This window comes from Amblyomma americanum, chromosome 9 (genome assembly GCF_052857255.1).
Source record: "Amblyomma americanum isolate KBUSLIRL-KWMA chromosome 9, ASM5285725v1, whole genome shotgun sequence".
Lineage (NCBI taxonomy): Eukaryota > Metazoa > Arthropoda > Arachnida > Ixodida > Ixodidae > Amblyomma > Amblyomma americanum.
Genome location: NC_135505.1, coordinates 149,572,587 through 149,859,505, shown reverse-complemented (window position 1 = coordinate 149,859,505; position 286,919 = coordinate 149,572,587). Strand labels below are relative to the sequence as shown.

At 51.6% G+C, this 286,919-nt stretch overlaps 1 protein-coding gene and 1 long non-coding RNA gene across 2 annotated transcripts; both read left to right on the top strand.

Moving 5' to 3' along the window:
• Positions 1 to 64,637: 64,637 nt before the first annotated feature.
• Positions 64,638 to 257,844, top strand: pxb (putative Hedgehog signaling attenuator pxb). Its single transcript, XM_077638094.1, has 5 exons — positions 64,638 to 65,601; positions 179,109 to 179,258; positions 181,067 to 181,301; positions 232,436 to 232,616; positions 251,886 to 257,844. Exons 2-5 carry the CDS (start codon positions 179,138 to 179,140, stop codon positions 253,014 to 253,016), a joined length of 1,668 nt encoding a protein of 555 aa, XP_077494220.1. The 5' UTR covers positions 64,638 to 65,601; positions 179,109 to 179,137; the 3' UTR covers positions 253,017 to 257,844.
• Positions 257,845 to 266,025: 8,181 nt separating this feature from the next.
• Positions 266,026 to 281,619, top strand: LOC144105741 (uncharacterized). The gene is made up of 4 exons (XR_013308871.1): positions 266,026 to 266,467; positions 267,358 to 267,432; positions 277,816 to 277,992; positions 281,194 to 281,619. It is a non-coding gene; the product is annotated as an uncharacterized LOC144105741 (long non-coding RNA).
• Positions 281,620 to 286,919: the final 5,300 nt, after the last annotated feature.

The following is a 286,919-nucleotide window of genomic DNA, read 5'->3' as shown; positions in this document are numbered from 1 at the left end:
GGCAATTGATGATGCCGCTGTCACGGTTCCCCGTCTACGCCGCGCCGTCGAACGTGGATCCTCGTATCACACACGGAATGTCACACTCGCTCACCCTCCAGAAGAATGTTCTCCGAACATTTGAGTCCACGCAGCTCCCCTTGTCTTTCTGAATCGCCTCGCACAGTGCGTCCGACAAAACACTTTTCGCTGCACTCAACACCACTGCACAACACCATATGCCTCCGCTGTCAATACTGGCGTCTCCAGGGGCAGCACTGATCTTCTTTTACAGATAAACATGAAACTCAGCACCCAAGCCTCTCCTTTCTAGTCCAAACTGGACGAAAATAAATTTACCACAGTTACAAAGGAGCTCCCACTTCTAGCACGATCACGGCAGACAAAAATATAGATAACGAAAGGAAGTAGGGCGCAGGTTCTGCATGCGCTCCGCATGCTCTCCTGTGCAGGTGTTACTTAATGACAGAAAGGTTTAACTACCAACTCCGATAACTTAACACATAAGCACATAGCAATGTTATGAGCTGCGGCATTACACAATTCTAACCAGTTCAAAACTCCGCTCTGTTTACGCCATTAGTCCGACTTAGCTTTCCGATTTCGCAGCGGATATCGGCCTTCATGAGTCATACTAAATAAGTCTGTGCCCCTTTGTCTGCTTTGGGACTTGCGAGGGCTCGTGGCAGGAGCCTCTCCTGGCGTTATCTGCGCGGCAACCTCGCGCGCTTCTTCTTCTAGCAATGCATGAAGTAAATCCGGTGGCATTCCGGCCGTCACCTCGGGCGCCTGCCGAACAAATGCAGGAGAGGGCGTTTCTTGCGAACTATCTGCGCGCTCCGCTTCACTTCTGTCCCCATCAAAATCCGCGCTTTCCCTTTCCTCATTTCGTGAATACTGAACCGGTGCCGACTTGAGGCGATTTGCGTGTATCCTTATCAAACGCCGGTTCACGTCTCGGACTCTGAAGTTTACCGGAGAAAGCTTCTCGACAACCTCGCACGGTCCTCTCCACTTCGTCTGGAACTTACGAGCTAGCCCAATCTGCCTTTGGCAGTTTTCAATGTACACGCTGTCCCCCACATCAAACGGCGCGTCTCTAGCACTGCGATCGTGCACCTCCTTCCTGCGCTTCGCCGCTTTCTTTAAGGACTCCTTTGCGATGTCCCTCGCCACTTGCAAGCGCGATTCTAGCTCAACCTTATAGTCGTCCAGTGAAGCGTATGGGACACGACGGGGGCCCTCTGGCACTTCACTAGGCTGGTCCGGGTCTCGGCCGTAGAGAAGAAAGAATGGCGATTCGCCCGTGCTCTCGTGTGCTGCGGAATTGTAGGCAAACATTGCATACGGGAGCCACAAGTCCCAGTCCCGCTGGTCGCGCGAAACAAAATGCGACAGGAACCCGGCCACGGTTTGGTTCAGTCGCTCCACCGCGCCGTTGCAAGCCGGATGGTACGGTGTTGTCTGCTTCTTAGCGATCTTAAGCAGCTCGCAAACTCGACTCATTAGCTGCGACACGAAGTTCGTTCCCCGATCTGTCAAGAGTTGCCTCGGGGGTCCATGTCGGAGCACGATCTGTTCGACAAATGCTCTTGCAACCGTGTCTGCCTTCTGATCTGGGAGTGCTACCGCTTCCGCGTATTTTGAAAGGTGGTCGACAAATACTAAAATGTACTTGTTTCCGGAAGTGGTCGTGGGCAATGGGCCCATTATGTCCATACCTGTCCGCTCGAAGGGAGCCGAAACCTCAGGGAACGGCTGAATTGGAGCTGGTCTTCGTCCCTTGGGTGTTTTTCTTTCGAGACAGGAATGACACTTCGCACAGTAGTCTCTAACATCCTGTCGCATGCCACTCCAAAAGTACAAACGCTCCACACGCCTGCGTGTCTTCGCTACGCCAAAATGACCGGCGCATGGCGCATCGTGAAACGCGCGAAGAACCCTTTCTGTCCACGACCGAGGTATGACGACTCTCTCCCAAGCGGTTTTCTCTGGTCTCCCTTTCCTGGTTGGCCTCGTGCGCCGACACAGGGTGCCGTCTTTGTCAATGAAATAACCTAGCTGTTCGGGATGAGACGGTGCGCCCTCTAAGCTTTCGATTATTCGCTTCAGGTCAGGATCTTTGCACTGCTCTGTGCGTAATTCGGCGGGGTCGACTACGGGGACAAACTCTTCTATAGCTGCCACGGCAGCTGTGCGGCTGAGTGCATCAGCGTTCAGATGTGTCTTTCCTGACTTGTGCTCAACTTCAAAGCAGTATTCCTGCAGGTGTAGATTCCATCTAGCGAGTCGCGAGCTAGGGTCCCTGACACTCATCACCCATTTCAGAGGATGGCAGTCTGTGACTAGCTTGAATTTGCGGCCGTAAAGGTAGCATCTGAAGTGCTTTACTGCCCAGACAACGGCGAGGCACTCCCTTTCCGTAGCTCCGTACTTTTGCTCTGTGGGGCTCAACTGTCGGCTAGCAAAAGCAACGGGATGTTCTTTGCCCTCGATAACCTGAGATAGCACGGCACCAACTGCGAACTTTGACGCATCTGTGGCCATAACGAAGGGCAAACTAAAATCCGGGTGGCGTAACAGCGGTGCACTCATTAGCTTCCTTTTCAGGGCCCCAAAAGCATTCTCCGCGTTTTCGTCCCAACGAAAGGCGACATTTTTGGCTGTTAAGGCGGTGAGCGGCTTAGCGAGCTTGGCGAACTCCTCTATGTGCCTTCGGTAGTAACCGATCAGGCCGAGAAACTGCCGGACCTGGCGGACGCTAGTCGGGGATGGAAAATCCGAGACACACCTTAGTTTCTCAGGGTCCGGTCGCACGCCGTCAGCTGAAACAACGTGCCCGAGGTATTTCACCTCGTTTTTGAGGAATTGGCACTTAGAGGGCTTCAGTTTGAGACCCGCTGCTCTTAGTCGCACCAAAACCTGCTCAATATCGCGCAAATGGTTATCAAAACTGCCACTGTATATGATAATGTCATCCATATACACGAAGCACAGCCTCCCCAGAAGACCTGCCAGGATAACATCAGCGGTTCTCTGCCAGACAGCAGGGCTGTTGGCCAGACCCATCGGCATTCTTTTCCATTCATAGTGCCCTGAGGGCGTGTTGAATGCCGTTTTCTCGGCATCTGCCGGATCCATTGCTATCTGCCAGAATCCCGCCGCCATGTCCACTACCGTGAAGTACCTGGCAGAGCCCAGCTGAGAAAGCGTCTCCTGTATATTGGGGATGGGGTATGGATCGATGCGAGTTACGGCATTTAGTTTGCGGTAGTCCACTACCAATCGATACGAGCCATCTGGCTTTTCCACCAATAGTGCTGGTGCTCCCCAGGGTGACTTTGAGTGTTCGACAATGCCGCGATCAATCAGGTCCTGCACCTGCCGCTCCATCTCCTCACGTTGGGAGTATGGAATCCTGTACGCACGCTGGTAAACGGGCGATGAAGTGCCGGTTTCTATCCTGTGCTTTATAACGCCACAGCAGCCCAAATCCAGGTTGGACGCGGCGAATACCTCCGAGTAGTCGTTCAGCAAACCAGCCAGAGCCTCCCTCTCCCTGGATTTTACGTGAGAAAGATCGAACGACACCTTTGGAGCAGCCGAAGGACTAGCATGCTCTACAGTTGCGAGTACCGTATCGGTGGACTCACGTTGCTCTATCGCAGAGGTGAAGAAAGCCAATGTTTTGTTCTTCGGAAGGCTCAGTGGCTGCTGGCTACAGTTAACCACCCGTAGGGGCACTCTGTGGGCGTCATTAACTGTCACGAGGCACGCGGCTGCCTTCAGGCCATTGCTGAGAGAGTCGACCGGCTCAAGCACTCCCACGGCGCCGCTCTCTACATCTGAAGGCACAAACGCGTACAAAATGTGCTCCGACCAAGGAAGGACGACCGCCTCCTCGACCAGCCGGACGGCAACCCGCGAATATACCTTCTCCAATGATCCCACTGTTTGACGGGTGTCAATATCGGTAATGCGAATCTCAGCCCCTCTCCTGTTCAAAAACGGAACTTTTGAGCCGCCCGCATTAACCTCTTCCTCAGAGAATGAGACTACTACCTTCCCTTTTCTCAAAAAATCCTGCCCTAATATACCTGACACTCCGTTTGGCAGAGACACCGTGTCCGGGCATACGTAGCAGGGGTGCTCCAATGCAATTCCGCCGAGAGAGAAGTGTAACCGGTAGAGTCCACTTATGCCAAGAGGATCCCCCGTTATGCCTACAAATTTGGTTGCCATACCACCAGACGCTTCCAACACCTCGCGGTCCCCCTTCCTTCGAAGCGTGTTAAAACTGCTCTCCTTAAGCAATGTCACCTTTGACCCCGTATCTATCAACAATTCCATGCAACAACCATTTAACTTGCAACGCACAACAGGGCATGCCTCGTCGGCCACACAAACTACCACCACCTCATCATCTACTGCTTCCTCCCCACGCTCCTCAGGCTGGGGAGGACTAACTAGTTTTTTGACTCGGTATCTGGAGCCCCGCTGTAGGCTTGCTTAGGGCGTGTCTCGCCTGCTTCTCTTTGTGGCTCCCCACGGCGCATGTTTTGGCAGAACCTGGCGATGTGTCCGCGACCCTGGCAAGCGAAGCATACGATTTCTTCAAAATCTCGCATACCGCGCCTGTAGCTTTGTGGCGGTCTCCGGTTTCCAGCGAATGGGCGCTGTTGAGCGCGCGCTTCAACCTGGCGTTCTACCTGCTGAGTTAGCAGCTGTTCCAAGCGATCTAACCGCTCTGTCAAGAGAGCAACCTCAGGCTTGAGCACCGCTCTCTCTATGACGCGTACTCTCGCTGCGGCTGTCGTTAACGCCTCATTTTGTTCCTCATCCAATGCGGCCTCCACGGCTTGGTCGAAATTGCTCGGCTTGCGCGAGAGCACGAACCGGCGCACGGGGTCTTGCAGACCAGCCACGAACAAAGCGGTCATTTCCTCTTTAAGTATATCCTCCGCGTATTTCTTCTTAAGCTGGTCTCCTTCCTCCTCCCTGCTTAACGTATCGCGCGCTAAGCGCTGAAGCCGCGACGCAAACGTTCGCACGTCCTCCCCTACCATCTGTCCGGCGTCACGGAACCTCTGTACTCGCACGTGACGTGGTTCAGTGTCAAAATGCTCAAACGCGAGCTTCTTAAATTCCGCAAATGATTTTGTGGATTTTACTTTTTCGTCTCGCCATGCAAAATCATGAGCAGCTCCTGCCATCTTACACCTCGCCATTCCCAGCATTTGAGCATCGGACCATCCCCCCATTTTCCCAATCTCTTCTAGCATGGAAAAGAAATCGCAGATTGGAACCCCTGTCTTATCTCCCGTAAACGTCGGAATGACGCTTCCTAATGCCAGCATGCTTGCTCCGAGCGACGGCTGTGGAGTGGGAGCTCCCTCAGATACAGTCATTTTTTTTTTCAAGCCCTCCAGTGCCTCAAGCCTCTCAAATGGGGGTAAAAGTCCCACAATCAGTCCCGTGATTCCCTTTTGATTACAATTTTGAAGTCATGAATGTCACAGCATTCAGAGGACATTTGCTTTTGAGACCCCACTTCTGACACCAGTGTGCTGACCCCCATAATGCGCAGGTCCACACGGGACGGAGAGGCAAAGAGACACCGTATGGCTCAGTTTAAACAAACAGGTATATTCAGTAATTACACATGGTTAAGGTTATACATCAGAGGCTAGGGCGTCCGAGCTTACGTGCCGACGACTTCATGGGGGCGATGGAGTGGCTCCGGAGTTGGGCTCGAGCGGTTGCTGGCAGAAGCTGCACGCCGACGGGCTTCGGCGCTGAAGGCCCTCTTGGCGAACGATGTCGTCCTGAGCGTGCTTGCAGTAGAATTTCAATAGTCGTCCGTTTCTTCGAGGATGGTTCACAAACCCTTCCTCCAGTGTCGCCCGGCCCGGAAGATGAACAGGAGGCGAGCTTGTAGATGATGACAGCAGAGCACAATTTTACAACATACATATACAGAGAGCCAAACTGGAAAAAGCAGAACTGAATCTACAAAAGAACAAACTTTGCACCACTTCACTCATCGACCGGGCAGGCCAGTGCCTAAGCAGCATCACATCACATGCCAAGCATGGAGCCCCAGCTCAGACTGAACTGCATCCGTTTACATGCGCTTTTAAGCACTTGATTAACAAAGGTCTAAGGGCGGTCATTTCCAGCGGCCCGCCCAAAGCATCAATTCTCCAATCCAAAATAACATGCGAGATGGGGACCACCCCTTGGGCTGGGCTTAGCCTCGACCCCAGAGTCTGTGAACAATACAAACTAAATAAACAACAAAAACGCCACCACTCTCTCTCAAGTGAGAGTATACACAGGCTCTCTCTTCGGAGCTAATTCACTAGCGCCTGTCTTTCCACATTCTTGGCGAGTACTGCCTGTCCGCCATGACAGGTGTCCGTCGCGGCCCTTCTGGGAAGCTGTGGGTGCCTTCCCGGCGATAGCCCACGACAAAGGGGGGGGAGGGAAAGAATGTCGTCTTCGCGGTTTCGCATAGCGTCGGCTGTGGTACGGCGCGCTCTGGCCCGCTGACAGCTCCCCTGTCCTGGAATGCAACCGGAAATTGGGGAGGACAAAGCCTGTTTCCCCGGGGCGGCGGCGGGACCGGTTTTTCCGGTCGTCACTCAAAGAGCATGGCTGGGCAATTGATGATGCCGCTGTCACGGTTCCCCGTCTACGCCGCGCCGTCGAACGTGGATCCTCGTATCACACACGGAATGTCACAGTACATTTGCAGTGCAGCGCACAACTTTTTTTTTTTTGATCAAATTTAACTTGGGAAAATTTGTTATGCCTGTTGTGCCCCAAACTATAATAAAATATTCAATATAACGAAGTTAGTGTTATAAACCATTATTTTTACTCTTACTCTAAGAATACGCCTAAACCGCGCAAGTATACCGAGAGCTGAAGTAACCGCGTTGAACGAATGTTTTCTACTTGAGTATTCCACGTTAAATTGTTTTAAACTGTAAATGCCGGCATTAGGCGGACATTTTTATGTAGCGGGTCGTTTTTCAGTAGACCAAATTTTTATATCCTTCTTCTTGTCTTAGCGCGCTTCGAATGAAACGAATGCGCTATACAACTTTGCTACTTGAGTAACAATATTCGCATATTCCGCGTCAGCCGGCCGAGCAGAAATTAACCCATTGTCGTCGAAGAGGGGGCCTAATGAGTCTTTCACCCTTAAAAGCAGGGAGGCAGACGAAGCAGACGAAGGAAAACGAGAAAATTAAGCTCGTTTTTGTGTTTCGTCTACCGACACTTCAGACCAAGTGTTTGAATTCATAATGCTGCCGTATCTTTTCCCTCTTTTTTTTTTTAATCCAGCCCTGCTCGATATATATCCTACACAAATAGGCCTGCGGATATGGATACACGCCTTTCGACCCTCTGCCTTGGGAGAATCATCGGAAACTCACTTTTTCTACGGGAAGCGTAGCCCTAATCGCCAGCGCCGGAAGAGAGGAATTGCTGTTCTGGTTAATGGTTGTCAAGAATATTGAAAATCCTTATTCTATGCAACATTTGAAGCAGTAGTGAAAGAAATAGTTTTAGCACAGCAAAATAGTCATTGCTCGCTGAGGGACGAAGCATTTTATAATGCCTGAGACAAGCTTACGCGGCGCCTAGTGAATGGACCCTGTGCAGTCTGTGTGCACAGGAAGAACCAAGCCTTCAGGACTTAAACTGCAAGCTGCAAGCATGGGCGAGCTGCTGAATCAATTTTATACAAATAGAGAACGAAATGGCTCATTGGGATTATCTCCGGTTTTGCGCCTTTTTCTTCGTGTTCCGGGTGGTTTAGTGCGCTGTAAATCAAAAAAATTCGCGAACAATTACGCTGATGGCTTATTGCAGAGGAAAGCTGTTTAGACGGGACATCAGCATGTTTCCCACGTCACCATGTTCATCGTTCACTGTGGTGTTCGTAAGTACCATGCAGCATGAAGAAAGCATGTGCAAGCGCTGAGAAGTACTCTATGCGCGCTTATGGCGCATAGCGCGCGCTTCTCTGCCGTGCGCTGGAGCGTCTAGATCCACGCCCAGTGGCAGAAATGAAGATTCTCGGCCGCTGGCCGCGGTGATCGTCGGCGGTGAAGGCCTCCAAGGCACTGCCTCGCTTCTTAGGAACTTATAACCTGCGCGATAGACTGTTACGTTTACGGTTTTACCCTTGTGAACTTTTACGAACGCTGACCTTTCATGGCGACTCTTCTTTCTGTTTCATTTTTATCCCCTCACCCCTTTCACCCCGTGTAGGGTAGGAAACCGGTTATTCTTCCATTTGACCTCCCTGCCTTTCCACTTCTTCCTTCTCCTCCTCCTCCTCTAAGCGCGCTTATGCCGCAGTTTGCTTTTATAAAATTCATTGAAGAGCCCCGGCTCCCGCCCTTTGTCTTGCCAGTAAAAAACAGACGGCTCATTCCTTTGGCTAAGTTCACACAAACGCTAGCACGCTCGCTTGTCGGCCACTGTGTTCCCACTTCAAGTCCATCGCTTCTTCTGGGCGTCTGTAGCCTCGCCACTGGTCCACGGATGCCATACTGAACGCCACCGTTAACCAGTCTACGCACCTGCGCAAAACGGGAGAGGAGGGGGGGACCACTCCCTGCACACGCCTCGTAATTTATTTGTCGTCTCCCGGTGCGGCGAGCACTCACCCGTGATCGTGTGTAATCAGATGTTCCCAGGGACGGTCTCACTAACCCTTCCTCTGGGTGGACACCTGAACATCGCCGCGACAGGAAAGGGTGAAGCAGTGCGCATACCGCGCATGGTCGACGGCGTGAGTAGCTGGGTCCAGTCCACCCGTGCTCGGGACCGCGGTGTTGCAACTTATCGTCATCTGCATACTACAGGCACACTGTACTACAGGGGCCCCTGTGGGACCGGTTTGCCTGACAATGCAGTGGGAAAGTCTAGCATCGCAAGGATAGAAACAGAGGTGCGACACTTTACAGACATCCCCCCACTCCCCTCTGAAACATGGGCTTGCGGTTGTTCAGAACAGTATGCTGGATCTTGCTTTTGCACGAGCTGTGCTGCACTCCAAGTTTGAGCTTCCGGTACTTAAAGAATATTTCATGTGTTATCTTAGCTTCGAAGGCCAAACGTTGGCAAGGAAGAGTTCTAAAGCGTGGCTTCTCAAGAGCCACCCTGTGTCATTCTTAGAGAAACTAATTGTGAAAACGCCGCAAGGCCGGTTAAATGCGTTCGTGAATACCCGGGGAAACTTCACCGGAGCTTTTAACCGCTCGAAGATGTGCCGTGCCCCTCCCTTCCCCCTCCCTTTTCATAATTCCACACGGTGGGCATCTAACAAAACTCTCACAACGGCAGCCGAATTCTGCAAAGGAAATAACTGGCGAGTAACGAGTGGGACGAGTAGTTAGCCGCTCTGTCCACAAAGAGACGGTCATTACACGGTGGCGAAGTGCCATCCGCACACACTTCCCGGAAAGCTTCCAGCCAGAGCCCTGACAAACTGTTCCCTTCCGCGGACCCGCACCAGCGAAGAAAGCCAACACGAGAGAACCCCAGCTGCGGGCGTCCGCTGAGTTGAACGAGCTCTGTACCCAGAAGCGACCGCGCACGTGCGCGTCTTTGGGGGCCGACAGAAAGAGGCAGGGAAGCGGCTAACAACCGAGTCCGTGTATGTCCGCTCCAGGGAAAAAAAGAGTTCTGCCCACGTGTCGGCGATGCCCACGGCAGTGTGGAGAGGACACAATTGCGGGCATTTCCTCGCGTCTTGAGCATGGAAAAGAGAGATTTTGCCCTTACTGCGGGGCGAAGGACTGACGACGGTGTTTCTGTCACAATGGCGGTCACGGTTGTTCTCCTCAGGTGCCACTCATTCGACTGGATTCTCGCGTGCGCCTCTCCTGGCCTCCCTCGGCGCCAGAGTGGGTCCGAAAAGAAAACGCAAATAAAGGAACGCACCACGGTCTCCGTCGACGTTCACGTCGTTTGCATGCAACTGCCGTAGAGCAGCAAACTGCGCTGCACCGGTGGGCACGCAGGGGGGCAGAGGCAGCAGCAACTCGGCTGCGATGATAGGCGGGGGCGTATGCCGAGGAGATTTAAATGAGACGCACCAGACTGGATTCTCGCCGGGATGGCGCAGAACACGCAGCGGCTCACAGCGCATAAGCGCGGATTTCCGGTTTCTTCTGCGGGCACGATCTTGAACCTGAGGCCTTGGTTGTGTGTGTGTGACTGAGCTAGTGGAGCTGCGGCGGAAGTCGTTAACGGCGCAGCGTGTGCGTGGGTTAGAAGAGTCTTCGTTAGGGGCATGGAAATGAGGGTTGCGAAGTGGCCGCGCGAGAGACAAGATCCTAATTTGAAAAATTTAAGCGGGGGATTCTCGTAACGTGCTCTGCGCAGGTGCGGGGAAAGGGGTCCCTGGTATGTGTGGCCAAGCCGGAGATCTCCACGGGTGTTTTTCCACACCGCACCGCACCTCTTCTGGTTAAGCGGGATTGGAACAACACCCACCGCAGTGTTGGTCACTGACGTCGCTGTGTGCACGCGTAGCTGCCGTAACTATCTGCAAACTTCTTAGCCACGTGCAAGGCTTAACTCCGCAGAACATACGCCATGGGCAAAATGACGACCGCTTATGTTTACGGCGGCAGTCGTAAGTCGCTTTCCCAAAGCACATTTTACAGATTTTTTTCTCCATGACATATAGACCTTGGGTAAAACACTATGATGAATTCCACATCAGTTCCGCCTTTGTTTCTCCCGTTGTGCGTCATGGATTGCAATTTAATCGGAGTAGAACCGTTGCTCGCTTTCAGCTCACGCCGTTGTTTATCCGATTTAGATCGGACGTCAGTGCGTTGCGCATCGTAGTGATCTGAGATCGAATTCCAGTTGACGGATGCATCGTCAGACATTCACAAGCTTCTACAGATGTTAAAAGTAAATGCCGAGTTTGTTGCGGTATTATTTCCTGTGCACCATTAGCGGCGTAGTGGTATTTATAGTTTCCTCGAGATGCGGCTGGAGAGGGGGGGGGGGGGGGGGGGCGGTGAGCCTGCCTCGTAACCTACAAAAAATAATTTGCCGTGGACGGAAAAGAGATTGACTTGCATTCGTCGCGAAAACTGTCGGTAACAGAACGTGCGTCAGGCCCCGCACAGGCAGGCATGCACACGCCATCTTTCCCTCTGTCTTCAATCGCGACATGCTTCGTAGGGTGACGCTGTGCCGCGGGATCGCATCCCGGTTGCGTCGGCCGCGTTTCAGGGGCGACGGAATGGAAAAAAAAAAAACGCCCTTGGGATGTGCAATATCAGTGCGCTTCGAAGTGCCCCAAATGGTCGAAATTAACCCTCAGACTTCTGCTACCGCGTTCGTCACAGGCCGCCTGCAGCATTGCAACACCATATACTACAACAGAGAGCGTGTATTCATGGGTCACTCCTCTCATCCCAGTATAAGAAACGTAGCGGATAGCCATTAATTTAACGCTCGGGATCCAATCCGGTGGCACGTTGAGCCGATCCAGCCTGCCTCGTAACCTACAAAAAATAATTTGCCGTGGACGGAAAAGAGATTGACTTGCACTCGTCGCGAAAACTGTCGGTAGCAGAACGCGCGTCAGGCTCCGCACAGGCAGGTATGCACACGCCATCTTTCCCTCTTTGTGAAGCCATCTGGGCGTTTAAAAAGCGCTCCTAGCAGGGAGCCCGGATTCTAGTTGGTGCACCAACTTCCCCGGTGTTCTGCGGCAGGAGGCTTTACGAAAACGCTGCGGGGGCGTGGATCTCACGATCTCCTCATCGGAGGAGGAACCATCGCGGCGTGAAATGAAGACGTCCAGTTTTCTTGGAGAGCCCCGAAAAAATAAATAAAAGACAATAATTCGCCGGGTGTGGCGTAGCGAAATGCTCGAATGAGCGAGCGCGAAGTCGGAGGGGAAGAGGGCGCAGAGGTCAGCCCTCGGAAAGAACCCTCCCTGCTTCCCCCCGGGTGACTGCAATTAATCTGGAAGCCGGCAGCAAAGCTGCCTCAAAGCCGGCGCCGTCCGCATGCGCTTGGGATCCCCTCAAGCTCAGCCAGCTTCTTTGCGCGCCTTCTCACTTCCTCTTAGTTTGCCCGCTCTGTCTTTGAGTTGCTGGCTCTCGTTTTGAGAAACGACGCTTTTTGAATGGCCAGACAGGACGCAGACAAGCGCGCGGTTTCCGCCGTGGTGTGTTGCAGACGAAAAGCAAGAGGAGATGGCGGCACCTCTCGGTTTTGCCCGCAACAAGAAAACACACGAACGAATCCGCACGCTTGCTACTCTCGAGCTCTTTTCATACTCCGAGTTGTTTGCTATTAAGGAGGAGAGTGCCTTTGACGCTGGCAGAACCGTGCGCACACAACATGACGCTGATTAAGTTGGCGGCGTCTCTTTCACTGGTCGAGCGATCGTTAATCCTGGCCACTTGGGAGAGGCCCCCGACGTTCGTACAAGTGGACTTGGGTATTGTCTGCGCGAACAAGCTGAACAAATGGAACCCCAGCACGATGAATGCGAGGTGAGGAGGCCGCTTTATGGGTAACGCTGTTTGGTGAGAGGGTCACGCTGCTGCGACTCCGGATGACTGCGGCAGAGAGAACGACGTCTCGAGAAGGAAGGCCGTTAGCTTCTCGAGTTCGATGCGAACGTCACGTAGAAGTTCATATATTTGTGCTGTTTCTCTTTTTGCGCGAGCCAAATTAAGACAAAACAATTTATCACCCTACCTCGCCGCGTGTCTTTTGTACTCAGCTGTTTTCCTCCTTGCACATCCCTCTGACTCCTGTTTTTTCTACGACAAGTCGTACCGTTGTACTGCTCTTTTATAAACTCGTATATTTAAGGCGCGAAAGTCTTCCGATTTGAGTCCGTGGGAGAAATTTAATAATCATGCTCGCACTGAGGGTGTTACCTGGCCAGCCTCAAATATTGTTACGGTCACGTACGGAAGCTACAGGGAGAGCACAATTCAAGAAAGCGACGACATTAGTTTTTCATCATTTTTCTGGCGTACAGCTAGCTTCGTAGTGCTTCCTACTGGCTCCCTTAAAAACTACGTAAATCTACCTCATTCCTTTCAAATAGGCACGCTCACTTCCAGTTCAGCTTTACTCATTGTAATCTTACTGAAGGAATAGCTTGAGTAGAATAAACCAACGGGAAGCAGGTCAAAGAACTGGTGAATATTTCTCACAGCCTTGTTACTAAACTTGTCTTCATGAGTGTGTAATGTATTCGGAAGCATCTGCGGACCCTACAGGTGCTCATTCTCCTCAAGGTATCCAAACAGTCGCTCCCTTCCTCCTTTATTTAAGAAGTGGGGATAAAGAAAGGTACCTTGAGCGGAAGTCAAGGTGGCACCAGGGGGAACCGACTTTACATACAAGCGCTGCTCGTGTCTCCGCTCTTATAGTCCCGATTGTGCCTCTTGCCCGCCCCGCTTCTCGGCGGTTCCTATCGCGGCCACGTAATCTACGAGCCACCCCGCCGAGCCCCACAAACGATCCCGAGCGCACCCCGACCGCAGCGAAGCAGCAAGGAATAAAGCCGCCAACTAACCCGCGGCAGCTGGCGCGGCGTCAAGCCACAAAACACCGACTGCAAGCTGCCGAACCCACCCGCGGCACGGAGCGGCCCCCTTCGAGCGATTGAAAAGCAGTCAGAGAGCAAGCAGCCCTTATTTAGCTGTTCCCGAACGCCCAGGAGATCCAGGAGGGCATGCAGACGAGCCCGCTCAAAGGAGGAAGGTGGTGTCGCGCAGGGAAGTACAGTAAACCTGACACCGGAGGTGTTTCTTGTCGCCCGGAAAGAGGGGCCATTGTAGTGGCCAGCTTCCCTTACTGTGGGTCTTTTACTCTTTGCTCGTGTAGTTTGTGCGCCGTGAGCTGAGTGTGAACACCCTCTCTCTATCCGGGGTGGGGGAGGTTGCACGAGACACTCCGAGCCGATAAAGAAACGAAAACCAACACCATACGTGCCAACCTTGGTTACCGCCGCCATCCTCCGCCCTTCTGCGAGTGGGAAGCCATTGTGTCACGGAAAAGCAGGGTCCTCGGCGAGGGGGTGGCGAGGAGGGTCGAGAGACGATAGCTGGTATGCACCGCTACCTGTAGACGCACCGCAGCCTCTTCTCTCACTCTGCGGTCGGGGCCAAGCGTAGAGGAAGGGTCGGCTGACGACAATGCAGACGACTGCTCTCCTTCCTACCGAGTTCCTACTGCTCAGGCCCCCGTTCGGCCGCTTTGCCGTGCACGGTCGTGGCTGTTCTGCAAGCCCGAGGACGTGGTCTGTCGCAGGTCTCGCCGCCGGCGTTCTCGCAACGGCGAGCTGCCATTTTTCCTCCCCGACCGCAGCGGGTGGTGTTTGCGGCGGCGGCGAGCCATGGGAGTGGCTCCGCTTCTGCTCCTGCCGAGGGGGGAAGCGTGGCGGGGCAGGCCAAGTTTTCTTTGGTCTCTCTTTTTTTTTTCTCTCCGTTCTCTTTTGAGCATTTTCTTTGCTTTCTCACTTGCGCACGGATGGATGAAAGGGCGAGCAGCAAGCCAGCCAGAAAGTTGGATGAAGGTGGCAGGGGGAAGAAGGGAGCCCCGCCTGGAGGAAAGCAGGTGGCGCCTGATTGCTTTTGCGAGGCGGCTGCGCGCCGGTCGAAACCTCCCGAGGCTGACGACGGATCTTCGAGCACGCGACCGCGGCTTCCAGCTTCGCTGTGGGAACCCTAACCCTCCACGGCGGGTTTTTTCAGCTGCCGGCGCTTAGATGTTCGCAGAGAGGTTTGAGTCGTGACAGGCAGAGGGCTCCTGACGCGAAAGCTCTGTTGCTGCAGTGGCCATTCAGTTCCAATTCGCTGTCTGACGGAATCGAACTCGGGAAAGTGAGGGCGGATGTGCGCTCAAATGGTAGGTTCCGCTACCGCTAATCGAGAGTGAAGCATTTACTCTGCCAGCCGTAGTAACTATATGAAGTAAATATTTGTGCGTGCGTGCCATTGTTCTACCGTGATCTCTCAGCAGTGCCAACAGTACGAAGTGCTGGCTGTCCCCACTAGGCTGACGCTTGCACCAGCAGAATTTTTGAGTCTCTTTTTCCCTACATCACCCTTGTTGCGCCCACTTCATTCCTTTATTGAAAGTTAATTGATAGAATTTTATTCGATCAGTAAACCTCAGACCTGTAGCTGGGAATATCCTCTAATAATGAAGGCCCAGCAGAAAGCGACTGGTGCAGACGGCCCTAAGTGCTGCTTATATAGTTAGCGCTGGTTCAGGCAGAATCTTCACAACTCGGTAGCTTACTCGATTGGCTTTACTGCTCACGTAGAAGCCCCGTGCCTGCACGTCTAGCCATTCGAATTGTTACCTCGTGAAAAAAAAAAAAAAGTTCCAGAACCCCACTTCCATCGCACTAGAAAGTTTTCGTACCGCTCTGCAAGCGTGTGTATGGCTTGGTAGAAATTTGATGAATTGAAAGGAAGGGGAAGAAAGGGAAATGGGGAAGGGAAGGGCTCATTGAACCCATACACACAAAAGGAACGTTCACTTCTCCTTTCGGCCAGGCAGTAAGATCTCATTCTGCCGCTTTCGGCAACGGTTATTTTCTCTTCGGGCTGTGCTGCAAACAGACAAGCGAACAGCTGCTGGGAGCTTGTGATTCGGAGTCAGGGGTGGCCACGCTTATTTTGTCCGCTTCAAGCCTGTTCCACATATATGATGCGAAAGCCCTGAATCGCAGGAGCTAGTACAATAGACGGCACGAAATTGAGAAATTGAAGACTTGCTTTTACAAAAACAGGCGCTTTTAAGTAAAAAGAGATTACAGTCAGTGGTAGTTGGGACAACGCCATCGCCGCACAAATACGTGCAGGCTATTGAACACGCACTGGAAGAGAAAACATCACGAGACATACTCTAACATTTTTTTTGCATCATGAAAAAGTTAAAGGGGCAAAACTAATTCAAAATCTAACAAAACGGGACTGAAAACAGGGAGTAAAATGCGTTCGCACACAACCGTAGCATAACAGCGACGTTCTACAGTACACTGATCAGCCAATTTTTTACATACCGAATCCTAAGTCTACGTTTTGATGCGCCTACTTTTTTGCCCACTTCAAAAACATCTTGTCCAGCGCAAAACAACATGACTATCGTTCAATAACGTTATCCCCGATTGGTCAAGTGTATAGGGGAAACCCCAAGGAGGAGTTGATCGAGTTATTGATGAATTCGCTCTCTCCCTACCATAAGCTTGACGCCCCGGTTAGCTCAGTCGATGGAGCGACTTCTCCGGTGAAGCAGTGGTCCCGAGTTCGAACCCCGGACCAGGACGAATTTTTCTTTAGGTGGATGCCAACTAGTTATCACTCCCTTGTTAATATGTCCGATTGTGCATCACAGCTACAGTCTTTGTCAAAGGTATGCAGCCCAAAGGGTCTGCTTCTGAGCCCTCCTCCTCTTCCTCTTGCACACTCAGGGACCCTAACCTCACGAAGGCTGGAGGAACTTAAGTCCTCAAATCTCCCAAGCTTAGGACTGTCAGATGTGGTTAAGAGCACCGCTGCACGGCTTGGAAACAAGCCCCTTGGGGGGTATATTTTTGACAAAGAGATGTACGTAGCTAAATTTATGCTGGAGGGTGAAGAAGTATCAGGGCGAGGTAATCTTTCTTGAGTCGAAGGTTGGAGGACAAGGACTCGACGTCGCATGCGCTACAAGAGTACTGGCTTTCTTTTTCTGCCTGGGCTTTCGCAGCTCTAAAACAATATGAATGCCCATCTACGTACTATTCGCCATGTGTTTCAGTTCTGCAGCCATGCTCCATGCGCCATAAAGAGTAAAAAAGAGAACATAGCTGTCTTTAGTCTGCATTATTGGTACAAAGCGAAGGAAAATGGCGGCGCCTCAGATGTCTCGCGTGAGTGACTTCAAACAGACCAATGGCCGCTTCGGACAAGCGAGCACTCACCCGCATTCTTTTGTGAGCAGTGCGCGTCAGAACAATCATAATCTTCTAGGGCACACTTTCATATATCGAGGGCTTTAAGGGGCAACGAAGAAACATTGGTAAGCAGTAGCGTGTATCTGATGAGGAGGGGAGGGAGAATAAATTTTATTCTATTAAAGAACACCCTATAAATAGAGTATCCTATAAAAGGAGACTCCAGTAAAAGTCCAGGACTCCTGTAGCTTCCGCCGACGCTTTGGCGGTGGCCAGTGCCAACGATGAGGGGAAACCCGATCACGAAGAAAAGTAATTGATGACCATTTCAGTAATGAGAAAGGTTAGGAAAAACTTTCAATGGGCAGATGCAGTAGTCCTGTGCTGAGAAAGAGACTTAACCATTTTCTACGCGGTCGCTCCCCACACGCGCACAAATACAAACGATGCGCACTTTCACAGCTGCGAGAGCATTTCCAAATTGATTTCGCCTACTCCACGTTAACGAGCACACGTTTGCGCAGGGCGCCCAGGCTTGCTTATTTCGCATTGTTTTAATTAGCGTGCCTTGCTGTGCGTACGTAAAGTGCAATGCGACGCGTATCGTGCATAGCTGAACATCCGCAAGACGCCGCATTTCTTCGAACGAGCGTGAACGGAAATGGAATTCGGATCGAAACAGGAGAGGAGGAGACAGGGCAGACAAGAAACGAGAAGCGAAAGAGTGCACCAAAGCGACCAGCGAACGCGATAATGAACAGAGCGTTATCCAATTTGCATACCAAATCAGAGCGCCCGCCATCGCACGCTGCGGGAACCGGCGCCGCGTCCAGCTGTGCGAGTCCGATGACGTGTTCTGCATCCCCCCTTCCGTGCAGTCGGGCTTGCACTTATGAGATCGGTGAAAAGAGCAGCAAGAGATGGAAGCAAGAGAAGACCGAAGGAAGGAAACCGCGATGTCTCCTCCCTCTCCCTTTCTCTCTTCATTTTTTTAATTACAGCTTTTGCAGATCCCTGAACGGACGGCTGCCATATAACTTTATTATTTCGTGCATAACATATCCAGCTGAACATTTGCAAACCACGGTAGCCTTCGTTGCCAACGGATGTTTCCGGTTCTCAAGTTTACACGGGTCGCGATTTGGCCTCTGTGGAAAGTACATTGCAGAGCCCGACGAACTGGGGATAGGTCGATTCGAGTCAACTATTACGCCTCGCACGGACCAAAACTTGCACTTAGAGCTATCGGTAATCCAATATGAAGAAGGAAATTATTAATTGAAAAACGATTTCAGAAATTGGTCGAAGTGCATTATAATGCTGCTTGCATTATTCATCATGGCTGCTTCTTCCTCAGTGTACACACTCCATTGTCGGCAGTCTGAACTGATTGTCACCGGTGAGTTGAGGCCGTTGAATGCAGCTTGAAGTGGTTAGGCTGCACCGACCATGAAAAAAAAAAAAACAGAGAAGAAATAGAGAATTCGACACAATACACGCGAATAATTTGGGCCCGCCTGGAGTTCTACCAGCATCCCTGACGACGGCACCAACGCAAGGGAAACAGGCGACGTCTATTCCCGAATCGTTGCTGACAGAGAGGGAGGCAGTGATCGATCGAAGGTGGGCGTCTGCCTTCCATGGCAACCAATGTCAGGACATTCTACAAGTATGGATGTCACACGCCCACGCAGAAAGAAAGAACCAGAAATGCTTAAATAAAAGCAGCGAGACGGAAACGAAGAAGGGGGGGGGGGGGGGGGGGGGGGCTAGACAGACATCTTGCGGAAAAAAGAAGGAGAGAAAGTAGGTCAGCAGTGTCGAATGATCCGCTGTTGAGAAAGGAGAGCAATTGGCTCACTGGTATCCACAGGCGCGTACGTTCCGTCTAGATACAGCGCGTGATATAGGGTGTAGTACTTTGCTCTCCCTTAAGAAAAAAAAAAGTGATGATGCCGTGACAAGAGTACGAAAAGATAACTACGAGCCATAGAGAGTTGAATTTAAAGCTGGGCGTTAATTTTGTTACGAATGCGGCAGACGAAAGCTGAAGGAAAGCAAAAAAAAAACCCCTAAAAGCTAAATAGTTCTCATATGAGGCAGGTTGCCATTCTGACCATTTTTTTCTCGTGCTCTTGGGCTTTTTCTTACTTCTTCGATTTTGTGGAACTATATTCACCAAACATGTAACAAAACATGCCCCTACTTTCATTTATGAATTGTCTTTGTATGTTTTACAGCGTTAGATGCTCTTAGCTTGTTCCTAACAAATGTGAGCCCACCGCGGAGCACCCACCGGCAAAAGTGTATCTTTCACCTACGATCCGACGCGGTGGCTCAGTGGTTATGGCGCTCGGCTGCTGACCCGAAAGATGCGGGTTCGATTCCGGCCGCGGCTGTCGAATTTCGATGGAGGCGAAATGCGAGAGGCCCGTGTACTATGCGATGTCAGTGCACGTTAAAGAACCGCAGGTGGTCGAAATTTCCGGATCCCTTCACTACGCCGTTCCTCATAGCCTGAGTTGTTTTGGGACTTTAAACCCCCGTAAACCAAGCCAAACCTTTCACCTACGAGCTCAGCAAGTCCACCCAGTACTTCACGCACCTCTCGCATGCAAGTCGGACTTTTTAAATGGGCTCTGAAAGGGGCTGCAGTAAAGTAAAACCGAAGCTGAGTACGCAACTGCACCACCAGGGCAAGATCATCCGATGCGCATAGGGCCGCAACTTCTGTGCATCATCATCATCATCATCATCATCATCATCATCATCATCATCATCATCATCATCATCATCATCATCATCATCATTATCATCATCATCAGCCTAACTACACCCACTGCAGGGCAAAGGCCTCTCCCGTGTCTCTCCAATTAACCCTATCCTTTGCCGGCGGCGCCCACCGTATGCCTGCAGACGTCCACCTAGCCGCCTGCTGCACCCTCCTACGCTTGCCTTCTCTTGGAATCCACTCCGTTACCCTTAAGGACCAGCGGTTATCTTGCCTTGGCATTACATGCCCTGTCCGAGCCCATTTCTTCCTCTTGATTTCAACTAGGATGTCATTAACCCACGTTTGTTCCATCATCCACTCTGCCCGCTTCCGGTCTCGTAACGTTACACCTATCATTTTTCTTTCCATGGCTCGCTGCGTTGTCCTTAACTTAAGCTGAACTCTTTTCGTTAGCCTCCCCGTTTCTGCCCCGTAGGTGAGTACCGGTAAGATACAGCTGTTGTACACTTTTCTCTTGACGGATACTGGCAAACTGCCATTCATGATCTGAGAGAACCTGGCGTATGCGCTCCATCCAATTCTTATCCTTCTGGTTATTTCCCTCTCATGATCCGGATCAGCTGTCACTACCTGCCCTAAGTAGCCGTATTCCTTTACCACTTCCAGCACCTCGCTGCCAATTGTGAACTGTTTTTCCCTTGCTAGACTGTTGACCATTACTTTGGTTTTTTTGCATGTTAATATTTAGACCCAGCGTTCTGCTCTGCCTGTCTAACTGATTGAGCATTATTTGCAATTCACCTGCGGAACGACTCAGGAAGGCAATGTCATCAGCGAATCGCAGATAATTTATGTATTCTCCATTAACTCTTGTCCACAACTGTTCCCAATTCAGGCCTCGGAATACCTCCGGCAAACAGGCGGTGAATAGCATTGGTGGGACCGTGTCTCCTTTCCTGACGCCCTTCCTCACTGGAATTTTATTGCTGACTTTAAGGAGGAGTATGGTATATAGCTGTGCAGTTCATATATATATATATATATATATATATATATATATATATATATATATATATATATATATATATATATATATATATATATATATATATATATCTTACAGTATTTTTACATAAGGCTCTCCTACACCCTCATTCCGCAATGCCAGTATGACTGCTAAGGTTTCCACTGAGTCGGGTGCTTTCTTGTAATCAATCAAGGCTATATACAGAGGTTGGTTATATTCTGCGCATTTCTGTATCATCTGATTGATAGTGTGAATATGATCTGTTTTGGAATATCCTTTACGAAAGTCTGTCTGATCATTTGGCTGATTAAAGTCTAAGGTTGCCCTAACTCTATTAGCGATTACCTTACTAAATACCTTGTAGGCCACGGACAGTAAGCTGATCGACCTGTAATTTTTTAAGTCCTTGGCGTCACCTTTCTTATGAATTAAGATAATGTTTGCGTTCTTCCAAGCTTCTGGTACGGTCGAGGTCATAATGCACTGCACTACTATCGCTCCAACATTTGGGTGCACTCGCGTAATAAAACGCTGCGTAGTAAAACGCTAGCATCCGCTCTCGCTCTTGGGACGAAAATCTCGTTGACAGGAAGCTCGCTTTTCGAGTCCAATCTTGCCAAGGCCGCTAATGCTCGCCTCCTCCATTCAGACGCACGCAGACACGCTGAGAAGTATCTAGCCGTCTCCCCCTCCCACCTTTTTTATGCATATTCGCCACGAACGGGAGTATGCGAGAAGAAACGAATAAAATATAAATAATAAATTGTAGTTATAATATTGTTGGACATGAAAACCCGCAAGGAGCAGCGATCCTGTCGAGGGGAGAGGATGACGTCACTGTGGACTCAACTGCAGGAAAGGCGGCTGCGTGGGAAAGGACAGTGGCAGACGGGGTTTGTTCCACAACGAGCGAGGGTGGCGGACTGAACAATTCTCATTAGCATGAAAAGGGACCACGAACGCATGGCGAGAACACAATGACGGCTGGGTCTCGTTGGTCCCCCCTCCCCCACCACTGCGTCTACACCAGCGACTGCCGCATCTATGCGCGTGTACCGGCAATCACTGGCGCGGTTAGAGAGTCCTGCTGCACCCCGCTAATAATTTAACATTTACTGCGCCAAGTGAACTCCTGATTGATGCAATTTACTCATTGCCACTATCCGCACTTCTGCCTTGAAGAAACGAGCCATACTATTGTTTCTCGCTAAGGCTCGCTAAGCCGCAATTACTGCTTCTGTATTTCACCTCTTCAAGTGCCCTCTTATAGCCTCCGATTTGACTTGTGTGTGGCTGCATAACAATAAAATTACAGTGGCCTCTATGTTTAACAAGCAGCGATTATTGCATCCATAAAGCACAGCCACCAAAGATTTTTGAGGTAACTGAGGTAGCCCGCATTGGAGAAATGCGAAAGCATCGACGCCTCCTCGTTTCTCTTTGCCCATCTTTTCCTCTCTTTGCTTCGCTTGTCACTTCATTCATCCAATTTCCCAATTACCACAATTAACTGTGTTACTTAAGTTCCAATTGCCCACTTTAAGTTTTCAAATTTGATTGTAAAACATTTTATTCGCCGGGAAGAGCTTGGCAAGAGGTCGCGTTAAGTGGTCGAGAGTACATAGCCCTCGACGACTTTGTCAGCCCACTCCACCGCCAAAACTTGCGCTCTGGGGTCAGAGCTAGCCAGCACGGTCTCCCACCGCTCGAGAGAAGGAGCTGTAACTAGATCACCCGGAGGTGGCTCTATTTTGCAGTCCCACAGGATGTGATCGTAGGTAGCACGTTGGCCACAGTGTTTGCAGTTTGGGTTGTAAAGATCTGGATAAATGTGCGCGAGGAGTGATGGGGTGCATATCGATCTCGTCTGTAGACGACGCCACGTAACCTCTTGTTCTTTAGTAAGTCTTTTGTCTGGAGGGGGGAAAATTCTCCTCTCTAGTTTAAAATGATTGGTGAGATCATGATATGTGATCATTGAGTCCTTCGTGAAATTCAGGGAGCCAGACTCATCCACTGCCCGGTCGACGAAACCTCGGGCTTTATTGTGGGCTGCCTCGTTCCCCGGATTCCCCGAATGGGCTGGGACCCATATCAATTCGGAATAATTAGGTGAGAATTTGGTTTCGTTAAGGATTCTAAGGGAGGTGTTTGTAATTCGCCCTTTAGCGAAATTATTGATACCCATTTTGGAATCGCTGAGGATGATTCTCCCTTGGGTATGTGCTAGGGTGAGGGCTATAGCCGCCTCTTCTGCCGTTTCAGAGGATTTCGTTTTGATTGTCGCCGAGACGATATGGTCACCATTCTCGTTCACAACCACAACTGCAAAGGCATTGGTATTTTTGTATTCTGCCGCATCTACATAAAGTGTTGCAGCGCACTGTCTGTATTTCTTATGTAAGGCTTTGGCTCGTGCTTGTCTTCTACCCTCATGGTGTAAGGGGTGCATGTTTTTGGGGAGTGGTTTGATTAGTAGGGCCGTCCTATAGGCGCGGGGTAAGTCTACTTTAGCATCGTTATTCGTAGGTTGAAAGTTAATTCCGAGCCTGGTAAGAATACTCCTGCCAGTTCTGGTATTGGCTAATCGCGCTGTTTGAGCCATTAAATGGGCTTCTTTCAGTTCATTGTAGGTGTTATGTATTCCTAACCTCATAAGCCTTTCGGTTGAGGCATTTAGTGGGAGTCCTAACGCAGCCTTATAGGCCTGCCGTATCATGCTATCCAATTTGTCCTTTTCTGCTTTCGAAAATTTCAGATAAGGGGTGGCATAGAGTATCCTGCTCAGCGCAAAGGCCTGCACTAGGCGGCATAAATCTCTTTCCCTCACCCCTTGTCTGCGGTTAGCTATGCGGCGGAGTAATCGCGCCGTCGTTTCTACCGTGCGTTTTAGCTTAGTGAGTGTGTCAGTATTTTTTCCATTTGTTTCTAAATACAACCCCAGTATTATCATGGTCTGTACCTCTTTGACAGATCGTCCATTAACATAGACGTTTATTTGCGGGGGGGGATGTCGTGGTACGCCTACCTCTTTGTTTACGACGGATCACGAAGAGTTCAGATTTTTGCTCAGAACAAGTGAGGCCGGAATCCCATGCGCATGCCTCGATGATGTCCACTGCTGCTTGGAGTGTGTCTTCTATGTAGCCTTCGCATCCTTTGGTTACCCAAAGTGTGATGTCATCTGCATAGAACGTGTGATGTAGGTCTGGTATTTGTGCCAGTTTGGGGGGAATTTTGATGAGGGAGAGGTTAAAAAGGAAAGGGGACAGGACGGAGCCCTGTGGCGTTCCTTTACTTCCTAGTTTGATTGGGGCAGACTCTATTGTTCCGACCGTTATCACTGCTGTTCTGTTAGTGAGGAAGGATCGGATGTAGTTGTACGTCCTTTCTCCGGGGTTGATTTCTGACAAGTTTGTCAAGATGGCATTGTGGGTGACGTTGTCGAAAGCTTTAACAAGGTCTAAACCCAATATTGCTTTCGTTCCTGTTCCCTCGTCAGCTTCAATTATGTCCTTGTTAAGCTGCAAGAGAATGTCCTGGGTAGATAGTTGGGCCCTGAATCCTAACATTGTTTCAGGTAGGAGGTTCATGTCCTCCGCATAGTTTTGGAGCCTATTGAGGATGACATGCTCCATGAGTTTGCCTAGGCATGATGTTAATGAAATTGGGCGTAGATTCTCAGTGCTGAGTTTCTTACCCGCTTTAGGAATAAAAGTGATTTTCGCGTGTTTCCACTCTGGTGGTATGTTGCCTGCATGCCAGTATTTGTTCATAAGGTCTGTAACCGCCGCGATCGACGTTGCGTCTAAGTTCCTGAGAGTCTTATTTGTTACTTTGTCTGGTCCTGCCGCAGATGTTGTCCGCAGTTTTCCAATTGCGTACCAGACCTCTGCGTCTGTGATGTCTGCGTCTAAATTTGGATTAGGAGTCCCCCGGTAGTCTGGTTGTGTGGTACTATCATCCGTGTTTAGATAACGTTCTGCTAGCTCTTTGATTAGGTCTTCAGTTGTACCCTCATATTTATGTAAGAGTCTGTACAGTTGACTTTGTTGCACGGGACGTGCTTGTTCTGGATCAAGCAGGTGTCTTAGAAGATGCCATGTCTTCTTATTTCCGAGCTGTCCATTGACGCTTTCACATATTTGGTTCCATTGTTGTGTTTGGAGAGTAAGTGTATGTTCCTCGATTCGCCTCTCGATTTCAGCGATCTTTTTGCGTAGTCACTTGTTGTGTTTTTGCTGCTTCCAGCGTTTTTGGAGGCCTTTTTGTGCCTGCCACAGGTGTAACAGCTTTGAGTCTGCAATCTGCTCCTCCTTCTCAACTGGCACCACAACGCTAGTGGAGCTGACATCCTCATTCAGGGAGATAACCCAGTCGCTAAGGTTAGAGATCTCCTTTGGAGCTGTTTTGTCGCGAAGTTGCCTGAACTTGTCCCAATCCGCGGTTCGTATTTCTTTTGCTTTGTTTTTAAGTTTTGTCGTGGGGAAGGTGATGCTAAGGATGAAGTGATCACTACCAAGGTTTTGCCCGGTGTTGACCCACTTTGCGTCCTTGACGTTTTTAGAGAGGGATAAGTCTGGAGATGTGTCTACACATACACTGTTACCCATGCGTGTGTGGTCGCTCGGGTTGTTTAGCGTTGTGAGCCCTAGTGACTGTATGATTTGCCAGAGCAGGTTCCCTTTCGGAGTTGCTTTGGTATATCCCCATGCTGGGTGTTGAGCGTTGAAGTGTCCCACAATTAATAGTTGAGCCCTAGCAGCCAGCTTTACTGTGTTTATCAACAAGTGTGGGAGTCCATTGCCTTTGTTTCTGGGAGGGTTGTATACATTAAGGATGAAGAGATTTGAGCCTCCTTTTTGCCTTGGTACTATTTCAAGTAGGGTGTAATCTTCTTCCGAATCATTTATAAAATGTTGAATTGCGGTGATATTTCTGTGCACCAGAGTGGCTGTGAAGGAGCCGGCTGCGTTACTAGTATCATAATGAGGTGGCAGATATGCTTTATAGCCTGGCAGTATAGCCCTGCCGCTAGCTTCTTGCAATGCAATCACGTCTGGGGTTGGAACAGACGGTGCTTGTTGGATGTGGAGCTGCAAGTGGGCCCGCTTGCGGCGGAAGCCTCTGCAGTTCCATTGCCAAATTTCAAATTTTTGGCGTGGTGCCATGTTGGGTTATAGATGGTTGTGGCGTCGTGGACAGATCCAAGGTGGGGGGTAGGCGGGCCTCGATAGTTGTAAGCCTATCCATGATTTGCTGCATGCAGGTGGCTATTTGGGATACCTGTCCCTCTAGTGTTGCAAAGCGAATATCTATCTCTGCAAATTTGGTAGTAACGAGGCCTTGGAAGGTTACTTGTTCTGTTGATATAGCGCTAGTTTTCAAAGCTTGGCGCCACGCTTCGTTTTCAAATTTGGCGGCACGCGTTGGTTCCGCCCACACTTCGGTTTTTCAAATTTGGCGCCACACGTTGCCCTTGCTCCGCCCACTTTTTGGAAATTTTGGCTCTAATTAATTAACTAATCAGTCTATCGACATTTTTTTTTTCGCAGCATCCTCACATCATCTTCCTTCGATTACAACCATACGTTTGGCCTTAACTCTTCTAAGTTCCTCACAACTATTGCGGACACGTTTTGCGGACCCGACCTTGTCGAGATAGCCTAGTAAAGATTTTGCTTTAATAAAATACAGGAAGCGAAACCTGTGTTTTATTAAAGCAAAGTCTTTACTAGGCTATCTCGACAAGTCCGTGAATGATGCGGTCACCTTGACGAGATTAGGCTGTAGAAAGGTAGCGTCGGCGAACGTGGAGGGTATCCACTGAAGTGATCCTCTGGGAGGAGGAGGTTCGCCAGAATCGACTGCTTAGCCCGGCCCGTTCCACAAATCTAGGGGGCACTGATGTATAAATTCCGCATTGTGAACATTCCCTTCCATCACTGACAGAACGCACACACAAGAAGACTGCCTGGCGGTTTAGCATCGCTGAACGCGAAATATTGTGCAAAAGCAGTTTTTTGCAGGTGGACACAACCGCCATGTGGCTGAAAGCGCGTTTAAGGTGGCCACTGACCCAGAGAGCCAGTTATGCGCATTTTCAGCTTTTTCATCGTGAATGTCAATTTACCCATTGTACGCCGGCGGCCTATGTTCCGCTGCCGCGCTTCTGCAGCAGTGTTGTTAACGCCAACGCGTATTGCCCTAGTGCCGTATTTCTTCCACAGCGTTGTCCCCACGAACGCAAAGATCAAAACGCGAATATTAGTTTTATAGTACTATTAGTTGATGAAAATGTCAAGCTTCACACAAGTCGGTGAGCCGGCGTGACCTCGTGAAGAAGTGCACTAAAAAACTTCGTCATTGTATTATCTTGATCTCCTTCACCATGACAACGTTCATTACTATCAGCACAGCTTAACGGAGCCCCCGAGGAGCTTTGCACGCTGTGTGAGATCACTTTTTTTTTTTCATGCGCACGACGTCATCGATCCTCACGTGCACTGCGTTACTCGATGTTGGTAGCTGCGCTTGAATTTGCAGATTCCTTACAAAACTATGTGGCTCCAGATTTCCACTCATAGTTTTCACGTCAGTATACTAATAGCATTGTATGTGTTCCAAGATCTATAGGCTTATATTCGTGATATTTCACTTATCCCCGCAATCCCCTTGCTTGGAAAAAATACGAATTTTTGCTGCTTTCTATCACAAATAAAGGCACCGAACGATGGGCACAAAATAATAAAATGATATTAACGGAACTAAAATCGCGCGACGGGAAATTAAATGGCAGACGTCTATACGCATGCACTGGTCGCTTGCAAAGGGAAGGTTGTTATTCCCTGTTGTACCTCTTGCGCTTTATATGCTTCCCCGATACCTTGAAAATGCGCTTCAAGGATTGGGATGCGCTTCCTGCACTTTTTTTTTTAGTTTAACAAACTCAGGCTGCGTCTCTGTCACTCAGTGATACACCATGTTTGTCAGGCAATTCAGCTCCCACTGGAAACGTTTACGGACTCTAACGTATATGCCATTGGAACATCGCACCATCTCTTAGAATATGAGTAGGGATCCCACCCATTATGCAGTGCGGGCCTCTTAAGATCCTGTGGGAGCTTTAGAGCGGCCCAATATTCTAGAACGGGCCGATAGTGCTACTGCCTTTCTGTTTAGTCAGTCATGAATACGGATAGTTATTGCTTTTGAGAAATCCTGGATATCATCATTGACGCTTTTCACTTCCACTTTTGTGACGTGTATGGTACGTGTATTAAGCTTTTTTTTTTCTCGTGTGCCACTTGCCTAATGTGCCAATATTCAAATGCACGAACCCATCCAACTTAGTCCATTCCCAAAAGAGCATTCTCCACGCTGTAGGCGCGGCATGCGGGAGCTCCAATCCACTCCCACTCCTATGGTACGTGACAATGTGAGTGAGGAGTGCCACAGGAGTGCCACGGCAGCTGTAATGAACTTAAAATTGGGTCTCAGAACCGGCTCATAACTTAATTTTAAAACGCAGCCTCGTGTTTCTTTGTTGCGCAAACCGTAATCGAGTTAGCCCGTTGACCGAGAAAGTTATTTTTCCAGCTGACACTTCCAGCAGGAGTTAACAATTCCCGGACACGCGACAAGGCGAACAATGACGGGCGGCCGCCACCCTTTGCGTGCTCGCTGTGGCTAACTCGATTTCGCCCCCGCCCCCGTCGCTACCTTGAAAAACACCAGTCGCCGACCTACTGCTGCTGCGCCACGGGAGCTGCAGGGCGTTGGCGAGACGGCGTAATGCTCCGTCGCGATAACTGCCGGCCGACGGTGTGATGGATTCACGGGAGGGAAAAGTGACGCGTGGCTGGCAGCCAGGGGCAATCGCGTCACCGCCTCCTCTCCGGGGGCTGCTTTGCGAGAGAACTCTCCACGACGAAGTCGCATTCCGAAGACCGCGGGTCCGACGCATTTCTCTGAAATTTTATGGCAGCCCGAAGGTTACACGTCCTCTGCAATTTCGCCAAGCTCAGTCACGCCGCGGTGGCTCAGTGGTTAGAGCGCCTGGCCATGAATCCGTAGTACCCGGGATGCTGGAGAAATGTGAAAGGTGCCCGTGTCATATGATCCCTAAAGGGGTCGAAATTACTCCGGCGCCTTACACCACGGCACCCCTTTCTCTCTTCTTTCACTCCCGCCTTCCTCCTTTCCCTCACGGTGTGATTGAGGTACCCACCAAGAAGAGACAGTTCAGGCGCCTTTCACTTCCTCGAAACCAACTATTTTTCTAATTTTCAAGCTCAGTCGTTGTGGTGGTGGTGGTTGCTTGTTGGTTCCGTTGAAAATTCTTGGTCCTGAGCTGGTTTCATTTTCTCCTCTTGTCAAGTTTCGAATTGCTGTAATTGCTCCCGGATAAACGAGCTCTGCCGGCCACTTTTTGCAGCAACGACGAGAAGCTCGGTATAAGACTAATATCGCTGTAGCAACTTATTCCGTTAGAAAATTAGGTTGAGAACCGTACTGTTTAAATGTGCAGAGCTCATGATTTATCTAGCTGTCATGAAACGCTAAAGTAATATAATCGACTTTGAGCTGCGCTAGCTTTCATAAACACAGCGCAAGGGTCATGCGGGTGAGCGAGTGAGGTACTTTCCCTGGTCCTGGACCGATTCACATGCATGCCGTGGCGTGATTCTGAACACGCAGGGCTTCCTACGACGAGACGAAGCAGTGGAATTGTTCTTGGCATTTCTTTCTTTCTTTCTTTCTTTCTTTCTTTCTTTCTTTCTTTCTTTCTTTCTTTCTTTCTATCTTTCTTTCTTTCTTTCTTTTTTTCTTTCTTTCTTTCTTTCTCTCTTTCTTTCTTTCTTTCTTTCTTTCCTCGAATTTTGACTTGTGTGCCTTCTGTTTGTTAGTGTCCTTTCATTTCCGGGGAAACTTGGCGAGTTTTAATTAAAGCAGCGTACGCTTCTCGAACTGCGTGACAGGATTGTCCATTCTGAAACTTGGACGCATCTCGATGGTCTTGAGTTTTCACGATGCATCACCTCTGCGCTTCTGTCCGGCATTATCTCGCTGGTGTATCAACCTCTGTCGTGGCAAAATCTGGCATCTATATTACTCTCATCTCGGTTTTCAGTCCAGTGCGAGCAGGTGAAGTACTCACGTAATGTCGCAAATATTTTCATGCAATATGTACATTCGATTTTAGACCGAACGTGCTTTCTGAGTCAAATGTTCTAGGAAGGAAAGATCAGGTTGTTGCAGCCGCACATTACAAGGGAAACAATTTGTTAGGCATTTGTTTCTTGACTCGTGCCTCTGTCTACTAACAAGTAGGTCCATTTACCATACATCCGGCGCAGAGGTATACGCTTCATCGCAGTTAACTGCGCAGCCTGCCTTGTGATTTCCAAAATAGGTTAGGTTTCCTCCATATCACGCATCGTTGCTTCAGGGCCCAGTGATTACCAAATTGGCGACTTTCGCATTGTGCTCTGTGGTCATGGAACCGGGAACGTGCTCTGCGCGAACAATGGAGAGGCATCCTCTCTTCGTGGGTCCAACGAGGGAAAACCGCAGCGCCTTGCAGTGCAACATTGCGCCGGCAATCCGTTGAAGAGGAAAGAGCTGTACCTCTCTTGGGCGCCCAGTGTTAACAGCTTTACGGCCACTTTGACTGCATTTGCCATTACCGTGGTCACGCGCGAGCACGCTGGTCACAGTGCAAAGCAAACAAACAAACAAACGGAATACAAGTGAAAGCTCGAACCGCACTGCGCGGAACCGGACGGCGGCGTCGCAATCTGCCCGAGTGGATACGGCTGTCGGCGGGCGGTCGCCATCGTCAACCCCTTAACGACGACCAAGTGAGGACATAGCGGTGGCGCGTTAACGCAGTGACCGTCCGCTCATCGGGTCAGAAGCGGCCGCTCAGTTTATGAACCGAGCCGGCGCCGCAGATTGCGCAAGAGTGGGGGAAAAAAAGGGGGGGGGGGGGGGGCGTTACTTTCGTTCGCGCAGTTTCCCCTGAAGACCGCTCGGTGGGAGGAACGAACGTGCTTGGCCTTGGAAGGCAAACACGAAAAGGAAGAAAAAAAGGCACGAGAGTCGCTTTCGCTCTTGTCGAAATAAAACGGCCGAAGCTAATGGCGCCGTGACGTCGGGGCTTCCCGACCACGTCGTAACGGGTCGTTCATCGGGCGCCAGCCTCTTCCCTCCATTTCGGGCGGCGATGTCGCCAGACTCGCGACAACGTCGCTGCTGACGAGCGTAGCCGCGCACTGTCGCGTACGATCGAGTTCTGTGCAGCTCCGCCGCTGCCGCGACACTAACGCATGCAGATTGAGCTCGTAGCTTGAGCCACCGGGTAGCAGTGGCATTCCTTTCGAAAGCGCTTGCACTTGCTCCCCAGTGGGGACTGGCGTCGGTGTGGCCTCCAAGCGATGCAGCTCGTCTTTCACGCGGGCGCCTGACTGAAGCAAAGCGCTCAGCTAGCTCCGTCACTGCCCCCAAACTCGGCGAAAACAAAGCAATAGATGCTTAGACAGAGTTGGAACCTCATGTGACGGTGTGCGGAACCAACAGGTGGGGCGTTGCCTTTTCTTGCCTGCAGGGCGCGGAAATCCTGTGCGACGTGAAGCTGAAAGCAGGGCAGCCTTGGTGTTAAATGATTCCGTTCTTTTGGTCTTGAATCATGACCGGCTTAAAATGTCATTGACTGTATTTATGCCCAAGTTTATGATTGTTACGTATTCACTGCACTAAATTAAACCATCTAATTACTAAAATTGCAGATCAAGCAACCGTTATATGAAGTGAGCTTTAAAGCTCGTTTGCGTTCTTTCTCATACACATCCAAACCCTATTCTGAACTCACATCTGCCGCACTCGTCGATTAAAAGAAAATAGTAGCAAAGCTCCAGCGTGCAATCGAGGCATAAGAGGCACAAAGACCAAAGCAGATATCTCAATCCTGAATCAGAGGTAAATTCTGTTGCCCACAAAATACAAAGCTTGAGGCATACTTAAAAACAACAACAAAAAATAAACCTTTGGAGGCGCTTCAATATGCCAGCATTCGGCGTCTTTGGCCTCTCTCTGCTTCCCCGCCCTGTTTACGGGAAATGTAACGGCCAACTCAGATTCAGGTTGTGCAATGCGTTCTCTCTCCTCGTCACACCCGAACGTACTCGGGCCCCGCGCAGTGGCGCCTATAGCAGCCCGCGTGCCACTGCACCCAAGTGTACCGTGACGGAGAACGTCCGCGCCGGGCTGTTTTAGTTACGGGCTATTAAGAACGCCGTTAATCCGTGGTTACAGAGGGGGAGGAGGAGGAAACAGCGTATACACGCCGGAATGGAGGGAGGGTGGTGTGCTCCGTGCCTGGCCGGCTAGTAATCGCATCGGCCGCCGCTCTAGGCAGAATAGAGGCGGTGGCATCTGAAAAGAAGTTAAACGCGGAAACTTCTCCACTGACAGAAATGTGACCTTCTGACTTCCTAGTGTAGGTATAAGTATTATGCCTAAACGGCAATCAGAACAAGGTTTAGGAGTGTCGGTAAAAAATACTTCTTCTCCAGAGACCGCAGGAACAGCTTGGCTGCTCTGTGGTTATGCTAGCTTATATCCGTATTTCTGAACTGTGAAAGTAGTAGGTTGGCAAAAGCAGCAATGCTGCAGCATTTTTAAACCTGGCAGAAGGAATAGCACAATTTACACGCAGTTGAGAGAGGTCGGCTTCGAGAAGCAACCATACCATTTATGACCAGCGATAACGCATAATCCCAAAAGAGGACACCGGGCAAAGATAGTATCGTAAACACAGGCGCACAGGTGTTGTTGTCTTCTTGTTTTACTATTAATTAACCTGTGCTGTAATTGCTAAATTTTGCGCTTGGTTTTGCAAGACGTAATTAAAATCGACAGCACAGAAATATAGAGTGGTTTATGCAGAGGAGAGGAAAAAAAAACAACACTACATGTTTGAAGCAATTACCACATCGAGAGAAGCGCTTTATAGCATGTCACCCAGTTTCGAAAACGACAGCATATCGAAAAATATGATGACAGACATAATCGCGTCAGCGCTGACGTTAACATCTAGAGTCCCTAATATGCTGCCTGCAGTTTTCCTTGCCTGTGCTCGTAGTTGCAAAATCAGGCTGGGCTGTAGTTCCACTTATGCAATTATTTTTAATGAATGTTGAGCCCAAATGAAACGTCACATAACCTAAAAACCGTGTTGCAGACTGGAGGGTCAAATTATGATGTAAGGACGAAACTCTAGCTAAAGCGCGAGGGAACACTGGTAGGCGTTGCTAACCTAACTTCACGAAAAATGAAAGACGGTTACGGCTCAGTCTGAGCGGCCGCCCCCGCAGGTATTGCATCATCGCTGAAGCGGAGACGGCACGCGCTCTCCGTTTACAGCGTCTCGCTCCGTGCCTTTCCCAAGCGAGGTATTACTGACTCCCCGTTGCGTAAAAGCATACTCCTTAAAATTTGCGTATTTATAGTGAGGTTTCCTCACGACAGGATGCGCTGCGGCAGGCACGGCCCATAGCTTATGTTCGCAGTGGTTGCGACACTGCACTCTGTCGGTTGACGAAGAAGACGTCTTGAGCGCTCCAGGCCGATCGAGGATGGGCGCGTGCACACAAGCAGGGAACCGCAGCGAGAACTGCGATTTCCGAGCGCTTGGGAGAAGCAAGCATTCCGTTGGGAGGGAGCGGAGAAACGCGCCTGGGGATTAGAGGAACTAAAACGAGCGGCACAATATATCGTTTTCCGTTCGACTGCGCCCAGCCAGAGGAGAGCAGCAGGAGAGGAATTAAAATCTACGATCGCGGGGCCGCAGAGAGTGCAGGAAACGCTGGCTTGGAACGAAATTTTGCGGCGTTCTTCGCCGTAAGCAGGCCATGAAAGCGGAGTGTCTCGAAAACGACTAAGTTAAGGGTTTCGGCTGAGCAAAAAACGAATATAAGACGCTTGCTGCCGGTAAGGCGCTGAAAAAGGGCATACATTTCGAAGATGGACAGAGGTGGGCGTCGAGAAAGCTGGGACGAGTAAACGCGAAGCTACCTGCAAAGGAACATGCTACGCACCAAGCCAGAAAGGACTGAGAGTGCAATAGGAGTTCCTCCTGACTAAATGCTCCGCCACAACCATCTGTCCCTAGAAGAGCCAGTATTCCTCCCTCGGAGACTGACTGCAAATGGACACCAGACCAGTCAGCCTCCCAACGCACCGACCATTGGTCGCGAGCGTAAGGTGGTGCAGTTAGTCCCATTTCGCCCAGTTTTGGCTTGGAGAGCAGGCTTGTGCGATTTGGTGGCATAATAGTGACAGAAACAGCGCGATAACTGGCACGCAACGCAGAAGAACCGTCTATATGTTTCGCCAGCACGGGCAGACGAATCTTATCGGCGATGTATGTGTGATTTCTTCAATCTTGATTGCCAGTTCAAACGCTACTTTTGTGCCAACGAAGGAAAATGTGAGCTTTTATTTGTCCACGAAGGTTTAGCTGCAGGCTGTTCGAAATCTCACCGATTTTATATGGATATAAGCCTCGCACGTCGCACCACGTTTGGAACGGCACACGATTTTATGGTAAAACCCCGCAGCCTGTTCAATATGTATTTCCCGTTCCTCACAGTACGTTGCACTAGATTTCCCTGTGGGTGGTACAGCGCGAACTAGACGACCGAGAAAAGCAAGAAGACAACACAGACGAGCGCTGTGTTGTCTTTGTCTTCTTGCTTTTGTCTGTCGTCTAGTTCGCGCTGTACCACCCACAGGGAATTATTACCAGGTCATCCAGCTATCTATCATTTTACACTAGAAGAAACTTGGATCCTTTTTACGGATTTTTCAGTTGTGTGATGAATGGTGAACGATCACTTGGTCGAATGTGGGGGCGTATGCTGTGCTGGTATCGCGAAACAACAGCTCACGTACAGCACTCGTCCTGTCTTGTGCATCGCTTTTTTTCTTGCCCCTGATTGCGTGCGCTCGTTTGTCGTTTTTCAATTTGCTCAATGGATCAACTACCCGTCACTGGTTTTTTATCCAGGCTAAACGCGCCAATCCTGCCATTCTCATCCGGACGGATCCAGCAGTTCATTGGCGCCGAACGCGCTCGATAATCGCCGCTCGCTCGACACCATTCTTCGCAGCGTTCGATTCCGGCGCGAGTCGCGGTGGGATGCGGAGGGCCCGGAACTGCTTCATTAGGCTCTCCGCCGTTGCGCGGCGCTGGCTCTCGCGCGGAATCGGCCGCGTCATTCATCATTGAGCGAAGCAGGAGCGATCGCGTCTGCCGGGGCCATTCTCCCGCGGGAGCCGGGCAGGCAGCGAGGAACGCGGTTATTCGCGTCTTCCTCCGCTAATCGCGTTCCATGATCGGCGGTAATTGCAGCGAATCAGGCTCAATTTGCCCGACTTTTTCTCTTTTCCCCTCGCGGCGCACAACACGCGTCCAATTCTCCCCGATGAATTCGTCACGCCGCTGTTGTGTTTCCTCGCTGTTTTGCGTCTGGCTCCCACGAGGACTGATTGCAAGCCTCTCCTCGGCGGGGCTCGCTTATACTGCCTTGCACCAAGAGGCAGTGACCATAATAGGCGCCTCGGCTTGCTACATCGTTATAGTAACGGTTATTCGGGTGTGCGGCCGGCTGCCCTTCCGTGCCATCAGTTTGTGACACGTGGGAAAGGGAAAAATGCGTCAAGGTTAGGTTGGAGCAAGCTGAAGGTGCCACTGACTGTGCCGTATCCTCCAGCCAGGCTTATGGGGCATGCCGGCACGCCCTAATCTTGATGGGGCGCCAAGCAGCACAGTAGGAACGGTGACTAAAACAAAGCAGCCTAATACAGTATTTTCTCTACCTCTCTCTTAAAACCATCCACGGCTGCACTCTCTGGGGAAACGTACTTCCAGTGGGTGCAGTTTTTCTGAATCCTCAGCGCAGGGAAGTGATAACTCGGGAATAGCGTATCGCAAAAGCCACACACGTCGTCGCTGCAGGGCTGCCCTGAACAGAATAATTGCCGTAGCTTGCCACCTCATATGCTCTCGCCTGCCTGGCTTCATTAAAGATAATGTACTCTGATTCGTCTTCTGACGTGTTGTACGTCTTTGGGTTTTATCTTAGTCCGGCTGTCTGCTTGATTGCTTCCTGCTACTGCAGCGGTATTCTTGATTTGCATTTTTTGTTCACAAAATCTGTGGTTGCGTTTTTCGTCGTGTGTTTAGGCATGCGCTTTGCGGTTTGCTTCCCTCTTTCCACCCCCGCGTGTACTGCAGTCCTTAAGCGCACAGTTTGTTCCAATAGGAATAATTTGGAGCACAGCCTGCGTTATGGACACGCAGAAAAGACTGGCGTGGAGATCTCCTGAAGCCGACAGTAAGTCCCTCTGGGGCTTCACTATAATCGGATACAACTCAACAACGAAGCGCCAGATCCCTCAAAGAGACTGTCCGTCCAGTGGCGTCGACTGATTTCCATGTCGTGATGTTTAATCCCCTTAGACCTGCTAGAGTGGTACCGTAGGGGTTGGTGGATTAAAGGGCATTAACCAAGGCTTAATGGGATTGACCACGACGTGATAAAAATCGGTCGACACCATTGGCTGGAGAGTCTCTTTTCAGGGGCATCTTCCGCTTCGTTCTTGAGTTGTACCAGTCTGTAGTGTCGAATTGAGGGCTGACCGTATAGCTTCATTCTTTGTTTACCTTGCCTTCTCACAGGACGGACCCGCTTGTAATACCCGGAAACTTTGTATCACGCAACCCCACATCCGGTCAGCAAATGACCATCGATCAGAACGGACCCGCACAAAGGACGCGACCCGCTTCTCCCTCTCTCTCAAAGCGTAACGCGGCTGAAGAAAGACCGAACCGGCGCTTAGGCCATGCTGCTGTTCCGCCTTCGCGAGGCATCGAGTGTCGACACACGTCTCTCGCTCGAGTCGTCACCCCATGGAACGCGCACAATGAAATTGCTTCCCCGCTCGCTTGTGCCCGATAATCAAGGTGCGCTTTCTCTCTGCACACGCCGCGGGCTCCTGTCCCAGTTCCTCCGCCGCATACAACGGCACCTCGCGTACGGTCATGCATTGAAAGACTCCGCCATACCTCGTCGTCCTGTACACGAATGGCCCAAGGGGTCCCAGCGCACTTCCTCTTCAGGCATTCACCGCCTCGCCAGGCTGAGGTGCCCGGCGCTGCCAACAATGGCAGCCGGCGGGGGGACACGGCCGTGCTCTGAACCTAGCTAGGGTTCTCGAAGCCGTAGTTGCTCCCGCTACCACACTTCTCAGTGCCGCCCTGCTTTACTTCTTTTTTTTTTTTTTGTCCTGATCAGAAGCCACCCGCTGGTAGTTATTCCTGCTACTTCCCTGTGGGTGCACCCGCAATTCATCGCTTGGGCGATGTGGCTTGGGGTCGACCGCAGTGGTAGACCGCAGAGGAGGCCATAATCCCCTGTTGATATTCATTTCCCCCCCCCCCCCCCTCATGACTAGCAAACCACTCCCCCTCCTCCGTTCTTTATGATATCTTTTTTTTCTTTATTTGCCCGTACGGACGTTCTCCGTGCAATGCGACTCGCTCTTGCGTCGCAGTCGAATACCCACCGAAAACTTAAGAAATCGTTGACGTAATGAGCTAGTGCACTCCTTACCGGTGTCCCCCAGACCTACATAGATTTGAAGTCGAAGATAATTACTGATTAGCATCAACCCAAGAGAAGCCACGCGGCTGCGAAACCATGCCGGCTTTCAGAGAACCTTCGTAGTTCAAGGAAAATTCGTCTTGATGCGAGCATCGAAACCGGGATCATCAGCTGTCCAGGGCATGCAGTCGCTCAATAACCTCCTCGTTGCACGACTTAAACTGGGAGTGGAAATAAAAGGGGAAATTATTATGTGCCTGCTATTTTAATATACCCATTATAACAATGTGTGATATAAAATTACGATGCAAAATGATGAAAGAAGTAAGGAAACTCAATTTTGTAATGTACGTATAAGTCCTCATTTGTCTTTATTTGTTGAGTGGACACAGTGTTTCCTCCTTCTGTGTGATTTTTTTTCTTGAAATTGTGCGGTATTTTTGCAATTGTATGGTGCTTCACATCCTTCTCATAAGATGGGTCAGGGGCTGCATGGTCTACTAACAACCCTTATGTGCTTAAATTGACCATCAGTTTCTTTCTGTACAATTTATTGGAATTTGTTGATCGATTGATTGATTGATTGATTGATTGATTGATTGATTGATTCCAACCTATCATAAAACTGAACTCCAAAATGGTAGGCAGTGGCCGAATTGAAGTAGAGTTCAGGGGAGTCCTCCAGTGTAGAGTAGATTTATAAAAAATGGAGCAGTTATTCATTATAGCATACACCTAAGCGCAGCCATACTGCCACAGAGCTGCTTAGCTTTGGTTCGGCGCTTGGGTTCGGTGTTAATGATAAATTATACTCTGTTTCAACGTTAATGAGCGCTTCACTCACAGCAGCGTCCTCATTCGTATCATATTATCCCTGTAACAGCATATAAACTGTCTACGAAAATTTCTTGTCTTCTGACCGCCAATGCACAGCCTTTAAATAGTCTGTGGAAAGCCTACAGCCTGTCTCAACATTGACAAAAAATATGTTAGGGGCACGAAATAATCTGCGTTCTGGCTGATAATACTACGTCAGATGTTAGGTAGCGAGAGCACCTCGAGGACATAAGCCCCTTAGACAACTGTTTCGGGTGTAAATAGTGATTTGCGGCGTTTTGTAGCGTCTATCGGGATTATAGAGGCATAAAGGCTCTTGCTTTCGGTAGCTCTTGTTGGCGGAAATTCTTAATTAAAGAAGATAGCCTAGGCCCCGCAGCAGCCGGAATGCGTTAGCTACCACCCCGCACCGAAGGGTGGGAAGCTCGCACACGGCACCCAATAAAGAGAAACCGAGCTGCCGAGGCCCAGACGTAGCACGATATTTCGCTCTATATTTCTCCACCCGATGTAGCGATCCCGTGTTGAGAGCGGAAAGAAATAACAGAGAGAGCTGCTAAAGAACAAGCCACGCAGACGGGGAGGACGTTGCGGGGTTGCGGCCCGAGATGCGTTGCGATCCGAAACTCCCACACCATGCAGATTTGAAAAACCGACAAGCGTACGTCCCGCCCCTGTACACTGCCAACGCAAACATACGGAGTACATTTGCCGACGCCTGTGCGGCGACGTGTATAAAAAGAAGGAAAAGCGAATAGACCGAACCAACGACAGCGGCAAAAGAATGGGCCTACAAAACTGTCACGCGCCGGGTGTCGGCTTACAGGGCGGTGCAAAACTGCGCATGCGTCGAGAAGAATGGAGTTGCGTTTGCCCGTTCGGGTCACCAGGCAGGGGGAGAACATTTGTGTCTCGCGGGTGTCGCGGCGGCGGCGGCGGCGTCGTTTCTTTTCACGTCTAGACCATTTTTTCTTCTTTTGTTCGTCATTTTGCAGCTCACGTGTCGCTTTGAAGTACACGGGTTTCGAAGCATGCATTTTCAGATGCGTTCTTTCTTTCTATCTCTCTCTGTCGCTCTCTCTGTCACCCGCCCGGCCTTGAACGCTGCACCCTGCAGAGACGATGATGATGCCGGCGTGCCGTCATGGTACTATGTCCAGACGTGGAGCGGATGCAGCGTCTACGGGCTGGGAAGACTGCTGAATAAGCACGGTTGAGAGCGCGGGAAATGTTGGCGAGAGCCTGTGTTTGAATGGTGGCCTGCGATATTTTTTCTTTTTGCCTGTCTGATCATTGCACAAGCCCCGCTGGAAACGAAACAGAGTTGTGGGGTCCATCCCATCCATTTCCATAGCGCCAGGTCGTTTTCACCAATGACGACCAGATTTAAAGCAGGAAAACGGGGAGCTAATTTCGTTCAGGCGCAAATGGCGCGACACCGAGGAAGTGCTGTTTCTACGGGCTTGTCATGCGCTTGTGGTACTCTTTAGAATCCTCTTCAACGATAGAAGGTAAACCACAGTTAGAAAGCTTGTGAATGACAGGGAAATGTATTTTGGTCTTGTTGTTGTTCAGATCCCGTAGGAGTCGAATGGTCTGTGAGGTTGAGAACAGAATGTTTGAACGTCTGAGTGAACACGAAGCCCAGTAGCTAGTAGGTATAGTTGAACGCTACTTTCAAACGTTGGTGTCGCACTGGACCTTTAGCAATGCGCCCGCTGCGCTCTCCTACTTACTGCGTTCCTCAACGATATCGCTGATCCCGGAAAGTTCCTCTGCACTGCCTTCCCATCCAGTCAGGCTGCGGCAAAATGTCGCAACCCTGCCTCGCCTGGGACACACAAGCCTGCGCCGCCGCCGCCGCTTCCGAAGCCGCTGCCGTAGCCACAGAGGCAGCAGCAGCAGCAGACGACGACGCGACGCAGACGCGGGCTGGCAACATCAAGATAACAGAAAGCCAGTCCCCGAACTCCACGCGAGATCGTTGCCGCCTTCTTGCGGTGGCAGCCATTATTCTTCCAGCCGAGACAGCTGTTTTGCGAGCTGCAGAAACAAATTTCAAGCGGCGCGCGATTTTGTCGCGGCGCTGCGACACAAGGGGGCGCCATTGTTGGCGTCGGCAGTAGTCTGCGATCGGCGCGGTATGCCGCTAACCTCTATGCGACACCCCTCTACTTCCCTTGGCCTCCCTCTGACAATGCGGTTTCAGAAGTTATTTCCAATGAGTCTGCTGGTTGTTGCCCCCGTCTGCGACACAATGCTACGAACTGTGTCGCTACTGGGTGTCCTTTTTGTTGTTGTTGTTGTTCTAGCTGCTCCTACCGAGCATGTGCAGGCGGAGAATTTTGCAAGCGAGCCGAAACTGCGACAGTCGGATATGAAGTGGTAATATTACAGTGTAAACACTCCGCGTCAATGCCCTTTCTTTAGAAAAATTGCGCTCAGTTTTTTTCTTTTCTGGGGCCGTATAAGTTCGCAAGATAACCCGCCATAGGTGAAAAGTATTCGTAACAAAGTTGCGAAACGACTTCACGCCATCAGCTCCGAAAGCCGCACTGCAGCCGTCATGCCAAGACCTATGCCCTCACAGGAGTACTCTGCCCGATCGAATCAAATGAAGACGACTTTGTGATTGTAATCATACTTCCGCGGTGTTTAAAAATTGTTCTTCTTAATGCGCATGCTACCGCCTGTCTTTTCGTTGCTCTAAGCTCATTTAATTGCGCATTTCACTGCACCATTTGCTGGGAAGCGTTCCGCAGATTATTTACGCTCTCTAAACCTTGCAGCTTTGAATACAAAACATCTTGTTTTTGTTTGTTTGTTTTTAAAGCACGTACCAGCTTCGTTTCAAATGTAAACAAACATTGATGTCTCCAGCTTTGCAGTCATTGAATTAAAGTGAAAGAAAAAAGTGACGAGCGTATTTTCAGATCGGAAGACATAACTAAACATTAAGTCTGCAACTGTCTCGACAAGTGGCATGTTTACGTGCATTCAGTGAAAGCTAATATACCTTTGCGAATGTTTTCCTGCTGTGAACAAAGGCTTTTTTTAATTTTAAGTATCCTTAATAAATGATATGAGCTAACACTAACAACGCCCGTCCTGAAAAATGCTGCTTCTGCAATTTTTTATTGTACACTCAAGAACAAGCTTAAGCGGCCGCTAATCCAACAATCTGAATGATTGCAATTTGCGAACAACGCAAACAAAAGTTTAGCATAAACTTGTTTAGCATAAACTTGGTATTATATGAATAAAACATTAATGAAGGCAAGAATTCTCTTCTCAAACACAATTGTGCTCGTGTTTTACATTACGATTTCAACAGTGAATGTTGAAGATCGAGCACCATTATTTGAATAAGTTGCTGGCTGCTGTGTTTTATAACAAGAATCAAAAGTTTGTGTTTTCCTCTGCTGATGCCTTACACCCCGCACACAATGAGTTGCAGCCGTGGTCGGTTATTGCTAAGAGCTTGCTCCAATACAGCACGAACTCATCACGTGATCGACGCTGTTCCCCGGAGTGATTTGGACGATATCCCCACTGGGAAAAATGGCGCATTGTATCCAACAGCTTGCGTACAATATTTTAATATGTATTATAAAAACCACCTGCACTTCGTGCGACTGGACAGAAACAGTTCGCGTCAAGATTTTACTCTCTGCAACTTGCTTACCAACTTTCAGTCGTCACTTTTAATATAATAAGCTGAGAAGTCTGCCTCAGGATATGCCACTGACGCAGCGCACTTTTGGACGGCCTCGTGATGTAATGATGATGGTGGTTCTCGTGGTGGTGTAATTAAACACAAAAAAATGCATAAATGATGGAATAAAGTAATGGTAAAGAATTTTGGCGCGCCAAACGAAAAACAAAAGCTTTGTTATTTTTGCTGCACTCAGTACAATACCAGTAGCACCAACCAAACGTGCCAAACGGGCAGCAGTCGAACCAATGACTCCTTAACCGAAATCCCGCCAGTGACCTATTAATCATGTACACCTATAGTAACAGCTTCGAAAGGTGTGATCTTTTCGCAGCTGATGGTAGGGCCGTAGTTCAAAAACTTCAGTTCAATAGCAAAATAGTTCAGTCGTTTGTGTCGGAATATTTTTAGCACTTTTAACATTTTCGAAACATGTTCTGCCTGTTGATGGGACGAGCCCGTATTCAGAGGAGACTGATTGTGCTCTCAAGGCATGAACATTCTACGTTCTCTGGCAGCATGGGCTCTCTCCAGTCGGTAAATGATAGACAGAGATGGATCAAATAACCTAAGTATTAATGAAAAGATGTAGATTATGAATGAGGCACGAATGCTCGCACACACGCACTCACTCGTGATGCACCCAGCATGCGCAGTCACACAGAGCTGGCTCGTTTGTGCACAAGCGGAATTCTATCTCCATGGGTAAGACGCAGGGTGACAGCGTCCCAAGGACAGGGACCGTAGAATCGAGAGCGTTGTATACATATTAGAAACAGCGACTGCAAGGATCAATTGGAGGCACAACACAAGAGTACACGACTAGCCCAACTTCAAAGCTAACACGTGGTGCAGACCGCCGGCTAGTACCGGATTTTTCAACGCTATTACAAGCAGATACATGTTTTACATGGCACGTGTAGCGGCGTACAGAGGTAACAACGGAGCATGTCGCCGTGTTCTGAATCCACTTTCGCGTTACCAGCTGAATTCAATGGACGTGTTGCCAGAGCACCGCTGACAAGATCGCGCTCTTGTACGCTGCAGTTCTTACCGCTTCTCGATGTGGAGCTGCCACTACTTCAGCCGTAGTGCACTCCATTCATTTGCCCTCTCGAAGGAGGAGAGGAAGAGCTGCAGTTTATTTCACGTCTGTGAGTGTATTGAAGTTCTTGCAACAAACCAGAAAGTGGACAGACATAGAAGGGAAGCGAATGCAGAGGTCTGCTTCGTTACATGATCATGAGTCAAGAAAACAAAAAATTTTCTCGTTTTAGCCCAGCACTGATCTTCAGTGATAATGCAATTGTTGACATGTCTTATGTTTTTAGCATTTTGAGGGAAGCAGGTTTTTTCAAAAATTGTGAATTCTTACCCAGTGCTTCGCTTGATTTTATAATACACTTCACCCACCTTCCTATCCCTGAGAAGAAGGCTGAGTTTTTATTTGATTGGTTGGGAGGCTCAACATCCTTGCCCTAGCCAAGGATGGCTGCTGAGGTTACCCGACCTTCTTTAAAGCTTTTATTAGTAGCAATTTTTAAAATTTATTTTCTTTATCATCACTAGGTAGTAATAATTAACTCTTTAGGCCTCCTACCTCACCGATGATTTTGGTATTTCTATAAAGCTCAGCGCAAGAACATTTTTTTGGAGGCACAACACAAGAGTACACCACTAGCCCAACTTCAAACCTAACACATGGTGCAGACCGCCGGCTAGTACCGGACTTTTCAACACAATTACAAGCAGATACATGTTTTACATGGCACGTGTAGCGGCGTACGGAGGTAGCAACGGAGCATAAAACCCTAGCAAAACACAAAATGTGCTCTGCACATGATCGTTGACGCCTGATAAGCACTGCTATTCCCGGCCATGCCTGCATTTTCTGGTGCGGCTTGAAAACACCGGCTGCGAATAGCGATGCCGGAGAGCGTCAGCCAACGCTGGCATGAAAGTCGGAAACATTTGCAAGTGCACTAAAACTAACAGAAAATGCCTCAAGACAGATTATAAGGTTCAGCTTTCCGAAGGTCCATTTGGCGGCTTTAGAATGATTTATTATGACTAAGGGGAAGGAACGATGCAAAAGCATAAACAGTACCAAAAGAGTATAATTGCCAAGAAGTGCACAATGTAGAGTTTGTAGATAAATAAAATGTTGTTACAATTTAAACCTATAAGGCGCAGGTTATCGCCGCACACTGAGCAGTGCAGCGTGTTCCACATAAGAGCTTATGCTTGATGCCTTTGTAGAGTTTGACTCCATATTTTCTACCCGGATTCATTCCCGGCGCGCAGGCCCCGTTTCGAAGGAGGCGGAGCGTAAAAGGTGCCCGTGTGCTGCGCGAATTTAGCGCTCGTTAAAGAACCCCAGCTGGTCTACATTAATGCCGAGCCCTCCTACACGACGTCCCTCATATCCCACGTGTCGCTTCGGCAGGTTAATCGAAAAATGCAGTATTTTTATCGTCTTTGTAGATTTTGATCCCCTCCATTCATCTCTTTCCAGCACCACATCGCAGCACTTTCCAGCTGTTCGGCGCGCGTTCTAACTCTTGCGATTTTGTCCTACCCTGTGCTGCTGCACCGATGTAACTTCACTGAAGTCATCCGCAGTGCGCCTTTATTACCTGAGACGAACCCATATATAAAACATAAAATCAATGGCGAAAGCACGCGGGAGCACACGCCGCTTGCTTCTCGCATAAACGTTTTCAGCAGACTGCAGCAGATGGCGCCATTGGTTTGAAGAAAATATCGGCGCGAAACTCGAATACGTGCTACTAGAAACATTCGTTCTTGAGCATACAAGTAGGGGTGGTGGTAGTTTCAGGTTTAAGCCGAAGCAAATCGATAAACGTGCGACTAATTCATTTTAAGCCGTAAGCATTACTTGCCCCATCGAGCGGAAACCTACCTCTTTCTCTCACTCGCGCGCGCGTTTGTGTGTGTGTGTGTGTGTGTGTGTGTGTGTGTGTGTGTGTGTGTGTGTGTGTGTGTGTGTGTGTGTGTGTGTGTGTGTGTGTGTGTGTGTGTGTGTGTGTGTGTGTGTGTGTGAGAGACAGCAATCGATGATACCCGTAGAAGATGGCGCCCTCATGGAACCTGACAGGAGCTTGCGGTTAAATTAATGATTTGTCGTGCGAGGTTGCTCGGGGCTACCTGGATCGCACAAGTCACGCCGGTGGCAGCAGCTGCCATCCCAGGGCGCTATGAGGACTCCCAAGGATCGATTAATGTTATGTAGAGAAAGACCAATTATACATATATGGGCATTACAACCCATTTTAAGGCGGAGCGCGGGCCCAACTACGCTGGCGACTGCCTTCACGAAGTTAGAGCGCAGATCAGACAGGGCGCAGCGGCGTCGTGGTGGCTACGTGGAGCCACGCAGAGGAAGAATTGAAACTGGGCATGACGCGATAGCGTGGTGGGTTAGGCATTTCATTCTGAGCAGTTTGACACCTTTGAACGCATTTTTCATTTGTTGAATTGTTTCACTTAATTAATTGATCAGTTACATACTAAATTTTCTTTATTAGCGTCATCAAGCATTGGCTTTGCATTCTGAGCATTTTGACACCTTTGAACCCACCTTCTTCATTTTTTTAATTCATTTCATTTCTTTAATTAATCACTTAATTGCAATTATTTCATCAATTCACCATCGCGTATCGCACACCAGTCGTTTATCAATCACTATAACCGCAAATTACCATGATACGATTTTTTTACGCAGCCCCCGACTATAGGTCGCCGGTTCTAATCCCTGCCACGAGCTAGGCTCTAACTTAGCTAGTATAGGTTTATACTGCATGAAACACTGAATCGCATGACACCATCCGGTACATTCTGCGGCAAACGGTTAGCATGATACGATGTTTTTTACGCAGTCCCCGATTAGTTTTCAACACACAGTGCCGACTACCCCGAAGGCTATTCGACCGAACGAGCTCTATACACGCTGTCGCGTAATAATCGCTGATCCCTCCTCGGGACGTTAGTATTTTTCTCCTTGTTACTTTCAAAAACGCTTACCACTGGTTTTCTATGGCAGTCTTAACTACTCGGTGCGAACGTAGGAGAAACTTCAAAAGCAAGATGTTCCTACGCATTGGAAGGTTACGCCATTATCATCAATATGTTCATAACAGTATCTTGCAATACTCCACAGTTGGCGCGCATATTAAAGTTCCATCCAAGAAATCTGGACTTGAATCAGATTGGTTTGGTTTATAAGGTTTAACGTCCCGAAGCGACTCAGGCTATGAGGGACGCCGTAGTGAAGGGCTCCGGAAATGTCGACCACCTGGGGTTATTTAACGAGCACTGACATCGCACAGTACACGGGCCTCTAGCATTTCGCCTCCATCGAAATGCGACCGCCGCAGCCGGGATCGAAGCCGCTTCTTTCGGGTCCAGCAGCCGAGCGCCATAACCACTGAGCCATCGCGGCGGCACTTGAACCAGATCTTATTCCAGTTCAGTATTCGTGTGGTGAGCGTCTTATAATAAGATTCAGTGAGTGAGACTGAGTGAGTCGTCAGCAAGACTAGGTGAAAAAAGAAAAACTTCTGCACACACAGCCTTTCCAACGAGTGCACGCAGTTCGGCGCTGTAAAGCCTGTCCCGCAGCGTCCTAATCGCGTCTTTCGCTCCATCCCATGAGTCACTCCTTTCCCGTTGCGTGGTTTACGTACAATAGGATGGGCAAGGCAGCTTCAGGGATGAAGAGGTAGAAATATACGATTGAAATATCCTGCTCATCTCAGCGAGGCACATTGCGATCCCATATCAATTGAACCTGCTGGTAACCCCCCCTGGCTTGGGCGAAGGATGTGACGTGTACACGCCTATCACTCGTTTTTCTGTTTATAAGTGAGCTGCCATCATTGGAGAAGTGACCTTGGGCAGAGTCTTGCTTGGGACGGTATATGCTAGCCGTGGTCCAGCGGTACGCTATCCTCTCCTGCTAAGTCGAGGTTTCCCGGGCTTTTTTTGGCTCGAACGTAGCAGATGGTAGCTAGATGGGAACATGACCTCCACGGCGCATACAATGTGCAGCCAGTCATGCGAATCTGTTCCTGTGGTTAAATCCCTGTTTGCACAAGGAGCCTACGATATGCAAACGCTATTTCGCGAAGTAATGAAACATTCTGTTCGGAAATGTGTGCATGCCATTTCTGAGCCAGTTTGCAATGCCGCAATCCCCACTAGACTTAATGGACTAACGTACTTTTTATGAATGTTGACAAATAGTGTTAACCTATTCGAAACACCGACTTATAAACACCACCTAATATGGCTGCCTCATTAACATGGCTATCTGAGACGCCCTTGGAATTGAAAACGGTTATACACCACCACAGGAGAAGTAATGTGGGCTCCGCGGCTCCGCATTTAATTTGCCAAACGAAATCTGAAATCCCGCATAGAATTTAGTCTACACTTAATGCAGTACTAAGCATTTGAAGCTATAATTCATGATGTCAGCAAACAACTCGCCAGCCCAGATGCTGCGCAGATGAATTGCTGTCAAAACGTAATTTACTTACTGAACTTGTCAGCCATGGTTTAGCAAACTGATGTACTAGCATATGCGCGTTGTATACGATCGGACTTTTCGGCTAAAACCGAAAAAAAATTATTATACACCTTCGAATTCAATTTTCGATATTAAGTTTTAACCGAGAAAGCTAAGTATCGTTGGCATGCACCCAGCAGCTAGCGGGCTATCCAGTTGGAGCGGCACGCAGTCGAAAGCGAAAATTCACAAAGTGCGGAAGGCAAGAGAGCGATGAGACGGTGTACGTTTCGTTTAAGTTTTCAGGTTGCGCGTTTTACGGTATTGCACTGTTATAGGCTACCTTACACGCCTCTTCCGATTGGGGGGCTCCACATCTCCGCCAAGCGTCGCCTACGGCATAGCAGTCTTAACTGTCGTCGCCGCTAAAGGCAGTTCTTGGTTAATCAGGTTTCCCCTCTGCGTGTACAAAAACTGTAGACCATGCATAAGCGTTACAAAAAAGTGTCATGTTTTTTCTACCGCTACGGTTAAGCGGCAGTTTCGTCGCTGTTGTCAACAAGGAGATCACGTGATGCCCCGCCATCTTGCTCAACCTAGCGCAATGACCCACTGATAACACGGCAATTCACCTTTTACAAATCTACTTCCACTTGCGTTTTTAACTAAAGCTTCCATCATTTCACTTACATTGCGTTCTTTATTGGCAATGGCATTTCCTTCCGCAAACACAGGTATAAGTACCTTACCACTAATTAATGACAATTTGTGAGTTGACTATATGTATACTGGCAAATCGAATAATCAGGCTAACAAAAAACTGACTTCTTACATCATAGGTATAGCGTATCATAACACTGAAAAACAGCGCTAATCCATGCTTATAGGAAATAATGTTCTCCGAAAAAAATTCATTATAGTAAACATCGCCGAATTTTCAGAAAAAAAGGAAACCTATAAGTCCAACCGTTATCTAAGTACGACCCTTCATTGGCTTTACCGGATTCTAGCAGCCTAAACAGATTCGCTAATGAATAGACACTTTTAGTTGGACGTACGCAGTGAACTTGCGCACGCAACGACACTGCGGGTAACAAATGCGCATGCGCAGAACGCAACGTATCTAGCCACGCGTTGCGGACGCCCGCCCGCTATAAAGCATAGCGTAGCGTACGCAACGTGGGACGCTACTTGCTGCGTACAGAACATGGCGGCGACCATCTCGCCCGCTTCGGAATAAATACATGTCGCCGCTGGATGCTCTTACGCAATAGCGCGCTCAAATGGTAGCGGTTCGCTTTTATTTCGCCTACTCTTGCCTACACGTACAGGCATACGCGATAACTAGCCCCTGTTTTTCAGATAACTTGGCGATTTTCAAGCTCCTAGGCCTAATTAAATGCAGTGCGTTTTCCTCGTTGCAACGAGACCTGGCGAAGCAGTTTTCTAGCTTTCAGTCAGTTCTTACATTTTCTTTGGTTTGCATAGTTTTTCTTCCTTGGAACAAAAAAAGGCTCACAATGCACTCACTTTAGTTATCAGTAATCACGGATGAGAAAATTTCTTCAACCAAGCGTTGATGTGCTTCGACGTCTTCTCACTAGATGGCGCTACTGCTTATGTATGCGAGTGAGGGACGCTACGGCACGGCAAACTAAAAGTGTCGTGTTTACACTATTCACAGCGTACGCAACGCAGTAAGAGATGCGTACACAAGCTTACTGCGTACGCCCCAACTAAAAGTGTCTAATATCGGGTTAAACGTTATATCTACCCGGAAATGGGCCCCCTAGAAAACGTATTTCTATAGTACGCAAAGCTTAGGACACCTTCCAGTGGTGTGGTCTGACCGAACTGGTGATTTTAAACCTCTTTTGACGCATGTTTTCATGATGCGGTTTGACCTGAGTGTTGCTTAAATTCTCTAATGAAAATTGCTCTTGAATTTTCACAAATGCACAAAATACACTGGATGCAGCCACGAGCATTTCAAAAATCTCCATTTACTGCATTGCAGCAGCAGCAGCTGAGCTTCAAATAGGGCGTCGAATTTCTGCGCTGCTTTGATGATAGGGTGCCTACTCCATACCGAATAGCCGTTCTACGGATGCATTTTCGGACAACCCTTCTTGTGCATGATGAAAAGCTTTTCCAGGTATCGGTATATTAAAAAAATTGTAAAATCGCTTATCGGTGTGCCTGTATTAACCACGAGAAACTATGTGGCTTTCCCTTTTCCCAGTTCCAAGCGGGCGGCTAAGGCCTGCGCCCACGTCGCCGCTCATCCGCACGCGCAACTTCGCTAGCTTGCTGCAGCCCATGGAGTCTTTCGCGCGTCGCTCCTGTTCTCGAGGTGCCCCAGATGGCAAATGGGAGACAAGTTTTCCGCTACAAACAGCACTGGTGCATACTTAATGAAAGAAATTTCGACAGTAATTAGTTTTTCTGCCAATAATTGTCAAAAGTAATTCGTAGTCTTACTAAATTACTTGAAAAGCAACTAATTACGTTGCAAGTTACTGAGAAAAGCAATTCGATCACTGTAAGTATTTCGCTAGCATGTCTCCTGACTACCGCACTCACGCCAGGCCGGTGAAGACTTGGGCCATGTGAGGTTAGTGTTGCATGGTATATACGTAGCCATCCCTCGCCGTCTGCTCTGTCAATACCCACGTTCTTCCATCTGACTGGCTTGCGAAAGGTTGGACGTTTCTCGAAATGGAAGCCTCTAACTTGCCGTTATGACGCCATTTAGATATGCATATGCCAGAGCACAAGAACGCTCCGGGACCCACGTCCCTCCATGAGGAGAGCCTGGCGTTAGGGAGGGAGAATTGCGCAAACACGCGTACTTAAAAGGTTGAAAGCCAGAATCTATCTCTAAGCTGAACGGCAGAGCGAAAAAGAGCGCGAATACGCTCTCCCTAAAATCCTCGAAATGCGTTAACTCGTTTCTCCTTGCTTCTTTTCCGAAGGTCTGGGGCTCAGCCATCCGCTGCCGCAACTGCGCGCCATTCCTTCCAGCTGTAGCTCCTCGGCGGAGGCTGGCTAAGAGGAGGGCGTTCGATGGCCGCGCTCCTACAGTTGCTTTTCTTGCGACACTGGAGCCCCTCGTAGCTTAGTGGCCCGCGAGACTCGTACAAGCTGTTTCGTAACTACATCGGCAGCATTCCTTAATCCGGCGCGTTACGAAAGCGCACATTTTCTTGGGGATGTGACCCAACGCCCGGAGCCGTGGTCGACGATCGACGCACTTTGATGCGTGAAATGGCTCGGACAGGTTGGCCATGCATCGGCGGGCACAGTTCTCTTGGGGGGCCTGTTGCTCACTGCGTTGGGGCCGAAACACGGTGCGCTTATTACTGGCGTTCTCCGTGTGGTCATGCATGTCGGAAAATGGGCAGCCCTAGCAGAAACGCACACTCAGAGTGCTGAAAGTACAGTCTTTGCCAAAAGTAACCAGGCTGCATGGTTTCCTTCTCCCTCATGTGCTGGAGCCCCTACGGCTTTCCTGTAAACCAAAAGGTATATAGGAAGGTGAGGAAAAGGGTTCTCTTACCTCACAGTGACTTATAGCTTGCTGGGTGCGATAAGTGTTGCGTGATACAACTGAGGAACAAACCGGGCAGCCTGGTTACTTTTGGGAAAGAGTCTACATTTCTCTTGGGATAATACGGGTCAGTCGAAAGGCATGTAGCTTCTAAACCAGTGGAGGGCCGGCAGCAATACTGACCACGTACTCGCAGAAGTTAAGGTCAGTATCGAAGATACATGCATATTCAATGCTATCTTTCGACACATTTTATGTATCGGCATTATGTTTCGCTTGCCAGAAAAGAAAGTATCGGGGAATCGTATCGAAAATACATTTTTAGCGTATATATCGTGTATTTTAACAATACTACATACTAAAAAAAAGACGCGTCATTGCTTACAGTATATCCTGATTTTATGTAATTAGGTAATGTCAATATTTGTAGTATATTTTTATATTCTATGTTAGAATTTCTGCCGTGTTTACTGTATTATTTGTATTGTGAATTGTGTGTGCTGTAGCTATGGTTTGTAGAGCGTTATGTCGCCAGTTTCAGTGTTTTTCTTCCATTATGTGGAAACGAGTAGCCGGCGTCACAATCAGACACCAACATATCCGTTTATTTCAGTAAAACTTGGTGCTGGGCTAGTCGGTCGCACATTTCTTTGAAACAGGTTAGCGCTAAAAAAGACGAACGCAGGGCGAGAGAACGACGACGCGACACAGATGAGCGCTCATCTGTGCAGTGTCGTCGTTCTCTCGCCTTGTGTTCGTCTTTTTTAGCGCTAACCTGTTTCAAAGAAATCTCCGTTTATGTCCATGTCAATAAAAAAAAATGTTCGCCGCAGATTTTGAGACTGCTGTTATACTTTGGGCCGGCGGCGCTCGCTCAAATCACTGAAGAAAAAAAAAAAGGCAAGAGTTAGGAAGAGACGATGTCAGTGTCGTTGGCGCGGTCAATCGTGTTTCTTGCTTCGCTCGTTGTTTGACAGAAATATGACATATATGTCGCACTTCTGCACACTCGCTGACAAAGTAAACGAGGAGACAGGCTTACTGTTATGGTAGAAACAACACCCCTTCATCGCTGTTTCAAGTTGCCGTGGCTGCCAACTAAACGGAAGAGTTTCGCCTTCATGCTCAGGAGCTTACAGAATATTTACTGCTTCCTTTCTTAGCACGATAAGCGTCACGCACGGTTTAGTGGAGTTATCAGCTCCGGAAGCGTCAAATGAATCTGCTGGAGCATACCTTTCGTTCGAAGATGCAAACGCTACAACAAGCCATGGTTCTCAAGGGGCGTTGGTGAAACCTGAGTTTCTTAACTATGCGCCAGATACGTGAGTCGACGTGGCTATATGCTTCACTCTTAACCATTGATGAAAAGTCCGTTCATAAAATAAAACGCGGCCACGTGCTCGTCTGCCCCTGTAGCTTTTTTTTTTTTCATTAGCTTCGCTTATAGCATGGCCGCATCGCGGGGTCTTTCGGACCAGCGGTTCGAGCAAATGCTGTCACTCAATACCGGCAAGTAAAAGTAACATCTAAATAGCAGAGACTAGCTAGATATGTTCTAATTATATATTATGAAAACTCTCAGCTCTTTTAATTTTATTTTCTTCCATTCTAACTTTAAACGCAGAATGTTCAATTGCAAACACAGTGCTGTGGAAATAACTGTTCGGTATTCCCAAGCGCACGGAGCTGGCACCTTTTAGCGCAGGGCAAAGGCAGAGGCAGCTCGTAATCCTTATTCGCGGTCTTATCCGGGCAGCCGAGGAAGCGCTTGGGAGGAGGTTCCGGGTTGGGGTTGCCCTCACTCGTGCCGTCACTCGAGAAAGTGGCCGTAATTTCCAGACATATATATCCTCGCCCCGGGTGTCTAGTATGCAAATCCAGGAATACTGCTGCCGATAACCACCACCTGATGTGGGTTGGCCCGGCGCTGAAGCCGACGGGGAATCCGGCACCTGGCAGCAGATGGTCGCTCGCCGAACAATCCTTTGTCGTGCACTCTAAACACGGGTAGGCCTATGTGGGGGTAACAAGGGAGTCAGGTGTCCTCTATAGCGCACTGCCTTTTTGTAAAAAGGTATGCGCTAGAGGACATCTTACTCCCCTTTTCACTCCGCTTGGATACAGGGTCAGCATCATCGCTCACTCCTCGACTTCATTAGCGCTCTGTGCTATATTCTCCTTCTTCCTGGTTTTGTGTTCGCGCTGCTGACACATATGGATCGCCACCAACTAGCCCGGCAGATGGTGTTCATTAGACAGGCCAGCCTATTTTTGATGATTAGATAGGCCAACCTCCCCGGGCTTCGCCCTATACAACTGCCTCGGGCCCCTCCCGAAAAATAAAAAAATTCTGGCTACGTGCCACCCCCTGGCCTCTTTGGACTTCGGGAAGATTTTCAGCGGCACCTCTCCTTGGCTATGCCATGAACAAAGAAGCCTGCGTTTTTTTTTTCGGATTTAAAGGATTCCGTGCTGTTCTTTTTTTTTTTGCGGCGGGCGATTATCGGCGTTTTTCGATTGCTACCAGGAAGCCCACGGTCTAACCACACCACATCACCGAGGGTTGGAGTTTTCGGTTCGAACCGGGGAAAAAAAAAGAAACTACACGTACGCGGAATTCAATTTTCGATATTTCTTTTTAACCGTAAAAAGCCGAGTAATCTGCAGATATACGTCACATATTTCTGAAAATATATCGAGTAAGAGCTACAATCGGTGGCAAGACAGAATTAACAAAGTGCAGAATCCGAGATTGTGCGGAGACAACTGGCCCGTTGAATTAAGCAGTGAGTTTCTGCGTTTTGAGGCGTATAGGTTACTTTAGACGCATGCCCGGGCGCAGATCGAGATGATTCACCACCTCCTCAAGCTTCTGCTCGCGTAACGTCTGCTGCTCCCCGACTGTCGTTGCGTTACCAGAGCCGTTGCTTGGTTAAAATGTTTTCTGACGGCATGTAAGCACGCTGGCTACGTTTCTAGCCGTAACAAGTCGCCCACAGCTCGGAACCATGCAAAAACGTCACGAAAGCGTGCTTTGATCTTGCTTAACACACTTCCATCACTGCCGCCATCAAGCGGACTACGTCGTAAGAGGCTATCTGGCTCCTGGATTCCAACTGTGGTGAGTTGTTTTCTTATTTCCAGACCGAAACTTTGTTTTTTTTTATTGTTTGCTGCTTCCACTTCTGCTTCCGTTAATGGATGCAGTGGATGCCAGAGGTGGACGCAGTGGATGCCAGAGGTGGGCAACCTCACTAGCTTTCGACCTCATGAGGTCGACCTCAACCTCACGTCGTGAGGTGAGGTTGAGGTGAGGTCGGCGACGGCTCGAAATTTTGTGAGGTCAGCAAATCAGACCTCAACCTCACGCGTGAGCTTGAGGGTGAGTGAGGTCGTCATTCAGTGAGGTCGAAATTTTGAGGTCGAGACTTTTTGCAGTTGCCACGTCTTACTCTGACGAGAGCCGCTCCCGAAGCGGAGTTGCACCGCATCACCGCAGTGTTCATGCAATGACGCTTGGTGTTCGGTTTCCCCTGTTTGGACAACCGGATGCCAAAGTTCCCTTTTAGCTTCCGGTGCTGCGCCGCAATGTCCGTTCAGCCCGAGCCGACAGGAGGACGCACCCCTCTGGTATTCCCGGAAGGAGTGTTACTGTCGCAGCATGCCACTCTCCCTCCCCCTTGCCCCGCTGGCGTAGCACCCGTAGCTGCCTGCCGGTCGGCTCAATATCCCGGGAGCGCGCAAAGCACGTAACTCACGTTGACCCGCGGTAGCTTTGTTTGATGCCGCAAACAAATAAGTTCAGCCCAACAAGCACGCAATAAATTCATCGCAGCGCGGATGGCCCCAAGCAAGACTACTTCGTGTTCATGCTCGTTGCCGGAGCTGACGTCATGGCTCTTGCCTTGCAGTCGAATAAAGGGGATCCTGCTGTGCATTACAAGCTGACTTAACAGAAACTGTAGTAGTCGGCACAGGCGAGAGAATGTGATTCAGGTGGTTCATAACTAGGGACGAAGCCAGAAAACCTGTATAACACCGTCGACGCTTTTGATCGGTTACTTTCCCCTTTCGCATCTCACACTAATTCTGTATATTTCCGTTCCGTAATGCAAGCAGGTGGAAATATAATTTCAATTTTGAATCCTTCCGAATAGCCGCTCTTTTGGTCTCCGGTTCCTTGTTCATTCTCGAGAATTCGCTTATTATGCCGAAACACCGCAACACGGGGCGAACGTATCAGCATATTGGTGTTACAGCGGGGAAAAAATGCAAAACTATAATGAATGTATGGCGATGTGGTAGCTGATTCCTCTTTTCCTTTTTTAATGAAGTTGAGTGAATGGAACCGATTACATGCTCGCGCTGTGGTGCTGAGTCGCTGTCTCAAACCTTCTAATATATGATGTTTAATTGGCCACACTGTTGTTTTTATTTTTTTTTAATTGGTTTTTGGGGAAAGGAAATGGCGCAGTATTTGTCTCATATATCGTTGGACACCTGAACCGCGCCGTACGGGAAGGAATAAAGGAGGGAGCGCTTCTGTTTTTAGTGTGCGATTTTTGTTTGTATGCTTTAAATCATTGTTTTTTTTTTCTCGTATGGGATCAGTTAGGTCGGCGGCCTGCCTTGCAGACGATCAGGCACTACACGTTATCTTTCCTTTAACTATTTTGCAGGGACCCATCGTTCGCCTTAATCGTCATCGCAGATAGCACGCGTGGTACACGCGTGGGTAAAAAACTTCGAGGATGCCGGCGTACCATTCATTAGTTCAGTTTTGAAGGAAAACAAGTGATTGACTTAAAGCAGCTTGTCTCAGACTGGTTGACGAAATGGTACCCAGAATTCTGTTGAGGCGTATGAGTACTTGGGCGGTTTTTTTTTCCCCGGGGTGGGGTGGGGAGGCGGCTGGGAAAAAGATTTCGCCGCGGGGAAATTTGAGAGGAGAGCCATGATGCTCTTGACAGAAAGAGCGGTTCACGCTGCCCACTCTAGGTCAGTTATTTTGACCCGTGTGATTTTAATAGTTGAGACAGTGTTCGTAGATGTAATCTAGCGCTTTCTTTCAAAATGCAGTGGGTTCACCGAGCTATCGAAGAATTCCCAGGATTTCGAAACCAATACCATCGCTATCTGGAGGGAAATGGCGGAAACGGGGGAGGGTATTGACCTCCCAGGAACATCAACATCATCATCCTTAATTATTACCTGCAGGTATTTCTATTTTCTCGTACAGTAATTGCCTTCGGTTGCTGGGTAATGTACAATATTTAATCAATATTCTGGCGACTTTTAATTTCGTAGCGGTATATCAAACTTCCCCGGGCTCATAAGGATACACTGTTAGCATCATCATCATCGCCATCAGCTCGAGAGTCAAAGGCATGTGTTGTTGCATGATCTTTGCAGTATGTCATACATGAGAGCTGGCGCGTTTGCCTGCTCGACAATCCGAATGTCATTAATGTGGACCGGGTTGTGGGCACTCTTTGTAATGCGTCATGCGCGCATGTGTAGTAACGTGGGATCCATATGGATCTTGAAGTGGGGGTGGAAGTGGGCGGATGGGCGCCTGGTAGAACGAGAAATTACATCGTTGTCACGCGAGTAGGTGTGATGTCATATTACAGCGTCGTCACATGACTAGGTTTGATGGCACATTAAACCGCTGTCACGTGACCTGGTGTAACGTCACACTCACATGTCGTCACTAATGATACCTATTAGTCTTAGCGTCACCTAATTATATTAAGTAACATTAATTAATTATGTGACGTCATCATCTTCGTCGCGTGACTCGTTGGTTCGTGACGTGGCATGGTGCCGTTCTTGCGGACACTTTTTTGGGGATATGGCCTTGAATGTGAGCCATCTAATGCTTTCGCATTAATAAAAAAAGCCGCTCGCTTCTACGCAGACACGAATACAAAGTGCCTCTGTTGGTGTACTAGAGTCGTCGCAGCTTGTTAAGTGTTTTCGAAGGCAACATACAGAGGACTGAGAAGGGCATTCTCGCAATGCCGGATAGAGCTAGAAAATTGAAATATACTGATATCCGTCTGCATAACCGTCGCATTGGAAAGAAAGTACATCGACGACCAGTTTCTTTATATCCGGTAACTGTTCTCAAGGCTCAAAAGAGTATCGTGAATACCTCCCCCTCCTCCCAATTTCTGGTAGATGGTGTACAAGGGCTGTGTTGGTTCGTGCCGGTTCGTGCGTGAATGAGCGAGAGGCTTCCAATGCGAACAAGTACACACGAAGCAGGTTGCCAAATATTGACACATGCAAAGTACCGACCGACGTACTGGTGGTAACAGCGTATTGGACACCCCAGCTCGCAGGCCCTATACTCTCTGAGGGTTTATCCCAGATTATAAGCTTCTCCTATTGCGTGCACATCAGTAGTGTCTGTACACACCTTATTAAATAATACGATCATCATTTTGGCTTTCCTTTCTCACAGGATTCTCAGAATTGTTTTGAACTTTTTAATCGTTTTTTGTTTTGTTTTTCGCTAGGTCGAGCAGCCGACCTCAACCTCACAATTTGAGGTTGAGGTGAGGTTGAGCGAGATCAGCAGTGTCTTCAAGAAAAGTGAGGTGACGGCGTCTAAGGAGACCTCAACCTTAACTGATGAGGTTTAGGTTGAGTGAGGTCGGCAAATTCTTTTTGAGGTCGAGTTGAGGTCCAGATTTTTGAGGTCAAATGCCCACCTCTGGTGAATGCATTTGTTTTTACCCCAAACTGATGAAGTTATCCAGACGCGAAGGCGACTACAAAGCCTGATTTCACTTCCATAAGCCCTGCAAGAGTAAATGTGTGCCGCTTGCTGACAGTATTTCATATTGCAACCACTTTCTAGACGCGTTAATTATTGGCACAAAACTTCTCTCGCTAACAAACCACCCAAGATAAACTATACGTGAATTTTGAGCGCACCGGTGTGCCAGGATTATTACCCCAGATAATTCTTCAGTCAACAGGTAACTCTTCCACAGGAAATATTATTCGCTGAAAAAAAATGACAATTTCGTTCTGAAATGAACACGAAAGAAATCCTGCGAATTTCCAAGAATAAAAACCGGAAACTCGAACCCGTACATGATATACCAAACCAACGTTTTCACACCCAAAGTCCTCTCTGCTTGCACCAAATAGTTCGTGCACTTTAGTAATAGACACTGCGTTTGGCCTTTACTCTACTCCGGTCCTATTTCTTCGCAACTGACTTCCTCCTGTCGCGAATAAAAGGAGTCCCGTTGAAATGACTTCAGCACGACGCTTCTTCTGAAGAACGGCTCCATAAACATTTTCCGTGCCAGCTCCGCTGATGCGAATCCCTCAGCACACTTTCTCCTCGTCAATGTGTGTTACAAAACTCGCAGCACGAGCGGAATAACGATGAGAAGTTTCTAATAGCGTTCCAAGAGAAACTCATCGCTTTACGTGTCGCCCTTGCTTGACTCATTGCATTGCCACATTTTCAGCAAGATCACCTAGCTCACTGCTGACTTCAGTTGATTCCATTTCACCTTTAGCGTCCTCTGTCAGCCTGGCTACCATGTAAGAAACCTCCCTGCATTTAACGTTCGAACTTTCGAATTGTAATATATATAACTTCGTGAGGGCACACGGAGATGAAATACGTAGGTCTTACAGAGTCGATTTTCGCAGTCACTTACTGATTTTGTTAGCAGTATTTGCGTCACAAAATTAAAGAAGCGAAAGCGAAGCCAAACAGACAGCTAAACGGTCGGGTTAACTGATACTGTTTCCAAGGTTGCCATGGCAGCGCGTTCTTCTTTTCCATGTCCCAGGTTTAGTGAGGGTAGCGACCCAAGCTCCCTCGAGCGATATACGAGGCCATTAGCGATGTTCGCGAGGAGCTGCATTCTTGGAGCGAACAGATAAGAAGCAAGCGACCAGAGACGATTCAGGTCCCGCTGGCGGCAGTGTTTACGATGAGCGCTGATTATGAGCTCGCTTCGAAGTTTGCGAGAGCAGAGCCAAGAGCAGGAGACAGAGAGGAGAGCGCACTGCGCATCGCACCGGAGGCAACAAGCGCGCGCGCGGGAAAATGTCGCGGCGCGACACGCGGGTATCTCTCTGGCGGAGCAAACAAGGCGACTTAAAACGCGGGGGGAGAAATCGGCGAAGTGAGACGGGAAGGGCTGCTCCCGTTTTCCCCCCAGCAAGGGGAGGCGGCGATGGCGCAAATCGAAATGGGAATGTCGTGTAAAGGCATAATTTCCTCATTAGCTTCTGGAATCTCGACGACAGCGGGCAGGAAAGGGGGGGGAGAGCAGTCTTATCCAGAGTGGGATATGCGCGCTTTAATTGCATTCAACTTCTCTGCTTCGCTTTCTGACTTTCTTCGTGATTTTCCCGAAGAAGGTCTCCCGTGCTGATTCCAATTTCCGGATCTGATGCCTTGGCGACCGCTGGTTGGAGACTCTTCCCCTGGCTGCGGGTCGACAACTGGGCGCGGCTCTGACTTCGCGTTGAAAGGGTTGAAATCGCTATTGGTGGAGCTGTGATTCGCTCGAGTGAAGTGCTTGCCCAGACGTGCCCTTCCTTTTGTGAGCGTGCCATGAGTTCCAAGTTACTGTCGCGTTTTCAGTTTACTCGATGCTAAAGACAAGGCGGACCCCATGTCGCGGGATCGAATCCTGGCGCAGGCGGCAGCACTTAGCTCCTGGCGGAATGTGAAAACATACGTGTGCTGTGCGGCATACTATTCAGGGGCAGTTTTAAGGAGGGGTGGAGACGTGGAGCCCGTGGTAGAAATTTTGCATAGGAAAAATTTTCCGCGAAAAAAGGTAAAAAAAGAATACATGGAACAATACCCAACCCCTGCGAGAGCGGCGTATAAATTCGCTCCTGGTACCAATACACATTAAAGAGCCGCAGATTGTAGAAATTAATCCGAAGCTCTACACTGAGGCTTCCCACCAGTTAGATGTGCGCGAGGGGTAGCTTGGGCGTGACACTGGGCACGATTAAACATTCGGAGTGAGACGGTGGCTGGGCGGCGGCTGCGGCTACTTCGCTTGTATATTGTTCATACGGCCCCGCTTCAGAGCGACCCTGCCAGCACGAACGTCGTCCGAGACGGCAGTTGCGGAAGTTTAAGGTTCGCCCTCTTCGCGTTGTCGCTGTTGCGAGATCGTCATCCGCCGTTCCATTGTGTCTGGCTCTGTGGCGAGCGAAACTGGCTCTTGTCGACGGCCTACCTCGCGAGCACGAGCATGAGGAGCGCCATTTCCACTTACTACGTATTGGCTTTAAGCCCGGCAAAGCTCTGCTGGTCCGGACTCCCTCTATATTTCGATCATATATATTGTTCGCCTTTCTCTTGTGAGGGTTAGTAAAAGGGCAATAAAAGGGCAGCTGCTAAACCATCCCCGTAATGGTTTTCTGGTTCATGATTTTGTTTCTCAGGTCGTCTTCAGAGGACACCTTGGCTGAGCTCCCTCTCAGCGAGTAGTAGTAATGTGAACAGACGTCCCGATTTTGGCGAACAGTCCCACACGACTGTGGTCCCGCTGCCCCACCAACCTGCTTGTGGGACGGTCCCGCTTTGGCTCCCCGACCGAAGACCGAAAGGGTCGTTATCACTACCATTCACCACTATGCGGCCGAAGGCCAAAGAGCTTTCAAAGAGTGCACATACGTTGCAGAGAGAATAAACAAAAGAGGCCATCCGCCCCTTCAGGCTAAGCTGTAGTATCGAAAGATGAGCCAGTTGGTTTGGAGAATGATAAAAATAAATAACATTGTCCGAAAGACGACGGTCAAGGAACAGATAAACATCGCACGGGCTAGTGCAGAGGGTTGGGTTATAGTTAGTGTCCATCACTATTCATAACTACAAGTGGGCAGAAACGAGGCCGAGAGAAGAAAAAAATGTCACTACAGGATGAGACAGCTGAGGCGACAATTCTACGAGAGCAGTTGGATTTAAAGCCGAGGCTTCACATCCGCGGGAAGACTTTACTGAAGAAGGGTTAAAATGGACGGGGGTGGGTCGAGGGTGGCGGTGGAATGGTGGGCAGCCTCGTCGCTACGGGTGTGGGGTGGGGAGGTGGCTGGTTGGTGGCAGTTCAGGAAGTCAGCTGGCTTTCTCTTTGCGTCTTCGCATTCGAATTCGTCCTCGCTTTTTCATTCCACTGATGCATGGGTTTTGAGTGGATCCTTGTGGAGGGTGAAGGTGCGCGGTGGTGGCGTGGGGACTTGAATCGAGGTTAGTAGTAGGTGGGTGGGTGGGTAGGTAGGCAGCTCTCTACCTAGGACATTGCGGTGGGGAGGTGGCTTCCCCTTCCTCTCCGCCCTCCCCCTCACGCGGTCCCTCTTCGGCGTGCGAGGAATATGGACACAATACCGAGCACTTTGGTTCCGAGCTGCAGCCGCTCGGGGTGCAGAGGCAGGGCGCACGTAGCCGATTTGACATGTCCATGTGGCTGATGGTCTTAACGCCTCCGATAGAGGGCGGCGTCGCTGCGATTATCTTGTAGGCTTATGTGTCGGGCGGGAAGGAAAAAGAACACCGTCACGTATAAAGAGCGAACCGAACTACCGGGCCGTGGCGTCACAGTCCCGCGCCGTCTTTATTCTCCTCTTCTACGTTCGGCCGCGTTTTGTAGCAGCCCAAAGGAGGGCGCTACAGGTCCTCCACCTAGACGTGAAGTTGAAACCGACTCTCTCTGTCGGAAATATATACGTCGGCAACAGTGTATCTTCGTTTTCTCCCCCTACTTCTTCCCTCCTTTCCCCCGTCGCAGTCCCTCCATTCGTTGGGCCATATATTTCTCTCCTGGCTACTTTGATCGGTGACCTTGGACGGGCTTCATCCATGCGATAATTCGAGGCGGGCTGTGTTGGACGGGTGACGGCGCACAAATTCACCGACAGTGACCACGCCTGTCTCTCGCGACATTACGCGATAGCATTTGATGGTGGCGAAAGCGCCATTCTCCGCCCTACCGCACTGCGTCCTCAGAAGCGCAAACCTTAGTCCGCGCCGCTGTTCATAGAGGACGCCACGAATGAGCGACGCGACGCATGGCGGGCAGCGTTGCTCCTCTCTCTTCTGTTTCCACTCATTCGCATCACGCACCTAACGAAACAGCAAAAATGCAGAATTGATTCTAGTTGGGCAGGTTTTTCATAACTGCTGAACAGCGTGGGAACCAGGACGGAACGAGAAACGCGACAATACAGGTCGGGCTCAGGTTTGACACCGGTGATAGTGTGCATGGGGAGGACATTGTATTTTTTCAACGAAGACCCATGCCAAGGCCCAGCGGTACGCAGGCTTTTCCGCTTGGTTTTTGATTACTCTAGAACTGACGCTCTCAAACGCCTGTAATGTGTGAAAAAAGATCGCAAAGACATACACTGCATCTGAGGGGCTAACACTGACGCCAACCTTCTAAAATAATCAACCATAACGAGAAAATGTTCGCCCCGTAGTTTTTCACTCCGCACAAAGAGTTCGTACGTTTACGGCGTCGCACTCTGGAGTATTTTTAATGCGAAGGCATTAGAAACCTTGTGACGAAAAAGTATGTCGGCGGTTATAAAATTTGCCTCAGGCTGGAGGAGAGGGACGTCACCAGACCGGACGTGATATGACACCAGTGCGGAAGTGTCGTCATCAGATCCTAAGTGACGTCAATACCGGCGAAGGCATCAAACATTATAATGCTCTAGCATTGCCAACTCATGTAATTAGGTATCCCCTTTAATTTTTTGCATAATATTCCTCTTATGTACCACTTTAATACGGATTAGGACTCAAGCTGAAACATTTCAGGCTTTGTTCTCAGAGAAAACCCTTTTCCTTCGAAACACAAGGATGACTAAGGCGCAGGAAAGATGGCACTCACTTAAGCCTTTCGTTTCAAGATCCACCACACTGGACACAGGAGCGCTAAACACCAACTATGCGTAAGGAACAAACATATACTTCGCTGTAACTTGTGTGGCTTGCGTGCAACCCCGCATTCTCCTCTTATTCAGGCACTTCTATCGAAGAGGTCGAAATACTAAGTGAAATCTCATGAGAACTATAATCATGATCATGAAAGGCCTTTTCTTTTCTGAGACAGAAATAGAAGATAAGGAAAAAAGCCTGAAAATGGCTCTTACAAACTTTGGTAGAATAGCTTCTGGTAAAATAATTTCTAGAAAAGGCTACTGCACGGCAAGCAATATTATTAGGAGGTATCAATTCACAAAGGGAGCGCATGCCGAAAAAAAAACAGAGAAGATGCCGATTCCGATATTTCAAGCGCTCTGCAGTTTTCAGTCAAACCCGTTGCTTTTACATCCATGGCAGTGACTCTGAATGCCATCAGGTGCATTCTCCTCCTGACAAGGTATTCACTGAAGGGGCTGTTAGGCTAAAGCGTAACGCATAGAAAAAAAAAAAAACTGGCATTTGAAGTGGCCACATGGCCTGGCGGTGGCGCAGAAAAAAAAAGGGACCTTTTCGCCGCACTTTGTGGTGTAGTGGTGATAACCAGTCGTTAAACCGTTGAACGGAAACAACCCTTGCGCATTTAATGCTGTATGGAGGGGCTTTCCCGCAGTGGAGCTAGGCTCTGCGGTGCCACCCATTTTACAGACCTTGGCCGAAAAAAAACAAACTGCAAAAAAGGAGAATGGAACAAAAGCCCATAAAAGTGAACCGAGCGACCGGGATCGGCGGAATGCCTCCTACCAACAGCGAGATAGAATGCACGAGGTTTAATCAAAATCGAAATGAAAACTGTGGCCATAGGACGAGGGGCGATACTCCGCGAACGCTTTGAGCATGAGGCCTTTCCCCACATTACGTAAGAACTTTTTGACCGCCTCGCCTCATCCCCGCATATATTTCCACTCCCCATCTTTCCACCGGGGCAGGGGGCCCAGCGCTTCAACATCGTTGGCCCGCGGCTTGCTGGTAGCGAGGTGAAGCCGCCAGGCCTGCTGGCGGAGAAAGACCGACCGAAACAATTTGTTTGCTTTCTTTCAACTCGCAGTCTCCCCGGCTGCCTGGGTATTTCTTGGCGGGGAGAACGACTCCTTCGTTGCGCGCGGTTTTACTCCCCAGTTGTTTTTTCTTGTCCTACCGAACGTTCGAACGAGGGGCTAGAGGATAGGAGCCCCCCTTGCCTCACCTGCCAACCTCTTTCCTGTGCCTCTCTGATTTCATCTCGAGAAAGGAACGACCAACGGTTTGGTGGCGTCTTTTTTTCCTTTCTGCTCCTCCTCTCACTGCTCTTGATTACTCCCATTTACTCGCGCCGCCGCGGCTTGCTCTTCTTGATGCTGCGTTTCTGCACCCTCCTCCTCCCCCACTATCCCTGCTTCTCCCTCCACACCAAGCAGCAGCCCGCTTCGGCTCGCGTTCGAGTGGGGGCGATTCGCGGCAGCCCTGAGCACCACCTCCTCCCTCCGCGGGTGCCACCGCCAGCGAGTGGACTGCGCCCTCTCAGAGCCGCTCGCCTGGCCTGCCACCAGACTTCTCTCGCACCCCCTGGAATCTCGGGAAGGGGAGCCAATGGACTCGTCCATTACTCCCCGACGCCAGCGCCCTCTCTCTCTATCCTCCTCGCCAGTGGCAGCAGCAGCAGCGTGGAGTCGCTGCCGTCGCCGTGTGCCCCGCCGCCGCGCTCCTGAACCGGCGGCTGACGCTGCTGCCGCCGCCGAGTATTGACCGCGCGAACCCAGTTCGTCGTCGGCTGTGAGGGGCCGCGATCGTTGTGTGTTGTGCCGAGGATTGAGAGAAGCCTCCCCGGAGTTACGCTCACCGCCGAGATACAGGATACTTGTGCTGCTTCGATTTGGTTCTTCGAGTGAGCTACGTTCTGTGTTGCACCGTGAAAGCGTTTTGGATTCCGCGCGCCTGCGTTCAACTGGGCGTCGTTTCGACGCTCTCTTCCTGTGATCGTTCAGCTCCTCAACAACCTATCGTGCTGTGCAAACCGGAACTATTGCCGCTGTTCACCTACGCTTGTTCCCTCCTTCCGGAGCTTCCCTTCACGGATACTCGCAGCATTTGCGTTCTTCCTTTGAGCGGTAGCGAGGAGGTGCGCTCTCGCTGCAAGCGGCTTCACCTAACAGCTCCCGCAAAGCGACGCCGGCTGGCTACTCGCTCCGCGTCTCCCTCCGTCCCTCCCCCTCCGGCTTCGGTAACAACAAAGCGATGCGCTGTTCTCGCGGCCGTTTGCACTGGGAGACCGTGAACTGACGACGGCGAGTAACGCTGGCAGCAGCCACGATCGACAGCACGTTGTAACCGTTTCTCGACGAGAGGGAGTTTTTTTCGGCTGCAGTGTGTGCGCTCTTCTTACTACTTCCTTTGTATTCTCGCCGTGACGGGCTGTTCGCTGCGCTCGCGGTGGGATTGAAAGTCGCCGGCGTGGTTCAACTTGACCGCAGAAGGATTTTGTGACGGCACGCTGTTCTCTGGATTGCACCGATGCTCTTTGGATACGAGGTCATCGCCACGGGATACACGGCTCACCGTTGTTGGCGGCGGTTCTTCGGCGCCTGATGGATATACGCTAGGCAGGTGAGTCGCTGTTGGCTGTAGCATTGCTTCTCGCAACTTCTCGTTTGACGAATTGAACGCAACTATATTAACGACCCTTCTCGAACCGATATGGCTATTTACGCCTCACCGCAAGGGATACTATCTGCTCGGTGCTTTCCTGGTGATAGGCGCTGCGACTACGTCCGCACATATACGCCGAAAATGCGGACTCGTCGGCTACCCGATAACGCGCGTTTCATTAAGCCCTTGCGCATACGCCAGAGCAGACGAGAAAAAAAAGTTTTAAAAGAGGTGAAAGCGATGGATTTCTTCTGGCGCTTGGGTTTCGTTTCTCTTGTGTGTCGTGCGATGTAGCCGTACTACTTATTGAAAACGGTTTATCGGGCTGCGAACATTCCAACTCTTCCAACGCCTAACGGAATTCCTTTTTGCGCACTTTTTCCTTTTAAGGCATGATATCGATCGTGTGAGGTTAACGCATTCTTGAAATACTTTCTCCTTTGAAATAAAACGCTGAATCCGCCTGTCTGCGACAGTTTCTTTTTTTTTTTCCTGGGCCCGGGCTCTGTATTGGAACATGTTTCTTTGCGAGACAGGATGAGTGCGAATACTTTTTCACCAACGTCATTCGGCTGCAGTTGTAGCTCGAGGATCATCGACTCTGTGTGACTAGGAAAGAAAGAACAATGAATGATGAAGCCCAGGAGCGTCGCCCTCAAAGAGAGTGCGCAGTTATTCACAATTTTGTAGGAAGAGATTGGCATGATGTTGAATGATGACGTTGTTCACTATGAGCGATTGCTTGTAATCTTGTCCACGTCGTGGAAGCTATTTGCATTTGCACTACGTCGCGACATTTCGCCCTCGTTTAATAGCCGACTTTTTTTGGCCGGCTCATTCGGTGCTTGGTGGTTTGATTTCACGTTCTAGGCGAAAGAAAAACAGTGCAGCGAATCTGAGCATGTTTGCAATGTTGAGACGCTTTGATAGTGCGCTGGCGGTTAGCGTAGTTATGCAGTAATATGTCAGTTGCTGAGGTCCCCGAATGGCTTCGGCCGGAGCATTAGAAGAAGAGGGGATATGTGGATTTCCCGCATTCAGACGCCAGGCTGCCGTTACCTTTTCTGACCAAGGCCGATGCTCTCAACATTCGCTTGGCTCTTTCGGTAAAACGGCGAACATGAAAGTAAAAACAAAAACCGTGGCATCTTTTAGGCGGTACCTGAAAACACCGTCGAAAAGTGGTTAACATGTTATCGTTTGATAAAGAACGGTAGGTCATTCAATTGGAAGTTCCGAGGGAAGGGATTCTTTTCTTTTGTCCTCGTTTGTTAACAACCGACAACCTACCGTGAAACCTTGTCGGAATTGCACTACGATGTGGCTGAGGTTAGACGTGCTCGACTCAACGTGTGGCGTGCCAAGATTTCTGCTAGAAGTGCGCCCGCAATGACGTCACCTCTTGGAGGGCGTCTCCGTTAAGGACAGCTTCAACAGCTGTGAGTCATGCTTCCCTGTGGTGACCGGATGCCGTTTGTGTCTTTCGTACCTGTTTGGTCTTTCTTTTGCGTCTACTTTACTGAGGTGTTCCGGAGACCGCTTTGCACCTGTCTTTTGCAAAGCCTTGCTCTAAGAAACCTTGCCGAGCACAGAGCAATACATGTTCTTCAGCGCAAAACCCGTCGCGGTGACTCAAATATTTACCCCCTGGGTAGCTGAGCGCAGCAAGCTACGGGGTCATCACCGGAAGGTATCGGGCGCATAGAGATTTGCGTCATCAAGAACTTGGGGCAATTAGCTCGGGACGTTCAACTTTCTGCGGCCGTCATTGTCTACGCCGGGTTATCGGATTAAGCTGTTGTGACCACACTGTTAGATTAAAGGTTTGGAATAACGAAAAGCTGCAACTTTGGTGAGCTCTAGTGTCTAAAGAGGTCGTTGCCGTCATGAATCCTTTCTATTTATTTTTTGGGGGGGTTTTGACTTCTCTTGCTTTCTCTGTCATCAGCAGTTAGGAACGCGCGTAGGGTATTAACAGTAAACATGAATCGGCTTTGCATGTGTACACTCCGAGCGGCGCAAAGTCCTTGATTACATGATCTACCAGGCCAGATATTCATTTCTCCGGCCAACCTCTCTGTCTTTGCCGTCAATAAGCCCCCCCTCTCTCTTTCTGGCAGGGAAACTACGAGAATGTTGACCGTTCCTTTCTTCAGAGATTAAATAATCCATCATACTTGTGAGCTTTTAAAGGGGCACCGAGGACGACTGCAAGCGGTTTTTCTTCTCAGTAAACATTGATTCTGTGGTTCTTTTCGGACATAGTGATGTTAGTCCGGAAGCAAAGGACGCTTTTACTGACGACTAAATTGCAGCTAAAGTTTTCCAGCCACTTGGTTAAAACTGGTGACCTTACACAGTAGAGGACTACGCGACCAACGCTGGGAAGTGAACGTTGGTGTAGCACATATATGCTTACAGCGTATGGGATCGGCGCCTAGAACACTGCCATTTCGGAAGGAAACACAGTGTACTTCCGAAGTCGGATGGTGGTGGCGACACTTTGCATCATGTTTGGGGCTTTTCTATAGCTTGCAGAAGCTCCGTCTTCAGTGGAAGTAGCGTCTTTGTCCTTAGAATGGGGTAATCTACAGATAGAGGCGAAGTTGAATTTGTCGTCAGCATTCCTTTTAAGATAACGACCACTCGCGAAAAAAAAAATAGAAAAGAAAGAGGTCCTCTTGGTTATTGCTACCTCATTTCCGCAAGCCGAACAGACGACTACTGCACCATAAATCGTGGTCGCGTAATTGAAGGGAAATAATGTTTTGCGGTCCCGCAGATACGAGAAGAATGGCACGAGCTAAATAGCGACTTTGTTCACGTGCCCGTTTCCAGATGATTCACTTCGCGTCGATGCAAAGCCCTGAACATTGTCTAAGCGTAGCATTCATCTAAAGCGGCGGTGCAAGCCGCTCATTTTCAATTCACGGTCACAAGACACGGCGGTAACTACCCTCTCGATCACTTAGTCGACAGCGTTGAGCCATCGCCCCCTCCGCGCACACAGATGGCAAGGGTCGGTTCAACGCTCTTCTGTTGCTGAAGCGCTTGTTTGACTGCATGTGGCGCTGCCAGAGGCCCCTCTCTCCGACTGGCGACGCATGCGCGTTCAAGCAACAACGGCGGATGCTCGCAAACACGCGCACCCCGTGAGACGAAACAAAACGGAGGCTGCAGCTGTCAGCAGCTCCGCCTGCTGCTGAGTCGGGGTTTCGAGTGACTTCTCGAAGGCGCACTATTGAAGCGGTTGGTTATGATGATGTTGACTGTTTTGGATGTGCGCTTTGCTAGCAACGGGCAGGAACAAACGCCGCGCTGTGGACTCTGGGAGTGGCTTCTTGAAATAAACAAAATGGAGACATATATTGCAGACATGATAAGAAAAGAGCGTATACGGAAAGGAAAGCAAACAGGAAAAGGTGCGCGCTCTGTCAACGGCAACGCGAGGCTCCCTCCTTCGTTTCTCTGCGTATATTCGCGTTACTGGTATGCTCGCTTCATTTTCTGGCTTCCCTAGTTTTCTTGTACGTTCGTCTTGGTGGTTTTCGTGGCTCCTTGTTTCGAGCGGGACCGGGGGACTCTTATGCTGATTGCGCCCGAAGCGAGGGCGTCGTCGCGATGATTTGACAACTGCGTGACAGCGTCGTCTGCTGCGCGGCTTCCGCGTCTCGGGGCGATGGGGGCCGATTCGCGTCGTCTGCATCGCTGCTGATGGCAGTAGAGCACGACGACGCCGAGGACAACAAAGCGGAATAATGGAGGCCGCGCCGCCCAGCCTCGTCGGCACGTCAGGAAGCTGCACTTCATTTCATCCGGGCGCCCGCCGGTGATTGACAAGCTTAAGAACAAGAAGAGAGAGAGAGCCCGACGACGAAAAGGAAGTGCGCGCTGAGAATCGATCTCGTCTAGCTTGAGTGCTCCGTTCGTGCTTCTGGTGCTTTGGCCTTTCCGTATTTTTTTTCTTTTCGAGCTTCACGCCTGCAGCGATCTCTTTGTCTTGTCTTTGCCTGCTTCGTCACGTTCATTCTCGAATCACGACGACGACGAGCGTCAGGCACGGACGGATAATGCGGGCGCATCGCTTCGCTCCCCGCGCTCTCCTGCTTCTCTTTTGCGCGAGCCTCGTCGGAGCTGAGCCGCTCGGAGTCCTTGATTTGCATGCATTGGGGACAAAAGAGTCCTTGCTTCGCGTTTTGCTCGTCGCCGCCGCCGCGCACCGTTTGTTCGTTTTTCTTTCTTTTCTCTCTTCGCGCGTTCGCCGGCGCTGTCGAGGCGGCGGTGCGTGCGGGAACATTGTCGTGATTACGCTTTGACGAGGCCAGCCTCGTCCTTTAGATCAGCTGCGAAGCCGACAACCGGGTTAATCCCATTCTGTCCGCTTCTCACTGGACGCGTTGGAAAGCCGACACCGCTGGCTCGGCGCCGTGCATGCATTCGCGCCCGCGGTTGCTGCTGCTGCTGCTTTTTGCTTTTAACCGTTCGCCCCCGCTCCGGAGCCAGGTGCCCGCACTTGGACGTGCTCCGAGCCTTGTTTGCGGCTCACCCTCCCCTCTCCGCTTATGTATATCAGGGACGGCGTGTTTTGAAGGCGCCTGCTTTCGCCGCCATTGTGGCAGCGCGGTGCCCAGAATCCGGCCAAAACCGATTGGAGGAGGGACGTGAGGCGACCTTCCTTCCCTCTCTCCCCATTTGACACGAATGGCGGTCCCCCCTGTCGCGCCGAATTCGGACAATCGCTAAGTGGCGTCCTCGACAGGACGGCGGCGTGAGTCGGCCATAAAAGCTACCGAATTATGAGGGCGGGGCGAACGTGAACGGAATGCATCGCTTGGCTCCGCCGCCGCAAACGATCACGACGTTGCCACGTAGCATTGCCTGACCCCCCCCCCTTTCCTCTGCCGCTTGGTTTTAGCCCCCGGGCAAGCCGAAGAGCTAGCTTGCCGCGTCCTGTCTTCTTCTTTTTCCCCCTTTCTGTGTGTTGTGCGTGCCTGTGTGCGCAACTTCGTTTTTCCCCGGTCGAAGAACCGTGGTGTAGAAGAGCGCGCCTGCTTTCCGTGACGGCGCAGCGTTGCCTTTTTGCTACGTTTAATGTGCTATTAGGACCAGTTTACCGCGTGTTTGTGGCGTTTTTTTAATGTTGATGCTTTGTTCGTAGCGGTCCGGAATTTAGGAATGGTCTGTGCCAGGAAAGTGATAAATTCATGCGGGCTTAAGCTGTTATTTCAGACTGTTCAGGGATATGTGAAGGCAAAAATGGTTGCTTACGCCCAACAGCACAGATTTACGGACTGTATGTGTTCAGAAACAAATTTATTGCAGCACTGTTATTGATATCAGCGGATGATGTAGACAGGTTCGCTCATATTCGCTGGCATTTCGGGCAGTTGGCCTGCGTGCCAGTGCCGAAATTATTTTTTTTTCCCCGCACACCTGCATCTCGTAAAATTTCGTTGCTGAATCCGCATTCGATTCGACCAGTGGCGCTTCTTCCGTTCTTGGTTTCTGCACGCTGCCGTTCCGGAGTGGAATGGGCTGGCTAACGTATTGCTGAATCTTGCGAGCCGAGAACATTTGTGTGTTCATTTTATGTCGATGGACAAAACTGAATTTCCATTCCTTCATCTTCAGCCCTGTTATGCTGCGTATGTGGTAATAAGTAAAAGTTGAGTCGCGTAATGGCTTTTGTGTACTTGGTGCGTCGACCCCTCTGCAGAATGAACGAAACGGTAGGGCGAAGGAGCGCTCACGATCAGTTTGGTTGTCCAGGAGCGCAAAGACGTATTTGATTTCATTTTGTTATTCTCTGGGCTGGTGAGATGAGACGCGTTGCAGAGAGGAGTGAGAATATAACGGGAAAATAAACAAAATATAAAAAAACGGGTGGTTACGGTACGTAAGTAGTAACAGCATGCTTGAATTTTACATCGTCCATGATGGCGACGACGGAGAAAGGCAGGTAGTTCCAGTCCGAGGCATGCAGTTTTGGGGACGAAGGTGTTTTTGAACTGGTCAGTCCTGCACTGTGGAACATGAACCTTTAAGTGGTGATCTCGGCAACACGGTGGGCACATTGGGAGAGTAAACACCAAGGCCGGAGTGAGCAGTTGATAGGTGTGCAGCGCCGCCTGTTCTCTGGGATGGCTACTGATTTCTGATTGCCTTGAAACCCTTTGTTTCAGTGCCTGGCTGTTGTTTAGGAAAATGCGAAGAGGAAAAAAATGCTAACACTATGCCTCGTTTCCATCTACGGTAACTAGGGAGTGCGGTGCAAATTTAAAATATACTGCTGACGTGTGTGCGCGAGTTAGAAGGCTACCGAGACAGTTTATTCCGCGGGAGCGCAGTTCCCGTCAAGCCGACGATTTTCGTTGGCTTTTTTTGCCGCGCTCGTAGCAAAATGATGTGGTGCTGAGTAAATTGAATTGAATTGGTTAGGTGTTTTTCGGGTATATATAATTCATATATGTGCACTCTAGGAGGCTTGCTTCGGCTAGAACGCGGTCTGAATTCTGTGGCCTTTCTTCAGTCTCAAATTCATGATAAATTCTCATGGGCGTCATGTCGCTTGATTAAGGTTCCAGCTCGAAACACAGTTCAATTAAGGTTTTCTGTCGTGACTACCATGAATCTGACAGGCGTCCCCTGTCGGATTCGTTGTACTGCCTGAATGGGCATTCTTCCATGCCCCCCATAAGCCCGAAATGGCTCAGGTCCCTTCGCTCGTGCCGGAGCAGGAAACTCAATTTCCATCAGCGTGGAAGCCGAGTTTTCGACGCGCAGCGCTATCCGTTTATTACTGCGGAGCCTTCCGGCAGCTCATTATGCGAATAAACTTCGCCCGGTTGCCGGAGAGGCCCGTCTCTCTCCCAAACACGCCGGAGGAGGAAACCAGCATCGGCGGCACGAAGAGGTGTTCGACTTGACGGAGGCTGTTGGAAATGAAAAGGCGCTACGGTGCGCGGCGATACGTTTTCTGTGCATTTAGTTCGAAGAGCCGCGCCGTGCCGCGGTCTCGGAGGGGCGGAATTTCGCATTCATCGCTTTCCGGGCCCGGCGCTCTCCAGGCTGCCGAGCAGTCTCCGCCGTTGCCGCATATTGATCAGCGAGGGAACGGAATTCGTGTCCGGCTTCTGCCAGCGTAGCCGGCGATATTGGAGCACCGAGAATGAAAATAAGCAAAATAAAAGAACGTGATGCGCACCGCGAAGTAAAAGCTTAAAAGAAACGAATACCCTGAAAACTCATCCCAATTTAGCCGAAACACTGCTTTTGAATTCATTCTCGGTGAACTTTTTGGGGGGTGGGAGCCTCTCCCTAATCCCGTTCCTTCCTGGGCATCTCTCCTAAAGGCGTCTGCGTCGTCACATTTGCATACAACCTTGCGATTCCCAGTTGGGCCCTTGCGCAGGGGACGTCTGTCGTTTTGGGAGCGAGCGTGCACCCCGAGCTGTGCCCATTTTCATCCCACGTGCGAGAGGCTGAATTGGGGAGGCAGCCTCCCGTGCTTCCCTTCTGGGATCTCCGGGGATCGACAAAGCCTGCCCTGCACGCTGTTGTCTGCGCGATTGTGAAATACGCGCCCAACGAGGGCTCGACGGCGTCATGTACGATGAAACATGTTACAAGCGAGCTGAATGGATGGCCCGCTGTTACCGCTGGTTTATCACATTCACAGAAGGACCGAGGGAATTACGTCTTAGTTCCGGTACGTTTCGTCATTATAGTGTTGGCGTCCAAACTTACGCGTTCCCAGCGGCTTAGCGCATTCCATCAGGGTGATGAAGTTCAGTGGAATAATTGCAATCAACATTCATTGGGCTACGCGGGCCTTTTCAAATACGAGAGTTTTAGAAAGCTGCATTGCTTTCTTTTCCCTCTTTTCTAGCCGCTTCACTGCGCTAAGCTAGATGTTGAGTTCCTAACTTCGATATAGTTGGATCACTGCTGTGTGGGCTCACAAGCATGTGTTGTGTGAACCGGCATGGTTTGACTCGTTTTCTGCTGTAGTTAGTGACCTCGCAGTTAATGCCTATTTCTGACCACTGCGCTGTGTCTGCAGGTGCGAGCGGCGAGATTCCATTGTCCATTCCATTTTTCGTTCTTCGTTATCACGCTGCGGGGCATGGCTGTCTTTCAACAAGCCAGAGCGCGGTTGCTTGCGCGAGAAATATCTACTTTGGTTGACCACGCGATATTGTGAATGTGTGCTGCGCGTTGTGTGCAGCTCGCAACATGCGAAATGTTTCCTGGCACTGCTCTGTTGCCTCGTAATGGTGACGCGCATGTTGCCAGATGCGTGTCTTTAATGCTTTGTTTTCGGAGGAGTTCGCGTGCGCTGTCTCGCGTCTTCGTTCCAAAGGGAGAGTCGGAGCGCCTTTTTCTCTTGTTATCCCTGGAGAGGTGCCAGGAAAGAAAGCCCCTAAAACTCCGGGCCCGGTTTACGACCTCTGCTGGCGATCATTCGGGACCGATTGCGGGCCACGTTTGGTGCGCGTTGTCGATTTCGACGAGAGGGCGATGCGGGCGCTTCTCCCGTCGTCGCCGTGGCCGAACTGCGCAGCTGGGAGGAGTGGGATGAAATGTGGAAGAGTAGCAGGAAAACGGGAAGAAATCGCCGCGCACAGGGACGGCTTTCCCCCGGAGCGAAGGAACGAAGTTGAACACACTAGGCGAACGGCCGGCCGTCGGCTCTCGCTGCGCTCCGGCCGTGTGGAAAGGGGGAGAATTGAATACGTTGAACGGAAAATGCGCTGGGAGGCTGGGGAGGTCCTCCCTATTCTTGGCAAGGGGGAAAGGAACTCCCGCCTCAGCGCGGAATGTCGCTTGGCTCTTCGCTCCCTGGAGGACAAGTACTTTTTTATTGCTTGTTTGTTTTTCCACCGTAACACGGCGCCACACTCGGTGAGAGTTTGGGCCAAGTGCGAGACGCTGGCCGAAGAGCGCTCCTCGTGTTCCATGCAAATGAGGCGGGATTGCCGGCTTCCCTCCCGTTGCCACGGTGCGACGAGGGGTGCAGCGGCGCGCTTCGCTTTGAATTTATAGTCGCGCTCGCAGTTGCGCGCAGCGCTACGGAACATGGCGCTGCCATCTGGCCCGGATTGTTTCCTGCGCCGAAGGAAGTAGTCCCGCTTTCAGCAAAACACTGTGCGAAGAAATATTCGTGCCGTGCTTCATGACTTAAGCGCCCGAAACGTTGAAAGCCGGCTCTGCAGGCAAGGCTCTTGCAAGGATGCCACGAGGTTAGATATCAACGAAGGCTGTCGTAGGATGGCGGCGTAATATCCTTGTCGAGTGCGTTTCCGCTGCTCATTGGGCGAGGCGCAGCCCTGACTCTCACAGGAGTGCACGGACCTAGCAAAGCGCTGTACTCTGCAGCACAGGTCGGCGTCGTGGAGCGCCTCACGACTGCGCGCGTCCGAGCGTTGTTGTTGGATCCGTACCGTGACAAGCGCTTAATCGCAGAGAACACTTTTACGCCCTCGCTGTCGCACGTTGCCTCATCTCTTGTTCTGCTGCTGCGCTTGCTGGCTCCGTTTCCCTTCGCTGTAATGGAGGAAATGTAGTCTTCTTGGAGCAAGATTAACGACGCAAAGACACGAGGTTGCTTATTCGTCGAAAGATGGTCGGTGAACGTGCGTCAGCGTCGCTCGAAATACTGCGTGGCGAGAGAGACAGAGAGAAACAAAAAGAAAGGCTTTCCGTTCCATCGCGAAGGCTGCACAAGCGCTTCGCCTCTTGCTGTTGCCTTTAGAACTTGAACCTATACAGATTTGGCAGTACCCACGGTTGCCGTCTTTCGTGTTGTGCTTACATTAAAAGCCTCATCGGGGAAAAAAAAATGTTTCTTCGGTAATAAAAGTGCCCTTTGGAGGGAGGGGATGTCACTTTCGATTAAGGAAATCTACAGCTTTTGTTGCCATCGCATTGCCAGCACGTAAAGTAATTTGCTGTCCGTGTGAATTTTTTTCTGTTTTGATCATAGGTCGCGCGCTATGCTTGTTCACTGAGGTCTTATTACTAGCGGACAGGGAACTAACTAACTGTCTTCACTCTCTCGTAGTGAATTCAAGTCGCGTGCCGCACAGATGGATGCCTGTTGCCTCCTGCGATCGAGGCTCAACTCTGTCAGCTGGAGAACCGTACACAGCACGGTAACCGCAAACGAGCATTGGGCGGCGCATATCGTCTATGCGACTGCAGCGCAGCGCACCTGTTAATTTCCACTTCCTTTCTAAGTTGCCAACAATTGTTTTTCCTTCTGCTTCGTAGACTTTGCCAACACGCGTGCACCCAACCCCTCGAGAATTTCGCGATGTTTGTTATTAATGCGAGACCTTTAAAAAGCCTCGGGGGGAAAGAAATCTAGAACGCGTTCTGGGGCAAGTTGGTGCATAGCTTGAGTAGATGAAGCGCACAAAAGACAGCACACAGACAAAGAATAACAAGAGACGGCGCCTGTCTCGTGTTATTCTTTGTGTGTGTGCTGTCTTTTGTGCGCTTCATCTACTCAAGGAAGGAAATGTTATGTCGGTCATAAAATTCGCCCACTATCTGGCGGGAAGTGACGTCACCAGACCAGATAAATCTTGTTGGCTTGTGGGAAGTGACGTCACTTCCGGCAATGATAGCAGCAGCTTCTAATGCTTTTTTGCATTGCCTACGCACAATATAATTAGGTGCTCCTGCGAATTTTTTCAACACCACGAGTGTTTTGTCGGACATCCGAAACTTGTGTTGGTGTGGCCAGAAGCTGGGGACGGACTGTCAGTGCTTTGCCAAGACTGTCAAGACATTCGCTTGTGCGTGGGTGCGCACTGCGCGATGTCAAATTGGGCAGTCCCGCTGTTCAGAGCACGTGTTGGGTATGCGGCATAGAGCCGCCTTATAGCGTCGGTAATCGCTTCCTCGGTATTCAGCCATCAGGAAGTTCACAACAGTGGGCAAAGGGCCCCGTAGCATCGCCCCGTGCAAAAATGCGCGTTGCTGTATAGCGCCCAATCTGCGCTTCTATCTCGGTTTTCACTTACGCCCCGAGATAAACTGGAGCCTGGCCGCCAGCTGGCTCGCACGCTCGAACGGCGAGCGCGGACGCCCTAATCACGAACAACGACGGCCCCGTTCGCCGGCTTGGGCCGTGGCTTCCCAACCAGGGATAGTTAATCTTCGGCGCCGGGGCTTTGTCGCTAATCGCCCACCGGCAACTTCTTAACGGGGCGCCGCCGAGCCGAGGACAGTGAATGAGGCAGCGGCGCCAATCGAGAAAAGACCAAAAAAAAAAAATGCGCCCGAGGAAGAGCTGGGCAGAGAACGGTGCCATCGGTTCATCGCGGGGCCGGTTTATCTTCCCGTTGGAGGTCGAAAGAAACTTACTCGCCGGCGCTTTGCAACGTCACCTCGTCTCAAAGGCGTCGCGCGCATTGGGCGCCATTGTTCGAGGAGGGGCTGCAGCGCCTCAGAGCGAGTTGATAACGGAAGGCCGCGTAATGGCTTGGCCCCAGAGTGTTGGGGGAAAATGTGCTGGGAGCCGTGACTGGAGCACGGCGTGCGTGTATACACCGTAGGCAAGCGCGAACTCTTCCAACTCTTTGTGCCGGTATCTAGTGGCCGGCATTGTGTGGACTCCTGTTTTCTTCTCTTTTTAGCCAGCACTCTGTCAATGGAAGCTAATGCTCCGTGGTGCATTATGGTGAGCCGCCATAGCTTGACGCGCTGGCTTGCGTCGTGCCTGCCCCTTTCCATTAGTGCAGTTTAATGAGTCCTACGTGTTTACCGAATCGGTCCAGAGAAAGAATGCGAAAGTGGTCCCTTGATGCAGCCCGCTAATGTAGTGCATAGGCTTGTCAGAGCTGAGCAGGCAGTGTGGTGTCGGGGTACCGTTCATTCGCTGCGTGCCGCTGCTAGTGCTCCAAAAGCAACATAAAAAAAACCCAATGTGTTTCACAAAAATGTGCGGATATACATGCAGTGTTTTCTTTAGTAACGAAAAATTTCGTTGCCGAAATAGTTACATTTCCTTTCGGTAGGTGGCATTTAAGTTTTCACTATATTCTAAATCTAGTTCGCAAATAAATATTTCTGATATCGATCCCTTTTGAATAGCGGCGGTGGCGATCGCCGCTTTGCGTAGTAAATTAAACGTGGTGTTTGGATCGTGCTTTTTTTCTGAAACGCTTTTAACCTAATCCTTCTTTCTTGTTTTTTCGTCCTATGTTCTAAGCTTTACTATCTCCATTTATCTGACGGTTAGTGCAGTTTTTAAATTTTGATTTTGCACAGTACTCTAGTTTTCTCTTTTGCAACCTTTCTATGACATATGCAATTTTTTGTGTCAGTAAAAGTTCTCGTTATTAAAATAATTTCCATGAATACCGCACCGGGCTATACTTTTGGAATGGCAGTGTTTTTTTCTCTTTTCTGTAGCTTTTGGATCACGGGTAGTTTGGGCGTTCGCAGCACTTCCCACCACCGCATGCACGTCCGCGCCTGAGAAAAATCTGGCTCCGCACGCCACCCCGGCAGCCGGCCGTTTTATCTCCCTCTCCGGAGGAGTGTACTTTGTCTGCACAGGAGACAGAGCGCGGTAACTCACGCGCACGCGAGAGACCAGAGAGAACACCTTCCGCAAGTGGCGGCACGCAGCGACGATAACTGGCGCGCGAAACCGTTTACCTCGCCTCTTTGTTCTCGGCTATGCTTCCTCTGGCGGCCGGCTGATATGCGCGTCGATTAGCGCACGGCACCACGTGCGAATGAGCCGAGACCCGGCTTTGTGTCGTGCGGGCAGTGGTCGGTCAGAACGGCCGGCCAACAGTATATATGTACGCGCTATGGCGGCGACGCCGGCCAGTCGTTGGGTAATTGCGCTCCAGTACCGCGTTTTCCCCCATATAATACAGATACTTGTGCAGGGGATAATCTGGAGCGCACACTGGCGACCAAGGTACTTCGGAGTTCAGCGAAAGCGGTGTGATAGTCCCGACTGAAGTAAGAGCAATAATAATGGTCTCAAAACCCACACAGCACGAAGTAAGCTCAGTGCACGGACACGCCTGCCGAACCGCCACCGTGCCCGAACCTCTTAACGCTCACCGGAGCTTTCCTTTGTGCCGCGCTCTTTCCCTGTTCACGGATGAAGTTCGTGCTCGAAGGCGGCACACGCTGCTTGAATGCGCTTCGCGCTACAGGATGGCGAGACCGGCTGTATAGCTCTGTGCTCGGCTGTTTCGCCTTCGTGTTTCGCGCCAAGCCGTTGCTTTGCTCGTTCCGTAGTATCCGCAGTGTGCGCAGACCAGAATATTTTCTATAAATGTTTATTAAGTAAACATTTCCTTCTGTTCTGAGATGAACGAAGAAGTCGCAATGAGCGGATGTGGGAAAGGGTCTCTCCCTCCCATGCACCTCCTTCCGTTTCTTTAGTGATGAAGGGGGGCAGGCGGGGAAGATGCTTACAGCCGAGCAAACGCGGCAGCTGTGCCGACCGGAGTAGGAAGCAAGCCGTGGCGGTGCTGGTCGTCGGCGCAATTGGGTCGTTGGCGGCCGTAAACACCGGCACGTCGTCCAGTCATTGGGGTTAAGCGCGGGTCCGCAGAGCGTTGCTGCTGCACTGTTTGCGGACACGCCCCTCGGTCGGGGCCCTTCTTCGCGCGGCCCCAAGCACTCGACGGCGCGGTCGTCCCGGCTTGCACCGACTCTCGTGGCGGAGTTGAGCGCGCAGCTGCGGGCCTCTGGGGGGGGGGGGGGTCGCAGTGTCGTGCGAACTTCGCCTCTGCCCCGCTTCCTTATTTTGATAGGTTTTTCTCGTTCCTTTTTCCCTCCCATATTTCGCGCGGTGCTTTATCTTTCATAACTCTTCGCGCTTTTGTACAAATTCGACGACTAAGAGAGACGTGCCCAAATGTTTCCTCGGGAGCTAAGCGTGCCTCATTTCACTGCGATGGCGTTTCGTAGGTTGAGGCAGCCAAAAGGATATAAAAATAATAATGGCTCTGCGGCAGTCTCGTTTTTAAACACACTCCCCGCATCGTCGTCTCGCAGCGCACTCTCAGTGTTACGGGGCGGCATTGGCGTAAGCCTCCGAAGGAATCGCTTTCCCACTCCTGGAGCGAATACTGTTCCCTCATCATCGGGGATCGCACGCTCTGGCACTATACACCGTGCTCACGCAACGGGCGAGCAGTCTATCTTGTCCGTTGGCCGTGTCTCGAGAGGACACCCGTGACGTTTTTCTGGCCGTACGACCGGCGGCGGGTCGCTGCAGCACCGTGTCCCTGTACGCGTAACTGCTCGCCGTGTGTCTAGTGAGGCTGCAATCACGGCGCCGTTGTCACCACTGCGATCAATATGCTAAGCGCCGGCTCGCTTCGCTCAGCCTGCCTGGCCCCACACCAGCCATGTACGCGCTCGCGGCGCCGTGCGGTGGGCGTGTCTGTGCCGGGCCGGAGCGGACGTGGCTGCGATGCCACGCCGATAGACGGACCTGCCGCGCGAATGGAAGGTTTTCGCGGAGCTGCGGCCATTTGTCCGGCGCCTGCTCTCTTTGTTGCTTTTGTATTCACTTTTTTGTTGTTTCGTTGGCTTTGGAGTATCGCCCATTTGGGATATGTGAAACGCGTCGCGCTGCGGTGACCTACCAGATTCTGGGCTTGACCCGTGAAAACCATTCTGAGCGCGACTGGGTACGGGTAAGGACGCAACTGCACGTCACGCTGTGTGCGCAGCTCGTGAGCTGTAAAACGGATTACGAAATTCGGTACGGGCAGGGCCTGCCAAGGCATAAAGAAAGGAGTGTTGCGGTATCCCAGCGCCCCGCAACAGTGCGCTTTTGTTTTCTGTTCATTCTAGGTTTGTGAGGCACTTTAGCCCGAATATTCGCTGTTACAAGGAATTGGGGGAGGGGGGGGGGTGTTCTGCTTGGTGGTGCGAGCGAAGTTTGTAGGCAGCTATGATGGTTTGTTCCAGAAACAACTTGTTGGCTCACCTACCCTCAGCGGAGCGGACCACATTTCAGTCAGTGCAATGAGTACTGCATATAGCAAGTTGGCCATAACTCTGGTTGGGCTCGCTGTCTAAGCATTCTGAACGGTTTGAGGAAGTGAATTCCTTGATATAGAAAGGGGGAAAGGTCTGCCTGGGTATGGATCCTGTGCCCTGTTCCTCTCGACGGGGGAAAAGAGGAAATAGGGGAGGAAAAGCGTGGCGTGCGAAATGGAGAAACGACAACGAGGAGGTGCTTACACAGAAAGGGACTCTCTTCCCTGCTTCTCCACCTTCGTGCTCGAAACAAGGTGCAAGCAGGTGCACTGCGCCCCACGCGACGCAAGCTTCACACGTTGTCATCTGGCGCTGTGAATGAAGGAGCTAAGCTGCTCTTCTGGCGAAGTCCAGCCGGGGATCCGGAGCATCGCTCGGAATCTGCGCAGAAGCAAAAGATCAGGCGCGATGTTAACGAAGTCCAAATCGACGATATAAACACAGGACGCTTTCCGCGCTGCCCTGCTGTACCCCATCTCGCAAGTCGTTTGCAGCGCTTTGAAGACGACGACGATCTGAAGCAATCAGAACTGCGCGCGCTTCATGACGTGTTCCTCCGTGCACCTCGCCCCGCTAGTGGTGCATGGCTCCATAACTGGGAAGGAAAGAGCACCAGTGTCCAGCCTTTGCGCGCAGGAAACTCGGCCTTCTAGACGGTCTCCATGTTTACTATTGGCGGCTCACCACTTCGCACCAGGCCTCCGCAGTGCTGGGTCCGTGCGGGCTTTCCCCGCTAATTTGACCAGTGGACGAAACGCTCGCTGTACTTTCAAAACATCGCCTTGGACTACCTTTTCAATTGGTGCAATAATTATTTGAACAATAGTCTCAACTTTTCTCAGATATTTGGGGCACTATTTGTTGTCTTCCTTGGCCCCGAATGGACTAGACAACTCTACCTTTCACAGTGCTGCAAAGTACTGCCGACCGAAAGTACTGCTCAGGGACCGAACGCGCGCGCACCCCGAAGCTGGTGGCTTGGCCCCCTTGGTTTTGTGTGTGTTGGCTGTTTTTCAGAGCTCCTCGAGAAGCCGCCATCCAGGCGCCGCCGAAATGGGTTTGTTTTGAGACAAACGCGGCAGATGGCGGCAACAACGGTTAACCGGCAGTGAGGAGGCCCGTCCTTGTAAAGTCGCACTCATGCCGCAAGACGCGCCCGACGCGCGGACCCCTGGGGTTTCGAGAGGGGGTCGCGTGTGAATTTATGGCTTTTAACGGCGAACCGGCCGCGGGGCCGGACGCCTCGGAGCAGGCAGCAGAAGTGGGAGCGCGACCAGGGCAGTGTGCGTGGTTCGCACTGGGTGTTCGGTTTCCCTGAGCTTCCGCTGGCGTTTTCAGTGATTTTGTGTCTCTGTGCTGTAACCAAGCGGAAATGCGCAACGTCTTCGTGGAATTCGCGCGGTGCCCGCGCGACAACAACGTGAGCACCGGCGTGCTATTGGCTCCTTCACTTTGAACGAAATTCTCCTGACTGACTCTGAGAAGCTCATTTCCTATTGGTTACAAAAAGGGTCCCCAGAATGCTGGGCGAAGGGATTTAAGGGCGAGTTTTTGGCGCGAACGGGGGGATTAGAGATCGGAGGGCAGGTCGCCTGTGAGCGCCCGTACAATAAAGAGCTGGTGTCCCGAAGAAGTTGTCCAGTCTGTACCGCACCATCACCGAACCATCAGAAGACTTCAAGATCAACACCATCGATCTGTCGGTCACCAACATCGATCGATCAGTCACCCATCATCAAAATTAACTGATGGAGTATAGGATTAGCAGGAATTAGGGACAGCGCCCAGCCAGTGCCGCTAAGCCTAGTGGCCTGTAGCGCTTCAGTGGAAGCCACTCGATCGTTCTCTTTCCTTCTCACGCCGCGGATGTTGTCAGCGCCCCCTGTTTGAATGTTCGAAGCCATGCGCCACGTGGCGGCTGCCGAGGGAACTGGAAACCCGTTGTTACGTCTCGCCTACCTACGACGCGCGGTATAGCCGGCGCGGATGCAACGGACGCCGCGGCTTCGTTCATCGCCGCCGCGACGCCTCCCGCCAAGCGCGTCCAGGCATGTTTCAGTGCCACGTGTCGTCGTGCGTGCGTGTGTGTGTGTGTGCTTGTTTTGCCCACGCTTGTCAAAGCGCGGCAGCCGGGGAGAGGAGCTCCTCAACTGGGAGGCGAGGAGGTCTGACCGGCGCCGGCCTGGCGGACGCGCCCGTCACGCCTGAACATGTTCAAGCGTCGCCGTATCGGATGACTCTTCCCAAGCCGTTCCCTCTTGCCCTCGACTCCGAGGGTATAAAAAAAGACAGCTGCGCCGGACGCGAGAGCCTTCGATTCCTTCCTTCGAGTAACGTGGTCGCCCTGACCGGCTGCTCTTTTGCGATGCCAGAATAAACTAGTTGTTCTGTTGCCAGTCGACTCTTCCTTTGCCGGGACCTTCGGATGTTTCCAGCTTTGCCCCAGGCCGCCAGGCCAACGCTACCCTTGGGGCTTACAACCCAAATGCAACAACTGGTTGCCAGCGGTGAGATCCCGACAACGGAGGCCAGCAGCGAAGATATGCGTTCAACTGTATGCTGAGCAGCACAACGACCATCCGGGAGCAGTGCAACGAGCCCTGTGTGATGACTGGTTGCCTGCAGCGGAACGACTGCGCTGAATTCTTGGCTGCGAGGTTTGGTGAGTGCGGGACTTTCTTCTTCTGAGTTTTGCCAGGCTTTTGTTAGTGTCAGAAACAGAGCTGGTAATTGTGTTGTCGTTGCTGCCGGGTTAGTTTGCGGCAAGACAATAGTAGGCAGTAGAGAAAGCAGCATTCGGAGCAGCCATGGATTTGAAGTCGTTGCGCAAACCGAAATTGCTGGAGCTTGCAAGAGAGTTGGGTCTTGATGTCTCAGACAAACTCAGAAAACCAGAACTGCTAAGGGCTATTCTTGAGTTGGAGGCTGAGGATGACGAGCTGTCGGAATGCCTTGAGACCATTGAGGAGAGGGAGCAAAAAGAGAAAAACGAGCGCGAACGTAAAGAGCAAAAAGAGAAAGACGAGCGTGAACGTAAAAAACAAAAAGAGAAAGAGGAGCGCGAACGTAAAGAACAAAAAGAGAAAGACGAGCGCGAACGGAAAGAACAAAAAGAGAAAGAGGAGCGCGAACGTAAAGAACAAAAAGAGAAAGAAGAGCGCGACCACGCTTTAGAAATGAAGCGTCTCGAGGTAGAGATGGAACGCGCTCGTAATGGAAGTCAGGCACACGGTGCAGGAGAACGGGTATCGTTCAAAATGACTGACCTGATGCGGCCGTTTAAGCTTGGAGAGGACATTGGTTTGTTCCTGGTTAACTTTGAGCGAACGTGCGAGAAGCAGGGGTTCTCTCGGGAAACGTGGCCACAGCGCTTGCTCACTTTGTTACCCGCCGAGGCGGCCGACGTAGTCGCTCGCTTGAAGAGAGAGGAGGCAGAGGATTTCGACCAAGTGAAATCGAGTCTGCTAAAAAAGTACAGGCTGTCAGCGGAGGCGTTCCGTCGGAAGTTTCGGGAAAATGAAAAAGGCAGAAATGAGTCATATACAGAGTTTGCCTACAGGCTTATGTCAAACATGCAGGAGTGGCTCAAAGAAGAGAAAGCGTTTGGTGACCACGAGAAAATTCTGCAGTGTTTCGGGCTGGAACAGTTTTATAGTCGGTTACCTGAGAACGTGCGGTACTGGGTCTTGGATAGGCCAGACGTTAGTACAGTGGCTAAAGCCGCCGAGCTAGCCGAGGAGTTTGTGACGCGTCGGGCTCGCGGAGCTAAGGACGGTCAAAAGGGTGAATTTGGCTCCAAGTCTGAGAGGCCGAAGTTCACACCCATGAGAGCATGGGGGGACACGCGTAGTGCGGATGCGAGTGAAAGCAGTCCGACCGAACGTAAGGAGACGGCGGCAGCCGAAGCCGAACGCAGAAAGCGGTTCGAGAGGAGGCAAGCGCGCGTGTGTTACACGTGCCAGAAGCCGGGTCACTTTTCGGCGCAGTGTCCAGAAACAAAAAGAGAAGTCGTGTGTTTGTCATTATGTAGCACTGACGAGAACATGAAGCTTCTCGAGCCTTACATGCGAGACTTCCTCGTGAACGGGAAAGAGTGCCGAGTGCTTCGTGATTCCGCAGCTACAATGGATGTAGTTCACACCTCTTACGTAGAACCCGATATGTTCACGGGCGAGTGCGCATGGATCAAGCAAGCAGTGGAAGCTCACAGCGTGTGTCTGCCCGTAGCAAAAGTGCTTATTGAAGGACCTTTCGGAGCACTTGAGACGGAGGCCGTAGTGTCATCTAGGCTGCCCGCCCACTACCCGTACCTATTTTCGAACAGGTCCGATCACCTCCTGCGCGAGAAGGGGCTTTTGTTTGGTGAGGCTAGCGTTCAGGCCTTAACCAGACCGAGAGTTCGGGAGCTCGCTGCAAAGGCGGTAGTTGCGGGGCCGACGTTGTCAAACAATGAAAAAGGGTCGGAGGCGCAGCAAGCTGATATCCAGAGCACGTCCGAACTGGATAAAATTGAAAACAATGAAAAAGGGTCGGAGGCGCAGCAAGCTGATATCCAGAGCACGTCCGAACTGGATAAAATTGAGCCTGTAGCGTTGAAGGCACCAGGTACTGGAGAGGAAATGCCCGACAAGGGAAAGTTAGAAGAGCTTCCGGTCGAGCTTCCGGGACTAGGCGCAGTGACGAACAGGGAAGACACTGATCAGGTCATTAGTGACTTAATCATTAAAGCACCGCTATCGCCTGAGCAGAAAACCGAACTACACCAACTCTTACAAGAGTTTCAAGGTCAGTTCTCTGAGAGGCCTGGTAGGACTTCTGTCCTTACTCATAATATAGAACTTACCTCCCCAGAGCCAGTACGATCCAAGGCGTACCGGGTGTCACCCCGCCAGCGCGATATTATGGAGGCTGAGGTAAAGAAAATGCTACAGCTCGGTGTTATTGAGGCGGGTGAGAGTGATTATACCTCCCCTTTGATTTTAGTTGAGGTACCGGGCAAGGAACCTCGTCCTTGCGTCGACTACCGCAGGCTTAATTCTATCACTAAGGATCAAATTTATCCGATCCCTAACATCGAGGAGCGCCTTGAGAAAGTTAGTAGCGCTCAGTTTATTTCCACCCTAGATCTTGTCAGGGGTTATTGGCAGGTTCCACTTACAGAGGAGGCTAGTAGGTATGCGGCGTTCATTTCACCAATGGGAACATTCCGTCCTAAAGTTTTGAGTTTTGGTTTGAAGAACGCGCCATACTGCTTTTCAAGCCTCATGGACAAAGTGTTGCGGGGACAGGAAGAATTTGCTTTACCGTATTTAGACGACGTAGCGATATTCTCCGCATCCTGGTCTGAGCATATGGCACACTTGCGGGCAGTGCTAACCCGCCTGCGCGAAGCGGGCTTGACAGTCAAGGCTCCCAAGTGCCAATTAGCACAGGCCGAGGTTGTCTACCTCGGTCACGTGATTGGACAGGGTCGTCGCCGCCCCTCTGAAATAAAGGTGGCCGCTGTGCGAGACTTCCCGCAACCGCGCACGAAGACCGATATTCGGTCGTTCTTGGGTGTCGCCGGCTACTATCAGAGGTACATCCCCAGGTACTCCGATATCGCGGCTCCCCTGACGGATGCTCTAAGAAAAACAGAGCCCCAAACAGTCGTCTGGAGCGAGACAAAGGAGAGAGCTTTTAGCGCCCTAAAGAGCGCCCTAACAAGCCAGCCTGTGCTACGATCGCCAGACTATACCAAAGGGTTCGTTGTTCAGTGCGATGCTAGTGAGCGAGGCATGGGCGTTGTACTGTGCCAAAGGGACAATGGAGAAGTGGAACACCCCGTCCTGTATGCTAGTCGTAAGCTGACCTGTCGTGAGCAGGCGTACAGCGCCACCGAGAAAGAGTGTGCGTGTCTCGTGTGGGCCGTTCAGAAATTGTCATGCTACCTAGCCGGTTCGAGGTTTATCATTGAGACGGATCACTGCCCTCTCCAATGGCTGCAGAACATCTCTCCCAAAAATGGCCGCCTCCTGCGCTGGAGCCTCGCTTTGCAACAATATTCCTTTGAGGTGCGTTACAAAAAGGGGAGTCTCAACGGTAACGCCGATGGCTTAAGTCGAAGCCCCTAACGTAGGAATCCGCCTCAAAGTTGTTGGTTACTGATGTTTTCTTCCTGAGGCAGGATTTTTAACATATTGCTTTTGTTTAGTGTTTCAAAGTGATTATGTGCTTTCTAGTGCAATTTTCCAATTTGTGGACGCGTTCTGAGTGCTGCTTGACTACTGTAAGGAACTAGGCAGTAGTATAAAAGGGGAAAGAGCCTGGCAGAGCTTAGTGAGGGTTGTCTCGTGCTTGCTGACTGAGCGGTTGCGTTTCGGCGTAGTTCTAACGCTTGCTGGGAACGAGCACAAAAATGGCAACTCTCCCGAAGTGACTTTACAGTGTCCTATGTGATCCTGAACCCGAGAACGAGGCCTTCTCTGTGCGCTGCGCTCAAGCAACGTCGAGGGACGATCGGTTTCGATTACGAGCATCATCGAGCGACATCCCTCTGGACAGCGGATGCAGTCCCCTGACCATCGGGATCTCCTTCTCCCGGCGGGGCGGTCTGTTACGTCTCGCCTACCTACGACGCGCGGTATAGCCGGCGCGGATGCAACGGACGCCGCGGCTTCGTTCATCGCCGCCGCGACGCCTCCCGCCAAGCGCGTCCAGGCATGTTTCAGTGCCACGTGTCGTCGTGCGTGCGTGTGTGTGTGTGTGTGTGTGCTTGTTTTGCCCACGCTTGTCAAAGCGCGGCAGCCGGGGAGAGGAGCTCCTCAACTGGGAGGCGAGGAGGTCTGACCGGCGCCGGCCTGGCGGACGCGCCCGTCACGCCTGAACATGTTCAAGCGTCGCCGTATCGGATGACTCTTCCCAAGCCGTTCCCTCTTGCCCTCGACTCCGAGGGTATAAAAAAAGACAGCTGCGCCGGACGCGAGAGCCTTCGATTCCTTCCTTCGAGTAACGTGGTCGCCCTGACCGGCTGCTCTTTTGCGATGCCAGAATAAACTAGTTGTTCTGTTGCCAGTCGACTCTTCCTTTGCCGGGACCTTCGGATGTTTCCAGCTTTGCCCCAGGCCGCCAGGCCAACGCTACCCTTGGGGCTTACAACCCAAATGCAACACCGTCTCCTGAGTTCCTGGTAGTGGGTCCTTGCTAGCGGGCGATGCTCTCGGATGCGTAACTCGGTGGGAGGTAGCGGAGGAGAGGAATCGAATTCGGGAACCGGCATACGCTAATTAAATATGGTGCATTGAACTTGTCGGCTGTTTTTCCGCGTAAAAAGAAAGTGAAAACATGTTTCGGTATCACACTGTTCGCAAGGCGCGCTGCAGTTTTTAGGTCATGTCCCGTGATGTACAGAGGGGTTGTTCAAGGCACCCCTAGCAATTTTACTTGTGCCTCGGGGAGGTTTCTGACGGAGCCCGAGTGGTTTTGGAAGCACCCCTCTCCAGCTGTGTCGAGGATCAAGCCAGGGGGATTCTGCGGAGTGGGTACGATGGCCTGCACTCCAGTACACTGAAGGAAGTCGAGTACTGAGTGTGTACTACATACCATGCTTATGTTTCCCCGTGCACCGTTGCCTGTGCTGTGGACTTCAGGGGTGGTCGAGCGCTTCTTTATGCGTGTTGCGAAACTACATGTCGCAGGTGCGCAGAGTGGTCAAGTTCACTCCGAAATGGTAGCGCCTGGGGACGAAATTAGGGAAACATGTACGGTAAGAAAGTGCATGTAGATGAATCAAGAGCTGCAACAAGCGACACATTTAAGAGTTTCTGAAGTTATGGACGAACAGCGACAGTTTCCCTTGCCGCTCCCAGCTGGCGCCTCTGTCTGGTAACATCTGCTAAGAGGCGCGACGGAACGGTCACCAGCTTGCCCCCAAACGAGCACTCTGATCCGTAATGAAAGAGCTCCTGACTGTCGTGCATGGTGTAGGGCATAGCAAAGAGGAGGTGGCCCTCCCTCCCCCCTCCCGCTTATGACATATGGAAGTGGGGGGTGCAAATTTTCTGCCGTATTGTTCCTTGCTCCAGAGACATGAACGGGCTCTACCCCCTTATGGGTATAGCAACGCCTGACGGAAACGAAGTTTCTCGGCCACTGGCCGCGGTGGCCATCAGCGGTGAAGGCGTCCCAAGGCACTGCTCCGCTTTTTGAAGACTTGTGGCCTGCACGATAGCTGTGAGTTTACGAACGCTGTGACTTAACATAGTGACTTTAAATTCCTGCAACTGTCTTTTTTCTTCATCTTTTTCTCCCCTCACCCCTTTCCCCTCGTGCAGGGTAGCAAACCGGCTATTCGTCTGGTTAACCACCCTGCCTTTCCCCTCCTCTTCCTCCTTATAACATTGAGCTCAGCGTATCCGTGTGAAGTCTCGAGATCCAAATAGGTCCTGGAATTCGTAACCCCAGGGTGCTTTCAGCCTCTTGCGTAGGCGCCCACGGGCGATTGTCGTTCCGTTTTCAGGCAGCGCAGCCTTCGGCGGCAGGCCCGGGCCAGTGGAGAAGCGCTCCATCTCGATCGTCCCTCTCTCGGTGCGGCGCGAAGCGGGCCCTGTCAACTTAATTACCTCCTGGCTCTTCGATTACACGAGGCTCGTCCGGCGACCATCGAGCGGACAATGGGCGCGTTGTCGCACGCATCACGCGCGCGGTGCGCATATGCTTTGACAAAAGCACCCGCGCGCGCTTCGCCCACTTACCGTCAGCCGGCGGCCAGCGACATCGGACTTTGTTAAGCGTGATGGATGAGGCCGCCGCCGGCCTGGCTGGCTGGCTTCCCTTCCTCCATCGGCGGCCCCTATATAGGGTGTTGTTCATTGGCGCTTGCTTCTTCACTTGTCTGGCGCGTTCTCCCTGCCTGCCTTTCCAGGCGAAGGTCGTGCTTTGGCGGAGTCCCCCACCCTTCCTCTGTGTGTGACTTTGCCTGCACTAGTTCTCGCGTCATTGCTTATGTTGGGTTCCTTTGTGGAGCGCGCGCGATAAGCCTTGTTGGCGGTCGTGATTACTACCTGTCTCCCCGGCGTGTTAGGCCTAACGAGCCTCCGCGAGACCTCTCTCTATGCATGCAGAGCTCAGCCCGCGTTCCGGTTTTCGCCGATCAAGATCAGCCTGGCTTCTATGTTTGGAATTGGGCCGCGCGTTGCCCTCTCCCTCTCGTCTCTATTCATCGCTCCGAAAGGGACCTTAATCGGCTGCCTTGTTTGATCGCGGTGTTTGCACAAGTGTTCCGCGATTAAACGCAACAGAGGGGCACCTATTGGCCGAGCGCTGCTGCCCCTTTGAGGCGCTGTGTTGCGGACCTGTTCGTGGCCGTCTTGGAAGGCCGCATTCATCTCGTGGTCTTTGGCAGCCGCTATCTTTGGTCGCAGTGGCGCGGTCACGAGATGAGCGAGGTCTCCCTGCTCGTACGCACCCAAGCGAAGAACCCGCATCGTGACAGGGAATGATTTTAACCCGTTAGACGGAACGCATGGCGCAGAAAAGAAAGAAATGGGGGGGGGGGGGGGGGGGGGGCGGGGGGGGGCGCCTATGTAAGAATCCGCTGATAATGAGATTGAATTGGCCATTGTTTCCTTTAGGTGCAGGCTCTAAAGGGCCAAATCCAGAAGAGCTAGCAGCCGTCGTGATGATGAGTGTAAAATCTTATCAGAAAGGCAGGTGCAGTGAATCGTCGTACGTGTGAAGCGGGCGATTTTGAGAATTCCCCCGCCGAGATGTGTGAGCGCTGGAACCGATGCTCGATCGTGTTTGCAGCGAGTGACGCTAGCAAGCACGTTGGGCAGCAGCATCCTCTCGGACTTTGCCCGCTCCACTTCTGCAGAGGAGCGTTTGTTCGTGCCGCGGTGCCCGCAAATGTTTCGCAACCTGAAAATTAAAACAAAGCTTAACTGCAGCCACCAGGATGCGAGATGTGCGTTGAACTTGCCTTGCGCGACCTGCACCACTCAAACTTGGCCGCGACTCTGGACAGCGAGGTAATAAAAGTTATTACCTCGCTGAAGATTGAAGTTTGAACCGCAGATCGCCAAAGAAAAAGAAAAGACTGTCGGTCGCACCTAAAAATTGGGGAGACATTTAGGCTGAGTCTTAAAGGCTATGACGCGATAGCGTTGATATGTTAATACCCATGTATGCGGGATAGGTCATTCTCAACTTTACATTCGTAGATCCCTGGGAGTCCCTGCGGCAATCCTGGCGCAGTGGTGCAGCGGTTTAGCGATACGCCAACTGCCCTGCGACGCCAGGTGCTGCCGCCGGTGGGGCTTGCGCGACCCAGGTTGCTCTTCGCGAGCATCCTCTCGCGACCAATCATTAACTGCCACCTGCCACGGTGGGCAGGTTGCTGATAATTCAGTGGGCTGGAATTGCGATGCCGCCACAAGGTCACGTGACCTACGTGCCAACCTAGGTTGCTTCTCCGGGGATTTTTTCGCTCAGGTTGCTTCTCTCGGGGATTTTTCGCTCACAACGACGCCGGATTTTCCGCAGAACGGGAGCCTTAACGCTCTCGTAATAAAAGGGGGAAGTCATGGGGCACATGGGGAAGAGAGAGGGGATGTATTTGAGGCGGTCGGACTAGTGCCCCGAGAACGCGATCTCGCGAGCACAACAGTGGTACGCCGGGGAGCGGCAAAGCCTGCACTATAAAGCTATTCGTGAATAACCGCTGGACTCTGTTCAACGCTCGCCGGTCCATGTAAGCGACGTCCTGTGGCATTCCAGTCTCGTCGTCGCTGGACCCGATAAGAGAGGCCGTCCTTGCATTTCCGCCCCGAGACTGAAGAGAGCTGGTAACCGGGAAGCGTAAAAAAAGAGCGGCTTTATACACTCACAGGGCCCGCCTCTGTATATACAGTGACCGTGCTTTCCTCCGTGCCCGTCCGGGAAGCTTCTACGCTTTCCTGTGCTGCCTCCGGTCACTTGTGCGTGCCTCAACCACTCTTGGTTTTGCTGCTGCTGCTGCGGCGCCGGTTGGTTAGGCGAGTCGTCGGCCGGCGCATCACTTACAGATAGCCTCCGCTGCACACGTCACGGATGCACTCGTGCCGGTTCGCCCGAAAACATACGCGAGGCGGAGGGGAGGCGACCTTGGCTCGCACGTGCACGGCGGCCCGGAGTTGCGTGCACCAGCGCCTGGAGGGAGGAGGGGGAGAGCGGCACTGGCTAAAGTCATTGCCGAACTGGCCAAAGTCTCTCCTGCGCTGGCGCGGTTGACGCCACGCCTCAGGATATGCAATGTCAAAGCCGAATCTGATAAACCTTGTTCGCTAGCCTGGCTGTGCTGCACAGTGGCCACGCGTGCTTCTTCAGCGTCACTGGTATGCTTTCTAATTGCGGCGCCAGCGGCCACGACGGAGAAATATAATGTAGAAGACTCGACTGCCCCTAGTTTTGCGTCGACCGTGTAAAAGCTCCATACTTTCGTTATTCGCTAGTGCGCTGGGCTGCGAATGTTCACCCCGCCTGTCCGCTGCTCGGAGATAACTGCAGCTCGTTGCGGACCAGTGACAGCCGCCCTCGCTGCGCGGTCTCGGCCATCCGCCGCAGTGCACCGAACAGAGAGACGCGGAGGGGGTTGGTATCTATGCATAACCCTGCCACTGCCGAGCGGCGCTGTTTGCCGCGGCGGCTTTGCAGCGCGCATAATCCCGCCGCAGCTGATGCCCGCTACGAGGTGGAGGCAAGTAGAAAGAAAAGCGAGTCGGAGACGAAGCGAGCCGTCGAGCAGAGCGGACGCAGCGCCGTGCGGCGAAGACCCCTTCTTCTTCCTGGCGCAAGGTGCAATGAAAACAAGCCCCGCAGCTCGCAAGACAGATGGGTTTGGTAATAACAATAATAGGCGGAACCGGTTCGTTGGCCCTGCGACGGCGGCCGCTTCTTCGCTTGCCTCTCCCCCCTCTTCTGCCTCCCGCGACCAAGGGGAGGAGGAGTAGAAGAAACGCTCTCCTCCGCCGACCGACCGGCGAAATATCGAAAGTACACGAGAGAGAATGCGAGAAAAAGAGGAACACTAAAAAAAAGTACAGAAAGGACCGCCGTCTCTTCTCGGGCAGCGGCGGGAAACCAGCCGAAGAGGCAGCCGAGGTGCTTCGACCGGACGCCGGCGCTGCGACGCTCGCCGGCCGCAGAATGTTGTTGCTCCTGCGCTGGAGGAGCCTTTTTTCCGCGTGCTGTGTGTGCGAGAGGCGATCGGCGGGAGTTGGTTCTTTGCTGCGTTTTGCTTTTAACGCGTGGTGGGGCGGGCCGCTCTTTTTCTCTGCCCGCGTGGCTGCGGGCAATCGTTCTTTCTCTCGATGCTCTGCTTGGAAATTGCCTCACGTTTCCGTGCTCGCGATGCATGCGGGCGGTGTGCCGGCGTTTAGCGAGCACGCGTCACTCGCGACTGACGGGCCGCCGCCAGTAGGCGCTGCTGTCGTAGTCTGTGCGTAGGGAATCTCGTCGCTAAATGGCCCGCTCTGCGACGCTCGCATTGAGAGTCCGCTGGCGGCTAATGGGTTGGAGCAAGGCGCTGGGACTGATTTCGATACCGGGGGGGGGGGGGGGGGGATGCTGGAAGGTAGCGGTGCTGTTCGCGAGTGCTCTTTCGGGCTCCCTGTTTTAACGTCTGTTCGTAGCAGTCGGGGCAGGGGAGTCCTGGATGAATGCCTGAAGTCTCTTACATCTTATCGCTTAAATCGGGCGAATCAAGGGCAACTGACGGCGGCGAATCCTGCGTAGAACTTCACAGGAGCTTGTTGGCTATAAGTAAATAGCAATCTTGCCCTATTTGGTATATTGTGGTGGAAAACAGTGCGAAAGACACTGACAAGCAAGTATCCGGAACGAGCGCTGACTATCTCGTCGACTTGCTTGTCCGTGTATTTCGCGCTGTCTTGTTCACTAACTCAAGGTTGCGAAGAGAACTCTGCTATCCGACGAGAACTCTCGCTGTGCGTCCCAGTTCCCAGTACCAGCCGACTGCTTCTGTGCGGCACGAATGGTGCACGTGTTCCGTCATTGCGGTGGCTACTATAGTTTCTACCCGTTCTGTGCTTGCATTCGTTTGCGCAGCCTTGAAACGCTGACGAACAGGAGAGGGCTGTGCTAGAACGGAGTGCACCGCTCTCCGGGGGAAACGGGAGAAAGTACACGGGCTCGCATTCCGGCGTGCGTTTAGGAGGGCGTCGCCGCCGAATGCGGAATAAACGCGGGCAGCCAGGCCACACGATGCTGCCTCCTTTCGATCTGGCTGCAGACGCAGACTCGAGATGTGGTGGTTGTTGACCGGTTATTCCGCGCCGTTGTCGCAGCGCCGCAGAACCGCCGGCGCACGTCATGTCAGTCTTTTCTCGCGCATTGGCTGTCGCCGCAGTCGGCGAGCCCTGTGATTACGCGCGGCGTACGAGGCCGTGGCTCCGGACCTTCTCGGATTCTGCAAAAGCACCTCGCGCAACCCGCAGCTTGCGCGCGCTCTCTGCGCTGTTCGCGCACTCGCCAATTCCATGCCGCGGGGCGGCTGACAGAAAAGAGACAGGGCTAGGTGTCCTTCGCAGCCCGCTTCGAAGAAACACTTTTCCACTCTCTTTTTTTTTCCCCCGTTCTATCGAAAAGCACCCCCCCCCCCCCCCCCCCCCCCCGGTATTCGTCGAGGAAACAGAACCTCGCTCTGCATCACGTGTTGCAGCAGGCCAGCATACATGCCTGTCGATGACTGCTGTGACGCGTCGAACGCCGTGCGCTTATATGTTTGCCTTATGCATCATCCGATGGCTGTCATGTAGTGGTAGGAGTCCTTGGTTCCCTCCTTTTTTGTTTACATTTCTACCGAAAAAAAAACAAAAAAAAGGTAAATGCGCAGCCGAGCGCAGCGCAGCGCCGTATGCCTGCGAGCGTAACTGCGGCGTTTCTGAAGGTGTCTGGAAGATGACGAAACACCCCCGAGAGAGGCACGGCTGCTGGTGACAGAGTTGCGCCTCAAGGCGCACCGCGCGTTTTGCTGCGTTTTTTTTTTTTTTGCTCACTCTGTGGCTCTGTGGTTTAGCCTTGGCGACGCAGGCAGCAACTCGGCAGTGAGCGTTCTCGCCGCTCGTAACGGCTAACGACGCCTCGCTCCGAAGTCTCGAGTATTGCGATGTTCCTGCGCCAGTCGACCGCAGCGACTCTCCTGCCAGTAGGGAACGACGGTGGCCTCACCTGTCTTTAAGGGTTTCTCCTTCCGTCAACGTGAACGTCAGGCGAAAAGAGACACAAAGGTGTTAGGCGCTCAAAGATGCACGTGCGTCTTAAGCGCACAACATTTCTGCTTAAAGAACAAATGTGCATAACACTAAGCGCTTAAAAAGTACGCGCTAGCTGCTGTGAAGGAGTTTCGTTTATGGAGCGACCGCGCGAGTCAGGGGCCCTAATGTATGGGCGTAATTCATTTCTTTGCCCATCATTCTTTTGCCCCTTTACTAGTGGTATCCGCCCACTATGACGCCAGGGTTCGTAGCCAGCCGTACTCCGTCGCACCTTTTCTTGGAAATGCAGCCAAAGTTAGAGCCCAGATATGCCCTCTTTTCCCGCATAGTGGAATGTAGACCCCGGTCGCAGTTAATCATCTGCTCTTAAAGCGCTATTGGTGATGCTCTTTATTTAAGGTATATTTCAAGCATAACCGCACATTATAAAATAGTCGCGACAATAGTATTTTCTTTGATAGCAGCTAATTCATTAGGCACGTCCAGTCACCAGAAGCTTCCATAGATGGCGCCATCTATACCAGCGACGGAGAGAAGCAACCACGCAGAGAGCTACCTGTCAGCAGCCGACCGTCCTGCGGTCGAGCTATCTGCACAGGGACACGCAGGCGCTCCACCCTTGCAGCTTTCTCTCCGTCGCAAAAGAAAAAAAAAAGATTTCGCCGAGGTTAGCAGTGTCGCACGCCGTCTCTTGCAACGTTTATAAACGTTGGTCTCCTGTATCTGAGGCTGGCCTGACCAGCGATTGAGTGCCGAAGGAATAGACGGGAGAGTGGAATGCTTATAGAACGGGGACGCAACGTGCTTCCACTGAAACGTGCCGTCCGCCGTGAGCACGGCCCATTACAGTGTGGTGGCGACTTCACAGTCCATTGTACATTCCCTTGTGCGTTCTTTCTGTTCGTGTTTTTCGCATTGTGTTCTTCATTGGTTTCGTCGTGTCGTCGGTTGCGTGAAATCCCGGCTCTAGCGCACGTGTGCTCATGAGCATTAGATGGGGGCTTCGATTCCCGACCGTGGCGCCAGCATATCGGTGGATAGGAAACGCCGAGGCTCCCGTCGACTGATGTTCGGCTCACATGAACGGTAACAGGATTCGGAGTTCTCAGCCCCGGTGCGTCCGGCTAGCATGGCTTTCGGACGCGTGAGAATCGATCGAATTCAAGCCAATCCGAGACTGGACCGTTCCCTGGCGCAGCGACCGCATACGGGGTGGGAGCAGCTAGCGGCTAGGCTGCCTATCGGTTCGGAACGGGTCGGCACCGTCTCGTGGCCTCCGGCCGGTCAGCCCCTTTGCAGGTGGGACGGCGTTTCGGCCCTCTAGCCCACATTCGCCGTCTTTTCTTTCCCCTTCTTCGTTCCGCTTGCGTCACTAATTACGGGTTCCGTGTTGCGGCGGCCTCGGTGCTCGCGGAGCTGGACTGCCGCCGCCGCCCGGAAGTGGGCGCCGATTGGAAACGAGGGAGGGGGGGGGGGGGGGGGGGGGGGGTGCCTTTACAGCTGACGGAAGTGGCTCGCGCGAACCCCGCTCCCTCTCCCTACGACGGTGAAGATGCAGGCCCAAGTCAACGCTAGAGCCTATATATGCTTGACCGCACAGCTGACTTCCCCCCCCCCTCTCTCTCTCTCTCTTTCTTCCCTCACCTCCTATATGCAGCGCTCGGGGCTGCTCCTGTCACGCAGGTGTCTCTCTCCGTGACGGGAAATTCGGCCCCCCATCCCCGTGGTGTCCACTGGCTGCGGCTTATTTTAGTTTCCGTTTCAATCTCTGGAATTATCGTGCCGAGGTCTCTTCTGGTTTCCATGTTCTCCCACATCTTCAGCGGTGGCAGTCATGCGGCGCGTCCGGTTTTGCTTCGGTCGCGTCGGTTTCCGCAGCAGCGTCAGGTTAGGCCAGGCTGCCCGCGCAGATTGAGTACCGCACTTCCGTCTCCGAGGCGAAGAACCCAAGGGCGAGGTATTTTTTCGTGCTTGCAGAGATTTTTTTCTCTTTCTCTTCGTTTCGCCTGCCTGCTTTGGCGGATGAGCTCATCCGGAAATTACGGAAATCCTCGAGTCCGGTTCGTTCCCGTTGGTTTGCAGTTCTAACACCTGGTCACAGGTGGTTGGACGGGCCTGATTTGTTGGGTGCGGATTTCGATCTGTCTGCGTTGTTCTCGCGGGTCGTGTTAGCCTCCCCTTTTTTGGCCGTAGGCCCTCTCGTGAGCCAACTGTCAATGAATTTTTCTTTCTTTCACCCCGAGTTTGTGAGGAAGCGAACGGTAGCGTTGATATTAGGATCACGAACGCTGACATTGGATTGCACACAAATTCCGCGGATGAGTCATCGGCAGAAGAGCCAATCTATATCAACGAACACCTCTGCCCTCTGGTGAAGAAAATTATAGGGATGGCTATCGCTCGCAAGCGTGAGCACAAATGCAAATTTGTGTGGACGAGAAATGGCACTGTCCTTGCTCGCCGCACTGAAACGTCGCCCGTGGTACAGCTACTCCGTGAAAGTGATATCGATAAGATTAATTCTATCCACTAAAAGGCGTTGATCTGTGCGGTCCTCCAGGCTTTGAGCGCTGTATCCGTTGATGATGGGAGACGACATCGTCCTTCCAAGCACTCTAGCCGAGATTGTGGCAGGAAACAACGCAAGCAAATCGACAAAACTTTTTCACGTTAATGCAAGGTCACTGGCGTCAAAACATGGTGACATACTTTTTCTACTTGAATCCTGCGGTGTGTTATTTGATGTAATCAATCATGTTCACCGAAACCTGATATACCACTTACTCAGAACAATTACTGCCACCCGGTTACAATCATTTCTATATGAATCGTCAGAATAGCAGAGGGGGTGGCGTATCTATCCTGATCTCGATGTCAGGTTTTGTTATCATAAATGACTATAGCGTGATCTGTGAAAATTATGAAGTTCTATGTATTAGAAATAGCGCTAACATTTTTGCTGTACTGTACAGACCACCCAACGGAAACCTTTCTGAATTTGTGTTTTTGTGACTCTGCTCTCCTACGCCAATGAAACAGCAGGCATCCTTACAATTGGTGGTGATATGAATTTAGATATTCAAAAAGAAACTAGTCCAGCTGTTGACTTCTTATTAATCATGCAAAGCAACGGTTTCCGCAACGTCATTACCGGTCCGACGCGAATCACTTGTTCCACTTCAACCCTACTTGACTTGTTTATTATTAACCACTCTGCTGACGACATTATATCGGGAAGACTTAGCAGTGACATTAGTGACCATTTGCCAATTTTCTTCATTATCAAGAGTACTCAGCCTCCAAAACCTAATAGGTTAATTATAATAAAATATCGTGAAATAACGCCTCACACAATAGAGGGCTTTCAACAAGCAATCATGCAGACCGACTGGAGCGATGTTTTCGGGCTTAATGATGCAAACGAGGCGTATGAGAATTCATGGAAAGTTTCAAAAGTCACTATTTCACCTCCTCCCCAATTAAGTCACATCGGCAACACAAAAAGTCGCGTAAGCCTTTGGTTACGCGCCATCATATCAAACTATTAAACAGAAAAACAAACTTTATAATTAATTTTTCCAGTCTCGCGACGAAACAAAATGAAAGAAATTCAAGTCGTTCATAAACAAACTAAATAAGAATTTAAAGGAAGCAAAGTACAACTACTATCTGCGCATTTTTGACTGGAACTGCTTTCGAAACGGTAACGTAGTGTGGAAAAAATTAAATGACATCCTCAATAAAAACAAACAAATGGCAATGATTGACAACCTTGTTATTGATGACACAGAAGTGAGTGGCATAGATTTAGCTAATAAATTCAACGATTTTTTCGTTGAAGTTGGAAACAGTACATACTGCTCTGAAGTCGCCAGAAATATTTCGGACGTGCAAAATACCTTATTTTTTGGCCCCGTTTCTGCGCCGGAGGTAACAAGGCTCTTTCAGGCCCTTAAAAACAGAAGGGCTCACAATTCAGATGGTTTAGAAATTAAACCAATCAAGCAAGTAATAGATGAAATAGCGCCTGTTTTAACACACACTTGCAACATTTCACTCTCAAGTGGGGAATTTCCACTTCAAATGCAGGTTGCTAGGGTAATAATAATGCACAAAAGTGGAGATAAAAATGAACTGACAAATTACCGCCCCCTGTCTATACTGACCACATTCTCAAAAGGATTGGAAAAAGTAATCAATTCACGCATTATCGCTTTCGCAGAAAAGTGAAACTTGATAACCGAACATCAATTTGGATTTAGGAAGTTTCGCTTGACAGAGGACGCTGTCTTAGTTCATAAGGAAACGGTGTTAGAAAACTTTGAGAATAAATTAGCGACACTAGGAATCTATATATATTTCAGGAAGGCATTTGATTCCGTTAATCATCTCATACTAGTTGACAAGCTGGGACGATATGGGTTGCGGAGAATTTCTCAGCGCCTAATTAAATCCTATCTTCATGGGCGTCACCAGTTCGTAGAATTAAACCACCTTAAGTCGAGTGTAAAACCTGTCTGATCCGGAGTTCCACAAGGGAGTATTCTGGGACCTATCCTGTTCCTTTTTTATATAAATGATATTGTAAGAATTCTCTGAAAATATAAATGCATAATAAATGCAGATTATTGCACAGTGCTGGTTTCAGACAAGGACCTTTCGGAAATAAAAGAACTAGCAGATACTTTCTGTTATGGGGTTCAGGAATGGTGCCGTATAAATAGATTAATTTTGAATGAATCCAAAACATTATGCATTATTTTCCGCACACCAGGAACCACAATTACACCACCTGAGAATATTCAATTAGGGCCTGACTGCATAAAATCAGTAAAACATGTAAGAATACTGGATGTAATCTTTGCTGAAAATATGACTTGGAACGGACAAATTAAAAGGATTTCATTGAAGTTATGCAGGGTCGTAGGTATGTTGAACCGCGATGTCGCCAAATACTTGCCAGTAAAATTAAGAAACTTTTATACAACGCTCTGTTTAATTCGCAAATATACTATTGCTCTTAGTGTGGGCAAACACCTGCGGAACTAACATTACCAAACTTTTATTGCTTCAGAAGAAAGCAATCCGTGCAATAGAAAACACATCTAGGCTTGAACATACACAACCACTTTTGCGAAAACAGAAGGTTATAACAGCAAATAATATTTACACACACAAACTCCCATCTGCCTACAGAAAAGCAGTGCAAGGAATATCGGAAACAGTTTCAAATTTAGCAGACCTTACAAAAAATACAAAAACCTACTCTCTTCGGTTCCAGCCAGCATGGTTTGTTCCCTTTTCGCGTACTGGCTACGGCACCGAAAGAATTAAACATTCATTACCATCCATTTTAAATGATCTCGACTTCCAGAGCGTGGATGTCATTTCAATCCCGCGTAGACACATCGCCAACCTTTTTGTGGGGTGAACCATGTTATTTTGTTTTTCGTGTCCGTTTTCCCCATGTTTCAGTCTTTCAGGGTTATTTCATCATCTCTGTGGTATGCACATGTATAACAATGAATCCTTTACTTTCGTTTTCCATTTAGTTTTGCATGTGCAGTTGTACTTCAAGAAAGGCCTTTGAAAAAAAAAAACATGGTGTTTCAGATATGCACTGTATGCCTCGCCATTGCTCCTGATGTAAAGGTGGCTGTAGCGTCGTCACGCTGCCGATAGAGCAGCCTTTTCTCCAGCCACCTATTTTCGCTCCTCTGGCGAAAATAAAGATTATTATTATTATTATTATTATTATTATTATTATTATTATTATTATTATTATTATTATTATTATTATTATTATTATATGCTACCCATTTATTTGAGGCAACAATATGTGAAGCAACACTCATGTGGGGCAAGACAAGACAGAGGACGCACCACGGAAACACACTCGAATACCATGATACACAAATGTTCGGTGTCTTGTTGTGTTCGTGCCTCCATGCCATGTGTAATTAGCGTTGCGCAAGGTCTCTCGACTTCAAGTGTCACACAGACCGGCGTGCATTCAAATGTTTTACGAAGCATTTAATATGTTCTTACATGACGAGGCCATCGCGCTTCTCGCACGACCTCTATTTTTCCAGAACCCCGCAAATAAGAGCCACCAATCCTTTACTAGATTATCTCGGTTTTTTCTCGACGCGCAGATTCTTCTATGTGCAGTCGCAAGAAATACGAGAGGGGACGAACTTTTTGCGCAAAGTTGCGAATTTTCTGCTTATTTCTCTGCTAATTTTGAGGATGATATTTTGGTGTATTATACGCCAAGATGAAAACTAGTTAGAAAGCAGAAAAAACTGCTCGCTTAGTCATCTGGCACGACTGCATACGATCTCTGTCGGAGGCTTGTCCTAATGTCCTGAGCCGTGTGGATAAGCCAGGAATTTAGCATTACGCTACTCGCTTCTGTAATCCACATGCGGCAGTGCATCCGGGTGGGAGCTGCGGTTGCTGGGGTGTCCGTGGCGACGGAGCCGAGGGTTTTCAGAGCCCGCTTTCTTTCGCACTTCGAGGCTTCCTGTGTTCTCGCAGCAGCCGTGCGGCACTTGAGGCCAGTCGTCCTTCCGCGGCACCCGCCTTGAGGTACGAGCGGCGGGGATTACATGGCGGTGTCGCATTGCTGGCCAAGCTGTCGGCGCTTCGTGAAGGACTGGCAGCAGGGCCATCGATCCGTCTCTCGCACCGGTGCTGGCCCCGGGGGCTGACATCGATAATAACTAACTGCCGGACGATGTCCCTGATCGATATGCTAAATACGCTGTAAACTGCACTGGCTTCGTTTGCATGCGTCCGCCGTGGCTGTGCGCAGACTGCGCGCTCGTCCTTCTTGCCGCGTGTCTGCGGACTGCCTGCCGATGAGCTGGTCGCTTGCGTCGTGGCGCTGCCTACGCTGTGGCGGGGATAATCGTGATGGCCCGACGGGGTGATCAGCCTCGGGTTACGTCTCCGCCGCTGTCGTGTCGCGGGGTGTAATTGCGGGCCGAACCACGACAGGCGATGAAAGAGGGGGCAAACTTTACTTGCGCCGCTGAATTAAGCTGCGTGGCTACTGATGCGCTTCTGGCTTCCATGTAGGAAAAAAAAAAGATAATAATCCCACTGTATCGGAAAGCCTGCTCTATCGCAGTAAACCACCTAGCCGAGCACTTTCACGAGCCTTGTCTGATGCACTTAATCTACCTTGTTCGCGGCGAGATAGATAGTGTTCTGAGGGAATGTTCGAGGTTTAGTTATTGTAGTTTTTTTTTTCTATTGTTGGATACAACTCAAGCACGAAGAATCTTTTCCGCGTCAAAGGGCCCGCTTCTAGCCAATGGCGTTGGCTGGTTCTCATGAGCCTGCTATATAGCGTGACATTGCAGGGAGCGGCAGATGAAAAAGGATAGCGTCCTCCCTCCATAGTCGGGGATATTTTCATTCCTGCATTCTCGGCGGGGGAAAGCCACTTGTTTCTTGAGTTGTACCCGACTATAGTAACTGAAGACCTGGGGTGCGGAATATCTCGACATCGTTTCCGGAACGGTTGAGGTGCACAACGTTGTTCATCCCTCTCCTGCCCTGACACGTGCATGCGTTTATTCCGGTGGGAGCGTAAGGCTCCTGCCAGGACGTCTGTCTAGTGTTGGTTTCTGCTCTCTGAGCGTGTCGAAAAATTTGTTTGTATTTCGCCAGTCTTTAACAACTGAATTGTTTCGCGCACGCGAGTCTGCTTTTGATTGCCACCACTTCGGCAGTCCCCTTTTGTTTGCGATTGGTTTTAATCGTGAATGTACGGCCGCCGAAGCTGCGAGGCTCCGGTCTGAGTCCAGCCTTTCCAGTTCCTCCCAGTTACAGACTGCGAGCAGCCAGTTCATTTTCTTTTCCATTCTTCTGCCTGTGTTCTTGTCATCAAGGGGCTCGTGGTGCGTGCGTACTGAGGAAGGGGGGGGGGGGGGATTGGCCAAGACACAGGCGACGACTGACGGACACAAGTCTTTTTTAAATAGTGATAAAAAATATATTATACAGAATGCAGAATGGGTGATCAAAATTAAGATCAAATCGTTTGCAGTGACGTGTGTGAGTGAAAATTGGAATAGATATGGCTATAAATTCATGTCATCGAGCGAATAAGAAGACGAAGTAGAAAAAAGAATGAAAAGAACTGGCTTTTCCCAAAGTATCACCGCCTAGGGGCGTTCTAACAAGAAAGAGAGAATAAGGTCTTATTTGCGTGCGCGTATATGTATATATATTAGGTTCAGTTCTTTGCATTGGTTCGGCGGACATATGCAGCCGCTCAACCAGCCGCCGGCCATGGTGCCTGTCAACTGCACCTCCCATGTGGTTGGGGTATAGGCGTTCAGGGGCAGCCTGACAGGCCCGTGATAAAGGGCGGCACTGTAGGAACATTGAGGTATGTCACTGATGTTTTACATGGCCCCATGCACGGCACCCATGGGGAAAGCGTAGGATGCGGAGGGACACGAGGGTCACATTGACTCAAGCGAAGAAACCCTTTGTATATGCCACCGCAGTTGTGGCCTGGTGGCTTGAGCATCCGCCTCGCATGCTGGAGGTGCGGGGTTCGATCCCCAGTGCCGCCTGGTTTCCACCGGTGACACAATGGGTACAAGCTTCTCCTGGCCTGGGGCTGTGCTTAATCAGGGTGAAATGCTTGGGAAATGGGTCTTTGACCCCACCTTGCGCAATCGAAAAATACCTTGTACCATGGCGCTCTTGGGCCGCAGATGCCCTTGCGCCATAATAAAATTCACTATCACCATAACTTTTTACATTGCCCCTGCTCGGCCTTTCCGAGCGTCGAGCTGCCCGAGCGTGCAGTGCAGAGGCGTCGCAGGCCCGTCTATCCTCAAAGCTGGGCGAACGTCGCCAGCTGCCGCAAGCCACCAGTACGTGCACCGGGTCGCATATACTCCTCTAGAGCGGCGGATCTAATCGCACTTTTTCTCACTCTGCTCCATCCCACACGAGTTCTCGCAGCATGTATACAGAGCCGAAGCTACGGCGAGTGCACTAAATCCTCTCGCGAGGCGGCCGCGCACTTCTCTGGAAGCCATCGCCTCGCGCTCCAAGAACTTTTTCCGATGGTGTACGGCTCCAAACGGCACAAGCGCCGCAAAACAGCGACAAAGAAACAGTTGGAAAAGAGAGAACGAATAGGACAGCAAGCTGCGCATAAAAAAAGAGGAGCGAAGCGAAGCACGCCGTGCCGGCTGGAGCGTTAAATGTGCCCCGCATGTTACTAAGAAGGCCCAGGTGCAGCAGAGTGCACAGGGAGCGAGAAAAGGCGAAGCAGTAGCAGCAGTAACGGCGTCCCAAGACAGTCGGCGAAGCATTAGCGGCCCACTGGAGGACTGCGTTTGCCTACATAGCTACGCGTTTGTCGCTTTTCGTCTCCGTTTGCTGCGCAGTTGTCCATTTTGGGGTTCATTACGCGGCCACCGCCACTGCGTACACCACTGCGGTGCTGCTGCCATCTGGGCATTTGACTTCGAATGGGCGGCTTCTGGCTTTGCCCATTCTTTGTCCGCGCGCAGTCAGGCTTCATCTGTCGAGCTTTTCGCACACGCAGCTTTACTATGGCTTGTTGTCGTCCCCCCTCCCTCCCCCATTTTTTTCGCCTCATTCGTTTTTTTTTTTCCCGTGCCCGCTAGTGCGTTTCCACTCGTTTACTCTGGCATTGAGATCTGCTTCCCGAAGTTGTTAAAGCTGCGGCTCTTCCAAAGCGCGGTCCTCTGTCGCAGCCCCGGCGAGTCCCGTTTGGTCGCGAACCGGGCTCGGGTGCGTTCCTCGCGACCCGAGGCACGGTTGCCGCGCCGCTCCGTGATTTAATTTCTCCGAACAAGTCTTGTACGTCCGCGCACACCCGTCTGCTGGAAGCCAGTGTTGTTGTTTTTTTCTCTCTGTTTGTTAGTTTCCGCCACCGACGTGTCCTCTTTCGCAGCCCGCCAGCCTCTGTTGGCGGTTCGCGTTGCCACCGCACTGACGTTGTCCGTGTGTCGTAAGCCAGCTTGGTAGCTTGAGACGGGTTCTCGGCTCGAAGGGAATTACGAAAGCACTGCGGTCTTTTGTTGCGTTGCTTTGCGGGCAGCTGTGCTTCGATGAGCGAGACGGTGAAATGCGGAATGAATTGGTTGCTATCGATTGGGACAGCGCGCACTCTGAATTGCAGGTGCGCTGGATAGAAGAACCGTTTCTCGCTGTATTTGGAGGGAATAAGTTTTGAGCTCTAACGGTGTCTAAACGTCGATCATGGCGATATTATTGGCATGGTGCAGCCTTGTCTCATGAAAATTTCAGGCGGTGCACAAGGTATACCTAAGTGACCTTCGTGATTTGTATGTGCGGCGAGAGCTTTGCGTTTTAAGACGTTGCGGGCTCCGCTGCTGATTTGATCTGCGCCGCAGTGACGACGTTAGCTGACGTCAGCACGACCGGCGTTAGGGTGCTCTGAGAAAGATGTACGATCGTAGTAAACATCGCGCAGCTACGTAGCTAGCGCTCTCTGAGCAGTCGCTCAGTTGCGGTGCGATCAGCAGAGTCGCGGGATGGGCAAAACTCTGATTCGACTCAATAATCTAACGATCCAAGCAACCGCGATAAGCACGCTCAGATAGCGCGAGAATCGAAGCCATGCTGGTGGTGCGGCTTGGCCGCGCGCATTGCCAAAGGGCGAAGACGACATTGGAAAAAAGCGATGAAAATCGACGTAGACGGCGGTATAGGAAATGGCGGCGAGCACCTGGCAGGAACACTTCGTGGCAGAGAGGTCTGGGAAGGAAAAGCCACGGACGATGCAGAGTGAAGCAGTCCAAAAAGCGTCAACTGCATGCGAAAATGTACCCGGGTTTGAACCCGACCGCGGCGGCAGCGTTTCGATGGAGGCAAAACGCAAAGGCACCCGTGTGCTGTGCGATGTCAGTGCACGTTAAAAATCCGCAGGTAATGGAAATTATTACAGAGCACTCCACTACGGCACCTATTTCTTCCTTTCTTCTTTCAGTACCTTCTTTATCCCTTCCCTTACGGCGCGGTTCAGGTTTCCGCCGAGATGTGAAAGGGATACTGCGCCATTTCCTTTCCCCAAAAACCAATTTCAGTTTATGCGAAAATGAAGCGCGCCTGATAGAACAGTATCCGGTCTAATGGAAATGGGACTGATACGCACGGAATCACGAGAAGCACGCACGCACTCTACATGTGGCGGCACTGGCCGGCTGTTCGTGCGCTGTATAGACGCACAGTCTGCGCTCTCGAGATAACCCGTTCTCGGGCCGCAAATCCCTTTCTTCATCTCGCCGGCTTTGCCGCACTAATCACGGCTCAAACCTTTAACGCGCGCACCGTTGGCCTCTCGTCGCTTACAGCGCAGCCGACGAAGGAGCCTCGCTCTGCAACGGGGAAAGAGAAATGGCGACTCCGGCTGCTTTCGATCAATAACGCCAAGGATGAACACACGCGGACTCCGGAAAGCGGCCCTAATTAAGACCAAGCCGGAGGGGCCTGCTGCTTTCTTTCTCTCTCCGTGCAGTCGCCTGGGCTCGCGTGCTGGTCTTTTTTTTTCCATGATGAAACTTTAATGAGCTGGCGAGCGGAGAACGTTCCTCGCGTGCGTTCGGCCTCTTCTCTTCTGCCGCTCGCGTCCGTGCCTGCGGTGTCGACTGCTCGGAGTGCGAATGGCGCTTCTTTAAAAAAAAGAACGCCTCCGGGTTTGCGCTTGTGTGTTGATCTCGTTCGTCTTGACATTTCTGGCCGAAAGCGTGTGTGACGGTTCCGTGTTTTGTGTCCCGGAAATGAAACCTTGCAGTCGGGTCGCTTTATTATTTTTTTTTTATCGACCATTTGTCAGGCGCCGTGTCCTCCGTGTTTCTGCCTTTGCCGGAGGGGCACGCGTGTATTTTGCCGTTATACCTAACTATTCGAGGCAAAGCATTTTTGAACGGGAAAGAGATTGTGAACGCAATTTTTCATATATTGTTACATTTCACCGTAACAATCAGTATATCAGGAAATCTCCCGTCGACAGGCTCGCGTATTTTCCTACTAACATTGCTGCTATCGTGAAAAGGCGTTCCCCAATGGTTTTTGTGGCAGTCTAAACTCCCCGATGAGAGCGATGGAACAACTTTAAAAGGAATATTTTGTTACGTGTCCGAAGAATAGACAATTACCTTCAACATTTCCGTAACAGTACCTTATAATTTTCCAATATTCGAAATTTTTGTCCAAGAATGTTGGACAGGATCCTGAACGCGAGTTTAAGAAGCCCTTACGGCACTGGATGGCGACACTGGCGGGAGCTATCTTTTTGAGAAGGCTCTGAATAAACTCCCGAATAAAGTCTGAAGGTATTCACGGTGGTGTCTTACCGCGGTTCGCTTTCGTTAAGCAGGACATGTGCGGGGTGATTCGCCCGCGCTGGGCTCACATTACTCATGGATACCTGAAGCGTTATTAAATGCAGTATTGAAGTTCTCCTCCTTTCATGATTTCCTGACCAGAGTGATTCAGCCATTTGCAGCGAAAGGAACTGCTTAGGAGGCCAGCGATCAATTTTCTTCAGTGTGAAACTTATTTTAGTATACTCCTTAAGAGTCCTTATTATGCCACCAGCAAGCATGCTTGGGCAACAAATCAAAATGAGCGTTATAGGCCTACACAGAATGAATTAGGCAGCAGAAATTGGGAATAATAATAATAATAATAATAATAATAATAATAATAATAATAATAATAATAATAATAATAATAATTGGTGTTTTGGGGAAAGGAAATGGCGCAGTATCTGTCTCATATATCGTTAGACACCTGAACCGCGCCGTAAGGGAAGGGATAAGGGAGGGAGTGAAAGAAGAAAGGAAGAAGGTGCCGTAGTGGAGGGCTCCGGAATAATTTCGACCACCTGGGGATCTTTAACGTGCACTGACATCGCACAGCACACGGGCGCTTTAGCGTTTTTCCTCCATAAAAACGCAGCCGCCGCGGTCGGGTTCGGAATAACTTTAACCAGCATTTATCGGTTTGTGTATCGCTCTTTCTAATAATAACGCTCTGCAGTCATATAGGGCATAATGAGAGTCCATATACAGTCGAACCTTGTTATAACGAAACGTTTTGTAACGAGGTAATGGATATAACGAAGGAATGGCGATTACTCTTGGAAGCGCTGTCAACACTGGCTATAACGAAGCTACGGCTACAACAAAATAATCGCCGGACCCCTTCAACTTTGTTATAACGAGGTTCAACTGCGCGACGTTTTCGTGATGGGCTTCCTCTCCGTTTTGTTTTTCTCACTGTTGACATTGCTTGCATTGCTTCCTGCAGGCAGGTTTTTCCGAAAGTGTGTTTCTCTAAGGAAACTCCAATGGCAAACCACTTTTGGCTGTGCGAAAGAAGACGTGTAGTTTGTTTTTTTTTTTCGCTCATTAGCCTTGAATGCGGGTGAGAACTTGGGATTTTTTACCTTCTCCATGCACTTTGCGCGAATTCCAAAAAAATAAACGAACTACAAGTCCAGAAGTGCGAGCAGCTTTCAACGTGGGCACTGAAGCGGCTTCCTCGGCGTCATGAAGAGAAATACGGGTTATTATTTTTTCAGCGCCATAACGTTAAAGGTCCCGTTCAGCAGAAAACCCGGCGTCGTCGTCGTCTGCGGCGGCGTGAGCGAAAAGCAGAGCCCAGCCAAAGAGAAGCAGCCTGGCTTGTAGGTAGGCCACCTAGGGCACGTTGCCTTGTGACGTCATCACATTCTGCCCAACGGACTGTGAGCAAACCGCCCACTGTGGCAGGTGGCACTTCCATTGATAACTGCTCGCGAGAGTTTGATCCGGAAGAGCAACCTGGGCAGTGCATGACCCACCGCTGGGAGCAGCTGCCATGGATGGCAGGGCAGTGGCGCACCGCTTAACCGCTGCACCACTGCGCCAGGAGTGGCATTTTTTTTCTTTATTGCCTGGCTTTGGCTCATAACATTTAACCAAAAAAACTCTCAACAAAAACCACACAAAACACTATGTACATGACACTGTCGTGGTCAGCCAGCATGAGTCTTCATGTGGACTCCCAGCGATCTATGAATGTATAGGGAATGACCAATCCAGCATATATGGGCATTAACCCATTTATTGCATCGCCTGTTTCCTCCATGTATTTTATTTGCGGGGAACAACTGATGTGCAGTATGAAAACTGAGTTGCTCTAATTCACGACGTAGTTTAATGATGTACCAGGGCTACACGAAAGAGAAATATAATTTTTTTCGGACCTTATTACAGCGTGCAGAAACGAAAGAACACGACGTTAACACGAGAGTACACATTAAACAAAGGCGGACGCAGCACTCGTACGTGTTTTCAGTGTGCGTATGGGACAGTGTTTTCATTGTCCCAAATGACAGCATATAGTGATGTCACTCTATTATAGAATAAATCATATACTGATGAAGAAACAGTATTGCATTCATTAGTGCCGCCGACATCTGTCACCGATTCTCTCGTTACAGACTTGTAACCGGCCTGCGAATTCTAATTTTCTAAATATGTGCAACCCGCCGCGGTGGCTCAGTGGTTAGGGCGCTCGACTACTGATCCGGAGTTCCCGGGTTCGAACCCGACCGCGGCGGCTCCGTTTTTATGGAGGAAAAACGCTAAGGAGCCCGTGTGCTGTGCGATGTCAGTGCACGTTAAAGATCCCCAGGTGGTCGAAATTATTCCGGAGCCCTCCACTACGGCACCTCTTTATTCCTTTCTTCTTTCACTCCCTCATTTATCCCTTCCCTTACGGCGCGGTTCAGGCGTCCAGCGATATGTGAGACAAATACTGCACCATTTCCTTTCCCCCAAAAACCAATTATTATTATTAAATATATGCAACACACAGGCAGGAACAGTTCTCAGGACAGCGTATAACGTGTCCCATTTTGTGAACGTCCTTTTACGCTCCAGTTACGACCGATAGGTCCAACCAACTCGATGTATAATGCCCGTTTCACTTCGAAAGGGAAATCACCGATGTAACTGAATTGCTTCTCGAGAGCAGTTTTGTGCATGGAGCCTGTCACGTATACGCACTACACAGCGAGACGGGGCGTTTCTTGGGCGTCCACCGAACGCGCCAACGTACGCACACGAATGCCTCGGCGGAGAGCGGCGATCAAAAGCGCTGAATTATTAAGAGAAACGTTGCCGCAACTTGGCGTATATCGGCCCTTCTAAATTGGAGCATGCGTTGCCGTGGAAACGGGCCCGCGGTGTGCGTGCCGCAGCCGCCACGCATACGCGCACCTTCGGCAGCGATGGCATGCAAAACTTGGGCGTTTTTAATGAACGCCGACGACCGCGTGGTGGCGTTCCTTTCCGTTGTGCGCGCGGTACGCGGGCCTCGTTACGCCCGGGACAAGCCCGGATGTTGTTGTGCACGCATAGTTTCGCGTCCGTGTTTTGAAGACTAACTCTGCAGACTGCGCGCTTATCTGCTCTTGCTCTCTTGATTTTTTTTCTCTGTGGTTTCTGAATGCGGAGCAAGACGTCGGCGTGGTTGTGTGTTTTTTTTTCTTTGTACGAAGATTCTAAGGCGCTAAGAAAGCGGAAACTTCCTTTAAGAAAAAAAAATGTGGACACGAAATGAGGCAGGCGCATCTTTTAATCACTTCTCAGGTATGCCTCGCTCTTTCACGTTCGCTGTGCTGTTTTCTTTTCTTTTTTTTCAAATTCGGGTCGTCGTAGTTTGGTTAGGTTCAGTAACTGAAGCTTAACTTAGGCTAAGCTGTTGTCAGGACACCATAGTGAGTTGCGTCCGTGCATTTTAGCCCTACCTAATTATCTCTGGTTAATTTGGACCGGGGCGTATCCTATCGCTAAAATTTACGAAGAACGTGGCCGACATACACCGTATACAGGCTCTGCCGACAAGAAAGTGGCGGTCTAATTCACTGCTGCTTATCGTTAACTCTAGGGCGCTGCTGTCGGCTTGCAATCGGTCAAGGCTGTGTCTTACTTCGACCTTCAGCGTCAGGTGTTGAGGCTTGGAGGTAGCCTCCCTTGACAACGTATGCATGTATGTACTACACTGCGGCTGCCCTGCACTGCGCGCGCCTTGACACTGGAGCCTCGTCGTCGGTTCCCTGGTGGTAACTTTGTGTGCGACTTTTTGAAATCGAGCCCCGGACGGTGGCGCAAATTCGAGCCCTCAGCATCGCTCGGCTATACACGCCTGCGTATCTGGGCAATCTTTGACGCGCGGAAGAAAGCAAAAATATACTCCAGTGCTTGGCTAAAAGACAGGGAACAAGATGCACCGTCGGCTGAACCGACGGGGGGATGACGCCACCCGATATCAATTAGGGACAGGAGGCACACGTGGGGGGTTTCCGCTATCTGTGCTCCTCTGTGCGCGGCTTGGCTCGCTGCGACGTCACCCGAGGAGACACAAAGGCATCTTCTGCCCCCCCCCCCCCCCCCCCCCCCCGATGCTGCCGGGCTCTTGTTTCGCAGACGTCGGCGCCGGGCAGACAAATTGAAGTGGGCGAGGCCGAAGGGGCGGAGCTTGTCCTAGGCGACAGATGCGGCGCACACGTCGCTGGGCCGCTCCCCGGCGCTGTGATGCGACGTGCGGGAGGTTGCGGGGACGTTTCGTTGTGCCTCGAGGCTACATGTGTACGCGTACCGTAGAGGAGCCTGGCGGCTGAAAAAGAGAGAGAGAGAGAGAGGGGAGAGAGAGAGACGTGATCTTAGGTTGAAGATTTTCGTTGCAAAAGGAGCTGTTCGCCGAACACCCGTCGCGGCGTCTGCGCCCGGACTCAGCGCCAGCTTGAAGGCGTCTGCGCAGAATGGGGTTGTCTGGCGGGATGCCTTGGCGTCCTGGGTGGCATGCACCTTATGCGTGCTTTCACCGAGGGCCTATAGTGCCTCGGAAAGGCATGCCGGAGGCGGAGTCGTGCTCCTAGATTAGAGTGAGTAGAGCTCCGACAGGCGGTTCCCCTGAAACATGCTGTCCTTTGTGACGCGCAACCTTTCACGGGGGTGTGCGAAGCTGCGGAAGCAGTGCTCTGTTTCAGGAAGTCGACTAGTTTATGCGCTCGACGGTTCGCGCCTTTATGCACGTGTTCGCCATGTTTTCTCTGTCTAGCTGACCCGCGTGTCCGCTTCCGGCAAGGTATGATACCAAACCGGAGAATCTTCTAAAGGGAGGTTAACTTCGCTACCTTCCAGAGTCGTGATGGTGCACCCGAATGTTCGCCAATGTTGCCCAATACCTGTAAAAAACCCTTCTTTGACTCTCTCCCCCTGACAAGGGGCCTCGAAAGAAGCGTCCGGTCCCGTCACATACTTTCCTTTCTTGCTCTCACTGGCCCCTCCCCTCCGCCGCCTCCTATACATATTTTCCATCGTCATGTTCGGATGCAGAAAGTGCGGCGAGAACCCCGGTCGATTTCTTTACCCGCTTGTCGATATCCGGATCCCGCTTACGCGGTGGAAGCTAGCCTGTGCACCCAAAGATGGCTCCCGTCACGTCACGGGCAACCTGTCTGTCTGTCATCCCGAGACCACAGTCCAGCGAGGATGTTGGACTGGTGGTATCGAAGTCTCAGCTCTTTTAACTAAACCCAGTGCGTACGAAACTCGCCGCACGCTGGCCCACCCACCTCAGGCGGTGCAGCGGCGCTGCCGGTGTTCCGCGCAGCACGCGACAGCGGCGGGCACCATGCGTGACCGGCGCGAAACGACTCGTTTCCCGCCGTCCGTTTCGTGACATCGGTCAGTTTCTATCGCCTATGCACACCCAGAATCGTTCTCATATTTATGATCCCCCCCCCCCCCCCCCCCCCACCGTGCCCCTCGCCCATTTCGATGCGATGCACATGCCTGATCGTCCATCGAAGAAAACAACGCAGCAAGCATTCCTCCCGGGTTTGTCTCTGTCTCTCTTTCTTTACCTTCTTTTTTTTCCATCCCATGCATGGTTTGCCCACCCGGCTTCTGCTGCTTGTTGGTCGAAAAACGTTTCATACACGCCCCGATGTAGAAAGGGGGCGAACGCGGTACGTGACTTGCGGTGCAGGAAATGGCTTCTCTCTCTCTCTCTCTCTTTCTCTCGGCAGCTTTTTATCCTTCTCTTTACTTTTTTCGCCTCTTCGTTCAATTGGCTTTCTTTTTCACGCTTGATGTTTAGAACCCACGTAACGAGCGCGAGGGGGCGTTCTAGTGCAGCTGAGGGGAATCTTTTTTTGATGATGTCGAACTTGCGCGACCGAAAGGGAGCGAACGATTATGGCAGGAAGTTTAGAAAGAGAAGAATATATCTTGCAGAGAGGGTGAGACCAACCCGAAGGCTTGCATAGAGGGTGAGACCAACCCGAAGGCTGGATGGAAATGAAAAAAAAAAAAAACTAAGAGGAGAAAGGAACTCTGCCGGAGAAAAGCTTTATGGGAGGCAAACAAGACGACGGCCAATTGCTTCGAAACGCCATGACGCATGGTCGACTGAGCTGGCCTCAAAAGAATGGAGCACCGCTAGACACACCAAAGCGGGCAGTTGGCTGTCGTGCGTTTTTTCTTTCCCCTGCTTTTAGTATGTCTGTGCCTTCATGTTCAATTCAGGGCCCACCTGGATCCGGGCTGAGTGGCTGGGACCAGGGGGGTCGCGGTGCCCCTCCGCCGTTTGGAGAACACGCGGAAGTATCACGGGGAAAACGAAGAAAGCTGGATGGGTACGGCGGGAAAAGAAAGCAGAGAAACAGGAGAAAAGATCGTGGCTTCGAGGAGCAGGTGCGGTTTTGGGACGATGCGGAGATGTTCATTATTAATTCGCCTTCCTTCCAAGCGGTTGCCCCCGCGGTCAGCCGCTTATGTTCCTAAACGTCGCCCCCGGCGGCATGTTGTATGCCTCCGCTGCCGGCTTTTTGCCGCAGCTCTCCCTTATGCCTGGCGACGCATTTTCCAAGTTTCTGTAGGTACCGCGGTCTACGTCGGAGAAAAGTGAACGCAAGAGGCGCAACGGAAGCGTTGTACAGCTCCCCTGTTCGATTGGTTCCCGCTCGTCCTTTTCAATTTTTTCTTTATTTCGCGGTTGTTCCCTGGGAAGTATGTAGACAGGCCGGGTGAGGAATGATAGCAGGGAAGGCGGATGGACGAATTTTTTCACGCGTGGAACTTAATTGCAGTTTGACCCAGATGCGTTGCTTCGTGGCCGGTTCTCTTTTGGACGTTTCACTTCCGGTCTTGCGTGTCCGGGTGGGCGCGAATGGTAGCACCTTAATAATTACGACTGATGACGTTGGCCCCTGGGAGTCGTGAGTCTCGCTTGGCTCCGCTTTATTGTCCCTATAGCGTCCTCATCCACAACGCTGAGAACGTGCCGGCGGCTGCGAATTGTACCCGGGGCGCTGTTGTAACGATCGCCCTAGTTTTTTTTGCTCCTAAACGCGCTTCAGTCGATGGGCTAAGTGTGCTACAGCTTCATTACGCGTTAAGATTCTTTATTCAATAATTACCCCGCGTTACCCGAAGGCGTTACAGCAGTATTGGTAGTGAATACGCACAGATTGTAATTTATTACTGTTTCTCCTGGTTATTTTTCTACTGATAAACGTCTTGCGTTTCGTTTTGCCTGAGTTAATGATTAACTGAATGTTTCCATAACCGCTGAAGCTGGTGTAGAAAGAAGACGAACATCGTCGATGCCAGGCGATTAGTATTGCTGGCCGCCGTCTAGCGCAGGCGGGAGAGTTGGTTAGTTTATAATTTTTGAAGTATTATAAAGGCTAATTATCACCTCTTAAAGCGAGAAACGTTGGGGACTATTGAAGCCTCTCAACGGCGATCGCAGTGACTTTTTAACGACAGCTTTGTCTAAACGTTTTTTTTTTTCTGTTCATCTTTAAGAAAGTGTTACTGGAACCGCCTTCTATTCACTGAAGAAATTAGCGGCAGGATTTCTTCCGGGCTCCTGCGACGTATCTGACCCCCTTTCTGAAACGAGAGTGATCCGTTCTTAATGTCTCCGGGCCGGGGAATGGCCTCCGCAGGGGGGAGCGCTGTCACCCCGCGAAGGTTGAATGAAACCCTTTCTGGGCTATCGACTGAAGTCTTTTCCCCTGCCTCCTGGCTTACTCTGGCCCCTGTGGCCGGGCGCTCTGAGGGCGCACGTCTGTGGCGGAAAGAGTTGCCAGCGCGTCACACGGCGTGCCAGTGTCACGTCCGATGATTAACGAACAACGCCGCTCTCCTCGTCGGCGCTTCTTTCAAAGCACCGCGTGCCGGAAAAAAAAAATCAAGAAGAAACAAGGCGGCACTGTGCAGAGCTAAAACGGCGCAGCATAGTGGAAGCTGATGATTTCGTTAGCGCCCGATTTGCAAAGTCTTTAGGGGGCCAAGGTTATTCGCGACTTGTCGGCCTAAATAAAGTCCTAGAAAAAAAGAAATAAAAAGAAAAAACTGACCTCGTGCAAAATGAGTTTAGGCCGGCCTGCCTCTGTCAGTCATGATAACGAACGATAAGAGGGACTCGAGGCCAATCACGGACCGTTTTGTCACCATTAAGCAAGTTAGCAAATTTGATAGCGGGCTCCGTTTGCCGCATCACCGGCGCTGCACCTTTTTAGCGGGACAGAGAGAGCGGTAACAGCGGCGCTCTGTGACGCCACCCGGGGAAGGCGCGGGGGGGGCAAGGCAGAGCCGCCCAGTGTTACCGCGGCACGCTTCATGCACGAAACTCGCTCGGCATGCCTCGGTGAAAAGGCCTGGCGGAGGCGGAGCGGCATAGACATCAGGCGCAGTCGCTTCTCCTTTAGGCCGCCCTCCTCGGCGGACGATACAAAAGAGCGCGGCGGCGAGCATCTCTCTCGGCTCATTCTGTTTTCGCTCTTTTTTTTATTCGTTGATTATTTTTATGCGCGAGATTCTCTCTGCGGCGGTCTCTTCGTGTGCGGGGGAAGATCTCCTTTCACGTCGCCCTGCGCATCCATCTGGCCGGAGAAAAGAGGGGAGGCAGCGACGCCATATTGGATTGTGACAGTTATGGCCGCTGGCTGGCCCTGACGGCGATCAGATTAATGAAGCGCGCCCACGGCTCTTCAAAGGATGCGCCTGCGAGAGTCCTCCTCGCTTCTTCTATAGCCCATAACCCTTCTGTGGCTGCTGCTGGGTGCAGTTAGGGCTTTTTGCGCTCTTCTCTCTTTTATGTGGCCACGAGGGGAAGTTTTCAGCTCGAAACTTGAAAACTCTTTGCAGAGCAGCGTATCATTGGCGTATCATCGGGTCGATATAGTGGATCCATACCTTCTGCTTTCGAGTTCCCGCCACCCGCTGAGCTATGCGTCTATAGCTCGTTTAGCCACTAGTGCGATCAAATTCATTCCCTCAGTCGTTGCTCAATCTCCATATGGCTATCCTGCGTTCAGCTTCGCCCAGAGCTCGCGCACGAATGAAGGTTTCGTCAGCGAGTGTTCTTCTATTCGCTCGGGCACGTCGGTACGAAAAATAATCCACTTTCGTGTTCGTTTAAATTTTTCGTCCGAAAGGCGAACCTAGGCCTGGTGGAAACTTTGCGAGGCCGGCATAAATCAGGGCGCTCAAGCGCTCGTTAGCGCCAGCTCTGCCAAAACGCTGACCGAGTTTCTTTTTCCACTCGGATGGTTCTCGAGGATTGGCTGCGCATGCGAGCTTAGAAAAGAGCGAAGGGACAAAAGAAGAGCAAGTGAAAGAAAGAGATAGAGGAAAAGAAAGAAGGCAACTCTTGCTCTGAATGAAGCAGCGAATGAGGGGCAAAAAGCGGGTCTAACCTCAGGAAATGTTTTGCCCACTTTCGGGGATTCTGGCTCGGGTAACCTTTCACGTTACCTCACCATTCCTTCCTCCTTTTCAGATTTTCATCCGCCCCGCGCCCTCCATTTTATCCAGAGACAAATAAAGCTGCATTACGTGGAACGAAAAACTGCGGCCTTTGCGAATGTTAGCTCATGATAAAAAAAAATGTAAAACGAACAATGAAAACGGGACCAAAGTTTTTGCAATCAAACAAAAGGGAGCATGCAGTCCCCAGGGAGCAGAGATAAGAAAAAGAGTTTCAGCGGCGAGTTGGTGAAGAAAGGAACAAACAAAAATACTTATACGAGTATCACCTGTACCAGCTTTTACGCGCAAACGCAACGTACAAATGCTGATACAAACGGCTTGGCCAAGCCGTCGGGTGGGCCGCTCTTAGTTGACCGCACCCGCAAACTCCCATTTTTCACGTCTCGGGGAGCAAGGAAAAATTACAACAGTCCGCTCCGCTCCAGCCGCGTTCATTAACGCCGACTGACTCCGGGACTTTGTTTCAGCTTGCTTGCGTACCCTCGCTGGCTGCTCTCGTTGTCCTGCCCTTTCTTTCTCTGTTTTTCTTTCATTTTTCGTACCCGTCGGCCGCAGTTGCGCTTTCTTTCGTGGCAAATCCTGGCTTTCTTCATTCATTCATTGCATGTTACTGGTGGTTGGGCAAAAGGGAAAAAAAAAATCATCTTTCTTTGCAACCCCCGCATGAATTAGTCTGAATTTTTTTTTTTAACCCAAGGAGCATAGTCCTCTTTGGGGTATGCATATATAATATTGAAATGAAATGCTCACGACCGCGGGCTCGGCAACCCTGGACCTCCGCATAATTTGATGGGAAACTTTTTTCACTTCTCGTATGCTTTCTCTCTGGCGCTCGGGCCGCTCACAGGGCGAGCATAAGGGGAGAGCGCGCGCTAATGCATGCGTGGAACTCGCCTCTCTTGGCTGTGTTTCGCTTGCTGGCGGCTGTAATATTTAGCGGCGGGCGTTTTGAGCCGCGCCTCGACTTCTTCATTGTCGCAGTTTTATGGCCCGGAAATAACGCGTCCGGCGAATCAGTCTGCGCCGCGTCAGACCTTTTTCCCTTCCTCCTCCGTCATCTGGTGTCGCCGCATGAAAGCCGGGATGAACTGCTTCGCCGCGGCCCCTGATACCCGCCCACAAACGGGGTCCCGCACGCCCAGGCGCTGAACGCTGCTGCTCTGCGCTGTGTCCTTTCTTCCCCTCTTTTTCCTTGTTTCGCCTCTAGTTTAGAGTTATTCGCCCTTCCTGCCGCGTTCGTTCCGTAAAACTGCTTGTTCGTTCTCTTCTGACCCCGTGGTTGCGAGGTCTTTTCTGTTGAACTTCACTGGCAGCGGACTGTAGTATACGTGCAGCTTGTGACGGTCAGCGATGCTGAAAGGGTGGCCGGAACGTTCGCAAGCGTCGCGGTGTGGGTACTGAAGCGCGTTGTCGTTAGAAAGTTTGAAGCAGACCTTTTCAGCGGAGCGCGCGGTCGAAGTTATTACGAGTAAAACATTTTTTTTTTTCTGTGATGCAAAAGTGCTATGACTACAGTTCATTAAAACCATGCGGCACATACTACCGCCTGTTCTCCCTGGAGTTTTTCTTTCTGTGATCAAAGTGCGGGCCAGCGCGGGCTTTGGGGTGATCAAAACAGATGCAGGGTACGTTGCTGGGCTAGTTGGTACTTGTCGAACATCGCGGCCACAGTTGTGTTTTGTGTTTTTGTCGAGCTATTAAAGGTTCCGTTTTCGGGGAGAGTGGTCTCGTTTTGATTCGAACGCTGTACCTTGTCGATAGAACCCAGCGTCAGTTTGTCGTCAGTGTCCCTTTGCGACTCTCCGGAGTAATCCCGACTTGAAAAAAAATTAAGCTACCAAACTTTCTGGCCGTATTTTACTGTCTTTCCCCACACTGGCAGAGGATTGCAGAAATAGCTTCGTCTCCCCTTTTCGAGCTAAGCCTAAGCATCAAAGAGCTAACGAGTCTGTGAAATGGCTTACTCGATCACAAGTTCGCTCCTCGTCGTAACCAGATCCCAGACGCAGGAAGTCTCCGTATAGGGACCAGTGGCCAGGCTGTCTTCTCGCAGTTGAGCTGCTCAGTCCGGGGTTTAGAGGTCAACGCCACTTCTGGCCTAAGCCGCGTCGCCCGGTGTGCCGTAATCGACTGCAGCAGCAGATGAGCAAAATAGGAAAAAAGAACGGGGCTTAGACTGCGTGGGAGAAACAAACTCGCGTCGAAGACGGTCAGAAGATGACAACGAAAAATAAAATAGGAGGGAAGAAGGCCCCGCGCTCGAGTTATCCCCGCGCAAATCCATCAGGAACTGTAGCACCGGTTGCCGGAAAATGGAGCCGGCTTCCTCCTCTGCGATGCGAACGGAATCTTCTGGGCACCGGTGCCATCCATCACCGGGCCTCTCCCTCACCCTCTCGTTCATTGGCGGCGTAAAATTGGCCGCGTTTGGGGAAGAGAAGAAGAAGCCCTCCTCTTTCGCTCATCTGCTTGCAGGAAGGCTGCTAAGTCGTGTGTGTGCACCACGGAGGAAAAAAAAAAATGTGTGCACCGTCAACAAGGGGCTGCCAACTCGGCTCGGCTGGCGTTGGCTGCGTGACGAGTCGGTGCGTGCAGGCGCCGCTTTCTTTCGCCCTGCGCGGTTTGGGAAGAGAGGCGGTTCACTGGTCGCTGTACCTGCAGTACGGCGTTCAGCAGAGGCTGCCATCATCCGGAGCTGCGGCGGCGGCCCTTTTTGCATCCTCGGGAGACGCGCGAGGATGATCTGCCTGAAACGCCTCTCTGGCGGTGCGCGCCTTGACGGGGCTGGCGCGGGGTAAGGGAGGGCAGGATCGCGCTCTCGTCATCGTTGGTCACGCCTATCTGTATCGTTGGTTGAGCTGCCCGATCACCTGTCCGCCGGTCGGTTTTCTCCCTGTGCATAGGGGGCGCGTTGCCGCTTTGGAGCGTGGCTGGCACTTCCAGACCTTAGAAAGTTCACCGCGATGTGAGGCACCGAATTTGCATTTTACGTTGAGGGCACTGTCCAGCAGCTGTTTGTTTCTGGTCCCTTACGGCGCGGTTCAGGTGTCCGCCAATATGTGAGTCAGGTAGCGCGTCATTTCCTTTCCCAAACAGCCAATTCAATTCTAGCTGTAATAGAATGGTAACTGACGCAGAATGAGGAGATGAAAGCGTGTGTATGTAGGAAATGAAACGCGTACCGAAACGTGTCAATGAAATTAGTGCACACATTTGAGGAATCTTCGTTAAACATAAGCTTAACAGCCGATTACGGAGGAATGGCCGGCACGTCACCTTTCAGACTCGTCTGGAATGTCGACTTCATTTTGTTCTCTACGACCTGCTCTTGACTGAGGATTTTCTTCCATGCTGTGGCGTTATGTTATGTCCCGGCGGAGCTGGCCAGTCCACCAGGGACATCCTGAACCGTAACCTGTGTCGTCGCGTGCCAGAACGGAGAAGATTGCAGGGAGGGCTCGTGTTTGGTTGGTTTTTGCGTGGAAAGGAAATGGCGCACTCTCACATCCCGGCGGACACCTGAACCACGCCGTAAGGGAAGGGATACAGCAGGGAGTGAAGGAAGAAAGAGGTGCCGTAGTGGAGGGCTCCGGAATAATTTCGACCGCCTGGGGATCTTTAACGTGCACTGACATCGCACAGCACACGGGCGCCTTTGCGTTTCGCCCCCATCGAAACGCAGCCGCCGCGGTCGGGTTCGAACCCGGGAACTCCGGATCAGTAGTCGAGCGCCCTAGCCACTGAGCCACCGCGGCGGGTACATGTTTGCAGCAGGAAGTTTGCGCCTGCCATGCCATCTTTGCATGGAGGGTACTGCACTGCACCGGGCCAGCTAGGATCGCTGGTCCTTATCCGTCTCTAGAGAAATGCTGCCAGTGTTCCTTGGGGCAATATACAGAGCCATAACTCGTAGGATTCGCGCGTTGTTCACAATCGGTTATCTGCGTGCTAGCAATCCGCGCGCCTGCAGTTTCTGCATGGTCGTCGCTGTTTCACCGCAGTGCTAGAGCTTGTCGCGGCGCTCAGGAAACCGGCAGGTGTAGGCATTCCGCGTGAGGGTATATTGCCAGGCAGCGCACCGTTGTGGCCCAGGTTACGTGTCGTGGCACAACTTGCATGGCCGGTGTCGGGCCACGAACGAATCGGCTGGTGTCGAACTAAGGCGGGAGCCAGGGGGTGTTGTGGGAGACTACAATTTATTTTACACATTTACAGCCGAGACAGGAGTACCTCGGTAACACGCCATCTCCCCGTCAATTACCGTTTGTACTCCCCAGATCCCCGGCCAGGGAATCAAGTTCTGTGAAAGCTGTCCAATCGTGTTGGTAGTTATGGACACTAGGGTACCGTCCATGGCAGGGGGTGGTACTTGTGCACTCTCGCAGCTCGGTCGATGGCAAAGAGGAAAGGCTGGACCATTGAACACTGTTGTGCCGGAGATTTCATCCCTGTCGTCCCTTCGGAACCTCCGAGGGAACGGAATTTCAGTCTTCCTCTCAACAGGTGAAAGTTAATGAATGGCCGCGTCCTCCCCTGGAGGGTGTTGGAAACAGATCTCTGGCATTTGATGCCGCCACGTTGCGAGGAATTTTTATCAGGCTCTAGTTCATCGATCTCAACACCGTCAACAAAGGGGAGGTGCGCCCGTCTTCAGGGGTTGGCGCCGCTTCAGCGCGTCTGGTTCGTGACATCATTGCCAGCTCAGGGGCCCCGCCTGATCTGGCCAGCGTTGCGAGTGGCACGATCAAACAGCTCTCACTTTAAATATTTATAAATATGTATAAACATGTATGAACATCTATAAATTGAAGGAACGTGGAATAACTTATTGTTCCGAATTAAAAATAATGAGGAAATGTCAAGGTGACCATCCACGCTGCTTTAGTTCCAGTGCTTCTAGGCCGGCATTCGGAATTTCGTATAATAGACCGTACACGTCAGTCGCTCAGTTAATCGCGGTTCTGGCCTCTTGGGTTTCTGTCGCAGCTGTCTTCAGTTGAGCGTCCGCTATAAACTATACTGCCACCCACGTCCTCTGCGCCACCACTCGTGCTTGGTGAAAGCCGCAGTGAGTTAGGTGCATTCTCCGCCCTTTCGATCGGACCAGGTAGCATGATATTCGTGGCACTCGGAATCGGTGCGCATCATTGAAACCGTACTGCGCCCCTTTCTTCGGCCCGGTATGAATGTTATGTTTGCGCGTGTGTAGTTTATGGCAAAGGTCGTTCTCCGTACTGGCCAACTCAATCATGGCTCTGCTCAAATAGTGGGGAAGTTGCGTCAAACGCTGACTACCGGCCGGCCCGGACTTTTCAGTCATTCCGACTGGGACCAGACGCCCACTCGTTCTTCTGGCCGGTCACGTACCGTGCGTATGATAATATGACCGGCGGCGAGTCTTCGTCGTCTGCGGCAACGATCGGCGGATCGAAGACAGCGTATTGCTTTTGCATTTTTCGTGTTCTTTTGCTGGCCTCCCAGCTTTTGCTATTGAGCTGATCGCCGATTTTCATTTCCTGCAGTACCCTCTCGTCGGCCCGTCGGTTTGCGTGGTCGAATTAGTCTTTTTGGCGGGTTATTTTACTTTACCAATGGGTACAACTGGTCGGCGGTAGAGCGCGATTCTCTCTGTGTCCCGTCTTTGCTGAGGTTGTCGCAACCCCCCCCCCCCCCCCCCCCCCGCTTCGTTAATCGGCCAGGGCAAACAGCGGCCTGGTTGTGCCGAGCTAATTATCTCTGGAGGTGTCGCAATGAGTCGCGTGTTTTCTTTGCACTCCTGGCGTGTCGCTTCGCCGCGATGCTCTCGAGGAAACTGTTGATCTCCATTGCTGCGGTTGGTTGCGGGAAGGGGTCGTCCTGGGAAAATTATTTAGAAGGAAATTACTGCTAAGTATAGTCAGTTTCCTAAGGAATCACCTCACCACATTTTCGTTTGCTTTCTTAGTCTGTTCTAAGCAGTGAATTGTTTGTGCGTCCTATGTTAACCCCTTGGTCCCTAGTGCACCCGTGCTTCTGGCGCGATTTTGCAGGATACGAATGTTACAGTGAAACTTGTTTCTCTGACACGACATTTCTTATTTTGTAAATAGTTCGTGTATATTAGCTCTCCCCCTATCCTCTCTTCCTGTCCCCTCACCTCTTTCATTTCATTTCTCCATTCTGCCTGCTATCATTTATTTCCGCTCCACCAGCTCAGGTTATTCAGTATCGATGGCAGATGCCGGGGCTAGCAAAAATCTTTTCCTTACTTTTTATTATTATTTTAATAAAACCACTTACTACTACTACACAAACCACTCCTTGTTTGAAACAACCCAATTTGAGGATCAAGGGATAAAATGCATAGTTCTAACGGCGGTTGATCGGATTTTAGGAATACAATGTAATAACTGACACCTCATTTTGCAGCCTTAATTGCGATAGCAAAGGGCAGAACTTTAGGCTGAAACACCGCCTCGCCCACAAGCTTGGCTGCGCCCTGCTTTGTGAAATAAAATGGGGGCGACATACGGCGCCCCTAATGAGCCGTATGCGAAGGAACGGACGTTTACCTCATGGCGACCCACATCAGAACGCGGGACGACTCGGACGAGTGCCGGAGAGATACGCCTGTCAGTGCACTGACCCGCATTGTTTGGGCAGCCTGACGCTTTGAGCCAGGCTTTCGAGAGGACGCCGTATAGTATGCCTCGTATACTTCATCTCCGCTCTCGTGGGGACGTTTCTCGGCAGTTGCCACGTCTGCGAAGACCATTGTCCATTCTGAGCTTTGCGCTCAGCCCCGCTGGATGAAACCTTACTACGGTTTACACAGGAATCGTCAGTGTGTTGCGACCTTGGCGTCATCAAGCAGGGGCGGGAACGTCGCCCTTGAAGCCGCGTCGGTGCGCGTGTATAGAGATAGTGTAGGCCTCTTCGGAACGTCGCCTTCCAGCCCGCTCGGCAACGCCTGCAGCGATGACTCGAGGCGCAGCTCGGGGACGAAAACACGCCCCCAGAGACCTTCTTTGTTTAGGCGAGGATCCCCAACCGCGATCTGGCGGTTGACCGTCGTCCGATCTTAAACGTTTGTAAGCACGAGCATTCTGCCTGTGATGCTCGGTCAGAAAGAAGCGGCCGCAGCGATGCGCAGCAGCAGACGCGCCCATTCAAGAAGGCAGTGCGCGTCCATTTGAGCAGCGCGGTGGGCGAAGAACCATCTCCATGTCCGAGTCTGGGTCGTTACGGAGCTGCCCTCGAAATCGACGGCGGCGGCGACGTTCTCGTTGCTCGCTTCTTCTTTCTTGTTTTCATTTTTCCCTCGTTCCTTCTTTCGTTTCGGGAGCACCTTTTTAACAATGGCCACTCAAAAGTGACGCCGGGGGACGGTCATTTCCGGAAGGGAGCAAAAAGCCCAGCAGCGATGCAAAGCGAGGAAGGGATTTGTTTCTCGCCGGAGCAAAACGGGCGCCGTTCGTCGTCGCTTTGGGCCGTGAGAAAACTGCAGTTGACGGCGCGGGGCGTTTTTATGCTTGCGCCTGCCTACAACGGTCACCCTCCCCTCCGCCCCCAACCACTCTGTTGTCCCCCTTTTTTTTTTATTCCTTTGTTCCCATTTCTGTTCCCGCGGTTTTGTAGCGTATTGATCGATCGCCGTTTTGTTTGCGCTTTCACGAATCGAGCCGTGCGGGAAAAGAAAAAGGAGGCGGGAATGTTGCGACCGAGTGCCGTTGTTTGCGGGCATCGGAAAGACTGTTCTACCATTTTGGACGCGCGAAACAAGCGACACGCTTTTTTGTGCTCTGTTTGCTTTTGCCCTCCGACATTTCCATATGCACGTTGTTTGAGCTGGTGTATGGCTCTTACGATTCTCGTATCCAGACAAGAATGGGCCTAGCTAGGCGTCTCGTATAGCAGCGTCATTAGTTCTCGCTCGATGTGCATTTCCATATTCGGGCGGGAAACCACGGCGGTATGAGGCCGCCGCGCGACTTTGCTAGTCTGTCGTGTAGTCCTTTCGTATTTTCATCCCTTTAAACCCGGAGTCTCGTGAGGCCATGCGTCAGTTGTGGTCGGCCATCCTTGCCTTGTAGATGTGCCCACCCCGGAGCTGGGGAGCACGACAGTAATCGCGCCAGAGATCTAACGTGCCGTGAGAACCGGCGCGATATAAGCTGCGGCCGCTCACGACAGTTGCTCATCGATTTAACTCCGTGGCCGTCTCGCATCGGGGGCAGTTCTTGGTGCTGCGGCAACGGGGGCCGTCGCAGTTGCGCCTCTCTCCCTCTGTTCCCCGTGATTAAACGAGGGGAAAACAGGTCATGAGAATCGCTGCTTCCTTATCTGTCTTTGGAGAGAGAGATAGAAACGGGGGGAGGGGGGGGGGTGCAGGTCTCCCCACGGTGGCCCCGAAGCGTCGGCTCCGTTGACGACGTCTCGCCCGATGCCGTTGCGCGCCGAACGAGTTCTGATTGTTGGCGACGGCGGCGTCCGCTCTTTTGGGCGCGCGTGTTTGGACTGGACAAGAGGGCTGTTCTCGGTGGGCCGTCGCCTCGCCGGATCCCGGTGGCCCCCAGCGAGGGACGACGCGTGGAACTCTCGGTGGCCGTCGTTAAAAAACGCGGCGCGGTTGTTTTAAAAGGCGCTGCAGGGTCGAGCTCTCGTTGAGCCGCGGAGCGTCTGGCCGGCTCGCGACGTCTCCGAGAGCCCCGGAGAGATTCGTCTCGCCAGAGAAATGCAGATGCGGGCTTTGATGTTCCGCCGGGCTGACTGACTGCATGTGCTGCTCTTGGGACTGCGCGGTGCGGTTTAAGGGGCGCCGGCGATTGGAAGAGCCGGCTTTGATTAGGCCACCAACGTTTACTGTGGAAACCGTCGGTACAACCTTCTGGCTTGTTTTGTTTCCCTTGTTTCGGTTATCTCCCGAAGAGCCGGTCCCGCAAATAGTCGGAGATTCGCTTTAATAGCGTCCATTAAATTCGATTTTTATCACGGGCAGTACGTAGGTTTCCCCGACGAATTGCACTCGTCGATGCTGTTTTTTTTTTTTTACACGTGTCGCGGTAGTAAAACGAGATGGCTCGTAACTGGACGTTATCAGATGCCCAATGAGCGTCGTACAATAAGTGCAGCCTGTGACAGCGTCGAGCCTTATTTACGTGCGCTCAGCGGGGACCATCTTTTTTATGACAGTGCGACGCCGGCCTTTTAGAAGGGGCAGCGGATGATGCAGATACTCTTCGAGCGACATTGATTTCCAGAGAGTGACATGGGTGCACACAAAGTAGGAGAGGAGCGAAAAATTTCCTTTAAGAAACCTACTTTCACTCCGCAGTGAATCTATCCGATGGACGAACTCCAAGCACTCAAAGATCGATTGTTCCACATGCACCCCTTCCGTCCCTAACACTGCTTCCTTCAAAAGTGACCTGTGTGTGTGTGTGTGTGTGTGTGTGTGTGTGTGTGTGTGTGTGTGTGTGTGTGTGTGTGTGTGTGTGTGTGTGTGTGTGTGTGTGTGTGTGTGTGTGTGTGTGTGTGTGTGTGTGTGTGTGTGTGTGTGTGCGCGCGCGCGCGCGCGTTGTGTGGCCAGATTACGCTTGTTCGAAATCGTCCTTCGGCAAACGTATTGTTTTACCGATAAAAAAAAAGGCAACTGAGTTGCACCGGACCCAGTTACTCAGGTCCGAGTGGTGCAATGACCGGGCACATTAGGTGCAGAGAGCCAGGCTCCATCGGCCTGACTCCTCGTGGCTGCATCAGGCATTCACCATTGTGTGCTGCCACAGGTTTTCGGCCATGCACGCGCTGACCGTTGGCAGCGCACAGACATGTCTGTTGTTGTTATCGTGCTCCACATTCTCCCCGTTTTCTTCGTCCTCGCCACTTTTTGTCTCCCTCCTCCGAGAGTTGTTCATTTTCATTTTCTGTCAACGCCGGCATTAACTGGAGACGTGCTTGCTTTATGCTAGGCACGTCACTTTGCTCGCTGTAACGCCCCCTCGCCCGGACACCGCTTGCAACCCTGCCGGAGCAATTATGGCGGCGCCCGCAGTGCGCGGGGTGCGTCGGATCCCACCTTCCTTTGTTGCGGCTCGCCTCTCAACGTTGACCGACAGCTGGCTGCGATGATCGCATTGTCTTGTCCACCGAGTGGCCGCTGACAGCGTGTGGAGAAATTGTGGGAACCCGGCGGCGATGACGGCGGCCGCTTCCACGGAAGTGGCCACTCGGTGCCTCGCATCGCTGAGCATCGGCCCAGTTTCGCTTCCTCCTTTTCGTTGTTTGAGGAAGAGGCCTCCGAGTGCGCGGAAACGCCGACCTCAGTCACCACCTCTTTTTCAGTTCAGTCTTCGTGGGCCCTTTCTCGGTCCACTTCATGTGGGCCCTCTCCGAGGTGAATGTATACCTGACCCGCCGACTCTTCGTCAAACTGCGTACTTAATCTATAGGTAACGTGGAGGTTCCGGCACCGGTTGCGTTGCATATTTGCTGCGGCATTGGCAGTGTACGATTGGCGCAGGGACCGTATTACCGCCAACGCTACTACACACGAGGATGAAGAGAGCTTCCTCTCTGAACCTTTACAAAAATGGTCTGTAGACAGTCTGTAGGCTCCTTATAGCCTCTGTTACCTTCCTATAGATATTTACTTTGTCTATTGGTAGTCTATAGACTAAGATTTGTATTGCCTGTAGACTGTTCTATAGTCTATAGACTTCACAGAAATACGTCTATGGACAGTCTATAGATTGTGTAAAAAATTTTGGGAGGGAAGTTCTTGGACGCGGTATTTGCGCGAGCTCAACGCAGTCTGCGCTTACGTATTGTAAAACCCCTGGCCTGAAAAGAAAACGTGCAGTTGGCTGTGCAAGTTCCGACATAGTTGAGCGATTTCGATGAAGTAACAGACTGCATTCCTGAGTCCTGCTTTCTTTTCCTACTTTTTTATGGTCCGGTATTCGGTCACATATAAGGTATTCTGTTTTTGACGTCCAGCCAGCCCAGAGTCTCTGCCGCGATCTCACTTCGGTGTACTACAGAGCGTAAGCCTAGGCGTGTATGTCAACTGTACGCATTGTCAGAAGCTATTGAGGCACTATGCTAGTTCCAACCACTACTGGGCCACTGCGGGTGATGTCGTTGGAGGTATAGAGCCGAAGCTGTAAGCCCGGGAAATCGTCTTGTACGGAGATGTTCACATGGGTGGCAGTCTGAGCTTTACTGGGTTGCGAAAATGAACGAATGTGGTGAGAAGGGTATGGAACGATTTCTCATCCGGACTATACTAGTTCCAGCCATATATCGTTGAGCTTAGCGGGTGGGATTCATCTATTAATTCAACGCAGCGTGTCGCTGTGTTAATGAAACAAAGCCTTGTATTTTCGCTTAAGTACTTAAGTTGAATTGTCGAAGAAACTCTCCCGACGTCTTTACCGGGGCGGACAGGTTACAAGAGCTAAAGGCAGGTATTGACTGCAATAAAATGAAAGGCAAATGAACAGTGAAGCTTCGGCGCCGCTTTCTTTTTTTTTTTTTCCCTTACTGCACTACATGTTCTGTCTCATCCCGCCGCCAACCACGCGCTGTCGTCGTGCCAACGGCGCATTTGGTTGCGGCTCATTATCCCGCAGGGCCGCGCATAGCGCCGTCGCGCGAGCTGCAGGTCGTTCGCTACTGTTCCAGTGCAGCCGGCTGAACCACTATCTTCTTGTGGCTACGTGGGGGGAATGTGCTCGGCTTCTGGCACCCTTATATGGAGCAGGTTGTCTAGGGTATAGACTGTGGCGCCCTCTGTGTGCGTACGCGTGTGACGCCGAGTGGAGTACGGGCGGTGTGCGCATACGGGTTGACCTGGGTTTCGCCTTCCACGCTCGCGCGCACCTCACGCTTGGCGCGCGTTGCAGCGGAGCGTCGATGCACGAACAGGAGGAGCAGGCCCAGCCCGAGCAGAGAGCGCATAGCGTAATAAGGACGTCGCTATGGCCCCGCGTTACGGAGCCTCCCTCCCTACGACGGGGCTGTGGTGTTGGCTGTTATTTTTAGCTTGCCCGCCTGGCTGGCGCCGACGCGAAACGGGCTTCCCCGAATGCAGTGGCAACACAAGCAGCAGCAACCGGGTGCGCAACTTGGGAAGTAGCGTAGTGCACGAACCAGGGGGGTGGCCGGCGAGAAAGCCGCGGCCGAGCAGCAGCAGCAGCGTGCAAGAACGCAGTGGTGTTCGCCTCGGCGCCTTCGATTAGCCCCGCCAATTACAACCGTCCCGGGGCCGGCCGGTGCAGCGGGCGCGTGCGTAGTGCTCCACCGCCTGCAGCAGCAGCAGCAGCAGCGCGCACCGTCTCCTCGCTTGTCGGCGCCTGGAGAGATCTCGCGCGTGGGCCGCTCCTGCTCGGAACGTGACGGACCCCTGGCAGCTGCCGCTAACGACCGACCCTCGTGCAGGTCTTTCTTCTTCGGTCGCGCCCTGTGCGCTGCTACTACTTGCCCGGGCGGTTTTGCTTTCGCTCTTCCTGCGCCAGCGAGACGGTTTGGGTGATGGTGGCACCCCCTCTTCGCTCGCGTCTTCTCGGCTTCGGTTGCCCCCTTCTCTCCGGGCTTGCATTCTGCTGGCTCCGACCCCGTGCGATCGCCTCTCGTTAGCGACGGTCCGGTTAATGGGGGAAGCGACCCCCCCGCAGCTATTGTCTTTTCTTCCAGTTCTCCCCATCCCAGAGATAGGGCAAGACGAAATCACTGCGGGCTGGCGGTCGCTTCGTAACGAAGGAGAGTGCGTTCCAGGTTTTCTTCTGGCTGCTCAAAATCCGGTGGGCAATTTGTGATCACGCCACAAGGTTACGTGACCTATATGGGTGGCGCGACGCCCTCCTCCCATTGGCTGAAGCTTGTGCGACGCTCGTCCGAACTGGCCCGAGCTACTCGGGTGGTTAGTTCGGAGCACAGGGGTCTCGTGCGGTGCTGTCCCGCGTGTGCATGCTCTCGTGCACAAGATAAAAATTCTTCCTTGCGGTTGGTACGTCTGTACTATTACTTTGGCACTAAAAAAAAGGGGGGTGGGGGGGAGTCCGAATGACTATCCCTAAGGGCGTAACTGCGCAAAACAAACATTGCAGGAGAAGGGAACAGGACCGGCGCAGGTCAGTTCTTTTCTTCCAACAGCGTGCTCTCCAACAGTGTGCTCTCTCACTTCCAACTCTTCCAACAGCGTGCTCTCTCAGCCAGTATGCATGAGCCGCCTCAGCCTGAAGTGTGGTGGCGGAAACCGCATGCGAACCTGATCAGTCGACATCTCCAGTCAGTCATTTCTCTCGCTTCGTGTTGTCCCGCGCTCGTTGGACCCCTGATTGACAATGGCAGGGCCGCCTTCAGTAAGCATCGCTGCTCCGCTCAGGGTCGCCACCCGTTAGCAACGCGAGTGGAATATTCGGCTATGAAGCGCGCACGCACCGTACACGTGATGGCGACGGGCCTGTATTAAAGAAGCATTACTGGGAGCGTGGTCGGAGTACATAGGGGAGTGGGTCCCCCCCGTGTCGTCGGTTATTCTTCAATAACGCACCGCTGGAAGGCATCGTGGCTACACTCATCACCGCTCGCCTGCGCGCATATCGGGCCGCGCACCACTCGTTCGGATTTGTGGCCCGCCCGAGCCCTGTCCCGAGAGCCGCACGTCTTGCTCGCTGCCGCGCGTGTCGGCCGTTACCCGCTTCATTAGCGTCATTACGCGCCGCTGCTGTAAGGAGTGATCGCGGAGCAGTTGCTTCTTCAATTGAACGGAGCTGTTGCGTCTCGCATGGCGGCGCTGGAAACGAGAAGTACTACCGGCCCCTTCCTTCGGGCGTGCTGCTGCCTCGACTTTGAGTTTCGCTTTGTTGTTTTGTCAGTTAGCTTACAGCGCTCCTGTAAGGCGCGTTTCAACCAATCGTTGGCTGCATCTCGCTGTGCGAAATTCGGTCGTGTTGTGGCGAGGATGACGTTCGCACTCAGCAAAAGCAGGTGTTTCGGTATTGGTAATTGGTGAAGTCTGAAGCCTGGAACCATTAGTGCCGTATACGCACATGACTGCGCATGCGCACATCGCCCTGCGGGCACCAGATAGCGCCATGTGCCCGTCAGCTGCGCACAGGCTTACCGCGTCGGCACCAATCAGTGGGTGCGGAGTCACGCCGCATGGAACGCGGTACGCGCCATGTTAAAGTTGGAGGACGCTTAAGCTTCGCCTTTTACTGTCCGCGCGTGGCAGCAATTGTGGCTCAGCTTGAGCCAGTGGGCAGGTCCGTGCACTTTCCATTTCATTCTTCCTGCAGTCGCAACAACACCAACAGGTTCGCCTTTGAGTGGAACGCGACAGCGTGTTGCAGCGCTGCCAGGGAGTCCACGGAACGCCATTGCCATTCGCCGCGACGCCTTGCCTGTTGAAAACACCTTTTAAAGCATTTTCATTTTTTTCAATTGTTTCAATTAATTAGCTCATCAGTTACACAATCTGATTTTTTATTGCCATCATCAAGCATTGACTTTTCATTCTCAGCATTTTGACATCTTTGAACCCCCCTTTTCCATTTTTTCATTAATTTAATTAAGCAATTAATTGCAATGAATTTATTTCATGCTTCCTCACGGCCGCAGCCGCTTCCGTGGCCGACCTGCGTCGCAAATATTCCCTCGGCTTGATAATATCCGCCTCTTCTTGTGGCCGCTTTTCTTGATGCCGACAGAACTGAATTACAATGTTCCCGTTCCCCGTAGCTGCGCCAGCGGGCGTGTTTATCAAACCGTCCGAATGCTAGACAGCTGCGTCATAGCGCACGGTTCGATCGAGTCGCGAGCAGCGTCGGCCACCAGAGCGAGCGGCGCATTCCTGCGCATCCCACGTGCTCGTGCGCATTGAATTTCGTGGGGGCGTATATCTAGTTTACACTTCCCTTTCCACGGCGGCACAGCGCGTACTCTGGCGGCGGACCTCATTCCAGGGTGCCGACGTCAGCAGACGCGCGGCGTCCACTCTTCGCCGGGGCTCACCCGAGCAGCGCACCTTCCTGCGAACGCGTTGTCGCCGAAGACGAGGCCTGCCTCGTTCCGGGCGGAGGAGGCCGAGCAGAGATCGGGAGGAGCATTGTTTTACGACGGCCATTCGGCGGGCTGTCAGAACCGTCTCGGGGCGCTTTTATTGCCCCCGAGCGCAGCGCCTGGCGGCCGAGCTGTCAGGTCAAATCAGACTTCTGCGAGGAGAGCGTAAATCGCGGTCACGTTTGCCACACGGCCGCAGTGGGGCCGCTCTTGACTGCGGGGCCTCATACTTTGCACGAACACACGAAGACACGCGCGCGCCGAGTCCCTTCGAAGAAAGCCCTCGCCGACACTGTGCGCGATGCGTCTTCCAGGCTTTGGAAAGGTAACAAGAGCAGCATCGGTTCATGCTGTGTGCATCGCCTGTCGGGAAGTGAGGGGGGACACCGGGGCAGTCGGCGCCTTGACGAGGCCAGTAGCTGCAGCAGCCATCTAACGAGGTGGACAGCCTCCTCCTCCTCCACGTGCGCTGGCCCAGTCGTGGGATGACACGGGTGGTCCTCGCACACGCAGGTCACGTAGCGCAGAAGACAGGCGCAGCACCGCCAATGACGCGCCCCCGACAACCACTGGCGCCGTGCTCTTTATGCTCTTCTTATTTGAGGCACATACTTGTACTCGTCCCCCCTTTTTTTGTATCTGTTTTTTTAAAAAGAATGCTCCGACGGAAGAAGCCTTGTGCGGGAAGCAGCTGCCAAGATCAGGCAGGCCGGCTTACAGCTTCGGATTTGGTTTGGCTTTTGACTCGGCTCCAGACGCTCCTGTCTCGGCGGGTCGGTCAATCTCGACTTCGTGGAAACTTTGGGCGCCGAAACAGGCGAGGAAGCGACGAGACAAAAAAATATAAAGACAGCAGTTCCTCAAGGCGCGTAAAATGGACAGCTATAAACGACGCCGAGTGGAAGAAGAAGAAAAAAAAGCAGAGGCTGACAGTCCCTCCACGACGCCTCGTGTTAGGCTTCCGCTTCAAACATCTGGGAAATTTTTTCCCCGTCCTGTCTCCTTTTTCATGGTTCGACTTTTCGCGCGCCCTCATATGCTGTTCACAGTGATGAGTTTTCCTTTGCCTGAAAATTCTTCTGCACCCAGCTCCCCGGCCGTCACGTTGGTTGGTCCTGCATGGCTGCAGCTTCACCCTCTCCCCGCGACTGGGAAGCGCCATGCATTCAGCCTGCTCGTTACTTCGCTTCTTTCGAGGCCATTAGCATCGTTGCCCATGTCGTCGAGTTGCGCTTAATTCTGTCTTTTCCATTCAAAACGCTGAACACAACGGAAACGAAATACGACTCAGGCAGCATGCTACAGGCCCAGGATCATACTACAGGCCCGGACATTTTATTTTTTTTTCAAGTTTTGAATTTTAATTTTTGTTATACTTTATATGTACCAACGCACACTGTATGCACCAAAAAATTCGAAACAAAATTTGTTCTTTGCGAAAAAAAAAAAATCTAAGGTTTTCTTGACAGTTAGCACGGCGGAGAGAACGCAGAGAATCTTTATAACCAGCCTTCTGCCACATTTTCTTGACCCTGCAACCTTTTCACAAGATTCAGAGGAAAAATATATAGTAAAAACAATTTTCTGGACACGTAAGGGTGAAATTTCGTGAGAGAAGTCATAAGATTATTTCTAATATGTTTAAACATCTTGTAAATACATAAAAAAATTGATGAAAGCTGCGTCTCCTCTTAAGCACTTCGCACTGCGTGCCTGCTGAATTCCACTAATTCTTGCGTCAGAACATCCGACCCTAAGGTCGTGTTCTCTTTGCTTCGGACGGCAGTTGAACATTTAATTTTCCACCCTAATTTCTTTTTTTCTTCCGAAAATACATTCTTACCATGCCTTGCTTCTCGTGGCATGAATACGAAATTCGCTTCCTCTGTCTAATCGGCTTTTTGTTTTTGTGCTAGCGTTACCATACTCTAATGGTAGGCGTTGCTCGTAGCACTGCCTGAATGGAATTAGGGTAATGACTCGATGTCACTGTCGGCTGCAGTTCAGCGTTACTATATAAGGAAAGGGAAGCGCTGATGCATTATCGCTCAGTGAAACCGGCTTCGGATATGCTAGCCGATGACATCGCGAAACTATAGTATTGACGGCGCACACTGTTACCGCCAGATATTTCGTGCAGAGGGGTTGGCGCTCCGAGAGTTTGGTGAGAGGTGTGTCCGTGCCATCTTTATTGCATGAGCGAGTTTTAAAATATGGGGGAATAGACGGTCGCCAGTGCTCATGAGCACAGGCGATCGCTATTCGCCTATCCTCTAACCGATAGGATCCCTCTAATCTAAAACTCGCTTATTATGGAGCTTTGGAATAGGGCGATCCTATTGGTTGTGGGATATAATGGAATATTGGAAGGGGGGAGGGGGGGCGCATGCGCAGAGCGGTAACGCCCCTTGGGATAGCATTCTGCGTACGCGCATTGCTATTCCTGTATCCCCCAAACCGTTAGGATCACCTTATTCTTAAACTCCTTATTCTTCCGTACAGAAACAGACGCCAAGCAGACGTTCTCAGACCACACTCCAAGAACGAAGGCCAACATTTTTCCGTGCCATCTTTCATTCATGTCTTGCCCTCATCTCCACTCCTTAAAGGGGACGCTGTAAGCCTGATGATGTTGCCGTGGGATGAGTTGCGACGCAGTAATAACAGCCCACACAATTTTGTCTCTGTTTGGTTGGCTTCAAAGTGCTTGTCAACGCATTGGGAACTGGACGCGCGTTTCACACATTCCCTCGCCGACTTCGCTTGGTTCTCGAGCCCTGCCTCCCAGCGCTCGTCGGTGCTCGGCTATTTTTGTCCGCGCGTCGGCGTCAGCTTTGTTTGTAACGGTCTGAACGACTGTCGGGACATCGCCCGCATTGCTGCCTAACGTGCGCGCGTGTTTTGTGTGTTTGCACTCGCGCGGAAGGGCCATCACGCACATATTCTCGGCGCAACCCGCGCCCGGGTTTTAGTCGCTCTGACTCGCGTTCGCTTGAGCGTGTTTAAGCCTCAGCCGCAAAATAAAGTTATCAGACACTAGACGTTGCCTTATAGGTGCTCGGGATATCGGTTAATGAAGTCTTCTGATCGGGTCTATGGCTCGTTTACACGGAACTGTCTTATCATTCAGTCTACTAGCATATATCACACCTGATGGCGTGTTCGGAGCTGGCGCTTATCGGCAGTAGCAAAAAAAAAAAAAAAAAAATCGGCGGGCGCTTTGTTGATCTAAAGTGCGGTGAGGCGAAAGCCTTTAGCACGGTGTTGCTGCTTATGTGGTCAAAATGTTGGTTAAGCACACAATTGTTCGTGAATCTTAAATGATGTAGACATTGGAGGGCGCTTGGGAGCCATCCGTCTGATTCGACGCACTCTCCGGCGTCCTTACGCTAGACAAAAATTATTGTGGCACTAAGAAAAGAATGATAAATAAAGTGTCCCTGTCCGTAGAAGCAGAACTACATATGCGTTGGCAAAAGGTAGCCTAGTCGTTAGCACGCTCGCCTGCGGAACGGAAGGATGGTGGTTTGAATCCCGCCGTTCACAAGGATTTTTTTTTCTTACCGAGTTCACGTCATTTCATTGACAGCTACAGTGTGGCAGATGGTGGTTTGAATCCCGCCGTTCACAATGATTTTTTTTCTTACCGAGTTCACGTCATTTCATTGACAGCTACAGTGTGGCAGATTTCGCGGACGGACGGAAAGACAACGATGAGCCATTAAAGGTACACCGAGATGTTGCGCGTGCTAATGATCAGCCTCTATAGTTTCGTGTTAGCAGCGGCTGGGCGCCTGTGGCTCTACCCGACATTAGGAGCCGCTTATTGCGGGAGGACTGCGCAGGCTGTGTTTGTACGTTATTGGAATCAGACAAAGCGGGGCACACAACGTCACCATTCTTTCAGTTCACGGTGTCACTCTAAGTAGGAATACGTCTATATGGGAGCAAAAAGGAATAAGCTCACCTTTAGCGCACTATAAAAGAGCCTATTTCTTTTTGGTCCGCCGGACCAGCTGCACAAACATTGCACACATCGCTCGGATAGAGTTCTTGTGGGACTGTGCCAGGTTCCCGACCGAGGCTACCTCCAGGATATACCCGCCCGAACTTCAAAGTGCAGTGCAGTCTGCAGACAAGGACATTCAACTATGGGCCGTCCAGCAGGCCCGGGGTGCGCTCGAAAAGCACAAGCCTCACGACCCACCACAAACGGGCCGAACGGGGGTAGTGCAGAGGAGGGCATAACCCCGGGTCGACGCTTGGCCAACGTCACGACGCGTCAAACCGTCGGTTGCCGGCATTTTCAATAAAGTTTTTCCTACCTACCTACCTACCTATTTCTTTTTAATGATTTCTGTTTGGAGTGAGGGCAGGACGACGACAGAACGAAACTGGAGAGCGCGCGTCAGGTCCACTTCTTTCTTCGGTCGTTTTGCCCCGTTATTATTCTTTAATGAACTTGAACCAAGTCGCTCGAGTTTTCCACCTTACGCTGGCTGTGATCTTTGCACAAGATTCTGCCGCGTTGGTAGTCAACGAACCAGCAGTTCTGGCATTTAAGAGAGAGAGAGGGGGGGGGGAAGATGCGGTCTGCACTAATTATGCAAGACCCTGCCCGCTGCGAAGCCACCGAAAAAATGATAAAAGAGAGTGTCGCGACCGCGGCGCCGCCTACCAAGGCCAGGGCGCCACTGCGTGCGCGCACGCTTTTGACCGTCCTGACCCCTGGCGGTGAAGAAGCGCGGTTCATTCTTGGGGCGTTTTCGTTCCTTTTATTCTCACCCCTCTGCCAGGTCTGATGCAAACCGCGCTTTTTTTATTTTCTTCCACCGTGTACGCGGCCGGCCGGCGCTTCGGAACTCGCCCGCTTTCTTTCTTACCTGTGGCAGCAGAACCGGATTCGGCGGATACCTGCAACCGCCCTTGCCCTCCCCCCTCCTGTTGCGGCCATCGTTTTCATCCCCGGAAGACTGGCGAGCGACCGCTTGGCCTGCTGCTGTCGCAAGCCGCGCCCTTTAAGCCTGCCCGCCAGAGTCCGCGAAGTTTTGAATCTCCCCTGAGGGGGACGTCGCTGCTAAAGGCTGCAATAGAGGAAGGAACAAGCGCTCTGTCTATATTCAGAATTTCAGCCCCTGTGCTGATTTACTTGCGTCTGGCCTCTGCGATCTCGTGATTTGCGCGGAAGTTCTGGTGGATAGTAGCTTTCTTTCTTTCTTTCTTTCTTTCTTTCTTTCTTTCTTTCTTTCTTTCTTTCTTTCTTTCTTTCTTTCTTTCTTTCTTTCTCTTGGTCTGTCTTTCCTTCCAGAAGAGAGGACGAGGCTTAAAACCAGCTTTTGGACCGAGAGCATCCGTTCTAGAATTTTTTCTGCTAAAGGATTAGCTGACGGGCACAAGGACTCACTTCACGACGGCCTGGGGACCCACGCCTAGGTGTTCGCGGTTACACCCAGGAACTAACGCGACAGGGTTGGTTCTCCCTTTGTGCGGAGCGCGCTTCACGAATGCAGGCAACGCGCCGACGCACGGGGCTTGCCAGGACGTTTCCCGCTCGCTCAGCCTTGACCGTGAGGTCCTTCTGCAAGCTCGACACTCCCTTCCGTCTATGGGTTTATTCATCCCATACCGCGTTGCGGGGCCAAGGACGACGTTGGATGTCAGGTTGTCCTCTGGGGGGACACCACTGCGTCCCCTGGCCAGACATGGCAGCTTTTGAGTCCCACGTTGTAAAAAAGAAGCGAAACGAACGTGGCCTCTGGGGCTGGGTGGCCCGCGGTGATGTCGACTGTGGCGGGAGAGATTTCGACGCAGACTCCGCCGCTGCTTCCATCGTCCTCACTGGCCTCCATCTGGCTCGCCTTCCTTTTTACGCCCGGTTGTAAAAAAGCTCCCCCGTCTCCTGCTGCGGCTGCGTCTGCCTCGGTTCCTCCCCGTCCTGTGCGGCGACAGACGGGGGGCTCCTTTCTTCTTCTCGGCTCGTTCCTTATTCCGCCCCCCTGCTTTTCTTCCGAAGCCACCCCTCCCTCGTTTCGTGTCCCTATATGGTCGGCGCGGCAAACCTCAGGGCTCTTTGTGCGTCCGTGTAACGTTTCGTCCCAGCCGCAGCAGTGGCTCACCGGGGACTCTCTACGGGCTGCGAAGACTCGGGGATGCCCTCAGAATGGCAGCAGACCCCCGAATGTCCATATAGGTTCTTCAACGAGGCGTTCAGCAACCAGAGGATGGCGTCTGTCGATACTTGGGCTGCGCATATGTCGCTTTGCTTTGGTATCTTGCTGTTGTGTCCCCAGTTATTGTCTGGGTATTTCGTTGGTCTTTAACTTGCCCGGTATTCAAAGCGCCCGTAGCCCGACTTGGTGGCTCAATGGCTACGGCGTTGTGCTGCTGAACACGAGGTTGCGAAGTAGAGTTTCATGAGCGCCTGCGTGCTGTGAGACTTCACTGCACGTTAGAAAATTTCAGGTGGTCGAAATTAGCCCGGGGCCCTCTGCTGTGGCGTTTCTCATAGTCCAGGTGCGCCTCCGGGACATTAACCCCGTCGTACCAAATACTGCAAAGACTCGCCACCGAAGATATATAGAAGCCGCGAGGACGTCGAATTGGATGGCAGTCTCGATTTGTGAGACGTTTCGTGCTCCACACACTGAATACCGTGTCCGCAACTGAAGTATCACCGTGTCTTTGGTGTAAGCGTCTTCTTTGGGCGCTCTTTTCGAAATGCGCGATGGGCGTCTCCCGTAGCCGCGCGGTCCGTTCCCAGGCGTCGGCGCTTCGGTCAGCCGCTGGCCCTGCATGCGTGTGCTCGCCGGTGGTGCTCGTGATGCCCAACGCACCACATGTGGCGCTGTGGAAGTGTGCAGTCCACTTTGGAAGCCCCTCTTCCGCTACATCTGCGCCACGACGAGAATAACTTCAGCTTCGGCGGTGATCTGTAGGGCACACGTGCTCCTTGTGCTGGGAAGACTCGTGGTTGAACACTCGAGGGGTGGCAGTTTGTTTGGCCTGCGGATTTCGAGCGGTGCCAGGCGCCAGACGTCTCTCGAACTCTCGCTGCTGTCTCGCGTGGCGTGTACCCGCGGACAGGCGTCGTGTTGCGTGCAGCCTGCTGATCGCGCCTGAAGCGAGCGGGCACCTCACCGCGCGTGCCTTAAGGTGTGCTCCTGAGACTAGGACGACTTTCTAACTGTCCCGTTGACGCTGCTCCGAGCTGCGATGTTCAGCTCCTCTTTGTAAAATAACTTATTTAAATAAACTCGATCTTTGCATTATCGGCTTTTTTTTTTTGCCTTTTCACTTCGCCTGTTAATCGTTCTATAGCCTGTTCTCTTCCTTCTGCAGAGTAGCGTCTTTCCTAGTGTTGCCGATCTTTCCTATTCTCGAACACTTAGCTGGCTGACGTACGGTCACAACTGTTATCATTGCGGTGCAGCTCCTGCAAAAACAGCGGCGTTTCTGCTGATACTAGGATGCCCTGTTGGCGATGAGGCATGATGTTGTGCCCCTGAATATTCCTTTCTTCTACGTCCCGTTCGTCGCGCTGTAATTATGCCACTTTCCTGCGCCAAAAAGCACTTTTGGCTGCTCCAAAGGCTGCTCCAAAGTGACTTCCGGCCAATGACATCACTGATAACGTCCTGCAAAACGCTTACGTTTAGAGTACGCAAGCGTTCATACGCTATTCTAAAACTGCCCATTGGTTGCTCATCTACACCTCTGTAACATTCCGATGGCTGAGAGTAACAACAAAAATAAACGTTGGAGAAAGCGCGCGCGTAACACGTGGTTATGGCAGGCATAAATCATTCAAAGTTGCCCCGCTGCCCGTTGTTTTTCGCGCAACCAGGCACCAGCGCAGGCTCGGCCGCGATGCTCGTATAACGCCCGCAAGCGTACACAGTCGCGCGCTGGGGTTGAATAACCGCGCCAGCCCAAACACCGCATTCCTGGTGCAGCTGTCGGCAGAGAGCGGTACTCTGCTTTTCTCCCCCCCAAATCCCCCGAGTGTCGTGTACACACTGTGGCGGGTCGTCCTCGCTTCAATATGTTTTCGCGGGTCAGCCGGCTTCTCGGGTGGAATTTCGTTCGGACGCTGTTTCTTCCGGGCCGTGTTTGTCCTGTGCCAGCGGCGTCACCTGTAAAGCCGAGGGTGATTGACGTGACCCACTTGGGCGCCTAATCCTGCCCCCTTGGAAGGGATTAGGCGTGCCGGAGGTGGCTCGAGTGCTTTACTTCATGTGTAGAAACTCAAAAACAAAAACCAAAATAGGGCATTTCGAGCAAACAAAGCACGCTTAAGAACCCACCTTTCCTTTCCCCTTCGTGTGGTTAGAGAGACGAGTGACTTTAAAACAAAAGCAAAAATTAAAAAAAAGGCCGTAAGAAACGGCTTCAATGGTGACCCGGGTCACCTGGATATCTGCGCGTAGGAAGGGGCAAACACGCTATAATGAGTGCTTGGTTGGGACGTTTGCCGTTCGCAAAGCAGTAACGTAAACTTGCTTGAACTGATTCCTGGCTGTGCGCTGTCACCGTCAGTTGTTAAGCCCTTTAGCCTCTCTGTCAGCATCTTCGTGGTTGTTCTTTTCCATTCAGAGTATTCTTGCAGCACCTGAACACTGTGTGCTAGGACTAAGCGGCTCGATGTATGCTCACCTGGACAGCAGATGGGGTCAGCTGAACGTGCCTAATGTTAGACGTGACTGAAGGTCATGCTTTATTATGGGCGGTTGTCTGTTAAAGAGCAGCTTCATCTTTTGGTAACTCTCACTCTGCATATCTCAATTACCTTGCACAGATCTAATTAACGCGTTTGGCTCTTTTGGCGTATGTCCTAAGTAGGCCAGTGTTGTGGAGCGTCAAACATATCCAAAAAAATTCAGGACAATTCGTTTTCATAATAAATTCCGGAAAGGACAGGGTATACCTGTATGTTTAGCAACGACAGTGCAGGGTTGTTATCAAAGCAGTTCTTTCCGACGTAAATGCTCTTATTGAGGTATTTAGTCTCTGATAAGCAATATACCGTGTTACCGATAAGTACTTCCCATATGCGCACTTCGTTTTGAAGGCTTCAGGATGGCGGCTCTTAAAGGGACGCAGCTTTACTGCCTCTAGTCTCGCCTACCTTCGTGCCTTTCCGCCAGACACGTCGCAACTTGCTGTCTGCCTGTAGTATTTTAAAGGCGGCCATTACCTTGCTGAGGTCTCGGCGCTGTTACGTGACGAAACACGACATTCGCTGTAGGCAGGCGATTCTTTGCGCGCACTAAAGTTTTGCCCCGCAACATTCGCGATGTGGCTCGACATCCGGGCATTACGACATTCGTCAGCGTAGCGCGGCTCCGCGCACTCGCGTAATCTTGACGAGACGCGATGTGACAAGCCACTCTCGGTGTTCGGCGACGCCAATATCCGCGACGCATCTCGTGGTTCTCGCAAACGCCGCCAGGTGCGCGAGGGGCCGCCGCTCGGTGCCCATCGCCGCCGGTATACGCGATCGCGTAGATAGATAAAACCGGGACCGAGGACTGGACGCCTGAAGCTGTGGTAAAGGCATCGCCCGCCGCATCTCGGGCGGGACGGCCCAAAGACGGCGCCGTGACTCTAAATTACTCATTTTATGTTTTACGAGGGACACTAAAAACGTCACGGAAGAAGGAGGGGGGGGGGGGGGGGGATGCGCTGGTCCGCGGCCATCGGCCGATAGCGAGTTCGGCGTCGTCGTCCCTGCACGATGGACGACGGCGCAGCCGCAGATAACGCCGCGTTTTTCTTCAACCGGCCAGGCCGTGAGCGGAAGGCAGGTCACGACAGAGGAAGAGGGGCGCGACGACCAATAAAAACCTGGACCCGCGACAGGTTGCGGAGGGCCAAGTTTTAACGGGTGTACTGCGGACACGCGGGGAGGGCGCAGCGCCGTTGTTACACCGTAAAAGGACGCGCCGAGATGCATCGGGAGCCGGGTGATTAGCGTCGGCTCTTCGAAGAGACGCGACGCCTTTGTTGCGCGGGCGTTTAGGCCGCCAGGCCTCGTGATGGAGTGGGGTCGAAGAGCTTCGTTTGTTTACACGTAAGGGCTCGTTATGATGAGCAAACCTGCGCCGTCCTTCCGTTTATGGTCGCGCTATTTGCGCAAGCTGTCGTCGATGGCTTGACGGCCTTAAATCGCCGGGCGGTGCCCACGGAGCGCCCGGAAGAACGCCGACGTGTGGTGGCGCTATAGGGTTCGGGCATATCCGGCGTTGACGGGCGTTGAGACCCACGCTGGCTCGGGCGTACGCAGAGTGCCGTGTATTTTCGACGAGCTTCTTCGAGTAAAGACGGCGCTTTTTGCTTGCTCGGTGTGTGCCACAGGTTAACTGATGGGGTAATATCGAACGAGTATACCACCCCGACGAGCCATTAGCGGGGTGGAAAACAACGCCGCTTTGGAAAGGCGGAAATCCCCGAGGGAAGCGACAGGACAGCGGATGGGGGCAAGAAGATAGCAGGGAGAGAAAGGAAGACATTGCGCTCGTTATCTGTATCTGCTTCCCTCCATCTTTGCGTCTCCCCCACTTTCTCCTCTTCCGGGCAAAATAGGCCTGCCCTCCCCCGCACAGTCCAGGCTGCAGGAGGAACAGCGGGGTGATGGAAGAAGAGCAGCAGCGAGACGGATGGCTCCGTGGACGGATGTGGGCGTGCGTCGCGGCTTCTTCTCCCCGGCTTCCTTTTTACGCCGGCCAGCGCTGGTCCTACACTCCGGCTCGTCGTCGTCGTCATATACTTAGCCTGACAAGTTGAGCGCCCGAGACAAAGTGCCGCCCCGAGGCCCGAGGCGGCGACAAGTCTTCCGTTCTGCGCCTCCCCCTCGTGCACTGGGCTCTGGAGTCGCGGCTCCGGCTCCCCCCTCTCCGTGCCGCGCTGTCGTATTGTTGCGTGCAGAAGCTCTGGGTGTGTGTGTAGGCAAAGGCCCCGCCGAGGCTGAGAGCCACGCGAAGTTAGCCTTCACGATGTGTGCACTTCTTTTCTCTCGATTCTGTTCCGCTGTTCTGGTTCCTCGCGTCGACTGGCAGATCCCGGAGACCGTGTAGACGTTGCGTCGCTCAAGCCGGTGAAGACGGGCGGAGAGCTTATAAATAAAACGGGATTGCCATGCTGTCGTTACGTTGTTCCAGCCTCGGATAGGAAGATCCCTAACATCCCGGTTCGTGGGGTCTCCGTTTGAGTCCACGGCGAAGGGATAACGCGCCGAATGCAATTGGGATAGACTCGTGATAATATCTTGGCCTTGGCTGAATGACCGAACGACTCATATTATAGCGATAGCTGCATTACGGTAGCATTTCGAGCCTTCAGCGTGGCTGATCACGTGGTTCGTCACGTGTTTGGTCACGTGGCCGAGTTCCACTCGGCCAGCTGTAGCTATCGCGCCACTCCAGGTTTAACCAGAGCTAAACCACCGCCAATTTTATTTCACTGAGGATTGCGTCTCTGCGGATATACCCCGAGCTTTGTATTCCGAACCTTTTGAGGAGGCGCTTCGCTGGGCGGGCATCCGCCCGCATCGGTGTGTAAAGCACTGAGTAGGAAGCGAAAACATCGGGGCAAACTTGCACCTTCCACGCTTGTTGAGGGAATACACGTGACGTGTGACTGACTTGACGCAGCGCGAAGAGTGGGGCGAGCGCGTCGCAAAGAGGAAGTGTGCGACAATTGACTTCGTTACGCCCACCGATGATACTCGTTCCTTAGTGCTTTGATTCGGCGTCTCCTCCGTCAATGCAGGCATTGCCACTTTCATCCGCCTGTGTGTTTCGTGTTTCCGCTTTCTTCGGAGAGGCCGTGTCTTCCGAAAGTACTTGCCAGCAAGCGAACTCGAATATTTCGTCATACGTGACAATATTGTGCCGATTTTTATCGTCGAGGCAAGGCCTACAGTTGCGTCGCTACTGATTTCAGCGGCGCCGGACGGGGGCTCCCTGCCAGTCTGGCGTTCGTTCGGCAGTGCAAAACGGTGCAGGGATTTTGCTTGTGCTGCCGGCCGCATGACATCGCCCGTGGTAGCGCTCAGTGTTGCTCGTAGGAACTTGATCGGCAGTCGGGTGATCAAGTTAGATTCGAACGAGGCGCAGTCCTGCGTCGTTCATGAACCTTTCTTTAGTCGGTCTTCTTTCTTTACAAATTGCGCGGCATCTTTTAAAGAGCAAAGGTGAACACAGCGCAACAAAACGTGGACACGTCAAGACGCAAACCGACGGGCTTTGTAAAAGCTGGCATGCCTTCTTGTTAACTACAGTATGGATCCAGTTTGGTCCGAGTCGGCCTGCACTCGTCGCGAGTCGCTGACGACCATATCTGTTTACGCGTTACTCTTGATTAGGCGTGAATGTGGTGTAGAAGCCCGCAGCTTGGGCGATTATCAGGGCCGCCGGGCGTGCACAGAAAAGTTAGCTCGCTGTGTCCGCCGCTGCACCCAACTGCGCGGAAGTGGCGCTGACGCAGGCGTGCAGTTTCCGTCGCAGATCCTCCTTTATTTGTGCCCCAGCGTTTACGCTTGCCTTCGGCGCGTTTGTTTTGGGTTGGCCCGGCGTGGGGTGGACCTTTCGTCGTGCCTGCATCGTGCTCCCTCGCCTGCTCGTGTTTTTCCTTGCTCTTTTCGTCGGTCTCTTCATCGCTTTTGTGTGTGTGTGTGTGTGTGTGTGTGTGTGTGTGTGTGTGTGTGTGTGTGTGTGTGTGTGTGTGTGTGTGTGTGTGTGTGTGTGTGTGTGTGTGTGTGAGAGAGAGAGAGAGAGAGAGAGAGAGAGAGAGAGAGAGAGAGAGAGAGAGAGAGAGAGAGAGAGAGAGAGAGAGAGAACAGGCACAACATGTCGCTTCGTTACTTCTTTGCTCTTGGATGAATTTGTGCCTGCGCGTTTGTGTGAGTAATGAGGAGGAGGCCTGATCGGACGCTCATTGTTGATGAGACGGAGCTCGTTACGGAATGACAGTTCGAAGCTATTTGCGCGGTTCGCGCTTTAGAAATTCTTGAAAGCTTTTCAGTAGAAATCTGGGAGGGCGGTCTCTATGTACCTAAACTCTAAACTAGATATAGGTGTAAAAAGAGAGTAAGCTGTCTTCTTGCGCAGTCCCTTTTAGGGGCAATGTATGCTGCCCAAGTTACGGAGCAGATTTCAATCACTAAATAAACTAAACTGCTTACTTTTGGCAACGTAGGTACATTCCCACTTCTTAGCATAGTACTAAACTTGCTGCAGTTATAAATGGGTGGAGGCTATTAAACGCGGCACCGAGGGTTCTGATGTTAGAAAATAGGGCAGGTTGAAACCTCGGTTAATATCGTCGTAACTGCTAGAGCCTGGCAGGTTTTGAAGAGAGCATTTGTCTCCATTGTTAGAAGTATTCCGTAGATTTAGTGAAGGAAATATCCCACATGGCTTGGGGCAGCATACCCCGCCCCTTAAAGCGCCCGATTAACGACAATAGGAACTGTAGATAAAAAGCTAATCACGTTCCGCCCCCTATCTCCTCCCTCCCCATTTCTTTTTCCGTATATGCCTGTACTAGTTTTCTCTTTGTACAAGAAACCTTCTCTCCGCCTTCGGCTCACCGGTAAACTTTTTAAAGCCGTCCTTAATATTTTTTTCCCAACTCTGGACCAACAACTAACTGTTCGAACCGTCTTTCCGCACATCATACGCTGTTAGCATGGCTCGGCACTCAGTGCTCTGCACCCCTGGAATATATGCATTGTTTCAGGCCTTGCTGATAAATAAGCGCAGCGCGCTTGAATCGTACCTCGTTGGTGCGTAATATAGCGGCAGTGGTGCTCGTCGAAAACGCGCTGAATACGGGGCGGCATTTTCCAATGAAAGCTATACGTACTATTTTGTCTTCTTTTTAAATTTGGACAGCTGGTTTTGACAGTACACGCTCTAAAAGGGGGAGATCTGACAAGCGCCTTTACGCTCTCTTTATTTTTTTGTTTTTCCTGCCTTGTTCCGTTCGCGCTATCTTCCAGCTATGGCATCGCACCAGCTCGTTCAACCAGTCATCGCACATTGCAGGAATACGAGTTCTGTGTTTCCATTTCGCCAGCTTCCGTGCGGCGCTCACACTGGGAGGCCACTTTCGCCCCGGGGCCGGTGTACGCCATCTCGATTAGCTCCGCCCGGCCGCGTCGCACACACTGGGCCAAGATGGCGTCAGGTGACGAGGAGCGGCGAGCTTCTTTGGCGAGCCCTTTCACGACGCGTGCGTGTGCTTCTCTTTTGCGCGTTTTTCTCTTTTGCGCGTGCGTGGGCTTAATATAACGCCACACACATACACGCACACACGCTCGCGCGGGCTCGGAGCTCTTTCTTCGTGGATTCGCAGAAAGTCCCGCCACGCCTGATTTAGCGCCGCTGCTCCAATCCATCGCGCACGCTCCACTGGCTGCGTCTTTGGATCTGGCTTTTGCTTGTCTGCTGCTGCTGCGACTCCCGTTTCCGCCTGCCTTGCTTCGCCCCGTCGTCGTCTGCTTTTCTTGGGGGGCTCTCCGCGCCATTCTTATTTCATCTCTCCGCGGCCTTTATGGAACATGTCGTTTTTCTTACTCCGGTCGCCCGGTTGCTTCTATATCCAGATCCTCCTCAGTTGTCTTCGCGCCCTCACTTCGCTCTCTTTGGGTCTGTCCTGCTGGGTGGAGGGAGAGTTTTTTTTTCACCTTCTGCCCATTTTTTCGGCTCGTCACTTTCGCCATTTCTCTTTTCCCGCCGTTCGCTTGCGTGTTTCACTTCTCCCCCCTCGGCATCCGACCGTTTTCATCTGTCCAGATTGGTATCTCCCTTCTTTGTCTTTATGCTTTCGTGTCCTCCGCTCGCATTTATCCATACTATATACATGCCTTCGTGTGTGTCCTTTCTATGTCTATCAATCTATGGGGAAAGACAAGTTTTCATCCGCCTCTCTCCCCGCCGCTGCTGTCGTCGCCTGGCGCGGGGCTTTGGAGACTCTTCCCGACATCTTTCTGCGCCGCTCGCGGTGCTCTGCGTTCAATTCAATTTGCCGAATGCTCTCGCGCTGCCTGAATTTCTATGGGCTGCTCTCCGGATGAGTCGCTGCGGGGTGCGCCCCCTGCATTTGCGTGTCAGCTCATCGCGTTATTTTCCTCTGGTTTCTGTCCCAATTCGTTCTGTGCTGGCTTTCGAGGGATATGTCTGAGATTGTCCCGCGCCGTCTCAGTTCTGTGTGGTGCAAAAGAAAGCAGCTTCCGCCGTCGCCTTGATCAGATTTTGGTTCCCGAAAATGTCCGTCGACACGGAGGTTGCTAGTTAGTGAACCGTGCGCCCGAGCTGCTGCCGACCTTTCCCGTGGCTTTGGGGACGCTTTGATGTGGTGAATCGGGCGGAACTTTTAACTCGAGATGCAAAGTAAAAACAACGGTGCGAGCGTGCATCCATGATACATGTACTTGAATTAAGTCCTGCTTCCTTTGTATTTTGGTGGTTAATGGTTTATGGGGGTTTAACGTCCCAAAGCGACTCAGGCTATGAGGGACGTCGTGGTGAAGGGTTCCGGAAATTTCGACAACCTGGGGTTCTTTGACGTGCACTGACATCGCACAGCACACGGGCCTGTAGAATTTCGCCTCCATCGAAATTCGACCGCCGCGGTCGGGATCGAACCCGCGTCTTTCGGGTCAGCAGCCGAGCGGCTGAGCCACGGCGGCGGCTCTTTGCCTTTGAAGTTTCATACAGCCCGGTGGCGCAAATCTTTGCCCGCATCTCTTTGGGCCCTATGTGCTGTTTTTTTTTTTTTTACTCTAGTTAAGCACGCAGCACCAACACTCCCGGCAACATACCTTACTGAACTAAGCTATGTCTCGAGAAAGGATTTCTGAATGCACAGCTGGCCGTTGTGTTTATCTGTACGATTGCCTTTTTAAAACTGTCTTAACGAAGTAAAGCCGCCGCGGTGGCTGAGTGGTTATGGCGCTCGGCTGCCCCGAAAGACGCGGGCTCGATCCCGGCCGCGGCGGTCGAATTTCGATGGAGGCGAAATTCTTGAGGCCCGTGTGCTGTGCGATGTCAGTGCACGTAAAAGAACCCGAGGTGGTCGAAATTTCCTGAGCCCTTCACTACGGCGTCCCCCATAGCCGGAGTCGGTTTGGGACGTTAAATCCCCCATAAACCGTAAAACTAAACCAAGTAAATCTAGCGTGAATCTCACTGGCCATTGGAGTGAACATCGAACGCTTATTCAGCTGCGGTAAGCAAAGCGGTTGCTCCTTCCGGCCGGCCGTTCTCGGCCGCTGCTTACGCAGGAGAACTTTTGTACTCTGCTCTCGAACGACAAACCGCATCGCAGCGAGGGCCCGAAATATAATCTGTAGGAAGACGACGATGCGCAGTGTAGGCCATTCAGTTTGAGATAGCGCTGATGCAGAGCGAAATCGGTAATAAAACAAAATAATAAATAAAGGAGCAAGGAGCGCCGACATGAGGAAAAAGCAGGGATAACGATTGTGGACGCAGGCTCTGCGAGTATAAAAAAATAAAAGGAATTAAATTGGGCCAGGCTGGAAGAAAGAACTCTGCGCGGTGGGCAAGCAGCTCGACGTCGGAGCAGCTGCCACCGCGCAGGCTGGCAGCGGCGTTTTCCTTGCGCCGGGTGGACTCGAAATGAAATTCGTCACGCGATGCTGCGGGGGAACTGCGAGAGCGTCGCGCGCGCATCATTAGGAATAGCCGAGCGGCCGCCGGAGTAAGCGCCCCCTCGCTTCGCCCCGGGAATATATCATTGCTCGCCCACTGGGGGCTACTGTATTCGCCCGTCTTGCAGTCCGCAGGGTTTTTTTTTTTTGTCTTCCATTCGCGCGTTACGTTTGGAATGGGAACAGAGTTTGCTTGAATTTGGAATGGGGTCGCTCTCTTTCGTATGCAAGAAAATCTTCAAGCGTTGAAGGTACGTTTGTCACTGCAGTGAGAAAGCAAACATTGAATGAAGGTATGTTGCTGCGCTGTGGATCATAACGCATACCCACTAGCCCGAACCATCACCTTGTTAAATGAAGGTAACCAGCAGGAATGTTTGTCAGTGCAGTGGGAATGCTGACAAAACTGCGACCTGATGCGCTGTTTGTTACTGCCAAGGAAAGGCAGGCACTGCAGGCTGAACTGAGAATTATTGCACTCGCGGTAGGGAAAACCGAGCTTAAAAAGAGCCAACAAGGGAAAACAGGCCACTCGTTGGTAGCGATGGTAAACAAGAATGAAGGAACCGATGGCTCAAAGTCCCAATCTACCAGCGGTGTTCATGCGTTTTGTGTGCGTCCTGTCGCCTATGTTATAAATTCACTCCTTCCTTTTAAACGTGATTCCTGCAGCGTATACGGACATTGTGCATAACTTGCTGCGGAGCGGAACACGGAACTATATAGTTCAGGCGCTAACTATGAGGGACACTTTTTGCAGGTGTCCGTGTCTGCAGGTGTACTGCTCCATTCGCGGTTACTAAACCTGCCTTTCCGGTGACAGAACGATCGCTTCTGGCGTTCTATGAATTCCTGTTGAACGAAACCTGATTACTAATGCGCGTGCGCACCGTTCTTGATTTCCTGTTCTACGATGTCCTCCAAGCGGACGCTGTGCTTACCTTTCAGCGTAACCGTTTCGCCTCAGCCATTCATTCGCGGACGGAATAATGCGCTGCCTTAAATAACGGAAAACACGGCAGTACTGGCGCACTGCGTTTTGTTCGCGTGTGTCTTACGCTGGGTTCGTGGCTGTGGAAATTAAACGAGCAGGAAAGGAGGAGAGGCTTCGTGCCGCCGCTCCGCAACTCTGAACTCGCCGACCACGAACAAGCACGCGGTGGCGAGTGCAGCGGCGGATGACAAGGCCGTTGTTCGGGATCACATAGCGTGGTGTAGGTAGTGTAATGGTTGCACGTACCCGCGGCGTGGTACCTTGAGGGGAAGCGCCCATTGAAGCCCCCCGCCCTTTGTTTCTTACCCGCCTCTCCGGCGTGGCTTTCGACTTAATTGTTTGTGATTCGATCGTTACGGCCCTCTTTGTCTTCCATGTCGTGTGTCTACAGGTGCGTGGCGTCCGGGATTCTGCGTGCAGGGAAGCACGGGCCAGTGGTCAAATGCAGGAGCGTTTATGGTGCCAACGAAGGGCGCTTCCACGCTCGTACCGTGATGTTATACTCTGCAAGCGCAGTGTCGGAGCGTGCAGTGTTTTAGTGCAGGTCATCTGGCTGTCGTGGGCGACTCGTTCAAAGAGTGACGCGGAGAATGGCGCGTTCGATTAGGATGGAACGCAAACAGCATTGGCTCACTGAATAACTGTCCTGAAAAGAAAACGAAAGAAAGAAATCCCCTATGCTCCTTGGTTTTATCGGTGGCTGTTGGCTTCCGTCACGTTTGTCAAAACGAGCACCTCCAAGTTCCCTTGTCTGCTTCCTGCGACAGAGGTCCATGCGCATTGTCATACCGGACCATTGGACTCGAAACCCGCCCTTTTCCGTCGCGAAGCCAGTCGTGTTATCTGGGTGTCCTCTCCTTGGCCAGCGGGAGAACTGTATAGCCTCGAGCAGAAAGCGGTGCTGGTGTCAATAGATGGCGTTGCTCGCTCTTTTCGAAGCCGTTAAGTAACGCAGACTGTCGGGCCGGTAGGTGCACTATCACTGCGAGGAAAATTTTTCCTTTTCCCCGTTGTTGCCCCCCATTCGAATACATTTTCTATCTTCATTTCCGGCCCACTGTGTGGCAACGTTGGCGTGGCCGCATCGCGCTTTCGATGTGCATGGCGAGTCTGCGGCGCGGCATGTCGGCCGACGTTAACCGCCTCTCGTGGTCGAACCCGCACGCACTCTTGCGAGTGGGGGGTGGGGGGTGCAGCTGACTCTGCTCCCAGCTCTCCGTTCGAACGCCCGCACGCGTGCGTATGCGTGCTCAGCCGCGTGGTTCGCGTGACCGGCGCCATTAGGCTCGCACGCCGCCGGCCCGTCTTGATGGAGGATGAAACTCGTCGAGATTGGATCCGCGAATGAGCCCGGATTAACGCTGCGTCCTCTCGCAGCTCGGCCCTCTCCGCGGCGGCGTCGTACCCGCGATGAGCTCCCGGAACGCGCTCTGCTCGCGGCGAAAGTTGGCAGTCCCATCTGCTGTGTGTCGCTTCACTAACGCTCTGGATGCTTGAACGCTTCGAGACGGAAAAAGGGAGACTGGGGAGATGACGACATCCCGTAGCTTAAATTAGGAGGGAGGAGAATATTTGGGAGGAATTGATAACCGCCGGTCTCTGGGGGTTGGGAAGTTCGCAGCGGTTGGCTTAAGACACGGCGAAAAGGGGAAGTGCAAGGCAGTGCAAGGAAGTGCAAGGCAGCAAGTGCAGGGCAGTTGACCGCGACGTCGTGACAATATAGGCGAACGCCATTTGTTCTATGGCCTCCTTTGAGGGAGTGGGATTCGTCGCTGTGTTCTTGCCTTGACTATTACTCTTGCATTACGCTCACCTGCACCCTTGCATGCAGTGCAGAAAAGTAGGCTGGCAAAAGGCTCACAACAAACGCCTTTCATTCGGTCGTCCAAACTTTCGCCATTCAGTATCGCTTTGCGGGCGACTGCATACTGTGCTGCCACGGCGCGATGTATTTGCGATGGGATCTGTTCGGCGACTCTCTACTGGAGTCTTCGCGGAGCCCCGTCTTTCTCAATGAGGTCGCGAATGAGCTGCGATAAATGTAATACGGTATCGTTTATTCAATACAAAATGCTCAAAATATAAGGGCGGAGGAGCTCCTCCCTTACCCACCTCCGAGAATCGCAGCGCGACATTACTTTTGTGCATGCACTCGAGCCTCTCCCGGTCTACAAATGCTCATGGGCACACTATGCATGTTGCTCTCGCTGTACATCGTGCTCGTCACATTCCCCGTTCTTTGCATTCTTTCAGCGGTGGGCACCTTCGGTACGGTGAAGCTGACGCAAAGGCCTAATTAACGGAGTGGAGGACTAGTCACAGGAGCGGCGAATTGGGTTCTGCAGATACAGCGGTGGCTCGGTGGTTATAATGGCGCTCGGCTGCTGGCCCCAAATGACACGGGTTCGAACCCGGCCGTGGCGGTCGCATTTCGGCGGAGGCGAAATTCCAGACCTAATCCCGTGTACTGTGCGATGTCAGTGCACATCAGAGAACCCCAGGTTGTCGAAATTTCCGGAGACCTTCACTGCGGCGTCCCTCATAGCCCGAGTTGCTTTGAGACGTTCAATTGCAACAAAGCGAGATTTTTCTTCTTCCGTTGCTTAAGCAATCCGATGGCCTTGGAACTGTGCCGCGGACAAAGGCTTTCCAGCTGTCTGCGGGGAGCAGCGCTGTCGCAGAAGCCGTGGCCTCGTAGCTAGTTCCGGCACAGACGCAGAGACCTGTCCTGCCACGGCGGTCTTCGCGGCGCGTCCGGGAAATTGCGCGGACGTCCTCTCTCTGTGGGGACACGCCACTCGTCGGGCGCTTTCTCAAGTCGCGCAGACACTCGTGCGTGCCTGGCCTCGCTCGCCTGCCCTCCTCAATGTCAAGTTCGTTTAGCGGCGCAATCGTTTGTTTCCAGCCAGCGCGCCGTGTTCGCCGCGCCTCGTCGCAGAACAGGTTTGACCGGCGCTCTCTTCTTCGTCCCCGGCGGCGGCGTTTAGAAAGAGGAAGCTGCTGCTTGTCGTCTTCCGGCTCCCGGGCCTCCCCGCCTGAGCTCGTCGCGCGATTAGGCTTCCTTTTTTTTTTTGCAAACTTCGTGGAATCTGTGCTCCTGTGGTTGCCGCGCTGCGCTTCGCCTCTTGTTTTTCTTTCTTTTTTCCCGAGAGAATGAGAAGGTGTCCCCGCTGTTACCCTGTAAGTTGTGGGGGCCAGCTGTGTTTCAGCCTTACGACGCTTCGCGGCGCGCTGTATAGAAGGCGTGCAACTTGAAACGGCTGCCTTTGCAAATACTCATTCTGCGATGAAATTATTCGTTTTTCCCCTCTAGGTTTTCTTCTCGCATTTCTTACACATACCCTCAGACTGTCATTTGTAGTATTTCCGTTGTCATAGCGTTTTCCACCAGAGGGACCTGTTCGTCATGCTGACTGCAGCTTGTTTTCCTGTGCTTACATTGTGTTGCGAATGTCGTCTCGTAGAGCGGGCTGCGAGTCGGTTTTTTTTCCTCTCTGTCCTCCCCTCCTTACCTCTTTCTGTTCTTTCTCTCCCTCCCTTCTCTATACCAGGCGGGTGTGCCCTTGTGGCGGCAATTGCCCTTTCGATTTGCTTCTGGAATCCTTCATTCTTGTTGCCAGTTAATAACGATGGTAATTAATTTTGTGGGCTCACTTTCCGCCGCTGCAATAAAACATTCCATTGTTATATCGCAATTGACTTGACTTCAACCATAAAGTACCACTATTAGTCCGTCCAGCCTTCCGGTTTAGCTAAGCCGCTTCACAGCTGCCACGTGAAGTCCCTTTACGTTATGTTTCTGTTCTTGGTTCTTGGTTTAAAACTTGGTTTAAAACGTGAAGTTTCATATGTACAAAAAGAGAAAAGCAAATATTTCGACACTGTCGTTTTCCCGGAAGACACGCTTCTAACCGATCGATAGAAAATAAAGCCGTAAGGATGTTTTTAATTCATAGGATCAGAACATTCAGAAAAAGCTCAACTGCTGCACTGCATTAAATTGCGCGGGAAGTCAATAGTTTTTCACTGCTACAGTATCACACAGAATTCTTTTACAAACGGAATGCTATAGATGGCCACTGTCGATGAACTCACTTTGCATTGTCCACTCCAGTTAAATGGTCCTGTTTTTATCTGGCAAACCTTTTGTTTTTTGCTTGTTGCACCAAAGGGAATGGCGGCATTTCTCGCAGTCTAACGGCGACAATAAGAAGTCGCGTGAACTTCGGCTTTTCAGCCCTCGGCTGTTCTCACACCGTGGTCGCGTCTTTCTCGGTTGCAGTTGACGCGTGTGGCGCGCAAAGTTTCTACCTGCTGCGATTTGACGGACACTACAGTTGTACCGTGACGATCCTGACAGCGTGTGAACGCCCTCGTGTGACGCGCTAATCGCCGTTTTCGCACAACCCGTTACACAATAAGTACACGGACACCATTCCGTTCTTCTCACAGGTGCGCGCGAGGTGGCCTAGGCTATACACTTGCGCACAGTCCGGCGATTCGAACGTCGCTGGAAATATATAAATGGCTTCGGCGGCCCAACCTTGACACGGCCCTCGAGCGGCGGGCGCTTTGCCGAGCCCGCCGGCATCCAACTGCGACCGCGTGCGAACGCCTGTTCCTCTGGCACGCGAGAACGTTACTCTTCCGCCATCCGTTCGCCGCCTTTCGGTTCACTCTTCGCGTGTGCATTCTTCGGGCGGCCAGCTTCGGCTGCAGGGGAGCGGGCGAAGAACCCCGGACGGAGGCTCGGCCGAGGAACAAAAGATCGCGCCTCGGCGAACAATGGGGCCTCGCGAGCGCCATTTTGTTTCCCGCACCCCTTATTTGCCTTTTCCCCGCTGTTTGTTTGGCGGCCATTTCCTGCTGCTCGCCAAGCTTTGTCGTCGTGGTAATACGTCTCTGCAGACGGCGGCCTCTGGCTTCGGCTCCGCATTGGCTGGCGCTGTGTCTGGCGAGGTGCAGAAGCGAAGCAGCAGACGACACTCGCCTGTAAACCCGCATGCTTGTGTGCGGAAGGGAGGCAGGCCAAGATGGCGGCGCCGAGCTGCTTGGTGGAGGGGAGGAGGAGATTGTTTGCAGCGGCGGGTAATTATAATGCGCGAGTTTGAGCAGGCGAGGCCTACATACGCGGGGCCTGCTTCTGCCACCACTACCCTGTTTGCCGAGTCGGCGGAGAACAATGTCGATGACGCTGCTCTGGCTGTTGTCTTTGCGCGCCGCGTCTCTTGTGTCTCTTTTTTCTTTCGGGAGAGGGGGGGGGGGGGGGGGATGCCATTTGCCCTGGACATGTCGATCGTGTTGACGATGCCTTTGTGTATGCGCCGCGCTGATCTGCGCTGACCTCGGGCGCAGCGCTACGCAGCCCGCTGTTCTTACACGAACGGAGCATCGGTCGCAGCGAGTGCTCGGTATTCTAAACAAAGGGTTGCTCTTCGCCTTTCTTTATTCCAGCCTCCGTGAATGGGATTTTGCGCGCGTCTGTTACTGCAGCGGCCGCCGAGATTTGCGTAACATTGACCTGAGCGGGCAGTCGCAGCTCCTATTCGCCTTTGCCGTAAACGGTTGAAAATCACCTGAACGGTCGTTGCATAGTCATGCATTGGTATGGGTTTCCGCGCACCTTATATTTTCTGTACCACAGCAGTTAGCGCTATGCGCATCATGCTTAGGCTGAAAATTTTCAAGGCTACATGGTCTTTGATGCTGTTCAAATCGCTCCAAGAAAAAAAAAATCATAGGAGCACCCTATAGAATTACGTGTTGGCATTGCGATAACATAACAAGCTGTTGGTCCCTTTGCCCTGAAGTAAAGTGATCCCCCCAGCCGAAAAGAATTGTTGATGCGGTAACGTCAGTTCCCTCCAGCCCATGGGAATTATCTGGTGATGTCGCTTCCCTCTAGCCACTGGGGCCAATTTTATGACGGACTTTTTTTTTCCCCCCGATGATGTCTTTAATCATATCGCACAGAAAAAGTAAAATAAACACCGTCATTCCCTTTGATTATATGCGCTTAGTTGGAGAATGTTCTTGGTCCCCCCTGTGTCCACCACCTACGACTCTCCACTGCCTTTACGCCGTCGGCTCTGGCAGCGCTCTCGTAGGCACCGCCTCGCGGCAAGTTCACCGAGGCGTGCAGAATGTGAGCGAGGCGTTTAACCACTCGCCGCGGCCTTCGGCAAGTCACCAGTCCTCCTCCGCGGTGCATGCATGCCGGCTGAATTTTAATTGCGGCTAATCGCCGCTTGTTTTGGACTGCGCCGGCGGCTGGAGTGGCCGTGTCACCCCCCAAGGCCACCCACACCGTCTTGCTTCCAGGTGCGCAGCCAGCGAGCGAAATCCTATAGGCGGCTTCGTCGTTGTTGCCAGAAGCAGGGCTGTCGCCGGCGGCCACGAGGAGGCAGTGCGGACGAGGGCGCAGTTGCGCGCGTGGCTAATGAATAGGAGATGATCGCAGTGGCGAGGTGGTGCAGGGAACTACTCTGCCAGCGGGACCTTCTGGCAAAAAGTAAACGCGAGCGAAACGAGCACCGCGCGCTCTTGTGTGTACTACACGGCCACGCACGTCCCGCTGTCGTTAAGAGGGGCGCGCAGTAGCTTAATCGGTGCCCGATGCCCGTCCGATTGGCCGGTCTTGGGCGAGCGCCGTTTGTCATGTCTCCCCTCCCCCCCCCCCTTCGCGAAATGACCAATCACGTCGTACATTTACTCTACTTTTTTCCTAGCGGTCTTACGTCATCACCCCCTACCTAGCCGTTGCCGGGTGCTGGCGTTGGGTGCGTACCGAACGACGTAGCCATACGCCACGGGGGTCGTTGCAATCTGCGCCCGAGACATGCACGGAGCAGGCTGCCGGACGAGCTGGGTGGGAGGAGGAGAGGAGGACGGGTAGGCGGGGTCTTCAATGCGCGCAGGGAGATAGGCGCACCGGTTTCCTTTCGAGATCGCGCGCCCGTTAAATATTCATGCGCGGCCATTAGCCCCGCGCGGTGACGAGCAGCTCGAAGGCAATGGGCGCCTCCTCGTTTGGGACCTGGTTGTCTCGCTGGACGCCTGTTGGGATGCTGGCACCGAAGCGCATTCGGGGCTGAACCCTTTCACGGCGGTCGGAACCTTGCGCATTTTTGTTGCTTCTGCATATCCTGTTGTCGCGAAGTGGTGACGGCAATCCGGAGAGCCGAAAGGCGGAGAAAATGGCGTCTGAACAAAACTCGCTATTTGGGCTGACTTGCGTCCACAATGGACTGAATCACTCGGTGGCGGCGAAAGAAACAAGCGTGCCCGGGGGTCGTCCAACAGAATGTCCGCCGCTCTCGGCCGTGCCGATAGCGAACTTTCGAGATAAAGCGTACAAAGTTGCTACAACATTCGGGAACAAAGTAGAATCGGCTCTGCCTGGATGCGTTCCATGGCGACAAATCTGGTCGCGTCTTGCATCGCAAACAAAGCGATAAAGCGGCGTGACGGCAGCTTTGAAGAAGGAACAGGCAAACACTACAAAGATTCACGGCATTGTTGCCATGTATCCGAAGATACATGTAAGCGAAGACCGGTGCATACGCCTCGCAACTAGCTCTCTTCCGCCGCTTATTAGAACGGCGGCCCCATGACGCCAGAGGCGCGTGGCTGTCGTCTCTTCGTAGGGAGAAACACGCCTTCCTTCTGAATAGATGTACTGTTAATGGTAAGTAGTATATTTTCGTTGTTTTCTGCGCGGCACTGGGGATATTTCAGGTGAGCGTGATGTCAGAACGGGACCGAGCACTAAACTCTTGCATCTGCTGTTGCCACGTCGTAGGAAAGCGGCTGCTGAAGGGCCCATCCTTCTTGTGAGCCGCCCCTGCGTTGCAAGAAGTGTACTGCGCGACAACTATCCTATAGGCAATGGAGCCGGGGCTAGAGAGCCGAAACACGTCTTCTCTTCCTACGCAGCTAATGTAGCCCCGGTTGCAGTTGGTAGTTTCCTCTTAGAACTTAGAGCATACTGGTGATGCCCGGTACTTTTGATGCACATTTCTAAAATAAATGTGCATTTTGAACGTTAGAGGGTCGCGACAAAAAGTTTCTTTGATTAGAAGTTGTTTAGACGCGTCCGGTACCAGGAAGCTTCCATAGATGGCGCCAGCGGTTCGAGCGACGGCGCGAAAAATCATGCTGCGTGCGAGGTGGTTCACTGGTGGAGTGACGCAGGTACACGGGCCCCGCCCCCGTACTTTTCGCTTCGTTGCCGAGAAGAGCTGCCGCCGATTGTAGAAAAATGGACGCACACTTCAAGGCTCTACTGCCAGTGGTCGCGACGCCACCATGTTGTCCGGGGGTGGTAACCTCACTGAGTTTGGTATTCAGAGCGGAGATGCTATACTACTGCTACGTCAAGACAGCTACGCTGTTTAACAAATGGTAAACCTTTTTAGCGTAACTGTAAAACCCGATTTTAGAGGTGCACTGAGAGTAACTCCATCCAGTTAATTTTGTTCTTGGTAAAAAGTGATCCTGTAGCTCTTTCTGGACAGGCCATTTTTGGCTGGGAGGAAAAGCCGCATTTATTGCGGAGAACACAAGACAAAAAATTTTCTTATCGATTCAAAAAGACCGCAAAGGACTCCGTGATCCCCGCGTCATGAATGATCTCATTGTCCAGCCTCAGGGATCTGCGATAACGAAAGAAAAACTGCGTGGACTCACCGCTGTTTGCTCGCAAAGACGAGCGGTGGGGCCGTCAGCTGTATTTAATTTTCTTTGTTTTTTTACGGTTTTAATATTATAATATAAGCTCCGTTTTTAACGAAACTGCCTATTCGCAATTAGGGCGCAGTATTCTTTCTGTAGAAGCCGACTTCAATTTGTCCTCAGTGTTCCTTTAATTTAACGCAGTGGAGCCATACGACTGCACTTCTTTAATCCTACCTTTTCGTCGGGGATTTTAGAGGCAGCCTTCGGCTTGATTCACAGTGTACAGGTGCTGCTCTTGCAATAAGGGGCGGCATGTGGAGACGTGCCTCACTTCGTATCGTTATTCGTAGCTATGGCTGTGAAAGGAACACTCGTAAAGGAGGTGGTGTGCCGTGCAAACATCGCAGATCAATTGCCTGAGACTTGTGCTAATTGCTCGCAAGCCATTAGTGAGTTGCCTTGCTTCTGATTACTGGCGCGTAGCCTATAGCCGGACCTCGAAGAAATGTACGAACCTCTCCATGACCCTGGTGCCTTGAGAGGAGAGTAATATTTCAAAAAAGGAAATATTCACAGACTGTCGCGGTCTTCCTTCTTCGATACCTCGTCCGCGCCGTGAGGGAAGGGATGCAGGGAGTGGAAGAGGGACAGAGACGCCGTAGTGGGCGGCTTCGGATTAATTTCGACCGGCTGGGGTTCTTCAACGCGCATTGAGATCGCTCAACAAACTGGCGTTGTTTTTGTTTTTTTTTTGCAATTCGCGTCGACCGCAACAACAGCGGCTAGACTCTTAGCTCGCGGTGCCTCACTGGTTTTGGTGCTCGACTATTGACCCGAAAGACGCGTGCTCGATTCCGGGCGCGGCGGTCGCATTTCGATGGAGGCGAAATTGTAGAAGCCCGTGTACTGTTGCGATGTCAGTGCACGTTGAAGAATCTCAGGTGGTCGAAATTATTCCGGAGCCCTTCAATTAAGGCGTCCCTCATAGCCTGAGTCGCTTTGGGGCGCTAAACGCCCATAAACCAAACCCTCCCCTAACCACTGTCTACGCAGCTTTGTGGAGGTAACTGGAAGTAACGGCTGGCCTGTTGTCCCCCGTGCTCTTGATTCGCTGTACTGAACAAGCAGAAAGGCAAAACGACCCGCGCATTGCTCACCATGCTGTCTGGCGGGAAGGCCAGCCGTCGCGGGGCCCCGTCATCCCTGATCCACTGAGCCCCGTTCCGACCAGGCGCGTTGGAGGGGCGCTGATGTCAGCGATCGCCGATGGCTCGGCGTGGGGGCAGACGCACCGAGCGGGGCTGTTCGGGATGGCTTGCTGGAAACGCTAGTGGATGCATGCCGCGTAGAACGGACGGCGTCAGGAAGGAATGGTGTGCCGTCGTTCTCAGGTTAAAACGGCCTGGACAGGACGGCGCGCAAAGTCAAAGAAACATAAGACTCCACGCACTCTGTTGCTGCGGATTATTTATTCCCTCTGGCGCAAGTTGTTCGCTTCATGTTTACTGCGCCGCTTGCATCGCACCGCTCAGTGCATCCTTGCTCGTGTAAGAAATGGGTGTCTGACGTCAGAGCGTTGGCTGGGTTCCATGATGCGGGGCTATTTGCCCTAGCGGAGTTCTTCCTGGACGCCACCAATAGTGCAAAAAATGATTGCATCAAAGCAGATCTAGACGCGCTGTGGTTGTCCCGTTTGACGGTGTGCTTAGCGCTGTTTTCGCCATAGGACCTTCTGCTTGCCTTGGTAGCGGAGTATACCTTCGTTGGAAGAAACCATCAGTTTTACACGCACAGCAGTGCCGCAGGCAGGCGTCGAGGTGCGCAGTTCACACGTAATCAACTGCACACAGCTGTTCATTATTTGGACAGACAGACACGAACGCGTACGCGACCCAAAGGGCAGGGCGTTTGCTCACAGGCCAGCAAAAAAGTCTCGCACTGCAAAAGGCGCACGCGCACGCATTACGCGACAGGGAAAGCAGTGACGCTCAAGGACGATTGTTTCATTCCTCCTCCTCCTCCCAGCCTGCCTTTTCGCGTTCCTCACACCGGAGCGTAGGCGTGCTTTGAAGCTTCGCGTCCCGCTACCTCAGCGCCGTGTACGACGACGCAAACAGTATGGGGACGCGTGTCGTGACTGAGTGGCTGCAGCCCCAACTGTCTCGACAATCTGCTGAGCCCAATGCTGCTGCGTGTTGCGCTCCCCCCCATCTGCGCGCATGCAGTGACGGGGTGTCACCCGTTGCGGCGTCTTCGGTCAGCGTACGTTGCTCGCCCCTCTGTCGGGGATCCAGCGCGAAGAGGACAAGGCCGGCGTGAAGCATCGCCTGCGAGGATTGGGCTTGATTTGCGTTTATAATGCGCCCGTCTTCTTCTTGCACTCGAGGTTTTTGCGAAACGCGTGCGCCGCCGGACAGCGTCGTTTCTCGCGCTCGACGCTGTTGGCCGCGTATGTGTCGCGCGTGGGCTTGACCGCGATGCCGTGTAGTACGCGTGCTCGAAAACAAGACGGGAAACCTGGTCACGTCCCGTCCCGCCCGAGAGATGAGCGCCCCCTCCTTCTCCTTCTGGCGCCAGCGCATCTCCGTCGTCCGCCCAGTCTCGGTGCTGGCTCAGGAGCAGTTCCCCGGCTGAGACGCAAGGTCGGACAGTGGAGTTGCGGTCACGATATGCGGCCGCCACTGTGCGTCTGCGGCGAGGTGCGGAAACACCTGTGCCCGTTTGGTTTACTGCGCGCTTTGAAAGGCCGGCGCTGGCAGAAGCCGAATCCGAGACAGCGAACGTTGTCCGCCGCGGATTACTGGTGACGTTCGCGCAGGCATCTCATGCCTTTGTTTTTCATATTTGTGTTGTTTTTCTATCACGTGAATTAAAGTCCGATTTACGGGTTTGCCAAAGTCAAACGGGACTTGCGTAGCAGTAGCCTTTAGCGGGAAGTGCCAAGATTTACTAGAACGACCTAACTTTGCAACTGTTCTCAATACAACTGCATACACTGTTCGACTAGCACCTGGCTTGCAATTTTGCAGTGAAGCGTCTAATTGAAACATTATTTTTTTGATTTGTTTACGAGAGGGATCCAGTGCGCCCACCGCATTTAGATCAGGCTGATTCTGAAGACGGGCGCCTGTCCCGTTGTTTTTTTTTGTGCCTTCTTTGTCGTCGTCTCTTTCGCGAAGTCTTCAGAATAAACCTCAGCTATGAACGAACTACCCTCAACCAAAGTACTTCTAGCGTTCAGTTCGCACCGAACGCAGCGAAACGCTCACGCCTATGCAGCTCTCGCGAAGGAACATGCGAATCATAGAAACCTTCGGGGCACAACTCTCTCAGTAAATAACTGTTCTGTTTTTTGCATTGTTTTTTTCTTGACTGCTCCATTCTTCCCGCTTCCCCTGATTTGTCGCTGCCTCGTAACTATAACACATAGCTCTCACCCGTCGCTGAACGACGGGATAGACTGAGACCAGCGTTGTTACTCATTTGCTGTTCATGTGCAGAGCACCTTTGGAGTTGCATTTTGTCGTGCGAATAAAGCACGACCTGGTTGATGTCCCATAGAATATGCGCGCACGGTACTTCCCAAAACGCGAATGCTGCTTTAGACGGATACAAGTCGAGAAATAAGTGCCTTTTCCCCATCAAAGCAACCCCTTCCAGCCAATGGTATCGGCCAATTGCCATGAACCTGCCGAGCCTGAGTAGCATGACAATGCAGGAAGTGACGTGACAATGCAGGAAGGCGACTATCCCCGACGATGCACGGAGGAGACAATCCCCTTTCATCTGACACTCCCTGCATTGCCACGCCACACTAGCAACATCTAGCAGATTGTTATGAGAATCGCCCGACGTCACTGGTTGGGAGGGGGTCCTTTGACGGGAAAAGCCGCTGCGTTCATGAGAACTATCCGACGATAGCGTATACTTTGAAACAACATACTTAGGGGACATTCGCTGGACAGTGATGAACGGAAAGAAGGATAAGAATTCTGAGTGAGCGTAAGACGACAAGGTATGCGATTTGGGGTTTAGCATTCCAAAACGACACATGGCTTATGAGGGGCGCCTTAGTGGAGGTTAGTGGAGGTTGGGGTTTATTCTGATGAACGAGTGTGTCGCCTCCTTTTATTTTCTCAGTTAATTCCCATCGCACAATGCTCCTGAAGCATTAACGCGTGAATCCCACTCCGTTATCTCCACCTGATTTCTTTTGCTATCTTCAACTCAAAGCTGCGCTAGTGCCACTGACGGCGCGAAATCTGGCGAGAAAAGATGACGTGATGCCGCAGCCGCGCGTTCGTGTCCCGCTGTGCTCCGAACAGCGGCGGCCAGGTGCAAGACATTGCGCAGTATACTCCCCCCTCGGCGACGGCATTGCGCAGGCAATGCGAAACGCGTCGCGTCCTCGTGGAGGGCGACCTCTGGCGCGACGCGTGACTCCGGAGACTAATGGCTGACAGGTGATCCGGGGGAGGCTCCTGGCTCCGCCGCCCGCTTGGCAATCTCTCTGCAGGGAGAGCGTGGCCAGGAGTCGGACGGAGCCAAAAGAAGTAGATATATAATCATACGCGGGAGAATGCCGGCTTCCTCTCTCCCTGTTTTGTTGCCCTCTCCCTCCACCGCCAACTCGTTCCAGAGCGATCTCCCGAGAACTCGCGCGATCTGCGAGGGAGGGCGAGCGGCGTTCCTCGACGCGATTGCTTTTACGTGGAAACGATCTGTTTCGCGCGCTGCTGGCACCGGTTTTCGAATCCGTTTACCGGAGCATCTTTACCGTAGCGTAGCACATTGCTGTTCGGTGGTTCTTTCTTTATTTCCTTCCCGCTGCGCTCCTTCCCTTACCTGCGTGTACGCATGCGTACACACACTCACGGACATCCTCCGCGCACGACGCAGGTCCTCTTTTGTTTTCGGTCTTTCGCATTCGCTTTCCAATTTCGGGTTCACACACGCGCAGTGTTCGTAATTGGTCGGCCCACTTAAACCCGCCTGTGGCAGCAGACGGGAGGGAGAGGTATTTCCGGAGAGGGCCGTTTTATTGCTGCGCCTGTGTGCTTATCCCCTCCCACCTCCCCCTCTGCTCTACTCGCAGTGTGCGTTCATTTGCAGTCGGATACGTTGTTGCCCCTCGGCTTCTTCTTTTTTTCACTCCGACGCCTCGGTGTTGTTCAGCCGGCTGGCAATCGCAGAGGGAAAGCTTCTCAGAAGTCCTCGGGGCCAATTAAACGCCGATGCGACGTGGCCAGAGCGCGCGCTGCGATTCCCGTGTGCCGTGCGCCGCGATTTAAGGGGCGTTCAAGAGGAAGTGCCAGGTGAGATCTGTTGGAGAAGAAAGGGCCATTTCTGCTTTCCTCATCCATCTTTCTTGCGCGTTCTGCGCTCAGGTGTGTTACGTGACTCCGGCTGTGTGCTCTCTGGTAACGACCCTCGCGAGAGATGCGGTCCTCAGCGAGGCGTTGTTTTCTGCCTTGCCTCGCTTTTGCGCAAGCGCGTTTCGGGAATCGGTAGTTGGTTGATTGGCCGAAATTAAAACGATCTTTCGAGCCGTGTCATTACACCGCCGTCTGCTGCCTGCTATTTCGACTGAGCGTTCACGGGAACGCCTGCTATTACCGTCGTCTGCTCCTTATCGTCCCCTGTCTTCCAGTGTAGCTGTCGGGATGCATCTCTTCGCCTCCAGTTGGGGGGCACCAGGGCCAATAGCTGCTTACCTGGCTCTGCTAATGGGCTGCCCTACAGAGGCCGAGACGAGGAGGTGGCGGCCAACGCTTCGGTCGGGGTCGAAGGTCAAACGCATTCCGCTTGACCCGCGCCACTCTCGGGAGGCGCGCATGGGTTTCCTCGCGGCCTCCTCGCGGGTCAGCCGGTTCTAGGCGCTGACGAGCGGCGCCTGGTACTCTTGGCCGCATAAACACATGTGGTGTGCACAGCGGACGGCGCAGTGTGTGCTTTGTCGTGTGGTGCTTCTGGGGATGTGGCGATGTTTGAGGAGAACTGTACTGTCGTTGGCTTCGTGCTTCGGTTGTCGTTTCCAACATTTAGTTCAGGCATACAAACACGTTGTGTCCGCGCGGCCTCCTTTTACGCGACGGCATAGAAGACTGGCGGGAGCAGAAAGCCGGCGACGACCGTCCGGCGGTGTCCAGAAAGATCCCGACTGGTTGTTGGACAGTGGTGTCATCAGGAAGCTCACCGGAGCGGAGAAATCCTATTGGTTGGAGGGACGGGACGTCACCAGACGGGAGAATGCGCACTGGATGGAGCGAAGTGACGTCAACAGTCGGGGGTAATCTGTGCGAAGCCTGCACCCGATAACCGTGGTAGGCGGCAGGCAGGCAGTGTGCTGGAAGAGCAGCCTGGGTCTCCCAAGCACACCCCCAGTCACTTCCCGCTAAGGCATCTACACTTTCGAATGCTATCGCATTGCGAACACATAATGGAGTTGTGTGTCCCTGTGTATTTCGCTTTATTTTTTAAACCATTTTAAAGTGTTGACATTGATAATCGCTTAACCATTGAAAGCTAACCCGACTGATCCGCCACTAACCAGTAATAGCTCTGTCGTGCTCAGAGAGTCGAGCAGTATAGATTATGATGTAACTTTTTGAGCCCTCGTACCGTCGCAAGTCGCGGTGCCGAGAGCCTTAATGAACCCGAGCTCTAGTCGCGGAGTTATTTGTCAGCGTATCGGCAGGCTCCACGGCGGTTACCGATACGCCACTTAGGGCGAAGGGAGGCATTAGCCGTCAGCTTACGTCCCGGCTTATCACGCGGGCGCAAACTGGCCCGCGAAGCGGAGGCGCCGCATTTCCATAAGCGCCTACAGTGCCTTGGCCGCCCCGGCTCTTAGACCTTCGCCATTATAGCGTGTGTTTTTGTCTGCGGCCGTCTGTGCAGCGTGCATACTTTCTCATCTCGGTTCTTTGCGAAGGGTAGAGGTAGATTTGCCTGAGCTTCTGGTAGCTGTCCAGCAGCATGTTAGGTATACACCCACCGCCGCATTCGCGTTCTTCTTTTGCTTTGGCGATACTGAACGACCTTCTCCACGTTTTCGCCCGTGCTGAAATAAGGCAAGCTGCCTTATAGCATTCAGAAGGCTGTTTTCTTTAGTCTCCTGCGTGTTTAGTGGCTTGCAACAACACGAGGTAAACACTCGCCGTTTCGAGGTGCGATCGCCTGTGCGTAACTTCATTTTCCGGCTCGTTTAGTTGGCCTTGTGCCTGATTGCCCTGCTTGCCGTGCTCATTTTGGGCTCTAATTAAATTTTGAGTTAGCTCCTAAAATAGTGCGATGGAATCTCATTTCTCGCGATCGTATATTGCCTCCAGCACTCGGTCTTCAGAACTGAAATTTTTACTAAAAACGTATTCGGAGCTGGGCTTTGAAATCAATAAAGTTCTGGTTTCGGGTTGCTGGGTCATGCTGAACTTGTAGGAACAGCGGGGAAAAATAAGATGGTTTGGTTTTCAGAGAGATCGATGTTGCGAATGGGATATGGTTGTACGTATAAGTATGTCCTGTCTTGGCGTAATAAATGAGTTGGTAGTCAGTGCTCGTCTTTTCCGTAAGCGTTTCTGCGCTGTTTCTACAAGTTCTTCGAAATCAGGCCATCTCCTTTGGTGTGAATGCCGCTGTTAGTTCCCTTGTATTGGTGTCGCAGTGAACAGCAAATAGCTGTGTGTATACGTGCTAGCCACTGGCGAAGACCGGCGGATGCTATACTTGCTCTTCATGCGCAAGTACTTCGGCGGTCTGCAGGTGTTCATTGTTTGGGCGTATCGGCGTTGTGTTTTTGAAACGTGGGCCATATGTGCAGTAGCTATAGCTCTCGTGTTGCAGTGACCTTAAGAGCTGCATTTTGCAACGATTCAATCCTCCGAATATCACTCGATCTTTGCTCGCACCTATCGGTCGCTTCCGCCTGTCAAGTCAGGGTCAGTGGTTGTACTAAGCAACGTGACGAAGCTGAGTATCCGGCTGCGGACCTGAATGATCAATGCCAGAATGGCAATCGAATGACTGCGGAAAGGATCGTAATAAAATAGGCTTCTGGTCGTGACAATGGGGGCTGAGAAAACACTCTTCATAGACTGAGTGTATGTCGGCCGATATGTTCCCTGACGAGCTGGTTCCTTACGTGCTGGACCAAAAGGGGCCAAATAATAAGCAATTGGCAATCATTAGAATTAAGTGCTTGCCAGGTGGAGACAAAGGTATGAAGTGTAGCGCGGGTTGCGCAGCAAAAAGGGCAGCGGCGTTTGCTGTCAGAAGTGACTAGTGCATCTTTTTTGTCATCTACGCTCTGCTAAAGCAGAGCTTGTTATGTTGGGGGTCGAAGTGCGTCTTCGATGGCGCGACGATCTCGTCGGAGTTGAGCTCGCTGATCTGCTCGGGTAGCACCGTGCGCAGCTGACCACGTCGAAAGTGTCTTCCCCGCATGGTGCCACTTTAGTTTGGCACGTTCCTTCGAGGCATCCTCACTGCTTTTAGCTTCGATGATTTGCAGCCGCCCGTACCAGGACTTCCAGGAACTGGACCTGCAGTTGAACTGCATGCCAACGAACGCAGCCGTTCCCAAAGCGTGGAGCTGGCGGCCATTTGCTATGCAGTAGAAGCCGGTGTAGGTGTATAGGAGTCTCTCGTCGCCAACTGTCATGTCACTGCAGGCTTGATAGGCTTTGGACAGGGCTTGGATGGAATAAACGGCAGCCGTCGTCCTAGCCAAAAAGGAAGCCAGCTGCGCAACAGTCCCGTGCAAAGCGCTCACGAAGAACACGAGCCAGTGCGCAGGCGTCGCCTCTGTTGCCGTTTGCACACCGGATAGAACACTGTGCAGAAGTACTGAAGTTTGGGCCAGTCGGTGTCGATACGTAGCGCAAGAATTTGTCGCAGCGCGAACAGGACGGGGACAACTACAGAGAACGATCAAGACTGCAGCGGAGCGTCCGCTCATTTCTTGTCGCTCGCAGCTTGCAGTTCCGGTCACGAGAGTTCCATCCGGTCCGGTGGACGACGTTCCCCTTTCGTGTCCCGCCGCGGCATCACATCCGGCGTCCACCTCGCGCACTGTAGCCGCCGCATGCTCGTTGGCGAAGAAAAATCGCTTCTCCCGCGTTTTTAGAGGATGCGAGCAAGCCCCCCCTTTGCTTCCCCACCCTACAGTCTCTCCTCTTCGCCGAGTGCGCGGAGGTCGCCCCGCTGGTTCACGTCTCCGCTGCAGTGGATACCACGAACTGGGCTGAGCCGGGCGCATGTGGAGTGTGCGCGCCCGTACGCGTACATCGAATGCGGGGAAAATCCCCGCGGAATGAAAGGACGCACGAATCGTGAGATGGACTGCGGGTTGAGAAAGAAGAGCGCCGCCAACGCGTCGGACAAAATGCGAAGCGGCGCTGCTAGACCACCGCGCGAGCAGCAGCGGGAGCCCCGCCGTTGGTGGCGCTGATAGGACGGGGAATTCTCCGGCGGCGGCGGGCAATTTCTGGTACCGCGATCATTTGTATCCCGTCGCACAACCCTCCCCTTTGTGCGCTTGTGTTTTAGAGTTTCTGGGAAACGCGGATGATTCGTCTCTCGGAGATGCGTAATTCGTGGTCGCAGTGTCGCCACCCCCCCCTCTCTCTCTCTCTCTCTCACGAGGATTGGGAGCTTCATCGACGCTTTGGCTCGTGCACTTTCCGGTGTTGCGTCGCGAAATGTGCAGTTGCGCAAACGTGGAATAGGCGAGTTTTTGTGTCACTTCGTGCAGGCACCAACGAACTTGCGTCCAGTCGCTTCGGTCGATGCAGTGCTTGATTGGGTATTCTGATACCAAGTGGTTGTAACAACACCCTCTCTATATATGACTGCATAATAAATGTTTTCATCACCACCTGCTCTTAGTTCTGTTCGTGCAGGACACGCGGGGAAGGAGCATTTTTCTCTTGTGTTGTTCGAATGAGCTGCCTTCTGTGCCTTCTTTCTTCAAGTTGTTGTGGCGGCTAAAGGCTCCATGGTAAATCAATCAGCACGTAGAGAAATTACCTCAGGGCTCCCCCAGAAGCGATATATTTTGGGACAAATTTTCTTCGGTTTCCAGCCGCCGCGGTGGCTCAGTGGTTACGGTGCTCGGCTGCTGGCCCGAAAGACGCGGGCTCGATCCCGGCCTCGGCGGTCGAATATCGATGGAGGCGAAATTCTAGAGGCCCGTGTGCTGTGCGATGTCAGTGCACGTTAAAGAACCCCAGGTGGTCGAAATTTCCAGAGCCCTTCACCGCGGCGTCCCTCATAGCCTGAGTCGCTTTGGGAGGTTAAGCACCTATAAACCAAACTGTAAACCAAATATTCGGTTTAGAAAATGTTCTCGCGATGGTGGTCATTTGATGTGAGTTTAATGATGCAAGGGCTGTTCGGGCAAGCAGCGCCGGGGCTAATGTGTTTTTCTTTGCTCGAGGTGGAATCTAAGACCTAATCTTCCTGAGCGTAATTCACCGCAGAGAACAAAATCACCACATGAGGGCAAAGCTTCTTCACACTGAAAATCCGGTGGCCGCCGGGCGTCGCCCACCGTTACTTTGTCGGTATTATTGCGGATAGCGTATTATAATGAATATGCGGTGCCGCCAGTGTAGACCGGCCTTGCCGATGCGGCTACCACCCATGTTGGGCCATTGTTGCAGTGACAGTTAGGCCTCTGTGATGCCCTTTTTATACCTCTGTTATGAACTTGTTGTACCTCTGTTATACATTTGCTATGCTGTCAGTCTCCAGTGCCGTTCAAGTGAACTACAGCGTTTCACTTGAACGGCACTTGAAACACGCAGTAGCGCGAAGCTGCATAAAAGAGAGTAAAACAGGACAGACTGTAAACTGCCAAACTGGCACTAATGGCCCTGGCTAGCAAAAAAAAGAAAGAAAGATGCAGTCCGTCTTGAGAACCGGACCAGTCCGCAGCCTCCATGTGTGCGCTGTCCCGCAGTCGCCGTCCTGCTTGTCGCACGGAAGGCGGCGCACCGCTGTGGCAGCCAGCGCTATCCGGCTGGGCGGGAAGGCGAAGCGAATGCGACCATGAATCTCGGCCGGGAGTTGGCCACATCTTCGCAACCAGCCGAACGACCGTGGGACGCCTGCAAGAAGCGCAGGAAGGCGAACAAAAGCAAAGCACCGTGCGCACCATATAAGCCATTCATCGCCTGCAAACGATGGCGCAGAGCGGAGGCCGAATTCTTCCGAGGCACGTTTCCTGTGCTTTTCTGTGCGCTGTCTTATTTTACTGTGCGTGCTTTCTCTTCGTGTTCTTTGTGCGCGCGCGCGGGCAGCCTCATGGCCTTCCCCCGCTTTAGGCGCCTTTGTGAGGTGGGATTCACCTCACGGAGGCATAATTTACGACTGGCCTCCTTAACGCCTCCCTGGCCGCCATCTTACGGCCTCCTTTCTTTTCTCCTTTCCCTTTTTTTTAGCCTGTCGTCCGTGCCGGTGTTGTTCTGTAGTCCACTTTCTTTGGGCCCGAACTTTCTCCGCTGTTTCGCGTGGCTGTTTTGGCCGGCGTCGTTTCCGTGTTTCCTGCGCGCATTTGCTGTTGTCCAGCTGGTTAGCCATAAATTGTGCGCGCTACGCGGAGCCATTCGGGTCGCGAACCAGGGCTGTTACGCCCAATTTGCTTCAACAGCAAAGCGGGGAGGAATAGATTGGGGGGGAAGCGAAATTGAGGACAGAAGACTGAAATTCGATCGATAGATCAATCAATCATTCAATTAACCAATGAATCAGTCAGTCAGTGAGTACTTAAGTTAGTCAATAAACCACTCAGATTATTGAATATCAAACCGTGCTCAGTGAGAATATCAAGTCAGTTCAGAACTGTTTCGCTAATGTAGCCTTCCGCAGCCAAAAGAACAGGGTGACCAGTGTGGCGGTTGCTGCGGGCTCTGTCGTGTTTGTAGGAAGGCAATGAGTGTTGTAATGAAAAAGTTCGCGATATGGCCAACGCCATAGCTCAGTGCTGGGAGCAGACGCTGTGCTCACGCGTGTGTCTTGCTCAATTTATGCGCTGCACGTGCTTCGCAAACAGCTACACGCGTCCGTAGACACTCGTGCGCCAGCAGCGCGAACTTGCTCACCTCTTTTATGTTTCTGTAAAATAGTAAACAGTATATAAATCTCCCCCCTGCAGTTTCTAGATTTTTGTCCTCTCTCTACACCCCTTTCCTATCCCTCTCCCCTTATCCCTTTATTTCCGCCGGCCGCAGCTCGGGTGCTTAAGACGTTTTGACACCTTTCACTCTTTTGGGGTGCCCTAAAAGCACTGTTATACGGCTGAGAAGCCAAAACCTGTGCGCTCGCTTACTTTTGGCAAAGGCGGTGCGTGCTCCCGGACACGAGGCTCCCGCTTGCGGTTGCCACAGTCCAGAAGCCAGGTTTTTGGAGAGCCTTGGAATCGCTGCTGTCAGGCGTGCTGGCCATTTGACAACAACAAAGGAGCTAAAACAATGGGCATTTGTCGCGTGCGTTTTCACACCACGGGGTCCTCGCGGAACGACAGACCGCGGTAGATGTTCTATTGCCATAGACAACGGGGCAGCGTTGTTTTCTCCTTGATATGTCGCTCCGTGTTCCGCCCGCGGCGGCCTTCGCGCATGCATGTCTCTGGGTGCTCATGCTGTTTGTGCCGTCTCAGCTGTCGCACTCGATCGCACGGATCAGCCGTTCGCTGCGCAGTTGACGGGAACGAACCATGCAGGCTGCTCATGAGCAGTGTAAACTGTCGTGCGCAAGCATGCTGTTCCTGCTGTGTTCGTACAATTGAGCTGCATTGCTGTATGGATTAGCAGGCTCTGCGAGTTCGTGCCTTGATTTTAATAATAATAATAATAATTGGTTTTGGGGGGAAAGGAAATGGCGCAGTATCTGTCTCATATATCGTTGGACACCTGAACCGCGCCGTAAGGGAAGGGTAAAGGAGGGAGTGACGCGGTGGCTCAGTGGTTAGGGCGCTCGACTACTGATCCGGAGTTCCCGGGTTCGAACCCGACCGCGGCGGCTGCGTTTTTATGGAGGAAAAACGCTAAGGCGCCTGTGTGCTGTGCGATATCAGTGCACGTTAAAGATCCCCAGGTGGTCGAAATTATTCCGGAGCCCTCCACTACGGCACCTCTCTCTTCCTTTCTTCTTTCACTCCCTTGATTTTGAGCCGTGGTTTTGCGCCGCAGGAGCTCGCCTATAGTGCTGCGACGAAGACATGTCCCTAGCGAGAACTTCTTGCGTATGCCCATTCTCTTGTGTGCAGCCGATTCTTTTACTTTTTACTTTGTTGCCTGCTGTCACAACTGAACCTATGAAAGCGCTTTTTCAAAGCCTCCCACCTGTGCAACTGCAAAGGAGCCAAGCTGCCTGTTATTGGCGTTAGCGCATGCTCAGGGGCGTTCCAGTGGCCATGGGGGACTCGGCGTATTATGTAAAACGTTTGACTCGTTCGTGTTCACAATCCCCGGCCAATTTAGCCGCTGTTTCTGTACCTGTGCAATGTGATTCATCCCGCTGTTTCGTGTGCTGCCGACATGAAATCCCGACATTGAAATAGGGGGGCTTATTTACGGGTCTCTCTCGGAGTAGTCGGTAGGAGCTGGCCGTTAGCCCCTGTCTTTGAATCAGCGCCGTAAAAGGGTCAAGATTCAGATTCAGATTCAGATTCAGATTTATTTCAACAACACTTGGTTGCCGAGGAGGCGAACAAAAAGGCAATCAAAAGTTGCCTGACGAAGCGTCCGCCCCCTTTACACTCTACCACTGAGCAGTGGGCAGGTTTAACGAAAGAAAAAACAGATCATAACACAAAAGAGACATTGCATATAACATTATACACGAAAACATAAAAAAACAGCACATATTCATTTAAGGTACACAATTAAGATATGCTGTAAAAAGTATATTCGCGAGTCAACATTGTTACACAAAATTGCACATAAAATACAAATATCGGTGTGACTGAATATAACAAAAGGAAAGAACAGCTTAACTATGCCGGCCAAAGTAAGGTTTTCTTTTCTAATAAAAAACATGGATTTTTCTTTTTTTTTTAATATAGGGCAGATATGTGCACGTTCTGAAGCGCATGTGTTCTGCATGTGCTCTGAAACGCCGCCGGAGAGGACAACTTGTTGCTGAACAATGACGACATGCGCATTCGCCTTGTGAGCTTTCGTTCATCACTCCAACCGGTGTCTAGGGATGTACTCGAGTACGTTTGCGTGTCACCTTAGGCGTATCCGTCGGTGCGGCACGGCGTAGCGCTCGTTGAACACGCTGATATCTGATGGGAGTGACAGGCCCTCTAGGTGGTTCTCGTCTGAGCAGCAAGCTGGCACATTCTGAAGGAAACGGGCGTTCCCTCGACAGGTAAAGCAGAAATCCATGGCGCCTCGTTGGCAAGCAGCTGCATCCGAAAGCGCGCCTCTACGGGGTCGTCGCGACTGCTGAACGAGCAGCGGAGCCCCTCCCACACGGACGTCGCACGCGCGCTTGGGAGCATGCCCGGTAGGCAGCGCACTATAGGCGATGGCCCGCTGGCCGTTCTCCCGAGGCTTGCAGGCAGGTCGGCCCCGGCATGTGTTTCGCCGAGGCCATTTTTCACGGCCGAGCCCGCATGGCGTTCGCTTGGCCCGTCTTCTCTCCGCACGTGCACAATAGTAGTAAGCCCCGAGTGCCCGTCGTGCCGTGCGCCTGTGCCTTCTTGTTGCGCGAAATCATTACGCCTCGACCTTGGCGGCGCTTGTTGTCCTCCCGTTTCCTTCGGCGGCTTTATTTTCGCGCCATTGTTTCACTTGGAGCTCTTTCCTCCTCTTTGCTCTCAGCAGTCGGCGACTGGCTTAACAGTGGACTGAGAGACCGATATATGCCGCACATTTTGGCTCGTCGGATAGTCTTCTGGTTGGTTCCAACTCCGATCGCTCATGGCGCTGCGTGGAGGGCACTTCCAATTTTTTTCTTTTCTTTTAGCGAGTCCAACCTTCGCTAGGAGTGAAAACGAAAATACGGCAGACCGATCAAGTTCGTTGCGATCCCGTGTTGCGTCCGTGTCACCCAGTGTAGCGCCCGAACGCGAACAACCGTGCATCGTTCGTTGACGGTGCATGCAGATGAATTATCAGGACTTCGCGCGCATCACAGCTTCAAACCTCCGTAATAGCGGCGTGGGCCGCATCGGTTGTTGGAGTCAGTGAAGGCGTAGTCCTGCGCGCTCTTTATCGAAGCATTTAACGCAGACACACGGAGACATGCTGTGGGAAGCGGGTCCAATCGAAGTCCCATGCGGGGATGCTTTTACTACTTTGTGTGAGCACTTATTAAGCGGCGTTTTTTTTTTTTTTACACCGATGTCTCACTGCTTGCGTTTTTAAGCGGTTGCGTTCCGCCTCACGAATGTTCTATGTCAAGGAGGAAAAAGGTTACAATTCGCAAATGCAGCTTGCGTTTTCAGTGCGGTTACCGAACGTTCTGTGCGTGAAATTAGGACCACAGCTGAACAGTAGCGGGAGCGGTTTCGGTAGCGAAGGACAGCACTCCGAACTCCCTTTCTCGCCCACAGCTACTAGTTTCTTCAAATAGCGGCAGTCAGATTTTGCTGACTTTCAAAGCTGTCGTGCGCTGAAGAGTTGTGTCTCTCTGTCATTTGTTAGTTTCTGTATTACTTAGAGCGCAATACACTTCTAGGCAATTCCAAACTGAGCGCTATGTGCGCAGTACTGTGCGCAATCAGCCGGCAAGACCGCTTTCTTTTTTCGGCATTCTCTATTGAAAGAGCAGGCGGTCACAGATACCGCGTTCCTCTTTCTTGGGATCCCGCTATTGTTTCGTCCCAGTCCTTTATATATATATATATATATATATATATATATATATATATATATATATATATATATATATATATTATAACACCCAACCGCGCGGGCCGGCCTCTCGGATCGCCGTGGTCGTCGTCTCCTTTCATGGCGCAAGCGGTGCGCCACCGTTCCTTTTGAAAACTTTATCTGTTCCCAATTTCCCCCTCCTCGGCCTTTCGATATTCATTCTCCCTTTCCCCCTCTCCGTCCGATTCGCTTTTGGCGTTTTCGCTCTCTTCGCTGCCATCAAGTCGAGCACAAAGAGTTGTAGAAATTGGAGGATCTTTCTTTCTTCCTCCTTTTCTTCTTTCTACCGTCGCACTCTCCGCACAGCGGCGCTTTTGTGCCGCAAGGTGCTCCCCTTAGTGGCGCCCAAAGTGGGGAGCGCAACAAATGAGACATTAAGCCGTCAAAGCATGCACGCCAGGGCGAAGAGAAGAGGAAAGAAAGGAATAAAGAAAGAGGGAGAGAAAGGAAGGCGGCCCCGGGTCTCGTCTCTGGTTGCGATGAGCGGCGCCCATTTCGGGCTTCAAAACTCCTCCCGCTGCCAACAGATTGCGATGTCAAGCTGTTGCACTTTCGCTAGAGAGGAGCCCTACGAACTGCGCTCGAGTTCCGCCGAAGGAGGAGAAAGGAAAATAAATTATAAGTGTACGGTAAACTAGAAATCACAATGAGCGTTATACCGAAGAAAGTGCGACTGCTGGCGCTTTGTTTGGCAGACTTGCGCTTGCGCTGTACACGTTTCCGGGACTCGTCGGAAAAGAGTTTCGGCGTTTGTAATTTTCTCCGGCCTCGTCTTCTGAGTTGAGCCTGTTATGGGACCTGGCGCGCTTCGTGCTCGGTTGGAAGCCCGACTTCGAGCCCTGCGCGGCTGTATAAAGGATGCTTCCCTCCCCCTCCTTCCTCGTCCCGTGGAGAAAGAAATAACACAGTGTGTTTGACTGGTTTGTAGCAAACTTGCTCTATTAGTCTCTGAGCACGCACAATAGCACAGAAGAACTGCCATAGATTCGCTTAGCAGGAAGCCAAGTAGATATCGCCAAAGCGCCAATAGAAATAGCTTCTCCGGCTTCAATCCTTCTCGCCACCGTGGTATTTTCCCCCATTTTCATGAAAACGTCCTCGTTTCTGCCCCTTTTGCGGTTTTCTTGAAACGCGACCAAGTTCCTGGTGGCCTTTCTACCCCCCAGTCTCGGGAAAATGTGGACCTAGATTGCAATATTGATTTCTTCTTAGGCACTCGATCTATAGCCTGGAGAGTTCGGTTTATCTCACGTGCTCTGCACTTCCTTTGTGGCACTTCGTCCCTTTGCATGTAACAAGAGTAGTAGTGCGCAATATGCCTTTAAGTTTCGCTTGCACTATTGGTGTGCCTTTTTTTATCAGCCTTCGGTTTGCGTGCTCAGTGTTAGCTTTATGTAAATAACTTTATTATGTTCAAAGTTTCGCAACTATAGTTGCGGCGCACTTTACTGCAAGTCGTTGCGCTCTTCCCGCTTCCAAATGGTTAGGAAAGACATTAAGGTAAGTAATATTATTCTGACGGGTTAATCGCCGCGTGTTTAAATAATTGCTCAGAAGAAAATAAACCGTTTTCAAGTTTCATGAAGAAAAATTTTAAGACAAGTTTCTCCCTAGTATAAGCGCAGTGATGTCGCAACTTGCTGAAAAGACAGTTTCGATTAGAGCACGCCCTTAAGTGCATCAGTGCATGCAAATGTCTGGTCGGCTTCAAGTGAAGCATGAACGACGGCACAGAAAACGGCGCTTCTGACGTAAAGGCATATCTTTAATGATCCTTTGGCCCACTTGCTTGCTGGTGCCGACGTTGGATACCAACCTTTACGCGATTACAGGCGGAGAAGAGGAAATGGCGCCGAATTGCAGCTGAGGATTTGCTCCATCATTTGGAAATTTTTGGTAGGTTATTTTTAGTCAGTAGACGACACGTATAGAGCGCAACAAGACAAAAATCTCCCGCGAAACACCGGTCAGTTTTTTTTTTTTCTATCTTAAATGCTGTTCGACTTCGTTTTAAAGTGGTGTAGACTGAGCAGCTTAAAATTTATCTGTAGCAAACAGCAGGCATAATTTCTTAAATTGCGGTGCATAAAATGGCAATTCTCTCATTTTTTAAATCTCTTCGATACTTTTACGCGGAGTAAATTTTGCCTGCAGCGTAAGTAACGGCGTTGAAGGCCACTAAAGTTGCCTGCGCGCGCCATAATTTCCCACTGATACGGCATGTTCGGCAGCTCACCGCCCACATCACCCCGGCAACGTAAATGCGGTGCCGTAGCGGTGATCCGCAACATTGCGCTGCGTCTGGGGGCTTTGTAATAAAGTGGCGCCACCTGTTTCGTAAATTAAACTCGGTTTGCAGAGCGCACGTATAGCAGCGTGCCCTGTGCGTTTCCGCAAACTTTCCGCCGTCGAATGTGTGTGTCGCTTCCCTTAGACTGCGTCAGATCGCCCGAGAATGCGCGGTGCCCGCCTTCGAGTGTGGTTGCGTGCTCGGCTCCCGAAATCAAGCTTTATTGCCCGACGTACAACGGTGCCGGCTACCATCGTAATACGACGGACGGCCATACGCCAACCCTCCCTTTTTTTGTGTGTGTGTGTCCGAATGAGCCTGTGGCGTGAGCTGGCGACATAACACTCCGACGGTTCCCTCTGGCGGCTGATTCCGCCATTAGAGCCGCAAGCGGGCGGCTGGAACGAGCGCGCGCCGACTGCCTAGCTTTGTCGTCCACGGCTTTCTCCTCATTGGCTGCTGTGGCGAGACCTCTCGCACCCGGGTGCGCCTCCTCGCTCGTCTGCTCCTCGGCATCTCCCCGGGATGTCGTCCGCTTTCGTTATGGAGGGCCTCCTCGGTCTGTTTCCTATCTGCGCTTGTGGCGGGAAAGGGCGGCGCCTTCTCTTTTGCCCTTGCTTGCTCGGTGCCCGCGGGGATTAGGCGTCGTTTCTACTTTTGTACCGGTGCCCCCACCGAACGTGGTGCGTGTGTTTTTCGATGGGCGCTTGCGTTTGGTATTTCGTGCGTCGGCTGCCGAGCTGGGGCCAGAAAGAAGTGCTTTCGTGTGTCCGTCCTGACGACTGACCTTCGCAATAAGGCAGTCCTGCCTATTGAGGAACCTGCTGGCAATTTCTGGTTTCGGTCTGGATAAGGGGGGAGGGGAAAGGGGGTTGCGCTGGCTGGGTCGCTGGGAGAGCCGGTTATGAGAAGCCCAAGCGCGCTAGATGGTGCTTCTCGATAGCCGGCCAATCTCTCTTGTCGGGGCTGCTACCGTTCTCTCCCTTTCGATCGAAAGCTCGCTGATAGCATCGCGCGGAATTCATCTTATTCAGTGGCATACCAGTGGCGGGGCATCTTAACGATAGATGGCACATAAGGAACGTGTAGTCTATAAAATGTGGACACTGTGCTAAACGTGGAAAAAGAAAGACAGAAAGAGATTGCCAACCTCGAAATAAGCCGGCGTCTTTATAGACGTTTTGTTTTTACGTGTTGACGTGGTTGTCGCCGACCAGGCTAGTTTCTGGCGGACAGTGGACTTCAAAATATGAACTCCCTTTTTGCTGACTACTTTATTATTTTCCAGCCTTTTGTTTTTCACTCTAACGTCATATATCCGCGAACAAGGACGCATAGCCGTTAGAATTTGAAATTGGTGTTGCATGTGTAATGTCCGCATAAGTGTTGCATCCTTGTGCTTCATTTTGGCTAGTCGTGAAAGGTGTTTGTGTACTCCTCGTATACTGAGGCGTCGCGCTGTGGGGCAGTCTGAGAACTCTAGACAAACGGCCTTATTCCGAAAATATACCTACAGAAGAAAACGGAATGCGTAGTGGAATCTTAGAGCTCATTTCTGTATTTCTTGTGTTGAGCTCTTTCGCCAGGTGCTGATTCGGTTAGCCCGCTACCGTCGTCTGAAGGGCCCGGCCAAGCCAGACAAAGAAAGCGGCGTGACAGCCAGTATGTTGAGCAAGCGAAGCGTGTATTTGTCGTTAAATGATGGTGCTCATAAGGCGGTCACTCTTAATTTTACTACGCGAGTACTGTCGGCCTGTGCTCCTCCTATATCATGTTGTTACTGTCAACGATTGGTGGGCATATTGATTGCCTTTATGTAAAGCGGACGGAGTGCGTCCCCTGTCAGTCGCCTCAATGTCGAGCTGCAAGTTTTCTTAGGTGTTGTTACGCAGGACTTGTGTTAATGAAGGCGAAGAACTCTTGTCAGTTGCATATTAGACATTGTACTGAACATTGTTTAACAAGGACGTTACTAGTTTACTCAGGGGCCGCGTGCAGCTGAAACTGCATCTTGCTTGCCGAAAAATATGCTAGTATAAAATGTGCACACAAAAGGAAAGTATAAACCACGGTCCTTGCGTAAGCTTCTTGCTTAACTGCGACCAATTTGTTGCTAAGGTCTCTACGTCATTTTCTTGCTAGCTTTGTCACAGAGAGGTGCCCATAGCCACCCTAGAGTGGTTTATAAAGGTTTAACGTCCCGAAGCGACTCAGGCTATGAGGGACGCCGTAGGGAAGGGCTCCCGATAATTTCGACCACCTGGGGCTCTTTAACGTGCACTGACATCGCACAGCACACAGGCTTCTAGAATTTCGCCTCCATCGAAATTCGACCACCGCGGCCGGGATCGAACCCGCGTTCTTCGGGTGAGCAGCCGAGCGCCATAACCACGAGCCACCGCGGCGGCTTTATATAGTCGCCGGTGTGTCAGGAGACCCTTCTGTTATTGCGCTGCGGATACAAATATAGGGTACACCTGAAGCACTTACCAGCACCTGCGAACCGCCTTTGGGAAGAACACGCAGGACGTGAGTGGCTATCAACGTCTGCCACTGGTGCTCCTTTTCCTTTTCTTTTTTAGCCCGAACTAGCGGAAGCTAACTTCTTGGTGTCCTAGCGTCTTAGGCGCCTGGTGCGTACAGGTACGCGTGACAGCGCACGCTTTTGCTCGCGTGGCGGCTGACCCGAGCGTTCGTCTCACTGCGTGCTGCGTGCGGTGCTTGAATGCGTTTCTCTCCTCTGTCCGCAGGCGGCGGAGCCATCGCGGCGGGTCCCAGGATGTCGTTTGAGTCCCCGCGGTTCCCGGAGCCCCCGGACGAAGGCGGCGGAGGCGACTCCGCGGCCGACGACGACGACGACCCCCTGGCGTCGTCCGAGTGCGGGGACGACGTCGGACCAGGTACGTCTGGCCGAGCAGTGTGTGTGACTGTCACAGGCTCTGCAGTCGTCGCTTTGAGCGCATGTCTCTGACAAAGAAGTGCGTAGGCTCGGAAGGAACGGTTTCTTTTTTTTTTCCTTTTCCTTGTCCTGTTGCTCTGTAAAGCCACGAATGCACTCGAACACTATTTTCTTCTTCGGTTATGCACTAGCAGGAGAGTGAGTGGACGGATGGATTAGTGAGTGGGAGTTAACGAGTAAGAGGAAGTACGTGTGTGGGGGAGAGAAACTGAGCGAAGTGAGTGAGTGAAGGGAGTCAGAATAAGTGGATGGGAGGGCGAGAACGACTCAATGGAGTGAGTCATTCAGGGTGAGTGAGTGAGTCATTGTGAGAGTAAATGAATGAGATTGAGTGAGCGAGTGGCATGAATAAGGGAGGGTGAGTGAGTGGTCTGGTGAAAGAATGAAGCGACTGCGTCAGTGTGAGTGAGCGAGTGGGTGAAAGTGACACTGAGGGAGTGGGAATGGGCGACTGATATCATTACATGTTCTGGTGCATCGGCACGTATGTTATTCCGCGCTGTTCGCTTTTGCCGTTGCTTTGTCTTTCAAGTGTTCCGACAGGGGTTTACAGCGCAGGCAGACAAACACACAGCAAGAAACGAAGTGACAACTCGGGCATTTTATTGACCGATCAGTCGCTTGCATACAGCAGCTGCCCATATCAACAAAACAGAATGGCAGCATAACGTAAGCAGAAATCAAAAACAGCTACTGGGCCTTCGACTGTTGGGCCTTGGAACCCGGAGGCAACAAACCTTCGCTCCCTTACATCTCGGCGCACTCGCTCCAAATCGGTTAAAAGAGGCATCGGAAAATCGTGCCCATTGAGCGCTCTGAACAAGTCCCGCCCCCATTTAGTAGGACGCAGCTTCAACGGTCAGATGCAGCGCCTCTCAAGCGCTGGATACGAGCCATCCTTGTTGACGTCAGTTGTCGAAGACCTGCTGAACAAACCAGTAAGCAGGCGGCCCGATCAAACGGATCAAAACAAGGTGGCAGTTATACCGTACCTTCACGGGATTTCGCCAACGTGCCAGATGGTATTTTCCGCACCTGAAAAACTCTCCAGGATTTGTGGGAGAGTGAATGCGGAAGACTTGCGCGTACCCTGTTCAAAACGCCACCAAAAGCGCTTCGTAGGATGTTCGAAGAACGTCGTATAGTCCATACCGCTGGCCTGTGGTAAGCGGTACATTGGTCAAACTAGGCGGTGCCTAAACGAGAGGTTAAGGGAGCAGGCAAATCATGTTATAAATAATTCGGGCAGTAAGATGATTGAATGCATTAAGACATGCTGTTATTGTGCTCCTAGGCTAGATAATACAGTGGTGCTGCGCAGATGTACGACGCAGCCAAAACGAGCGATCATCGAAGCTGATGAGATTGCCAAGTCCGGTGGCTCGTGTGTCAGCAACCCCTCAATTTTACAATATAAAAAAAAAACCTGAAATATCTCGCGCTGTAAGTGGACTAGTTGCATGCCTTCACTTCGTGCGCTGACGAGATATTAGTTACTTTGATTTCTTCTTGTTATCCTGCCATTCTGTTTTGTTGATAGGAATGGCTGCTCTATATATATAAGCGACCGATCGGTCAGTAAAATGCCTGAGTTGCCAGTGAGCGCTCTGTTCTGTCACTTCGTTTCTTTCTGTCTGCGCTGTAAACCCCTGTCAGTATGCGCCAACTATACAGCCTGCAAACACGTTCTCGCAAGTTACATATGGTTCAAGTGTTTTCCCTCAGTGCCGTGTCGTTCCCCGCTCGCAGGCTGCTTCCCCCGGCCCCCCGAGTTCGGCGTTCCGCCTCCGCCGCTGCCCCCGGGCCTGTGCTCGTCCGTGGCCGCCGGTCGCCGCGGTGCCTCCGACGATCTGCAGTTCTGCGAGGTGCGGCCCGTCGGCGCCGAGCTCACCACGCCCTCGGCATTCCCCTCGCTACCCGTGATCGCCGTCTGCTCCTCGGTCGTCCTCGTCGCCGTCCTCGTTGCTTCGTTCCTCCTCTGGAAGTGAGTGCAACGTCTCGCTCAAACTGCACGGGACGCCGAGGTTTAATTGCGTAGAGCGCACCCGCTTCGCAGTGCGCTATGCGGCCTAGAAGCCACACACGAGTGGCTGCCGTATATGGAAAGGGCAGTGTGGAGCGAGCCACTGCCCTTATGTGCAGTCCTGCTCGAAAGTTTTAAGGCCGCAAGGTTTTCGCTCGAGCCGCGTAATGGAGCCATCGCGGCAACGTGAAAAACCATAGGGCCTTGAAATGCCAGCAGAAGGTTAGTTACTTCTGGCGGTAGAGAAGCTTGACGTGTGCTTTGAAGGATATATGCGACACGCAGCATTCAAAGGACATCCATTCCACTCCAAGTGAGCGCTGTGGCCTGAAGGCTGTTGACGCAGAGTGTTCGTCACAATTTGAGCCGCAGCGAAGTGTAACATGCAGCTGGAGATAGCAGGTTAGGTGCCTAAGTCCCGAATCGTTCCGCGCTCTACAGCGATTCGCGGTTGGCGGCCACTTAGCTTTCGCCATTTTTGCAAGTGGTGGCGCAAGCCAGTCACCAAAAAGCACTTCGATAATTGTGCGTTGGGCGGGGGTTCCTCGGCGCGACCTCTGTGGTTTGCACATCATTGGTAGCCTATTTCGAACGGAGCGTAAACTAGAAATCTTTCATCGTAGGGGACCCAGTTTGAGCCGCTTACCGTTTCTTAAGTGGGCGTTAGTTTCAAAGCATGCCTCGGTGATTCCTTGATCTGGGAACGCGTTGCAAGGCTGGACGAAATATCGACCTGTCTAGAGACGAGTTTTTTCCGAATTTCGCGCCTGATATCAGAATTTGGGCGAGTTTGCCGGAATGCCATAGACGGCGCTGCATTGCCCGCAAATACCTGCTGGCAGATCAACCCCTGTTCTCGTGAGGTTCCTCTGGCACTCAAAGTCGCTTTACACACGTCCCTGGAACGTTGTTGGTGACCACAGCTAGCTAGTCGAAAACGAGCTGATTTTGGAGCCATTCACTTGCTTTCTTTCAGATTTGAACGAAGCAATCATGCACCGGCGCCCGCGAGGTTTTTTGCCTTCAAACAGCGCGTAAATTTCGTGCAGCCGTTCACGGAGTCGGAGTCACCACCGCCACTCTAGATCACAATAAAACTTTGGTTTGGGCTAGTTGGTGCATGATGTTGTTGTGGTGAACGATGAGCGCATTAGTGCTTGCGCTCATCGTTCACTATTCGAGCACCGTCGATCTGCACCTGCTCATTTCGCGGTCACCGATTCCTTCGTCCGGTGCGCTGCTCTACTGCCCACGTTGCATCCCCTGTCCATAGCGCATTCCGGACAAAAAAAAAAAAATGAACACCGCTTACTACGCCTGAGTATCGCAAGATTCAGCGAAAGTTGTCTGCATTGCTGTATGCACCAGTTGCTGTGCCAGAGTTACTGTATAAGGACCTATAGAGTTGCGCGTAGGTTTGCCGAGTTGCCGCAGAAACCGTACAAATTATGACGGAAAGCCGCAACATTTGCATGCAGGAGGCGGACTTGGTGCAGTGTTTAGAGCGAGTGCAGGCTGAACCCGCATGTTTCTGGCTGCCGAACTTGTTTTATTTTAGGCAAATTACCGTTGCATTCAATGTCACAGCTTGCTAGTGATGCGTAGGCTGAGTCGAGGGCTAGCAGAATGAGATACGAACCAATTACTCGCTATATGGATGTTTGGCGCCATCTCTTGTAAACGGCACAAACCACAAAGCTTTCTTTTTAACAGTTAGGAAACACTAGTGATAAAACTGCGCGTTATTGCTCTAGGACAAAAAAAAAAAGTGCCGCAAAGCACGAGAACAGTAGGTGTACGAATTTACTGTCTGCCACGGTCTGGTGTTAAGCGATGTTAAAGGGGTTGGCTTCTCCGGAATTCATCTGTGCTTTCCAACCTTGTGTTCGCGTTTGGCCAATACAGGTGCGAACGGCACAGGCAAAACAAACGCGGAACTCTAGGGACTTATACGGTAATTCTACGCTGCTCCATCGAATGGTGTCTTCTGTACGTATAAAGGTATGAACAGTGCGAGCTCTAGTTTACGCCGTTGCGTTCCAAGCTCTGCTGCAGTTTTTAAGTGTTTGTGTGTTAAAATTGAACGGCGTCCGGGCCTACGCTGCTCCATGAGCCTCCGCGAAACATTTATCGTATACCCAACAGTGAGCACAGGCATGTGTGCCTTCATGTTCGTTTGACGGCAGATCGAGCAGCGGGAGTGTGGCTTACGTGGAAAGCTATAACTGCCTGATGGTGTCTCAAACACGCAGCATCACGCTACTGGTTTCCTGTCATATTCGTTGTGCCCCACCCGGCCACAATCCCCTTCGGTATGCAGGAAGCTAGCAATCACGTGACGTGAGCTGATTTGAAGCAACTCCGGCTGCCTTCTGCAGTCATCTGGGCACTTTGTGCGTGCAGGAACGGCTACTTCGTTTTGCGCTTCGCCGTTTGCCGAATAACTGCGCCTACTCGGCAAACGCCGTCTGCCGTGCGGCGAGGGGAATACTCGGTTCGCGGCGGATGAAGACGTCGATGCAACGCTCTGACATCCGTCATCTCGCTTTCCAGCATCGCCGTCGCACAAGCCGCGTATACGTAGTATACACGCAGAGAAAGTCCCGTGATTAGCGACTGCGACGTCGCCGAAATCATGACCGAGAGGCGCTGACGAGAGGCTCGCGTGATTGCTGCTCCCTGAGGCACGCTTGACGGATCTCTCTCTCCCGGGGACTGCGGACAGGAGGAGGTTAGGGGCCACGGCTGGAGGAGAGCTGCAGGGCCGCAGTGAAGTCTCACATAGGATTATGAAGCATAAAAAGAAAAAAAAGTGAACGGAATGCGAGAGCATCGCCATGCTTAGTTGCGTTTGTCGGCGGCGCAAAGGCGTGGCGTGACGCGACAAACGGCGTGTCCCAGCGTGTGTTACAAGAGCAGCGACGAGGTGTGCCGTGCAGCGCGGCCTCACATATGGGTAGTGCGGTGACCTGCAGGAAATGACGCGTGCGTCTCTGCGCGCCATGCGCTCGCACACGCTTCTTCCTTTTTTGTTGTTGTTCTGGTTCCATCCGGTGTCGTCACATCCGCTGGGGATGCATTCTACTTCCGGCGGCGCGTGACGAGCTGCCCTTGAACCGTAACATCCGCCGGCCGACATCAAAGGTCGCATAGACATTAGCATCCGGGGTGTTGACACGAAGTCTCATGTGAGGCTGCGTCGAGAGGGCTGTGGAGAGCTTCCGGCACGCTGGGTTGTTACGCAAGAGATGTCTACCTGTGCACGTTCTTGAAGCAGACATCTTAATACTTCGTAGTATTGAGTGTACGATCCAGGGGTGGCATGCCCTTTCTTAGTGACACTTATTGGCACTTGTTTGACGTACGTGAGTGAGTGACAGCGGCAGTAGAAGTGCGTGGGGCGTTTTAATTGTGAGCATTAGGAGGGTCTTAAAGATCGCAACTGCCACGTGGGTCGCCGCCATTGGCTGGAGGAACTCCTTCGAGGGGCATTTTTCGCTTCGTCCTTGAGTTGTATTCGACTAAAGACGCATGCGATCATATTTTTTTAATTGTGTCTGTTTACAAATTCCTCTCGCACATTGCGGTCACATGACCAGACGTTGCTGCGAGAGCTGTGACACTCACGCAGTGCGTGCCACAGACGTCAGCGAAAAGGCGGCCGCGTGCAGCCGTAGGCGACCGCGCAAGAATTCATTTATGCGCCTGAATCTGGCACCACACATCGTAGACCTCAGATTCTGTACAGCGGAGCGACTGTGTTGCTTCTCGAACCGCAGTTGTGCTGGAGATTTTCGCAGAAGCTGCGATGAAAAGCTGCCGAATCCTGCAAGCACTCTTACTCCAAGAGCAAGGACGGTCTGCTCCGGGAGATATCGCTCGCCGAGACCCGCCTGTAAAGAATGGTCTGGTTCCCGATGTTGTTGGCAATACGGACCGCCAGGGGCGGCCCTCCATTTTTTTTTTCCGCCTCGAGACAAATCGTGGGCAGCCCCGCAGAAAAGCTAGCCCATGGCTCTACAGATGAGGTACCGTTGGCACCGTGTACCTGCAGAGCGGTAAAGAAAACACCGCAGGGTAGTCTGAGGGGGAGGAGGGCACATAGGGACTCTTCTCTGTCTCTCTAGAACGTGTCTTTCCGCTGGCGCTGGGGCGGCGGCCATGCGCCCAAACTCCGAGCTCTCGCCTCGCCGTAATCTCGCCGCTGGTGCCGTCGCTGCCGCCTGACTAGCTGCCACCGCCGTGAAACTTCCCAACTTTCCGGGCACTGGAGAGAGAGAGAGGCCTCCATTTATCACCGCCAAGTCTCTGACAAATTGACTGGCGCGACTTTTAATCTTCTTTAAACCCTCGCCTTTCTTGGCGGTGGTCAGCGTTTCCGTTTCCCACTCGCGCCGTTTCTCTTGCATCTCTTTTTCCTCTCGGCGTGTTGGCTCGAGAGATGGCGGTGCTGGCGGATGATGCGAAAGTGAAGTCGGGCCGTGATTACTTTGGAGCCCTTGCTTCGCCGCTCTACTCCGGCCGCGCACTGCGGCTGCGGTTTGCGATAGCTGCGCGCTTTGTGGCGCTATGCCGCGCTTAGCGCCGTGCACCACGTACCACTGCCGGTGCTCGGTGGAGCGCCGTGTCCATTATTTCAGGGCGTACCGGGGGACTGACACCGCATGCATTAATCTGGACGTCCGGAGGCGCCATCACTCACCGCGGCGCCGTCTCTGTTAGCGTGACTATCAGCGCGGTACGATTGCGTGTTTTCCGCCGCGAAACATGTGCGGTGTGGGTGGAGTGCCCGCGGCGTAATAACGGAACGATGTTGACCAAGCGATGGAAAGTGAGCCGCGCCTACAGTTTCGGCACCGTATCAGGTCAGCCGCTGACTGCGGTATATACCTCGCTGCCACTGCTGAAAGTTATGGCGTGCTTCGCATGCGGCACGTATCAGTGCACCGCTCAACCAAAAACGGGTAAAAAGAGGGAGCCACTATGAAAGGGAATATGAATTAATAAATGAATAAGTAAAACAGGGAAGTAGTACCAGAATCACCGGTTAGTTCCCTTTCATTTGAATCGCACGATGTGGCTTCATTTCCTTTTGTAAACTTGGTACTGACGGGCGAGCGACATTTGCTCGACACTGCGGCCCAAAGAGAAAAAAAAAATCCTTGCGCTGGACGCGTTACGCTAACACCACATAACAGATGATGTCTTCTGGGAACATCGCGGGGCTGATTGGAGACGATAAAGTGTTTTTTTTCTTTTTTGGGGGGGAGGGGGGTTGGGAGGTGGAAGGAAATGACGCAGTATCTGTGTCATATCTCGTCGGACACCTGTACCGCGCCGTAAGGGAAGGGATAAAGGAGGGACTGGGAGAAGAAAGGAAGAAAGAGGTGCCGTAGTGGAGGGCTCCGGAATAATTTCGACCATGAACCTGGCATCGCACAGCACACGGGCGCCTTTGCGTTTCGCCTCCATCGAAACGCGGCCGCCGCGGTCGGGTTCGAACCCGGGTACTCCGCGGCGGGTCTGAAAAGCACATTGTGTTGCTGCAGACGTTGCCTAGCTTATAGTGGCGCATAGGGTATGCGTGTTCGTCACATTCACTATAAATAAGTTCAGACTCTCAGGTGGTGCGTACTCTCTGATCATGAATAGGAGCTTCGAAGTATCCCTCAAGAGGAAACTATATAGTTCTATCTTGACAGTACTTGCCTGTTAGGCGGAAGCCTGGAGGCTAATGCTAAATATTTAAATTAAATTGAGAAAATACCATCTAGCTATACAAAGAAAAATGCTAGTTGTAAGTTATAACTCCAGGAGACGGGAAGAAAGAAGAGTGGGTCAGGGAACAAGCGCGAGTGATAACGATATCCTAGTTGAAGTCGAGAAGAATCAGTGCCCATGGGCAGAACATGTAATGCGAAGGGAAAGGAAAAAATGATACCTTCAGGTAGCGGAGTGGTTTCCTCGAGAAGAGAAGCGTAGCAGGGGCTGGCAGAAAGTGACGAGATTAGGAAGTTGGCGGGATAACGTGGTCACAGCTAGCACAGATCAGGGTGAATTGGAGGTCAGTGCAGTGACGTAGTTAGGCCGATGATAAGTTGAGGCTCACTCAGGCAGCTTGACGCACTCCCTTCACAAGTGATCGATAGAAAAAAGCTTCTGAGTTCACTAAACGCCACTTCAACTTTTATTGTCGCTCATTACCTACTGCCCTGCCACTTATTGGCTTAGTAAATCATTCTCTCCCCCCTCCCTATATGCACCAAGTCTGTTTTTCGCCCACATGACCGAGCCGTGCTTTCATTGACTCATCAACTCGCTGTCACTGAGTGCTGTCACTCTCTCGTCCGCGTGTTGATTAAACGGCTACCATGAAGAGACTATATAGCGAGTCAGCTGCAGTGCAGCGTCCAGAAGCGGCCGCTTCGCCTCCGGCCGATTTGAGCTGCTCCGCTCTCGAGCGTCCGTCCATCAGAGCACGAGTCAAGCGCCAGCATTGCGAATGTCCGGACCCCGTAGAGTATCTTTTACGGGTCCAATTGGACTTATTTTTCGAATGTGGCGGAGAGTTTGAAGGATGCTTCACTCCCGCCACCGGTTGGCCCGGTATTGCACTACCTCCGGGATCGGCCTTGTCTTTAGCGCGTCTTTACTATCCTGTCTTTCTATCCCATCTTTCAACTCTCCTACTATCTGCACGTGGTAGCGATTGTGGCTCGGCATGAGCCAGTGAGCAGGCCTGTGCACTTTCCTTTTCTTTCTTCCTGGTAACAACAGACAGCAGACAGACAGATGCACGCTTCGATCATCATGCGCAACGTGGGAGGAAATCGAAACGACGCTCTTGCGTGCGCGCCCTGCTCCCGCACCTGAGAAAATTGAAATCGCGTTTCCTCGAAACTGCGTAGCAGCACAAGTTCGTTTCACTGGTCGAATATACTGCGCGAGGCGTTGTCCATCTCGTTCTTTGTTCGTATACTCTGGGCCCGCGATGTTTGCCTTCGCTTCGCCGCGCCATTGTTGATTTGCTTTTCGGAAAATTAGCTGAGAAAGCGCACCTGCTTGGGAGAAATGAGGAGTGAGCGCGCGCTCCGGCGGTGTGTGGCGGAAAACCAAATTAGTCTGCGCTCGCGTGTGCACGGCTCGCTTTTCTTTTTTTTTTTCCCCTTTAGTTTGTCGTTATCCTCTTTTGTTTGCACTGCGGCCGCCGTTTCTTCGCGGGCGTAAAAAATGGGCTAATCTACCTCTGCCAAGCTTCGGCGGCTGCTTGAGCGCGGGGGCGTTATTAGCCGCCATTTCTCGGGGCTTCGCGGTGAATAACGATTGTCCGCCCGCCTCGAAGAAGCTACGCCGTTTTTAAACAAAGAGCGAAGAATGATGAATAGCCGTGTGTGTGTGTGCCTTCCGCGAAATTGCCTTCACGAGCCGCTGAGGGAGAGAGAGAGAGACAGCAAAGATATGAAAAACGAAAGTGAAAAATAAAATAAAGAAAAGAGCAACATACATTGAACATCGTGTTGTTGTAGAGCGCTGTTGGAAGCGGAGTTTTCTTCGGGTTCGTTTTCTTTTTGCCTCCGCATGGCCGGGAAGGCATACATTACCTGTATCTGGCCCGGAATTACACGGTGTATTGAAGCTTCCCACCGGCGCTGAAGGTTCGGAACGCGCGGGCATCAAAATTGGGTTTCCCCCCTTTCCACGTGGCCTCTGTTGTGCGCTGTTCTTCCGTGTGCTGTCCGTATACCTGCGTTGCTCTTCAGTTTGATGGTTCGCCCCAGGGACGAACGCGCGGAGGAACAATTTCCGCATGGCGTGTACCGCTTGATGTGGCTCGCGTATACTATATGTACAGCCTCCGATCTTATCAGCGAAGAAGCTGTTCGTGTCTTTGTGCTGCTGTCACTCGGATAGGCAAGTTTTTTTACGCACACTGTCTGCAGAGTTCCTCCCTCAGGTTGTTGCGTGTCTCCCTATTCGTCGCGTAGGTTCGACTGCCTCAAAATCCGCATGTCGTTGAATCCGCATGTGATGAAGTTAGCGCGAATATGTAAGTGTGGCAGAAGAAAGGAGAGACATAAAACAGAACATAGAGACAGCGCTGAGGATCGTCTTCTATGTCTCCCCTTTATTTGGTCCCTCGTGTAACATTCTTGTTAACTCCTTCACCTCAGTAGCATATACGCTGAACCTGCATGTTTTTTTTTCCCCCACATTTGCTGTAGAGCGGCATTGTTTCACACATCAGGAATTGCGAGGTTGGATCGCTTGTGGAGACCCAACCCAGCCGCTAAATCGCTGCGAAAAACGGTAGAAGCTCTGGGTTTTGGTTGTGACGCACGCAGTTGGGGCAGATAAATGGGGAAAGGAAGAGCATAAGGGGAGAAAAATATTCTGGAAGCATTTGGAAATTGTGCCTAACAGCGCTGCTTAGTGTTGTTTGCTGATGCAGTCCGACTAGCGCACCTGCCGCCCTGTTCTGCTGCTGCAGTTGGGGAGAAATGCGCCTCGAATTTTCGATGCACTCCTAAAAAGAAACTGCCGCGTCAGCGTGACTCCCCGTAGATGGAGGCCACAAAAAGTCGATGCGCAAGGGAAGGAGCGAACACGAAAATGGCTGCGGTGGCGTAATTCGTGCAGCGGCAGCTAACTGGGGAGAAATTTAGAGTGCCCACTGCGCCTGTGCCGGAAATTAACTTAGGGGTCTTTCTCTCTTTCTGCCGGCTCAGGCGCCGCCCGCTGGTGGCCTGGACCCGAAGCACGAATTACGCCGCGGGCGTGATACAAAAAGCCGGAAATAAAAGCGGGTAGAGGGATGGGGGGAGGTACTACTGAAGGAGAAAGAGAGCTTGGGAGGGGAGAAAAAAAAAAACGAGGCAATAAATTTGGAGCAACTATAGACCAGCGTTTAACTCGGAACCAGGCGGCGGAATCGCCATGCGAGACTTCAAACCGCAAATTAGCACGAGCGCAGAGGGGCGGGCAGTTTTCGGTTCCTAATTGAGCTTCGCTTTCCTAGAGGCCTCCTACCGGAGGCAGAAGTTTGGGAGGGCGGGGTGCCCGAACGCAGAATGGGAGCCCGCGATAAAATTGCCGCGCCTCGCCAGCAAAGCGGTTCTATGCTCTAAGGGGGAGTGCTGGAGGGCAGATGGAACAGCTTAGCAGTTGCTGCTTTTGACTGTCCCTCTCCGCAGGCTCTGCATCTCGGCGTCGCCTTCTTTATTGTGCTTTTTTTTTTAATTTGTTCGGGTTGTTTTCGTGCCCCCTGATCTACCGTTTCGCCGCATAACTAGAGCAGGTCTCAGTGTGCGCTCATTCTTGAAATTCATTGTGTCCCGAGCAGTGTGCTCTTAGCGCAGGAAACAGTTTGCGAAAGCGCTCTCAGCGCCAAGGGCAGTCTGCGCGCATGCGCCCGGAACGAGCGCCCACCAATCTCCCCCTCTCCCCCCGTCTAATGATGACGTAATAAGCGGGGGGGGTTCTAAACCGAGCCCGCTTAACGTCTGGCGTCGTCGCAGTCGCCGCCGACCTGGGCATGAACCGCGGGTTAATTGTTATGCGCGCTTTGTGGCCACTCGTCGCGGATGCGCGCTTATTATGCGTCCTCCGCGGCGGCAATTCTCTTCCTGTCCTTTTTTTTTCTTTTTCACCTGCTTTCTGCCTCGCCCTTTAAGGACTGCGGGCGTAGCGCTTTTCGCGAAGCTAGGCGATGCCGGCATCAGCGTGCGCGATATTCGCGGTGCATTCGCGCTATGCGCGCCACCTGTGGCGCTGCGGTCGTCGTGGCTCGGTTGGAGCGCAACTAGTTTGCTCGACGTCCGCTCGCACATGGCTTGCGCCGGCTCTCTGCTGGTTATTTTTCAATTAGGGCCCCAGTTGAAGCGCCTGCATGCCCCGTGTCTCCAATTGACGCTTAGCTACGCGTACGGAGGACCCGTTATAATCCGCCGCCGTCTGGCAACCACGCTAGATATTCTTTTTTTACGTGCTTCCCCGGTAGTCGCTACTCGTGGAACCAGTTACGGAGCTGGCTCGCTAAACCGGAATCGTTTATCCTGACGCCCTTCATTTTTTTTTGTTGTTTCCGCTTAGATGGTCGTTGCTGACACCGGTGAACTTAGAGCAGAGGGTGCTTAGGGGGCAATATCGTTTTGTTGATTCTGAGCTTTGAAATACTGCAGTCACTCATCGAGGAATGTGTCTGACAAATCTTGGTCGGTTCGTGCTCACCAAGATACCATATGTGCTCAGCTATTATATTTTAGCCCCGATGTGCTGCAGGCTAACCTTGGCATGTACGCTGTTTTTTGTGCTGGGAAGTGTGTTATACTAGCGGAATTATCTGTACCTACCGCCTATGTCTAGGCTCCCGACATTCCGCCTTTTTATAACTGACCAGTTTGAAAGATACGTATGCAATTACATTGCCAAAGTCGTTTTTCGCGACGCGCTTATGCGGTATTGTGTGTAATGTTTATTGCTATTTTGTTCTATTTTTGTTCAAAGGGAATGCGTTCTGAAGGTGCCGCCGCTGATGGCATTCAAGTGGGTCATATCGACGCTGACGCAGTTTTCGCAATGTATGCCCTGTTTCAGCGGCGCTCCTTTTTGGGGCTCTTCTTGTGGACAGAGTGGTGGGCAGCTGTAAGCGGTGCGCCGGGAATGTTGTCGCTCTCTCAGGTGTCAAAGTCCGAGTATTATATGCTATACTCCTCAGCACCTTCGCACCGCCTCACATGGTCAGTAGGCCTTCAAGTCCAGTTTTGGCTTAACAGTTTTAATCGGGCAGACATCCTGTCGATGTCCTCATGCCACATGTGTGTGTGTGTGCTTGGTCCTGCATGGTGCAGGCAGGTTAGTACTATACGTGCGGTTGTCACTTGCGGCTGCTCGTTCAACAAGAGGACAGTTTTGGTGTCGGGACAGCGTTGTCAGGGTTGGAAGCCGGTGCGTGCTGCTGCAATGAGCGAATGGTTGGTTTTTACGGGTGACGGTCAGTTAAGGGGCTTTACATTGCGGCTGACTCTGAGCTTTGCACTCGGGTCGTCCAGTTTTGCTTCCCCATTAGGCGCACTGACTCGAAGCAGGAAAATGAAACGAAGCTCGAAGCTCGCGTCGCGTTGACGGAACGAAAACGGCACGTCTGTCGCGTCAGGGTTGAAAATGTAGGTGTGCTGGTGGACATGAGGCGCGACTGTCTACTTGTACTGACTTTTCTTCTTCGGACAACATTTTGTTGAAGCCAGAGTCCGATTCTCAGTGTTGCTTCAATGTAACGTGCCGTGAAGGGAACGCGCCACTGAGATCTGTGCTGAAATTTCGCATTACTCCCCGAAAGGCGACGTCCACTTGCTTAGACGGGAAACCCCGAGAACCTCAGGCGCCGAAAGAGTTCGAGAATGGAGGCGAAGTCTGGAGGTCACCGGGTCGCCGTCCTTGTGGGCTCGGACGCTAACAGCGTATATCGAGTGATGGAGCACGCTACCAGCACACCACGCCTTTCCAGCCGCGTGTCTCCGAAGTGACTGCGGCCAAGCTCGGATCCGTCTTTCCGGGTGGCGCGGAAGCCCCGTGTTGTCGACCCGGGTGGCGTCGGACGCGACCTTGTCACGGCTGCGTGAACAGCGCCGATAGCGCTGCGCCCACGCCCTCGCTGCGGAGGTTAAACAAAGGCGGCGCAAACAAAGAGAAAAAGACCGTTTCCCGCTCCTTCATCGGCCTCCCGTAGCCAGCTGTGGACGGCACAAATCTAGAGTGACAAAATTAAAACGGAGTGGTGCACGCGCTGTGCAACCGAAGCACGTCGTCCCCTCGGACGCCGAGGTGCTCGCAGAGGCGAACCGGCGATGAACAAGCGGGCGGCGCTGCGATCGATAAGCGAGACCTTAGCTGGGAGGCGGTTTCATGCGTCTTTGGTGCGCGGCCCGTACTATACGCAGCCCGAACAGCGAGGGAGAAGAAGACGGGGCAGATGAGGAAAAACAAAAGTGCGCCGAAATTACGAGCCAGAGAGTGCGAAAGAGGCAGAGGTGCAGGGGACGGAAGAAGAAGCGGCCTGCAGGAAGCGGTGCGACCGATGATCGATTAGTGCTGCCGCGGTGGTAGCTCTTCCTCGGCCGTAATCGCTCTGTCATTCCCGGCCGCGACGGTCGACGACGCCGCGGCTCTTCGGTGCCTCAGCGTGCCGGCTCAGGAATTCGTGGCGAACATCCCGGCACACGTTGCGGCTACATTCTGGACGCCCGTGTCCCGTTGGCCCGGATGAAACTTCGCTTCGTTCCTGCCTTCATACCCGAATCGCGGGGCGTGAAATGTAGGAGTGCAGTTTGAAGGCGTTACGCTGCCGATGGACGCGCAGGATATCAGACCTGCACAGCCTGTTCCAGAAGTTCTTTCTTCCTGAACATTCGAGGGTGAAAGCTTTCCGTCCTCAGTACCACAATGTAACTTTGCCATTCCTGCTTTGAACCTACTAGAGATCCACCGGTCGAGGCCATTATACCAGCAGGAGGGGAGTCCGCGGGTCGTGGTGTCTGGCCGCTGTATATGCACTGCATGGAATTACGCACGTGCTCTCTCCGCTCACCGATAATCGCGTCTGTCGTTCGTTCGTATGGAGCACCTGCTGCTTTCCGGTCGTGAATATAATTCAGCCCTTGAAACACTTGCCCTCCCAGTTTGTAGACAGGCTAAGTCGTGAACTTGTTTCTCAAGTATAAGAAGCGACTCGCCGTCTGTTCGGACTGACGGCACACTGCTCTCAGGCAAAGAGCGATCACAGGGCCTGTCGTCCGTCCCTTGCGAAAATGGTCTATAGACAGTCTGTAGACTTTTTTATTTTTATAGACTCTGTTTCCTTCCCATAGATATTTCTTTGTCTATTCGTAGTCTAATGACTGTCTATAGACAAAAGTCTACTAAAAGTGTATGTCCATAAATCTATGGATTATGTATAGACTGTTTACGGCATTTCTATTGCCTGTAGACTGTTCTCTAGGGTTTGTCTGTATACAGTCTATAGACTTTATAGACAGAAATATATGAAGAGTCTATAGACTGGCTAAAAAAATCTTGGAAGGGGTAATTTTCAGCAGCCATTTAAATTGAGTGACCTCGGCGTCACACAATGGCCGAAGCGTCAGCTGACCGCAGGCGACAAATGTAACTCACGCAGATCAGCTCCGCAAGAGGCACCGTCGTCGCGTTATTGCGCGAGACAGATCGGTTGGATGAAGTCGTCAGGGATCTGCAGATAGCGGCTAGCTGTTATTGCAGGGCGATGGGGATTATCTCTGGATGGCTCGTCGAAGACGGATGGCCGATCATCAACGGTCGGCACCATCCCATTACCGCCGCAGTCAGGTTCCCCTCGCCGAGGCTGTGTTCGGCCACGCGCACTCGGGGAGCAGTTCCGCGTCGGGGTCGTTGCGCTAAACTCTGCACCGTGATTGATCTGATCGGAAAGGCGAACGCATACAGATGTGTTGCGTTTAATGTCCGCATGGCTCCGAGGGCACGCACTGGTCCCACATGTATACGGGCAGCGGCTCTCCACATGTGAGCAGTACAGATCTTGAACGCGCTGCCGTATACAAAGCACTGAAGTGAGCTCAACTCAGAATTGCATTTTGCAGCACCTTGCTTTCTGGCGAATTCCTGCTCGATTTGCGTTTCTTCACGGTGGTGTTGACAAAAACTGTTCAGTGTAGCATACCACAGCTTGTAGCCGAGGTAGTTGGAAAGCTCGGTTCGTCGCACTGGGTGCACCTATGCCCTCTCTTATTGAAAGGTAATTGAGATGACTCTTTCTACTATAAACTGTGTTTAAAGTGTGCTGTCTCGTGGTACAGCGTGTCCTCGCCAGTTGCGCGGAGCATATCGCAAACTAGCCTGAATTGTGCTTGCAGGAAGGCTTTCAGAAGAGCTCTGTCTAATTAGAGGTGAAAATCTTAAATGGCAGTGTGACTTTTCACCTTCTGCTAGTGATGAGCGCCGATGGCTGCACTGAAAAGTGGCAGTAATATTTTATGCGACTTGGAGTGGTAGGGACTTGAAATTAACTTTGAAACGTGCACAGCATCCGGACGCACAACGGCTGAAAACAACAAGAACAACAAAAACAACTTGTCAGCATCATACACTTACGCCGGCCATTTAAATTATTTTATGCCTGCCGCCTTTATGGTAAGCCAACTATATAGCTGAAGCTTTGGGCGGCGTCACCTCTCTTACTCCGGCTGGGTGCTTAGTCTTATGTGTGAAAACGAAGGTATTCCATCATCCACTGTAAATTCCTTCAAGGTTACATTTTAGTTGCCTTAATTCCTTTGACAGCGCTTGCGTGCTATTTTTGTGTATTTTTGTTGAATATAGTCAAACTTACCATTAAATTCGACCATCACAGCGACAATAAATGCATTTAAGCGCTTAATCATACTTTGTGCTCCTAAAGCTCTGGTTAGGAAGATAATGACAGCAGACGCGTACATATAGCTAAAAAGGAAGCTTTGGCATGCATAGAACCGCTGTCAGGATGCCGATTGTTTGAGCGAAGGTCAACAATATATTCCAGTGACTACACATGCGGAAACCAGAAAACAACGCCGCCTTCACCGAAACCGCTCAACATAACCCTTCTCTGCCCCGTACAGAGCCACAGACGTGTCACTAACACAACCCGCACCCCCCTTTCTTATATGATACGTTTCAAGCTGTTCGCGTGCCTCACCGCTTCGTGTACGTGTTTTGTTAGCGCTAAAAATGCCGTCTGAATCTGAAAATCATCTATTCCGGTCTGCAAGTTCTTTTAACTATCTTGTTAGAGCGTGCCTAATAATAATAATAATAATAATAATAATAATAATAATAATAATAATAATAATAATAATAATAATAATAATAATAATAATTGGTTTTTGGGGAAAGGAAATGGCGCAGTATCTGTCTCATATATCATTGGACACCTGAACCGCGCTGTAAGGGAAGGGATAAAGAGGGAGTGAAAGAAGAAAGGAAGAAGAGGTGCCGGAGTGGCGGTCTCCGGAATAATTTCGACCACCCGGGGATCTTTAACGTGCGCTGACATCGCACAGCACACTGACGCCTTAGCGTTTTGCCTCCATAAAAGCGCAGCCGCCCTGGTTGGGTTCGAACCCGGGAACTCCGGATCAGCAGCCGAGCGCCTAAAATTTACATGCTGCTGGTACGTATAGCTGCGGACGCTTTTACCGTATTTGCTGACATGGCTGTTTGTGCGTCTTGCTGAAGGTATTTTTTGCCGTCCTATGGCCTCTACGTCGACGGTGGCACGTTTGCTTTTCTGTGTCCTCGCTCGCCAGCGTCCTTTTTCCTGGATTCTTCTCCCCATCCCTCTCCTCCCCGTCGTCCTCTCGGCATCATTTCTTTCTGTCGGGTGACAAAGTGGTCCGACGTGATGTTTGGAAACACGCGCGTCGGCCCACTCGCGTCGGCTCCTCTTCCTTCCAGCTATGCCGTCGTCGTGGCTGCGTTTTTTTTCCTCCCCTTCTTCCCGGGCCCGTCCCGTGCTCTTGTACTTCCTGTCGCTTTTTTTCCCTTCTTTCTCCCCGTTTCTCTTTCTCTGTACCCCCTCTTTTCTCCGGTTGGTCTGTCTCTGCACAGTTCTCCCTGGGCCGTTTTCCGCGGCGTGATTCCCGTTTTCCCCACTTTCTTGGGCCTCTTTTCACGTCCTGGCGTTTTGTTTGTGTCTCCTTTCTTCCCCCAAACACTTCGGGAGGAGAGCGTGTTCTGTGCGTCGGATGCAGCACTTCTTCGTGCATTCGAACGCTGTGGAGGACATAGGAGACCCGTTTTCGGTTTTCCATCGACCGAATGCGACAGCACCGACCCGCCACGGCCTGTCGCTTTTTATCTTCTCTTCATCTCTCGGGCGCCGCCATATGTCTCTTGGCCGCGGCGGAAGCGTTCTGCGCCTGCCTCGTGCGACCGTGCTTTCGGGGGGCTGTTGTAGTTAATGCGTCCCTACCCAACATATATATATATAGTCGCCATTATTTCGGGCTGTCCCTCCTTGTCCTCCTTCCACTATCCCCGGCATAGCTTCATTTCCGTCCTATGGCTCGTTTGCTGCGGAAAGTCTTAATGGTGGGTTCGCACTGGCGCATCGCGAACGGACTGCGGCCGACTTTGAGGCGCCACCCAGGAGTCGCTATACTGCGTTCACACCGGAAGGCCCGATTTGCGAGTCGCCATCCCGAGGGCATGTCGTTGGGAACGAGGATTATCGGGGTTGCGGCGGTGAGGATATGGATTTAGAACAGAGACCACGTTACTACCGTGGCGTCGCTGATGAGTACACTGGCTTTTGAACTGCGTGCAGCCGCAGGGCTGGAAGAGAGCACACAATCCGATGGGCAGGTTGGGATGACTTCGAAAGGTCACACGTCATCTCAACCAATCATGGAATTTCATGGGGAATTTCAAATTTCGCTGTCCTCTCTGATCGCTCAGACGAGGTCACTTGACCCTGATGACGTGATCAGGGTATTGGCCATTCAGGAAATTTCATTGCGGAGAAGCCGTAATTTTTTTTTTTTCAGATGACGCCCTAAATGCAATCTTATTGAAAACGTAGGGACACCAATTCCATTATGAGTTGGCTTGTGCGATAGCGTTCGAAGCTGTTGATGCCTTTGCCGGAAGTGACTAGGGGGGGGGGGGGGGTGCTTTTGAGAAGACCCAGTTTGCTCTTCCCTAGCAATGCTCTTGCCTACACCACCTGCAAGGATTGGTAGATGGAGGCTTCACACAGACGAACCTGGTCTGGCGACGTCACTTCCCTCCAGCCAATGGGCAATCTCTGATCCGGTGACGTCACGTCTCTCCACCAAGTGGGATTTCTCCGCTCTGGCGACTTCACTGATCACTGCCCGCTAGCCAAACAGGATTTTTCTGGAAAACGCCGGGTGGTCGCCGCCGGCTTTTTGTATGCTATGACACAAAAAACAAAGAAAAAATGTCGAAGCAGGCGCGCTAGTGCCGTGATCGCCGTGTGCGCATGGTAACCCATGCAGTATTTTTGGTCGAAATTCAATGTGCCCTGCGCTTTTTCTTCTTATTTGTCGAAATGCCGGCAGTGGCGCCGCGACATGGGCGTGGCGTGCGGCAGTTGGCTCTGCGCACAACACAGTCCCTGGAGCCCGCCCGCGCTCGCTCCGTCGTGGTCGGCTCCCTTGAGATTCCGCCGCGGTAGCAACGATCGGGGAATGGAAGGAAAACCACCCCCGTCGTAACCGGCACCCGAACAGCCGCGGGTGCTTGGGGTGGTGCTAGCTGCCCGTCGGAGGGGAGCGACTGGTCAAACAGCGCCCCGCACTCATCCGTGGATCGGCCTCGCTAGACGGCAGAGTCGACGGTGGAGCTCTGCATCGTCTCTGGCCGCAAACGTTATTCCGTGATGGCCATCGAGGAGGGGTGGACACGCCAGGGGGCGCCCCCGGTCGTGACTCCCGCCGCCGTTCCAAGGAGGCAGACGCGCGTGGCCGGGGAATAGAGTTCAGCAAGGGCAGATCGCCATTTGGGGGCGCTGCGCTTTGCGTGAGTCGTCTCGCCGTTGTTTACGGGGGGCGGGGAAGGGCCCTGTAAGTAAAGGGGGAGGAGAAGTAGCACTCTGCCCACGTACATTGCGACTATGGCCCTGAAGGAAGTTATGCCGTGCTTCCGTGCACGGCGCATATTCCGACATATATATAGCTGGTCCGTATACTGGTAAAGACGTAGCAGACTTATTTTTTTTTTTTGGACGTTTAGAGTCCCTGGATAGGATGTACACCAGCCTTCAGCAGTAAATAAACGGCGACTCTGTTGAAAAAATTTGATTTCTTTGAATAAAATTCGTAACGACATTTATTGGCGCACTGTGTAATTCGTACAATCACAATTAGGCTCTATGTGCCTGTTCAAGGATACATAAAGTGAGGTTGATGGGGATATATATATATATATATATATATATATATATATATATATATATATATATATATATATATATATATATATATATATATGTATATATATTGCCTTCCATTTACTGTCGACACCACCTGCACTTGTACCTGGGTGTGTTGTCCAGTACTGCGTCATCTGCCCGCTTTTCTATTTGGGACGCGAGATGGAACTAAATGTTGCTGTTGCACAGTGGCAGCCCTATTTCGCTGTAGCTGCCACAGAGTTGCAAGCCCTGTGCGCAGCAATGTAGCGCAGGTGGTGAGAGCGTGAACCCGTCAACATACAGCGCCTCCGCTTTGCGGCGCTGTCTGTATTGCACCGACGCAAAAGCTGTATACAGTGAAGTCACGTTTAGCGCTGGATGACGCTGTCCTCGCTTAATCTCTGTTGCCGAAGCAGCCGCCAGTTCAGAGCAATGCATTCTTTCGGGTTGGCGGTGCTGCCCGGGCTATTTCTCATTGGTTTTTACGCGCTGTGTGAAGGAAAAGCGCTAAGAGAAGCAACACGCATACGCACACACAAAGCACACGCGCGGATGCTCTGCAGACGAAAGCTTAAAGCACTGCAGCACGACAGCAGCTGCCGAATGAGGGCACGCCGTGAATTGTGCGTGTTGGAAATCTGTGTGTTACGTCAACTCATTAAATCCGTGCCCTGCTGAACTCGGCACTGGAGGCCAATGCACACTGCGCGCATCAGCATTTTTAAGCAGCGCTCTTTGACCGTCTTTGCTACCAACAGCATCTCTCGTGGAGGCCGTTTTCCGGGTCACATTTATTCCAACTCGTTTTTTCTGCACCGGTCTGTGTTCTTTCGTTTCGCATTTAGGGCGTTCGCCGTCGTCTCTGTCCGGGCCGAGCCGGGCGCGGTGCTTGTCTCAACCCGAAGCCGCTCGAGGCAACGGCCGTGAGGCGTCACCGGGCTGCTCTGCCCGCGACGGTCATTTTGGCGCGCCGAGTGCCGCCTAAAAATGGCCGCCATCGCTGGGTGTTGGCGATGACGATGGGGCCGTCTTTTCCGCGAGTTTTGACCCGTGCGAGGGAGAAGGATGGAGGTGGGACGAGTGAAAGAGAAGCGACTGCCGCCCCCTAATGCGTTCGAAACTGGCCGCTTTTGAAGATTGCTGACTAGGCATGCTCCGCCCCATTGCGATAGAGCGAAAACCCTGGAAAAGAGAGAGAGAGAGAATAGGGGAACCGTCGGTGTAACGACAGTGCTGAAGGCGAAACGAAAGTGCAAATGGCAGCAGTGCTCAGACAAGCCCCGGCAGAGCCAGGCGCCTTGGGAGTTTTTATAGCTTTTGCGCGTCTCTTCTGTCGCGTTTAGTTTGAGCTTTCCTTCCCGCTTCTCTCCCGTCTTTGTTTTCTTTTTTTTTTCCTGTTATAGTGTTGAGAAGCCTTGCAGCCTCAGCGCTTTATTCGAGGGCTTGGTTTGCCTCTCGCGGCTTGTGTTGTTTTTACTCGTCTGGGCTTCTTTGCGAGCTCTCCGTTTTTGTCCCAAGAAGAGCGCGCCGGGTTGTTCCGGGCATCCGGGTTCTTTTCAAATATTTACGGGCGCCTCCTTCTCCGCTTTTAATGCTCACGTACGGCTTCTTACGACGCCTATACTCTTTACCCACCCGTGCGCTGCTGCTGCCGCCGCGAAATCCGGCGTCGGGTGTCGGCGGGATTGGACGTTGTCGCGCCCCCGCGCACCACCCTCTCCCCCGCGCAAGATTTGCTCCGCTTTCGGCGAAGCTGCAAACCGTGCTCGGGTTCGCGGAGGAAATTAGGTGGCCGCTATCGTCCAGGCTATCGGGGCCGTTCTCTCTAAACTCTGGCGTATAGCGCCTTCCTGACACCGGGGGGCACTGCGCAAGGGCTTAAATCTTTCGTGGCGCAAAGCGAAGGGAAGCCAGTACCCGCGTTGGCTTTGGATACTTTCTGTTCGGTCAGAGACGTAGTCCATTTCGTATGATAGTGGAAATATCGCGAAAGGAATTTCGGTGCACTGTCTTCATGAGTCCCGAATCGATCCAGCAGGCAACAAAAAAAAAAACGCCTTATATGTCACGCAAAAATGTGTGCGATCCTCCGTCATTACACTGCAGAGATGGGGCCGGCGCACTATGTGATTTCATCAATAATAATAATAATAATAATAATAATAATAATAATAATAATAATAATAATAATAATTAACCTGTCGTGAGTACGCTCAAGGATGCCCCCGAATCATTCGCAGAGGTCTCATCAGCAAGCTCTGCTCACACAGACTGTGCCACCGCTGCAGCGCTGTATCATAGTGTCGCATGAAGATCCCTAGTTTTACTCTCACGTCTCCGGGGCTGGCTGGCGCGCGACTCTTACCAGTGCACTCTTATCAGTCGCATCTTCACGTGGCACTGTGCGCCGTGCTGTTCTCGCACTTACGGCACTCGTAAGAACGCATAGCTCATCACCGGATCATCCTTACTGGCTGGGAACCCGTTGGAGGGAATGCCAGCTACGCGTGTACGGCGGAACAAAAACCGTTCCGATGTGTGGCACAAGGGGGGAATAGTTGCACTGTCAACAATATATAACCTGCTGGCTACACATTGCAAGCTTGAATTAAGCAGAGTTTTCAGTTCAAACGAGGGAACAGTTAGAATGAACTAGGAGTCATACGGCTGCGCGGGTAAGCTAAGCCGTTTTCTCGATTTTCGCACAGCTAGCCATACTTGCCCTGGTCCGGTGTGCGAATCCCAGACCACCGGCCTACCTCGGCCCTCGCTGTGCCAACCAATCAGGATTGCTAGGAGATGACACTGCGAGAATAAATATCACCATCTCGAACAGGGGCCAGTGTGATTCGGATGTGCTGAAGGAGTTATATAGTTCGAAGAATACAGTGTTCACGGCTTCTGTCGGATGCGTGTTGACCGTATTTTTCCAGCTTTGAAAGCCGTTGAACTTTTGAGCGGGTTTCCAACCAATATTTGCTGCTGAAATAATAAAATCCTGAGCTCTCTCCGTCTAAGCAATGCAGTTTTGGGCTCGCAGTTGTCCATTGCTGCTCGGTAGGGGTGCCTGCTTTACGAGCGCCTCACGTCGACTATGAAACGGGCTCGGGTGGAGCGGCGGGGCTGTCGTTTGCACCGCGCCCACTCGGCGATGCGGCGGGGTCGCCAAAGCCACGAAGAAAGAGCCCTCGTAGTCGGCGGAATGGTTTTTGACGGCGATGAGGAGTTTGTGTATATACGAAGACGCAGCAGTGTATATATACCAGGCAGACAGACACGCGCGGGCGCTCAACAGGGGAGGGGGTGGGGTGGCTGCGCGTCCGTGATGGGAGGAGATCTTCCCCGGAGCCGAATGAATGGCAGCAGCAGCGCGGTCGGGGGAGCGTTGCCAGGCAACCCTATTTGTCAGGCAGAGCAAAGAGGAAGTCAGCGGGCCAGCTACAGCCTGCGAGTCTTCTTCCCCGCAGGCCTCCCTCCTGCTTCGGACAGCGTTAACGACCGCTGGGAGACGGGCATCCACTCTCATCTGGCCGTGCACGCGCGCCGCAGCTCTTGAGGCCAAGGAGCACCCTCGCACTGTAGAAGGGTGCAGTAGCCGTCACCTGGCGTAGGTAGATGGAAACGGTGAAACAATCGCGATTGGCCAGCGGCGGTGTGCCGTCGGCAATCACAAACAGTTCTTGCGCGTCATCGGCGATTTGTGAAACTCGGCCGGTTCTGTGCATAGAAGACAGGGACAGGAACGAGCAGTTTGTCGCTTTTCCGTTAAGGCAAATTTTTTCGTGCGTTTTGTATTTGACGCAAGGCTGCGGACCGCTTGCTAAGCCTTCCGCGGCGCTGCACGCTTCTATCTTCCGGGAAAGCAGCATTGGTGGCTGGAGGAGGAGGACGTGGTCGGGGTGGTCTTTTCCGTTTTCGCGCGTTTTTCCGGGACCTATCCCCGTTTTCTTCCCTGCGCCGCTTTTGCTGCGTGTGCGTGCGTGTGTGTGTGTGTAGTGCGCGGCGTGTGGCGCGCAGACCGCGAGCGGGCCTCCCTGGCCGAGACGTGCCCCGCCTCCCGCCGCGTGTCTCATCCCCCCCCCCCACGGAATGTCTCTCTCGAGAATGTCCTCTCCTCCATTCGGCCGCTGGAGAAGTGGCCAGTCGGGGTCTGGTCTTGGCCCACCTCTCGGTCTCTCGACGTAATTCGGGTTGGGTCCGCTCAGTTGGCTCGCATCGGCTGCTCCCCTCATGCGATGGCGATTTTCAACGCACGATAAGGTGTCTCGCGAGTGTTGTGCCCCTGCGATCCCTCGCGCACCTGGGAGAAAGCGCTAGAAGCCTGCTAGGGCGCTCGAAACAAATCGATGGGAGACAATGGGCGTCCCCTCCAATTCAAAGCGACACGGGCCACCCCCAACGTACACAACGTCCGTCGCATAGCACTGTGGGCGAAGCACAGGTTCGGCGGCTCATTTTGACCGGCCCGGCGTCTGTGCACATACCAGGAATCTCTTTAAGTGTCCTGGCTTCATATAACTAGATATGGTGTTTCATTGAGAGTGCTTTATCTCAGTGACGAGGTGCACTGGCGGGGTTTCATTGCGCGCCGTTGTGTCGACACGCGGCTTGAGCGATGGGCGGAGGATTTGAGAACGGGAGCAGTTGCTAGATGCAGGAAGTCGATCGTGCGCGATGTCCGCGTCCACTGGGCATGTTGCTAGTCGAGACGTTTCATCTGTGGCCCACGCGGTATGGAAGCTAGTCCTAGAATGGCCCCTGTGCCATTTTGTGCTTTGGGCAACATATGATCAGTGCCTTTTGGGGTGTAAGCTGCTGTACACTTCGGCGCCAACAGTTTGCCCGTGGCTCTTTGTCGGGAACAACGTAAGTGCGAGATTTTCGCATTTGCTTTCCACTCGCCATTCGGGCCTGTGACGGCCAAACGCAATCACATAGCTCCAAAGCACCCATGCATTGCAGGGGAGCGGTTCAGCACTGGACTGCTGCCTCAAGTCCATTGGTTCACCTGCGATTCTTATGTTCTACCGTCTCCCTTGCACTAGTGCACTGTTTTAGTGAGAAGTTATTTTTCTGTCTACAACGCGCCATTTTATTACAAGTTTTCCCTTAACGTTGAAAACAGCACTCGTGACTTGTCCCGTTAGCAACAGATGCGTCACCCATCCACACGGTGAGCATTTTGTTGAAAATGCTAGCGTGCCTGCTCGCACTGCTTATGTCTGCTCCTGAAAAGCAGTTTTTCATGCGTCAACGTACGGGCAAGGATGATCGATCCTTGCGACAAAACTCAGATACCGCGACTGCCACCGACCTGCACATCGTTTTACTTCTTACCACGTTTTCGTCCAGCTCATCATCGAGACGTCGAAGAGTAAAAATGCCTGCTGCAGAGTGATACGCCCCTAGCACGCCTAGTCGCATCGACTACATCAGCGCCAAGAAAGTAGTTCACTATCAGTAGAATTTTGTAATGAGAGGGTTCAATAACCGAACGGCTACCTGCCTTCTCCATTATTTGCAATGCCAAGCATGTCGTCGTATACTGTTCCATGTTTTCGTCAAGACCCACGCCTGGGCTTGAAAAAGTACGAATGATACGCGGCAAAGTGATTTGTTTTTACGGGCGCACTACTTGCTTAGCCTCCGCAACCATGCACGGTAAGTGCGAAAAGGAGTATAGTTGACACATAAATAACAGCGCGCAACGCGCTGTTATTTATGTGTCATGAATCAACTGGCCTGGATAATTCCACTCCTGGAGTATAGTTGAGATAGCTATTGGTTCAACTGGCGAACTACTTAGAAGCTGTGTTTTTTCTTACAACAGTATGTTTGTACGCTAAAGTGCGTTCAGCAGCCAGAAGTTGGCCCGTTCAGAGGACACCCGCTCCAACCGGTCCATCAGGCATACTCCTGCGTGCAGAAGTGGGGGCTTTCCCTCATAACTTGGTTTCTTCCAAGAACAAGCTGATGGAGGTGCTCGCAACTCTGTTCCCGTAAGGAGGGAGGATGTGCAGTGACTCTGGTGCGCTTAGCTGGCAGTGCCATCTAGTTTATCACGTTCGCCAAATCTATAAAAAAAAATAAAGAAAGAAAGTGAGGGTATAGGAGCCTGCGGAATGCCTCCAGTGCGGTCTCAGAATTCAGCTTTCGGCAAGGCGGAACAGGTGTCAAATCCTTCACTTGTTTCCCTTAATGCTCACCCTATGCAGTTTGAGTTGTCCAGGGTGGCTTAGAACGCCACATCAACGCTAGAAATGTTAGTGCCTTTAAAAAGTCGCAGACAGGCGGCTACTTTTTCATTGTCTTTTTGTTTGAAGCGTGCTACGGGGACCAACTAGATGGCATACTAGAATGCTAAAACGTCTTCCTCACTGCCGTTTCAAGGCGACTGCTTCGAGCCCGGGTTATTCCTTCGGAGCATTTCACCCACGCGCTCGCCCCTTCTTCGCGGGAAATTGAAAAGCATGCAGTTCAGCTCTGTCTTCCCCCTTTTTTTGCTTCCTTTATTTAGCTCTTAGTGAGCACTTCAGGCTTCGTGTCGCGTGCGTGAACGTGGCGCGCAAGACTATATAATGCGAATATTTGACCGCGCGCCTGACAGGGGGCCTTTTTGGAAACATTCTTGCACCTAGCCTTTCGAAAATTTGCCCGATTCCGCTTGACGTGCTTGAGGGCAGTCAGAGCTACGGAACTGCTGCTGGAATTCGTGGGGTGAAAATTTCAGCAGACCGTTGCGGGGTTTAACGAGGCGCGTGCTGGGCCAGAATTGAAGAAAAGTTTGGACTGTTAGAAAAATTCGGAATAGAAATGTTTCGTTGGCAGGCGCAGTCATTTTTCATCACAGAAGAACGATAAGAGTTTGAGGCGCTCGCAGAAATTCGCGTTCCTTTTTCCCCCGCTTCTTGCGTGAACAGTGTTTCACACTGGAAAAAACCAATGCTGCTGCCGGGAGCGACTCTGCGAATTAGTGGCGCCATCTTTCGCCGCAGCCTGGAACTATGTTCGCGACCCGACGCGTCCTCCTTCGGCGATGGCGTGCTGGGAGCGGGAGGCAGTGCCCCAAGGAGGCGAAGCAGGCGGAAGGCGCGAAGTGTTCGCGGGGCACCGATAACGACGCCTTATTATTTACTTATTCTTACATCGCGGCCGAGTATAAATAGTGTGCCTTGCTGCTGCTGCTTTCGCCTTTTCCCTTTCGGAAGAACCAGAGCGTGGAACATGGCCACGTTTGTAACGAGCGCTTGCCGTGCAGCTCGAGATCGCGTGCGTTTGAAAGCGCCTTTGGCGTATGTCATGCCAGTGAAGGAAAGAAAGTGACTTTATCCTAACTGCCCTTGCGGTTCCACCCTTGCGCGCGAGGTTGTAAACTGCTAGGCAGAGGGTCTAGGATTAGGCAGGTTATTTTGGACGCTGGACGGCCTTTGTTTTTTGCTCATATGTCTTCAAGCAGACGATTAGCCTAGAGGTTATTCTGAGAAGCTTCGGTGCTGTTCATGAGGTCGGCAAGTTCAGTAGCACTATTTCTATTAGTTAAATATGCCGTTTAGGCGCACTGACTTTGGACATCATCGTCTGCCAATGTAGACTGTCGTCATCTGCCCCGTCTGTGTGTCGCTGGGATTTTCTGTAAGCTTATCTGCATTTCGGCACATTATTTTGCTGAAATGTACCGTCCTTGCCGAGAGTAACCGAGCAGCAAAAGCCAGCGCCGTAACCAGCGCCCGAGACTGCAGCGCTGCTGCTCGGTTAGATTTGGCAAAAATGGCACATGGCCTTTTGGAAATCGCGGGATTGCTTTGTTGGTGGGCAGCAGCATCGCACGTTGCCGTTCGACACGATGTTTTGCGACACTCTGCGGTGGAGCTCAACCGTGGAGATCGACTTAACAGAGAATGAGGGCTGCTGCATCTTCATTCATTCGGTCTTTATTAGCAAAGACGGCTGGAGGCCTAATGGGGGAGGTGGTAGGGCAAGGTCAGGGTTAGGGCGTCGGACTTCGAAACTATGTACACCAGACCACTGGCTGGCGATACGAACGTCCTACTACATCTTACACAAGGCGGAATAGACACTCTTGGTGGTACCACCAGGTGGCGGCGTACACCCGCGGATTTCGTACGCGTTACTCTTGAAAAGCGTGTGCCAGTTTTGCGTTGATAGCACTGTATGTGGCAGTTGCCGAGGAGAAAAGATGTCGACTGAACTATTCTTTTTCCTCATTCATTGAAATGTGTGTAAAAAAAAAGGAATATAAAGCTGCTTGGGAGCCGGAATGGTCGTCCATTCACGTGAGTAAAGAAAGAGAGCAAAATTTCCGCCCCTTCCACATTTGGCGGCCGGCAGCAGTTTCCCCTTTTTTCCTTGGCGAATACGAATGGGCCCAGAAGAGCGCGGCGCAGGTAAACGTGATCAACCCTTGCGCAAAGATTGACTCCGGCGGCAAGAGTCAGGGTAAAGAGGGAATGATGCGGTGGCCTGCATGATTGGTCCTGACGGTAAGCGCCAGCATGCGATATGAAAAGGGCCCACGGACGCACGTAACACACGCACACACATATAGACTGAGTGTGCCTTGTCTCTCTTCTGCGTCGGCGGTCGTGTTCCCCGTTTCAATCTGCGTGCATCTTGTGCGGTGGCGGTTGCGTGCCCGGGTCTCGGGAAAGTTCCGCATCCGAATTGGGTTCGACGAGCTTGCTTTCTCTCGCTTTCCCTCCTCCTCCGCTAGCTCTTCTCTTCGTATTGCTCTTCGCTGTTCATCTCTTGGGCCGTTTGCGGGTTGTGTGCGCAGGTGTGTTCTCTATATTTTCTTTTCGGGCCCTTCCTCCGGAGAACGGCGCGGCTCACGGAGCAGCGGTTGGCATTTTGGCACGTGCGGGCGCTGGGCGTCTCCGGCACGTTGCGATGCGGGTGGGGGGACGAAATAGGTCGAGGGGCGCCCTGGCTTTACGAACGGACGAGTGGGGAACGCTGTATGAATGGCAGTAGGCCCCAAACCAGTTGCGTTTAATTGGAACAGCTGGTGCGCACCGTTCTTGGTATCAACGGTGATAGTTAAGCTGCTGCGGTGTGTTCGGGAGGCGCTGATTACACGTTTGGCATAAGCGATGACGGAACGAAGCAGAGTCGAGCGGAATATCTGGCAGAATGAGTTTATATACTCGTGCTGACTTTTCCAATAGTAAACTGTACTCGTCCTTTACGCGGCTTCAAGAAAAACGCTGTGGGTGTAATTGCTCATCCAACTTTCTGAGATATTTTTTTTTTTTTTTGCATTGAGGCATTGCCAAAGAAACAGTGAGGCTGAATGAAAATAGGGAAAGAGGCTCTCGATGCACAATGTTTTGCTTCAGATCCGCGGTCACTGTGCTGCGCACGTGTTGGCCGAAAGCAGCTTCTGACCGAAAGCTGTCTTCCTGAGCCAGGGGATCTCTTGAAACTGGGTCCGGACGAAGTTTGTGCGCTAGGCCGCAACTCCGGTCCAGTGCAGTGGCGTCTGCGCTGGCACTGCAGAGCGCGCACACGCGATTGCCTCCGAGGAAGGAAGAACGCTGGGCAGGCGGCGAGACCGATCGGCCCTGGACACGCGAGAAGCCGCTCTCCTCCTTGGCGCCCTCGCGGCGGTGCAGAGGGGGGCGGCCGTTAACCGAAAGAGCGATGACGGTGGGCCCGCTCACGGCACATCGGATGCCACGCCTCGGATGGCCCGCTAAGGAAGAGGGCGCACATCGAGCCGCTCTTCTTCGGCTGCTTCTGCTGCTTCTACCGGAGCCCGTGGCCAGATCGCTTCTCGGGCCGCCAGGGGAGAAAAGGGTTCTGGACCCGGAAGATGGGCTTCCTGCGTTACCCGGTCGGTAGGCATGGCCTCATCTGCTTCCCATATGCCAGGCTAGGTCGAAGACTCCAAGTGGGCTGTTGCCTTCTGTTTTTTTTTTCTTGATTTCTACAGCGATGTAGGTCGTCATACTTTCTTGTCGTCGCCAAGTACTCCCGCATTCCTCCTATTCCTGAGCGCACCCGGGCGGTTGTAGGCCACGGGGGTCACGGACTCCGGGAGACGGGCGCTGCCGAGAGTGGGCCATCCGTCATCATGTGACTACGAATGATCACGTGGCCCTGCTTTGTTGCCCGAAGGGAAAATGAAAACCTTGGCAGCTTTTCTCTGCCAGTGCATGAAGAGTGTGTGCTCACTCTTTCACACTTCTTCAAGAGACTAGCGTGCGTGACTCGCCGGTCGAAGCTTATACATTCGCCTGACTTTCGTATTGCGGAATATTCGCATTTAAACGAACCTAGACGGGATATTTACGTCTGTTCTCGGCCATTGCTGCACGACTAGCAGCGCCTGTCACCTTCGCGTGGTATCGCTTCATGCCCTTTCGAAGCTGCCGAAGGTTAAGGGCGCGCCTGCTTTGGGCCATTGGCCTGTGTGTCGAAAAACTGTCATTCTCATTTTTCTCGGACTTTCTGTACTCTCCTTAGTTTCTTGAAAAAAAGTGACAGGACAGTTGCTATTGGTTAACGCGGGGTTCGACGACAGCCGTTAATGTATTTGTACTTTACAATATGCCGTGATAGAGAATATGAGAGCGACTTCACATCTGTACAGTTCTAAGGCGCTCTTTATAGCTCTCCACACATAGTCGTTTTTTCGTATAGGTCTCCTCTCTCGCCAGTCCACCGGAGTAGCCACGTTCCGGATGGTTACCCTGGTACGCCTTCCTACACTCTCGCGGTGACCTCCTCCTCTCGGCGTACCCTCGTTCCACGGTAACCGTGTTGCTCCTTACAAGGTAACCACACTCCGGGCGGTTTCCATGGCAACCGCCGACCGGATGCGCCTTCTCACTCTCTGGCCATGCCCTCCTCCTTTTACGATAACCACCCGAGTGGTCCCCATGGCAACGCATCCACCGGTTATGCCGACGATATCCTGCTACTCAGTTCATCACGACGCAGTGGAAAACTTCGGTGACAAAACTCCCCACTAGAGTTATATGTATTGTAAACGGACATATATTGGATACCTGCGGAAGCAGAAAAGTGCTCTTCGTGCGCCTGCGCGTAAACGTGCGAAGCCCTCCTGTTTCCTCCGCGCTTCGCGAGGGGAGAGTTGAAAGGCCGAAGCGTGTTCCGTACTGCAGTTCGCGGGGCCCCGCTCGATTACTTCGCTATAGTAGATTCGTTATGGCTCGTGTTGACCGAGCTTCCAAGGGGGATTCCTTTTCGCTATATCCATTATTTCGTAATAGCGAGGTTCGACTGTATGATAACTGTCGATTCCAATCACCACCGTTATAACGAAACAGGCAATTATCGTGGCACAGCGATAATCCGCCCGCAGAAGTCTTAACGTTCACTTCTTTTCCCCTCAGTTGTCGCCACGAAGGATAGCACAAAAAATCTGGCGGAAAGGCTTATCCAGCGGACCTTAACCGGCGGTGTGTGCGTGTTTCCGCTAGCTGTCAATTGCAGAAATGCAACGCAAAGATAAATGAATGAGCAAATCATATAGAAAGGGAAAGGAGAAAAGAGAGATTAAGAGAGAGGGAATCGAAAGGTGTGTAGCAGCTGCTGGGCCGCGGCGCCTGCATGAATCATTAACCGCACATCGGGGCCCCCGAGCGGCGTGCGAGCAGGTAATGTACCCCCCCCCCCCCCCCTTCCTTGCTGTACAGCGTTGGGCACAAGGCGACGACCGGGATCGGTTTTGGCTTTTAACGAGTTGACAGCTCCTAATGACAGAGCGCCGGGGCTGCCGCGAATTAATTCTCCGTTTCCACGCGAACACTTCCCGCCGCCACTTCTGCACACTGAGGGGGGAATGGAGGAGGAGAAAAAAATTAACGTGAGCTCCGTAATTAAGGAGAGCGCGCGCACCTATTTAATCGTAGGTTGCACCTTGCGCGACTAACTCGCTCGATTTGTGTGTGTGTGTGTGTTTTTTTTCGGAGGATGCGAGAAAGTCGGGGACAAGACCCCCCCGCCTCCTTTTTTTTTCTTTCGAACAGTCCGCACGCGGCGGCTATCAGTTCCCGTGTTACTTCTGTATGTCTTCCTTTCTTTCCCAATGCTTCATTAATATATTTTTTACCTGTCCTCAAACTTTCTGATTCCGTCGTCGAAGGCAGAAGCGAGTCGTGGCGTGCAACCTAAGGGGCTCGGAAAAGGTGCGTTCAGCTCCAGGCCGGAGCAGGCGCAGCGTTTTGGAAGAAAACGTTTCCGGGGAAAGGGCGCCGACAATTTGTCACGAAGACGGTGCCGGAAGTGAGTGGAGTGTTGAAATTCTCAGCTGCCAGTCGCCGAGGGAGAAGCTGTTAATCAAAAGGACGGCCAAGGCTGCCCTTTGCCGCGTTGCAGGCAGAGCCGCCGTTCGCTGCGCACCGTTTCGGCCTTAATTCTCTCGTCACGGGGGGACGTTGATGTGCATGCTGCTTGTTTTTCTTCTTTCTTTCCGTTTTCTGTATTCGCGTATTAACTACGAACGATGGCTGTCTTGAGGAACCTATACGGGCGTGCAGTATGTCGATAAGCTGGAGCCTGGGTTTTCAGGAATATTGTGCTTTCATTAGAGTGCCGCGTAAAAATTTGCTGACGGGTACACGAAAGCTTGATTCGCGTCTTTTCTGCCCACAAAGCTTATCTTTTGCACGCCCATGCTTTGCTTAGGTCTCAGTACTGAACAGTTGATGCGTATGACGTAGTATTTTTTCTGTTGAAATGTTCGACAATGTCATCAGGCTGGAACGCAAGGAGCCACCGTACGTATAGAAAGTTTTGTAGTCGGCATGACTGCTCAAAGCAAGGCTGAAATCAATGCATTGCATCAGTTCACTTCTTTATTACTTTTATTGGCACGTGGTTTACGCTCACAGTTAAACAGGAGGCGTACGTGTTACCTAGACATAGCTGTCGTGTGCGAAGTCTTTGTTCACATTTAATTGCTATCTTCGCTGTTGCTGCATGGAGAAAGGCGATGTAAACGTAGCCCGGCGTATACTGTCTCGTCTCGCTAGGAAAATAAAAAAAAAGTTGGTAGTATATACGCTCCGGGCTAGGAAACTAAAGATAACAATAGAACGTAAATGCTTACACAGTAGTATCTAAAAGAAACTTATCAATTGATTTTTGGGGAATTAAACTTAGATATATCTACGCCAGAGCCGAGAATGTGGGCCTATAAACTGATATAAAATTCGTTTCGCAAGTAAACATGGCATTTATCCATGGGGTGTTCCAAATTAAGAACCGTAGTGTGTCGCTCCCCTAATTTTAGCCCTAAATGCTCGCATATATAATAGGATGGCATTCCTACCTCACTCCCGTGGGCCATGCGTAGTTGTGCATCGATGTCAGATCGTTTTGAGGTTACTTCTGACGCCGCGTGTAAGTACATCTGAGTGGGTGCGTTATCGATATTCGTTGCGTATCGAACAGGCGCACAGGGAACCGACTGCAACACCTCAGGAACCGGTGCCCAAGCGCCTCAGTTGCAGCGCTGCGCTTGTTTCGGTGTTTTCATAGCGACAGCTGTTTAAGGCGCGTTTCCCAGCGTCGGCGTAACGCGAATGAGTGCCAGAAGGAGAGAGAGAGGACGAAAGCTGACCCGTGGCGCCCTTCGCGTACGGCGGCGTTTATTAGCGCTGCGTGGTTCGTTGCGTCACGGATTCGTGGCACCCGCTGTGTGCAGCAGCGCGAACTAGTGCTTGCGCCGTTCGTGTGCGGCGAAATCTCGGCGGTGGTGCCTAGTCACGTCAACGCCAACACATTACTTGCCACTGCAAGGATTACGGAGCAATGATGCTCGCATCGAAGTCAACTGAGCAACCGCCGAGGGCGCTAGATAGAAACAACACAAAGCAACAAGATCGGAACAAGGATACAGGAAGGAAAGAAGGCAAAACTAAATAAGAGAGTTCAGAGGGGTGCCCATTTCATTGTGTGTTCGCAGTGCGTTCACATTAGCAGATGCTGATGCCTTTACTGGAAGTCACATGACTTCTTGTCTGGTGACGTCACTTTGCTCCATCCAGTTGGGGTACTCCTGTCTGGTTACGTCTCCTCCCTCCAAACAGTGGGAATGCGGTCTAGTGACGTCACCCCCCCTCCCTGCCAATGGGTGAATTGTATGAACGACGGTGCACTTTGGTCCCGCGGGGCATGGGGCTTCTAATGCTTCAAATGAGAGTTCTGATCGCATTTGGAAATGCATACTCGCAGAATGTCGCGTAACAGAGGCGTGGCAACCGATGGCGAGTTTTATTTTTTCTATTTTCCTAATCTTCCCGCGCTGTTCGAGTCGGAAGCGAGCGGCTGTATGAGTTCTTTTCTGCGCTCCGGTATTAATGGCAATGCCATTGGCATGCGCGTGGCCGGCTTGTGAGGATACTGTGCGCCACCACGGCTCGATAATAGTATGTGGTAGCGGAACTGATTAAAACAACGGGCGACCAGCGCCCGCAGCGTTCCTGCATCCGCCGCCGCGCGTAATTCTGTTTAAGCGGCACCTGTTTCCCGTTTTGCCTTCCCACGAGAGCGCGCTCTTTGTTCGTTTCGGCGGAGAGAGAAACACCGAGTTTCGGTGGCTGGCTGTGCACGGTGGCCTTCCCCTCCTCTTAATTGCCCGCCCTGTTGCATTGGCCAGTCACTTCTATCTTCATTTTATTCTTTCCTGTTTCTTCTTTCTCGCGGCTTCGCTAATCGTGCGTAATGGAAGCCTGCAGCTTCGATGGCCTCCGTCGTTTCGCTTGTTTCTTCGCTTCTCTTGTCTCGCATTCAAATTGCCCTCTTCGGAATTGGTCTGCGCCTGTTACTGCGGGCCTTGTAATCTGCGTTATTAGGCGAGCGCCATTAGCTCGCTTCGAAACTATCCAAACGCCCGGGGTTATAGGGGAGCCGCTGTGTATAACGCCGCCGGCATTATAACGCGCATTTTCCCTCTCTTGTTCGTTCTTCCACACGTGGCCACTTCGGTAGCCAAGTGGGTGGCTGCTTTTCTGGCATTAGTCGAGATGCCTTAAAGGCATTCCTGGCGCCCGCTTTGTGTACTTCGTGGCTCTTTAGCATAGGCATTGCCGAGCTGGCTTCGGAAATACAGTTTATCCGTATTGCGTGCATTCATCTTGGGGCCAGCGGCTATAGATACCCCGTTTCGTGGCTTGTCTTTGCTGAAAAGTTTATTTTGTGTAGCTTCTCTGCTGTCTGTAAATGCGTGATAGTGCAACGGTTACGGCTAGGAGGGAGAATTTAGCGCGCATAATGTGACCTTCGTGCTGCAGACTTCCTACCGCAATAATTTCGAAAGGCACTGCAAAACGAAGTTCGATCTACCCAGCAAGTGCTGGTTCTTTTCTTTTCTCCCCGGCAAAGCCTACAGCGTCGCTCTCGAGGTATGCGATCTCGTGGCACAGTAGCGCAACCTTAAGCCCGCAAGGCTGGGATTATTATTGGCCGAAGACACTGTCTCGTAGTAACCACCTGCAGGTGCTGCACTTTCATCGTACATTTCGCCGGGCGGAAAATGCTGATATGTGCAGAAGTGGCGTATAACAGGGCTAAGCGACGGTCGTAGAAAATAAATTGCGCGCAGGCGAAGTCTAATTTTGTGTTGCTGTTCTGATCTGGAACAGATTTCTGAAGCGCCTATAGTGTGTACCTTGTCACGTCTTTTGTAGAATTGAAGGCAGAAGTCCAGCTTTGGCATTTTACAGGTTCCCTATTGCTCACCGTGTGGAGATTAACAGTTGGTTATAGTCTTTGTTGTATCTCGCGCACAACATGATATTTCCAGTTATCGTGTCTGCTTCGCGGTTTTTGATCTCTGGGTCCAATATCAATATATGAAAACCGCCTTGTGTGCATAGAGACATCTAATTCGATTATGTGTTACAAATGCGGCAGCTTTGTACTCCCGGACAACTTTCTGTGGCTGTGCAGCCAAGGCTAGGCAGAAACGGGAAGGAGACGGACCTTTGTCCCCGTGCCGTGGGCATTTGGCTACCTCAGCCGTACGCGGTTCTGCACCGTCTCTCCAGCTTCTTCCCTTTATCCCTCCAACCCGAACAAAGGACAACACACTACCCACGGCAACGCGACAAACGTCCGTCTCCGCCCCCTTCCTTGGCTGCTGAGCCACAGAAAGTTTTCATTTTCGGTGGGGTGAAGTCACATTCCTCTCGGCAATGGGAATGCTGCCACCTGGTGACTTTGCTTCCCTGCGCCCAGTCAGCGAATTTGGTTCTGAGGACACATTTGATTGCCATGAGGCGTCTGTTGCGTTATCATTAAAGGGAACGCCGGGACATATCAAGAGCGTCAGCATCGGGCGGGGAAAACGCGGTGGGAGGCATGACGGCGCTATAGACATGGTGAACACTATCCCTCTAATCGATAGGGTTCCCCCTATATACATAACTCCCTATTCTAATCCGGCTCATTGCTACATTTCCTGCAAGAGGAATGCGGAAAGCGGTCCCTGTCCCGGGCCAGCTTCTTACGGGGACCCTCGGCCCGGCGCAGCGCGTTTCAAGCGCTGCCGGCGCACCGGTGTTCCCGGCGGAGTGGTGTCGCTCCCAACGGTGCAGCCGCCTGCATCGCGCCTGATACGGGTGGTGCCGTCATCTTCCCTCCTCGTTCATTGCTGGCACGTGACGCGAGGGAGCTGGCGGAATTGAGCCTTCCACGATGGGGCTGACAGCTCCAATCCACCCGGCAGTTCATGAGCGCACCTTTTCTGCAGCGGCGTTGTCTGCGCGTTTCACTTGCCTGTTTGTTTTTGTGTTTGTGTCCGTGCGTGTCTCTCTCTTACAATCGCTACCGCTCAGATAATAGGTGTGCCGTTTGTGAGAGACATTCGCGTCGATGTCCTGTCCCGCTTCCAGTATTAGCACAAGAAAGGAAATAGTAAAAAAAAAACATCATTGTTTCAATTTGATAGTTGGAATGCAGGCGCAATGGGCATTTAAAGAGGGGATGTTTCGTTAATTGGTGAAACCATTAATGTTTTTCATCCTGATACAGCGCGCCCTGATTCCTTTTGTTTCGGACGGCTGTGCGTGTCGTACTTTGAGAACGTGCACCTTTGATAGATTTGGTAGTGGTGTTAGAAAGTGCTCATTTGTTGGAAGGCTTGCCGTTTGGTATTTGTCACTGCTGTTTTGCGTTACAAAAGAGCGAGATCCGCATCATACACCATGCGTGGCTACGAAACCTGCTTGGCCTTAAATATTTCCGTAAAGCTTCGCATACTACGGTCGGTTGTTGTCCTAGTTTATTTCCAAAGAAGCACTCTGCGACAGTTACGTTGTTAGCAACAGAGCAAGTAGCATCCTTTTTCAGCGAATTTTGTTTCAAAGCCCTCCGCGGGGCCTCCAGGCGCTTGACTCGTGCACTGGCACAAGTCGCCACAGTCTGGCCACCAGGATGTCGAGAAATAACGAGCGATACTCAGTGCGTATAGTCTCTGTGCGGCAGGACAGCACGTGTTGCATCTGGTTTTCCTGTCACTCCTGTAGCAGTACCGCTTGCGCCCCCCCCCCCCCCCCTCTTGCTGTTGGTCGTCCTTTTCTGCGCACTAAACCACAGCTGCATACTACTTCTGACAGCAGGATGCGCTCTGCCTATACACCGGCGCCGCAACACACGGTGCGCTTGTCAGCACCGTATACGGCTGCGAAGGTCTCGTTTTGTTGGACCCCAACTTTGTCAGGCTGGTTTCGATAAGTGCTCCTTTGCATCTGATCCACCGCAGCAGTCATATCGTTCCTACTTTTCCCTGCCGCGCTCTCTCTAATTACGACAGCGTAGCCCTCTTCGGTGACGTAAGCTCGCGACATGCCGAGGGGGGTATAGGAAACGACGAACCATTGTTGTTACCCTCACCGCGGTTGAACTAGACTTCAGGACTCTCGGCGTCTCCCGTGGCACACTCTTGCTTCTTTGGGTTGTGCTCGACAGACCTGGAGCGCGCAATTTCATTCTCGGCGCACGCCTCACCAGTCGGCACGCGCGCGTCGTCGCTGTCGGCCATGTTCGTTCTCGCATCGGCGTTGCTCGGGGAAATCGGCGCGGGAGAAAAAGGCGCCACTCGCCGCCTCTCTTCTACGCGCGATCTTCGTAACGATTTGGCGTTTTGGCTGGCAGCGGCCGGTGGGCAAAAAGCGCCGGCGTGGGTGGGGTGCGTTACCAGGGAGGAAGAGGTGGTCCTTAATTGAGCAGCGCCAGAGAACGCGCAATCGGGAGGGGAAGGCTACGGAGCGTCGGCTCGTGCATCCGCGGTAATGGCGCGTTAATTAGCTCGTTCGTAACCTCGGTACGGTGCTCGCCGCCAACGCAAAGCGAAACAAAAGCTCGTCCGGCGGGTTGACGCCCCGCGCGTCGGCCGCCGCCGCTGTGAGGCGCTGCAGGGTCGCTGCCTGGTTGGCGCTGCTCTACCGTAAACCGTGTCTTCATGCGCGCGCACAACAATCCGCTTGGCCATGGCTTCCAGAGGGGCCCCAAGCTTTCTGCGCGAGGCGCTCAAGATTAACTACTTTGGAATGGCTAATTAAAGCGCGCGTGTGTGTTGCTCCGCGGCGCGGTTGTTGCGGCGTCGCTCGAAGGGGTTCGCATATCGACCGGCGATCCAAGCGGGCGTGGAACGCATGGTCTAATCTTCTGCGTTTGTTAATTTGCCGAGAATTGTTCGATTTGAGCGCGTAGAGAACACGTTCATACGTGGTGCGAGAAATGGTTGAATCAGTCGTTACTGCTTACCGCAAGCTTCCCTGAGAAAATAAACAGAGCGGAGAAGAATTAGCGTTCATCGCGTTGAAAGAAGCTAGCGTGCATGACTGCATATAGGGAATACATTTTATTTTAATACGGTAACATAAGGAGCGCCATGAAGACTCTCCTGCGGAGTCTGTGCGAAGCCTCCATCTTCCAGGTGGTGTATTTGCCTTTCTCCGCCTGTGAACAGTCCCCCTCTCCGGCCGAAGAAAGAATATGACACAGTCAACAGCAGGCCTACGTGCAAGATATACATCCTCCCGAAGAACTATCTGTGCAAAAATAAGGCTTGAGGAAGTCATTCCTTCTCACATTGCTCGCAAAGGCATCCTAGGCCCCACCGGTGGCTGTATTTGAAACAGCCACCTGCGAGTGCAGTGGTGCCGCCGCGATCTAACAAAGTGACACATTTTGTGCAGTTGCGTAGTCGGCAGGTGAATAAAATCTGAATGGAATGGATTGGGAGTGAAAGACAACGTACTCGGAATTGGAATACAATCAGAACAGGAATAGATTGGTGACTGAAACAAGAATGCTATCGCATTTCCTCCGCATCAATTCTATACATTGCCACTAATCTTTTTTATTTTCTTGACATTTTGGCGTATACGGCCTGCTAGATTGCCGTCGTTCGCCCTTCACGTAGGAGCGTTATCAGATCCATGCTTATGACCGTCAGTAGACTGTAAATAGACTTGTTGTCGTCCAGGGATCATGCCGCTGTGCAGTTTGCTTCTGCCTGAGTTAAATGATTCAAAAGCGAACTATGACTCGCCGGTTGCCAGGCAGAACTCTCGTCATCACTGTAATAACGCCACCATTGGCAGTTTCGGGGCGCAACTCTGGTACTAGTCAGAACGTTATTTTTTTGTGCTTTATTGATTTTTGATCGGCCAATGCGAGCACGAGTATCTTACGCGTGGTGTCTGCTTACTACGCCCACTTATCAAAAATAGAAACAAGTATTGTGTAGGGAAAATACCACCATATTGCGCGAACAGCCTCCTTCACCCATCAAAATTTCAGCACGCGCGCGGATCCCCAAGAGGACGTTGCCGATATCGAGAATGCGATGCCACCGCAAATTACGGCAAAGGTATCACTTTTTGCATTTCTCCGTGCGGGTTCCCGAGGCTACGGGCAATACTTTCTTCCCCGTTTTTCGAAAACGTAATACAATTCGCCCCGCGGCGGATAGCGAAAACAGTCGGTGCCATTTCCTTGGACGTACCCGCTAGTGCGTGGTCCGGTTCATGCAGTTGCATTGCCCCCCCCCCCCCCCTCCCCCCCTCCCCTCCCGCTCGGCTTCGGACTTGGCGAACTGCCGAGAGCAATTGAAAAGGCCCGGCCGCATTGGAGAAAAACCGAAACACCGTTGCAAGCTCCCCCTTCCGGCCACTGCCTCTCGGCTGGGCGCGTATATATGTACTAAATATCCCGGTGGCCAGGTCCGCAAGGAGCCCATATTTCAACCGGGGTCTAACCTTTCCCGACGCGAGAAAGCAAACAAGTCGGGCCATACTGCGCACCCAGTGGGAAGAAAAAGGGAAGTTGCGGGGATATACCGACGGCGGCGAAGGCGGTTGGGAAAACGAAGTAAGCAGGTGGGAGGTACGGACCGAGCCAGGGGTGTATTTGTCACGACTACTAGACTGCTTTTGCCGGTCTTGGGGGGGAAAATGGGCGAGATGGGGAGAAGGTGTGAGGCAGAACGGGGTTGAAGAGGTGTGCGCCGAAGACCGCAGGGACTGCGCTCTTCTGCGCACATATCTGAGGGAAAGAGCGTGGCGATCGAGATGAGAGTGAAATAGTGCGGGCGGAGTAGTGGATGAGGGGTTGGGCGAGTGCTGGGTAAAGTGCCTCAGCAGCGCATCGGGCCGCCGTGTTGTTTCGGCAATGAGCCCACTCCGAGTTATTGGCACCGGGCGGCTGTTCCGTTGCGTGCTTCTCCTCCCTTCGCGCCACGGTGCCCAGTTTCTGCCTCCTCTCCCTACATTTCCTATATCGCCTCTCAGTCTTCCGGCATTTCTGTCTTTTTTTTGTTGGTGCGTGTGCAGGCGGTGTGAGAGCGACGTTTAGAACCAGGCAGAGCGTATACTCGGAGCGGCACCACCGTGCACGAAGCAGCTCTGATTATTTCGGAGCTCTGCTTCGTGTTTCCTTTTGCTTTTGCTTTTTTTAAAAGGGGACGGTGGGGGGAGGGGGGGGGGGGGGCTAACAGTGCCGAGTCCGGTACACTTTTTCACATCTTTAGCGCGGTTGCGGCAACAGCTTTGCTTTTGGAATCCTTAGGCATGTGCGGGCGCTTGCCGTTGGCGACGCAGTCTCAAGCGAACTCTCCCCTGCTCGCGCAACAGGGTTCCGAGCTTCTTTTTCTTCGCTGTGTTGCGCCTACATCTGCTTACTCCGCCAGTCGTCTAGAATATAGTGGTTGCTCTCAAATGTAACATGCCGTGGCACCCCCGTTGGCACTCCCTCTGCCTCCTGTCGGAACGCGGTGTGGCATTCCCGCGGCATGCGAACGTGCCGAGGGCCACTCCGCTCTGGCGCTTCTCACCGGCGCACCTCCCGAAACTTACGAGAGTAGCGGCGCTGCGGCCACCGCTCCGCTCGTTTATCCCGGTTGGCCTTCTTCCCCTTGCGCGAACCTGCCTTTTCCCCCTTTTCCCGCTCCGCTCTCCACTCTTCCCTCCCTGCCCCGCTGGCCTTCGGTGGCTGCGCGGGTGATTGATGCCGGCCGGCGCATATAAACAACCGAGTGCAACCGCCAAATTGCGAGCGGCCGCATTCGTCGTTGTGGGGCTCACCGCCGCCGACTCCGCTGGCCTGCTCTAGTGGCCCGCGCACCGACGCGCCGCGTGTCTGCGATTACAGTGGCTGCACTTGCACTGCTTCTTTGGCGTTCGTGCATCACGCAAACAGTCGCGCAGTGCGCTGCGCCTGGTTTCCTTCCTGCTTGCACGTTGCGGTGGGTCTTTTTCCGGTGTTTGTTCTTTTAGGCAGTGCGTGCTCACTGACGGCTTTCATAGCAAACCCACGTTGCAAAATACGAACACCTATGATGCGTTTGTTCAGAATGAAAAAAAGAAAGTTAAACTTGTCTGCAAATAATCACAGCAATCATGACGCTCAGAGAATCGCACAAGTGCGCGATTGCATAATTCCAGGGCACTGCATTTTCGGCCGCCTCATAAAAATCGTGCATTATCTGGCAGTATATGTATTTTTGCATTTTCTCCGTCCTTTTCTCTGGCTGCATTGCCATTTGTCTGTATTGCCATTGTTAATTCATTCATTCATTCATTCATTCATTCATTCATTCATTCATTCATTCATTCATTCATTCATTCATTCATTCATTCATTCATTCATTCATATTAGTTTTTATTGACAACGATGGCATGAAGCCTAAGCTGGCGCAATGACAGGTTATTGACAACGATGGCATGAAGCCTAAGCTGGCGCAATGACAGGGTTACGTGCGGGTGAAAACACGATACTCCAAAGCGAAACCCAGCACGGCTTGTGCTTCACGTCGCCACATGGTACGGTACAATACCCGCGGAGCAGGGTTCGTTTCTCTTTCCACAGATCGCGCCAGTACAGCAGCTGGCAGCCTGTTTGAAGTTATTGTAGATAAAACCTACAAGACACCCATAACGCTGGTGCGTATATAGAGTCATACGCCTCACGCCAATTTTGCGCAAATAGGCGATTTGGGGTGAACGCGTGTTTCTGTCTGCTTCCGGTAGCTGTGGCATTGCTGGCAGGCACAAACTAATTCCAGGACACACATCATATCCGGCATTGGAGATAGAGCTGGGGTAAAAAACCTGTAAATACTCCATAACAACTTTTGAGTCGAAAGACATGTAAAACTATGCTGCCTTGGCTGTGCTGCTGGTCTTTGTACGGGATCGCTTTAGATGCCCATGTGTTTAATCATCGTCTTCTTTTTTTGTGTGTTCATCCTGCAGTCTGCTCTTCTCCTTGTTGAATATAAGGGGGCGGGTAGGGGGTTAGTCAAGCTCCATTACACGTAGCGTTTTTCCCGCTCTCCTCAACCGATGTCGTCTGTCGATCTTCTGTGTATGGGTGGTGAAAAAAATTCGTGGCGCCTCCTAATCACTCTTATCAGGTGATGCAATAGCATTAGACTTATCGCCAAGAGATTAACTTTGTTTTTGCATCTTGCTTCAGGTTATCGCGCTTGCCTCTACTATGGGGAAGTGTTTCCTCTGTACAAGTGTGTGGCTGACTCCTTTTTTCATGAGGCGGGACGAAATGTTTAGTCGCACGTGGATAACCTGGATTAACTTGTTTCCTACCTGCGCGGCGGTGTTGATACAGCGTGCACGCAACACTCGGCCTTAGATGTACTACACTCTGTGCGCTTAGAAAGACGTGGCTGCGCTTTACTCTCATACGGCCGGTGAGCTGCAGCGCAGGCGCGAAAGTCCGCAAGATAGTGGGACGTGCTTTCCCCCATGAAGTAAAATGAAGAAAAGCAGGATGCAGAGTTCTGGTTGGGGCGTCAGATCTAGACTCGCTCGCGTGCTGCTTTTGCACACTGCAATCTGTCCCTGGATGCCCTAGCTTCGCCGCGTGAACATAAAGTGCGCGGACAGGGAAGAAGGAGGGCAAATGGGCCGCTGATTGCCCCATCTGCGCCCCACCTTGGCCCCGTCCGGGGCGACGCGGATCCATCTCGGGGCTCCTCCCTAGGTGAGGAGCCGCCGCCGCTGGTCTGCCGGCCAGAGATAAGCGCCGCCCTAATTAATCTCGCCGGGACATTGTTCCCACGCGTCGTGGCTAGGAGGGGGAGACGCTGTGAAACGAAATAATAAAGAGCCCACACTCGCCTAGTCGCCGCCTCGAGACGTGACCTGTCCCCGGGGCCTCGCTTATACGAAGCCGTTGCGATACTGGTAGTCAGTAGTAGCGGTCTATTACTACGCAAAGTACAAAAATGAAGCAGAAGATCTTGCCGGCTGCAGCAATTTCTATATGTGATGTCTGAAGCACCCGAGTGGCGGCCGACGGAATTAAATGGAAAGGGAGAGGATGGCAAGGAGAAGGACAAAGGGGAGCGAGCGATAGCGAGAAAGGACATGGCAGGCGCGATAAGTGTATTCCGCGAGCGCCGGCCCCCCTGTCACTGCGGAAGCTTGGGAGGAAAAGCAGTGGCGAAGGCGGAAGGAGAAGTGCGGGACGCCGGTGACAAGAGCAGTCGCGGACAAACTAGGAGCAGAGGATGTGTCTCCTCTTCGCGCTGATTGCCCACCTGAACAATGTAGTAGTACTATAGACTACAGTGCAATGCAATACAATGTTGTACAAATGATTTTAAATAGCGTATAATGCAATATTAGACATCTAGCATAGCGCGTCCTGCGATCCACCGCTGATAACCGTTCCAGCGAGGCGCCGGCAGCGCATGTGTAGATGGCCCCCGCGGAAGCATATCACGGCAGCGGAGCCCGTATGGTAATAGAGAGCGATAGAGGGTTATAGCGTAGCGTGATCCGTGATGCGATACCGTGATCGGGGCTCCACTGCGCGTGCGCAGATCACCGCGGCGGCGCCAGATGGCGCAACGTTCCGTCAACTGTGTGCGCGCCTGCCGCGCCGGGACCAATACACAGCGTATGTAGTGTACATTTAAATCTGCTCGAAACCCTGTGCTACTGAGGCAACTGACGTTGCCAGACTGCAGTAACAGTTCAGTGACGCATCGACGGCCGATCGCCACACCTAGACGGGGCCGTGACCATAACTTCTGGCCGCCAGGGCTTGGTGACTGTCACGAGCCCCTTAGGCGATGTAACCACATCCGGTGCTAGCTATACAGGATTTTTGATAATTTGGTGCGAGACATTTCAAACACTGGACATAGCGTGGCAACATCCTGCGCCAAGTTGAAGACGATGCAAACTTGCCGAGGTGGACGAGAACATTGTTTCGCTCGGTCAAAATACGTACGGAACCAGAGCTTCGGACCACTTTCGGCAATGTATACATAAAACAGGTGCGGTCGTGTGTGAGTGTCACCACTACGCGCACTTTAGCGTGCGCTCCCAGACACCCTTAGAGCGTGTGGGGGTAGCGGTCTCGGTCACAAAGGAGATGCCCTCGACTCAGCTTGGCAAGCTCAGCCGGAGACCAGCTACCAAGTGACAAGCGGGTTGGTCGTTTGGTGCCTTGTGTCTTGTGAGGAGTAGGACCGCTTCTTATGGACTGCGCTGTGCAGAACGCGAACGATGGGCATACTGTATTCGAATGAATTCGGCTCATAATAACACCGTTCCGGGCAGACAGATGCACGTTGCAAGGAGCGCGTGTGTGGGCCCTTTCGACTTAATTTCTCCAATCAAGACCCCACGACCCCAGACCAGTTCAACTAGTCTGGATGCTAGCCCATGCAGGCAATCCCGGAAACGAGGAGGCGCACTCTATTGCTCGAGCGTACGTCAACCGAGCAGGCCAAACAGTCGAGAGGGATTGTGCGAGGGACAGACTAACCGCCTACAATGAAATCACGCTACACTATAGCGAGGAAAGGCTCACGTATCCGCCACCACACCACACCCTCACGAAGGGACCACAGACTATATGGAGGCAACTCCAGTCCTGAACGTTTCCTTCACCGGCCTATCTGGCACTAATACAACCGGGTCAATACCAATACAAGCCCGAATGCTCTCTTTGTGGGGCTCCGAGAGCAAACTTTGAACACATACTATTCATATGCCGAGAACTCCAACTGCCATCTCGCTGGAACCTCAGACCTAGAAGTTTGGGAGATCGCTGTCTCTAGCTCAGAGCCAGCCTCACAGAAGAGGCTGGTGGAATGGGCGGAGAAGGTCGCCAGAAGTCATGGACTGATGGCCGCCAACCGGGATTAAGAACCAAACCAAACCTCCCCTAACGCCTTCCCTTACATGGTTCATCAATAACGGCTCTACCTACCCGCCTCGGACTGCATCGACCGGCGGAGACATCCCCCTACTGCGCCCGAGTATATTCGATCCCCGTACAGGATTTAATGACACGTGCTTGAGCTTGCATACAGTGTAATGATTTTATCGCGCGGTCGAACAGACCCATTTTATCGTCGGGGGAAAAGAAGGGCGCGTTGTTCTTTTGACCCAGATGCCCACTCGTGTCGGCCATTTTTGGCCCTGCAATGATGGCGCAGTGCCGTTTCCGCCGCTGGCCCCGCTCTGTTCCCGCCCACGAGGCTTGCGTGACGTGGCCGCGCATCATCTTGAAAACCATTAAGCCCAACGCTCTACACACGAGCCACTGTGTGACGGAGAAAATGCATCAATCGTCCCTTGAAATGAAACCAATAAATGATACAAAAAGGCGACGAGAGAAAGACAATCGAAGCGCCGAAGCAACAGACGCGAACCAAATTATATTCCCGAGCAGTGCTCGGACATTTTGCCTCTCGCATGAGTCGAGGAAGCGTGTTATTGGTCCCGCTGCATTACGGGGGTCCTTCGTATCCCTCCCCGGACGACGACGTCGCGTCGCTCTTTTGAAGAGGGCCAAATGAGAGCGGCGCAGTGTGCTGAGCGCTTGTTGACTCTGCAGCGTGCGGCGTCTGAAGACTCCATCGACGCCGAGAAGCCTCTCTGTCACGCACAGGGCTGGCGTGCTGGGTCGGCACGCTTTCCTATCTTCACTTTGTTTCAGTGTCAATCGAATTCCGGCCTCGCGGGAGCGCCGTGCGTACACCTGGACGGGGAAATTAAAAAAGAAACGTGAACCCCGGTGCAGGAAGCATTAAAGAAAAAAAAACGGCTGAAAAGTGTGCGTGTGTGATAGAGGGGGGGGGGGGGGGGGGGTTACATTCCGAAGAGTCTCTTTCGCCGTGCTTGTACGGTGTGTGCCCCACGCTGAATGCTTTTAGAGCGGCGGAAGCGCGGCCCGAATCTTAATCGGCTTGCGCGTTCCCCTTATCGAGTCTGGGCTGCGCTTTATTCGGCGAGGCCTGAGCCTTCTCCAATCCTGCTCTCCGCGTCCCGGCTTATTCATTTTCCCCCGCGAGGCCCGAGAGCCTCCTTCCGAAGAAGTGTTCGTCAACCCGTTCTTGCTGTTGGCGTGCTCTTAACGCCGTATTTCCCGGAACAGTCCTCCTTCCATCGATCGGGCCTTCCGTCTCGCGAGAGCACGTGGCGGACGAGGTCGGCGCAGATTTTGTCTCGGGGCGCTTGTGCGATCGGTGCGACGAGCAAATTTTCGATCAACTCGCACGAAACTAAGCCCATATTGGTCTTGTTGGTTCTGCTCATTCCTTTCTACAGCGTCGTCGACTGGATTGGCTTTCGCTGGGAAAGTCGAACGGCGGCTGAAATTTCTGCCAAGTGGTTAGTTAGCGACATTCTGCCTCGATTACGTGCAGTTTTGTTACTCAGATTCCCCCAACGCTGGGATTTATATCAAAATTGTATCCTTAGTGTGTTTTATTTCACAGGAATTTTGTACAGCACCGCCTGCGCGTTATCCTCATTTTAGAGCGTTAGCTCTTATTAGCTCGTTTCACACTTTCGCGTCGTCGATGTGAGCGCCCGCAGCTGCACCTGCCGCTTGCCACCTGCCGCGGCTGGCAGGTGATTAAGTGGAGAGAGGAAATTCTTCATCACCACTTATAGGGAAGCGGTAGGAGAGGGAAGAGAGAAGGTCGGAGGTGACGGGTGGCGTAGTGGCTTGGGCGTCCGCCTAAGTTGCTTTAGATGACTGGTTTGAAACCCACCGAATGCAGTCCTGGACAAGTCCGGATTCACCTCCGGCTGCTTGAATTTTCGAGAGAGCAAAAAAAAAAAAAGCAGAACACATCTGTCAAAAATTCTTCGCTGTCACACCAATCTAATCTTAACGATATACACTCATGACCGTCCTGTGCTTTTCTTTTATTCCTTCTTGTTCTTTGCAGTCCTTTGTAAAGCGTTGGTTGGTTTGGTTGGTTTATGGGGGTTTAACGTCCCAAAGCGACTCAGGCTATGATAGACGCCGTAGTGAAGGGCTTCGGAAATTTCGACCACGTGGGGTTCTTTAACGTGCAGTGACATCGCACAGCACACGGGCCTCTAGAATTTCGCCTCTATCGAAATGCGACCGCCGCGGCCGGGATCGAACCCGCGTCTTTCGGGCCAGCAGCCGAGCGCCATAACCGCTGAGCCACCGCGGCGGCCGTAAAGCGTTGGTGTTGAGTGCTTGCGTCGTAGAAGTAATTTGATCTCTCTGTATAGCTAAAGCTTATTTGTATTCTTTATTTCGAGGCGGCTTGACTACCTGGTTAACCGGAGTTTTTTGATGGCGATTTGTTCGTGGCCTGCAAGTTGTTTTCTTAGCCACTTGCATAGCGCCGCTTAACTTGGATCATGGTCTATTCGTTGTTTAAGTTTGTCGACCAGCTGGTAATCATCCGGCTTTGCAAGTGATTAATGTAGCCATCATCATCATCACCACCATCGGCCTGACTACACCCACTGCAGGGCAAAGGCCTCTCTCATTTCTCTCCAATTAACCCTGTCCTTCGCCAGCCGCATCCACCCTATACCTGTAAACTTGTCATCCGCCCATTTAACCTTCTGTTACCCCCTGCTACGCTTGCCTTCTCTTGGAATCCACTCCGTTATACTTAACGACCAGCGGTTATCTTGGTGTCGCATTACATTCCGTGCCCAAGCCCCTTTCTTCCTCTTGATTTGGACTAAGATATCATTACCCGTGTTTTTTTCCCTCACCCACTGTGCCCGCTTCCGGTCTCTTAACGTTACACCTATCGTTTTTCTTTCCATGGCTCGCTGCGTTGTCCTTAACTTAAGCTGAACCCTTTTCATTAGCCTCCACGTTTCTTCCGCGTAGGTGAGTACCGGTAAGATACAGCTGTTGTACAATTTTCTCTTGAGGGATATTGGTAAACTGCCATTCATGATCTGATAGAGCCTGCCATATGCGCTCCACCCCATTCTTATCCTTCTAGTTATTTCTCTCTCATGATCCGGATTAGCTGCCACTACCTGCCCTAAGTAGACCTTTACCACTTCCAGCCCCTTGCTGCCAATTGTGAACTGCTGTTGCTTTGCTAGACTGTTGAACATTATTTTGGGTTTCTGCATGTTAAATGTAGCCATGACTCTGTTCCTTGTGCTGTTCTCATTCTCACCACAGATCTTTTTTTGTCAAAACTAATGAGCCCAGGGAGTTTGCTTCTAAGTGGTACAGTGGGGCTTAACTGTAGAATCTCAGATGCCTTAACTTTTGGAGGACGATAGTTTCTCCCAGCTTCAAAGTGCTTGGAACGCTGGCTGTGTACAACGAGCTACACAGTATGGCACTCTAAAGTTTTGACGAAAGCTGTATAAGTCTCCCTTGAAGCTCTTCTACAACATACCTCCATGGAATGTGATGGTGCTGAACTATACACCTTTGCAAGAAGGGCTCCCTGGGCGCTGGCATACTGTTCGCTGAACTGTCGTGGGCCCGTCGCTCTAGCACGGTGGAAGCGGGAGCGGAACCGGTTTCTGACAGTCCAGAGAGGAGGCGTTTCGATGACTCCCTCGCCCGATGCAAAGGTCTATAGGACGACGTAGAACTTAACTCAAATGAAGCATAGTACTGGCATCACTTCATTCAAAATAAACGAATTCACGATTCAGCGGGAACACATCTGCCTCTTTGGTTCCTGTATGGGAAGTTAATCTTCTTTTCTTTCCCCGGATATAAAGTTCAGGCGCTAGGCACCTCATTCGTGGCATCACGTGCAGCATCAACCCGTGCAGCACTTAGCCTGCCGCCCTCCGAAGTCGCCATCATCGCACTCCAGCCGCAAACCGCAGCGTAGGCTCGTCCAGGCAACGACACCCGCAATCATCATTTCGAACCAACAGTTTCGAGAAAGAAAAAGAGGCAGAATAGTCCTCCTAGTCGGCGCGAATTTCTCGCGAAACTGTAGTTGCGAGTAACGCCCGCGCTCGCTGTTAAAATCGCATCACAGAGCCTCCCTGCGCTGTCAGTCGCTACGGCGCAGAGCGAGCCTGCTCGATCCGCCGCGCGCACGTGTCTGGGCGCCGTCGCTGCACCACCTTCTCGCAACGACGGCAGTGACGACGAGTCAGTTCCATGAGCGTGCACGCGCTCCAAGGCCCATTTCATCCGGCGCTCATCGCCGCCGCGCAGAGCAGATGGGGAGCTAGCAGTTTACCCGCGATGCCTGTACTCCCTTCTCATTCCGCCCTCTGCGCGCTGAGAAAATGAACTGGACTGCGCGAGCCGAGCTGCGCGGCGCCGTGAATATGCGCCGGCTGCCTGGCTATGGGCGCTTATATACACCGGGAAAAGGCATAGGGCTCTGCCTCCGCTCCCTGCTGTCAAATTTCTTCGGGGAGGAATTTTCTGAAAACCTTTATCAGGCGCATTCGTGCTCGGGCCCTATCTGCGATCATCGTTCGCGGCCGCTGGCGTTTAGCGATTGCGTGGTGCTTGCGGGCGTCACTTGCCCGCCGCCTCATCCCTAGAATGTAGAGGCATCTGCGTGTGGAAGAGCCTGGCGGTGGAGAAATGGGCCGATCTTGCGAACTTATCGCGTGCTTCGCGTAACGGGCCTACAAATCGGAGCGCTTAGCGCTGGCGCACGCTGCAGCCACACAGCGCGTGCATAGGCCTGGAGCGTAATAACGTACGTCGTTTCCAGCGGCACACGCGCAAAAAAAAAAAAATTAAACGGAGGAGCTTATTTTTTGCGTTCCGCGTTCACTGCAAAATCGTAGCAACTGCAGAGAGATCATGGGCATGTGTTAATAATGCTCTTGTGCAGTGTTTTCATAATCGTAGGCTTATTATGGGCTCCATTGTTGCGCATAGGAAGTCCTCCAGGGGAAGCTTTACCTTCTCTACGGCTTATCATCCCCACCTTATGCCTTCCTACTCTGCTGAACGACCCAGGCAGATTTTTGCTAGCCCTTTTAGCCTGCTGTACAGTGAAGAATAATATTTAATGCAGACAGAGCGGCTATTGGCTAACGTCTGTCTTTTTTCAAAATCATCCCTGCTTATCTTTTGTGTCATCGTGCTGCAGTCAAAACTGTTGGGTGAACGTGACACCTTTCGACGAACGCCTAGTAGCGGGCTGCGATAAACAGCATCCTGTATTTTTCAGATTGCAATGGGTTGTAACCTGAATTCACTTTTTTGTATAAATATGTAGAAAACGACCGACGTGTTTGCCATCCAAGTTAATCGCTGCGTACATTCAGCCCAAATGCTAGTTCATAATTGTCGCCAGGCCATAGTGGAATCGTGTCAGTGGCAGCACGATCCTCTCGACTGACTGAAAGCCAACGTTCTGTCTCGCGCCTGGTTCACTCACTTCGAAGTCGAAACATTTTGGTCGTTTATATGTTTTGCGCGCCACCACTGGTCGTGCGCAAGTCTCTGCTCCTGCTTCCTTTTTTTTCGGTGCTTTTCGCCCTGATGAGCGCTTAGCTCCTCGCAGTACAACCCTGCCTAATGTCCCCTGTCCTGTCGACTCCGCCATTTCCTTCTCTCTGCCGAGCTCTTCGGTCCTGTCGACTGCGCCACTGTGCTGTCGCCTCCCATCTCAAACCGCAGCTCGCGATTCCCGCGCGCTCTTTTGCGCCGACAACGAAGCAAACCGTCGCGGCCGCGTCTGCTCCACCAATGATGGCTGTCCTAAGGAGCCGGGGCTCATTTAATTTGGGCCTGTGACAAGGCGTAGGAGTCTGTATACGACGACTGCCTTGCTGGATCTCAACGAGGCGTGAAAAGAGACGGGCCTGTCCTCTGTTTGTTCTTCTCGACGGGGTCTAAGGGAGTCGGGCTGCACGACGACGGGAGACCGTCGGCGCACGTTATGGACGCGCGCTCGTTTCCAGCGCGATTTGGGAAGTGTCCCCCAAGGGGGCCATTCCACGGCTCGTTGTCTTCGAGTTAGGTCTCTTCTCTGGTGGGCTGACTCGTTGCTGTGCTGCAACTCTTAAGCCGTCGGGGCGGGCGTCTATTTTGTGTTTCCCACTCCCGGAGCTTGCCGCCTAATTTGTTTCGCATGAGCTTTCAAAGCTGGGCGCCACCCAGTTTGTCTTGCGGCAAACTGCGTTGTTTCGTGTGCTGAGACGCGGGTGAGGCGAGCCTCATCTCCGGGGTGCTTCGACGCCCACACTTCTGCGCTATACTCTCCTCCCTCTCTGCAAGGTCTCAGCAGTTCTTAAGCCTGCAAAAAAAAAAAAAAAATCAGAGGCACGTCTAATGCCATTAGGTGTTGGCAGCATTAGCAGTTGTTGATGGCTTTGTCGCAAGTAACGCCAATTCTGTCCAGACAGTGGGAATGCTCCCGTCTGGCGACGTACGTCACTTCCCTTCTGCCAATAAGAACGCTCCCATCCGTTGACGTGCTTCCCTCCGGCCAATGGGGATGCTCCGATCTGGTGACGTCACTTCCTTCTAGCCAATGGGCGAAATGACCGACGACGCATTTCGGCGCCGTGAGGCCTCCAATACTGTCGCATTATTAATGGGGGCAGGAAGAAAACCGAGCTTCCTGTTTCCTTGCCTTTGGCGCCCGCTGCGCTGTGCGTACGCAACAAATGTGTAGAACGGCCTAGTCGGGGCTGGCAGCAGTATCCACCCCGTCGCTGTTTGAGGCACCGTAGAGGAGGAGCTCCACATGCGGCCCCTCTCGCTTTTGCGTGTTTGCTATCATGGCCGTCCCTACTTGGTAGTTAGCGATGCAGCTGCTTCTCAGGTGCAATGGTGCAATGGGCAATGGTGCAGTACGCAAGCGAAGCAGCGTGACTCAGTGGAGCCCTGGACTAGGGGCCCAACCCTGCTTTGAAGGTCAAGAGTCTGCAGCGATGCAGACGAAGACCGAACGCTAAACACTTAATAGACGAAATAATGTTTTTCTATCTCTCTCTCAGGTGTCTGCGCTTTACTGCATGGCTCTGTCTCGCTATTAACGGCGAACATCTTTGCTTCCATATGGCCGACCAAGTGGTGCCCAAAATGGCGATCTAATTATTCCGATGAAATTGAACATACAATGAGGCCTTATCGAAGTGAAATGTACAGTCCTTGTCAAAAATATACAGTCCAAGGGGATCGCTTCCAAGCCGTGTAGCGGCACTCTTTAAGCACATTCGACAGCCCTAAGCTTGGGAGGGTTGAGGACTTAAGTGTGCAAGAGGAGCCGCGCTGCAGGGCTCAGAAGAAGACCCCTTGGGCTGCGTATTCTTTTGACGAAGACTGTACCTTGTAATATAGTCCGTATAGCTGCAGACGTGTGGTCGGGGAGTGTTTTCTCAAGCCCTCGTGCCGTTTGTCGATTGCGCAGACACAAGAAGAAGGTGCAGAACTTCTTGCCGTGCAAGAGCCCCCACCAGGGTGTGCCGTGTGATCTGAGCGCGGCCAACGGGGCCGCGTACAGCGACATCCTGCTCAACCACCACCACCCGACCAGGCTGCCCGCGCACCTCGTCCACGGAACCGACACGCACACGCTCACGCCGATAGAGGTGAGCGCTGTCTTTTTTCTTCTTTTTTCTGTCCCTCTTCTGCAGTGATCGACGTCATTTCATTGTCTCATGTAGAAGGCTGTGCAAACCTCTTATTTATAGCACTCGCCGTGTCGCTACCTGTCCTGTCCATATTTTCAGTTGTTCACAATCAACCAGTTTACTAATCAATTTATAATAATAATAATAATAATAATAATAATAATAATAATAATAATAATAATAATAATAATAATAATAATAATAATAATAATAACCTTCATTTATCATCCAGCCGATGAGGAAGGGGGGGGGGGAAGAGTTGGAATGCCAGCTTGACTAGCTCCCTCCTCCCCAGCAGTGTAAGCATATATTGCACTATGAGTACGGGCCAAGTATGCTCTCTTCACGGCATTCATTTGGTCTTGATGATTCAAAAATATTTCCTACGGGTGAACTCGCCTTGTTTTTTTTTTGTATTGCGGCACGTTATTTTCAGTCTCTCGGTAGTTTTCTTTTTCACCGAGGGCTAAGCTTCGCTGGAAAAACAGAGACGCCTTTGTAATTTAAGTTACGCGGTAAATGTAATTTGTGAAACATAATTGCTAGATATCGTATAAAGTCGCCGTTGGAACAGTTGTTACCTGGAAGTCCTAGAGTGTACATTTCGAAACAGTTATGACGGTTTCGTTTTGTTCTAAACTAAACTACGCGCTTAAACTTCTACAAGTCTGCCTGTCTGTCTGAAAAACTTTATTCAAGGTATATTACAGAGAGGAAGTTTAATACTCTCAGTTTCTGTCACTAGTTTCTTCTTTGAAAATTGTCTACGCCTTGTCATTTTTTAAATCCCGAATCGTCTTGCGTCCTTATGCTCGCCTCGTGTACTGCGGGCTGAAGAGCCTTTGTGTGGATGAGCGCCAGTTGCTGGCATCTTTGAAATCTGAAATCCATAAAAATATAACAACATTACGAGCCGTTGCAAACTTGCAGATTAACATATCATCTCGCTCCACTCGCCACCATGAACATTGGCACGTTCCGCGATCACGTACTAACTACGGTCTCCAGATGCTTCGAAACAGGCTGCCTAGTACACTTAACAAATATAAGCTAACGGAAGAGCAGCTGCGGGTTCTAAACAAGAAAAAATTATTCGATATTATTAACTAACCTGTACTGTTTAGATTTGAATGTATTTTTTAACTTATGCACTCATTCACTGTTTTTGCACTTATCTTGTTCGTATATTTTTTTCCATTTGTTCCTTGTTATTCTTCCCATCATATATATTTTATGTCCTTCTAAACTGTCGTGCTTGCTGCAATGTGGTTCGGGGAGACGGGGCCAGTCAAGCTGCCCTTGACGCAGCTTTTATCCCGTCACCCTCGCCACACATCGTACATGCCCTGTACTTGTTGTGGGAAATAAACTGAAACTGAAACTGAAACATGCTATCTCGATTCCCTGTCTCAGAAGCAACGCTAAAATTTCCTTGCGGTGCCCAATTTTTAACAGTTCGCTCTCAAACACCCCGGCCTAGCCTCGAATAGTAAAGCACTTCCCTTGGAATGGTCGAAAAATAGTTCCTTTTCAGTTCTGTCTTGCCGTCCTTCAGAGTTTCTTAACCTGTTTGTACAGCGTAGTCTCTCTCGGGTTGCCTTTTCTGAACTTCGAATTCTGTTTAGCTTTCGCGCTATCTTGCCCTTAACTTTGCTCTCTGTACTTACTCTTCATGCAGTATCGACGCTGCAGCTGTATAAGTGCCTCAGAATACTTCTTGCCGTCTCTTCACCGTCATTCGAGTCAGCCGTTGCTCAAACCGAATTTTAGCTTCTTTGAATTATTTCCCCATAATTAATACCGCCATGCGGGTGCAAAGCTAGCCCGCCGGCTGCTCTCTGCTATTTTTCAAGTCCACATTTTTTGCCAGGTTCCAGGTTTATAGCGGCGTCCCACGAATTGTATCACAGGTGATAAGCCGAACATTGGAGGGTTAATTGAGCGGTAGCTAGGCGCGCACGGGTGCGGTTACACTGCGGCTACAATTCGGGTAGTTCGCTACGGCAAAGTAGTAGCTTATCTGTTGCAGTAAAACTAAGGGTGATCCATCACATGGAGCCAGAATTCAGCATCGCATAGGACTCCGCTAGTAAGCATGGATTGGCTCGAGCAGGCACACTAGGCGTGCTTGAAGGCAATATTTGGAAGGAAAGCGGGCGTGGTTCTGCCCACAGATTTCAGAGGTGTGCTTTTAGGCTCGTGTGGGATGCAGTCACCTGATGTAGAGCACACTGTCCGTTAGTATTTTCGGATTTGAACCTCCTCCTACGGATCTCTTAGCTTTTATTTTTTTCTTCGCTTTCTGCGCCACTTGCCTCCTCTGCTGTCGCACAGATCGAGTCCTCTATGTCTTGACCAGCATTGGAACACCAGAGCCACTCGGCACCGCGGCGAATAGCTTGCTTTCTGAAACAGAGAAAAGTTCCTTGGAAAATTATCTCTGAATATAATCGGTGACGTTGAGCGGCTCGTTTTGCTTTTGCTGCCACGGCTAGCTTCACCGCTACACGGCAAGAGTCCGTGGAGAGGCCTGCCTCTTTCGACCGCACCTCTAATATCTGTCTGTCCAGCCGTTCTCAGCGCTTGGATACTGCAGCACTATTCTCTAGCCCTGATAATAGATACCTTTAACATACCGTGTACCGTGTTACCGGTACCGGAGTACCGGGAGCCCGCGCGAAGCCAATGCGCATGCGAAAATCGCCTTGACGGCGTAGATGGCGCCAGGTACCCGGCAGCTGCGCGCGCGCCTACAGCATCAGGACCAATGAGCGCATGCTCACCACCGGCCATAGGCGGGCTCCCGGTACTCCGGTAAGGGTAACACGGCACACAGCATGCTAAAGGTGTCTAATTGCAAAGGTGTCGCTTGCTATTCCAGACTCCTGTACACTCGACGTTTTCGGTGTCGTTGGAAGGGAATGACGCCTTTAAGAGTACGCCTCCTTTCATTTCATTCACTTCTGAAAGGCGGAAAATTTCACTAGCAAGGCACATGGACCCGAAACCCCTGCACGTGACTCCTCTTACCGAATCGCCGTACTCCTCCTTCGCGACTTTGTTACGCTCTAGCGTTCTGCTGCACCGCTGGTGGAGTCCCTGCGGGCATCTACCGCGGACTGGGCCATCAGGCACTCAATCAGCAGCAGGCGCGACGCTGTAATGTGATTCAGTTCCGTGCTATTTTTCTTGAGGTGCCCGCCCTTCCGTTGTTCTGGCCGCACTACATGCACTCGCCTGTGGCGTTTTTGCTGACGTCTCCTTCATCCCCGCATGCTTTGCCTTGTTCGCGGCCTGTGATGGCAGGTATAGCAAGCGTTAGGGGCGGAAGCCGTGTCCGTTGGTACATTGGCGCCAACCTAGGCTCGCTCTAACAAATCCTAACCCGGGAAATAAACAGCAGCAGGACAAAGCTTCACTTGGAGAACTAATGGACATTGCAGCGGCTCATGGCCCCGCCAAGTCAGGCCTCCTTGCAAGTGGTCCGACTAGGCTGCTGTACAGGCGCACATAATGGGTACTGAGCAGTGCTTCCTGTCGCAGTGGGGTTTCTTACTTACCAATTTTTGCGTAAGGAGAGTTCACTCTATTCAAGGGTGTTTTATATTTGGACTGTCGCTTGGTTTAGGCAGTTTTCAGGCTTCTGAAAAAAATCCTGAGACATTTAGGAAAGCTAAACTAGAAAAAGCCATTTCGTTCGTATTTTTCCTGCTTTTTTTTTTTTGTTCAAGCTCATTCCGACTCACGTGATCGCTGTCTCACGTAAAATGATTATCGTCCCTGCCACCGCGTCTTTTTTTTTAGAATGGACACTGTCCATATGCGTTCGTGGGGCCTTTCTGCTTGGGCATAATTACATTGATTTCGAATATGAACCCTTCCTAAGCTTAGTAGCAGCGTGAGACAGCCCGAAGTGGCCCTGAAGAGAAATTCTGCCCGAATCCATTTATGTCCGAATCCGCGATTCGAGTGGTGCACCCGACCAAGCTTTCGCGACGTCACTGGCGTTCGATGCCCGCGCGAGCGCACGCGCCGCCGTTCGATTCTGCAGCGAGAGGCCCGTTGATCCCATCCCCATGCGGGAAGCGAGGCAAAACAACCAAACGGCCGCGCAGTATTTTTGAAACAAGAAAACCAGCTCGCGCCGGACGTGCCGCTTCGGCCGGTCGAGTGTTGTGCACGCCCTGGTTGGCTCACACACAGCTACGTTACACGACGCTCCACGCGCCCGAGCTCTCCGTGTTCCCCTTTCCCCAACCTCCCTCCGTATCCCGTTTTCCCCGCAGAGCCTTTTTCCCCTCCGGTCAGCGGCGCACAGGGCCCCTCGCCTCGTTCCATCGGGCTAAGTCTCGGCCGCCGTGCTTTTAATGGAGCGGCGGGTCATTTATCACGGGCTTCGCCCGCCGCCGGCAGCGGAGCCGATTTTCGTAGGCCGCGCGCTGCTGTTACTGCCTCCCTTCTCCTCCATCGGACGCCGAGGGTCTGTCTTTCGCCGAGTCTGTCTGTACGCATCCGCGCCGGCACTCACTCGCAAGGGTGGAGGGAGAGTTGGGTACAGCGGGTGGCTGCGATGGTCCCATGGTCACGTGCTGTTCGACTAGCGCCAAGAGCCGTCCATTTCGACGATGGCTCGGCCTGCCTTGCAACTAATACTTCTAATGGTGTGCTCGATGAGCACGAGAGTTTAGGCAGCAGACTTCACCTTACTTACAACGCTGCTTGCCTGTTGCTGAGGGGGGTTTTACCCTATCAGAACAAACAAGTCGACTACCCCCCCGCCTTTTGGGCCTAGTGTCCAGCCCACACGCCACGCACCACCGTATGATTGGATAACGGACCGTATGACAGAATGCTAACGGGCCGTCCACCCATTGGATCACCCTTAGTTTGACTGCGACAGACGAGCTACTACTTCGCCGTAGCGAACTGCCCGTTGTAGCCTCAGTTTAACCGCACCTGTGCGCGCCAAGCGACCGCTGCATTAACGCTCTAATGTCCGGCATATCATTTGTGATACAATGAGGAAAATATGAAAAAAAAAATTCATGTCTCCCCTGCTAATGAACTTGAAGAAGCGGCCCTTTCTAACATATTTATTTTAGCAAGCTCAAAGTGTCAGGTGCCACATTGCGGGAGGGCTTCTGGATAGATAAGTTCATGCAGGAGATAACCTTGATTGCAGAAGAGCCTAACATTTTTGCGGTCGTCATGCTGCATTCGCGGATTATGGAGCAGTTTTCCTTTTTGATCTTGACACGCTCTTATGTGCCTTGCCTATGTGCACCCTGTTTTGTCGTCCTTAGGCATTCAGAAGTCAAAACTTTTTATTTAAACATTTTCTGCTAAATTATTCATACCGCATGTAGTCACCTTTCACTTCGTCAGCAGTTTCAGCGACATTGTTCCAAAAGGTGCCGTGTGAAACATTGGTAAGTGGAGCATTACACCCTTCAGAAACTCCACCCACCGACCCGTTAACCCTCCTGCACCCAATCTCCCACCACAAGCCTACGCAGCACCGAAACGAAAACTGGCGCAGAAATCAATTCAAAAAGCGCAGTGGAAAGGCGATCATTCTGAAAGCGAAATGCTCAAACGATGCTGCTAAGGAAGTCGCGACACATCGTGTGATCTACCGCCGTTTCATTATTTTGTTAATTGATCTCCGTGCTTTAAACATTTCTGCAATAAAGGGGCCATTAGGCATGAAATCCTGAAAGTTCCTCGGTTTTATCTGATATTTTCAATACCAAGACATTTCAGGGTTAATGTTTAGCACTCCATCGTTCGTGTATATTGTGCCCCATTTTGAATTGATGCTCGAATGTCTTTAACCACGGTGTATTTCGTTATTACGCTGTAATAGGCATCAAGCACAAGCTGTTAATTATGCACAGGTACTTTCAGGAACGCGTCCTAACGTCCGCACATTTTCGCGGTCGCGCAGCCTTACGTCATCGCTTTGGGTAAACGCCGTGGCGGCCGTGGTGTCAAACCTCCCGCTTCGCTGCATCCAACTGGGACCGGTCAAAAAGTGTGTTTCTGACGTCAGCCTGTTTCTGTGTATCGCCACGCCCGGCCAGCAGTGCGGGCACGGAGTTGAAAGGAACCTGCTCAAGGCAGCAATCTTCCTTATCATCTTGGATCGGGGATCGATTCCACCCCCTCTCTCTTTTTTTTTTCTCCTTTCTGTTACTTTCTAGAGTGGCTGCCCCTTTCCCTCGATGGAGTCACCGCTATATTCCTTGATCGCCGGTTTTCGAGTTCTGTGACGTCATCGCAGGTTTGTGCAGGCTTGGGTGGCATCGTCGGTGGGCAGCCCGTGCTATACTCGCCGATTGCTTTTCTTGGCAATGAAGGGAAGGCTACAGGAGTGGAGCGTCCGTAACTGTCCTTACGCCAAGTAGTTCAGCCGCACGCTGCTCTCCCCGCGGCGACTTCATCCCGTCGCCAGAGCATCTGGTGCCATCTCTCGGAGCTTGTTGTAACTTGACGTGCCTAGAAAAATTATTGTAATCAAGAAAACCGTTCTTTCCTTGACTTTCCAAAGTGAAAGTTGTTAGTTGTGTTAGAAATATGCCCTAAATAACGAATATGCCAGTATACTATCTTTTCAGAGAAAACTAATAAATTCAAGCGGGGACTATATTCCGCTGTGTAGGAAGAGACGACGTGCGAGAAAAAAACGTTGTTGCAGAGTGTATATAGTAGTGGTAGCAAGGTGACGTCTGCGGCAGACACAGACACGAGATGCCCCGTCCTCGCCCAGCTATAGCGGCGTTGTCAACACATCGTAGCGGCAGCTGCAAACATCGTTCTGCGTGGTGTGAATTCGGAATTTATTTTGAACTAGAATGGAGCTCGAGAAGAAATGGGAGAGACTAGACGAGACTCGAAATATCGCAGCACCTCTCCTGCCAGGTGCGTCGCGCTGCAGGTAAGCGAGCCAGTGTCGGCGCCTCTCCTCCGCTGCTTCCGCTCGGGGTTCCTTTTCAATTTTCGCGACCCGCGTTCTTGTTACCATCTCATTCCGCGACCCGTGCTGCAAAGCGGAGATGAAAAGAGCAGATACGAAACGCGCCGTAGGAATACAGATATTTAAAAGACAAACGGCGCAGAAGCGTCACTGATCTGCAACTGGGCAGAAAAGCGAGGGAGGCGAACGACGGCGCATAAAGCTGGGAGTCGTCGCGCGCGCTCTGAAAAGACGCCGGGTGACGGCGAGTGCGCGGAGCGCGGATTTTTCAATTTCGGCAGTCTTCCCTCGCCCCCGCGCTTCTTCGTTTTCGCGTTTGCAGTGACGGGTGTACGTACGTGCGGCCCGGACGCGCAGTTCGCACCCGTGCCTTCCCTGTGGCGTCGTCGTCGGTGCCCCTCCTGCACAGAGTCCAACCGAGCGTCACTGCGCCTTTTTTTCCCATCTGTTTCTATTCCCTCTCTCCCAGCGCTCCCCACGAGACAGAAAGGCAAACAGGTAAACACAAAAACACCCCTGAAATCCACTTCACTAAACAACGAGAAATCGAAGGAGAAGGCAAGCAAACAAAATATTGCCTAAGCGTGTTCGTGCTCACACCAAACTAAAAGAAAAAAAACGGAGAAAGCGTACAGCATCTGGGGAAAGGGAATGTGCAAAAATGTTGAGGGCCGCTCACTAAAAGACTACTAGCAAATAGGTAGGCCGCCAGCACAGAGGGAGAGAAATGGAGATGGCATCTCCTTCCCGCGTGGTATGTGCTTTTGTTCGCTGGTGTATGCGCGCTATATACTTACGCTTTGCAAGGCCTTCCCGATGTATTGCACATGCGCGGATAACGCGGCGCTGCATTATTTGTGAACCAATACTGGGCACCCGATGAGCTTCTTGGGCACGCGTCTCGGTAGTGCGCGGCTCCGCTCTCTCTCTCTCTCTGTGTGTGTGTGTGTGTGTGTGTGTGTGTGTGTGCGCGCGCGCGCGCGCGCTCGTATTTCCGCACGTGCGGCCTCGCTCTTTCGTGGCGGCGTCTTTGTCCGCTGTGTACAGTCAGGATCCCCGAGCGGGAATCGTATTGATGCCAGTACGCCCTCCGTTCCTCGTTTATTTCCACTTTTGGGAAAAGCTTGTCCTGCTTCTCACTTTCTTTTTCTGCTTGGCAGGAACAGGGTATCTCCTCTTTTACTTTTTCCCGGCCACGCAGACTTTACTTTCACTAATCGTAAGAGGACCAATGCTCCGCGTTTCGCTTCTTGTACGGTCTGTTTTTTTTTCGGCCTCGCGCTGAAGGGATTATGAGAACGGACTCCGAGGGAAGAAAGGCACCTGGCGCTCTGGGGAGAGCGTTTTGCCGAAGCCTAAAGGCGGAGGGCGCGCCACACGCAGCCGGCTTTGCAGCTGGGGCGAGGAGGTTGCGCAAGCCATCAAAGCCCGTGTTTGCTTGGGGACCGTGGCGAGGAGTTGGCTCCGCGTCCCTGATTCCCTTTTATTGTCGTCATTACAGTCGCCTTCCCCGAGACACGGGGTTGGCGGGAGACAACGAGAAATTGGTTGCCGAAGAAAAAAGGCAAAAACGGACAGGAAAGGAGGAGGGAGAGGACTGCGGCAGTTGTCCCTCGCCGCAGCGGTTTGTTCCTCCGCCTGGCACAACAACGACGTCCCGTTTTTTTCCCGATTATACAGTACGGGCTCGACGATGCCCTTTATTTTCGGGGGTTCCACCGCTTCGCCGTGCAGACGCTGGAGGTTTCCCGAACGGCTGTGGTCATAGAAGACACACGCAACGCAGAACCCGCCGGAGCGCCGCCGGAGGAAAAGGCGACCGCTTTCTGTGCCGCCTTCCCTGGAGAGCAATTTATGATTGCCCGCGCTGCGGGTTTCGCGTTCTCTTCGCTTCCTTTTCTCTTGGACCGCAGTGCTTCGATGGACTACTGCTTTCCTTGTGCAGGGATTGTCCCTGTTCGTCTGCTGCGTCGTCGTCCTGGCGCTGAAAGTAAAAAGAAAAATTGCCGGATCCGGCTTATCTTTTCCCGTTATTCTGACCATTTTGTTCACGTGAAGAACCAGCCGTCCTTAGCTTATGCTATACCTGTTTTGATACCTACTGTTCATACCCCCCCCCCCCCCCCTTAAAATAATGCCCTGAAAGGCGTTATAGCATGAGTGGCCAGACAGGCTTATAAAAATAGCGATAAAAAAGTGATCTGTTTAGCGAAGTCTCGCAAAATAAGGAGGGGGGGGGGGGGGGCTTTTTTAAACTTTTTTCCACTGGCATCATTTCGCGAATTCTCAGCACGATGAATAATAATAATAATAATTGGTTTTGGGGGAAAGGAAATGGCGCAGTATCTGTCTCGTATATCGTTGGACACCTGAACTGCGCCGTAAGGGAAGGGATAAAGGAGGGAGTGAAAGAAGAAAGGAAGAAAGAGGTGCTGTAGTGGAGGGCTCCGGAATAATTTCGACCACCTGGGGATCTTTAACGTGCACTGACATCCCACAGCACACGGGCGCCTTAGCGTTTTTCCTCCATAAAAACGCAGCCGCCGCGGTCGGGTTCGAACCCGGGTACTCCGGATCAGTAGCCGAGCGCCCTAACCACTGAGCCACCGCGGCGGGTCAGCAGGATGGCGCTAACAGCTGCCTGCGTCTTTAGAGGCAGAAATGTGAGGGGGGTATGGAGGGGGGTTATAGAATGTCAGAGTCGGGAGCCACTCTTGCACCCCCGAAGAGCCGCAATTTGATCACTTCTGCGTTATATACGTACCTCTATAAATGAATAAGCAAAATTAAGGAATAAATAAATAACAGTGTAATTTTTTTAATGACGTTCTTGACCCGAGTACAAACACTTTTATATAATTTGTTTTTTGCACGTCATCCTCTGCCAAGTCCGCTGCCTTAGAATGTTGGATTGCCGGTTTTCTGGCAGGCCACTCACCTCCGCCCTTTACTCCTGGTATTCGTGAAGAGGACACTCGGGGAAAGTTCATGCTGCTGATCCGAAATTCGCGCAGCATCTAAATCCTTTCGCGTCTCGCTTGCTCTTTTGCTGCTTCGCTACCCTACCGCTTCATTCTGCCAACGCCGCCGCGTGGGAGCGGCTAAGACCGCACGAGGTCTGCTCAGCGCTGCCCTGGCTCCAACGCCGCCCTCGGCGAGTGCGCCCTAATCAGCCCCCCAACCGCCAGCTGAGCGTAATCCTTTTCCTCGGCGCCTTTGGTCGTCCGCGCTGAGGAAGGCAGCAAAGCCGCTCGCCGCTGCAACTCCTTCCGTGCCCGCCTGCCGAGCTGTTGTGGCACCGCGCGCGTCCTACGATGATGGTGACTCGGCAGCGAAAGAAGATTTCGGGGGCCGGACGGACCAAAAGGTGGTTGTGCTAGTCCCGTAGCTGTACTAATGAGAAGAGGGGGCGCGCATCTCTTCTGCCGAGGCGGTTCTTTGTCTTTGTGCGCACACTGCAGCTCTCCTCGTGTAAGCTGATTAGGGCTGCCGCCGAGCTTCTCCCGATGGTACGCATAGGAAAGGAAGTGGGCCGGATTCCCCAACTCGCCAGTTGCAGCCTTGTTTCCTGACACCCTTTTGCCTTCAGGACGCTAAGCTTCGCCAGGGAAGAACAGTCATTAGGGGGCGCGTGCTCGTCTTGGCCGTGTTCGTTGCCTGCGATACAGCAGAGCGCTAACCTTCAGGGGCGACATGCCAACGGGACGCGGGGCTGCAGCTGCCGCGAAGCCTAGTGCGCGGCCTCCGACGATGGCGAGTAGCCCGTCCACGTTCTTTAGGCCGTGTAGTCAGGTGACACGGAGAGCTCCTCTGTGGGCTGCCCATAGCAATCGTTGGTTGGGTAGAAAACAGTGCGACTAGTATGTTACTGACGGGCTGCTTGGCGACCCATCAGCGCGTTCATTTGCGGCTGCCCCTTGGAACTTCGTTGATTCGCGGAAACCGCCCAAGAGTTACGCCTTCGTTGTGTGGCGCCATGGGGCAGCTTGCTGCGCACAATTCTGGGTCCGCTCGAGTGGCAGGGGGTTTTTGTCCTCTTCTCCTGTTTCCGCTGTGTTTCCTTTGCTCCTCTTGCTGCGGAGGCGGCTTTCGCAAATCCTTCCGCGCAGCCGGTCCCCCGTGTTTAGGTCAAATTGTGCCCTCTGGGCCATTCCGGCCCGTCGCTGGCGTCTAAGCGACAGGCGCCATCTGTTGTCCCTTAAAGCATCCGCTTCTTTTCCATGTTTGTGTCATCTTTGTCATTTTGCCCCAGTCGTCTTTTCTTGTGTTATCACATGCTATTTTTTTTTTGTTTGAGGCAACGAATGATTAAAGAGGTGAGCGACAAAGTTGGGGGAAGAAGGACGCGCTGAGAGAAGCTCTAGTCAGGCCTCGAGGGAGCTGCGGCCAGGTTCCCGATCTCGAATAAGCCAATTTGGAGTTCACGGCCCAGCGAAGAGTTGAGCGCGGAGTAGTTTCCGCCCTGGCGCACTGCTTCTGGGAGCGTTGCTCGATGATGACGCTGGCTTCTTGCGGCGAAAAAAAGCCTGGAGTGCACATGGGGTTGTGCTGTGGTCCAGAATGTTAAAAGTGACGAGGGCGAATTGCAGGAAACGGAAATTGAGAAATGAAAAAGAACTCCGCGCCTCGTCTAACACTTATATAGGCGCATTGCTAACCCTTTTCGCTCTCTTTCAGTTAAGGGTTTTCTTTTCAGCAGAGCTGGTTCTTTTTTTTTTTTACTTGCACTATTAGTCCGACCATTCTTCCAGAACGAAGTAGGTGAAGAGGGCATAGCTTGCCGTTTCTTAATGTTGGACTGAAGGTAAAAAGAAATATGTGGACTGGGGAGCAAGAGTGCAATGAGTGATTGGGGAGGAGGGGACTGCGGTAGGGAACAGTTCGCGATTGTAAGTGGCTGTTGGATTTGGATGGCAGGCGACGCGCGCGCGCTCCTGCCTGTGCCATCGTCTTCGCCTCTATTCCCCGTTCTATCTATAAGTCTATCTCTCTCACTCACACACACACACACACACACACACACACACACACACACACACACACACACACACACACACACACACACACACACACACACACACACACACACACACACACACACACACACACACACACACGCACACACGCACACATACACACGCACGCACGCACGCACACACACACGCACACATACACACGCACGCACGCACACACACACACACACACACGCACACACACACGCACGCACGCGCACGCACGCACGCACACACACACACACACGCACACGCACGCACACACACGCACACACACACACGCACACACACACACACACGCACACACACACGCACACACGCACACACACACACACACCTCATCTGACTGCACTGTGGCAAGAATAATATAAGGTTAACTCGCGGGTTCCGAAAAAGGAGAGGAGAGAGCGAGGCGACTGTTACCGACCTTGGCGGGAACCGAAAGCCGCCGCAGCAGCGCAAATGGAAATTGTGCCTTCGGGCGAGTTGTGAGTGGATGGGCGAATCAACTGTTCCTATTTCTCGTTATCCCCATTTCTTTGTCGGTCTATTTTTTGTTTTGCATATTTTGCATATTATCGGCGCTGCGCTCCCTCCCTGCTTTGCCTTCGCTGCAGCCGCCGATCAAATAAGCCCCGCTCGGAACCGTTGTTAAAGCCTTATCTCCTGCGGAGACTCGCTCAGCGCAAAATAAGGGATGCGGGAGAGGAACGGGAAAGTTTTGTTCTCTTTTCACTTAGAGCGGGCAAAGAAGTTGTTCATCTTGCCTCAATCTTGTAGCGTCCAGTTGGAGCGACTTTATTCAAGGAGTGCGCGGAAGCGTGCACAAAACGCGCACACTGTGCACACTGACGGGCAAGCGAATAGCTAGCGAAATAACTTTGCCTCCGCTCTCTTTCTCTTCTTTGTTTTGTTCCGCGTGAAGTGCTGGTGTCCGAAGTGTGGTGCGAAAAAGAGGACTAACAAAAAGTGTTTGAGGTAAGCTGACGTGATGCCTGCATTTCAAGTAGCGATCATGTCACTACACGTCTCACTTTTTGTTTCGCTTTTTGTTCAGCAGTAGTGCTGTTTGCTGTATGGTGTATAAGGCAACTTCGACGACCACTGTGGCTGATGCAGTTGCCGCTGTGGTGTGGTGTAGCCGGTATATAGTTATCGCTGCATTGGCACTACTGTTAGCGTTTGCGGGATTGATTGCTGGTGTCACTGGCGCCACGTCACCAAAGTCGTTATGACCGTAAGTGCACGGTGGTGCGTATTCCTCGCCCGCGCTTGCATGTCGCGTTCCCGTTATGGTTTCCTCAACGCATCTCCCGAGGAACAAGAGCGGGCGGTGCGGAAGCGCCCCTTTGTCCTCCCCCGTTTCCCGAACCGGGCCCCCCGAATGCAGCGTGGGAAGAGCGCTCGCTGCTCCGAGTCGCCAAGAGGGGAACCGAGCGTCGTTCGGCGCCGGCGTTTGTCGTCGTCCCCGACTTGACGGCTCGGAGGGCGACTCTGATGACGTGGCAGCTTCGGCGCTTTCGCCTAACAGCGACCTGGAGAGCGCCGGCTGTTTGTTTTCCCGGTGCTGTCCGGCCGCGCGGAAGTTTGCAGACCCGGGGCGCGTGAAGCGCGCGCGCCCTCCGTTTTTTTCCCTCGTTTCCTTTTTCCTCCCCTCTTGGGAATCTGGTTTCTCTCGACGCCCGCCTGACGTCCCTTTCTCTTCTCTTGCCTTCTCGCTCTTCCCTTTGGCCTTTTTGCGCCGTGCTGCATCGGCGCAACGTTTGCTGGGCGCAGCGAACCGTGACCTCGAAATGGTTGTGCCCCCCAATTCTCCTCCAGCGGAGGAAAGGGTGTGGAACGAAACAAAAGGCAGCAGAGCCGACACAGAAAGCTGCGTTGATTACTGCATCACTTTTGCGGCGAGCACTAGAGCAGTGAGCGCTGTGTCATGTATGGAGGGAAGTAATGCCTCAGCCGGTTAAAGGGACTGTGAAAGGGGGGTCTCGACAAAGATGCGATGTGCTATAGGATGCTAAAGGACGCCGCTTCACAAGTATCCCCCAGGGAGAATTTTTTACATGCGTTTTGTGGAAGCTGAGTTATCTGTAGTCAGAATTTGAATTTCCGCCTCTTCGCGCCTTTCGCTCTCCTCTCGTCACTTTTTGCACGCTGTCGGCGCTCTTGCGCCGGCCCCACGCACTCGCCCCTTCCGCCGGCTGCCGACGCGAGCGAACCAACGCTAGCAGTCCGCTGCTGACGTAACGAGCGCGGATGCTGACGTAACGAGCGCGAATTAGGGCGAAAGCCGAGCGCCGCAGGTCGCTGCTAGGCGCGGAAGCGGGAGTTTTAAAAATTGTATTCTAAATTTTCGGCTCGCTTTTCTGGTCCTGTACGCGGCATGAACGCTCGTTGGCCTGTACTCTACATAATGCGAGCATTTTATAGACAACCTCAAACACCTTTTTCAGGGACCCTTTAAGCTGTATCAATCAGAAAGGCGCCAGTGTGCGAACGTCGGACCGGAGAGCAAGCGTTCCTTGTATTCTCTCGCTCCCTCTCTCTCGCACACACACACACACACACACACACACACACACACACACACACACACACACACACACACACACACACACACACACACACACACACACACACACACACACACACACACACACACACACACACACACACACACACGCAGGCACAATCCCACGCTCGCGCGCACACTGCAAATGTTTTAAGTAAAGTCCTTTATGCCAGCAGTGTTTAACGCGAGGCAGCGAAATTGCGAAGCCAATGTGCTCCTTCATAAGCTTGCATAGTCAGCTGCATAAAAGTCTTCTGTCGTGATAAGGAGGTTATTGAGCTATTGTAATCCAGTGATGGCCTTCTCCGTGATGCATCTTTGGTGTTGGTGCTTCTTATGCTGGTTAGTAACTTTTTATTATGGAAGTGGTTGAAATCGCGCAGAGTCGTGCATGACGTCACTGAAGACCTGTTGGGGGCCTAGCTATTTGGTTTTTGTTGCCACGGAATTTTTTTTTCCCTATCATTCGCGCTGCCCTTCATTTACGACTCGCCCCAGGGGTGGAATTAGGCGAAGTTTGGGGTTCTATTCTTCTCAACAAAAACCATAAAAAAAGCTCTCTTTATGATGACGACACTTGGTAATGCGAATTTTCAGCGCAACTGTTGAAGTATTTCGATATTGAGGTTTATTGAGGTGAGGAATTTCGCTGAAATATACATATATGCACAATTATAGACCATAACTTTATTTTCCACACATACGCTACCACACCGTCTCTCTTCAGGGGGTGCGTTTCGCAGCCACCGCCGCATATGGTGCGTGCCATACTCCCCAGTTCTTGCCAAGCCGCCCTCTAAACCACCCTCCTTTTCCAGTAACCACCATAATCTCCCTAATTGGTAACTCGTTGTAATCGCCCTCCTGCGCTCGCTCTGGCGGTTACGCCTACAACACCGGCGCTTAACCCAAGGAATGGGCATGTTACAGCTGTGCTGTTCAACGCAGTTTCTCTCTATCTTTATTAAGGAACAAAATTCAAGAAATGCGCTGCACAATAGGTATACGATGTACAACTGCTGCACTCTAGCAGCGATGCGAGTAGTGGTATTAGTTGCAGTGTTTAATGGGGCTACAGCTTAGGGTGGTGCGCCGCTGCGGACACTTCCCTTGTGTGGCGCCAGAAATGCAGGAGTAATAGTTTCCTGCGGAGTCGATGAAATTCCTCGCCCGCCGAGCTCTTGGATGAGCGCTCGGCCGAACACTGTCCGCAATCCCGTCCACCGCATGCGAGCGTGGTGGCATGCTGCTGAGGGAGGGGGCATTAGAGGGCGCATCGATCCGAGTTCATTGTCTCCGGCGGCTTCCGTCGAGCGGATCGACGGCCATTATTCAGTGTTGCCGCGCGCGGAGGCGGCGATGGACACTTCCTCTTCTTCGTTGGCCGGCGGGGCTAGGATTGGCTGACAGATTGCGCCGGACTGGGGGGAGGAAGGGGGGGGGGGGGGGGTTTGCACCCTTTTACCCTCTTCGCCTTGGACGGCACGGCCTTCGGGGAATGGAAGATGGCCTTCTGACCTGATTTGGCTTACTCTCTTTCTCCCCTTTTTTCCCCGACATCGGGGATTCGCTGATCGCGGCATTGCACCGCCGAACGCCATTTCAGAGGCCGCCTGGGGGCCGCGTACTCAAGTGCCTACGGAATGCGAGACACTTGCGCTGTCGTTTGGGTGCCTGGTGCAGTGTCCCAATTTCAGTCCACGTGACCCCCCCCCCCCCCACACACACACACACACGCACACTGCAAATTTTCTCCCTGTCCAACGAAGTGAAATCAGTCGGCGTACCGTAATACACGAAGGTGACTGCGAGAGTTCAGAATTGCTACTTCAGAGGTGTGACGTTGTTCGGATATGTACAGGAATGTATTTTCTCGCTTAGTCTGGCGAAAAATATACGAAGTTGAAAGATCGCGCTGTCGCATTTCTTCGGAATTAGGCGTGAAACGCGACTGGGCTCGTGAAGCCTGAGGGGTTGTGTGGACAAAAACGTGTTTACCAGAATAAAATACCTATCGAGGGCGCTAACTAGGGCTGAATGGGGCTTGTAAAGTGCGTAATCTTGGTGTCCCGAGCGGCCAGTCGCATCAGCATTGTGCACCTGGTGCTCGGTATAGCAAAATGGTCCGGTCGCTACCTCTCAGGTAGACTTGGTGCCAGACGGGCTGTCACACAATCCATGAGGCCTTCCGATTTTTCCGTTTTCTTAATATAATTGATAGCTCCTTCTTTAAGCCTGATCGGCACAATTGAAAAGCTGATAATCCGCTGTTTTCTTTTTGCTTGGCTTCATATTATCATAGCGTGTTTTAACTGTTGGTATGACATTGAGGCCTATGCATAACGTTGGCGCCGCTTTTGCCGCAGCCTTTCATTCGGAAGTTGTCGCCGACCGAACCTTCGCGTAGCAAGCTGACAATCTCTCCCTTGAAGCAATTCTGTGTCGACGTTTGCGCGACTTCACCAATTTTAGTACGAAGTCGCTCGTTAACTGGGCCCAACTACAGCCAAGAAAATTGTGCGAAGCTTGACCGTGAGGGCGATCCGCGCGACCGGAGCTGGTTACTAGCCGTGCCGGTAAATGGCGCCACGGGACCTGCGTCTCCAGCGCGCCAATTACGTAATGACGGCAGCTCACGCGGCGTGGTCGCCTGGCTGAGCACCTGCCACAAGGACTGCGAGTGCGCCTTTGCCCACCACGACACTCCGGGGGCGCTCTTGGTGACGCATGCGCCGCTCCGTTGGCGGCGCTGGTGCAAGGACTCTTGCTCAGATCGTTTCGATACCAGGCTTAGCGCATGCTTTCGCACGTCTGCTAGGTTTACGTGCGTCAGAACCCTACCACTTTTTATTTGCGGGGTGTTTTCTTAATTACAGGCCGGGTGCTACGAGTTACCATAATCTATGAACAGCTGAGGGCAGAGAGATGACTCGGTTTGAGAAGTGAAGACAGGTTTGACAAACAATGAAAACCCCTTACGGGGGGGAGCCATCGTATTTGCCAAAGCCGAAGAACGCCAGCCCATTTCTTTCATCTTCTAGTTTTCTTTTTTAGCTCTGCTCTCCGACGATGTAGCGCCCAAATAATAAATCCGTTTTCCTTTTAATGTTTCCAGTTGCTCGCTCAGCGTCCTCCATAGTTTGGCGACCTTCGTTCCTCCTGGCGTTCCGTTCCCGGCCAGTGTCGGCCCACTCCTCCCGCTTCACTTATCAGCGATTGGCTGGCGTCCGTTTTCCTCCGAGGCAGGTCGGGAAGCGCCGAGTGGCCTCTCGTCCGCCGCCTTCGCTGTCTCCTCCCAATAAAATGCAACTGCGCGTCCACACGATAAACTGGCTCCCTCGGCCGGCTCGCCCCGCGGGCCTTCAAAGTTTTCGCCGCGGCGCCTTTCTTTCTGCCCCGCATTTTTCTCACGCTTTTTTTTTATTTCTGGACGCTTCTCTTTCCTTGCTTTTCTCTTTCTGCTCCCCGTTAACAAGCTTCTACGCTCCAGTATGACCCCCGGGGCTTCGAGCAGCGAAAAACCTATTACGACCTCGCAATGGCATTTCCCTCTTTCAAGCTGGATCGGTGTTACTGCTTTTATTTTTGTTACTCTAGCTGTTGGTAGCAATTTTGATCTACCGCCTCCTTTCAGTGTGATGTATTTTTGTCGTTTATTTTTAAATCCTCTGGAGTCTACATTCGTGTCACTCCCTATTTCCCCAGTAAAGCGTTTCTTTAAACCTCCGGGCACTTGCCCAGAGGTTATCCTTTGCCACTGCTGAAGCCTGGCATGGGACCCATCACGTGGAGTTTGTGATCGCGCTGCGCAGTAGTGTAGCCTCACCCGGGATCAGCCCGCCAATGGACGGACTTCGATTGCTAGAGCATCGCTAAAATGCAGTGCGTGATTACTTACTCGCTCACTCGGGACCACAGGCCTTTAAGCGACGAAGCCGTGCGCCTCGCTGCGCAGCCTTCAGTGACTCTGCGCATCCGAGGGGCCTGAGTCTTGGTCGGAGGTCCCCGTTCTCAAAAGTGGCGCCCTCCACCTACCATACACCATGTTGTGAATTTAGCAGCCGAATTTGAACGGCGTTCTGATTGCGTTGCCGAAGGTTGATTTCGCGTTTTTACTTGCATAATGGCAGTGTTGTGGGAATTTCGCGTACTGAAATTTCCACAATACTTGGGCATTATGCGGAGCACGTTGTTCGGCCGACTGTATTTACCGCAGGCTGCGGGCCAGTGGATGTCACGCTATGGAAGTATGTCCGGCATTTGTCACGAATTAGGCGTTAAGGGCATTTTTGGGGTCATGTCACTGATCCGGTTGGCGCCCTGTCCGAGCGTGAGCATGCGCACGAATAGCTGCGAAGACCGGATGTAAGTTGACTGCCTACTTTGCAGGAAATCCACGATTGTTTAATTACGGAAGGTCGGTGGCTACGAGAAGAAAACACTAATGAACGACTGCCTTCCTCTGTTCATAACCAGCCTAGCAGATCTTGTTTCTCAAAGCGCCGAAAGAGTGACTGCCCCTGCGCATGCGTAAAATAGCGCCGTCGTATACGGTAAGCACGCCAACAGTAGTAATTACGACCGTACGGTTTCAAGCAGTGGCAACGGTGGCAATGACAGCGTTACCATATTTGCAGTGCTGAAACTGTCGTTTTCTTTTCCATTCGCAGTTGCTGGACGTAAAGTACGGCAGCTACGGCGCCCCGCACCTCGCCCCGCTGACGCAGACCAACTACACCTTCCGGCCGGCCAGCCTGCGGCCCCAGGACTCGCAGCAGAGCCGCACGCCGCAGGGCGGGAGCGCCACCATGCACCACGCGAGCGGGGCGGCGAGCAGCGGCCGTCGGTCGGCGCCGGGCACGTCTCAGCGGCCGCACCACCACCACCACAAGGCTTCTGCCAGCAGCAGCCGCACGGCGCCGTCGCGCCGCTCGCACCGCGGCGGCAACAGCGAGCAGTTCAACCCCATCTACGAGGAGGTGTCGGGTCGGCCCAAGCCCAGGAGAGGAGGCTACCGACACCACGACAGCGAGGACAGCGAAGAGGACGAAGCGAGGAGCCTGGGCAGCGAGGACGAGTTCGCCGAGGACGAGCTCAGCCTGGGCGAGTACCCGCGGCCGCCCGAGTCGGGCAGCAGCAGCCTGCAGGGCTCCACCGGAGGCGACCTGTGCCCGCCGGACGCCGAGCCCAGGCCCAGCCGGAGGACCAAGAAGGGCGCCAAGCACAGCCACTCGCTCGAGCGCAACCGGAACAACGCCAGCGGGCTGCAGGCCAAGCACAACTACTACCTGAGCAAGTCGGCGCTCGCGTTCGACCAGAGGAACCTGGCCTCCGACCCGACGGCGGGGGCGTACAGTTCGGTGGACCTGATGCACCAGGACAGCTCGCCGCCCCCGCCGGAGCCGGCCCCTGGCGGCATCTCCGGGAACCCCGTGTTCAGCTCGGGCTTCGGCATGCCGTCGTCGCAGGCCGCGTTCATGATGGGCCCCGACTGCCAGTACCCGCCGTCGGCTGCCAGCGTGGCGCCCTTCTCCACGTTCCTCCTGCAGCCGTGCGGCGGCGCCGTCCAGGAGGGCGACGCGGAGAACATCTACGCGTCCATCGACGACGACGACGTGTCGGCGACGGGGCCCTACACCATCGGCGGCGGCGGCGTCAGGGCAGCACCCGTCGCCAAGCCAGGTGCAACGGCTCGGACAGTGGCGGCGGCGGCCGGCAAGGAGGCGGCCATGGTGCCGTCGTACGGTGACATTCGGCCCGTGTTTCCCACCGACCAGAGTGGCCGAACCCTGTGCACGTGATCTGCGCGCAAGTGCCGTGTGCTGTGACGCCTTCTCGTCGCCCGTGCAAGTGTAGATGTGTAGGCGAACACAAGGAACCTCCTTTCCCCGAGAGTGGCTCTTTCTTAGCGTTGAAAGGGACGACCATTGTTGCGTGTTCCTTTGCGTTTTTGCTGAAAACAGCAAAGGGGAGGTTTTTACTGCGGGGAGGACGAGCAAGTGTCACCTTTTTTTCCCCCCCTTAATAGCGTGCAGTAGCGGGAAACGCCGTTCTGTCCCCTCTGTTGTCGATCGAGGCACGATCGTCCCGATCAAGTCCACAGCCCTCGAAGCATCGAAAGCGGTACCCTAGTCGTCGAACTGTTTCTCGGAACGTCTTTCGATCTACTTCTGTGTCCATCTGCCTTCGCATCTCAACACCGCGGTCGCGGGTATTCTTCTAGCCTGTGGGTGTCGCTGCCCTCGCTGCGCGCCCACTTTTAGCCGGCGGAAGATGTGCATGCCTTGTACACCGAGAGAAAGAGCGGCTAACTCTTCGCAATAATCGCCCTGTGCGCGATGGACAGGCCGTACGCAATACGCCTGCCGCGCAGCCAGTGCTATGTTTCGTCTTCGGTTCTCCGTTGAAACTCGTTCTCGGGAGGCGGCCTCGCCGTTGTAAGGAGCGGCAGCTCCTCCCCACCTGTCATCGGCCTGTTTCTCCCCCAACCTGCGACCTTCTGGAAGTTTCCAATCCTCGCGGAGGCGCGCGACCTTTAGCCGCGCAGTCTTAGAACGAGCTGTAGGTGCAACTTTTGTCGCTCATTCGCGACAAAGTGTCGCTCCTCGGCGTATACTAGTGGTAGTAACGTATTCAGATAATTTAATATCTTACAGAACTATGCAGCGAATGAGTGTGCTTGTATACGGTTGTGTTGCACCACAGGGAATATTCACAATGGGGCCCACCGCGGTCGAGAGGTGTCTGTCGCAATGCTGCTTTCATTCGAAACAACGTCCACTGAACGGGTGCGCTCTGTCGACCATTGGTCGGAGCACATCAACGCAACTACCTTATCGTTTCTCGGGCGGTTTTGCGAACGAGCGCTGGCACTTCAGCAGTCTCAGTTGTCAATCCAGGCTGAGCGTATTATTATCTGTGAATTTTCACTTCATCCAAAACCTCGCATCCAGCCCTGGGCCAACCATCGCTGTTAACTCTTTCTGGAGATCTTCGCTTATTTACGGTAGTTCACCCGGACCTGCCTACGCTGGAAGTCAAAAGCTCAAACAAAACCTTACAAACATCGTGTGTGTGAAATATTTTTATTGGCTGGATATGCGTTCCGCGGGCTGTTATGGATGCCTCCCGTGAGCTTGCCAGTTCCTTCTATCAACGATCCGGCCTGGCTAATGAACGGGGCCTCGAACAGGACTTCGTGATAGTTTCCCGCAAACACTCCCCCGAGCGGCGCTGCTACCGCCGCAGTCGTTCCAGCTGGGCCGGTAGAGGGAGCCACAAGCATCCACTTCCAAATTAATCAGCGTTGGTGTGCCCCTCGGCACTCCGCAGCAAGCGCCGCCGCGTTAATGTTTCTATCCCAGTACACATCGGGGCGGGGAATGACCTACCGCCTGTTTAGTATGCAAGATGCGCGTTAACGACCTCAAGGAACCGGGGGAGGACGCGATCGAAATGGGTTAAGCGCAGTTTGTCTCAGGCGCCGATCCGGCACTGTCTTCTGGATGCTGTAACGAGGTCCGGGCGCGCGCCCGTGATGCTTAATTGCTTCCCGCCGCATTTCTTTCCCCCGTTTCTCTGGCGAAGTACCTTAGAGAGAGAGCCAACCCTTGTGATACCGTCGGCAAACCGTTGCCTGTTCGAGACAGTGGCTTTCTGGGCGCATATCTTGCGTGTATTCCGCCAAGTCACGTTAGGTCGAGTTAACCGTAACCATCTGCTGATGTCCCAAAAATCGAGGACAATGACTGCTGTTTATTTGTTCCAAAAACGCCAGAATACAGTCTTAAAGAGACAAAAGAGGGGAAAAATATCAGAAAACGAAAGGCGGTAATGCGAACCCAATGGTTCCCCTTTTACCCGGGGTGGTTGGTTCCAAATCAGAATTGCTTGTGGGCAGGCAAAGCTTCGATATCGAGATTTCATATCTCCGCCAACGTCACGGCATGCCTTGTCCGTCACGCGAAATACACAACGACATCCTGCTTTTCGACTTGTGTACAGAATGTGTCGACTCGGAATGTCTCGTACCCGAGTTCAGGCTGTGAGCTGTGGCAATAGGCAAAACACGGAAAGCCACTGCGGTTTTAAGGAGAAAACTTTGCAATCCTGTAGTGCTCAAGAGTGAGTGGATGTGAGTGATCACCAGACTGTTGGGTTGGTCAGGACGAGCCGAGTTGGGTCGTGTGTGTGTTGCAGAGCGTGAGTGGGGCATATATTTAAATTCCAGGATGCACGTGTCCCCGCTTAGTTTGCTTTCGCGTCATCGTCTTGCGTTTCTTTAGATTATCTAAACCGCTCGCGTCTTGTGGTTTCGCGGTCGCAAAAGCAATGAATTTGATAACACTGCGTACCCAAAATCGCAGTTGGGTTCTAGCGGCCCGCCGCCTTTTGCTTCAGCATAACGGTGGAGATGGGTTGCGGTATATTTATGGGGGATACCAAGCGCCGCTCAGGATGAACTGTTTAAGGTAACGGGGTTGTGTGATCTCAGTGCGTGCCATCACCGGTCTGTTCGCTGCAGTCAGCGCGAGGACAGCCTCGCGAACAGTCTGCAAACATCGGGATACCGACGTGTATGACAAGCGCCAAGCAGAGCCTTCCGCAGTGGGCGCATTCTTTTGTTCAATTTTTTTTTAAATATCTTGAGCATGATCTCAAATTCTTAAGAACAAGAAAAAGAAATCACTGTTCTGTGTTTGCCCATGCGACATGATTAGAATGCGCTTTCTTCAAAGCAGATGCTCATATGTGGAGAGTGATTAGGCTTTTATTCGGAACACAAGCGTTGTGCACTTAAGCTTGTGCCTTTGTACCTTAATTGCTCCTGTCGTGGTATTTTTCCGGAATTGTCATTCATATTCTGTTAGGTGAGGTTGCTTCATTAGGAGCCGCATGTCAAGTTCTTTTGAAGAGTATTGTAACTTGTAAAGCGTGATTTGTCAAGAAGGCCCCACTGGTTTGATCGTTGTCAGCGACCAGCACGTCGCTATTCGCTCAATCCTAAAGCAGATAATTTATTGTGAAGCAATACTTAACCCTTTGCGGTTTTAATGTTGAAGTTCGCACTCACTTTTTTTTTATTTTGAGAGACTCCAGCAGACTCTTCTCGCGCTTAGCTATACCTTCCTTAATATAAGATTTAACATTTTTTTGCATTTTTCGGACCTACATATTTCTGTGGAAAAAGATCAAAACATTGCGCCCAGAAAGGTGCCTCATTCTTTTAAAGGTGAAACAAAAGAATCGCACAGACACTTGCGTTTGGCACGCATATCGGGAAATCTCTGCCCGCGTGAAAACGTCACAGCAACAGCGGCACGGAGGCTCTAGTCATAAGTTTTATTTCCTTTCCTGATCGCTCTGCTCTCGTTGTCTGCTAACGTCGTGGCTTTGCGTCGCGCCTCGCGACACAGCTTGCGTTGCAACAAACTATCAGATGCTGCTGCGCTTCGCGGCTGCAGGAAGGGAACGATTCGTGCCGCGATGTCTGTGTCGTGCAAACCGAGGCCTGTATTCTTTCCTCGAGAAAATTTATATTCAGCCGTTCTTTTTGTTCGAAGGGAACATGGTCAGAGAATTTGAAATGAGCTATTTCTACTTCTGAGTGTTTCGTTCACCGGAACCACACAAGTCACGTGTTATTTGCGAAAGGGGGTGCATCGCTGTCGGACTAGGCAGTGTTTGCTGATGCCACTGCTTTTAGTTGCTGTGGGTTATGGTGAACGCCTGGAATATAATCGTCTCGCCCCATATCCCTAGGTATTTTTGCAGGTGCAAGGTGGAGTCCCGTGACTCGCCCGCTTCTGGCTTCGCTGCTGTCCATGAAAGCGCATAAATCTACTATTAAAATTCTTCGGAGACTGTGAAGTTACGAAATACCACGTTTCTTTTGCCCTGAGGATCATCAGACTTGAGGTTATGTTCAGTGCTCAGCTCTGAAAGTTCAAACAACGCCATCATGACGCGAGTCACTTGAGTAAGGCATCGCTACAGCAAACTGGAGGCTGCGCGGCAGAGCAGCGCAAAACGCTAGAACCTGCTGCCTTTTGTGTCCCGTGCGGTTTGCCGCTGCTTTACGCAAATCAATAGCGCGTTAACATGTGGGTAAAGCAATTTCCGAAGATGTTTCTGAACACGTTGCCGAACAGTTTTCATACATGTTTCCGAACAGTCTATGAACATGAGCTTCACAATATGTGGGTAAAGCAGGCGAACCCTTCCATTCTTGTTTCCTCGGCGACTCTTGGTAGTTAATGCCGTGCCTATTACCGTTTCGCTTTATCATATTTCCTCCCGTTCTAAACATGAAATTGCATTTTTCCTTCGTGGCTCTTCTGTGTTCTCTCTCTCCCTTAGATTCATCTCCAAGTGCCCCGCGCAATGTGCCATTTGTGTTTCTTAGACTCGGTCGTTTGCCGCGCATTTCTTTGTGTATATTCTTTTATTATGTGTGACACGTGGTCGGGACGAATCCGACTGCTTCACTCTGCTTTTGAGGGAGAGAGTGTGGGTCTCTCCTGTGGGGGGCGATGTTTGGTGTGCGCGTGTTGAGTGACTGACCTGTGCGCGTGGTGCGTGAATCACATTCAGAGACGAGTGAGTGGGTGGTGAAGAAGGCCACGAAGACGAAGAAATGAAAAAAAAGACAAGAAAAAATGTCACGCTCCGTGTTGTTCCTCGTTTTGGTACCTCAACTTAACTCTTGTTTCGAGCTACTTCAAATTTCCCTTCGTTCTTTTGTACATAAGCGTGACAGAGATGGATTACGAGACAAGAATATTAAAAAAGAACGTCATCTCAACGCCTGCTGTCGTGCTTCCTTTCACACTTGGCTGTGCTTCAGTGCGTTTATTCTGTTGCAGCCCTTCCCTGGGCTTCTACATAAATGAAATTGTGAATATGGCTTGCGGCGAACCTTCTGACGTATCCGGCTGCTGTGCTGAAAGTCGCGTGTTCGATCCCGGCCGTGGCGGCTGCATTTACATATAGACCAGATAGAAATAAAAGGTCGCGTACTGAGGTTTCGGAGCGCTTCCAAGGACCCCCAGGTTGCTTAAGTTAATCCGTTGTGCTCCGCTGCGGAGCATTTCAGAGAGCACAATGTGGCCTTGGAAAGTACTACAAACTCAGTCAAGAAGCAAGAACAAAGGCTCAAAAGAAAACATTTGACAGAAGTCTGTCCGGTTCGGAAAATTAATTTAGTAGAAAGGTGACTGACGCCAACCAAGTTAATTTTTGTAAAAAACGACGTTTCGGGACCGGCTCGGTCCCTTCATGGTGTGACTACGGGCGAGGCGCAGCTTATGGGTGGAGCCCTCATTCCAAGGCTCCACTGGCTTGAGCTAAATCTGCCTCAGCACGGATCATGTGCTGCAATTCAACCCTGCTGAAGCAGTTTCACAAAAACTGGCGCCGTCTTCAGTGCAAGCTGCGCCTAGCCCGTAGTCACACCATGAAGAAGGTACCGAGCCGGTCCCGAAACGTTTTTTTTTACAAAAATTAACTTGGTTGGCGTCAGTCATCTTTCTACTAAAAGAACAAAGGAGGACAAGCGCCTTTATTGCTTTTTGGACCTGGTATGTAATCTGCATCCGATGAAAAAAAAAAAAACGCGCGCCAGAAAACATCGGCGGTCTCTGGCTGCGAAAGGTATAGAGTCGCTCAATGTGAGAAGGACCACGTAGCGCATGGTCGCCCCGCTTCACTGTACATGGTGCACAATACGGCAAGCTGCGATGCCCCGCGCCGGGAACAGAATTTCCACCCCACTAACGGTACTGTAACTTACCGCTGTCAGCACACCCTCGTCATTAACCACCAGGATGCCCACATTAACCACCATCAAGCTATGTTGGTGTGCTCTTTTCTTTGGAATGCACCCGAAAAGGTACCTTTTGTTTCCGTTATGTGTAGAGACTTTGTTATGACGAAGGGAGTAGTTACTCATTAGCACCCTGGTGAGCACAACCATGCGGCTACAGAGGAATGCTGTTCAGCCGTATAGCTGCCCAGGTGGATGCTAATCAAGAATTACTTCCTCCCTTGAGAGCTACAACTTGATGGACACCGTTCCTGCTGCAAGTTCATCGAACGGGCTTCGTCCTGGAGCTGCTGCCGTCCTTCTTCGCTTAGTTGGTACGCCACTGCCCCGGAAAAGTTGTGGTATAAGATGACGGAAACCTCCTGGCTGCTGTCCGAAGAGGGGAAATGGACTTCAGGTAAGTTCTTCGGGAGAGCTTAGCGGAGTACAACGACCTTCGGCGCGTGCCTCAATGGCCGGCAGCTGTGTGGTCAGACCGCACTCATCAGCCGCGCGTTTGCTTTCCATGCGCAGCTCGCGATCAAGTGGGCATAAAGCGTCCATGCACTGCAGTGAAGCCGGCATCAAAGCACCATTTAGCACTCGACTGCTGCCGGAAGCCCACGGGTTTAGTTTATTCCCTTGTCCTGCGGTTTTTCTTCTTGCCCATGTGCACATTTTCATTAAAGATTTTTTTTTTACCTAGACCAAGCAGTTTCATTTAAACTTTCCTCTAGTCTTCGAAAAGACAATGTTTGTGATTTCTGTTATGGACGTCAGATGGAGCCACCGATCCGCATAACTTGTGTTCTGATGTGACACGATAAGAAAGGTCTTAGTGCACCTAGCACTCCACTGAGAAGCTGTTTCACTCATTACAACATTGTCTTTCTCAGAACAAAGCGAGTTCAACAGCTAGACGGGACCAGATTGAGCGAACACGCGCTCTAACTGCTGCGCCAAGAAAAGCTCTTGCATGCGACAGTGGCGGTTTGCCCTCATAATTTGGACGCTTTGGACAGCAAGATGACGCATTGTCGAGCAAGGATGAGGAGAAAAACTTTATTAAAGTGAAGGGGAGTTGGGTGAGCTTATGGGTGGCGCCCTCATTCCAAGGCTCCACTGGCTCGAGCTAAATCTGCCTCAGCACGGATCATGTGCTGCAATTCAACCCTGCTGAAGCGGTTTCACAAAAACTGGAGCCGTCTTCAGTGCAAGTTTCCTATCAAAGTACTCGTCCACTTTGATCTTAGCCCAAAAAAGCATCCACTGCATATAATAAAAAGTGCGGGCTCGGGGAGCGTTTCATCGAAATCATGACCTCTTATTCTGAAGCATACCCCGCGATGTTCCGTCCACAGTGCGTGCGGAATAAATTAATTAACGCGATAGCGTAAAAGACCTCGTTGTCCAGAAAATCCTGCGTCGTCGTTGTTGGCGAAACATCACGAGTATGAATCTGGCAGGTGGTCCCAAGACAGCAACTTAGGAGGCAGGTGGGCCAGCTAGGTCACGCGACCAGGCGTCATCACCACGTGCCCACCGGGAAGAGCAACCTGAGTCGCACAAGGCCCACCGCTGGGAGCCCCTGGCATCGCAGGGCAGTGGCGCATCGCTTAACCGCTGCACCACTGCGTCAGGAAGGGTATGAGGACTTCCATGTTTCTATGAATGTAAAGTAGAGAATGACCTTGTGCATATATGGGAGTTAACCGACTGCGCTATCGCGTCATACCCTTAATGTGGAGTTTAAGTGCACCCTCAAATTTTATTTAGGCACGGTTTTCATTGCTTTAATAAGTTAAATGGAAGTAAATGTTAATTTTTAGTGTAGTGTGGAAATCATATAGAAAACATTTCTAGGAAGTGTTTGTAGAAAAGTCGTGGTCTTACGGGTCAAACCGCGTTCTTACAGGTCAATCCGGACAGCTATCACCACGCCTCTTTCCTTCTAAGTTATTTGAAGAAACTTGATACGTAGAGTTCCGTGTTACCCTCACCGCTCCATTAATATAGCCGAGAGGGGCATTGAAAAATCATTTGTCACTGTAAAAATTTGGACGCCAGAAATTATATTCTCGGCGTACATGTGGGCGCATTGGTGGTGGAACTGACGCTGTGATCTGGTGGGTATCGCTGAAGGCAGTGTGACGTGCCCCTCGGCTGTTACATCTTTTCCGTGGTAAAATCTGGACGGAGCTGATTGCATAATCTGCCAACTATATATTGCATGAAGCAGGATCGACATTTGAGCTAGTTGGTATTGCATCTTGTAAAAATATATAAAGCGCACTTCATTGTCCGTTGTCCTGAGTGCGCTTTATATATTTTCACAAGATATATGTTGTATGCCCGCTCTCCAGACTGGCCATGTTTAGAGAAACAAACCGGCAACGCAGCGGTTTTAGCGACTTCAGCAGTGACTCCAGTGTCAGATTAGTAGCCACCTGAACACTGTAGGCTGCGGTTTTGAATTTATTTTCTTTTTAGTTTCTAAATTCTTGCTTGGTCGTGCGGTGAGCCCCCGCGGGCCACCCGCTAAGCCTAGGAAAGAGCAATGTTTCATCAGAACGGAGCGCTGCAAAACGTGCTCCTCCGCGCCCCTCGAGTGGTGGCTCCACCTCTGAGAAGGAAAGAGCATCAGTGGCTAGCCTTTGCGCGCAGGAAACTCGGCAGACTCGGCGAACGCCATGTTTACGAATGGCGGCTCATCACTTCGCAGCAGCAGGCCTCCGCAGTGCTGTGTTCGTGCGGACATTCTCTGCTATTTTAATCAGTAAATAAAGCGCTCGTTGTGCTTTCCAAACACATGCATCCTGAACTACCTTTTCAATTAATGCAATAATTATTCTAAAAATTGTAACACAATGCTCACCTATTAGAGGGACTATTTTTTGTCTTCCTTGACCCTGATTGGACGACAGCGTTCAACCTTTCGCAGTGCTGCAGATGACTTCTGAGATGAAGTATAGACACGATGGCGTGGCCACAATGGGTGGTCTCACCTATTCTGCTGTTACAGGTTAGTTACTTATATGAGTCTTGTTGTATCAAAAGTGGTGTGTATTGTATTATTGTGGTTTCTTGTCGCAACCGTCTTTACAAGGTGAAAAATCGCGAAACGCACGCGGGCGGGGCACGCGAAGCGAAAGGCTCCGAAAGCCATATTGTGCATGTCCTACTTGGCGATTTTCAGCTGATAACAGCAGCTAGAGTTTGGAAACGCCTGCGATAATGCTGATATTGGTAACGGATCCTATCACCTTGCCTATAGCAGCAATGATTTCTCGCGGCAACCCGTATACCTGTGTAATCGCTAGCAGTGCATCTGCAATGCCAAAGAGCGTGTCTATAGCAAGGCTAAGAATTCCGGCCTCCTATCGCGGATGAGATTAGGAAGTTTTAAGGCGCAGCTGGCAAAGGACAGGGTTAATTGGGGAGACATGGGAGAGGCCTTGCCCTGCAGTGGTGTAGTCAGGCTGATGATGATGATGATCGGCGCTGCCTCCATCTACAGAATAACTAAGCTGATGGGCGAGTTAGTGTCCCAGGCTGGCTGCACAGCGCAGCTTCACAAGAGCACAGAAATTAAGACATAATTAACGAAACGCTGTGTTACTACATTTTTCTTTTCTTTGCCCTTGTGCCATTGCGTTGTTTAGCCAGTAATAACAGATTGTTGTAGATACAGTTGGTAATGACTGTCAACTGTAATTATCCCCCTGCTAGAGCGGCACCCGTTGGCGTTACTGCTTTGAATCTTCATTTTAGCTTCGAGCGAGCATATGGTAGGCGGCTTGGTTAGTTTAGTTTCCTTACATTTCATTCGTTCATTTATTTTGGACAGAATGAGGCAAAGTATACATTCGCGTGTACATAGACTCCCATGCCCACATATACGGATACGTGACTTCCCAATGTGGCAGTGTTCAAGAGTTCAAGAATCGAACCAGGTCGCGTTTTTTTTTTTCTGCCCTCCATAGTTTTTCATCTGCGTAGTTACACTCATGAACTATCGGCAGCAAAAGTTTGCGGGACGTGATTTCATGCAATGGATGGATGGATGGATGGATGGATGGATACGGCTGAACCCTTTACATCGGGCGGTGGCTCAAGCCACCTAGCCATGTCTTGTGAAATTTTACTCCTGTCTTGCTTTTAGCCACCAATCAGATAACCTTCGCTTGGTTACTTCTAACCTCTTAAAATCCACTTTCCCTTCACTATCCCTAAACCCCAATGCCTTGGGTAAGTCAGCTCCGCTGCAAAAACGTTTATTATAGCTCCATCTCGCAGCCCAGTCGCCTGATATTGTTACCGGAGGAGGTAGCATGCAGGGTCCCAGCACCTTCATGTATCTTAAGCAATTGGCTTGCGTGACTGTGCAGGAATAAATTTTTTTCCGCCACACCCACGCCACGCAAACTTTTGCTAGCGATAGTACGTGCTATTTATTACGCATTCAGATGGCGATGCGCTCAAAAAATCGGATGTACTTTGTCTGCCTTTTCTGATAAATAGAAACCGCGTTCATCTATTCACGTTGGCAAAGGCGCATACGCAGGTTCGGGCTCGCTTTTATCACTTTTCCATGAATTAGTGGGACAACTGTGTTGGATTCAAGAGAAGGCAGGAGGAGCGAGTTTTTGCTGCAATGCCTGCATGTTCTGTAACTGCGCATCGGCTCCCACCGCGACTTCCCTGGTTATGGCGATGCGTGAGGCACGTCTCTACGGAAAAGGAACGTAAAAGCGTCCGGGTGCGTTTCCATGAAATGACCTCCGTTGCACAACATTGGAGTGGTAACTGTGTGAGAGGAAAACTCGGAAACTGACTGGACGGGCGAGCTAAGCTACTAGTGCGTCTTTATCGTAGCAAAAAAAAAAAAAAAAGGCTTCGTCATAGCCGCGTACATCAAACTGACCGCAGAAAATTTGAACTGCACGAAAAGTACGTTGCTAGGGCTGGATTTGGCCTTCCTTCGGGGACGTCGACGCAGAAGTAATGGCGTCGTATGTCAGGGCGAAACGCAAAGGGGCGCTCCGTCCTGTTAGTTGGTGCAGGCAGTCGCTCAAATGGAAAGGCTTTCGGCGCGAACTAGGCGAGGAGGCAAGGGAAGCAAGCACTCCTCGTCTTGTTCGCTCCGAAATTATTTTCGTTTGAGGAGGGATGCTCTCTGCCGAAAGCCACCATTAGGCGCGTGCGTGGCCGGTGCTGAATGGGCGGCCGGCTTTGGACCACGCCTGGCCAAGAACTTATCGCCGGCTATCCTCTCAATGGCCGCCGCGCGAGATTGCGCTCTGCGTTAGCGGCGCTACGCTGCGAAACTCGGTGTTTAATGAATAGCGGCCGACGGAATGATGAAGCCCTTCTCTCTGTTTTAATTACGGCAAGGAAACAATTACGCGGAACCGGTTTATGGAACGGCACCGATGCCAAGGAGGCGCGCATTGGCCACCGTATATGCGAGCGCATTCTGGTCGTCCAAGCTTCCATTCTTTCCTCTCCCTCCAAGCCTGGCTCCGGCGAACACCGCGCGCGGTATAGCCGTGCGTTGCCGCCGTGCGTTGCAGCCGAGGACCCCTGCATGGGCGACCCTTCTTGGCTCCCGCTGCGCCAGTCTCGAACAAATGCCGTGCACCGCAGACCATACAGTTCCTCATGCATAACTAGAGGGAGAACGCGCCGCTGAAATTCACTTACTGAGGGCATCGCGGCTGCGGTGGCTAGATGGCGCATTGGTACTCTTTGCGTGGACACAACCTTCCCAGCGGTTTAACTCGCCGCGAGGAGGCGGCGTTGAGGACAATACGTGTGGATGCAGCGCTCACGCCGGCGGTCAGGGCCTCCTGGACATCACACAACCCCCTTCTGAACTGCCCTGCTTCTGCTACAGAGGCTACGTTACCTCACTTTCTGCTGATTGGCCCTGGACTTCGGGAGCCACGCAAGCGACACCTCAGCATTCGGGGTTACCACCCCAGCCGACCGCCTGACAGCCGAATCTCGACCCATGGTCCCCAATACCGAGCATTCATAGCCGACACCGGCCCGCACATCTACATATAATCTTATGACGAAGGGCAAATTTCCGCAATTAAAAAAAAAATTCACCGATATTGCCTACTACAGTCTTGGATGGAGTGAGGCTCCGCGAACATATGCAAGCCGCCGACCTAGACTTGAGACAATGTGGAAATGTCGCTTGCGATGACGTGCCGAGTTAACTACGACGCGGGGAAACAAAAAAGCCGACCTTGCGTGCGGAGGCTATCTAAGAGCACGCTGGCTCAGCCGGGCTGCCAGCGCGCAACCGCCGCCCACGGTTCCCAAGCGCCTTGGCGTTCTGCCAAGTTCTCCGAGCGCGCCACCGTCGCCAGAGTTCTCGTGGGAAGGTAAAGGCGCCGTGGTGTTCTCGATCTTGATGCGCTGCCAACTTCTGCACTGCGGACGCCGAAGAGGGCGCCAAGGAAGGAGTTCAGAGAAGCGAACGCTCTATGACAATAAGGGGATCTTGTCTACGGAGGGCAGTGGCAATCCGTTGGCCTCACGGGCACATTTCGTTATCGAAGCATGAGAATACGGTGCTCGTTAAATCGAATTATTTGCACTTTTTTTTTAACTTTCAAATGGGTGCGCTTAAGAATCGAGGGCGCATTAGAATCGAGCAAAATACGATGACTCGTGGCCCGAAAGAGATATTCGCATCCTGCTTGTCACTTTTTCTGCCCTCGTGATAGTATACCAACGTTGCAGAATGCCCGGTCGTATGACCGCGTCATTTCTGAGATATCCTCCTATCGCGACGATCAGGTGACTTGGCAGTCGCGTGCGCCAGCTTCGAGCTGGACAGAACGACAGCCTGAAACAAAACCGAGATAAAGCACTGCGGTGTGCCGCCTAAAAGAAAAAAAGTCGCTATTGCACCAGTTGGATCACCTGCGAACTAAAAGATTGAAGATATCGTCGCCCGGCCACTTCTTCCGAGCCGGCGGTCGAGAATTAGCGAGACTTGGCCTACGCCTGCCGGGCTGCACCGTGAAGGCAGCAGCGCGGCTTCGCCATTACAGCGGTGTTGGGACTTCGTTTCGCATGTTAATCGTGACGTTGTTCGAAACTGACCTTGATTGATTGGACTAATCAGCCCTTCCTGCCTCTCTCGTCGTAATGTGACGGCAGCTGAGGCACCCTTTCACTCACTACTGCCAAGTTATGGCTTGACAGGAATTCCAAGGCTGCAGCTTTTACCGGCGCCGTGTTCGTGTGAGCTGTCCATCGTCACCGACGGTGAATCTTCTGCCGCCGAAGAAAGAACTCGAGACAGACGAAGTACCACTGCCGGCTTGTCTTCGAAGTGCGGTGTTGTCCGCGTCATCTCTTCAATGGGGCAACTTGATCGGCTTGCAAGGACAAAGTCTTCCGAAAGCTTCAGCCCCAGCAGGAAGAACTGTAAGTGCAGTTGGTCAGTTCTCCTCGCATTTCTGAATAAGTGAGTGTTGCAACCCTCCAGCTTTTATTAGCGTGCGAAATGCGCGTCGAATGCTCATGCGAACATCCCGTAAAGGCCTGTATTTGCCCCTGTAGGTTCCTGGCGCCAATCTCGGAAATCCAGGTGCAAGCAATGATGGTAACGCGCAGTTCAGTAAAAAGAAGCTGATGGGTGATCGCGCGCCGATCGCTGATCTAGGAGTAAAATACACTGTGACACTGCGCGACGCGTTCTCGGAAGGCCGCTATCTCCTGCGATATCTTCCCTTTGTGGGACCCCAGACGGGCTTGAACAGACTGTATGCCACCAGGAATCTAGGGTGTCGAGGGCCAGGGCTCATTATAAGTCTGAAGCATATGCGTATGCTGACGAGGGGCCCCTAGTTTGGCTTGACTTCAGCGCACTGATGTTACTGTTGATTGTCTGCCTAAGCATGATGCATCATTATAAGTTCGCCCCGCTGAGCACGGAGAGCATTTATCAGCCAGTAATTGGTATGAGAAAGCACATAGCCCACAGAGAGCAGAATTTATAAAGAGCGGACACTCGGCGAAATCTGGCCCCAGGAACTGTGTAAAGGATTAGTTTGTATCAACTCTTTTTGTAGTGTCGCCGCTCACCACCAGCGTTAGCGCGCATGCGCGCGCTCGGGCGACCGGCGGCGGAGCAGACGAGGCACAGCGAACCCATGAGACGGTCGTATGCGCGGCGGCGCCTCTGAGCGTGCGGCGTCTTTGTTAGCGCGCTGACTGTATTCTTTTTCGTCTGTCTTGGTCTTCAACGCGGAACTCGTGCGGTTTCTGACGACGGCAAGGGGAGAAATGTTCTTTTTTGCTCAACTACTTTGCAGTTTACGCTGACCACGCCGGCCGCTGCCTTGAGTTACGCAGTTCGTGGCACTCCTGCGGTTTCCGACAGAGGCAAGGTGAGAAACGTTTACTTTCTGCCAAACTACGCTGCATTTCGAGCAGTTCTGCTGAGCACGCCGACCGGCGCAATACTTTGGTTGTGGAAGGCACGCCTATACCTGCTCGCCCCGGTCGGTGCGCAGTTAGCGAAAGGCGCGCCCATGCCTTGTGCGCTTTGCGTAGCGGTTATAGTTTCGCATCGTTTCATGTTAAGCTTCACCGGGACGCGAGGTTTTTACGGCCCCCAACAATTCACAACTTCTTTCGAGCGATATTTGTGCGGTCGGGTAAAATATGCGGTCAACTTGAAAAAGAAAAAAATGGACAAACGTGTCGAAAACAAGCGTTCTGGCGTTATTATTTTCAAGGCTGCCGGGACAAAAAGTAACGCATGAAAACCTCAAAAACTAGACACTTGTGCATTGAGGACTTCGTCGTCTGTTCCAGTGAAAACGCGCATTGCACCAGCGTAGTGACAGCACGGGAGTGCGCTTTTCTAAACGAGCAGGGAAAAAAAGTAAACTCGTATGACAACAAGGAGCAGATGCGCCGAAAATTGTCTTCTATATTCTTCTGAAGAGATGCAAATTGCACCCCCGCATATGTTCTCGACGCCCCAATCCAACACTGTGAGCGACTCGTTGGGAGCCCTCGTTGTAGCCGTCACGGTGCCAGAAATATATCGAACAAAACGTGGAATGGGACTTGCAGATTTTGGGTGGTAGAGAATAACGGGTGAATGCTTGTAAATCATTGGGAGATATCTTGTAGTATTGCATGTGGAGCATAAATGTTTGCTCATGCGAGGTTCGTAAAAACATGTTTTCCTTGTTTCGACGTTTTCACGCTTTTCGCCTGTTCGCATAGTTTTCGTGTAAGGTTTCTCAGATTGGTACTGGCTCGTAATTTATTCTTCTGTTGATGGTGCACGGTGGTGGCGAAAGCCACTTATGTTAATATCACAAAGCACCTGGTGTCTTTTCTGTATTCACTGTTGGACGAACGCCGTGGCGCAGCTGCGTTGATGGCCGGTCAAGAGCGCCCGGAATGTAATTTTTAATCTTTTTGTACCGTAAGCATATAGCACGCTATGTACTGTATATACATATCTTGCAATAAAATTCCTGTAACAATACAATGCCATACTTAACAGAAATAATGCGTCATGAGGGCGCGGCAGGCCGCAGCGCATGCTGGCATTCAAACTGCCTTTTTTTTAATGCTAGCTTCCGGTTTGAAGGCCAGCATTCAAACTGGAAGCCTCCCACCCAGCCTCTTGATGCGCTACAGTCATTTGGGCCGCTGGGCCCCATGGAAGTGTCCGCTCTTCATGAATTCCTTTCTCTATGGAGAGCCTTCTCAGTGTTGTCAAAATTATCCCTTGGCTTGAAATTTCCTAGGGTACGTCATTGGCATACATGACCGTATCCTATGTCGCACAAGCTGGCCTTGAGTCGGCGCGTCAGAAACTTTTTTCCCGTTTTTATTTTCTTAATATCTCTCTTGAGCTCGGCCACCAGAACTGCGTTCATGTATGTTATCTTAGACGCGATAGGCTGCCAACTCTGTTGGGAATCATTAGATTACAGGGCAGTTCGCTTATCTGCACTCTCGGCAGTCTTGTTCGTCGCTGAAACGCTCGGCCCTCGCACTCTCCTTTCACCACTCTTTGCGCATGGCCGCTGGCAGAAATAGCTTTTCGCGGACGATTTCGCTGATGTGGGGACTCTTCGCCAAGGTGTTCAGGCTCTGTCAAAAATATACATCCCGCCGGGATTGCTACCGTGCTATGTAGTACGGTTCGCTCACGCGCTCCAAATCTCTCGCGAGCAGAGGAACTCTCCTCTTCCTCTACTCGAATTCGTGTTCCCCTCAGTTCTGCACGGGCCCACTGCACGCATTAGGAGGAAAACTTTTGGGTTACGTATTTATTGATAATGGCTGCAGAGTGTAACGCAACATGATGGTTCACTCTCGTTAGGCCGGAATTTAGGAAATGCACCAACGAATTTTTACTGCTGTCATGTTCGCTTACTCTCCCATAAAAATGGCGGCGCAGGATAGTGATCACCTGGCGGTCGGCGCGGCTAGCTAAGCTCGAGTGTCTTGCCCAGCCCCTTCATACGATATTAAACTGCATTAGAGTACTTTATTTTCTAGTAGACTTGGCCTGAAGCGATCACTTTCAAATGGCGCCGGACTGTATACAGCCACGTTCGTTATTATTTTGTACAGCGCGTGCATTCGGCGTCGACATCGAATATATGGTCGGCACCGAATGCACGCGCTGTACATAATACTAATCAGCACGGCTGTATATATGGTCACATGCGCTTCGTATATACCTTTTCAAAGAAAGGAAAAAGGCACCACCTTATTGAACACAGGGCTGTGCAAGGCAGTTGCACAACAGAGCAGGAAAGAGTTAAAGAATGAAGCCCCCCCCCCCCCCCCCCCCCCCTTGATTTCACTCTCCGCTATCTCTACAGCCAAGAAGCAAGGTGCTTGGAGGGTTGTGAGTAGGCCTACAGGTTATGTCACCTAACTTGAGCTAAAGATAGAAAAAAAAAGCGATGTGCCACAGACGCGTGGAACTAACAATATATTGTTTGTCATCGTGTGCCTCAGATCGGAGTATCTTTTTATATTTCGCCTAAACAATTATTTAGGTTATAATAAATATTCAGTATTTTATAATATTTATTTTGGACCCAAGCGCATTTTCCTAAGTTCTGGAGGTTGTTCAGAGACGCCAAATGCAGATTTTTGCAGCCAAAATTAACCAGGCAATGGAGCTTGTTTACTAGCCGTATAGTTGAGTCCACAAAGCACCTGAAAAGGCCAGAAAGGCTCGAAAGGTGAGGACAAGGGTCCTCTTTACTTTACACGCATTTGAAGCTTAATGAGTACCATAAACACGGCTAAGAAACGAACCCCTTTGCTCGGTTATATCTGGCAAAGACGGAACCTCCTGCTTAGTCCGTTTTCCCTGCATTCAAAGAAAGCCCGGGAAATTTGAAGACTGAAAGGAGCATGTGACTGTGCTCTTGCTCCACCGTGTTTTGAAGGAACGAAGCGTGAGCGTTAACAGCGTCGACGTGAGTGGTCGACGCCGCTGTAAGCGTCCTAGTGCGTCCATGCCTTCGTACGGAACATGTAAAGCGCTGGGCACCGTCCCCGATAATAAGTGAATGGCAGGCCATCGAAAGTAAGTCGAGACGAAGTTTTATTCGGTCATCACAGGCCTCACGCGGGGAGCATTTCGGTATGGGCGAGGGCATTTCGAAAGTCTGCAACACGAAAGGGCCTCACTCACATGCGCCGTGAAGAAAAACTGTTCAAAATAAAAACTGACGAGTCGAGTCCCTTGTCATAAGTAACAAACAACGGATCGAATTTGATCCAGGCTGTCCGACCAGAGTTTTTTTAAAGTACAGGCTTGCATCTTTTGCATGCATGCAGGCTGCATTGCTTGTTCCTGATTTAAGAAGTTTCTTTCGATCTCTTGCATGAAACACGCGGTGCTACGGATTTTTGGTGACACGGGTGGCTGTGAGGAAACTGATCCACCGTAACTGTCACCTATCCTGCACAGCGGTGAACCTTGCTGTCTCCGTCCTCAAAAACACGAAGTAAATTTGGTCGCTATGCGGTATGCAAAAAAAAAATACACACAACGCCAATTATTTATTGGCAAGCAAGTCCATGTTCGGGAAATTTCAGGTTCTCTGGTTCCGTCAAAATAAGCCGGCGTTTGCAAAGACGACTTCCACTGCTTGCTTGGAAGATATCAGATAAAGCGTCATCTGATAACGTCAACTTTTAAACAAACATTACGGATAGAGCCACCGATATTAGTGTAGTACATGCGCTAAAAAAGTCTGGTCCTTTCTTACCCGGCGCCACCATTGGACTTGTGTCCATTTTCTAACACGAAGGGTCATCTAGCCTGAAAATGGAGTTGGCCCACCCCAAAAATTCGGGTGGCCCACCGTGATTTTGCGCAATATTTCGTGCTTAGCAATGCTATACAACCAGCCATTTTTTTTCATGAATGATGGTCGCTCTCCGTGCATGCAGTTTGGTGAGGAGTTCTAGAAAGGGTCTTTACTCCTCCTTGGGCTCTCGTAGAGGGACAGCGCAAATCTGTTAGCAGCATTGTACCTCTCCTGTCGTGCGAGATAAGAATGCCTTTAAAGCTGGAACTTAAAATTAGCACCTGAAATATCGCGGTCAGGCTCGCCTCAAACCACGCGTACTGTTACGTTTGGAGTCGCCAGCATGCCAAGAATATTCAAGCCACTGAGAAGCATCAATCGACAGAAGCTTCAAAGGGCCGTCGACGTGGTTGCGGCGCCACGAATGCAGGTGATGGCGTCTACAAGGGACCTCCCCCCCCCCCCCCCTCCCCCCCTGCTGTTTTCGGGGTGAAACGACTATCCGCTGCCTGAAAACGGCTTTCGGGAACCTGTCGTTTGTTCTCAACGCCGGACCCACCCGGGACATAACGACGTCCTCCCAGAGGGGACGGCGGAGCAAGCGGCGAGCTGCGCGGGGCTGCAAATGCACCGTGGCAAATGCGGCCGTGTTTGACTAAGCCAACGACGCCGGAATCCTCGTGCTTCGAAAACAACCTCGTCTCACCCTAAGTGCTTTTTCTTATACGTGGAACCTTCTGCAAAGTGCAGTGGCAGCCTTTCGTTCCCATGCTACCGCTGTGAAGTGCAGGTGACTGACCTTCGATGCTGCCATGGGGCCCCCTTCGAGCTATTCATCACTGCTGCCTGGACAGTGCGGACCATAACTTGCCAGAAGTGGCAAGAGTGTTGTCTGGGACGTCCGGGAAGGCGGATCCTGAAGGCTGGACACGTGATCGACGTCAGAGTGATTGGACGCATTTTCAATGAACTAAATTCCCCAACTAGGGACCTGGGGACAGGGGACCCTATTTAAGCAGCGATCTGGCGTGTGATCGCCACCTCCCGATTCTCTTTCGAACTATGTAAAAATGTAAATAAACCCTTTCAGTCTCTTCTCCACCTCGAAGCCCATCTCGTCTCTTCGTCACCCCATAACGGCAATTTCCCGATCCGGAACCCGTGGACATTGACCTTGGCGAGAGACGGCCCAGGCGAACCAAGGCCCCGCATCTGACAACTGGTGGCAGCGGTGGGATCGACGCGTAATCCCCCAACACCGGTGGCCTGCTATGGGGTTGGAGCCCCACACCTAAGTGGTGGCAGCGGTGGGATCGAAGCGCAATCCCCCAATACCAGTGCCCTGCTACGGGGTTGGAGCCCCACACCTAACAGTACGCACCGTGCGACGACGACTGCACCAACACACTCATCCCTTGCAGAAAACGGCCCCGTACAAGAGACACTACAGCCTTCACTCCCTGAGAAGCTCGGCAGGTGATACGGTGAGCGCATCTCTTTGCAGCGAGCGGCGCGAGGTAGCGATAGAATTCGGTAGAAAGGTACAGAGCAACGATACAGGGCATCTGGAAATCTTCAAGGGCGCCCGATAGAGGTGCGGCGATTTATGCCCCATAAGTCGTAGTGGTCGCTCTTAATGTGTTTGTCAAGTGAAGCTAAACTCTGTCCGCTGTTACAACAGAAGGAACCCAACCCAACGGCGACATCGTATAAAATTTTAGAACATATAATTCATAAACATATATTAGGTTTCTTTGAAGAGCACAAAGTACTTACCAATTTTCAGCATGGTTTCAGGTGTGGGTTTTCTATAAGTACAGTTGGTTTAAACTGTGCATGACTTTGCTCAGTCGATTAATCAGGGAAAGCAAACAGGTGCAATATTCATGGATTTCCGCAAAGAATTTGATAAGGTGTCACATAAACCAATTCATAAATTAAGTTATTATATTAAAAACGACCAGATACTTACATGGATTACAGCTTACCTCTCGAACAGGTGTCAATTCGTCACTAAATAATATTTCTGCTAGCAGTGTCCGGGTTATGTCTGGCGTCCTCAAGAGATTCGTTTTGGGACCACTCTTATTTCTATTGTTTTTTAATGACATTGTGTCAGATCTTTCAGTCCGCGTGAAGCTGTACGCGGATGACTGTATTTTGTATCAAGTGGTGTCTTCAGGTGCATCTAAATATTGACCTAGCGAAGGTGGTTGCGTGGTGCAACAAATGGCAGATGTTCATTAATTAAAAAAAGTGTTTATTAAAATTACGCACAAGAAAATGCCCTTTTCATATTGTGTACGGTACTAACAACATATAATTATAAGAGGTGACAGAGTAAAAATATTTGGGCCTATGGATTACTAAAAACCTTTCGTGTTCAGTCAAAACACGTATACGCTGTCGTAGCAAATTCAATGCGGAAACTTTTTTTCTTGAGGCGCTCACTGAAGTCATCCCCACCTAGTTTTCGTCTATGGGGGGCCGCCGTGGTGTGGTGTCTGAGTGGTTATGGCGCTTGGCTGTTGGCCCGAAAGACGCGGGTTCGATCCCGGCCGCGGCCGTCAAGTATCGATGGAGGCGAAATTCCAGAGGCCCGTGTACTGCGCGATGTCAGTGCACGTTAAAGAGCACCAGGTGGTCGAAATCTCCGGAGCCCTTCACTACGGCGTCCCTCATAGCCTGAGTCGCTTTGGGACGTTAAGCGCCCATAAATAATTTTCGTCTATGGGCGTTTAATTCCCTCATCCGTCCGTTACTAGAATATGCTGTAATCATATGGGGCCCTTTTACGTTAACAAACATTCGGAAATTAGAGCGAATACAGCATAAAGTAGTTAGATTTGTTTGTAGCTCATATGGCCGTGCATCTATGTATAAGTGAGCTCGTGAGGCGTAGTGGGTTACCCCCAGTCGTTGAGCGCAATCGTGTTTGTCGATTAAAGTTTTTCTTCCAGCTTATAAAATGTCATTATAAAGTTAATACTTTCTAATTATTTTGCTTACTCCTCAGGTTATAACACGAGACAAAGGCATGCACTAACAATAACACCTATGAACGCGCGAAATAACTGCTTTAAATATTTTATTCCGAGGACAATTACTGAAAGCAACGACTATTAAGTGCTTAATAGCGAGACTGTTAATCATAATTCTTTACTGATGTTTCATCAATCGGGGACCGAAATAACTGCGAAATGAGGCAATGAACATATATTGACAAAAACAAAACGAACACGAAAATACGAGACATTTAGAAAAATATATGCGCATATGCATAAGTTTTGCAAAGTGCGTTCACAACAGGTAGAGAGAATACACAAATATGCCTTTTTGGCTAAGTAGTATAGTGCGAACACCAGCATTCGGTCACTTTCAGGCGCGCTGTGGGATATCGTGCAGTGTGCTTGTCGCTGAGATACGGATTTTGATGTTAAAGCGTCTTCCATCTCTCAGTATGAAATTGGTTATCTTGGCTATGTGCCGTCTGGCAGCGTGAGATGTCTTCACGGCCTAACTGTTTTAATCCGCGATATTTTGTCTTCAGTAATGAGGAGTTCAGCATGCCAAAAGTTTCGTAGTAGGCCTCGCCGAGCTTATTTGAGCAAAGGCAATTTGCAGGGCAGTTGGTGTTACATAAGCGACTTGCGGTTACTTCTGGCGTGCTAGCATTGCTACATTACCGCCTTCGTTTACTTTTGTACTGGTGTCATTCCATTTGCGTACATTTGCACGCACACCAAACCCGGACATCATGACATGGTTCTGACGGCAGCAGTGCAAGATATGCAGGGGCTCCTTAACTCTACTTGAACGTGGGGGACGCTGGATTTTGAGTTTATTTATTCTATGTGCTACTGCATATTATTTACATTTTTGCTTCACGGCTCTGTCTGCGTCCTTCCGCAGGGTTTTTCTTTAGACCCATGTACCAACTGGCCCAGCTCTCTGCCCTGCTGAATCCTAAATTTAAACGGCCAGCTAAAGGACGCGTGCACAAATACGGTTGCTTTCTTTAATAAGACGGCTTCATACCCGGATGAGCGAGTAAATTATTTAAATATAGCGCAAGTGTGGGCTGCGCGCGGATTGTCGCTTATCTCTCTTGTACCGTGCGAATTAAACAGAAGGACCAGTGTTCTTTTTCTATAGTATGAACATAAGAGGAGCGGGCATCCGCTCTTTGGATACCCGAAGAACAGCGAGATGAGATGTGTGCGCAATGCGAAGACAGACCACCTAGCTCCCTTGACCACTGCACCTGGCAGTAGGGCGTCAAATTGCCCGGAGTGATAGGGGTCGAAAGTAGTCCCCTCATCGCAATGATCTCCGGCACAAGCGTTGCAGGCGCGGGGTTTCGAACCCAGGTTTTCGCGAGTGCGAGCTTGGCACGTTAGCCACACGGCTATCGTGTGGCACGGCTTTTTCGTGTCGACTGCGACTGCTTATGCAAGAGAGATACAAAGCAAACGGAAATGGAGCACGCGCAGTGCTACGCTAGTTTTCTGCTACACCGTTGGGCCACGGCGATGCAATCGCGAGATGTGAACTTCGACAGTAAAAAAAAAAAATTCAGGGGGGCACTTTGTTGACCTAAAGTGCGGTGAGGCGAAAGCCTTTAGCGCGGTGTTGATGCTTGTGTCACTGATGTGTGGTTAAGAGGATGATTAAAGGACTGCACAACACTTTCGCTGACGTTCATTAGCGCAATCACTCTTGGTTGCTGGAGACACAGGAGAGCGTTTAGGCGACATCCTTGCTGATCAGCGCTCAGGAGGCGTCTGGCAAGACTGCCTGGGGAGCGCTCTTCCCGAACGATGGTGGCGCCACTCAATGACGCGACACGCATGCGCAGTAGGATGAAGCGCAGGTGCAATGTCTGCTGGCGCTTTGTGCATGCGCAGTGCATTATCGTATACTGAGTTCCCAGTTACGACAAGCTACACCAACCACAATTATTACTAATTACCAATTTACAAATTAACCGATTAACAATTAACTAATCACTAATTACAATTTATCTGCGAGGACACTTGTCTGCTTACGCGGAGGAATGTGAAAGCATGTGTTTTGAGGAAAGGAAAGGTTTTTGTGGAGAGGACGCAGCAGCTCTCAGATCTCGAAATCTTTGTGGACACATCAACCACGTTTGATTGACCGCTGTAGGAGGAGGAACAAACTTTTATCTGTCATATGGCAAGGACGGTAGCGGTTAGGAACACGACAGGTGCGTGGGTCCTCGCGACGCCGCTATCTGGCTTGAAGGCCATGCTTCTTGGCGTGTGACACTTTTCTGCGAACATTCCCGCTGGCGAGTCATGAGCCTATAAAGGCGCTCGCCTTAATTACTGCGAGCACGAAGCGGCTTTCTCAATACCGTGCGCACCTGGTGCAGGGTCGTTTCTTCTCCGGTTGTGGTGTAGTCGCGGGTTACACACGAGCAGCATCGCCCTGTGAACTCTCCGCAGACGCAAAGGCTGAACAGGATAAGATAACCCCTGATCGATTAAATGTATATAGTTAGAATGAGGTGGCCGCACGAAATGACTCTCGTCTGCCGCAGACACAAGTTGTGCCCGCATACGAAGCACACCACTGACACTTGTGGCAGAGATTTGTGACATGTTTTGCGCATTTCCCCGCAGCATGCAAACACTTCTCATTTCTGAGCTGCAGGCAAAACCAGTGTGGAAGAAAAATGCGCTTGTCTATGAAATTAGTCTTCCGATCCGAAGTCCGAATTTAATTATTGTCGGAGTGATTAACATTTCGTTGCAAATATTGAACGAACGCTAATTAAATACTTATACTCATGGGTTGACAAATAATTTCACTCATTTTTCGAACCTTTTACCGTGAATGGCTATTTTTGTTTTATTGTTCGCATCTCAATGCCTATAGTTGCTGATAGGAGGTCCCGGTACAGCCTTCGTGTCCTGGGATTACCTTCTGTATATTGAGCAATGTACTGTATTTGCGACAAAATAAATGGTCTTCCTCCTACAGTCTTCAGAAGAACTCGCTGCTTTGAAGCTGACAGCGGTGCCTTCCCATTTTTTATTCCAAGACATGACATGTGCCTAAGTTGGGTGTGGTGTCATGAAAGTCATTGTAGTGCTCCAGGTAAATGTAGACATAAAAAAGGCGCGAAGAAAAGAAGACATTTAACCCAAAGGAAATGCTCAGTGACCGGCGTTGTCCCCGCACCTTCAGCTCGGCTTCAGTGCTGGGCCGACTCTATAGCGCCTCTTATCATCGATAGAATATCAAGCGCTGCACGCTCCCTTTCAAGATATTCGCAACCTCATTCCCGTTTAGTGTTTGTTATGGCCTCAGCGGCACTAATTATGCGTTCACATTCCTTCTGTGTTGGAATCCTAATCGTAAAGGAGAGCTGACGTTGCCTTCATCTCTTGTTTCTTACCGGTAACGAGCATTGACGTTTACACTGCTTTCCAGTTGGTGCTTAACGCCTCGTGGCCCGTCCTTACACCTGTGCTGCTGCGGTGCGGCGACAGCTGGAGAGGCCGAGGACCCCTGCAGGTGGCGAGTACGTGCTGCAGATGTGCAAAGAAAATCGAAATGATCGACGACTGGCCTGAAGTACACTCCGAAAGCCTACACGATGCAATCAAGGTAGGAGTTCCCCATCCCACTCTAAATCAAAATACTCAAGCGGTGGCGAGGTGCTAGAAGTGATGACGGAATACGTCTACTTAGGGCAGGTAGTGACCGCTGATCCGGATCATGAGAGGGGAATAGATAGAAGAATAAGAATGGGGAGTGCAATGGTGGAACCAGCGACAAGGACAAGGAGGTGTTGTGTGTTCGGGTGTTGTGTGTGTGCCTCCTTGTTTTGGTCGTGCGTCTGTTTCGCTGATTCCACCATTGGGCATTATGAACCAACTAGCCCAACAATTTATCTAAAGAATGGGGAGGAGCGCATATGGCAGGTTCTCCCAGATCATTAATGGCAGTTTACCAATATCCCTCAAGAGAAAAAGTGTACAACAGCTGTATCTTACCAGTACTCACCTACTTGGCAGAAAAGTGGAGGCTAACGGAAAGGTTTCAGCTCAAGCTAAGGACAACGCAGCCAGCTATGGAAAGAAAAGTGATAGGTGTAACGTTACGAGACCGGAAGCGCGCGGAGTGGGCGAAGGAACAAACACACGTTAATGGCATCCTAGTTGAAATCAAGAGGAAGAAATGGGCTTGGGCAGGGCACGTAATGCGAAAGCAAAATAGCCGCTGGTCCTTAAGGGTAACGGATTGGGTTCCAAGACAAGGCAAGCGTAGCAGGGGGCAGCAGAAGGTTATGTGGGCAGATGAGATCAAAAAGTTTGCGGGCATACGGTGGGCGCAGCTGGCAAAAGGACAGGGTTAACTGAAGAGACATAGGAAAGGCTTCTGCCCTGTAGTGGTCGTAGTCAAATTGATGGTGATGATGATGATGAATACTGGTATTTAATGCTTGCTTCAATTTCGCCCATCAGTGTTGTACAACAAAGCCTCATTACCTTCTACCTTCCGTTGAAAGAGAAAAGTACGCCCTTTTTCAGAAATAAAGACCCCAAGCGTTTCATTCATATTAATTTTAAGTTATATTAGCAACAAAAAAATATAATTGCAGGCTGAATCTGTACAATAAGCCGTACTTTCTGTTGATATAGATCAAAAATAAAAGTGGTCCTAATACGCTGCCTTGCTGTACACCTGAAGTTACCTGATGGATATTGGAAGAACATTTGTTTATTTCTACGGATTATTGTCTATAACGAATCCGTGATGTAATAATAGTAGGAAGACCAATGCGTTCCAACTTAAGAATTAATTTTCCTTGGCGAACCTTATCGAATGCCTTACAAGAATAAAAAAGAGCATATCGACTTGTCCGGACGAGTTAAGCACCTCAGCGATTTCATGAACGACTGACACGAGCTGAGTTGCAGTCGACAGTCCCGTCCTAAACCCATGCTGTAATGGAGAGAGGACGTTATGGTCTGTCAGAAGCTGACGAATAAAGCCTTCACTGATATGCTCTAATAATTTACAGCAAGTGCTCGTAATAGAAATGGGGCGCTAATTGGATACTGTAAGATGATCACCCATTTTATGAATTGGGAGAACACTAGCAGTACGCCAGTCGATTGGTATTTTTCCTAATTGTAGTGACAATTAAAAAAATTAGGAACAGACACATCTGTTCCGAATACCTTCGCGTAAAAAAGCATTCGTTAACTTATCTGGCCCTGCAGATTTTCTAACATCGATTTTTAAAACCATATCCGAAACACCTTGTCTGGAAATCATATCCTGAACAAAAGGCCCCTCAGTATTTAGAATGTTCAAACTCTTCCAGGTCAGCGAACACACTGTGAAAACAATCATTGTAGTGCCCAGCAATACTGGGTGCATCTTCAATAATTTCATCATCCACCTTTATTCTATTTATTGCCTGTGTGGAATGACCTAGAAAGCGCCAAAACTTCTGTGGAGCATAGGAAATAAAATCAGCAAGGCTATCACTGAAGAACTTGTCTCGGGCTGCTTTCATTTTAGTCAGTAATTCAGTTTTCAAATTTTGGGAGATGTACTCTCTACATTGCGTTTCTTTTTCATTCGTTACAGTTTTCGCTTAGTTTGGATAATATCATTGTTTATCCACGGGTTTAATGGACGTTTGATGACACCCCTGAATGGAATAAATTTATCAATAGAATAATTAGCTGTTTCCCTGAACTTCTGCCATGAAAGCTCGACATCATCATGGACAATGTTCAGGTGTAGGCCTAAGTAATCGATAATCGATTCATCTGCTTTAGCATAGTCCCTAACGTCAATTCTTTTTCGCTGTTTTCTGACATTGGCATTCATTGTTGGTGAAAAAGAAATTAATTTGTGGTCTGAAATGCCCGTATCAATTTAAGCGGTTCCTTAATTGAAAATTTCACTGAGGAATAAGAGGTCTAGAATATTGTCTCCTCTAGTAGGGACAGTAATGGCCTGTTTAAGACAAAGTTCGCATCATATCAAAGAGTATACCATAGGAAGGGCTGTGCCCATAACTCCATTATTCCATTCTACTTGAGGGAGATGGAATTCACCGGTAATTAAGTTTTTCCCTCTAAATTTTAAAAAGGTGGTCGTATAATTTCAGCATAAACTGATGATCGTCAGCATTAGGTGCGTGATACACAGAACGTAGTATGAAAGTATGAACACGTGAACATAGCATGAAAATATCTCCACAAACGAGGAGCTTACAGAATTTAAACACTCATTGGCAATACTCATGCACAGAGGTGAGCACGGAAGTATAACAAGAAAACTATTATCACTGCGTATTGTACTGTCGTAACTGACCTGTACAAGAAGAATGAAACGCATAGTCAACGACGTGTGCCCGGTGCTTTCGCCGCGCCCACTGGCAAGTACATCGTGCCGTGTTGGCTTTCTAGGAATTGAGGCTGGTGACGTCGGGAACCCGTGATTTGAAAGCGCTGCATCATCCGTTGCCGGAAAGAGGAATGCGGCGACATCGTCGGTATGACTTGTCACTGTAGTGAATGGCTTTGCTGAAGGCGCAACAAAGAGGCTGGCAGTTGGCAGGAACAAAGCCTGTACAAAGAGACGCATAGCCAGCGACGTGCGCTCGGTGCTTTCGCCGCGCCCACTATTGCACCAGAAGTCGTTCCAGCCGCTCGTCGACACGGAGATCTAGCTAAACTTAAGGATTATTATGAATGAGCACTTAGTCGACCTCATTAACGTGCCCGTACTGCTAAACATTTCTTGCCCATTCTGTTCTTTGCATCTCTTCCCACTATCGAACAGGTATTCAGTGCTGCGAGTTCCCTTGGAAGAGAATGCAGCGGAGCGAGGAGCCTGAAGAAATGCGTGCGGAAGCTGCGCTGAGGACAGTACTCTCGGTCTCTCCCGTCTTGCCCGAAGAGTGTCCGCACAGTGCCTATAGGAAGTGGTCGATGTTGCTGGAATCACTAGGAAAGACTGTGCGCCTAATTATCATGAAACGAAATGTCCTATCACCTCCGGTGTTTACCATCTCGGTGCAGGAGGCGCCCTTTTCGCTATTCCAACGCTGACTACGGCAACATATTTCATCGTCGTTCACGAGGAAGTGGTAGCCGCAGTAGCGACCTAGGTTACGGGTGCATGTGGTGGTCTGGGAATGTCGATTTTTTTTGTTCCAGCACGCACATCGAGTACACTCTGTCAGTGCCGCAATAAAGCCTCCTTGTAGCGCGGAAGTGCAATCAGAGTGGAGCTGGGCACTGCCGGTGACGCTGGAAATAAGATGGCGGGTATGCAGCTGCGCGATGTTCGCTTGCGTGAAAGAGCGCGCCACTGACCCCAGTGGTAACCTCCTCCCGAACCAACTTGGCATATAGTGGAGGTCCCACAGGGAGCACTGCCTCTGCGGGTGCCAAACTACAAGTACCCACAAGACAGTTACGAAGTCTTCGGAGGCGAAAGGTAGGGAAGGAAGAAGACTGCGACGAGTTGGCGAAGTGCATGCCTACAGGTGAGTTGCTAATAGTGATATGGGCAGAAATCACGTGCCGCGCGACACCGTTGAACTCCGCACGAAAACGGCGAGCGGCAGTGAGTTCGTTGAGACACTTACTCGACGGGCACCACCCATGTTGCATGAGGTGCATTCGGAGATGAAACTGCACAGAACGACGCGGTCGTCTGACTCAGTGCTAAGGCGTGCGGGCAGGGGGTTAATGAACAAATCTCATTCAGCAGTATATAGGTGCCGTCCCGCGGTTAGGTGTGTCCATTGCCATGGATCCCAGCGCGAACAGCCACTGCCTTGGCCCTACATGAGGAACGGTTCAGTCGTGCCCCTCTGCATGTACTGGGGAGGATCCAGGTCCAATAGGACCCTCTCACAGGAGTTGCCCGCAGCGATGGAAACCAGTAGCGAAGGAGAGGTGGGAGGTGCAGGATGCGCAGGTGTCTGCAATAACCTGTCTGTCGTCACTTTTCAGCTTCCTATTCGAACACAAACGTGCGCTCGGGGCAGGAAACTGTCTGCGCTGTGTGCGTCTTCACTGGCTGCCAGGTTGTGGGACTGCAATGAGGCGCGTGAGATATCCGAAGTCGCGGCCAGAGCAACAAGGGTGGTAGTGCGAGGCGGTGTGGCTAAACAGGGCCTCTCGGGTGTCGCCCATTGCAGCCACGCCCGCTTTGCGGTGGGGGTAGGAGGAGGACTCGAAGTAGAGGGCGACACTGTTGTGAGTACTGAATCTCCTCCGGGAACGAGTGAGACTTCGCCATTTACCGGAATTTTAGCGCTGAGTAGCATGCCGCACGGGCTGGCGTGCAACATCCTGTTAGACTTCCTGTGGCACAGTCTGAATTGACCGCCTCCCACACAGTGCGACAACGTGACTCATAGCTCCCCCCCCCCCCCCCCCCCATGTCTTTCGCATTGCAACTTTCGTTGGTTTGACCTCCTCCTCACCTCCATGCATACTTGAAGACGATAGCTACTGCCCCGGTCACCCCTGATGGAGGACGCGACCCGGCTTCGAAACGGTGGATTTCAAATTAGTTTTTGGTTGGAGATGCGCAGAGTTTATTATAAGGATGCTTGTAGTAAACTACTCGGATTGGTCACGGAAGGGGTTGCGCGAGACTGTGTGAGTTACTAGCGCGGAATGGCTCAGGCCATCCATCGTATAGGCGGCGTCGGGAAGGATCCCTGCTCTCTCGCAGTTCATTCGGCTATAGACTCAAGTGTGAGAGGGTCCAGATGGGGAGAGCTACAGACGGCATCACTTTCTACCAGCACCACTACGTGAGCGGCAGCTGGTGCGGACGTGTGCCCTTTACGTTGGATGAGCGGTAAAGCGGATTCTGCGAATAGGTTCCCGGTTCGCTCGTTCCTATAACATCAAAAAAACGAAACACATAAACTGATCGGCGTTTGTCTTTGCTGGAGTTCACGGGGTGAACTTGGATTAAAGCTGCAAGCGTGCGTCTGCAACGCCACCTGATGGCTTACCTGTCCCGACAGCCTTAAACGCTCAAATGTGAGTTACGAACCTCGGCCCTTACGATATTATGGCTCCTACAACCAAAGTGCTAATCTGAACCGAAATGCCATTTTTAATAATTACTTTCTCGCTTCGTACGGCCTTTTTGGCCCTTGTTCCGCGTTTAATATGTGCAAAAAATAGCTCTAAACATTGACAAAACTAGGCTACATTATACTCCCTGGAAAAAAAAAAGCCGAAAACTTCAAAACTCCTCTTGAACGGTAGCGGGCTGTGTCAGCGGTCAGAAGGCGGTGCGGTCGCACGTGTTCGCTGCAAAACGAGTTCGACCATTGAACTCCCATGGAAGGCCCTCATCGTTTTGAAGTTTTCGGCTTTTTCTATGCCAAGGAGCATAACGCGTAGCGTAGTTTTATTTGACAGAATGTTCAGAGCCATCTTTCGCACATATTAAGCCCAGAAGCGAGGCCAAAAAGGCCATAGGAAGCGAGAAATTATTCATTAAAGAAATCGTACCTCGAATAACTGGTTTTTTTGTGGGGAAAGGAAATGGCGCAGTATCTGTCTCGTATATCGTTGGGCACCTGAACCGCGCCGTAAGGGAAGGGATAAAGGAGGGAGTGAAAGAAGAAAGGAAGAGATAGGTGCCGTAGTGGAGGGCTCCGGAATAATTTCGACCACCTGGGGATCTTTAACGTGCACTGACATCACACAGCATACGGGCGCCTTAGGGTTTTTCCTCCATAAAAATGCAGCCGCCGCGGTCGGGTTCGAACCCGGGCGAACCTCGAACCAGAATTGCACTTTTATGTTTCTTGCAAGACGTGCAATTCTAAAGAAAGTCCCGGTGCTCCCACCTTTGCGATCTTCAGTGTGTCCGGCTGTGTCAAACGGCAGGTGGCGGTGCGCACGCACGTCTTCGCCGAAAAGCGAGCTCCCCCATTGAACTCTCATGGAAGGCGCTGAACGTTAACGAGCAGTTTTGAAGTTTTCGGCTTTTTCTATGCCAAGCAGCATAGCGTAGTCTAGTTTTATTTCACAGAATGTGGAGAGCCATCTTTCGCACATATTAAGCCCAGAATTAATGCGAAAATGGGCGTAGGAAGCGAGAAATTATTCATTAAATAAATCGCACCTCGAATCAGAGTTGTACTTTAGTGTTCCTTGCGAGCAACGCATTTCTAAAAGAAGTCCTGGTGCACCCACCTTTGCGCTCTTCAGGGTAGCGGGCTGTGTCAGCCGTCAGGTGGCGGTGCGTACGCACGTCTTCGCCGAAAAGCGAGCTCCCCCATTGAACTCTCATGGAAGGCGCTGAACGTTAACGAGCAGTTTTGAAGTTTTCGGCTTTTTCTGCGCCAAGAAGGATACAGTAGAGCAGTTTTATTTGTCAGAATATTCAGAGCCATCTTTCGCACATATTAAGCCTAGAAGCGAGGCGAAAAAGGCCGTAGGAAGCGAGAAATTATTCATTCAATAAATCGCACCTCGAATCAGAGTTGTACTTTAGTGTTCCTTGCTAGCAACGAATTTCTAAAAGAAGTCCTGGTGCACCCACCTTTGCGCTCTTCAGGGTAGCGGGCTGTGTCAGCCGTCAGGTGGCGGTGCGGACGCATGTCTTCGCCGAAAAACGAGCTCCCCCATTGAACTCTCATGGAAGGCGCTCAACGTTAACGAGCAGTTTTGAAGTTTTCGGCTTCTTCTATGCCAAGGAGGATACAGTAGAGCAGTTTTATTTGACAGAAAATTCAGAGCCATCTTTCGCACATATTAAGCCTAGAAGCGAGGTGAAAAAGGCCGTAGGAAGCGATAAATTCTTCCTTAAAGAAATCGCACCTCGAACCAGAATTTTACTTTTGTGTTCCTTGCGAGCAACGAAATTCTAAATGAAGTCCTGGTGCACCCACCTTTGCGTTCTTCAGGGTAGCGGGCTGTGTCAGCCGTCAGGTGGCGGTGCGGACGCACGTCTTCGCCGAAAAGCGAGCTCCCCCATTGAACTCTCATGGAAGGCGCTGAACGTTAACGAGCAGTTTTGAAGTTTTCGGCTTTTTCTATGCCAAGCAGGATAGCGCAGTCTAGTTTTATTTGACAGAATGTGGAAAGCCATCTTTCGCATATATTAAGCCCAGAATTGATGCGAAAATGGCCGTAGGAAGCGAGAAATTATTCATTAAATAAATCGCACCTCGAACCAGAGTTGTACTTTAGTGTTCCTTGCGAGAAACGAATTTCTAAAAGAAGTCCTGGTGCACCCACGTTTGCGCTCTTTAGGGTAGCGGGCTTTGTCAGCCGTCAGGTGGCGGTGCGTACGCACGTCTTCGCCGAAAAGCGAGCTCCCCCATTGAACTCTCATGGAAGGCGCTGAACGTTAACGAGCAGTTTTGAAGTTTTCGGCTTTTTCTATGCCAAGCAGCATAGCGTAGTCTAGTTTTATTTGACAGAATGTGGAAAGCCATCTTTAGCACATATTAAGCCCAGAATTGATGCGAAAATGGCCGTAGGAAGCGAGAAATTATTCATTAAATAAATCGCACCTCGAACCAGAGTTGTACTTTAGTGTTCCTTGCGAGCAACGAATTTCTAAAAGAAGTCCTGGTGCACCCACCTTTGCGCTCTTCAGGGTCGCGGGCTTTGTCAGCCGTCAGGTGGCGGTGCGTACGCACGTCTTCGCCGAAAAGCGAGCTCCCCTTTGAACTCTCATGCAAGGCGCTCAACGTTAACGAGCAGTTTTGAAGTTTTCGGCTTTTTCTATGCCAAGCAGCATAGCGTAGTCTAGTTTTATTTCACAGAATGTGGAGAGCCATCTTTCGCACATATTAAGCCTAGAGGCGAGGCGAAAAAGGCCGTAGGAAGCGAGAAATTATTCATTAAAGAAATCTCACCTCGAACCAGAATTGTACTTTTGTGTTCCTTGCTAGCAACGAATTTCTAAAAGAAGTCCTGGTGCACCCACCTTTGCGCTCTTCAGGGTAGCGGGCTGTGTCAGCCGTCAGGTGGCGGTGCGGAGGCACGTCTTCGCCGAAAAGCGAGCTCCCCCATTGAACTCTCATGGAAGGCGCTGAACGTTAACGAGCAGTTTTGAAGTTTTCGGCTTTTTCTATGCCAAGCAGCATAGCGTAGTCTAGTTTTATTTCACAGAATGTGGAGAGCCATCTTTCGCACATATTAAGCCTAGAAGCGAGGCGAAAAAGGCCGTAGGAAGCGAGAAATTATTCATTAAATAAATCGCACCTCAAACCAGAGTTTTACTTTAGTGTTCCTTGCGAGCAAAGAATTTCTAAAAGAAGTCCTGGTGCACCCACCTTTGCGCTCTTCAGGGTCGCGGGCTTTGTCAGCCGTCAGGTGGCGGTGCGTACGCACGTCTTCGCCGAAAAGCGAGCTCCCCTTTGAACTCTCATGCAAGGCGCTCAACGTTAACGAGCAGTTTTGAAGTTTTCGGCTTTTTCTATGCCAAGCAGCATAGCGTAGTCTAGTTTTATTTCACAGAATGTGGAGAGCCATCTTTCGCACATATTAAGCCTAGAGGCGAGGCGAAAA

Bases quoted from the DNA above. Each gene is read 5' to 3' on its own strand.
- pxb (XM_077638094.1), top strand. From the start codon at position 179,138: ATGTCGTTTGAGTCCCCGCGGTTCCCGGAGCCCCCGGACGAAGGCGGC. The intron at 179,259-181,066 runs GTACGTCTGGCC...CCCCGCTCGCAG, and splicing joins CGGGGACGACGTCGGACCAG to GCTGCTTCCCCCGGCCCCCC. The intron at 181,302-232,435 runs GTGAGTGCAACG...TCGATTGCGCAG, and splicing joins GCTTCGTTCCTCCTCTGGAA to ACACAAGAAGAAGGTGCAGA.